This window comes from Sorex fumeus, unplaced genomic scaffold (assembly GCF_029834395.1).
Source record: "Sorex fumeus unplaced genomic scaffold, SorFum_2.1 ptg000098l, whole genome shotgun sequence".
Taxonomy (NCBI): Eukaryota; Metazoa; Chordata; class Mammalia; order Eulipotyphla; family Soricidae; genus Sorex; species Sorex fumeus.
The window spans coordinates 22,577,728-22,798,256 of NW_026606155.1; the positions used below are offsets into that span (position 1 = coordinate 22,577,728).

General features: G+C 43.7%; 2 protein-coding genes across 9 annotated transcripts; one reads left to right on the forward strand and one right to left on the reverse strand.

The window, feature by feature from the left end:
• Positions 1–28,151: 28,151 nt before the first annotated feature.
• NUMB (NUMB endocytic adaptor protein) lies at positions 28,152–169,958 on the forward strand. Of its 8 annotated transcripts, none has more exons than XM_056133686.1 (12): positions 28,152–28,217; positions 64,202–64,333; positions 92,756–92,840; positions 104,808–104,949; positions 123,730–123,804; positions 129,780–129,812; positions 150,643–150,717; positions 154,026–154,166; positions 155,599–155,803; positions 160,858–161,151; positions 163,330–163,479; positions 168,161–169,958. In XM_056133686.1, exons 4-12 carry the CDS (start codon positions 104,824–104,826, stop codon positions 168,874–168,876), a joined length of 1,815 nt encoding a protein of 604 aa, XP_055989661.1. In that variant the 5' UTR covers positions 28,152–28,217; positions 64,202–64,333; positions 92,756–92,840; positions 104,808–104,823; the 3' UTR covers positions 168,877–169,958. The 8 variants fall into 8 exon arrangements, with proteins under 8 accessions (XP_055989661.1, XP_055989667.1, XP_055989660.1 ...); XM_056133692.1 differs by lacking the exon at positions 92,756–92,840 and adding an exon at positions 166,487–166,633; XM_056133685.1 differs by lacking the exon at positions 92,756–92,840.
• A 2,194-nt stretch (positions 169,959–172,152) lies between these two features.
• PAPLN (papilin, proteoglycan like sulfated glycoprotein) lies at positions 172,153–195,207 on the reverse strand. The gene is made up of 26 exons (XM_056133344.1): positions 195,198–195,207; positions 193,361–193,433; positions 192,629–192,689; positions 192,347–192,449; positions 188,801–188,931; positions 188,044–188,167; positions 187,272–187,352; positions 186,997–187,169; positions 186,759–186,882; positions 186,332–186,458; positions 184,825–185,032; positions 184,258–184,440; positions 184,016–184,157; positions 182,006–182,086; positions 181,612–181,732; positions 180,559–180,679; positions 180,179–180,317; positions 178,875–179,175; positions 177,615–177,752; positions 177,379–177,500; positions 177,007–177,127; positions 176,456–176,593; positions 175,640–175,767; positions 175,440–175,548; positions 173,383–173,549; positions 172,153–172,414 (listed from the first exon to the last, which is right to left on the reverse strand). Exons 1-26 carry the CDS (start codon positions 195,205–195,207, stop codon positions 172,245–172,247), a joined length of 3,396 nt encoding a protein of 1,131 aa, XP_055989319.1. The 3' UTR covers positions 172,153–172,244.
• Positions 195,208–220,529: the final 25,322 nt, after the last annotated feature.

Genomic DNA, 220,529 nt, shown 5'->3' on the forward strand with positions numbered 1-220,529 from the left:
CGTTTAGGAAATGTTTTGTTTGCTCATTTGTTCCCTGCTCCTGGAGGGAATGTTTGTTGTTGTTGTATATGTTGTGTTTACACATTATTTTATCAAATACCAGTATTATCACATATGATCCAAGAACACACAAATAAACCAGCTGTTTAAGACTGGTCTTCAAACATTCTTTTTTTTTTTTTTTTTTTTTGGTCTTCAAACATTCTAACCAATGAGACTACTCTCCCTAGGAGCTCACTGATGGAAAGCCACATCCACACACCTGTGGCCATTGAACCCTTCAGCAAAGCTTCCTTCTCTAAGATGTCTGAAGCTCCCTGTCTTAGCACTACTATGTTCTCCAAGCTCTGAGCAGCTGTTGGAATCTCAGTGGGGATTGGAGGAACCAACTCAATTTGGCATATTGTAAATATGTGGCCAATCGAGGCTTGGATTGGCAGCGCTGATCAGCAGCGCTGATCAGAGCCGAGACCACCTCTGTGAGGTTGTGCACAGACTGGGCTAGCTTTCCAGGATGGAGACTCCCAGTTGTTGTGTGTGTTTTACCCTAAAGTTTAATCTTGTTCAAATCTGCTTCTTTCCTTTTAGTCCACAGGGCAATGAGAGTCAGGTCACTGACTCTGGGAAGGAAACAGAAGCAGTAGTCATCTTGCCTGAGTGGGACTGAACGCTGTGCCTCTGGAAAGGAGTGTTTCGGTTCTGTGGGAGGGATCAAAATCCTCAATAGTCTCAATGTACTTAGTGCTGAAAAGATCTAAGATCACGAGAAAGTTGCCTATTGTATCTGTCTAGCTCATATGATGGGATTCCAGGCTGGAGTGATAGTACAGAGGTTAAGGGTCTTACCTGTCATGTGGCCAACCTTGGTTCAAATCCGAAATATGCATATGTCCCCCAAACACTGTCAGGAATAGCCCCTGGCACAGAGCAAGGAGTACAGCCTAAGCACCACTGGATGTTATCAAAAATCAAAAAAAAAAAAAGAAAGAAAAAAATGAGTTGGGGTTTTGTTTGTTTGCTTGCTTTTTTGTTTGTTTTTGGGGCCACACCCAGCAGTGCTCAGTGCTTATTCCTGGCTCTGTGCTCAGGGTTTGGAGGATCATATGTGTGCTAGGGATCAAACCAAGGTCAGATCCTTACCTATGGTACTAACTTTCTGGCCCCCCTCCTGCCCATGAATTTTCTGTAATCACATCATACTCAAAATGTCGCCATTACAGGAGAGACCCAGAATTCAAGGTGACATGCATCCAACTTCTTTCTAAAATGCCTATTGCCCCATCCCAAACACTTAATGATGAAACTTAATTCAGTCTCTCTCCCCTCCTCTTCCTCTAGTCATACATTTTCTCCTGATAGCACTGCTATTACCAGAAACTTTATTATTATTATTATTATTATTATTTTATTTTATAAATTTATTTATCAAATCACCATGAGGGCAGTTACAAAGCTTTTAGGCTTAAGTCTCGGTCAAACAATGATGAAACACTTGTCCCTTCACCAGTGCACATTTTCCACCAGCAAAAACCCCAGGATACCCCTCATACCTCCTCCCCCTACCTGTGTGGCAGATATTTCCACATTACTCTCTCTACTTTGATTATAATCATTCAATATTTTGACACCAGACCCACCATTATTATTTGGGGTTTTACCTCAACACTCAGATCTGCCAAAAAGGCAACATTAGGCAATTTATTTTCTATTGCTGATTATGAATAGCATATTACGACCACACGATTTTGGAATTCTGAAATTTTAATAATTAAATCTAGAGGGATTTCTGCCAAAAGCTGCTGGGTTCCGAGATTTGTTTCTGAGTCTCTGGGATCATGGCTTAAGCACCTTGTGAGTAGCCAGAGGGCCCATTCATGGGTGGTGACTCGGGGTCTTGTTGGGGTGGGGGTGGGGAGGAGGAAAGGGCCAGCTCCACTCCCATCCCTTGAGGCCCCATGTGTCTCCTCACTGCGAGGTCCTTACCTGGATTTCCATTGGCCTCTGAGAGTATCATCAGAAATTTTAAAAGGTGGGGCCTGAGGGATAACTTTTAGCTAAAAGTGCCCACCTTGCAAGTGTGAGGTCATGAGCTGATTCTCAGTGCTGCCCTATGTGCCCAGGTGATCCAAGAGGTGGTTCTTCTGGGACCCCTCAATCTGCAAGAAAGGTGCTATGTCTGCTGTACTGTCAGGTATATATGAGCACTGTAATTAAAGCTCAGTGAGCACCATGGACAGGAGTGTGACTATAGCAAATTCAATGCAAGCACCAGGACTACACCGATGCTGCCCTGTCATCACAACAACAAACAACGACAAAGGAAAGGGAAAACTAGGTGGAGGTTATCTAAAAAGTAATTGCTTTCACTATAAATTCTTTGTGGCTATAGAACATAGTGGGATGCCTTTATGGGGTGCAGGAAAAGCTTTGGAGTCTGTCAATTAACTGAGTAACAAATCCTTCTCTTTTCCTATTTTACTCATGCTTTTATTAGTTCACACCTTCCATCCAAATGAAATCACTGTATCACTGTCATCATGTTGTTCATCTATTGCCTCAAGCAGGCCCCAGTAATGTCCCCTTCGTCCTAGCCCTGAGATTTTAAGAAGTGCCACATTTGAGGCTCTTTCAGGGTCAGGAGAATGAGACCCATCATTGTTACTGTTTTTTGGCATATTGAATACGCCACGGGGAGTTTGCCAGACACTGCCGTGTGGGCAGGATACTTTTGGTAGCCTGCCAGGTTTTCCAGAGTAAGAACTAAATAATAAGATGTCATGTGGTCGCAAATGTGGCCGCATGCTTCCCGGAGCAGGGTTTTATAGTCTCTGGGTCTTGGCCGTTAATGGGATTACAAGGCGCGGGGGGGCGGGGGCGTAATGCCTAAATACTGGAAGATGGGGGATCTGGGTGGAGGAGGCCCAGTCCCAATCCGAACAGGCTTGGAGATCTACACCCCGGGTCCTGCACACCTGTGTTCCTCTGCTGGTTCCTTCATGCATGAGGCGCTTCCGAACATGTGGAAAGTGGTCTTAAGCATGGCTGTGGCTGGAACAGGGGGTCTTCAGCTGCCAGGGCTCTGCTCGGGGTGGGGAGGGAAACTCAACTCACCCTCCTCCAAGGGGCCCTGGTGAGGACAACCAGGCACGGAGACAGGAGACTTTGCGCTGTTCTCTTCCGGGAGCAGGGTTTTATGAAATACTAATCTAAAAAGCTCCCCCAGCCAGAGAGAACACACAGAGGTTAAGGGTCTTGCTTTGCATTCCATCAGCCTTGGTTTGACTCCCCACCACCGCATGTGCTCCCCAAGCACCAGGACTCACTCCTGAGCACAGAGCCAGAAATAACCTTGAGGTTTGTCTCAAACCTCCCACAAGCAAAACAAAACAAAACAAAAAAACGCTACAATATGTATCAAAGTTATCTCACATATATAAAACTTGGGGAAACTAGAATATCACCAGTTGGAGGCTTTTGAGACTAAATAATTATGTCATGAGAACTCTCTTGGCCTCTCTCTTTGACCTTGTCATTTCATAATGAAAGGACTTGATTGTGCACTCTGCATTGCTGGCAGGAGCAAGGACCCAGATGGGAGCCTGCAGCCAGGCGGTCAGTGGGACCAAATAGAGTCTGTGAGCCTGCTGGTGCTTTGGAAGATATAGCGGCCACAGAAGAAAAGGTCCTTGTCCTTGAGGAGTTTCTGGGGAGTTTTAAAAGACACATAACAGGCCAGAAAGATAGTACAAGGGGTTAGGAATTTAGTTTGCTTACCGCAGTTTGATCTCCAGCACCTCAGAAAGTCCCCTGAGTACTTCCAGGAGTGTTCCTTGTGTGCAAGTCAGGAGTAAGCCCGAGACACTACTGGATGGGAACGAAACCCACAAATTAAAAGTTAATAACAAATAAACGAAACACACACAGGAGACTTTCAAAGACAATATGTTCAATCCCCTGCAATTGTGTCCTAGGAGTCCAGGGCAGGGTGGGCACTGGAGAAGGAAGGAAACTTCAGCACCTGCTTGCACGTGGGGAAGGGGGCGGGAAGAGGAAGAGCTGGTAGGTGAGGGAAGAGTAGGAGAAAGGTTGGAGGAAGAAATGCACCCAGCAGAACTGACAGCTTCATTTTCCTGCCAGGCATTCAAAATGGTCCCCCTCTTGGGGCTGGAGTGATAGCATAGCAGGTAGGGCATTTGCCTTGCATGCGGCCAACCCGGGTTCGATTCCCAGCATCCCATATGGTCCCCTGAGCACTGCCAGGAGTGATTCCTGAGTGCAAAGCCAGGACTAACCCCTGAGCATCGCCAGGTGTGACCCAAAAAGAAAAAACAAACAAATAACAAAAAAAAAAATAGTCCCCCTGTTAACTTGTTTGTGTCAAGGAAACTGGGCACCCTTCCGCCTTCCCTCATGCTTCTTCTCTTCTAGCTGTCTTAGCAAAAACATTACAATGTCAGCTTATCTCAGAAGTTCTGTGAGGGCTGGAGAGATAGCACAGCGGGTAGGGCATTTGCCTTGCACGTGGCCGACCTGAGTTCGATTCCCAGCATCCCATACGGTCCCCTGAGCACCGCCAGGAGTGACTCCTGAGTGCAGAGCCAGGAGTAACCCCTGTGCATCACCAGGTGTGACCCAAAAAGAAAAAAAAAAAACCCAAATAGAAGTTCTGTGAATCCTTCATAAAGGGCCATGCTGACAGGCATTCTCACAATGGGAAATTTTCACAATGTCTCAGCTCCTTCTTATTGCTGCTCTTTCCATCTTTCCCCCCCTCTTTTCCTTATGAGCTCCCCGGGCTGATTAGATAAGCAACTGCTTCATAAACTTCAGTGGAAGAAGCTGCTGAGGGCCAGAGAGACAGTACAGGAGGGGGAAGGCACTTGTTTTCCATGTGGCTACAAGCAGCCACAACCACAACCACTGGTTCAAATCTCCAGCACCACAGATGATTCCCTGACCATATGATCACCACATATGGGGCCACCAGAGGTCACTCCTGACCACAGAGCCAGGAATAGCCCTAAGCATTTCCAGGTATGGCCCCCCAAAACAAAAACAAACCAAAAAAGGATGCTGGACCTGGGGAGAGAGCACAGAGAGCTGTAGCACATGCACTGGGTTCAGTCCCTGGCACCGCAAGGTCCCCCAAGCACTGCCAGGAGTAGCCCCAAGCACACCTTATTAATAAACAAAATTTTGCATATACACTTTGTTATCTTTTTAAATAGAAGCCTCACCCAGCAGACTTGGCCTGGCACAGGCCCGTGGTGTTCTGGGGTCACCTCTATTGTACTCGGTGGTGCTGGGAGCCACCAGGACTATACCTAGCAGTGCTCAGGGGGGTCATGAAGTATGACGATTGAACCCAGGGCCTTGCACATGCTAGGCACATGCAGTATTGTTTGAACTGTTTCCCATATCCTCATTGTACGCTTGAAGTGGGTAAATTGTACAGTGTGCTGGTCATTTCTTACGAAAACTTTTCCAAAGCGTTGGGACCAGAGAGATGTTACAGAAATAGGGTGCCTGTCCTGCACACAGTCAACTGGGGTTCAATCCCCAGCATCCCTTACGGTCCCCCATGCACCACCAGGGGTAGTTCCTGAGTTCAAAGCCAGGAATTAATGAGCATCACTGGGTGTAGCCCCAAAACAAAACAAAACAAAACAAAACAAAACAACACACCCTACCCACTTTTACTAAGTCTAAGATAAGTTTTCCATGACTATGAAAGGCCCACCAAGGATGCTGAGGAGTGTGGCAGAGTGGAAAGAATACCAGTTTCGAAGTCAAATTCACCTGAGTCCACATATTCTCCTAATTAGCAATTGTGTGATTTTTAGGTGAATTACTTAAATTCTTTGAGGTTTCTTTTTGTTTTTTTAAAATGATTTATTTCAGTTATTTTACAATAATTCCTACTTTATAGCACTTTCTAAAATAAATTCATTAAACTGAATTACTGAATAGTTACTGTGTCCCACATATTGTTCTAGGCTCCGGGTGATCCAGAAAAGAAGTGAAAAGGTGCATTAAAACACTCTATAGGGGCTGGAGTAGTAGTACAGTGGGTATGGTATTTTCCTCACACACAACTGACCCGAATTCAATCCCTGGCATCCCATATGTTCCCCCAAGTACCGCTGGGTGTGACTCAAAAAGCCAAAAACAAACAAACAAACAAACAAACCACCTACTATACTCCACTTGATCACTTGATATCCTGTTACTCATTGATTTGCTCGAGCAGGCACCAGTAATGTCTCCATTTGTCCCTGTCGCGTGGTAGTGTAGCCCAGTGGCATCTGCTCGCTTCAGGAACATGAAGAGCCTCAAGTTGATCGGTCAGGGTCTTGAGGAAGAAGTCTGACTATCTTGTAGGTGGGCGGCCACGCGATCTTTTGACGTCCCGTGGAATCCAGTAGGTAATGGCTCTAGTCCAGCAGTCGTCTCCAAATCACATTATGTGTCCAACCCATCTGATTTTCGACACCTTGGCAAAAGAGACAGCGTCCCTGATTCTTTTTTTAAAATTAATTTTTTATTTTATTTTTTATTTTTATTTATTTATTTATTTATTTTTATTAATGAAACACCATGAGGTACAGTTGTAGACTTACAAATTTTTGTGCTTGGGTTTCAGTTTTACAATGATCAAGTACTCATCCCTCCACCAGTACCCATTTTCCACCACCACGGGTCCCAGTATCCCTCCCACCCCCCATTCCCCCATCCCACCCTGCCTGTGTGGCAGGGAATTCCCTTTTGTTCTCTCTCTCTCCTTTTGGGTCCTCTGGTTTGCAAGAGAGGCATTAAGTGGCAATCATGTTTGGTCTATGATTCTTGATCTTTGATGGAGGTCAGAATTCCAGATTCTTTCTCTCACTTGAGTGAAACGTGATACTCCAAGCATAGCTCTTTCCATTACTCTTTGGGAGACCCGAATAGCATTCTCATCCTGTTTTCGTAGGGCCCAGGTCTCTGAGGCGTATGTTAATGCAGGAAGAATGGTGTAATCGAAGAGATGTGCCCGGAACTGTAGGTTCTTTATCCTCTTAGCTATTTCTTCAGTGCTCTTAAAGGCATTCTAAGACACTCTCTTCCTCCTGTGCAACTCAGGTGCCAGGTCATTCGTCATGTTGACTTCTTGACCTAGGTACACATAACTGTTGCATTCGGGAGATGTTCGTTCTATTGAGAGTGAATGGAACGTCAGGAACGAGACCATTTCTCATAAACATTGTCTTCGTGAGATTCAGCTGTAGTCCGACCTTTCCACACTTATGGTCGAAGTCAGTCAACGTTTGTGCTGCTTGGCTAATGTTTAGTGTTTTTAGAATGATGTCATCAGCGAAGACAGATATTATACAGATGACTATATTCCATCTTAGTTAAAAAAAAACAAAGACTAGATTTTAGGTCAGATAGTTCAGCAGGTTGAGCACATGCTTTGCATGCCGGAGACCCAGTTTTGGTCCCTGAGCACTACCACAAGGGACCCTCTGAGCCCAATGCCAAAAATAGCCTTTAGCACTGCTTGATGTGCCCCCTCCTCCACACACACACACACACAAATTAAAACTGTATATGAAATCTTCCCAGTGTTAAATATTAGTGAATAGTTTACAAATCTATGGGATGTGGGGCTGGAGCAATAGCACAGTAGGTAAGGCGTTTGCCTTGCATGCGGCCAACCCAGATTCAATTCCCAGCATCTCATATGGTCCCCCGAGCACCGCCAGGTGTAATTCCTGAGTGCATGTGCCAGAAATAACCCCTGTGCAACGCCGGGTGTGAAAAAAAAAAGAAAGAAAATCTATGGGATGTAACTTATCAGTAGAACACATGCCTTACATGTATGAGAGCCTCTGGGTTCCATCCCCTGCACTGTCACACAAAAACGATTACAAATAGAAAAAATGCTATTGCCACATGCATCTGAGAGCCAAATTCTACCCCTGCTGACAATAAATGACCCTGATGTGGACCACTTGCCTTTCCCTACCTTCCCTTTCTTTTGTTGTTATAACAACAGGAGTTACCCACACCTGCGTGCAGAGCTTGCACACTTAACTCTGGTGACAGCACAAATAACCATAGCATTGGGATCTCTCTGGGTATTTGGGGCAGTGGATCAAACTGGTGGCTTCAAGCCAGTGAGCTTCTCTATGGGCCTCACTGATGGAAAGCTTTTGAATATTGCTCCTGGCACCTACAATCTGACCTATATCCTGCCCAGCACCAACCCAAGAGAAACTTCACATAACCCTGGAGGAAATCATTCTAGCAAGTAATTCATCCAAGCAAGAAATCATCCTAGCAGGCAGTGAGGTGGATGCTGTCCATCTCTATAAGATTCTGCGGTCCTCTTCACTGATCCCAGAGAAATCATTTGTTTTTCATGCCTGACTGGGCCACATTCTAGATAGGGAGGGGATGGAAAATGCTTGACCATATGGGCACTGAGCACCTCTATGGGAGGCGTTTAGGATTCAGACTCAGATGCTAGGATTTAGACCCTTTCATATTTAGGCCCTTTCATTGTCCTTTAGCTGCTCGTGTGTACTGTCCATTGTTTGGGGCCAAACATGGACGTGTGCAGCAGAACAGAGGCAACTCTTCCCTGAAACTCAATAATGATTTCTCTGTCAGACGTCAGAAAAGAAAAGGTATAAACATAATCTTGTAGCTCTTCAGTATCAAAAACATCTTCACATTGATTCAACAACAGAGCAGCGATTTAAAGTTCAGGAAAGAGAGCCAGAGAAATGGTACAGTGGGTAGGGCACGTTCTTGCGTGCATCTGATTTGGGTTTAACCCCCACCACCACATACATATGGTCCTCCAAGAGCACAGAGCCAGGAGTAAGACCTGAGCACTACTGAGTGTGGCCTCAAAACCTGAATATGAAATAAAGTTTAGGGGAGAGGGAGTGTAAGGAGAGAACTCAGGATACCTTTGCCCTCAGCGAACATAGTACCCCCTCCACACTATGCTTCAGACCATAGTGTCACGGAATTCTGAATTCCTGAATGTCTCTGAGGTTGAGATTCTCACAGGCAGAAACCTAGTGCAATATATCAGACTTCCAGAAGTCTCTGCAAAGACATTGTGATAGAAAGGAACATGGAGGGTTGGAGTGATAGCGTAGCAGGTAGGGTGTTTGCCTTGCATGCAGCCAACCCAGGTTTGATTCCCAGCATCTCATATGGTCCCCCGAGCACCGCCAGGAGTAATTTCTGAGTGCATATGAGCCAGGAATAAACCCTGTGCATTTCTGGATGTGATCTCCCCCCCACCTAAAAAAAAAAAAAAAGAGGAACATGGTAGAGTCAAATTCAAATTCCCTTTTTCTATTAATAACTTTGTGAAAATGACTTAATCATTCTGAGTTTCACTTTCATCATTTATAAAGCACACATATTAGGCCCAGGACATATATCCAAAGACTGGAGTGCCTGCTCTCCCAGAGGGGCCCCATGCTTGATCCATGGCACTGCATGGTCCCCTGAATATCACTGGGAGCAACTTTGGAACCCTAAGCTGAGAGTAGCTGCTGAACATCACTGAGTGTGGTCCCAAGACAATAATGATAATAAAAATTAAGGGCTGGGAAGATAGTGCAGGAGAGAAAATGCATGACTGGCATGCAGCTGCAGTATTTGACAACTCTGGTTCAAATCTCTGCACCATATATGGTCCCCTTAACACCACCAAGTGTGAACAAAAAAGAAAAGGCAATGATGGTAGTGGTGGTGGTGGTGGTGGGAGGAGGGATGCCAAGGAAAAAAATGTCACATCTTATGTAAATCAAATCAGAATATATTATTAATGATAAGATGAAGACATCACTAAATGTCAAAAACTTGACAGGCCATTCTACCATGCAACCAGGATTTTTAACAGGTGGTGAGAATTCAATAATGTTACGGAAAGCCATTCTTATTTGTTTTAAATAAGAATATTTATTTAAAAATGGTGTCTCACTAATAAAAAAATAAATAAATTTTAAAAAATTCAGATAACATATTAAACTATGCACAAAATGATCAGAATTACGTTGAGAATTAATTGAAAATTATTTTTTCAACTTTACAACAGTTTTATTTAAAATTGTTTAATAACATCAGTAATTTTATGTTAATTTTATTTTCTTATTAAATGCCTTTCTTATTTAAAAAAAAATTTCAGTTTCAAATCAGTGATTGACTGGAAAAAACCCAAGTGCCGGAGAATAGCCGACTGGTTGAAGAAACACTGGTACATCTACACAATATAATACTACGCAGCTGTTAGAAGAGATGAAATCATGAAATTTGCATATAAGTGGATGGACATGGAGAGTATCATGCTAAAGCGAAATCAGTCAGAAAGACAGACATAGAATGACTGCACTCATTTGTGGAATATAAAGTAGTGCAATATGAGACTAACACCTAAGGACAGTAGAGATAAGGGCCAGGAGGATCAATCACACCATGGTTTGGAAGCGGGTCCCACATGCTGGGGGAAAAGGCTGTTGGGACGGAGAGGAAACCACTAAGTAAATGATGATTGGAGGGGTCGCCCAGGATGGGAGGTATGTGTTGAAAGTAGACTAAGGACCAAACACGATGACCTCTTAGTATCTGTATTGAAAATCATAAAGCCCCAAATTAGAGAGAGAATAAGGATTGTACCTGCTGCAGAAGCAGGGAGTAGGGTGGGGTGGGGGTGACAGATGAGACACTGGGAACAATGGTGATGGAAAATGTGCACTCGTGGGGGGTTGGGTTTTTGAGCTTTGTTTGACTGAAACGCAATCATGCAAGTTTGTAACTGTATCTCATGGTGATCCAATAAAACTTAAAAATAATAATAATTAATTAAAAAATCAGTGATTGATTCTTTTAGCATAGCTTCTAAAATTACACCACTAGGTGTCAGTATAACGACATAAATTGGTTCCTAGTAGCAGCTTGTGGTTACCCATTTTCAGTAATAACCAGTCACAATCCCACAACCAATTGTTGAGTACCTGCTTTATGCCATCCACAGTGCTAAAGACATAGAAATCGTTACTTCCTAATCTTATAATAAGTAGGTGATGCAGTTGTCATTGTCTTGATCATGAAAAAACATAAGGTGGGGGCTGGAGCGATAGCACAGCAGGTAGGGCGTTTGCCTTGCACACGGCCGACCTACCTTGCACACGGCCGACCTAGGTTTGATTCCCAGCATTCATATGGTTCCCCCAAGTACTTCCACGAGTGATTCCTGAATGCATGAGCCAGGAGTAACCCCTGTGCATCGTTGGATGTGACCCAAAAAGAAAAAAAAAAAAAGAAAAAACATGGTGAGAAAACTTTTGTGACATGCTTACTAAATAGCAAGTGACAGAACTGAGATCTAAGCGTCATTCATTCGCGCATTTAAAAACACTGAACCTGGGCTGGCGAGATAGTACAGCAGGTAAGGTGCTTGTCTTGCACGTGTGGCCCACTCAGGTTCCATCTCCGGCATCCCGTATAGTCCCCTAGTACCGCCAGGAGTAATTCCTCAGTGCAGAGCCAGGAATGACCCCCAAGCATTGCTGGGTCTGACCTCAAAACACTAAAAACACTGAACATGGATGGGAGAGATGGCTAAAACTGCTGGAGAGAATGTTCACATTCTATTCATGGGAACCCCCTCAGGTTTCCTACACCCCCACCCCAGGCACTGCAAGCGCCACCCACAAATACCCAAAAGCAGAGAGTAATGTCAGCACTTCAAGGTGTGGCCCTCAGAAAAAAAATGAATGAGTGAGTGAATGAAATGAATGAGTATAAACACAGGACAGTAGCCTGGAAGATAGCTCAGTGTGCTAGGGCTAGGGCATGGGCCTAGCAGGTGCAGGGCTTTGATCTTCGACACCGTCTTATTTGTGTGTGTTTGAGGCCACAACTGTAAGTGCTGAGCATCTATTCCTGACATGATGCTAGGGTCACTTTCTGAGCTTCTGGGGTAACATGGGTTTCTGGGAGTCAAATATGGGCTTCCTTCATGCAGTGCATGCTCCGTCAGCCCTTTGAACTATCTCCCCAAACCTGACAGTACTTTGTTCTAAAATGGCCCAATTAAATTGTCTCTAGGAAGTCTCACAATCTTGAAGAAGGTTCCCAGTGAGTCAGTGACCAGAGGATTTTGTTTTGGGGTCACAACTGTGATGCTCAGGAGCCATTCCTGGTGATGCTAGAGGGATTGAACCAGGGTAAGCCAAAGCAGCCTCTTGTCTCTAGCCCAAGGAATAGAGAATTTTTTTTTTTGCTAGTTAAATTTCTTAAACTGAATCACTATGAATTGTAAAGTTATAAAGATATTTGTGTTTGAGATTCAGGTGTATATTGTTTCAACACTAATCCCTTCTCCAGTGTCCACTTTTCTCCACCAATGTCCCCAGTTTTCCTCCTACCTACAGTGTCTTTGTGGCAGGCACTTTCTCCTCCCCCTTTTTCCCAGTGTCCCTTTCCCTAACTTTTCCACCCCACTCCTGCCTCAGTGGCAAGCTTCCTACTGAAGATCAGTCTCTGCTCTTCATTTCTATTGTCACTGGGCATTTGCTATTCCCCTGTGAGATTTCTTTGGTTTTTTTTTCCCTTTTTGGGCCACACCTAGAGATGCTCAGGGGTTACTCCCAGTTCTGCATTCAGGAATTACTACTGGCAGTGCTTGGGATGCCGGGAATGAAACCCGGGTCGGCTGTGTGCAAGGCAAATGCTCTATCTGCTATACTATCTCTCCTGCCCCCTGTGAGATTTCTTTATAGCCCACATATGAGAAACATCACTGTGCCTCTCTACCTGACAGATTTCACTCAACATGATCCTCTGAGGATTCATCCATGTTGCAGCAAATTGAATGACTTTATCTTTTTTATTGCCAAGTAGTATTTCATTGTGTATATGTATCATTAGTTTCTTTATCCAATCATTTGTTCATGGACATTTTTTTCTTATGGCCGAGCAGTATTCTATTGTATAGATGTATTATAGTTTATCAAATCATCTCTTCATGGGCATTTGGGTTGTTTCCATATTTTGGCTATTATACAGAACTACAATGAACAGAAAAGTGCAAATATCTTTTCTGCATTATGCTTTTGGGCCCTTGCAGTATTCCTGGGAGTTGAATGTCAAATGGAAGTTCAATTCCTAGATTTTTGAGGAATGTCCATATTATCTTCCAAAGAGGCTGGACCAGCAGACATTCTCACCAGCAGCATTTCCCTCTCCCCCATCCTTGTCAACACTAGTTGTTGTAGTTGTTTTTGTTGCGTGCTAGCCTTTCTGGTGTAATTGTGATATCATTATCTCATTATATCACCTCATTGTTGAAGTTATATCTCATTTTATTTGCATTTCCCTGATGATTAGTGGTATAGAGTCTTTTGAGGAGGTTGTTCAACTCTTCTCTCTATTTTTGGATAGGGTTGGGTGTTTTTTTCTTGTAGAGTCCTACCTGAGCTTTATATATCTTGGACATTAAATATTTGTCCGATGAGAGGTGGGAAAACAATTTCTTTCAGTCTGTGGGTTGTCTTTGTATTCTGGTTATTCTTTCAAGATGCAGAAGCTTCTTAATTTCTTGTAGCCCCATTTGTTGTTTCTCTTTGCTTCTATTTGCTTGTCAGTGGAACTTCACCCTTAAAAATGCCTTTAGCTTCAATGTTATGAAGAATTCTACCTGTAGGATCAGAGAACTCTTATTCTTCTAGATTTGGCCCACAATTCCAGAGTCTAATGGCTACTCAGAAGTTTGTCCTATGTCACAAGAATACCAGCTATGTCTATCTTTGAATTATTCTTTCAACAAGCAGTTGGACACTAGGACCACAGCAATTTCCATGCTTATAAGCATACTGTCCTTTTATTTTAGAAGAAGGTAATTTAAGTATTTTCCTTAAGCCTGCTTATCGAGCTATTCATTATCAAATCAGAATCACGTGGGAGGAGCTTTTGCAAAAACAAAATACAAATTCCTGGATTATGAGAAAATATAGATTCCTTGTGAAGTGAAATTCCTGGAACTAAGAGAGGACTCTGGGGTTCTACCAGGAATGAAAAATGCCTAGTTTATTCACAAATACGTCAGCAATTTGTGGATTTGCTCTATGCTCTTCTGCACTCTGACTATATTCTTTCCTTCCCTGGGTAATGAGTTCTTTGCACTTATTATCTACCATTTAAAATAGTACTTACTCCTATTATTAGTCTTAGCTTTGACTCTACTGGAAATTTGTGAATGAGACTGAAATCCTAAGGTTGGGGGATTTTTATTAACTAGTTAATTCATTCATTCATTCATCATCCTGTTATTCGTCGATTGCCTTGAGCAGGCCCCAGTAACGTCTCTTTCATCCTAGCCCTGAGATTATATTCAAGGCTCTTTAGGAGAATGAGACCCATCATTGTTACTGGTATTTGGCATATTTGGTATGCCACGGGGAGTTTGCCAGACTCTGCCCTGTGGGCAGGCTACATTCGATAGCCTGCAAGTTTGTCCAAAGTAGGAATGAGATAATAAGATGTCATAAAAAGATGTCCTGATAAGACGTCGCGCGGCCGCAAATGCGGCCGCGCGGTTCCAGGAACTGGATTTTATAGTCTCTGAGTCTTGGCCGCTGATGGGATTACACGGCGCCAGGGGGCCAGGTGGTGGGTGTGACCCCCGCCTACTGGAATTTGGAAGATCTGGGTGGAGGATGCTCAACTCCAATCCGAGTAGGCTTGGAGATCTCGGCCCCGGAACCCGCGTGGCTTTGTCTCTCTGCCAGTACCTTCATGTGTGCAGAGAGTGGTCTCAGCATGGTGGTGGCTGGTCCTGGAGGTCTTCCACTGCTGGAGCCCTGGTCGGGGCGGGGAGGAAAGCTCAACCCGCTCCCTTCCAAGGGACCCCAGTGAGGAACAGCCAGGCGCAGGGGCAGGAGACTGCACTGGTCTCGTCCGGGAGCTGGATTTTATAGTTAATTAAATTAATTAATAGTTAATTAAATTAAGTAATTAATAGTAATTAATGTTAATTAATTAATATTAGCGAATCGCCGTGGGGTACAGTTACAGACTTACAAACTTCTGAGCTTGCATTTCAGTCATACAATGGTTGAGTATCCATCCTTCCACCAAGTGCCCATTTTCCACCACCAATGGTCCCAGCATCCCTCCCACAACCCCCACCCTGTCCCCACCACCCCACCCCGCCTCTGTGGTGGGATATTCCTTTTTTCTCTCTCTCTTTCCTTTTGGGTGTTGTGAGCAACCAGTTGCAACAATAGAGGTAGTAAGTGGCCATCATGTTTGGTCTATAGTCTACTTTCAGCATGTGTCTCCCATCTCGAGTGGATCCTCCTAGCACCCTTTACTTGGTGGTCCCTTCTCTATCTGAACTGCCTTTTCCCCCAGCATGTGAGGCCGGCTTCTAAGCTATAGAGTAATCCTCCTGGTACTTATCTCTACTATTCTTGGGTGTTAGAGAATGGAGGACTTGAGAAACTGGTTCACATTGCTCTTACCCATACTACATGTGATTCTCGTGTTAGCTTCCTCTGAAGTATGTCTAAAGTCCCATGACCATTCTTGTGATTTCTCTTGGTTTACCAGCAGCTCTGGCTTCATCCAGCAATCCATTATGAGTCACCTGGACAACTTAGTTCGCATTGTACAAATAGCAGCACATAATATCTATGCAAGTAACTATTATCACTGAATATGATTGCTGCTGGGACAGGTAAGTACTTATTGCTGCTTGGGTTGAAGTCCATTTAGGTTCAAAGAGACCAGGAAGGGGAATATGTTCTCACTTAATGACTCAATGAATTATATATCGCCTTGGGAATGATATTCTGATTTGCAGAACAGAGAATGGTGGAGAAACTGGGGCATGAGTATTTATGGTAAAACACATAGGGCTTGGATAGAGAAGAATACTACATTCCATGTATCTGTCAAGTAGAAAAAGGGTCTACTTTAACCTCCTTAAAAAAAAATGCTCAGTGATTGGAGCTGGAGAACCATGATTCTGAAGAACATTCTAGAATCTTCAAATGTCTCTTGATGAAGTAAAAATGTATGAGTGTGAGTTTCCAAGAGAAAAAGGCATGGGGGCATGCATGAGATTGGAGCAACCAGTGGCCAAGAACCATTCCCCTGGCCAGCCCACAGTGGCGATATATGGACAAAGGACCAGAGGAATGGAGAAACAGGAACTGGGCCCCAGGCTTGTCGGTAGACAGTTTATTTCTCTCCCCTCCCCGCATAGTTTAATCTCTCCATTACTGCACAATCATAGTTGTAGTTTTGGTCGTAGTCTCACTCATCATAGTTTCATCATCCTAGTCTCCTCATAGATCTCAAAGTCCTCTACCTCATTACATCTTCTTCCTTGTCTCATCATCAACTCATAGTCCTCTATTTCCAGTCATTGTCATCATCTAGTTCTCCTTCTAGTCCTTAAAGTCCCAAAGTCTCCAAAGTCTCAGTTCTCATCCTCCTTCTATTCCTCACAGACCCTCTAGTGCTCACAGACCTCAAGGTCCCAAAGTTATTATCTTTCGAGTTCCCTCTTACCCCTTAGAGCATAGTAATATAGAAATCACAAGGGTGGATATACACAAAGGTGGGGTTGAATATTGTCATAACAACAAACAGAGGTAAAGCCACTCCTACAGGGGAAGTTCTAGGAGTTTAACTCAAGGACAAAATCTCATTTGAGGGTTCAGCATTCCAGATTACTAAGAGATCCGCTCAGGGTTGAGATTCCATCTAGGTGCATTGCTTCCTCCTTTTCTCAGCTAGTAATCCATTTAAACAATCATAGTAAATTTACTTCTTACTAATATTTCTAGTCATTTTATATGAACACAGTAAGAGATACATTAAGCTTAAAAAGGTTGGCTCTTTCTGGGGATATCTCGCTATATATCCCAGACTATAGTCCTCAGGCCAGATTAGTCTTTCCTAACACCAACAATGTCCTTACTCAGTTACTACTTTTTGGGTCATGACAGAATTTGTCCATGACCATGCTCTTAACTTATTATATTTATGGTGCTTAGCTTGTCTTCTTTTGATGCCAGGGTAGCTTACAGCTTGCCCTTGGTCCATTCAGTCCCTTTGTCAGGACCCTGGAGTACTAGGAACTAAGGGCAACTGAGGCTTAAGTCAAATAATTATGGTGCCCAGGCGTAAATATTATTTTGGAGTCAATTAACTCCCATGTTACAAAGCATAGCATGAACAGTCTTGCTGTATCTTATACAAAAAGGACATTGGTAAACCATGCAAATGACATCAAGAAAAGAGAAAAGCAATATAGATTATCAGAACTTGATGGAATTGGTGTTCCTCAGGGGCACTCTTGTGGGAGTAGCTCAATAAACCTGCGAGAGGAGCAAGGACGATTCAATGTTATCCAACGTATGAGTAGTCTGCACAGGTTAAAGAAAGAAGAGTTTGGGACTGGGTAGAGTACAGTGGATAGGAAGCTTACCTTATATGCTGCAGTTCTGGGTTTGATCCCCAGCATCCCATATGAAATGAACCACCTAACCAGCCAGGAGAGACTCTTCGTGCAGAACCAGAAACAAGCCCTGAGCATTACCAGCTATGGCTCGAAAACAGAGAGAGAGAGGTTGTGGCCCAACCTTTGTGTATATCCACCCTTCGTGATTTCTATATTACTATGCTCTAAGGGTAAGAGGGGACTAGAAAGACAATAACTTTGGGACCTTGAGGTCTGTGAGCACTAGAGGGTCTGTGAGGAATAGAAGGAGGATGAGAACTGAGACTTTGGAGACTTTGGGACTTTGAGGACTAGAAGGAGAACTAGATGATGACAATGACTGGAAATAGAAGACTATGAGTTGATGATGAGACAAGGAAGAAGATGTAATGAGGTAGAGGACTTTGAGATCTATGAGGAGACTAGGATGATGAGAGAGAGAGAGAGAGAGAGAGAGAGAGAGAAACAGAGACAGAGAGGGACAGAAAGAGACAGACAGAGACAGAGAGACAGACAGAGAGAGAGAGAGAGAGAAACAGAGACAGAGAGGGACAGAAAGAGACAGACAGAGACAGAGAGACAGACAGACAGAGAGAGAGAGAGAGAGAGAGAGAGAGAAAGATCATTAACCCCTAACCTGTGATGAGATTTCTGCTTGAATTCCATACAGACCTCAGCAATGACTCTGACTCAAAGGGGATCATAAGAAGACAGGGACTGATTCACCCAGGATGAAGATACCATGACCTCTGATTCCAACCGTTGCTCAGACATGCTCTGGCTTCTAAATGATCAACACTGAACATACTTTTCCCTGGATTTTGTTTTCATGCAGAGGTTTCAAAGTATCTCACAAACTTCTTATTACCACGTGGGGAGATGTGACTGATTAGGCCACCTCTCCAATATGTATCTTTTGCTTGCCCGTCAATTGATGATTGAGCTGGAAATAGACTATTGGTCTCCTGAGTGAGAGGCCTTGCACTCAGCACCCACTCCTTCTGCACAGACCAGTCTTAAGCATTAGTGGTGTTGCCCCAGGGCATAGTTATTTGGCAGGACCTAAGGATCAGATCTGCCTGCTTCCTGACTGTCTTCACCTCCTACTGACTGCATTTCTGATTCTCTGGTGTCCTGGCAACTAGGCTGTGTCTGGTTTGTCCAGGATGGGAGACATATTGAAGACTCTCCAGGACTCTTGTCTTTTCATACCTCCTCCAAGGGGCACCTCCCTGGGCAGTCTCAAGTTCAGACTGCTGTAGTCCTCTGGCTTCCACTTCCTCTTTCTCAATGTCCATCCTCACTTCCTGTTAGCAGACAACACCAAGGTCAGAGACCAAAATCACACCAAGACATAGATCTTCTGAGGGAGGAACAGATGGAAAGGAAAAATCTTTTGTTTTCTCTCAGATAGCCCTCGTGTTTACAGGGAGGGGACTAAGGCCATGAACCTTGGCCTCCAAGGAGAAGATTAGCAAGATGAATCTTTGTTTTCATCACTCATCCTGAGGGAGTTGATTTTTTCTTTTTTAAATTGTTGGGAGTTGGGGGTGGGGGTGGGGTGTGGGCGATGAATCAGTAAAGAGTCTAAAGTCCCTTCATGGGACAATTCTTCTCAGAGCCTGAGGAGAAGACGCTAAGGAATACCATGAAGTCAGTATTTTAATTTTCAGATCAGAGCCATAGCATTGAGTCAGAGGAAAGTGAGCTCTACTTGATCCTGGTAGTCGCAACTTTGAACAGAAATTTTCCAAAGGGGACAGAGAGATAGTACAGTGTTGTAGAGCACTTGCCTTGCATACCACCAACTTGGGCTTTATAATCCCCAGCACTTTATCTGGTTCCCTGAACATCACCAGTAGTAATCCCTGAGCACCATTTGGTGTGGCCCCAAGCCAAAAACAAACAAAAAAGAATTTCCCAGAGGAATCGCCCCATCTATAGAGCCCAGTAGACAGGCAGAGGATTCCCAATTCATAGTGCATGGCAGGTCCCATATCCACTTCAGAGGGTTTTATTTAGACCACTGTGCTTTTACCTATTAATCACTGTAACTACTAGTAATCATTATATGATAATTAGCACATGCCTTTTTTTATTACTCCCTAAGCCCCACCCCAAAATAAATGATGGTGCTCTACAGATCACTCCTGATTCATTCAGTCACTACATAGTGACCTGCTGTGGATCATGCCCTGTGCTAGGCAATGGATATATGCATGATATGATTCTTGGCATCACAATGCTGACATAAAACAGGAAGGACAAGAAGAAGACAAGAAGCAGACAAGAAGCCAGCCTACAGATTGGATGTGTGGCTCCAAAAAAGGAAGTGCGGTGGATATAAGAGAAGAACCCACTGGGAACTGGGAGAGGGATAGCAGGAGGCTGCTGGAGCAGTAGCTGTTTCTTTGTGGACTTTTTGGTGGGAAAGTGTGTGTTGGGGGGCTATCCCCAACCCCCCACCCTTCAGAGGACCGTTGCGTGCCTGCTGAAATTGAACAGGGGGATTCTGCGTGCAAAGCATGAACTCCTGAGACTGGAGGATAGTACAGCAGGGAGGGCGTTTACCTTGCATGCAGCTGACCCGGGTTTGATCTTCAGGACCCCAATATGGTCCTGTGAGCACTGCCAGGAGTAATTCCTGAGTGCAGAGCCAGGAGTAACCCCTGAGTATCGCCAGGTGTGACCCAAAAAGTAAAAATAAAACCAAAAAACAAACAAATTAAAAAAAAATAAAGCATGAACTCCTGCCCTTTGAGTTATCGCTCAGCGTTGAAAATGCAATCTCTTTTTTGTTTGTTTTTTGGGGGGAAGTGGAGGATAACGTGGTGTTCAGGAGCTATTCCCAGCTCTCTGCTTGGTGGGTGTTGGATGGTGGTAGTTTCTGGCAGCGCTTGGGGACCACCCAGTGACAGGGATGGGACCTGGTTCTCCCATAAACAAAACTGTGCTGCCAAAAATTATCGCCACCCAACACCCACCAAGCTATTGCTCTGGAACTGAAAGTGACACCTATAGGATAAATAAGAGCTTACACTATTTGCGTAATTTTCTCAGAACGTCAAAGCTGCCGCTTCCTATTAACCCACCACAGTCACTCCTGGCTTATGCCAAATCCAGGGCCTCTGCCTGAGCACCATGCGCCAGTACTTTGGGTAAGGGTGAAAGTCTACACAGGGGGAAAATGTTTCACTAGAGAGACTATTTCATTGAGGAAGATGGTACCAGGGGCTGAAACACAGAGGTCAGGTTTTTCTATTCCACACCCAAACCCGAATCTCTACACCCTTGGAACAGTCTGGTCTGTGACGGGAAACACTTTTGTCTTTCTCCATTTGAGCAACATCCAGTTCTTATCAACTGGTGCACTGAGGAAGACACTGATGTTCTTTTGCAGGAAACTAACAGGAAAAGAGAGAGAGGAAAAAAAAATCCTACCACTAAATACACTTCCTGAGGGCGAAATGAAATGGCAGTTCTGGCTGCTGGTAGGAAAGGGCTGAATAAATAAATCCACCAGCCCTATTGTGGCGCCACATTTTCCGGGGGGCGAGTCCTCATCTCCTCACCCCTTCTTTCCCTTTCACAATGGCTCATCCTGCTGAAGAGCAGAGAGAGGCCTTCTTTGGCGACTGCCCAACCCAGAGGTATTGTGACCGGCTCTCCTCACTCTGACACGCAGAGGAAACAGAGTTGAAAGGAAAGAAGACAAGAGACACAGGAAGAGGAACTCTGTATTGCTACAAACCTCTCTTTTGACCTCTCCGACTTTTCCAGCAAACTTCTGCTTAGAGCCTTTGTTTGCACCAATGTGGTAATGTCTGGGAACTTATCTGAAAGGGGGTGGAAAATCAGCAGACCTGTTGGACTCACGCAGAGGTGTACATGGTCATTATCTTTCTCTTTCTTTGTCACATCTCAGCAGAAACTGCATGACTCTGGATAAAGAAACAATTCCAGCCTAAATGATCCTAGGCATTCCTTGGGAGAATAGTTTGTACTTCTGCATGGAACACAGACAAGAAGGAAAAAACACGCACAAATATTGTGGAGGGGAGGGCCCGGAAGCAGGAAGATGGCGAGAGACAATATGAATAGATAACCTCCCACCTCTAGAGAGGAGCTGAGGTAAACTGAGCTTGGACCTCTGTGGCAACAATATTTTTTCATTAAAGGTTACTGATACTTTAAAGTTGTTCCTGTCCCCACCCCCATCTTTCTTCCTACAATAATCATGGGTGAGCCTTGAGAAATGACTCAAAGCCAAAATAATGGGGTTTCCTTGATTATAGTTCCTCATTTTCACTGGCCACAAGCCAGTCCTCCAATAGCCTCCTTCCTAATAAGGAAGCCAGCTTGGACCCAGCCCTGTCGGGTCACTTAAGTTTCTGAGTGATCTCTCTTTCATTGCAAACTGGACTATCTTCTTCCAACTTTCAAATTGCAAAATTGTTATTTCTTCAGCCTCTTGGTTCTGATTGTTCCTGACCTAAGGGTGGAAACCTGCCCTTGGGTGCCCTTATCCCACCTTAAAAGCCTGAGTTGGGATCCTCTGTCCTCTCACCCTCAGTGGAAGACTGAGCTGACAGCACAGTGACTAATTTCCTTTGAAGATGACCAAGGTCATCCAGCCAAATCCCTGCTTGTGCCGGGCACATTCCCCTTTTCTGGAACTTTCACAGAGTTGGGCTTAGATAGGGGAGGTAGGGTTGGAAATCAGCCCGGTTTGTGACTTTTTTTTTTTTTTTGCAGTGATGGAAATTGAATCTAGGGCCTCATGCTTGCAAGGTAAGTGTTCTATTATTGCAATACACCTTTGCCCTCTGGTTCATGACTTTGTTGGTAAAATGTTATGAACCTCAAGTAGAGAATTGTGGTCTTGCAAGTACAGGGCACGTATGGATAGAGGAGCTAAAACATTTGAAAAGAAGAACTGTTGCACTGTCCTCCCATTGTTCATCAATTTGCTCGAGTGGCACCAGTAACATCTCATAACAAATTGTGAGACTTGTTGTTACTTTTTTTGGCATATCAAATATGTCATGGGGAGCTTGCCAGGCTTTGCCGGGCTGGGGAGATACTCTCGGTAGCTTGCTGGGCTCTCGGACTGGGGAGGAGGAATCGAACCTGGGTTGGCTGCATGCAAGGCAAATGCCTACCCACTGTGCTATGGTTCCAGAAAATAAGATCATCCTGAAAAAGTACTGGGGTCATAGCATAAATCTGCAGTAACCTGGAAAGGTATACAGATAATCACATACACATTACTAATAACTAATGTTGCTAAGCACTTACTATATGCCACATCCCAAGTTGTGTAGATTAACTAATTTATCCTTCATAAAAGGTTTTCTTCTAATAGAAGGGAGAGAAAACTAGTGATTATATACTTACTAATAACACTAGAGTAATCATAGTTATTATGTAACCAGTTATATAATAAATGTTGGGCTATGAATTGAATGTATTCTCTCTTCCTATATTTACATGAACCCTGCAAGTAGAATTATTATTATTATTATCTTTGGTTGCTTCTAAATAATCTCCCGTCTGGTATTTGTGGCTTGTATAACCCCCCCGCCCCTTCTTGAGAGTTGGCTAGACCTAATGCTTCTAACTGATAGAATGTGGCAAATATGATGGGCTACCATTTCTGTGATTACAAGTCTGACTTCCATGTTGCCAACCATCTTTCCCATAATGGCCTTCTTCTTGTTTGCTTGCTTGCTTGCTCTGAGAAGCCGGCTGCCTTGTTTTGAGATGGACTATGAGAAACTCATTAGATGAGACACTGTGGGAGGCCTCTGGCCAACAGTTCATGAGGATCGAAGGCCTCAGCTTAAGGCCTGTGAGCTGCTGAATTCTACTCCTTGGGAAACAGATACATTCTAAAAGGGCCCTGAAATGACTGCCGCTTCTTGGAGTCCCAGAGACAGAAATCCAGATAGGGTGCAGCAGTATTTCTGACCCTTATTTATTTGGGATGATTTGGGTATGGAGGATCTGAGTCACATCTGGGCAATATTTCTGATTCTGTGTTCAGGGGTTACTCTTGGTAGTTCTTAGGGGACCAAATGTGGTGCCAGAGGTTGAACTGTGGTCAGTTGTATGCATAACAAAATGCCTTAACCCTTTTTGTATCTCTTTGGCGCCCCAGAAGAAATAAATGTTAGTCATTTATGCTACAAATTATTATTATTTGTGTTTGTTATTTGGGTCACACCCAGTGGAGATCAGGGCTTACTCTTGCCTCTTCTCAGGGATAGCTCCTGATGGTTCTGGGGAGTGAACTTGGATTGGTCACATGCAAAGCAAGTGCCCTACCCGCTGCATTATATCTCTAGTCCTTAAGGTATTGTTTAGTAATTTATTAAGCAGCAAAAAAAAACCCCACAAATGAATACATATTCCATTTTATATATGAAGAGACTAACTGTTAGGAAGTTGAATCTATCTCCTCAAAATCACACAGCTAGAAGATGCTGAAGTAGGATTTAAACACATTTAGGTTCAAGAGTCTGAGTTCAAGTCTACATTCTTATGAGACTCCAAATGATTGGGGAACTGTTCTAAAAGGCATCCTGAAATCCTTGGAGTATAGCCATGTTTCCAGGAAATTCTTTTTGTGTGTGTAAAACAGGGATGAACAAAAATTTAAATGGTGGTAAGTACTTAGAGAGGCCTACACCCTGTTGCAGAAGAATGGCTGGTCCACCCATAGATCTGGTGATAGTAACTAGGGACTGCATTCAATAGCACAACTGCAGTGCTAAGAATTGCAACCCATCCATTTTATAAACACTTAAGTCATCTTACCTATAAAACACAAGGTCAGTGGAGGGCCAGGCACACTTCTCTTCTCTTCTCTTCCTTGGGTTGGAAGTTGCCCAGTTTGGGAAAGTAAAAGCTGTCTTCTCCTAGATAGGCTCTCTCTGTTCAGCCAGAGCCTCGTGCCAGTGGTCATTTTTATGAAATCAAATGAAGATACACTTGTTAGCTGGCCGCATGATTGTGTTTTTCCTTGTCAGCTTTGCACTGGTGCCAGAGCAGCAGGATTTGAGGTCAAGGAGGACTTCCAGGTTGCCGTAGAGCAAAGGTCCCATAGGCTCAAGCTCTGGCACTGTTTCCCTTGCGACCAGAGGCAGAGGCTACACTTGGTTGGTGTAATTGTGCAACCTGGTCTAAAGTCCACAGGATTGGGGTGGGGTGGGGGGAGGCGGGCAGGACTCTAAGCTGGCTCAGCACTCTGAAAGGGACCTCTTGGTTCTCTTCCTAACTTTTCTTACTGTCCTCTCTGCCTCCGCTCTCCCCCCCACCCCCCAATCTCCAACCCCTTCACTTCTGTTAGCATCTCCCCTCAGGGTATCCCTAACTTAGGGAACCACCTCTTATCAAATATCCTGGCTGCCTCCCAGCTCATTGCAGGCAATTCTGGCCCTTGTTTGTGAATTTCTTCTTCTTCCCCCAGTTACTTATTTCTAGACTGCATTTGAGACCGGTGTGTCAATTCCAGGAGGAAAATAAACAATAAACAATATAGCTTTTCTCCAGTGAGATTGCTACCCCACCAGCCCCAAGTAAAATTGAAATAAAACTCAGTACCTGTTCTTCTACTTTGAAAAGAGGGCAAGGTAGCAGAGAGCAAAACTGTTCATCAGCATACAGCAAAGCCCAAGGCAAACCATACTTACTCCTTAGACACTGGGGCCAGTACTCGGAGTCTTTTATTTTCCACACAATCAGGATTTAGAAAGGCTATTTCGCCTTTAATATACCTGCCATCCTGATCTTGTTCAAGTGATTCTGCGCAGATAGCATCTACACCACCTCCACAACTGGCCACACAGCACAAAGCCACAGACTCCCAGACTCCAGTGCCTTGCTTTATAGAAGGTAGACTTGAGAGTGGTGGAGAAGCACAGAACACAAGAAAGCAAAGAAAAGCTGGGCCAACTAATTACGTTATAAGGTTACCTTGTGCATGCAAATCACAATGCAGGATACTAGCAATAACCTTTGGGCTTCCATAACACAATAGCCCCCTGTTAGATCAAAGACTACTCCTGAAAACCTTCCTGCTTTAGGGTTTTCTCTCTTATTAAGGGGTTTGTGTTTATTTTTTGTCTCTTTTATTCACTGATTTTCACAAGAATTGGGAGTGGAAGAAGCGCACAGGCATGTATGAGTAAAAACATTCATGAGTCCTTTTCCCCGCAAGTGGAATTCTACTCTATGGAACAGAATTAATCACTCACTGACCTGTGGTAATTCTCCTGGTTTTGAGATAGTAATTTTGTGAATTCCTGAGCTAGATGACAAGTCCTCCTAGTGAGACTGGCCTAATTCTATGTTTTCTATGGCACCTAGTCACTATGCCTGTGCAAGAGCCATTATTACTCAAAGTCCAATAATAATGGCCATGCCCTCCTATGACGTTATTGTTTCCTATCTGCCAGGACATTAATTGCCTTCTAACTTGCTCTAAAATTGGTAGGTAGGGAGTCCTGTCAAGACTAAAAAGAAGAAAGCTGCTGGTAATGTACAAAAGGCAGTGAGAAGGACACACTCAGACCTCCTCATTGTGGCATCTTTTCATCTGCATGTTGCTTCATTTGTTATGCCACGTTAGCTTAGTCTTGCTTAAGTTTATCATGGCTTCCAGCTTATCATGGTCAATGTCCGATCTTTCTTTCAATACAATGAATCAGACTTCTCTGAAGTTATTTTTGCTTTTCCACTTTTCCTTTTACAGGCTTTTTATGAGTCATTGAATTGAAGGGGAGGTTATTTCTAAATTGGAAGGTGAGGATGAGAGAAGGGGGAGGAAAGTTCCGGAAAATAACTAGGAAAAGCACCTTATTGTTATGTATAGTTAATGAAGAAATAATTTTCACTTAGTTTGGTGTATAGATATGTAGTTTATTCAAATGATTAAAAAATACGTTAAAAACCATTTTTTTCCCCCGCTGGGTAACCAACATGCAGTTTTAGGTTTCCAAAAAGTTTTGTTTACTTTGCAAAGGACTAAAGGGTAAATAGAAGAGATAAGGGGCAAAGAGCAGAAAGAAGAAAAGGGACAAAACACAAAATGTCTTTTTTTTTTCTCTTTTTTTGGCTTTTCGGTCACATCTGATGATACACAGGGGTTACTCCTGGCTCTGCACTCAGGAATTACTCCTGGCAGTGCCCAGGGGACCATATGAGATGCCGGAAATGGTACTGAGGTCGGCCATGTGCAAGGCAGCAACTCTACCCACTGTACTATCGCTGTAGCCCACAAAGCACAAACTTTCTTAAGTTTAGAATCTTAGTCCCACAGAACCATTCTAAGCATAAATTAATGCTTGTGAGGGGAATAGCAAATTGTTCTATCCCAATCCATCCCTGCGTAAGTTTCATGGCTTATGTATAAGTGTTTTATCCTTGGAATTGTGAGGAAGTAACATTTAAATCTGATTTAGGAATAGAAAGAATAATTAGGGCAGCATTTTATTATTCAGGAGCAGGAAAAGTGGGTGGAATGAAAAAGAAAAGCAAATGATGGCTATATTTCTAGGAGTACAAGTTTTTATAGCAACACCAGATTTCTCAAAAATGCCTACTGTGATTTGTACCCAAATGAAGTTAAAAAAAAAACACAATTGTGTATTGCGCTAATGTGCAAAAAGAATTGCAATTCATTCAATGGTTCTAATTTAGCTTGTTAGGAAAAGAGATTTAGAAAAAAAGGACAAGCTTTTAAAATATCTGACACATCTAGTAGGATTATTTAAGAAATGCTGAACGTAAAAACCAAACAGGAGGAGCTGAATTCTCATCACAAGGGCAAACAGTGACTTGCTTAGTCGAAACTTGCTGATGGCCGCCAGACCACTTCGTAGGAGTCACTTGGATGGAGTTTAGAAGCTTGCAGAACTCTCACATTCCACTTTAGTTTAATAATGACGTTTATAATTACTACCAAAGTGGACCTATTTCTGCTATAGAAAGGTTGCTCTTTGCTCTTTAGCACGGAGACTTCTGGGAAGAACTTCAAGGAAATTTGACTCAATGCAATTTTAAAAAAAGATGGGTAATTTATTTTTACTCTTCTGTAAAAATAAACTCCAAACCAAGGGGCTGAAGATCTGTTTTAAACACAGTATGTTAGTGTTTTGTAAGTGCCATCCTATGAATATGCGAGCAGTGCTAAACTACATTTTCTAGGAAGGGAGTTGGAGAAAGGGAGGAGTTTAAAGAGTCAACTCTACAACAAAGAGTTAACCACCTTCCCCGGTAACCGCGGATCAGAGATTCAGCCGCTTCTCAGCTTTCTGCAGCGCAACCAAACTTCCAGAGCTTGAACCAAACCCGGCGGTCACATCTCCTGCCAGTTGACTTAACAGGCACTACCGGCAGCCTATCATAACTTCGAAATGCCTAACCACCATCCAATAGCAGCTAAAATTTTGTCTAGGACGCGCCAGGTCCGGGCGGGTGCTAATACCAGATCCAGGAAAAGGGGCGGCAATGAGGCTCTGACGGGCAGGTAGACGAAGCCAATCATAGTGGAGAGTTTCTGTCCCACGAGCCAATGGGAAGATTGGAAGTATGAAACGGGGCGGGCCTGTTGTCATGGGGGAGGTGGTGGCGCTTGGTGGCTACTGGCGGCCGCGGTAGAGGCAGTGGCGCTGGAGTTGCTCGGGGGCGGCGGCAGGTGAGTGCCAGGAAAGCGGGCCTGGGACTCGGGGAGCTTCGCGGGCTGGAAACTCCCGTTGGACGCTCCGGAGGTTGGAGACTTGGAGGAAAAGGGGGCCCAGACTTCGGGCCGGCTCTGACCGGGGCCAGGGCGGGGGCGGCGGAGAGGCGGCGGCGGCGGCGGCGGCGGCGGTGGCGAGTTCGCGCTGACTGGAGCTGGTGGGAGAATGGCCCGAGTCTGGCGGCGGAGTTGGCGCCGGACCCGAGCGCGTCTCCGCGGGGAGGTCGCCGGGTCCGGGCTGAGGCACCGAGCCGCGCGGGCGGCGTCTGAGGGGCAGGTCCCTGGGGGGCGGGGGGCAGACGAAAGCTGCTCGGCTCTCTCTCTCGGGAGAAGAGGGGGTGACCGGGGCCACTCGGGTCCGAGGGCGGAGTGACGGGGGCGTGAGGACCCAGGATGGCCGGGGTGCCGACGCCGCCGTGGGACGCCGGGGAGCCGCCCGCCGGGAGCGCGGGGAGTCGAAGGGGCCGGGAAACTGGGAGTGGCCTGGGTCGGAGGGAGAAGGGCGGCGGGAAGACCGAGGGCCGCCCGGGGTCCCGGGTGACAGGAAACGGCCGGCGTCCGAGCGAGCTCGAGCGTGTGAGGAAGGGCGGGACGCGGGTGTTTGGAGACCCTCGTGCGACTGCCCGGGCAGCTCGTCCCGGGGAGGAGGGTGTGCCCGCCGGGGAGCTGAGGGGCCCCCGGGTCGTGCGAGGGTCTGGCCGGCGGAGACCTTGAGCAGCTCCAGGGAAGAAGAACCCGCGCGCCCTACCCACCCCCCACAGGGCTTGCTCCGGCTTGGGACGGCCGGCGCCGGCTTGGGAGTTCCTGGGTCTGAGGAAGCAGCAGCAGCAGCAGCGACAACAGCAACAACAACAACAACAACAACAACAACAAACAATCCGCGAGGGAGAGCTCGGGTTTGAGACCGGGCTGAAGAAAGGGTCGGCCTGGAGAGTGAGGAAATGCTGTCTGCTGAGAGGACGCAGGCCAGACGACATGCCCCGTGAGGCGGACGGGGGAGAAATAGTTTCCTGGTGCATCAAGGAGGGCGCGAGGAAGTTGATCGAGAAAGAGGGAGGTGGGCTGGTGCAAGCAGGCCAGGATTTCTAGAGCTTGAGAACTGGAACAGTGGGGCCAGGAATCGGTTTCTTAGGACTTCCGCAGAGGACTGGACACTTCAGCTTCCTAACTGAACTACCATAGTGGAATGAACTTCGGCGTCCTGATACCGTCATGCCATCTCGGACCCGAGAGAGGGTCCCAAAAGCAGGATTAAGGGATTGGCGTTCAGGTGCCTGCCGTGAGACGTTTGTTTGGGGATGGGAAATAAGGTCAAGAACAGAATGCACCATTTGAAGGAGAAAGGGGAGGAGTAGCCGAAGGAGAGAGGTAAGTCGGGAAGTTGATCAGAAAGAGGAGTCACGGAAAGGTTAGGCGTACCTTTGCCAACCAAAGTAGAATCAAGTCTGAACTCTAGTGCCACCACTTCTTTCGACAATTTAAAGGCTCTTGTGCAAAAGTTTCATCTGTATTTGTATCATGTTCCTATTTCAGATTCCCCCCCTTCACACGAATTAAATTTGTGGGACTTTTAGAATATTGTATGGCATAGTAATCTCTGTACTGGGTTGTGAGAGGATATAGAGAAACCCGAGTTCTTCAGTGCTGTGGTTCTCAGACCTTGCATTCAAATCACCTGGACGGCTGAGTAAACTAACTAGATCACTGGCTTCACATTGAGTTTCTGATTTAGTAGGTCTGGAAGGGACCTGGGAAATTGGCTTTATTTCATGCGATGCTTTTGCTGGTTAATAAATCACACAGTTTTAAGAACCAGTTTCTTTAGTGAAACCAGAAATGTAGTAATGTTAAAAAATTTATGGGGGCTGGGAGATAACCCTGTGCACAAGTAAGCATGCTTTGTCTGTGGAAACCACTCTTTTTTAGCAACGCATGGTCCCTTGAGTTGTGCTGCTTCCAGAGGGTTAATCCCAACAACCCCCCCTCCCTCCACCAATGGGTGTGATCCTCAAACAAAGCAACAACAAAAAAAATCTGTCCTTTTTGCTGGAAAGTGAGGCAAGTGGCAAAAAAAGATTATAATATGAAGGATATCCTACTTAAGTCTTTATTTTAGACCATGGCGCTGATTTGAGTTTATAAAATCAATTTGAAGGGTTGGTCTTATCGTGGTAGAGACATGTCCCACATTTATGAGGCCCTGTGTTTTATCCTTGGCATCTTCTATTTCCCCACCTCTAAAAAAAAAGATAGTAAAATTGAAACTGTAGAATACTGAGCAAAAAGCCTCCAACTTAGTAGACTGACACTAGCATTGAAAATAAAATGAAAGCGAATAAATCTATTTGCTGATATTGCACTTGACAAGAAAAATTGTTTTTGGGAACTTCTCATTCATTTGTGTACTACATCAGAGGTTCTCAACTTTCTTTCTTACTTGAATCACCTGGAGAGCTTTCAGAATTTCTAATGTCTTTGTAATATTACTAATAACATGATTGAGGGTCAGAACACAACCATTACATCAGAATAATCTTCAAGGGTGGAACTCAGCCGTCAGTATTTGTAAGTCTGTTCAGATGAGTCCAGTGTGCAGTCAGCTTTGAGAACCACTGTACTGCATCACAGTGTTAACTATATTTCAAGTCAAAATTTGAGAGATTATTTTGATCACTCAATCACTTCATTGATTTTGATTTGCAGAAAAAGCAAAGCATTCAGTAGCAGTATTTGAGCCCTGTGCTCATGGTTTTTCTTTTCTTTTTGATTCTTTTTTTTGTTTATTTTTGGGTCACACCCAGCTGTGCTCAGGGCTTACTCCTGGCTCTGTGCTCTGGGATTACTTCTGGCAGGCTCAGGGAACCATAGGGAGTGGAACCCAGGTTGGCTGGGGTTGGCCTCGTGCAAAGCAAGTGCCTTACCTACTGTACTATCTCTCTAGCTATATTTCTTCTTTCTGTTGGAATTTTTTCTTAGGTGATGTTAGAATCTTTGTTTCTATTTTTTTTTCTGTGTCTGCTTTACATATACTGTTGTGCCTCTTTTTAGATGCTGAGAATCTTTGGCATGAGTTTATTTAAGAGAATTTGAGGCAGAGATGAAATTGAGTGGAGTTGCTTACTTGTGGTGTACTTTGTTTCATTATGCCCCCTTGTTTACTCTTTCATGTTTATCCCTGTATTATAAGGCATTGTTTGGTGAGTAACCTGAGTTTATACAGAGGTATTAATAGTAAACAGCTAAAACTGAAACACTGATTTGAGAACATTTCTTGTATAGAAAATAAGCAAAACCAAAGAAGACACATTTCAGTGGAGAAAGTGAAAAGGAATTTCCTTTTTAGAGTAAAAGTATTTGAAAGCTTGGCATGGCCCTGAACACAAAACATAATATAAAAGTATTTTTAAGGGAACTAGACATACTTGTATAGTTTAGAATTGTTGGCTTTTGAAAAGAGAAGAAAGAGTGGTAATACTGAGTACAACGCACCTGGGATAGAGGCTTAACTACAAAGTAGTAAGCAGGAGTTTTTGTTTTCAGTTTTCTCCCTTAAGAATGAACTGGATGTGGCATGTTATAAATTTAACTCATTTGAAGGATCTGAATGTTGATTATAATACTTATTTTAAGACTCTGTTGTACTGGATTGATAGTACGGGGTTTAAAGTACTTGCTTTGCCAGCAACTGACTCTGGTTTGATCCCAGGCATTGAGTATGGTTTCCCTCTCTTATCTCCCAGCACTTCTAGGAGTGATCCCTGAGCACCCACTGGGTATGGCTTCAAGCATTCCCCCTTATCGCCACCTCTTTCCCCTTCTCCCCAAAAGACCATGTCTATATTGTGCTGCTGTTTGTTTTTGTTTTGTTTTGTTTTTGGACCACACCCAAGTGATGCTCAGAGGTTACTCCTGGCTCAGTACTCAAGAGTTACTCCTGGAGGTGCTCAGGGGACCATATGGGATTTTGGGAATCGAACCCAGGGCAGCCTCTAGCAAGGCAAGAGCCTTATCTGCTATACTTTCTCTCCACTCCTGCTGTTGTTGATTTAATTTTTTTTCTTTTTTTGTTTTTTTTGAGCCACACCAGTAGTATTCAGGGCATATTCCTAACTCTGTGCTCAGGGATCAGTCAGGCTTACTCCCGACTGTGCTCAGGAATCACTCCTTGCCAGGGCTCAGGGGACCATATGGGGTTTCAGGGATTGAATCAGTGTAGGCCACATGGAAGGCAATATACTATCTCTCCAGCCCTTGATAGTTTTTTTTTTTTTATATTTTATTTTTGGGTTACACCTGTTAGTGCTCAGGGCTTACTCCTGGCTCTGCCCTTAAGGATCACTCCTGGCTGGGCTCTGGGAACCTTAGGGGGTGCCTGGGATCAGCCTAGGTTGTTCGCTTACAAGGCAAGAGCAACATTTGCTATACTATCACTGTCACTGTCACTGTGAGACTTGTTGTTACTGTGTTTGGCATATCTAATACATCACAGGGAGCTTGCCAGGCTTTGCCTTGCAGGCGAGATACTCTAGGTAGCTTGCTGGGCTCTCTGAGAGAGGTGGAGGAATTGAACTCGGGTTGGCCCTGTCGGTCTTGTGCAAGGCAAATACCCTAACCGCTGTGCTATTGCTCCAGCTCCATACTATCACTATCTGATATTTTTCTTTTTATTAAACACCAGATGGTTTATCTTTAGAAACAGTTGATTTAGGTCTGTATTTTTGGATATAAGAATAGAGAAAACAGTTAGAAAACTGATTTTCTTGCAGCTCCTTTAAAAATTTTTAATCCAAGAGATAGATGTAACTCTTTCATTAATGTTTTATTAAATTGTTAAGAAACTTCTGGTGTAGCTTACGTAAGGATTTTTTTTGTCTTTGACAAATAATTTTTAGTTCTATTTCAGATTTTTATTTTTCCTTATTTTAATTTTTGTTTGGAAGACTATAAGATATGACCATTACATGTTTAAATTGAAAAGTATAAGAAATTTTTTCACAAGATGGATGTACTATTTGTGGCAGTTTCCAAGGACGAATCTTTTTTAATTCCTTGCATTGATTAAATGGGAATATTAGAGACTGCAACCAGAATAGTTATTTTATAAGTGATTGTACGGTTGGTGGGCACATTTTTATAGATCATTCAGTTCTTTACCAACTTATTGAGAAATGCAAAATCTGAGTGTGGGAAAAATATAAAAGTTCGTTCTTTGTAATTGTGAACATTGCCCACTTTGATTATTACTCGCTTTTTAATAAATGGACTTTATTCAATTGACTTATTATTCATCCATAATTTAATCATACTTATCTATGAATAGCTCTGATTGCTCAACTACTTTTACAGTGAGATTTTTTAATTTGCACTGTAGTTGAATTAATGGTGGTTTTTAAGTTCTAAAGGAACTGTGCATTCCTAACAGTACAATTTAGTGAGACTTCATTTTATTATTAGTTTATTTAGGTAAATGATTAAAAAGTAGAAATTTAGTTCACTGTCACTGTCCTCCTGTTGTTCATTGATTTGCTCCAGCGGGCCCAGTAATGTCTCCATTGTGACTATTGTTACTGTGTTTGGCATATCAAATACGTCACGAGGAGCTTGGGCGAGATACTCTTTCGGTAGGTTGCTGGGCTCTCTGAGAGGGGCGGAGGAATCAAACTCTGGTTGGCCATGTTGGCCGCTTGCAAGGCAAACGCCCTACTCGCTGTGCTATCGCTCTAGCCCAGAAATTTAGTTAATATACTTTATTTTTGTATAGTTCTATCTTTTATACTTTCTCATGTCCTTTCTTTTCTTCTTGCCTGCCAACTACCATACGGTAAATTACAATGGAAAGATTGGTGCTAGAAAAATCTAGTTCTGTAAAAGTACAAAACTCTTATGCCTGGTTTTTAGTTTTCTGGGAGAATTCCCTTATTAGGAAAGGTCCCCTGGTAAATTTATAACCTTAAAAAAGTCTTTAATAGAATATTTGAAAATACATCTTACTTTGTACCTGCCAAACACATCTTTATATTTAATAGATTTTGATTATTATAGAGTACCTCATGAATTAGGTTGATTTCTGATAAGTTTCCTTAATAGGACTAGAGAAAAAAGAAATAACGAAGACTACAAGTTAAAAGTTTTTCGGACTGGAAAGATACTTTATTGGGCAAGGTGCTTGCCTTTCATGTGCCAATCTGGGTTTGATCTGCAGCACCCTATATGGTCTCTGACCACTGCCAGGAGTGATTCCTGAATTCAGAGCCAGGAACAAGCCCTGAGCATCCTGGATGTGACTCAAAACAAAGAAACAAACAAAAAAAACCCCCAAAATTGAGAGCTTTTTTGCTATCTTATTTTGTTATTTCAACTTTGTGATAAATCTTTAATTTGCTAAGAGAATTTATTTTATTTATACACAGTAACACTGTAGCATTGTCCTCCTGTTGTTCATCGATTTTGCTCGAGCAGGCTCAGTAACCTCTCTATCGTGAGACTTGTTGTTACTGTGTTTGGCATATCGAATACGTCATGGGTAGCTTGACAGGCTTTGCCGTGCTGGTGAGATACTCTTGGTAGCTTGCCGGGCTCTCCAAGAGAGGCAGAGGAATCGAACCTGGCTTGGCCCGGTGGGGGGGGGGGGTGGCTTGCAAGGCAAATGCCCTACCACTGTGCTATCGCTCCAGCCCTTATTTATACAACATAGAGGAAATTATATTATTAAAGGTAGAAGTGCCATTATATACAATTATATGGTATTACAGGTTTTGGATATTTGTTCAGATGTAGGACATAAGATACAAGATATAAAACATAAGGATTGATAAATAGATGTCAATAAATAGATATGATATTGTCATATATTTTTGGCAATAAAAAATGTGCACTTGGCAACAGAAGGATTGGAACTAAAGGAAAATGAGAATACTGGCATGTGTTTAAGAAGGAGTCAGAAGGATCTGCAGGAAGTGTGTCTAGAGGAGTGAACCATTCTTGGCAGTTTTCCTGGAGTGACATATGTAAAGGAGGATGATCCTATTCGCAACATTCTCTCAGGGACAGATTTTGCGTTTTTTTTGCCATTTTCACTGCTTGCTATTTTGCGCCACTCAGGAAAGCATTTTAAAAACGGAGAAGTGCTGATCCTAAAGATTAGGAGTTTGGGTAGGACTGTTTGAATTCAGAGATAAGTTAGATATGTCTTGTATGTAGATCCTTGTATCTCTTGTATGTAGATATCTCTTGAAGTAGATCCATAGCAATCATAGGTAGCTCAGACTTTGCCACCATTTCTTCTTTCCAAGTGACCTATATATACATATCTTCATTCATCTTAAGTGGATTAATATAGGAGCTATTCTACAATGTATTCTACATTGTATGTGGATGTTCCTTCTCTCTTCATCAGTATGGTTTAAATGTAGTTGATACCTTACATTTAAAAAAAATTTTTATTAAAGCACTGTGATTTACAAAGTTATTCATAGTTGAATTTTAGACAATGTTTCAGCACTGTTACCATCACCAGTGTCAACTTTTCTCCACCAGTGTTTTCTCTCCTACCCTCTTACCCTCACCCCAGCCTGCCGTTCCAACCCTACCCCTGCCTGCCATCTTGACATGTACTCCTCCCCTTCCCCCACTTTATTTAAACACTGTGATTTACAAAGTTGTTCATGATGGCTTGTTACAGTTATTCAATATCCCAACACCAATTCCGTCACCACTATTACCATTGTCTCGGTTTTCTCAGCCACCCCACAAGCCTGCCCAAGTAGTAGGCCCACAGTAATTTATTTTATATTGCTTGTTACCACTAAATGACTAGTGGGATGATCAAAAAATATTTCTGTAGAAGAAAATTTGTAAAATTTTCACCATGAGGACATTACGTTCTTGACTGAAGGTTTACTAAGCTCTTGTTGCAAGTGAAGCCTTCTGCCTTAATGTTTTTTGACTTCTATGTTATATCCTATCCAATCTGGTGTGCTACTACTGGGATGTCAGTGTTGTAGAGTCTGGAGAGGTAGCTCCTGAAAATCCAGAATATGTAACTGGGCAGTCCGGCCAGAGGCTTAGCAGTAGCTTTGGTGTGTGGGAGCGGCTGCTGTGGCTTTGAGCTTTGTTGGGGTTGGGTGCTGCCATGCCCACTTCCCAAGTTACCCCAGAGGTCTCAGCTGGGAATGGGTACCCAATTTTGCAGCTAGTTAATCTCTTTTGAGGTTTATTTATGAATCTCTGAAACAAGACTGGTAGATGAACTTACATGGCGTTTTTATGGCAGTGGTGGTGGTGGGTTGTGGACTTGGCTGCTGTTGATAGGTACCTAAGTTTGGTTGTTAACACCTTACATTTTCCTAACCAGGATCAAAAACTTAAATTCTCTCATGAGATAGTAAAATCTTAAATGGGGTTAACTTGCTTATATTAAGATATTTAATTACTTAGGAAAATAACTTCTTTTTTTCCCTTTTAGTTTAGAAAGGGCAGAAGTTCAAATTGTAGAACGCTGCTTAAATTTTGAATAAAGGCAAAGTCAGGAAACTAGAAGCATTGATAAAAACAAAATTTTTAACTTTAGTTGACTTTGGCTACTTTGGACCTTGGAAATATAAAAGTGATGCTTTTATCCTGTTTCCTATGTACAAATATACCTGTTACCTTTTAGTTATGTGACGCTGTTATGCATAGTAGATGAAGTATGAATACTTGTCTTTAAACAATTTCAGTGTAAGAAAATTACAGTTGGGGTTGCTGTGTACAAAACAATGCTTTCATGTCTTTCTCGCCCTGCACTATTTGGATTTAGTTTTGTCTTGTTTTTGTACCATACACACTGGTACTCAGGGCTTACTCCTGGCTCTGCGCTCAGAGATGACTTCTGGCTGGGCTAGGGAAACCATATGGGGTGCCAGGAATCAAACACAGGTTCGCCACATGTAAGGCCTAATTAAAATCTTATTTTTTTTAAAGCGTCAAAATTATTATGAAAGTCACACCTGGGGACCTTGGGAACACCTGGGTGATGCTTGGGAACCATGCAGTGTCTGCAGTTTGAACTCATGACCTTGCATATGTTAGATATGTGCTCTAACACTTGAACTATTTCCCTGACCCTGTTTTTCCTTTAAAAAATATTTATAACATGGTGATCTACAAAGTTATTCATAATAGAGTTGTTATGGCAATCAGTGTTCCAGCAACAATCCTATTACGAGTGTGATCTTCTCTCCGTCAATGTCCTCAGTTTATCGTCACCCACCAACCAGTCTTGTCCCATTAGCAGACACAAATTTATTTATTGCTTGTTACAATAAAAAGGTGAATGGGATTATTAAAACATATATCAATAAAAGTCAATTTGTGATAATTGTTATATCTTACAGTGGTGTTACTAAAATCATTGTCTTGAGGGTTTACTGAGCTGTTGTTAGTTGAGCCTTCTGCGTTGCTCGAGCGGGCCCAGTAACGTCTCCATTGGAGACTTTGTTGTTACTGTGTTTGGCGTATCGAATACGTCACGGGGAGCTTGCCAGGCTCTGCCGTGCAGGCGAGATACTCTCGGTAGCTTGCCAGGCTCTCCGAGAAGGGCGGAGGAATCGAACTCATGTCGGCCATGTTGGCTGCGTGCAAGGCAAACGTTAACTCATTGAGCTCTTAGTTCTCTGTGTAACTTCCCATCAAATTAGCTGTGATCCTACTGGGTTGTCAGAACTATAAAATTTGGAGGTAGAGAGGCTGTACACTTAAGGATCTATGGAACTGGAATAATTTGGTGGCTTGATGAGGTTTTTTTTTTTTTTTTGTGGAGTTAGGCTGTTTCTGTGCTGGAGGGCATTGTGTGTGTCTGGGAGCTGCTGAGCAATAGGGAGAAAGGGGAATCTGCTACACCTTTTCCGAGAAGGCCCCAGAGTTTTTAGCCTAGACCCATCTACCTAGGACAGTTCAGCAGCATCATGTTCTTTTCCTGTATTCCTTTTTTTGGTTTAGTTTTTGGGCCACACCCAGTGATGCTCAAGATTACCCAGACTGTGTACTCAGAAGGTGGTGATTACTTCTGGTGGTACTTGAGGGACCATATAGGATGCTGGAGAATAGACTTGGGTCTGTCACGTGGGGATTGTTTCTAGTATTTTGGCTATTCACATATCACTGTCACTGTCCTCCCGTTGTTCATCGATTTTCTCGAGCGGGCCCAGTAACGTCTCCATTATGAGACTTTGTTGTTACTGTGTTTGGCATATCGAGTACGTCACGGGTTTCTTGCCAGGCTCTGCCGTGTGGGCGAGATACTCTCCGTAGCTTGCCGGGCTCTCCGAGAGGGGCGGAGGAATCGAACTTGGGTCGGCCCTGTTGGCTGCGTGCAACGCAGACGCCCTACCCACTGTGCTGTCGCTCCTAGCTTCTATAAATATTTCACAGACAAGTTTTTATGTGGACATATTCCCTTTCTTTTGGATATATACCTAGTAATGGAATTGCTGGGTATTATTGTAATTTGGTTTTCTAGTGCAGTTATTACCTTGATTGTGGTTGCTCAGACTTTAGGGGACTATGAGTTGCTAGGGGATTAAACCTGGACCTCCTGTTATTTCTCCAGCCTCACCCCAAAATAACATTTTGAATATATTTTCCCCTTGTGCATATTTTTACTATATATATTATTTTGAAACCTATTTTTAAATATGAATTTTAGTATCATTCTAATCCATTAATAGATCAGGAGACCCAGGGATTGTGCACTGGTCAAACACCTGTCTTGCCAGTGTAGGAAGGAAGAGAGTAATCCCCGGCACTATTCCATATACACAGGTGTAATCCCAGCAGCTCATTCCCAGTGCCACAGTAAATTGTGCAGTCTGTGATGCATCACAACCAAGTGTGCAAGCATTGCCACCAGCCTGTGTGATCCCTGGTCTTTGCAGAAAAACAATAAAGAAAAGGAGAAAAAAAAAAAGAAAAACTTAAAAACAACAAAGAGAAGGAAAAAGAAAAAAAACCCTTAAAAATATATTAACATGTATGCAAACCATTTCCATAATGTTTACATTTATTGTGTATTCTTATTTAAAACAAAAACTTAGGTGATTCGTTTGACAGATATTTTCTTTTTTAAATTAAGATAGATATTTTTGTTCGTTTTTATTTTGGGGCCATACCTGGCAGTGCTCAAGGCTTTCTCTTGGCTCCAGGGATCATATGGGGTGCCAAGGATTGAACCTATGTCAGCTGTGTACAAGACAAATAAATGCGTTACCTGCTGTGCTCTCTAGTCAAAGATAGAAATTTGTAAGTGGAGGGCAAGGTATATGTTTCTTGGGGCACTTGAGATCAAAACAGTTGCTTTTTAGAAAGGCAAGGCCAATTTATATTCCCATAAGCAATGTATGAGATCGATACATAGAGATCTTGCCAGTAATATTGTCATTTAAAAATATTTGTTCTCTTGATAAGAAATAAATAGTAAATTGTTTCTGAAATTTGTACTTACTTGATTGCTAGTAGAACATTTAAAATAGAATTATTAATCTTTAAGTGTTTCCTTTAAGTAAAGTTATGTTCCTGTTCTTTTGTCCATGTTTCTTTTGTGTGGCCCTAATTTTCTTAAAAAACTTTTTTTGAGTTTTGAGGGGGGGTCACACCTGGCTATATTCAGGGCTTACTTTTAGTTCTTTGCTCAGGGATCACTCCTGGTACCTTCAGAGGTAGGGCTGGGGATTGAACCTAGGAATCGAAGCTGCTGTATTTAAGGAAAATGCCTTAACTCCTGTACTATCTCTCTGGCCCAACCCCTGAAAAAAATTTCCTCTCCTTCCCTTTTTGTTCTGCTGCCTAGTGTTTCTCTTCCAGCAGTGTATAAAATCTAGTTGCTTTTGGGGCCAGAGTGATAGTATACAGTGGGTAGGGCGCTTTCCTTGCATGTGGCCAATCCAGGTTCAATCCTTGGTAACAACAGATACTACAGAAATTCAAAGGATCATCAGGGATTACTCTGAAAATCTTTATCCCATGCAGTGAGAGAACCTAGAAGATATGGATAAATTCTTGGACTCCTATAATCTCCCAAGGCTGAACACTTGAACAAACCGATCACTATTGAGGAAATCAAAATGATAATCAGAAATCTCTCTTAAAACAAAAACCCCGGCCCAGATGGATGCACTAGTGAGTCCTTTTAAAAATTTAAAGAACTACTACCAGTTCTTTTTAGGCTCTTTCAAGAAAATGAAGAAATAGAAACACTCTCATTTCTATGAGGCAAACATTATGCTTATACTTACTGCAGACAGATACAACACAAAACACAAAAAAGGAGAATTACAGACTGATGAACATAGATGTCAAAGATCCTCAATAAAGTATGAGCAAACTGGATCCAACAACTATCATAAAGATCATATACCATGACCAAGTAGGATTCATCCTGGAATGCAAGGATAGTTTAACGTAAACCAGCCAATCAGTATAAAACACTGTATCAATATAAGGAAAAATTAAAATCATATGCCAGGAAAGCATTTTATAAGATCTAGGTCCCATTCATGATAAAAGCTCCAAAAATGTGAATTGAAGTAACCTTCCTCAACATATCATTTACCAGAAGCCCACTGCAAAAATTATACTCAGGAGAAAAACTAAAAGCCATCCCTCTAAGATCAGGCACAAGACAAGTTTGCCCACTCTCAACACTTCTATTTAGTACAGTATTGGAAGTACTTGCCATTACAGTTAAGTAAAAAATGATATTAATAGCACCCAGATAGGAAAGGAAGAAGTCAACATCTTACTGTCTGTGGATGACATGATACTATGTTTAGAATACTCTTAAGACTCTTACAAAAAAGCTTCTAGAAACAGTAGATTTGTATAGTAAAGTGACAGCCTATAAAATTAACACCCAAAATTTTATGATTTTCCTATATGTAAGGAATGAAATAGAAGAGAAAAAATTAAAAAAAGATTTCATTCACAGTTATGCCTCAGTAAGTCATATACGTAGAAATCAACTAAAGAGGTGAAAGACCTATACAAAGAAAAGTACAAAGCACTACTTTAATTAACGAAGACATGAGGAAATGGAAACACAAATCCCTGCTCATGGATTGGGAGGATTAACATCATCAAAATGGCAGTATTCTCCCAAAACATACAGATTCAATGCAGTTTCTGTAAGAATACCCATGACACTTTTTATTTTATTTTCTAGTTTTTAAAAAGTCGAATCATAGTGAGATACACAATTGCAGTATTGTTTATGATTGGGTTTCAGTCATACAATGTTCCAATGTTTCCATTCACCAGTGTACATATCCCACCACCAGTGTCCCTAGTTGCCCTCCACCCCTCCATGGCAGGCACTCTCTCCTTCCTTCCTTCCTTCCTTCCTTCCTTCCTTCCTTCCTTCCTTCCTTCCTTCCTTCCTTCCTTCCTTTCTCTTCCTCTCGCTGTCTCTGTCTCTCTGTCTTTCTCTACCCCTCCCTCTCTTTTCCTCTCTCCCCCTTCTCTCTTCCTTCCCATCCCCCTTTCTTTCCCCATGACACTTTTAAAAGAAAAGATCAAACATTCCTGAAATTTATTTGGAAAAATTAACCACCTCAAATAGCCAAAGCAATTCTTGGCAAAATTCAAATCAGAAGCAATTAAAGCAGTATGGTACTGAAATAAGGACAGACCTTTAGATCAATGAAATATAAATGAAATTCCACAGACAGACCCTTATGTATATAGTTAGTTAATCTTCTGTAAAGGAGCAAGGAAAGTCTCTTCAATTAATGGTGCTGAGAAAACTGCTTGGCCACATAAAACAAAACAAAACAAAACAACACCCAACTCAGACCTCTTTCTAACAACATGCACAAAAATCAAATCAAAATGGATTGAAGACCTGAATCCATAAAGTATGTAGAGGAAAGGAGGCAGAACTTTCCATGACACTAGCTACAGACTTTTTTTTTTTTTTTGGCTTTTTGGGTCATACCTGGCTCTGCACTCAGGAATCACTCCTGGTGGTGCTGGGGAGACCATATGGGATGCCGGGGATCAAACCCGGGTCTGCTGTGTGCAAGGCTTAACGCCCTACCCGCTGTACTATCGCTCCGGCCCCAAGCAACAGATATTTTTTAGGATGAAATGCTATTGACAAAAGCAAGTGGAAGCAATGATAAACAAATGGGACCATATTAAGAAGCTTCTGTATCTCAAAGGAACCGGTGACCAGAATACAAAGACAGCCACAGATTGGGAGAATTTATTTGCCCACTACTCATCTGATAAAGGATTAATTTCCCAGATACATAATGCACTGGTAGAACTGTACAAGAAAAAAACACCCAACACATCAAAAAATGGAGAGAAGAGCTAAATAGAAACTTTCTAAAGAAAAAATACAAACGGCCAAAAGAGACATGAAAAAGTGCATCACTAATCATCAGGGAAGTGCAGATCAAAACAATAATGAGATACCACCTCACACCAGAGAGATTCACACTCATTAAAATGAACAATAGCCATTATTGGTATGGGTGTGGGGAAAAAGTGACCCTCCTTTACTCCTGGTGGGAATGATTTGTTCAGCCTTTTTGGAAGACAGTATGGACATTCCATAAAACTAGGAATTGGGCTTCCGTATAACCCGGCCATTCTACTCCTGGGAATGTACCCTTAGGGCCAAAAGACACACTATAGAAAAGATACTTGCACTCCTGTGTTCCTTGTAGCACTGTTCGCAATAGCACAAACTCTGGTAAGAACCTGTGTGCTCAAGACAACTGACTGGATAGAAAAGTACATTGGTAGTACTACAGGTAGAGCACTTATCTTGCATGTAGCTAACCTGGGTTCAATCTTTGGCACCCCATATGGTCTGCCAAGCAATGCCAGGAGTAAGCCCTGAAGCACTGTTGGGTATGGCCCCAAAACAAAACCAACAAAAAATAGCTCTACAAAACACAGCATGAAGCCTCCTTATGAATCATTTACTTATGGAGTTCTAGCAAATATTAATACCTGAAGTTTAGTTAACCTGAGAAATGTATATCACCGACATAGGGCTTTCTGAAAAGTAAAATCTCATAGTTGAAGTGCTGTTTTACTTTTAAAAAACTCTACTCTCACAAATCATAAGTGAATCCATATATAAAATAATAGAATACACAGAATTTTAAATATCATTAAAATTTATTAAAGTAAATTACAAAGTTATTTATAATTGAGTTTCAGGTGTACAGTATTCCAACACCAGTCACTTTACTTCCCTCCATCAGTACCCACTTGTCTCTACCACCCCTAGTCTGCCTCTATGGCAGGCACTTTTTGCTTTTGTTTTTTTCAGGCATTCTGGTTTATAATACTGTTACTGATAAGTATCATGCATATCACTTTACCTTCTTTCATCACCCAGTCCTCATCCAGAGTGACCACTGCCCTTCATTATCATAGTGTTCCCTTCCCTGGCTGAAAGTCTCTCCTCCCCCAGTGGCAAGCTTCCTACTGAGGACCAGTTCTCTTGCTTTTCATTTTCATTACCTTTGAACATTGTTTCCCTAATATATTTCTATATCTCCTGCATATGTGTGAGATCATACTGTCTCTCTCCCTCTGACTCATTTCACTAAGCATGATACATACTTTCCAGATCCTTCTGTGTATCAGAAAATTGCATGATTTCATCTTTTCTTTTGCATGATTTCATCTTTTCTTACAGATGAGTAATATTCCATATGTACTATATATATATGTATGTTTTCTTTTGTGGTGGGCACATGCAGTGATGCTTAGGGGTTACTCCTGGCTCAGCACTCAGGAATTATTCTTGGCAGCGCTCGAGGAACCATATGGGATGTCAGGGATTAAACCTGGGTTGACTGCGTTCTCTCTTTCTCTTATGGGGCATAGCTGGTGATGCTTAGAGGTTATTTCTGGTTCTGCAGTTAGGAATCACTCCTGGCAGGGATCGGGGAGCCATATGTGGTGCTGGGAATTGAACGTGGGTTGATTGTGTTCAAGGGAAACACCATACCTTCTGTACTATTGCTGTGGCCTCAATGTTTTTGTTTTTATTTTGCCAGTGACATCTATTCATTTAATAGAGCTACTTTTTGAATTTGGTATATGAATAATTGATTCAGGAACATTAAAACTGCATGATCTGGCTTGGAAACTATTGTGTGTTTGAACTAGATGTGAAAATTGATAGCAGAGGTATCAGGCAATTACAATACTAGCAGCAGCTAATGCATTCTTATATACGAGTCTTGTTCTAAGTGCTTTACATGCACTAATTTAATCTTTATAATGAAGTCCTGATGGAGGTAGGTACTATTATTGTCCTTATTCTCTAGTTGAGGAATCTGAATCACAGAGACTAAGCGGTGTGAAACATTAAGTAGTGGACTGTATGTGGGACAGACCTAAGTAGTCTGACACTAAAGCCTATACTTTTAAAACCTCACTGCTAAATTGATGAAACACATTATGCATGTTTTAATTGTTACCAGAGTTTAAATAGAGATTTCCAAGTTGCAGTAAGCTCTTACCAGTTCCCTCCCTTCATTGTTACTTCTCTCTTGTGTCTCCGGAAGTGATTTATTGAAGTTTTTTCTTGCTTATTTTTTGTACCACATCCTGTGGTGCTCAGGGATTACTCTTGGCTCTGTGCTCTGGGATATATCTTGGTGGTGTTTGGGGGATTATATGCAGTTTTGGGGATCAAACTGGGTTGGCTGCAGGCAAGGCAAGTGTCTTCCTTAACCTTTGTACTATCTCTGGCCCTGGAAGAAAAATTCAGTCTGAATTTACTGCAGTTGAATCTGCAACTCATGTGACTTGTGATTGAGTCTTTTCCTAAAATAGTCATTTTTCTTTTTACCGTAATTAAGTCTTGGGTGTTTAGCAACAACTTTCAGACAGTCTGCAGCAATATTTTGTTTAACTCATCTTTGTGAAAATCACAAAATTAAATACTTAGCATTCTTAGTGAGATATGAGGTTGATGGAACTTGTGTCTGCAAAATGTACTTGGTACAGTGCTACTTACATACTTGATAGCCATAGTATATATGATGTGTTTATAACTGTAGTACTGTAGCACTGTCCTCCCATTGTTCATCGATTTGCTTGAGTGGGTCCAGTAATGTCTCCATTGTGAGACTTGTTGTTACTGTGTTTGGCATATCCAATATGTAACAGGTAGCTTGCCAGGCTTTGCCATATGGGCAGGATACTCTCGGTAGCTTTCTGGGCTCTCTGAGAGGGGCGTAGGAATTGAACTGGGGTTGACTGGGTCAGCCACGTACAAGGCAAACTCCCTACCCACTGTGCTTGCATTCGGAATCTCCTACTTAACACGGAATTCTACTTTGTCATTAGTTTGGATTTAAATAAGATTGATCTTTGCAGGGAGGGCTAGATTTCTTGACTAATTTTTTTTTTCCTTTTGGGGGCCACATCTGATGGTGTTCAGGGCTTACTCTTTGCTCTGTGCTCAGGGATCACTCCTGATGAGGATTAGGAGACCCTATGGGATGCCGGGGATTGAACCCAGGTTGGCTGCTTGAAGGCAAGCACCCTACCTGTTGTAATATTGCTTAGGCCCCTCAACATTTTGGCTTCCCCCCCACACACACACACACTTTAGAGAAGCCTGTGTTCTCTTTCTCCTCCCTCATTACTTTTTTTGTGTTAAAGTATTTTAATTTATTGAGTTACTGTTCTTCTTCCTCCTCTCCTTCCCATATCTGCTTTGCTCATGGCTTACTCTTGGCTCTGTGCTCAGTGATCTCCTAGCAGTGCTCAAGGGACCATATGGGGTGCTGGGGATGGAACCTGGCTTGGCTGTGTACAAAGCAAATGCCATACCTGCTGTATTATCTATCACTTGGCCCCAACAAAGTTGTTTATGATTGAGTTCCAGTCTTACAATATTCCAACACCTATCCAATTCATCAGTACACATTTCCCACCACCAGTGTTCCCAGTTTCCCATCCAACTGCCCTTTCCCAGTCCCACCCCTGCAGCTTACTTCTGTGGCACTGTTTTCCTCTATCTCAAGGCAGAAGTTTAGCTAGAGTTTTAAACTACTGTGTTTATCCTCCAGGCCAGTTTTGCTCTTCTTATAGTGCCTTTTATTTTTCCCCTTTTTGTATTTTTCTTGATCTGTGTGGCCTGTTTTTTTTTTTAATTTATTTTTTTATTATTATTTAAATTTTTTTTTTTTTATGTAGGAGTACTGCTATTATTCAGCCACTGATTAGGCTGATTGAATTGTGCATGAACTCCACCATTTTTTCCCCTTTTTTTTATAATTTTGTTTTTCGAATCACCGAGAGAGCAGTTACAAAGCTTTTGGGTTTAAATCTCGGTCATACAATGAAACACCTGTACCTTCACCACTGCTCATTCTCCACCCCCAAAAGCCCCAGTATACCCCAATTCCACACCTTCCCCCTACCTGTGGGGCAGATGATTTCCACATTACTCTCTCTCTACTTTGATTACTTTCAATATTTTGACACCAGATCCACCATAATTATTTGGGATTTTACCCAAACACTCAGATCTGCTGAAAAGGCAACAGTAGACAAATTGTTTCCTATTGCTGGTTATGAATAACATATGAGTCATGTGCCACGTGATTTTGAAATTCCGAAATTTTAACAATTAAATCTGGAGGGATTTCTTGCCAAGACCTGCTGGGTTCCGAGATTTGTTCCTGAGTCTCTGGGAACATGGCCATTGTTAGCAGCCTGATCAGGAGCCAGAGAGGCCGTTCGTTGGTGGTGACTTGGGGTCTTGTTGGAACGGGGAGGAAAGGGCCAGCTCCACCCACATCCTGTGAGGCCCTGCATGTCTCATCACTGTGGGTCCAAACCTGACTGTCCAATGGCCTGTGGAGGATGGCAGTCACCGAACTGCCTAGGGGAAGCAGGCGGGGGGGACAGCACCCTTTCCCCTCTGGGGTGGCCCAGCGACAGTAACCTACTGCATGGTCCAGACATATTTCTACCAAAACTCGCTAGGTTTTGAGATTTGTTTCTGAGTCTCTGGGATCATGGCCGTTAAGCAGCTTGATCAGGAGCCAGAGAGGCCGTTCGTGGGTGGTGACTTGAGGGCTCATTGGGACTGGGAGGAAAGGGCCGGCTCCACCCCCATCCCATGAGGCCCTGCGTGTCTCCTCACTGCTGGTCCAAACCTGACTGTCCAGTGGCCTCTGGAGGATGACGGCCAACGGGCGCCAGGGGGAACAGGCCAAGGCACGAAACCTATTCCCACCTGGGGTGGCCCAGTGCCGGTAACCTACTGCAGGGACTGGACCCATTTCTGCCAAAAGCTGTTGGGTTTTGAGATTTGTTTCTGAGACTCTGGGATCATGGCTGTTAAGCATTTCGATCAGGAACCAGAGAGGCCATGCCTCCAATTATATAGATGAGCCTGAGGTGGTTTGTGGGTGTGTCTCTCACATACCTAACTTTTGGCTGTTTACTTTCTTGGTAAACTTTGCCCCAAGTTTTTGGGCTCTGGCCAAAGGCACAGTAGCAATTTTGGGGTATCTGGAAGTCTGACGGCGCCATCAGGCTGCTGATGCACTCACCTTACAGATTAACCTGCTGGCGGCACCGTACCCTAGATGTTTGGCCCGTTTTGAATGTTTTCACTTTCTTAATCTTCCAAGATATGATAGAACCATCCTCTTACATAAGGACTTCCTTATCACTTTCTTCTCATTTTATCTTTTTTTTTTTTCAGTGCCAGGAATTGACCCCAGGTATGTGCTTTACTGCTGAGTCACTTTCCTGCCCCTTTATTTTTTGATAGCTCTTTGTATCAGCATTTAAAGGCATATTCTCTGCTTTGCATTATTATAGTTAATTATACATTATTATAGTTAATTTTCCTCCTAGATTATGCACATACTGAGAACAAAATTCTTGTGACTTTGACTTAGTCTTTTTTTTCTTTGCTTTTGAGCTGAACCTGGCAGTGCTCATGAGCTACTCTAGGTTTGGTGCTTTGGAGTCATTCCTGGTTGACTGTGTGCAAGACAAGTGCCTAAGCCCCTGTACTGTGTTTCTGGCCTTGAGTAATAGTTTTTAAGATAAGGTTACATAAGAGAGGCCAGATCATGCAGTGCCTATAGGGGGTTTAGATTTTTTTTTTTTTTTGAGAATGAAGGGCCTTCCCAAGTGCAGAGGGGGACTGGGTGCTACTCCTGGTGATATTTAACCAACTGGGTCAACTGGGCTGTGGCCAGAATATGCATTGGTGCTGGGTTCTACCAGGGCCACACCTGGCGTTGCTCAGGTTCCTTGGGCTACATCTCGCTATGCTGGAGAGGGGACATGTGGTGCCAGGGATCAAGCTCTGGGATTTAGATTTTGTTTATATTTATTTATATTTATTGGTTTTGGGGCTACACCAGCAATGCTCAGAGGTTACTCCTGGCTCTGCACTCAGGAATTAGTCCTAGCGATACTTAGGGGCCATATGCAATGCTGGAAATTGAACCCTGGTCTGCCATGTGTAAGGCAAGAATCCTTCCCACTGTTCTGTTGTTCCAGTTCCACTAGAATGCTGATCAGGAAGATGTCTTTAAAGGGTTGGAGCATAGTCACAAGATGTCTTGCATGCTGGAGCCCTGGATTTGGTCTTCAATGCCACATGATTCTCTGAGCTCCACTGGGTGTGGGACTCCTTGCTCCACCCAAATGCAATTAAAAAATTTTAAGCAGGGTATTACATATGATTAACACTCTTGTGGACTGTAAGCTGTTAATTGAATTATAGGAAAGCTTGAGGGAAAGCACTGTGAGCGATTTAGAAAGATGGTAAAGGTAGAGATAGAAGTGGGTAGATTTGAAATACTTTTTGGTAGAATTAAATTTTTTTTTGTGGGGGAGGCATACCAGCGATGCTGAAGGGTTATTCCTGACTCTGCACTCAGGAATTATTCCTGGCAGTGCTCAGGGAGCCATAAGAGATGCCGGTGATCAAAGCCAGTTTAACCATGTGCAAGGCAAATGGCTACTTGCTCTACTATCTCTCTGGTCCCCCCATTTTTGGGGGGCGGGGCAGGTTCAGGCCTGGCTGTGCTTGGGGCTACTCCTAGCCTGGTGCTCAGTACCACTCCTGGAAAAAATTTTTTTCTTCCAAGTTTTATTTAGGCATCATGCTACAATAATGTCAGTAATAGAGTTTTACACGTACTTTGTTCCAACACCACACCCAAGTGAGTTTTTAAGATTTACTGATAGGTTAGATGTTTTTGTTTTTACAGTGCCAATAATTTCTAAATTAGAAGTGAAGGAGAAAAAGAAGTCAAGGTTTATTTCTAAGTTCTTTTTTGGTATTTATTGAAATAGAGGGAGCACTATGGGAAAATAACTTTTTATTTATTATTTATTTTTTAAAGAGGACCAGTAAGCAGGGTAAGTAATCCTGCTTTGGATCGATAAATTTTCAAGAAAGAGAAAGGATGTCATGTTAGAATATGGGAGAGACTAGAGAAGAGAGGCAGAACTGTAACTTACTTGGTAGTGCTCAGGGGACCATATTCAGCCCTGGGGATTGAACTGTGGTTAACCTTTGTGGTTTGTCATGTGCAGAGTAAGAGCAATGAAAATATCAGGTGAGAATATGGAAGGTAGAGAGAGGGAAGTAATCTTGAGTCATTGGTGAAAGGTCACTGACATCGGTGGTGGGTTTAGAATTGGAACATTGAATGCCCGAAATGTGCAAGGTAAGAGCAGTGAAAGTGTCAGGTGAGAGGTTAGAAGGTGAAGTGCGGAGAGAGAAAGAATCTTGGCATTGGTAGGACATTGACACTGGTGATAGGTTTAGAGTTGAAACATTGAATTCTTGAAACTCTCTCTTTCTTTTTGGTGGTGGGAAGGTGCTATACCTGGCAGTGCTTAGGGCTTACTCCTGGCTCTGTGCTTAGAGATCACTCCTGGCAGGGCTTGGGGGGCAATATGGGGTGTTGGGAATCTATCCTGGGTCTGCTGTTTGCAAGGCAAGTGTCCTGTCTATTGTACTATTGCTCCAGTCCCATCCTGAAACTTTATCAACAGCTTTATAAATCATGATGAACAAATAAAAAAATTTTCAGGAGGAGTGGAGATATAGAAAAGAGGAGAGGTTAGATATTTAAGGTTGAAGAAACTATAAAACAGCAAGTACATGGAGCTTTTAGAGTAATATTGCTGTAGGTGAAGCTGTTAGCTTTGCTGCATTTATGACACTGTCACTGTCACTGTCACTGTCCTCCCGTTGTTTATCGATTTGCTCGAGCGGGCCCAGTAACGTCTCCATCATGAGACTTGTTGTTACTGTGTTTGGCATATCGAATGCGTCACGGGTAGCTTGCCAGGCTTTGCCATGTGGGCAAGATACTCTCGGTATGACAAAAACCTGTATACATAAATGTGTAATTTGAGCTCAGACACGTGTTGCTGGGGCACCCCTGCAGGACTCACCCCCTCCACTGCTTCAGGCCAGAGCTCTGCTCGCTTTTCTTCACTTTTAATTTTATTCATTATTTTTTTTGGGGGGGCTGGAGCAATAGCACAGCGGGTAGGGTGTTTGCCTTGCACGCGGCCGACCCGGCCGACCCGAGTTTGATTCCTCCGCCCCTCTTGGGGAGCCCAGCAAGCCATCCAGAGTATGGCAAAGCCTGGCAAGCTACCTGTGACATATTCGATATGCCAAACACAGTAACAAGTCTCACAATGTTACTAGGCCCGCTCCAGCAAATTGATGAACAACAGGAGAACAGTACTATAGTGCAGTGCTATTGATGTCACTGCTTGGTAACTGTTTGGAGACGGTTAACTGTAGTCTTGCTGGGAAATTCAAGGAGAGAGATATGGGAGAAGTTGAATTAGGAAATGTAAAATGGCTGTGGATGATCTGTGAAATCTAAATGGATAAAATAAAAAGTGAGGTCAGGGATGTGGCTCAGTGGTAAGGTACTTGCCTTGCATACAGCCAACCTGGGTTTGATCATTAGCTCCAGTTATTGTTTCCTAGGCTCTGCCTAGTAATCTCTTACGTATAGAGCCAGGAGTAAAACTTGAGCATTTTCAGGTGTGGCTCAGAAACACAAAACTTTTCTGGGGGAGCCTCTTTAGCAGTGCTTGGGTGATACTTGACTTCAAAATTGTGGATTTTATTTGTTTTTATTGGCAGGGGTGGGTAGGGAGGGTGCACATCCAGCAGTACTCAGGGATTATTCCTGCTCTGTGTAAGGAATTACTTCTTGAATGACTATTGGGTGCTGGGAATTGAATCCAGGTTGCCCATATGCAAGGCAACTGCCTTACCTTCTGCACTATAGTTCTAGTTCTGGCAGTTGTGATAGGGCCAATTCAGTGATAGGGTCTGATGATGTGGTACTACTTAGGCCCAGCTTTGCAAGGAATCACCAGATATATACTGGCAGTGCTGACGGGCCATATGGTACTGGGGATCAAACTTAGGGTCTTATGAATGCACTGGTATATGTGCCAGAATTTTGAGACATTTTCCTGATCTAGACAGGAAAATTTATTTTTTATTGTATTTTGTTTATACAGACCATACCTAGTGTTTCTGTGGGTGCACAGCCACTCTAGTGGTGCTCAAGAATTCACCAGGGTCACACCCAGGAGTGCAGGATATGGGGATGGATGGCAGGGGTGGGGTTGAATTTAAGGCCTTGCACTTACTAGATTTGTACTCTTACTGTTTGAGCTATATTTCTCATCCAACATGAGTTTTAAGTTTTTGGTGGTAGTATTCTAAATTTTTTGTTTTGTTTTGGGGCCTCCACCTGGCAATTCTCATGGCTTACTCTTGGTTCTGTGCTCAGAGATCACTCCTGGAAGGACTGGGTACCAGGATTGAACCTGGGTTCGCTGCATGCAAGGCAGGTGCCCTACAAGCTGTACTTATCTCACCAACCCTAAATTTCTTTTTAATTTTTATTATTTTAATTTTTTAGTTTTAGCATTGTGATTTACAATTCTGTTAATGATAGGTTTTTGTACATAACAGTGTGCTAACATCATACCCTTAACCAGCATGTCCCTCCCCCCCACATATAGCTTTTTAAAGTCTGTTTAAAAAATCCTTGTATATTTGGTAAATATAAATATTTGTCAAATCAGCTTCCTTTGTTAATTTCATTTTCTATATGCAGGACACAGGAAAATGCCTCTTATAAATATTTGGGTCTATTTGTGATTTTGCTATGAAATTTGTAACATAATATCTAAACTTATTTTTCTTAAAACTTCTGAATTCATCATTGGTTCGGTCTTCTTAGGAAACAGTCTGTCAGGTTCTTATGCAAAGCAGATAGTTGGATAATAGCATTTTGTTCAATATTCTTTTATTATAACATTGATAAAAGGGGAAATTAATTCACTGCTGTGACCACTGTCTGAAGAATGGAGTTTGTAGGTATTCCAGTACTGGTGGATTTTCTTTTTGTGGTTTGGTTTCTCTTTACATTCCAGAGTTGTGCAGGTTAGTTTTATTGGTGTCTCTAATAATTATTTGTGTGTGTGTGTGTGTGTGTGTGTGCATGCACCTGATTTGTAATAAATGGGCATCGTGAATCCTGTTATGCCTCCTGAGCTGCTGGGATAATTTGTGGCCACCTGAGACTCTGAACTGGAATAAATGAATTGGAAATTAATTAATACACAATATTGTTTAATATTAGAATTGGGGTTTTGTCTTTCAAAGTTTGATGATGGTTTTGTAATCAGAAATCTACTGATCCTGTTTAAGTACTTAACTCTTGTTTATATTAGCCTGTGGTAGGGGCCAGAAAAATAGTACTGCAGGAAGGGTGCTTGCCTTGCATGAGGCTGACCCCGTTTCAATCCCCAGGCTGCAGAAGTGATCCCTGAGCACTGCCAGGGTGGTTCCCAAACAAAAAAATACCAGACAGACCTAAAAACCAAAACAAACAAAAACCTTTGAACAATTAGCTTCTGATAAAATTGCATTTGTAATATTTGCTTGAAGCTACAATTTCCAAAAACTTTTTCATCAAATTAGGAAGTGAAAACTTGGGGCTGGAGCAATAGCACAGCGGGTAGGGCATTTTCATTGCACGCGGCCGACTCTGGTTCAATTCCCAGCATCCCATATGGTCCCCTGAGCACCGCCAGGAGTGATTCCTGAGTGCAAAGCCAGGAGTTAACCCCTGAGCATCGCCAGGTGTGACCCAAAAAGCAAAAAAAAAAAAAAAAAGTGAAAACTATATGATAATAATAATAATGATCTTACTGTAATGATCTAATGGTGTATTTGTAGGTATATACTATTCAGAGAGCTATGTGCTTGTGTAATAACTGTCCCAAACTGAAATATAATTCAGCTGGTAAATTGACATTCACACTGTTTGGTGGCACATGCAACAATGTGCACGGAGAGCAAATGCATTGTGCTAAGTGAATGAAGACAGACTCAAAAGACCATATACAGGGCCGGAGTGATCTGCCTTGCACATGGGCAACCCAGGTCGATCCCTGGCATTCCATTTGGTCCCCCAAGCCCACCAGGAATGATCCCTGAGCTCAAAGCCAGGAGTTAACCCTGAACACTGTGGGGTGTTGCCCAATACCATACACCCCCCCTTCCCATCTTCCCCCCCCCCCAAAATACCACATCCTATATGATTCTACTTTTAGAAATTTTAGTATAAGAAAAAGTATAGAGACAGGTATAAAAGTACAGTGGTTGCTAGGGAGCAGGAGGATAGTTTGGTACAGAATGCATGAGGAAACTTTTTTGGGAGGTAATCTGTATTGTCTGTTTTTTTTTTTCCCCCTCTGTACCTTAGTTGTAGTTAGTGATGGTTACATGGCTGTATGTATTTTTCACCCCTGTCCCTTTTTCTCAGTTGATAGTGTTGAATGTGGGTGATGCACATGTTGATAGTGTTGAATGTGGGTCATGCACATGTTGATTGTGGTGCTTGCCCATATAGTTTTGTTGCTTATGGTTGGTATCATGTATCATGTTGGTGTGTTTGTACACATGCCTGCTGAGGATTGCACTCATTTAATTGTAGTGCTAATACATATACTTGTTGAGATTCACAGTTCTGGTTGTGGTACTTGTACATCTTTTAATTGCTATGCTTACCAGGAGTCGGACCCTTTAGATATAGTGTGACTGGAAATTGCTTGTGGGACTGGGAATCGCAGGCACCACTGCTCAAGGCCAAAGTGATAGTACAGCATTTGGGTACTTGGCTTGCATATGTCTGACCTGCGTTTTATCTCCGGCATCTCATATGGTTCCCTGAGCATTTCCAAGAGCAATCCCTGAGCTCAGAGGCAGGAGTAAGACCTGAGCACTGCCAGGTGTGCCCCCCTCAACCAGATTCCCCCCACCCTACCCCCCAAAAAAAACACAACAGATACCACAGCTCTTAGATATAGACAGCAGAAATGTCAGATCATGGTCAGAGAGATAGTATAGTATGTAGGGTGCTAGTCTTGTATGTGACTGACCCACCCAGGTTTGATCCCAGTACCGCCTATGGTCTTCTCAGCTCTGCCAGGAATGATCCCTAAGTGCAGAGCCAGAGAGCCAGGAGTAAGTCCTGAGCACTGCCAGTTTGGCTTCCAAACTGAAACAAAACAAAAACATAGAAATGCCAGATTACGCTTCATGCATGTGGTGTATCCAGGATTGCACTCAAGATAGTCTCATACTTACAAGTCAGGCACTTTAACCTGTGAGTCATCTCCAAGCTCTTATGACTGCAGATGTTTTTCAGTCTCAATATATATTTATTATATTGTGTAGCACTGTAGCACTGTCCTCCCATTGTTCATCGATTTGCTTGAGCGGGCCCAGTAACGTCTTCATTGTGAGACTTGTTACTGTGTTCGGCATATTGAATATGTCATGGGGAGTAAATAAAGTATATCAGGTGAACTTTATTTAATCGGTGCCAGTATGTTGTACCATCACATCCTTGGCACCTAGGAAATGAATTGCCATATTTAAAGTATTCTTGGGGCAAGGTAGATTGTTCAAAAGGCTAGAATATATGCTTTACATGGAAAGTCCTGGGTTCTGTTTCTGCCACACATGGTCCCCTGTCTGAGTACCTTCAGAAACAACCCTCAGTCAGCTGGAACATTGCTGACTGTGGCCCCAAATCAAATATACACCTTTTATATGTATTCATACATGAATATACACAGGGATTTAGTAAGACTATCAATGAAATGTATTTTTTAAAACTACTTTTATTATTTTTTATTGAATCACAGTTTTTTTAAAACTACTTAAAAATTTTTTATTGAATCATGAATTATATTTTTAAAATTTCTGTTTGACATATTTTGAGAAAGTGGTAGGTAAGTATCATTAGCATTTGTAAAGATATTTGAAGCTCTTGAAAATACTAGAAAAGCTGAATATGTCTAGTTTAGCAAACATTCCTATCATATGTTTAAAAGAATGTTACGTTGTTAGAATGAGTAGAGTCCAAGAGATTTGAAGTGTTCTTGTTTCATAGATAAACAACTTGAAGCCTAAGCTATTTTAGTTTCTTTTTTTTTTTTTTTGGGATTTTTGGGTCACAGTTGGCGATGCTCAGGAGTTACTCCTGGCTCTGCACTCAGGAATTAGTCCTGGTGGTGCTCAGGGGACCATATGGGATGCTGGGAATCGAACCCGGGTGGGCCACGTACAAGGCAAACGCCCTACCCGCTGTACTATCGCTCCAGCCCCTCTTGTGTTTTTTGAGCCATACCTGGCCAAGACTTACTCCTGGTTCTGCACTCAGGGTATGTGAAGTTGGGTATTGAACATGGGTTGGCCACACAGAAAGGAAAGTGACCTATTCGGAGTTCTGTTGCTCTGGACCCAGCCTAGGCTAGAGTCACACAGCTAGTTTGTGACAGAAGCAGACCTCGAATTTAAGCACTTGGTTGTTTTACTAAAATTCACTTTTCTATTCTAAGTTCTTTTTTATAGAGACTTTTTATTTTCAGAACTTTACAATTGTGTACTCTTAAAACTGGAAACCACTCCCTTCCTAGTTTAGGAAAGCCCTGTGTCTGGTTGATAATGGGAAGGACTGAAACTGAGAGATCCTGTAGTACTTAAAGTTTGCTTCAACATGGTATATTTAGCTATAAAGATGCTTCTTTAAACCAGAAAATCTGGTTTAACTCAGGAAATGTTTCGTTTGGGAGTTGTCAAGGTTTGTAGTAAGAAAGGTTTTGTAACATTATTGTGTTAAAATCTTTTCAGATCATCATGATTAATGATTTGTTGGAAATGTAGAAGTTTAAGCGTGTTGCTAGGTTTTGGAGCGTTAGGCCTGGAGGAATAGTGCAGAGAACCTACTTGTCAAATGTCTGGTCTAAATTCAAATGCTCCCTAGTGTATAATCACCGGTGCGGATAGGGAAAGCTCCAGCAGCTCTCCCTCTCTCCGCCCAGGTTTGGTGGACTCAGGCTGCTCCCCCACTGGGTCGGCCCAGGCCATGGGCAGATGAAGGAAGAAACAAGGGCCAAACTGGTTGATAATCAGTTGCCCTTTATTCCCTTCTCCCCACGTGCCTGTTCCAGTTTCACTAAGCCCCCCATTCTAGTCTCACACCACCCTTCATTCCTGTCCTGCCTCCTGCTCTCCCGCTCATCTCTCTGTACTTCATCTCGAAGCTTTATCTGTTGTCTTTCTGCGTTCTTGCTCCTGAGTTCTTCTCCTACATCCTTCTCACTCTGTCCCCCTTTCTCGTACCTCTGTACTCTATCTTGATCTGAGTCTCTGGGATCATGGCCATTAAGCAGCTTGATCAGGAGCCAGAGAGGCCGTTCATGGGTGGTGACTTGGGGTCTCGTTGGGACGGCTCCACCCCCATCCCGTGAGGCCCCATGTGTCTCCTCACTGTGGGCCCAAACCTGACTGTCCAGTGGCCTCTGGAGGATGACGGCCAAAGGGTGCCAGGGGGAACAGGCCAAGGGACGAAACCTATTCCCACCTGGGGTGGCCCAGCGCCGGTAACCTACTGCAGGGACTGGACCCATTTCTGCCAAAAGCCGTTGGGTTTCGAGATTTGTTTCTGAGCCTCTGGGATCATGGCTGTTAAACATTTCGATCAGGAACCAGAGAGGCCATGCCTCCAATTATATAGCTGAGCCTGAGGTGGTTTGTGGGTGTGTCTCCCACATACCTAACTTTTGGCTGTTTGCTTTCTTTGCCCCAAGTTTTTGGGGTCTGGCCAAAGGCACAGCAGCAGTTTTGGGGTATCTGTAAGTCTGAAGGTGCCATCAGGCTGCTGATGCACTCACCTCACAGGTACAGATTGATCTGCTGGCGGCACCATACCCCCTTAATTCTACTTAATATTAGTTATTTTGTATGGACACAGTAAGAGATACATTGAGCTTGTAGGGTGACTCTCCTGGGGACATCTTGCCACAGACTCAGACTACAGTGCTCAGGTCAGATTAATTATTCTTAACACTAGTAGGGTCCGAATCTAGTTATTGTATTTTGTCCATGACCATGCCCTTAACTTATAGTTAAGCGTTATGGCACTTTGGCCAGGCCCATTTTGATGCCCTCGGTCACAGCTTTCCCTGGGTCCCATCTAGGACCCTGCTTTGGGAGTGCTAGGAAGTAAGAGTAACTGAGGCGTAGATCGAGAGAACAGATGCTCCGGAGGTAATATTATCTGGAGTCAATTAATTCCCAAGTTACGAAAGCATTAATTGTCTTCTTGTCCTCATACAAAAAAGGACATTGCTCTGAATTAACTATGCAGAGGACTTAAGGAGAAGAGAAAAACAGTATTTACAAGTCAACAGAGGACAAAGAAAGAAGTTGCAAGTAAACAAGAGGAATGGGAGCACTGTGATGGGAATAACCCAATAAACCCAAGATCCCTGTGGCAAGGTGGAAAGGATAAACCAGTGTTATTTTATACTGTGGTACTATCCTCATAGTGCTCCCCTCAAGGCCCTACCCACCAAGAAAATAATGTTAGAGTCTTTCAGATTGTCTTAAGGGCCAAGGGCCCACTTGATATTTGTAACTTCCATGAACCATACAATATAGGGAGTTGGGCCAGTGTAGACCAACAACGCCCCATCACTGGACCAGGCCTGACCACATAAGGAGCCTTATGTAGCCCAAGGGCTGAACATTACCCAAATCTGCCCTAAATAGTAGAGGATTTATTTTGTTCTGATGGGTGTGAGGAAACATTGGAAACTTTTGTTTTTGTTTTTGAGGTGCCAGGGATAGAAACTAGTGTCTCATACATGCTTAGCAAATACCACTGAACTACATCTCTGACCTGGAAACATTCTTAAATAGTTAAACAATCGGAAAATGAAGAATGGAATGTTATTTATAACATAATAGCAGCTTTAATGGTTCTTGACTAATTTTATGTCCCTTTATATTCACTTTCCTTTTTGGATAGTAGGTTTTTTGTTTTGTTTGTTATGGATAGTAGTTTTATACTCACCTCTGGACCCCAGTTCTAGAACCAGGCATAGAGTTCCTGCCACTTAGAGATAAAGGTGATAGTGCAGATAATATCCACATATGATACTGCATAGATTCAGTCACAGAGTGAATACATTTCTTTCTTGGTTTTAAAACATTGTTCTGCAGCCTTGAGGTCTTTCTCGGAATTGTATCCTATAGACAATAGACCCAGGTAGACTTGGCAAGCAGTTTTCTTTGTGAGGTAATCAGCCCTAGCTCTGATTTAGATCTGATAGATCTTCTGTCTTAATATGGAACACTTTTAGTCCCTGTACCCCATGGAGGCCAAACTCAGTTGCCTCTGCCTGTTTCTAGTTCAGGAGCTGTTGCTTCAGCACTGTGTACCATTTTGCATTTATGCTGGTTATCACTACATGGGAGACATCTATGTTTTTGAGCCAGTTAGGCACTATTTATATATTTGATACTTTTTTTTTCTTTTTGGATCACATCCGGCGATGCTCAGGGTTACTCCTGGCTCTGCACTCAGGAATCACTCCTGGCGGTGCTTGGCGGACCATATGGGATGCTGGGAATTGAACCCGGGTCGGCCGCATGCAAGGCAAATGCCCTACCTGCTGTGCTATCGCTCCAGTCCCCAGATACATTTATTTTTATAGAGTTATCTTGACTGGAACCTTTTTTACATTTTCAAAGCCACGTGTTTTCATTCTTAAAACTGGAATTATAACCCTTCTCTAAGTGTTTCTTTGTGCTGACAAAATGAGATTATAGTTACACTTCTACGTAAATCTTTAGACCAGCATATAGGATATAATATATATATATATTATATCCTATATGCTATCCTACTAGCTATTATATTTCATTTCTGTAATTTGTTGACAGTTGCTTTGTTTAAGAAGTTACATGTGTGTCTGGAGATATAGTACAGTGGATAGAGCGCTTGCCTTTCACGTGGCTGACGCAGGTTTGATCCCCAGCACCCCATATGGTCCCCATAGCCCAGCAGGAGTGATTCCTTAGTGCAGAGTCAGGAGGAAGCGTTAAGCATGGCTGATGTGGCCTGACCCTCCACTCTCCAAAAATAAACAGTTACATGTGAACCAGTATTTGACATTTCCACCAGTGGTCTAGCATATATGGTATGTTTAAAGGCTTTCGGGTAAGGCATTTAAATCTAGATGTAATCTATGTACTAACCTAGAATTGGATATTTTTTAGGATGAATTGCAGTTTCTAATATAATAAAGTATTGAAGTATTTAATTTTGTATTTATGATAGTGTTTTAAGTTTCAAATTAAAAAAAAATTTTTTTTGGGGGGGTCACATCCAGCAGTGTTAAGTACTTACACTTGGCTATGTACCCAGGTTTGGGGGACCATATGTGGTGTTGGGATGGAACCTGGGTCAATTGTGTGCAAGGCAGGTGTCCTACTAACTGTACTTCAACCTGATGGTAGTGTTTTAAAGATACTCAAGTGTTATATATTCTTTCATGGTCTACTGCGTATACACTCCATTATACACTCCACAGAAAATTCAGCGCAGTGTGTGTAGTTTCTTAGCAGTTATGGAATTTGTTCTGGAGTGTTACTTCAGAAAAGAGTAATGTAACTCCCCATGAGAAAGAAAAAGGTGCCTTAAAGTAGAGATTTTGCCTTAGACTTTAACTTAAATGTGGGTTGGTTGCATAACAGAATGTAGAGGTCTTAAAAAATTTTTTTTTTTTTTGGTATAGTGCTCAGGGGTTACGCCTTGCTCTGCACTCAGGAATCACTCCTGGCAGCTTGGGAGACAATATAGGCTATTGAACCCAGGTCAGCTGCATGAAAGGCAAGCATCTTTCCCATTGTACTATCTCTCTGGCTCCCAGGTCTTGAAATTTTTGTTTAAAATAAATACAATTTATTATCAGTGAATGTTTGATTTTATGCACATAATGGTTTCTATTCTTAGAGATTTCCATAAAAAGGTCCTTCATGAGTCCTAATACACTCTGAATATTAGCATGTTTCAGTGGGTCACTGGATGTATTTAAGCAAAAGAATAACAGCACCCTTAAATATTTTATCATGAGTAAAAAGACTGTCGATTTTGCTGGGTGTAGCCCTGATAAACCCAAGTACTGTTGAGCTGAACAACACTGGGCCACTAGGCCAATCTTTAGCTATAAGGCCAGCAACCACTGGACTGAACAGCACCAGGATTGACCCCAGGTACTTCTAAATTCTTGAGAGTAAAAAAGACTGCCAGCCTTTGGTTTAATGTATTTATTTAGGTTGACTATTATAGAGTTACTTTTATGTTTCCCCTAATAACTTACACATGAGGATTGTATGAGGAAGCATGAAAAGTCCTCCTTTTCCAAAGTTAGAAATTTGTTAGACTTTATCTTTACATAAATATCATGGTGCCATGTAAACAGGGCTTCTCTAGTAACTGCCTTGGGATTTGGCCTCTTAATTAATTCATTAATTTATATTTTTGGTTTTGGGGCTACATCCAGGAGAGCTGTGGAAGGATGTGGAAGGAAGGGGCTCCCTTTCTGTGATCTCTGGTACTACATATGGTCCTCTAAGCCATTGCCAGGGCACTGTATTTGGTATCGGGCCACTTCTGGCTCTGTGCTCAGGAGTGATTCCTGGCAGTGCTCAGGAAACCAGGTGCAGTGCAGTGTTGGGAATCAAACCAGGGTTGTGGCCACCACAGCTGCACACAAGACAAATGCTTTACCTCCTGCAATAACTCCTTGAACCTGAACTTAGCTACTTTTCTCAGTGGGGATAGTAAGAAGTTTTGTATTTTTGAGATTGCATCTTTTGTGGGATGGATATAGCTTTGGGATTTAGTTAGCAGAATTTAGTTAACCAAGAATGCTGTATATCCTATAAGGTATGAGACAACTCTACATGAGTTTTGGAACATTTCCTAGATCTCATGGATAAAAAACTGGTTTATACTTATATGTTACTAACCCTGTTTTGCATTTAAACCCAAAGTATTTTTTAACATAGTTTTAATAGTCATAGAATTTTCCAGGAATGCAGCTATTAAGTAAGCCAAGAGTAAGTTGTAGTATTGTTCAGCATTGTTGATTTGTAATGTTATAGTTTTGGTCAGAATTTAATCATTTTGTTCAGAATTTTTAGGAAATCTTAACTGAAAAAATAAAATAAAATAATAATATTATCATTTATTGTTTGTATTTTTATTGTTGATTTCTATTGACCTGTTTGTTCAGGATGGATAAACTTTTTCAGAATTTACCATTCTTTTCCTTTTAAGTTTACCAGATTTGTATATATTTTAAAGCTGTTTATCTTGCATTTATTTATTGTCTTCAAACACTGATATGAAGGTTCGGAGACCCCTCTTAGCAATTTTCTACCAACTAGGCCAGCAGTTTATTTTATTTCATTTTATTTTTTTGTTTTGGGGCCATACTTTGTGGTGCTCAGGGATTACCCCTGTCACTGCACTTAGCAATTACTCCTGGAAGTGCTAGTGGGGTTGGGGAACGAGGGATGGGTATGGGGAGGAACCATATGGGATCCTGGAGATTGAACCCCAGTTGGCCTCATGCAAGGCAAGCAAGTGCCTTACCAACGCTGTATTATCCCTCTGACCCTCTCAATGCCGAACACAAGAATTTCTAAAAAGAATTTTTTATTATTTACCTAGGACTACAGCTTTTTAAAAAATTACTTTAAAGAAGTTTCTTTGAGTTTTGGGCCACATCCAGCAGTGCTCAGGCCTTACTCCTGGCTCTCTGCTTAGGGATTCTTGGCAGGCTCGGGGACCATATGGGATGCTGGGGGTTGAATCCAGGTCAGCTGCATGCAAGGCAAGTTCCCTACCCTGCTGTATTATTTCTTCAGCCTTAAGGATTATATCTTTTTTTTTTTTGACATTTTAGGATATTTAAAAACAGTTGCTACTATTTATTACATTGTCTTATAAAGGAAGCCATTGTAATTTTAAAAAAGTAGCAACAATCTCTTTGTAAACATTGTTGATAGTTGTATGCCTGTTTTGTTTCAGGGATTAGATTTTAAGAAACATTATCTAATGCACATTCGAAGTTTTATTTTTAAAATCTATTTTAAAAGAATATTTAGGAGGGAATTGGGCCACACCAGACAGTGCTCACGGAATGTTTCTGGTTCTAAGCTCAGGAGTGTTTCCTGACAGTGCTCAGGGAACCATTGAATCCAGGTTTTGGTGCCAGGGATTTGAACCAGTAGTCAACATGGTTGCAAACAATGCAAGTGCTTATCTATTATACCATCTCTCCAGCTCGAACACTTGACCTTTTATTTATTTTTATTTTTTAAAATTTTTATTAGCGAAACACCATGAGGTACAGTTGTAGATTTACAAAATTTTGTGCTTGGGTTTCAGTTATACAATGATCCAGTACCCATCCCTCCACCAGTGCCTATTCTCCATCATTTACATTTTTAAAAAAAATTTTGTTAGTGAAACACCATGAGGTACGCTTGTAGATTTACAAATTTTTGTGCTTGGGTTTCAATTGTACAATGGTTAAACACCCATCCCTCTACAGTGCCCATTTTCCACCACCACGGGTCCCAGTATCCCTCCCACCCACCATCCCCCCATCACACTTGACCTTTTAAAAAAAGATGTATCTTTGGTGATGAGTGATGTAGCCATCTATCCCAAACACAGAGCTGGAAACATTAGATCTAAGCTGCTACCACTGAAACTTTTTAATGTGTCTGTCAAGTTGACAGGCAGGGATGGGATGGGGGTTGGGTGGAGAAGGAATATGGGAACTCTGGTGGAGGGAAGTTGACAGTGGTAGTGGGGTTGGTATTGAAATATTATATGCCTAGAACTCAACTACCAATAACTTTTTAAATCACAGTTCTTCAATAATTTTTTTTAAAGTATGAGTTGAGAAGTCTCAAAGTTCTTATCTTTGATAAGGCAGAATAATAACTGTATTTGGAACCCAGATTTTATACCCATCTCAAGTTTTTGATGCTGTTTGTTTCAGTGTTTGGTATTGACACTTATGTTGTAGCACCAGTTTCATATATTGTGAAACTGGGGATCCTGTTTGTTTGGGGGGAATAATAGGCTAATGTCATATGTTAAAGATGAGGCTCATGGATATAAAGCTGGCACTCTGGTTTTAAGCAACATTGTTGTGTGCTTCAACCTCAAATTTTAATGCTGTGCCCTAATCTCTATCATATGATAAGGATTAGATTACAGGGAATTTGTGACTTAACAAGTCTCAAGTCTCACACTAAGATCTTATAACTAGTTAAGAAATAAGTGGAACTTTTATCCATATTTCCTACTGAAGCATTATTCAGTGAAACCTATGCATTCACTTCTACGTAATCAAAACCCACTTTGTCAATTCCCATTCAGTTAGAGGTACTGAATTATGTTATTAAAAGAATGACTATATTTAGCATTTTCTGTCTTTAAAAATTTCAGATTTGGGGGTTAAGCCCCTTCTTCCAGGGAAGAGGACCAGTACAGCTTCTGTGGTAACCCAGGATCTTGATCCACATCCATAATTTTGGATATTGGTGGGCCAGCCATCTTCAGACACTTTCCTTAAGACAGGTAAGTAGGGGCTGGAGATAGAGCTCAGTGGACTGAGTGAATATTTGGAAGCCTGGGTTTGATCCTGGCATTAATGATCCCCTGAGCACTGAGGGGTAAGCCCTGAGCTTGAAGTAGCCCATCATCACCAGTTGTGGCCCAGAAACCAAAAAACAAAACAAACAGGTAAGTGAAAGTAAGGATAAAAAAGTAGAATTAATGCTAATGTCTTTTCTAGTTCCTGTTAGATGTAAACGATTGCTTTTAACCTTTTTTCATCGCAAAAGCATATTATATATTGTGCTCGAAGCAAAGTACTTTCTTGATTGTATATTGTATGTCAAAATGTTAGTAGCAGTGAAACTTAATTATTCTTTCTGTTTCCTTTCTGTGCAGTTTTCAAATTTTATTTTTTGGTTATATATTGTTGCATGAAAAAAAATCTTTAAAATTAATGATTTAAAACATTTCCTCCTTTGCTCATATAGTTGCATTTTGAACAAGGCTTGTTTGGTGGGGACAGCTTGTGATTTTTAGCATGTAAAAATCGCGTAGCATGAAGTGGAGTGGCTGGAAGTGTAGGCGTGGCTCAGTGCCTGGAAGCTGAGGTTACTTCTGGCTCTGCACTCAGTAAGTACTCCTGGTAGTGCTTAGGAGATCTGCTGGGTCTCTCCAGCCCCCAATGGGAACATGTTTCATAGTAACTGCTTAATACCCAAGCCAGAAGTCAGTATCGATTCTGACTTATTATGAAGCATTTCAGATGTACAAGAGGGGGCTAGAGAGATAGCACAGTGGATAGGGTGCTTGCCTGCCATGCAGCTAACCTGGGTTCAATCCCCAGCACCACATGAGGTTCCATGAGCACTTCCAGAAGTGATCCCTGAGTCAAACCAGGAGTAAACTCTGAATATAGGCAGATATAGCCCAAATCCACCGTCATTCTACCCCCCCCAACTGAATCAAATGTATAAGCATGTTGAGAGAGTAGAATGTTGAATATTTGTATACCACCACTGATAATTCAGTAATTTAAAATATTATACTATACTTGGTATACACATACTATATAATATATGTGTGCATACGCACACACATTCTCTTTTACTCTAAACCATTTGAAAATTGGACACATGGGACTTTGTCCCCAAATAAGTGTACATCTTCTAAAAAAAAAAAGATGCTGGGAGTCTAGAGAAATAGTACATCAGATAAGGTACTTGCCTTGCATGTGGCCTACTTGTAGCACTGTGCTCCTCTTGTTCATCGATTTGCTCAAGCGGGCCCAGTAACTTCTCCATTGTGAGACTTGTTGTTACTGTGTTTGGCATATCGAATACATCACGGGTAGCTTGCCAGGCTTTGCTGTGTGGGCGAGATACTCTCAGTAGCTTGCCGGGCTCTCCGAGAGGGGCGGAGGAATCGATCTCGGGTCGGCTGCGTGCAAGGCAAACGCCCTACCCGGCCTACTTACCTGGGTTTAATTTGCTGTATCCCATATGGTTCCACTAACCCAGCCAGGATTCTGGGTACTGAGCCAGACTATCACTGGGTGTGGCTCAAAATAAACAAAAAGGATAATAGCCTGTGAGATATCTCAAAATGGTGGAGCACATGCATTATATATGAACCCAGAGTTTGCTCCTCAGTACTGTCTTCGCCAAGCACTGCACTGGGAGTAGCCCCCAACATGCCTGGGTGTGGTGCCCCAGAAAAAAAGAAAAAGAGATAACATAATATTGTTGTAAATATTTGATAAAAACAGGTTATTTTCTATATATTCCAAACCCATTGTCATAATAATAATCTATAGTTTGGGGTGACAGTAGTTTTATTGGTATTTATGTTTTAAAGTATTTATCAAAAGTTTTTGAATGCTTAGGTTATTGTTCTAGGAGGCGTGGCCCTGTAGATGATATGCTTGTGAATATTTTTAGTTTGGGCTTTTACCTTAGGGGACAACTCTTACTTGTTCTCTTTCATACTTCCCTTAAATCAGTCACCTAGCAGCTCTTTGAGCAGATGACCTTTGAATAGTACTTATCAAGAGATAAGTATAATTTCATCCAATTTGGGACTAGCATGTAATTTTGTTTTTAGTTATAGGTCAGGAATTTACAGTTAAAGTTGTGGTAGTTTCTCTTATGTATAAGGATCCTATCCAGCTGTAGGTTATTGAAACCTGACTCTTGGACTTCAATAAAGAAAGCTTTGGTTTTCTTCCAAAACTCTGGAAGTAGGCAGTTGTTACTGTTGCTTAGTAGATCAGCAGTGTTGTACACAGTATCTTTGTGACTTCCTTAGGGCCAGATGTACAGGAGATACTTGTCTTGCATGTGGCTGATCCAGGTTCAATCCCTGACATCCCATATGGTTGGTCCCCCAAGCCCTCCCAGGTGTTAGTCCTGAGCACAGAGCCAGAACTAAGTCCTGAGCACTGCTGTGTGTACCTCCCACCCCCAAATAGATAGCTATTGCTGCTCTGGCCTTGTACATTTCTTAAAAGGGAAGACAATAGATCCCAGCCAAACTAAAGCTTTCTTATCAGTACTTTAATAAATTACTTCTTTGTGTTTTTTGTTTTTATTTTTGTACTACTCTGGCTGTGCTCAGAGCTTACTCTTAGCTTTGCACTCAGGGATCACTGCTAGTGGGCTCTGGGGACCATATGAGGTGCCAGGGATGGAACCCATGATTTGCCTGTTGCACCTCTCTCAGGCTCCCATTTAGTAAGTCACTTCTGATGTCACATTTACCGAAATTTGGTTATGTGGTTACGTTTACATATATGTCTCCTTAGCATCTATTGTGAGAAGCAGAGAGGAAGGATTCGTGATCTTTTTTTGAATAACTCATTAACAGCTTCCACCATAAATACATGATTACATTCATTTTACTTCAAAATTGTGTTTATTTTACTTTATTTTGATACCATCTTTTGAGGAAAGATATCTTAGTTGTGAAGGTAAGCCTTTATTAAGATGAAATTTGGTTTGAATTTTGGGATTTTGGACAAATGAATGAGTTTATAGCATCTATTTTCACATCTGTGAAGTTAGGTTAATAATATCTGACTTTTAGAGTATTTATGAAGTGTGAAAAATACTTAATGTATGTAATGCTGTATCTGCTATATTGGAGGTGCACAGTGAAGATACCGTTGTGCAGCGGGAATAAAGTAATTTTGTTCAAGATTGTTTTAATATAATATAGGTTACAAAAATAGTCCTGGATGACATGAAAACTGCAGATAGTATTGCTATAAACTTCCTTGTATGTATGTACTTCCTTTTGCCTTGTGCTAAGGGTTCTCTGTGGAGTGGAGTAGCTAATGATCCACACACATATATTAACTAGATTTTACATGTTGCTTTCCCCAAAGTGGCTTTACTCAGTTTATATTCACACCTGCTGTGTTTTAAGGCTCCCGTTTTCTTAAATTCTCACCAACATTTGGACTTATCTATATGCTTAATCTTGTTCGATGGATTTAAAGTAGTATTTTAATTTACATTTCTGTGATTGAGAATGAGGTTAGGCATCTCTTTAGTTACTTGACACCATTTCAATTTTACCTGCATGTTGACTAAAAAAATTATATAAAGAAAATTTTGTAGATATTTTTAGAAACTGTAGCACTGTAGCACTGTCCTCTCGTTGTTCATCGATTCGCTCGAGTGGGCCCAGTAACGTCTCCATCATGAGACTTGTTACTGTGTTTGGCATATTGAATGTAGTAGATAAAATAAGTCATCAGTAGTATTCTAATTCAGAGGCAATTGCTGTTAACTTTCACTATGTATTTTTGGTTTTTAAAATTAATAGACATGTCATGGTTTTATAACACTGTTACATTTTTCATTTCCCTCTGTTGAAATTTTTCTGTCACCATGTCATGCATTGTTTAACATTATGACTTTGTTATTTAATCTTTTATAGGACACTTATGCTATTTTTGTTTTTTGTTTTTTTTTTCTCATTGGGTGAATTGTTAATCAAACCTGTATTTTGAGGCAACTAAGGGGATTATGCTTTTGTTCCCTTTGGATTTATAATAAGTTGCAGACTGTCTTATTCTATTTTTTACTTGGGTCTAGGGCATCTATTGACTTTTGAAGTTTTTTTTTTTCTTTTTTAAATTTTTATTAGTGAAACATCATGAGGTACAGTTGTCGACTTACAAATTTTTGTGCTTGGATTTCGGTCATACCATGATCAAATACCCATCCCTCCACCAGTGCCCATTTTCCACCACCAAGGATAATATCCCTCCCCCCCATTCCCCCCATCCCCCCCTGCCACTGTGGCAGGGCATTTCCTTTTGTTTTCTCTCTCCTTTTGGGTGTTGTGATCAGCAAAAGAGGCATTGAGACTTTTGAAGTTTTAGTACTAGAGTTCAAAGATTCCCCAGTCTTATATCCTTCTCTCCCAGACCTTTTTTTTTTTTTTTTTTATCATTGGATCATACTCAACTGTGTTCAGGCTTATTCTTTGCTCTGCATGCAGTAATCACTCCTGACCAGTTCAGGGAACCATATAGAGTGCTTGGGTTGGGCATGTGCAAGGCAAGCGTTCTACCTGCTGTACTATCCCTCTGATCCTGAAATCCTTCTCCCTTTTGTTTTTTTCCACTTCGATAGGGCTGGTGTAGCATAAAAGATAATGCAAGAGTGGACTTAGACCTACATTTAAATGTTATTGCTGCAGAATTTCAGTTCTTAAAGAACTTTAAGTTGATGACTTCGTTTTATTTTTCAAAAGGTTAACAGTTGTTTTGTTTTGGTTTGTTTTGGGGCCACACTTGGTTGTGTTCTTGGGTTGCTCCTGTTAGGGATAATTCTTGACAAGGTCGGAGAACATATGGGGTCCCAGGGATTGAACCCAGGTTGGCCCAAGGCAGACACCCTACCTGCTGTACTATCACTCCGACCCTGAAATGCTAATACTATATTGTTTTAAAGGATTTTCACTGTAGAGAGGAACTAAGAGATGGACTAGAAGAAACAGAAGAACATTGGTGGACGGTCGTAGGTTCTTTGATGATGGTGAAAAGTGATCACTATATAAAACTATAAATGTTAACTATTGTAAATGTGTTTAACTATAATAATGATTTTTATAGCAGAATTTTCATTGTAAAATGACTTTGAAAATAATAAAAAGCAAAATAGGAAAAAGACTCCCAGCCTCCTCCCACTCAAAAATAAAATAACTGTTACTACTGTTTTGCTTTATCTACATTTCACTGAATAATTGTCACAGATTTTATGCAGGTCATTTTTTCAAAAAAAAGAAAAGAAAAAAAAGTGAGGGGCTACCATTAATTGAAGCTTTGTAAAAAAAATTGTGCCAGTACTACTTAAAAATAAGTGCTACCTACAGTTCTGTGGTGAGATACAGTGTATCTTTTTTGTGTCTGCGTGGCTCAAAACAGTTTTATTTAAAGAAATTTAGAAAAATGTGGGGAGAGAGAGGGAGAGAGATATGTTCAAAACAGAAACACAAGCTTCTGCAGAGGGAAAAAGTGGTATATTCTTTTAGATGTGTTTTTTAGGTGGTGTCCTTGAGCCAGCGAGCTTTGGCACCAGAGCCAGTAATTAAGGAATTGTGCAGTGGTAGCTTATTGGTAGCTTTATATTAGCTGTGGTGGGAGTAGTTAAACCAAGGAAATTGGAATTGCTGTAGGCAGGGCTTTACTCTCCCTGCCTCTCTTCTAAGATCCATATAAATGTGTAAAGTGCTTTGTTGATAAATATATCTATATAAGTATAGCTTTCTTAAATTTTTTCTTTTTGTTTTTCTTAGAAAAAGGGGGAACTTTCTGGTTTTCTTGTATAGAAGGTAGATTTTCAGGGCAATGGTGAGGGATTTGTTTCTGAAAAGGGGGCAGATAAGCTTGGAAACTTCTGGCATAGAAATAAATTACCAGGCGGGAGCAGTGGGTATAGTTTTTGCCTTGCACATAGCTGACCTAGGTTCAATCCCCAGCATCCAATATTGTCTCCTGATTACTGCCAGGAGTAATTCCTGAGTGCTGAGTTAGTAATAACTTCTGAACATTGCCAGGTGTGACCCAGAAAGCTAAAAGAAAAAAAAGGAAAAAGAAAGAAATTGCCTGATTGACTAAATAATTTTTGTATGATAATCCCTTATCATTGTTAATTTAATTTAGAAGTCTTTAGGTACACATAGCCAAATAGTATTCTAAAAGGTTGCTACTTTCTGTTCCCAAATGAATTCTATATTAACTTTATTGTAGATTCTATTTTCCCTGGTTATTACTTCTATCAGTTCTTATAAATTTAAAGATTCTCATATGCTTATACTTGGAAAAGGTTCTAAAACCCAATCAGGTATGTTCATTTTAAAATTGTTTTCATATTATTGATGTCAGAATGGATAGCATCCAAGTGCTGACAGTAGGTAAGCAAGTCTTTGCTTTTCTATTATTGATTAATTTAGAAAGTGAGTGAATACCCCTCATCCAAAATTCATTTGTATGGAAGTTTTGCCACAAACACAGAGATAGCAGTTTTTGTTTTGATTAAATTCAGCTCATTACCTTGGCACTGTAGATCTGTTTTATTAAATTTATTAACAAGTCTGTCAAATCAAATAAGTTATGTCATTTTTTGAATCAATCATGTTGGCTCATAAAGCATGATTTTTGTTTTCTAGGAGCTCTAATACTGAGCCAAAGCATTTATAAAACTCCCTTTAACTGGCCGGGAATTGTTTTTTAAAAATATGCAAGAAGAGCTCTACATGTAGCACCCTATCATGGCTGGAGCATCATCAGTTGCTGCATGTAGCAACTGAAAAGATATAACTAAGAGGGGAAATACCTTTTTCTTCAAAAACTCTTCTAATGCATAAAATATCCATTCTACTTTAGTATTATTTAATAATAATCAGCAATTTTTTTCTTTTATGAATCTCATGTATGCTAAAAGTAAGGCATCATTTTCTGGTAAAATTGATTCATCAGAATGAATAGAAAACTGGGATATTTTGGTTGGGGTTGGGGGTGGTTGAGGCAACGTATCTGTGGTACTCAGGAGATCATATATGGTATCTGGAATTGAACCAGGGACTACTGCATGCAAGCAAGCACCATAACTTCTATTGTCTTTCTGACATCCCAAACTAGATGTCCTATTTAATTTATTTCTATTTTGAGCACCTGGTGGTGCTCAAGGCTTAATCCCGATTCTGCTCAGGAATCATTCCTGGTGGGATCGGGGATCCATATGGGCTACCTGGAATTGAACTTGGATCAGCCAGCTACAAGGCAAGCACATTGTCTTCTGTACTGTCTTTCCAGTTCCCTTGGAGTGTTTTAAAATATTCATTTAATGAGTCTTCAACATAGTGGGCCATTTTATCAATTCTTCTTTGCTCAGAGATATTTTCTTGGTAATATTAGATGCTGCCTTGTATAGCATAGTGCATATCATTTCATGGGCTGGAGCAATAGCACAGTGAGTAGGGTGTTCGCCTTGCAAGCAGCTGACCCGGGTTCGATTCCTCCGCCCCTCTCAGAGAGTCTGGCAAGCAACCAAGAGTATCTTGCCTTCATAGCAAAGCCTGGCAAGCTCCTCGTGACGTGACGTATTCGATATGCCAAAAACAGTAACAAGTCTCACAATGGAGACATTACTGGTTCCCACTCAAGCAAATTGATGAACAATGGAAGGACAGTGCTACAGTGCTACAATGCTACATGTTATTTCACAGGCTGTAGCCAGAAGAAGTAGTTCTTTATCAATATATTCTTCACAAAAAGTATGTAGTTTTCTCAGTTCAGCAGTAGGTAACAAAATGTTGAAGCACACACCCATTGTCATCTTATTTGGATAACTATTGGAGAGATTTGCCAGTGTTGGGTCTCTCAAAATTTTTAAGTGTTTGCAAATAAGATGATTTCTTATATATTTTTAATTAATATTAATTTTTTGTTTTTGTTTTGGGGCCATACCTGGCTATGCCAGGGTTACTCCTGTCTCTTTGCTCATGGATTACTCCTGGTTCTTTGGGGAACAATATAGCATGATACGGAACAATGTAGGATGCCAGATATCAAACCTGGGTGGCTCCCTGCAAGGCAAACGTCCTACTTGCTGTACTATTTTTCCAGCCCTCAATATTAACTTTTTTTCAGATGTTCTTGTAATCGTGAAGGCTTTGTAGTTTCATTTGATAAAATGGGTTTTGGTAAATCACTCGTATCAATAATGTCTGTCAGCGACTGAATAAAGTTATATTTAAATATTTAACACTTCATTTGAATATTCAGTACATTTAAATATTCAGTACCACGATATTCAGTTCTCTACATTTTTTCTTGTTTCAGATGTATGTAAAAAAATGAAATTTCTTGGGACTGGAGCGATAGCACAGCGGATAGGGCTTTTGCCTTGCACGCGGCTAACCCGGGTTCGATTCCCACCATCCCATATGGTCCCCTGAGCACTACCAGGAATGATTCCTGAGTGCAGAGCCAGCAGTAACCCCTGTGTATCATCGCCACGTGTGACTCAAAAAGCAGAAAGATAAAGAAACTTCATAATGTCCAAAAAGAAAGAGAGGGGCAAGGAGAGAGAGAGAGAGCTGTGTCTGCCAAAAGGCTGGATGGGGGCGGTGGTGGGAGGGAGACTTGGGACACTGGTGGTGGGAATTGTACATTGGTGAAGGGAAGGTTATTGGAACACTGATGACTGAAACCCGTCATGGAAAACTTTAGTTATACCTCATAGTGATTCAATTAAAAAAAGTTTAAAAGGTAAAAAAAAATTGTCTGGGAAGATAGTACAAGCATTGGGGCACATGAAAAACCGGGATTCAATCCCTTTCAACACCTGGCCTCCTGAACATCAGTGAGTGTGTGTGTGTGTGTGTGTGTATCCCTGGAGGTCTCTAAGTGAGGATGGCTGGATGGCCTTAGTGATCTCTGGCAGGGCAATACCTGAGCATCACAGTACCCTTAGACTTTACCACTGTATTTAGCCAAGTATTGCTGGAAGTAGATCTTGCACCTGCTAAGCAGGACTTGCTTGGGAGGCTTCTCCCACCCCAACTTCATGTGTTTTTCATAATAGAAGTATAAAATTACCAAGAGAAATAACAATTTAAATAGTTGGAAAAGTACAGTTTCTTTCACTAGAACCAAAATATTTCGTAGCAGTTGTAGAATAACAATTATAACAACTGGTATTGTGTAAGATAGAAAAAACAAAAATATTAATGAATTTGTTTGCTGGCTGGAGCGATAGCACAACGGGTAGGGCATTTGCCTTGCACTTGGCCAACCTGGGTTCGATTTCTCTGTCCCTCCCAGCAAGCTACCAAGAGTATCCTGCTTGCATGGCAGAGCCTGGCAAACTTCCTGTGGCATATTTGCTATGCTAAAAACAGTAGCAAGTCTCACAATAGAGACGTTACTGGTGACTGCTTAAGCAAATCGATGAACTACGGGAGGAAAGTGCTATAGTAGAGCTATGTTTGCCACTACCAATGTCCCCAAGTATCCCTCCTGGCCCCAGTGTGGGAAATAAACATTGGTGAAGGGATGGGTGTTGGAACATTGTATGACTGAAACCCAATCATGAACAACTTTGTAACTGAAAAAAAAAAAATTAAAAGAACATAAAGGAGATTAGGAAATAAAAATACTAATGAAACTAATAAACTGGATTTTGTTCATATACCACATCATTAAATATATATTTCATATTAAATATTAAGATATCAAATTAATATGCAATTAAAATCAATTGATAGTTTACTTGGCCCTTACTTAATCATCCCTTTATTAACACATGCTTTTTTTTACCAACTAACGGGTGATTCAGTATATAATAAATATTAGTGCTTTTTATAATTTCATTAATATTGTAATGAAAATTTATATTTTTGTGGTTTGTGGGGCCACACCCAGCTGTGGTCAGGGATTACTCCTGACTCTATGCTCAGGGATTAGCCCTGTCAGACTCAAAGGACCATCTGGGGTTCAGGGATTGAACACTGGTTAGGTTGCCTGCAAGGCAAATGCCTTACTTGCTCTGGGCCCAGGACAATTATATTGACTGTACACTTTTCATGGTATTGTACTAGCTCAAGCCTGCTACAGTTTTATTAGTAGTAACCACAAGAAGGCATAGGAACATAGCAGATATGTTAAAAAAATGAAAATACTTGTGTGTATTTTGCTTATTGAACAACAGTGAAATAATTTTCTTTGGGGACTGGAGAGGTAGTACAGTGGGGGTTAGGGCTGCTTGCCTTGCATGCACCTGACCTGGCCCATGTGGTTTCCCAAACCCCACCAGAAATGATCTATGATGCACAGCCAGGAATAATCCCTGAGCACAGCCAGTGTGGCCCCCCCAGTTTTTTTTTTTTTTAAATTGAACTAGAGAGATAGTACGGTAGGTTGAGTGCTTGCCTTGCTCCGAGCTAACCCAGGTTTATTTCCTGGTATCTTACTTACATAGTCTCCTGAGCCCACCAGGAATGATTCCTGAGTGCCAAGCCAAGTGTAAGTCCTTAGCACTGCCAGGTGTGACTCAGCAGCCCAAAAATAAAATAATAATTTGCTTTTGTATATAATCTATAAAAATGAAAGGTTTTCAGTATAACTAAATTTGTACTATAGTTTAGGTAGCATGTTTACAATAGGCTCCGTACTTAGTTTAGATGTATACAGTTACTGAATCTCACCACCACCAAAGTGCTCAACTGCCTTTATATTACTTCTGGTTTGCCTTTTCTTTCCCTTTACTCCCTCTCTTCTCTGCCTGGCAATACCAGTCTTGTAATCCAAGGTCAGGGATTTGTCCTTGTCCAGTACTGTCTGAACTCTTGATTTGTTTCTTTGTATTCCACAGATGAGTGAGATCTTCTAGGATTTTCCCTATTCTCTTTGACATCAGTTAACAAGGAATCCAACTGATGTCATGAGGACATCCAGTTCCTTGTGGCAAGATTCCTTGACTAAATTTTTGAATTCTTAGTTATATTTGTATTTATCATACAGTTAAGAAACAGTTGAAATTAGATTTCATATGGAATGCCTGTTTTCAGTATCATATTATAAACAAGTCATTACACATACATATGCCTGCCGGTGCATGCTGGACTTTTCAACAATGTGTAATGTGCAGTCCTGCTTGTTAAGACCTGTCAGCAGACTTCCACTGATCAACACACTTGAACATTTTGTGTGTTTATTTGAAAATAAACACTATGATTTTAATTCCTATACAACAAATAGGAAACATAGATTTTCCTTAAAAAATGAAATAAAATTTGAGGGAGATGGGAAATGTCCATCAGATACTGCAGGAGGGAACAGAACTCTCTGGTGGTGGTGGTGGTGGATAAAAGTATCATTAACAGTACTTATGATATCTCAATTTAAAAATTTTAAAAGTTAAAATATGAGTAATCTATTTATTTTATTTTGGGGCCACTCCTGGAGGTGGTCAGAGTTACTCCTGGTTCCTCATTCAGGAATCACTCCCAGTGGTGCAGAACCAAAACAATTAATTTTGTATTGCTTATTATTATGAATAATGGGCTGGAGCGATAGCACAGCGGGTAGGGCATTTGCCTTGCAGCAGCCAACATGGCCGACCTGAGTTTGATTCCTCTTCCCCTCTCGGAGAGCCCGGCAAGCTACCGAGAGTATCTCACCCTCACGGCAAAGCCTGGCAAGTTACCTGTGACATATTCGATATGCCAAACACTAACAATTGTCACAATAGAGACATTACTTGGCCCACTCGAGCAAATCGATGAACAATGGGAGGACAGTGACAGTGACAGTGATTATGAATAATGCACTAAAAATGATCCAATAAAGTTCCTTATAGGAAAGTGTGTGAAGACTGTTGTATTTCATCTTTGAGCCATTAAGCTCTTGTATAAGAAATTATTACATGTTTGTTAAACCAGTTAAATGTTTTGTGCTGTTTTATGCTACTTTCGGTACAACAGTGGTTTAGATTATGAGAGGCCCAGGAATTCTAAAATGTAGAATACAGCAGATTCCCTCATGGGTGAGGCCTATATTGTTCTCTTCTGGGAGCTTTATTTCTGAGTGTCTGGATCATGGCTGTTGATGAGATTACATTGCACCAGAGGGCAGTTTGTGGGCGTGACTGCCATCAGATCCATCCATCCTTCCTTCCTTCCTTCCTTCCTTCCTTCCTTCCTTCCTTCCTTCCTCCCTCCCTCCCTCCCTCCCTCCCTCCCTCCCTCCCTCCTTCCTTCCTTCCTTCCTTCCTCACAAAGCCTTTCAGTTCAAGTCTCGGTCGGTCATACAATGATCAAACACCCATCCCTTCACCAGTGCACATTTTCCACCACCAAGAACCCCAGTATACCTCCCCTCCCACCCACCCCCCGCCTGTGTGGCAGATTTCCACTTTACTCTCTCTCTCTCTCTACATTGATCACATTCAATATTATGACAAAAGACTCAACATTGTTATTTGGAATTTTCCCCAACACTCAGACTTGCCACAAAGACATCATTAGAAAATTTGTTTTCTATTGCTGATTATGAAGAGCATATGATGTCATGTGGCCACAATAGTGGTCATGCAAATTTGGATTTCTGATATTTTAGTAATAAACCTAGAGGGATTACTGCCAGAAGCCCCTGGGCAATATTATTTTTTAAGTTTATTATCATTGAGGTAGAATTGTTTTACAGAAGTGCCAATGTTTATATATAGTTTGAATTAATGAATTTTGGGGCGGGGAGTGCTGCTAAAGATTGAACTCAGAGACTCACATAGGCACGGTATGCATTCTACTAATGAGCCATACCTTCAGTCTTTTTTTTTTTCCCCCATGCCTGGCAATGCTCAGGATCTACTCCTGGCTCTGCACTCAGGAATTACTCCTGGCGGTGCTCAGGGGACTATAAGGGAAGCCGGGTTTGAACCCAGGTCAGCCATGTGCAAGGCAAGCACCCTGCCTGCTGAACTATCTCCAAGGCTCTTTTCGACTTTTTTGGAAAAGAGATTTCCCAAAGTGGTGTTCCGGAGGTCTGGTTGTTTCCAACCAGTGAAATCAATGTGTTCAATGCTAGGGACCAGTGACATGGTACTGCTCAGGCCCAGCAGGGCTCAGGGTCCTTCACGACCAAACAACTAGCACTCAAAGGGAGGTAGAGAGCACTCTGGGAGCAGAGTCAGGTCCTCAAGCATGCAAGGCATGTACCCAAACACCTGAGATTCTATCCCACATTTATGGAGAATTATTAGAATTCTCCAACAAAACCTTCTGCTTGATTGTTCTTTATTACCACTCTTTAGATATTGGAACATATCAGAGTCTCAGCAAAGTGTGAATTGCTAGACACTAAGGGGCTTTAAACTCTTTCAACTTCACTATACAGAACAAATGTTGAATTCAAATTTGGTTTATTTCTTCAAGTCTTCTGGCAAAATTTCCTGATAGTTAAGACTTACTGATTTTCTTTTGAAGATCAGGCAGGCTATAGGAGTTATTTGAAGTCTTAATTTAATTTAATTTTATTTTATTGTGATACGAGCTTACCAGGCGGAGTAGCCACTGTATTCTAGTCAGAAATTTTTATTGCTAAGACAACCACTAGAGCAGAAAACTGACCTACTTAATGCTGACAAGTTAAAAAAAATTCTGTGGAATTGTACCAGCATTGGATCAACCTTTTGCTCCACTTGGGGTGGATGGGGTGGCAATAGAGAAGAGGATAAGGTTGAACTGCTTCAGGCGAATAATATATGAATAATTAATATAGCACATGGAATATTAAATGAATGGGCTGGAGCGATAGCACAGCAGGTAGGGTGTTTGCCTTGCATGTGACTGACCCAGTCGGCCCAGGTTCGATTCCTCCGCCCCTCTTGGAGAGCCTGGCAAGCTACCGAGAGTATCTCGCCCACACGGCAAAGCCTGGCAAGCTACCCATGATGTATTCGATATGCCAAAGACAGTAACAAGTCTCACAATGGAGACGTTAACTAGGCCTGCTCGAGCAAATCGATGAACAATGGGAGGGCAGTGCAGTGCTATATTAAATGAATATTTAATTACCTGAAATGATTTGATTCACAGCTAATTGATACCATTTGGAGGCCTCAAAAATGTAGTTCTCCTAAAATCACGTTACATTTGAAAAGAAGCATAGGTGGGCCAGAGATAGCTCAGTTGGGCTGGGATGCATGTTTTGCATTCAGGAACCTTGGGTTCAATCTCTGGTACCACATTAGCTCCTGAGCTCTGCCAGACGTGCCCCTCCCTAATCCCCAGAGAACAAAAGGTATAGGTAATTTTAGAAAATTCTTTTAGTATTATGGATCATTGCTTTTACCAGGATGTGGTCAATATATTATTACATTTTTTCAAAAAATTTAAGGTACTGTAATTTCCAAAGTTTCTTCATAATAGAATATAAGGTTTGTAATGTTCCAACATCAGTCCCGTCACCATGTCAGTTTCTCTTAACCAGTGTCCTCAGGTTCCCTCCCACCCCAAGCCTGCCTCCTTAATGGCAGTTTGGTTTATTGTCATTTGGGTCTCATACTTGTGGTATTGTTGGCTATATGGTTTAGATACCTATTACACCTGTACAGTCACTGATGTACCCAAGTCCCCTGACCTCTGCTCTTGTTATTTCCTGTCTACCCCTTCTTACATGTCCCTCGATTTCTTTCCTTCCTTGTTTTTCTTATAGTATCCAACCTTTGATACCTTGCATTTCCTTGTCCTGTTATTCTACATACCACAGACAAGTGTTTATTTTTCTGACTTTCTTCATTTAACATACCCAAGTTCCATTCAAGTTGCAGAAAGTTGAAATTTTAAATAACTTATTTGAGTTTGTTCTATATGTTCTCTACATTTAAGATAAATGCATACTAACAAAAGAATGTTTGAAGTATTTATTTGGAGGAAATGACTGTGGGCTCTTATTTTTATCAAACTCAGTTGTTTTTACTGTTAGCTAGCCCTGATTTTTACTACAAACTATGAATGGCTTCTGAATCTTAGAGCTGTTCTAAGATGCCACCAGCATAAATTTAAATGAATTGAACTTGAATTAAAAAAAAAAGCACTACAGTTTCCCCTCATATTGTCTACATTTGAAGTGTTTACTGTTCAGCGGTGACTTAGTGGCTACTAAATTGGTTTGCATGGAAAACATTTTATCATTGCAAAAAGTTCTATTGGATAGGATTGTTCTATTTCTTTTTTTTTCTTTTGATTTTGAGCCATACTGACTGTGCTTAGGGCTTGCTTCTGGCCCTGCATTTAAAGATCATTCCTGGTAGTGCTTGGGGGACCATATGTGGTAACAGGGGAAGCTGCGTGAAAGGCAAGCACCCTACTTCTTTGCTATCTCTACAACCCTGTTTTTTGTTTCTGGGGCACACCGGGCTGTGCCCAGGGGTTATTCCTGGTTCTGTGCTTTGGAATTACTCCTCACATGCATGGGAGAGCATATTGGATGCTTGGGATCTAACCTGGGTCAGTCACATGCAAGGCAAATGCCCTACCCTCAGTGTTGTCGCTTAGGCCCCCAAGATTTTATCCATGAATTTGAAGAGTAACAAAGTCACATTGTAAAAGAATGTACATAGGATTGGGAGGATTTTTGTGTGCCAGTTTGTAGTCTACTGCTACTGTTTTCTGGACCATACAAATATCATACAGCTTGTTCATTCTTCTTGTTCTCCTTTTGTTTTTTCTCATTTTATCATTTTAAAGTCTATAGTTATTAGTTTTATGTCCTTGTTTCTTCTCCCTAGAATTCTTGATTCCATTCTGTGTTACTGTTCTTTCATCTGAGATTATCTTCTTTCATCAATAATTTCTTTTTATTAACTTTTGCTCTGCACTTGGCAGTGCTGAGAGTTACTCTAGGCTCTGTGCTTAGGAGTGAACATCTGGTGCCAGGGATCTAATTTGATGTTGCTGCATGCAAGACAAGTGCCTTAATCCCTGTACTATATCTTTTTTGGCCTAAAAAATGTTTCACTCGTGAAGGGTATTTTTCTTGGGTATCCAATTCCTTTTCTTTCAGCATTTTTATTTTTAAAATATTGTTTATTGTGGGAACTGCATCTTATGGTACTGGAGACCTGGGACCTCTCCCAGCAGTTTTGGAATGGGGTGAGGATGATGGAGTGGAACCTATAGCCATATCTCCAGCACTTATTTTAGCATTTAAAATGTATCATTCCATTGTGTCCTGGCTTCATTTGTTTTTTAATGGTTTTTGGGTCACACCCGGCTTTGCACAGGGGTTACTCCTGGCTCATGCACTCAGGAATTACTCATGGTGGTGCTTGGGGGACCATATGGGATGCTGGAAATTGAACCCGGTTGGCTGCATGCAAGGCAAATGCCCTACCTGCTGTGCTATTGCTCCAGCACCCCCTTTCATTGTTTTTCTTGTTGTTTGTTGTTGTTTTGCTTTTTGAAAATTTTTGGGTTACTGTTGATAGTTGTTCTCATGGATTGCTCCTGGTAGTGCTTGGGAAATCATATGTAGTGCTGGGCATTGAAAGGGGATTGGGTGTTTAACCCAAATGCTTTAACCCACATGCTCTCTTTCTGCCCTGGACTTTATTGTTTTTGTTAGAGAAGCAGTATTTTTGATTTTCATCTGTGTTCAACAATGCATTTGCATCACTTTCTTTATATGTAAGATTCTTATATTCTGTATACCAGTTTGGATTTTAGCTTAAATGTCTTTATCATTTTGTAATATTTCAAAATTTCAGTTGTTTCTCTCTACACTATCTTTTTTGCTTTCTGGACTACAGCCCATGGTGCTCAGGACTTATTCTTGACTCTGTGCTTAGGGATCACTTCTGACAGTGCTTGGGGGACCTTATGTGGTGCAGGGATTGAATAGGGGCTGGCCATATGCAAGACAAGAGTCTTATCCCCTTGAACCATCTTTCTGGTTCCAACTTCTGCCCACTAGTCTAGTTCCTTCTGGGAGTTTAGATATCTATCTATATACTAAAACTTTCTCTGCCTATCCCTTATGAGTGTCATAAGAGTTTTCTGCATATTTCATCCCTTTTGTTTCTGTTCTTCATCTGTATTTTTTTTTTACCATTTCTCGAGTTCATTTAACAGTCCAATTTGCTGTTAAAAAGCACCTGTTTAGCTAATTACTTAGCATCTTTTTACTTCTATACAAAGCCTGGCAAGCTACCCTTAAGGTATTCGATATGCCAAACACAGTAACAAGTCTCACAGTGTTACTGGGCCTGCTTGAGCAAATCGATGAACGGAGGATAGTGACAGTGACTTTCTAAAAAAAAAAATAATTTTTCCCTTACACCTTACATAAAAACTGTGGTTCACAGTTGTTCATGATGATTTGTTACAGACATTCCACACACACACACAACACAAACCATCAATACAAATCACCACCGTTGTACCTTCCCACCACCATTATCTCTAATTTTCCCAACCACCTCAAAAGCCTGCCCCTTTACCAGGCTTTTTATTTATTTTATATTGCTTGTTATAATTTGCTAAAAGAATAATCAAAAAATGTATCCTCAGAAGAAAGTTACTGAAGATTTGCTATCTCACCATGGAGCTATCAAGCCCTTGTATAAGAGATTACTAAGATGTTACATGTTAAGCCTTCTGAGATTGTGTGCCTTCTACATTACATCCCTTCTGATATGGTATGCTACTCCTGGTTTATCAGTGTTGTAGAGTTTGAGGTGATACAGCTGGAGTTAAATTTTTAACTGGATTGCATCTTGGGGTATGTGCATGACCAGGGCATATGGAAGTACAGGGAGAAACGGGGAGGTAACCCATCCCCAACTCCGTAAAAGCTTAGAAATTTCAGTTACAGAAACTTCATACCTGAGTTTTTCAACAGATTGATTTCTGGATGAGGCTTTTCCTCAGCAGTGGAGTCTGGCTGGGAGCATGGCAGCGATTGTGGAGTGTGGAGGTTTCCAGCTGCCAAGGCTCTATTTGGGCAGGTGGTGGACTCACTCACCCCTTTCTGGAGTACCCTGGATGACTCAGCCTTGCTTAGGGTCTGGCTGAATCTCTGCATCTTGTTGATCTCTCTCAAGATATGAGTCTCTGGATCATGACTGGTGAAAGAGCTTCTATTTCTATACTTTCAATTATTTTTCATTTGTATGTATTCCAGTCCTCTTGTGAATTCTCATCTTGTTATCTTTTCCTGAGCATAGTAATCCAGTTATTTTAAAATATGTCTGATAATTAACAACATATGGAGCTTTTCGGTCTTTTTCTGTTGCCTGCTTTTCTCTTGATTTTTATTTATTTATTTATTTATTTATCTATCTATTTGCTTTTTGGCTTCTCAGGTCACAACAGCGATGTTCTGGGGTTACTCCTGGCTCTGCACTCAGGAATTAGGTGCTAGGCGGGACTATATGGGATGCCGGGATTGAACCCAGATCAGCCGTATGCAAGGAAAACACCCTCCCTGCTGGACTTTAACTCTTGCCCCTCTTGACTTTCTATCATTTGTTCCTGTCTCCTAGCATTCTTATAAATTTTTATGTGAACGTGAGGTATTGTGTGTCTGAATATATAGAGGCTTATGATGACGCTACTGCTCTTCAGAGAGGACTTAATTTTCTGGTGGTAATTGAAAGTTGGAGTATATGATCTTGACCCAGTGCAGGCTTGAGATGACTTAAGACTTTGTTTTAGGCTGGTTTATATCTAGTTTCCTCTTACTCCCTGAGTGTTGTCCTTCAGAAGTAGCAAATGGAAACCTGGGCTCTTTGCCAGGGCCTATTCTTGGCAAGTCCTGAATGGTAATTTTTCTTTTCCTAGCACTGTTAGACTTCCAAAAGCTCTGCTTATCATTTTTGCTTTAAAATAGGCACTTTTCTTGATTCTTGGCCTCTTGCCCTCACGCAGGTTAGGATTCACCTAAGAGAGAAAAGCAGTACAGGATGTCTGATCTTACTTTTCTGTGGTTGCCATTTCTTTGGAATCTTATCCTGCCAAATCCCACCTATCCCGATGAGCACCAAACTCTGATGTTTGTCTCTGGTGTCCAGTGAGATTGCCAAAAGCTTTACTCTGCAAGTAGTTAACTAATGATGAAAAAGCAGTGAAGAATGTGTTAAACTTAACTCTGAATTTTCATTTTCTTTGATATTTTGGCTTTTTACATTTTGATTGTCTTGGTTCATTTTTTCATTTTGAATTCAGTTTTGCAGTTTGCTCTTCTTTCCCTTCCCTTTGTTTTTTCAGTGACTTGGGTCCCCTTTATACCACTTGGTTGTGCTGGCGATTGCCCACCTTTCTTGTAGCCTCAGGATTCACAAACTAGTGCCACCAGAAATCCCATTCTGCCTTTGGGACAGTGCCAGGCCTAGAGCTTTAGGTCTCATGCTTGCTGAGCAGATGCTTTATGCTGAGCCATCCAGGGTCCCAGTTTTTTAGCTCTCTTTATTTTAAAATTCCCCCTCCCTTTCCTTTTTGTTGTTGTTGTGATGATGGGGAGCACACACACTTGACCATGTATCATTGTTCATCACACTTTAGTTACAGGGCTCACACAGACTGGGTTATGATACACCAGCAATTGTTCACCTCAGTCGTAGTGCCAGGGATTCTAAGTAGCAGTGCTACCAGGATTACATTTGGCTGGGGATTAAACTCACATCTTTAATCTTGGAAGCAGTCACTAGTCACTTTGCCACTGAGATATTCCCCCCACTTACATAGTTTTTCTTGCCATGAGAATTAATCTCATGCAATCTGAAGAATAAAGGTTTGTACCTTTTCAAATCTGTTACTACATTCCTTCACCTCCAAAATAATCCTCCACCACAGTCCATTGAGCTCTCGATCCTTTGTTCTCACACCCCCACCCCTCTAATAACCTCATTTCTGCAGGTAGAATCTAAGGATTTGTTTTGATTGTTGCTCTGTTTCTTTGTGTTCTATGTGTGAATGAAATAATTCATCTTTATCCTTCTAACATATTAAGATAATACCTCCAGCACTCTCCATGGTATGACAAAAAAATTTTTATTCCCTTAAAAGTTTTTTCTTCTGTTTTTATTTATTTTTGGCCCCCCCTCCTTTTTCTTGAATAGTTGAATGGATTCCTTGTGGATCAAAATAATATCTTTATAGTTCTTTGTCATTGGACTTTTGATTATTTTCATATCTTTTTTTATTTGTTTATTTTTGGCCATACCCAGCTGTGCTTTGGGCTTAGTCCTGTACTCCTGTTTCTGTGTGCAGGGATCACACCTGATGAACTTGGAGGACCATATGCGGTGCTTGGGATGGAACTCTGGTTGACTGCTTGCAAGGCGAACACCTCACCCATTGTACTATCTTTAAAGCCCTGTTTCCATGTCTTGGCTTTTGTAAAAAGTGCTGCAGTGAATATAGGAATGTGTGTGTATATATAAATATATATATTTAATTACATTTTTTTCTCTATGCCAGAGTGCTTAAATTTGAGTCTCATTTGCTTATTTTTGCTTTTGTTTCCTTTGCCATTGGAATTGAACTCCAAGGACATTGAGACCAATACCAATACATGTATTGCCTCTGTTTTCTTATGTGCATTTCATGGTTTTAGTTCTTATGTCTAAGTCTTTAATCCATTTGGAGTTAATCTTTGTTTATGATGTGAAATAGTGGTCTTGCTCATTCGTTTGCGTATTGGTGCCTGGTTTCCCAGGTATATCTTTGTTTTTTTTTAATCGTAAATTAGCTGATGGCCTATTCTTAGATTGTAGACATAAAGTTTGTACCAGCTAGCTAAGTGGGCAGTGTAGCAGCTTTTTTTTTGGGGGGGGGGGTCACACTTGGCGATGCACAGGGGTTATTCCTAGCTCATGCACTCAGGAATTACTCCTGGCAGTGCTCGGGGGTCCATATGGGATGCTGGGAATCGAACCTGGGTCGGCCTCCTGCAAGGCAAATGCCCTAGCCGTTGTGCTGTCACTCCAGCCTCAGTTGTATCAATTTTAACTGAAGTTAGGGCAAAGTTTTTGCCTGTTGGGTACACCCTTCTGTCTTGTGGCGCAGTGTAAGTAGCACAGTTTTAAAACTGTCTTATCAGTAGTGACCTGTATGAGATTGCAGGAATAAAGTTTATTATTTCTTTTTATCTAGTTCACCAAGCACAGCTAGGCTTGAATGAAAATATTGTTGCATTTATGTAGTTTATGTAGTTAGCTATAGAAAAGCTTATTTCTTATGAAAATCATATTTCCAGCATAAAGCTATATTGCAGTGTTTGGGATTGCATAAGTTTAGCAATCAGAAAAATTTTCATGCTAGTATTTTAAGTTTTAAAAATGAGGGGCTGGAGAGGTAATACAATGGGTAGGGCACTTGCCTTGCGTACAGTCGACCCAGGTTCAATCTCTAGTACCCCATATGATCCCCCGATCCCACCAGGAGTCATCCCTGGGTGCAGAGCCAGGAGTAAGCCCTGAGTATTACTAGATGTGGTCCTAAAACAACAACAAAATGAAATCAGAAAATAAAATTAAGAGAGGCATGAACCCTAAAATATAAACAGAAATGAGTCTCCTTCAAACTAATGACATAATTACCCTCATCCAAGTAATTTTCAAACTTCAGATACAAGAACCAGAAACAAATAATGAACCCTGGTTTGTAGTCTGGCTTTTTGTACTGGCATGAATTGGCAATTTTGAGATAATTTTCTGTCTATTCTAGGGTTGAACAAATGAATAAGTGTATTAAGGATAACAACAGCCAGATTATTCATTGTTGGAGAAGGACATTTTACAGAAGAGAAAGTTAGAATGAACCCTGTGATCGCGAGTTTGAATTGGGAGGTTATGAACTCATGTTTTTTAGTATCTGTTTATATTAAGGTACAGCAATATATATGTATGTTTACATTTACAACTATTTACATTCATGTATGTGCATGCATATACACACATGTATATGTATACTCAAATTAAGTGAGCTTAGAAGTAATGGCTTATCCCATAACCCAGCTCCCCCATATGTTGGCTTCTAAACCATTGTCTCTGAAAGGAAACTAGAACTTCTTGGCTAAATGGCTAAGATAAGGTACAGAGTGAGCCTCAAACATTATTGTTCACAAAATACGAAGGTAAAGAATGACGGGGACATGTCAATTGGTATGAAAAAGATTTTGGAGGAATTTTAACCATTCCACTGATGATACTTATAGATGTTATCTATTGAAAAATAAGAATTGATGGGTTACTAAGTATACCTAAGTGAACAAATGTTGGGGAAAAGAGAAAATTCTTTTTGTAAATGGAAAATATATTAGAACTGTTGGAGTTGAAAAATGATCTTTGTGGGAAAATTAGGGTAATGCTCTCAGACAATAATTATTTATAGGTAACAAAGCTATCAGGTGAAAATTTGGTGAAGAATATATTTAAATAGTAAAGTAAAAGTAAAGTAAAGGCCCTCCCGTTGATCTTCGATTTGCTCGAGCGGGCCCAGTAACGTCTCCATTGGAGACTTTGTTGTTACTGTGTCTGGCATATCGAATACGTCACGGGGAGCTTGCCAGGCTCTGCCGTGCGGGCGAGATACTCTCGGTAGCTTGCCGGGCTCTCCGAGAGGGGCGGAGGAATCGAACTCGGGTCGGCCATGTTGGCTGCGTGCAAGGCAGACGCCCTACCCGCTGTGCTATAGACACAAGGGCGTCTGCCTTGCACGCAGCCAACATGGCCGACCCGAGTTCGATTCCTCCGCCCCTCTCGGAGAGCCCGGCAAGCTACCGAGAGTATTGGATATGCCAGACACAGTAACAACAAAGTCTCCAATGGAGACGTTACTGGGCCCGCTCGAGCAATATTTAAATAACTTTAAAATAATTCCCTAGACCCAGAATGATAATACAGTGGGTAGAGCATTTGCTTGCATATAGCCAACCCAGGTTCATTCCCCAGTATTCCATATGGTTCCCCAAGTACTACCAGGAGTAATTCCTGAGTTGTAGGGGCAGGAGTACCCTGTGCATCATCGGGTGTTGCCCAGAAGTAAAAAAGTAATTCCCTGTAGAATGTTGATTTATTACAAAGAGAAAAACAACTTTACAGTGACAAATGTGACAAATAGTTAAGTGATCAAAGTTAGGCTGATATAAAACCTACTACATATTGATAGGATGCAATGAAGACTTTGCATTTTGACATTCCTGCAAAAAAATGTGTAGTCTGAATTTAGCATAAAAGACTGTCAGACAAATCTAAATTGAGACAGTCTATGAAATAGCTGGTTTATAGTCTTTGAAATAGCAGCTTTAAAAAAGATGTAAAAGATTTGAGTTTTTTTAGGATTAGGGTTAGGGAGCCTTATCAGTGGAAGGATTCTAAACAGTCATTACTACCAAAACCAATATGTAGCCACAAATTAGATTGTAGACTGGGGGGAAATCAATAGCTTTAGTGGACATTTTATTTTTTTTTAATTTTAATTGAATCACCATGAATTACAAAGTTACAAAACTATTTATGATTGAGTTTCAAGCATACTATATGCCATCTGTTAATCCTTTCATTAGTATTCACTAACCTACACCAACGTAGCCAGTTTCCCCCCGCCTCCTAGCCTTCCTCTAGAGGATATTTTAAAAGCAATTGATGGCTCTTGAATGTTAACTAATTAATAGAAATTTTAGCATTTGATATATATATTTTTTGGGGGGTCACACCCGGCGATGCTCAGGGGTTACTCCTGGCTCATGCACTCAGGAATTTCTCCTGGCGGTGCTCAGGGGACCACATGGGGTGCTGGGAATCGAACCTGTGTCAGTCATGTTGGCTGCGTGCAAGGCAAACGCCCTACCCGCTGTGCTATCACTCTAGCCCCAGCATTTGATATATTAATTTAATTAATTGTGCTGTGATCAGGCAAATGTTTGTTTTCCTAGGATAAAAATGCAGAAATACTGAGAACTAAAATAATAGTATCTCCAACTCACTTTCACATGGTTCAGAAGAAATATGTGAGGAAGAGAATAACAAAACAAATAGGGTTAAAAAAGAAACAATTGAAAATTTATTTTTATTTAGAGAAAGTAAAGTCTTTAATGAAGTGCCAAAAAAAAGGAGAAAAATTCCAAATTGTTAGGTTACTAAGTAGGAGGATATGATTTTTTCTGTTTGGGATTATGTCATGGCTTTAAAAGAATCTCATGTCTTTGGACTGGTGGTGGGAAACTGCACTGGCATTTTTGACCAAATGGGTCTGGTTCAGGGCAGGAACCCCAAAATGTGATGTTGTTCAGACCCTCTGTGATGCTGGGATACCCAGGCCATCCTTCTGGTGCTGGAGGCTTCCAGGACCACACCTGGTATGCCTGAGGGCCTCTAGACCCTCAGGGGAACATGTGGTGCCAGAATGGAACAAGGATTGGGTACACATGCGCTCTAGTCACTGTACTGTCTCCTGACCCAAATATCCCATTTCATCGCTCCCTCCCTCCTTCCCTCCTCCGTTCCTCCCTTCCTCCCTTCCTCCCTTCCTCCCTCTCCCATCATCCAATATGGTTCCCAGAGCACCTCCAGGAGTAGGCTCTGAGCATCACTTTTGCCCAAAGACCAAAAAAAAAAAAGTATTATACCTAAATAGTTTCCTGTATAGTATAACTTTTAGAAAGGTCACTTAACTTAATCACTTAACTTCCCGTTAGTCGTCAAGTTGCTCGAGCGGGCGCCAGTAACGTCTCCATTTGTCCCTGTCGCGTGCTAGTGTAGCCCAATGGCATCTGTTCGCTCCGGGAACACGAAGGACCTCAAACCGATTGTTCATGATCTTGACGAAGAAGTCTGACCATCTGGTAGGTGGGCGGCCACGCGGTCTTTTGACATCCCATGGAATCCAGTCAGTAACAGCTCTAGTCCAGCTCTAGTCCAGTCTACCTTTAGAAAGGTACTTTGTAAAAATTAGATGATCTGTATTCTAGTCACATACTTTCACAAATTTATTGCAAAGTTTAGACTGGGACCAGAGTTATAGTACAGTGGGGTTGGGTGTTTGCCTTGCACTTAGCCTACTTGAGTTCTATTCCTGGCATCTCATATGGTTCCCCATGGACCTCCTAAAGTAATTCCTGAGTGCAGAGCCAGGAGTAACCTCTGAGCACTACCAGGTGTGGCCCAAAAAAGAAATGGGGGGAAAAAAAAGCTTGCAGCAGATATTTTTGCTTTAGTAGAACTTGTTTTGACTAGTAAAATACCAAGTGGAGTTAGGAAGAATGAAAATAAGAGAACCATTATTTTGGATTATCATCTATTGTGAGCCAATTATTTTCTTAAATCATAAAAAATATTATAATCTAGGACATTTTTATAATAAAGTAAGTTGTTCAATATCACATACTATTGGGACAATTTTTTTTTTGGGGGGACTCTCAAATAGATTTAAAAATAGGCCAAAAGTTCATTTATGTTAACATAGTCAAGATTATGGTATCTCTGTTGAGCAAGGGAGTTAGGACTGGAAGAAGGCCGTTTTGGGATGGAACTAACTTCTCTTCTAACTCTGATTCTTGTTACATAAAGGTGTTTCTTTGTGAAAAATAATTGAATGATGCACTTAAAATTTGTGTGCTGTTTTTTATATACATTATACTTCAATAAGAATTTTCCCGAAAATTTTTGTTATCTTTGATAAATTCATTGTGAAAGACACTTAGTGTCTTTTCTTAAAGATCTATATTTTACCTTCTGGTTTTGGAAGTGGGAAACGATGAATAATTTTGCCTTCCATCTATTAGCTCGTTCCGTGTAACTCATTTCCCATTCCTTTGTGTCTTGCTGTTTTAATTCTGAGAGCTAAATTGGATGCCTAATTTCATTTTTTCAATTAAGAAGCTGGGTAAATGAATAGCCACAGTTATTTCAGATGTTTGGTTTTTTCTCTGTAGTTTTCATATTTCTTTTATTAAATTCTAAGCAAGTATATGAAGATTAAATAACAGTGGAAAATAAGGCTGTTATTGTCAACTCGTATTTTTTGGATTTATTTAGTACTTTTTCCATCTTTTCACCTTTTTAGTAATTGAGAACTCTATGATAACAGAAGGAAAACTTTTTTGTCTTTATATTTAGAAGTTAGGGTTGTTAGAATACTACTTTTCAAATATATCTTTAGTGCAATAATTCCTCATTTAGACTCAATTATCTTGTTATCTTAAAGCATGTAGTAATTTGTGTTGCCCCCAGATCATTTGCAGTATTTAATCTGAGAGGTTCTACCTCTTCATATTCTCATCTTTGACTTTTATAACCTAGAGGTTAGAGATTTCTTGTGCCCTTTCTAGTGTTATGTATTGTGGTTACATTATATGTAGTGGTGCTTTGTAAAATACCCAAATTGCTTTCTTAAAGTACTGACCAACTTCTTATATGGCACAATATGTATGTAGTCTCTTTGTGATCCTTTTCCTTTTTTCAGAAAAGTCCAAGGGGCCAGAGAAATAATACAGGGGTTCGGACACATATTTTCATGGAGCCAATCCCAGTTTGATTCCCCAGCAACATTTGCTTCCCCCAAGCATTGCATGGTATAGGCCTGGAGGACCCTGAAGTGGCCCAGATAATCCCCAGCCCTGCCGCCCAAGCAACTACATTCTGTGTTCTGGGGTCTTTGCATTGAACCACCAGCCTGGTTGTCCTAGAATTGTTGGGAGGGGCCCCCAGCCCTGCTGATCAAAACTTGGGAAGCCCACTGAAAAGCATAAAAATAGGGAGTCACTAATGGTACTTGGGAGGTGGTATAGTGTACCCAGGGGGTACTTGAAGCAATACTCTGGTGAATTTTTGATGGTTCAGTGCTCAGCCCAGTTCTGAAGTGTGGAGGGCCCGATGGTGCTGGGAGACCCTTGACTGCTGGGGATCAAACTTGGGGCTTTATACATGCCAGATATGTGCTATAGCCCTTTCCACCATATTCCTGGCCTCTGCTAAGTTCCAGTTCTAGAAATGTAACTCAGTAATATTTACTCTTTTGTAAGCCATAAATTATTTGGGGATAGGAAGAAATATACAAAATAAGACAACTTCAGGCCAATTTTTTTAACATTTTGCAAAACAATTGTTTTTAAAAATGAGTTAATTTTCTCTTTTAATTTGCATGAAGAGGAGGATGCTAATATAATTGTGCAACCTGATGGTTAATTTTAATTATAGTTTCCCTTGCATTCCTTTGACCTCTGTTCCACTTTCTCCTGTACTTTGATGACATGCCTATTTCTGTGTTACTGTTTTGCTTGTTTTGGTGCAGTGTGCTCACAAGAGTGGTGTTTAGAGGACCATGTAATGCCAGGATTTGAACCCAGGACTCTGGTTTCTTTATTTCTTTCTTGTGTTTTTTTTCCCCCCTTGGGGGATGAGGTGAGGTGGAGGTGGAAGTGCTCAGGGCTTGATGCAGGGCTTACTCCTGGCTCTTCACTCTCAAGGATCACTCTTGGGAGGCTCAGGAGACCATATGGGACTTTCAGCATTGAGCCTGACCTGTCTGCTGTGTACACAAGTGCCCTACCTGCAATTACTCTGACCCCTCTATTTATTTTTTTTTCTTTTTACGAAAATTTCTCCTGCCAGTGCCAGGAATCAATCCTTGACAGCCTTCCTGTCTCCAGCCCCTGAAATACTTCTACTCTTTGAAAGTTTATTTACAGAATGAGGATTGTTCTCAATAGTATCTTATCTGCCTGTCTCCTTATGTATACATAGTATTTTATATTTCAGAGATCAAGTAATTTACCCATAGCCATTTGAGTTTCTAGGGGAATCATTTGTTATAAATTTGAAGAGACAGGATTGGAGAGATAACTCAATAGGTTGCAGCATATGCTTTGCATGCAGGTGGCCTGGGGTCAATCCCCATTACCACATAGGATTCTCCAAGCACCACCAGTAGTGACCTCAGAGCAGTGAGCCAGGAATAGACACTGATCACCATTGGTTGTGGTCCTAAACAGAGTATTTGAGAATGTGGTTCTACACTAGTGATCAGATCTAATAGTTGCTGTAGTGACTGAGTGATCATCTTTACTGTGTTTTGCTCGAGCGGGCCCAGTAACGTCTCCATTGGAGACTTCGTTGTTACTGTGTTTGGCATATTGAATACATCACGGGGAGCTTGCCAGGCTCTGCCGTGCAGGCGAGATACTCTCGGTAGCTTGCCGGGCTCTCCGAGAGGGGTGGAGGAATTGAACTCGGGTCGGCCATGTTGGCTGCGTGCAAGGCAAACACCCTACCGCTGTGCTATCGATCATTTTTATGATACTAAAATAAAATCCTATTTTCTGTGGGAGGTTAAGAACCTCCTTCTCTTCTTTGTGTATGTGTGTTTTGTTTGGAATTAATTCTATATTACTGACAAATTTGTGAGATGTTTATTATTCTCATTTTACAGATGAGGAAACTGAGGCTTATTGAAGTTACGAAACTTGTCCAAAGTCACACAGCTTGTAAAGGGCACAACCAAGATTCTGAGCCAGGTCTGTCCAACTTCAAAACTCTTCATCATGGCCATGAAACATTGAAATAGATGTGTAGTATCAACCTATAATAAATTATATGGCTATTAATTGCTTAAATGTTGTCTCATTCTTACTTACAGTTTAATAGTGAATATTTTTGTCCATAGTAATTTTACATATCTTAAATATTGTGAAAGAGTTTAACATTGAAAGTTTGATACCTGGAGACAAACAACTACAGTGAATCCTAGGTTCTCTACTTGTGTGACATTGGGAAAATTTTGCTTTTCTATACCTCAGTTTTCTTATATGTAAAATGTTGGTATATCGTCCACCTGATAGGGTTGTTACAAAGATTAGATGATTTAACATGCACACATAAATTTGAATAAATTAGTCATAAAGAAAATTAAAATTTGGTTAAATTCAGATCTATTCTAAGTGGGCAGCTGCTTTCAAGTCTCACATTATACAGATACTATGTGTAAAAAGACCTCATAAAGTCATAAGGACATCCTGTGAATCTAAATATAATTTTTTGTATTAGAGATTTGTTTTGTCTGTTTTCCTCTTGTAAATGCAATTTGTATACAGAAGATGTCATGTTTTTAGTGGCTGTTAAAGAGAGGGTGTTTTGGCAATGTCTTGGGTAATCATGGAGAAGTCAAATCTTAAAGGGTTAGATAAAATGTTGGCAACAATTCTTCATTTTTAGAAGCAGTTGTCGGAAATAATATTGTGATGAATATACACATGGACCTTTGAAGCCATGGAATCACAGTACATTTAACTAATACTCTGGCATGTACTCATCATGTGTTCAGTACTTAATCTTCACACACACAAACTTAACCACACTTGGTTTTGGGCCACACTCAGCTGTGCTCAGGACTTACTCCTGCCTGACTCAGTGATTGGGGAACCATATGCAGTGCTGATGATTAAACTGGAATCGGCTGTGTGCAAGGAAAGTGCCTTAACCCCTGTACTATCTTTCTGGCTTCTGTTTTGAGGTTTTCAAACTTTTGTATTTTTGGATTTTGGGCCAAACCCATCCATGCCCAGGCCTTACCCTTGGCTATGCCTTCAAATACCACTCCTGGTGGGATTGGGAGATCATATAGAGTGTTGGGGATTGAACCTGGTTTGTCTGGGTGTAAGACAAGTGTCCTACCTGCTCACTGTTGCTCTGGCCCAGTTTTTAAGTATTTTATATAAAGTTATTCAAAGTATTCTTTTGTTATCTTTAAAATTTCTGTTATCTTATGTATTTTATTCCTAATATTTTTGTGTATTTTTCTCCTTTTGTGTATTTTTTCTCCTTCTAGCATCAGCTCTGTTAGAAGTTTTATTAATTGTTTTAAAATAGAGATCCCATCCAGTGGCACTCTCTGGAGGGGAGTGCAGGGGTCACTCCCGGTGATTGTCCAGTTGTGGCATTAATTTTCACTTGGTTATTCCTTTTTTGAAAAAAATCATGATTTTTTATTATAAATTAAAAAAAAACTTGACCATGTGTTGTATACAAAACAAAGTAATTTAGAAAAGCTGAAAATAAAACTGTAGATCAGGATTGAAATAACAAGAAATCAAGGATTGCTTTGAGATCACTTTTTCAGTGGCTTTTTCTTCCACAGATTTTAAATAACCAATATTACATATGCTTGAGGCTTAAGTAAGGTTCTGGGAGATTAATTTTGTGTTGATAAAAAAGAATTTTTTTCTACTGTCTTTTCCTACTCCTACATCTTCTCCCCAGTTTTTTTTTCGATTCTCCCTTCTTTTTCTCTTTTCCTCACACTTTTAACATCTGAAGCTGGAAGACATTTATAATAGAATGCATCTTAACTATTTTAATGGTGTTTTACAATTAAAGAACTATTATTATCAATTTTGACAGTACTATTAGTGGAACATTTTGCTGTTGTTGGTATCTTAGCTTTCACATTTTTACCTAACTACCATAACTCTTCATTCTACCATACTCATTGCTTGAAATGCCCGCATTTTGTCTTTTCTGTCCTATGCTATCACTGTCACTGTCTCCCGTTGTTCATTGATTTGCTCAAGTGGGCCCAGTAACATTGTGTGGCTTGTTACTGTGTTGGGCATATCGAATACGTCACGGGTAGCTTGCCAGGCTTTGCCATGCGGGTGAGACTCTCAGTAGCTTGCCAGGCTCTCCAAGAGGGGTGGAAGAATCGAACTCGGGTCAGCTGTGTCGGCCGTGTGCAAGGCAAACACTCTTCCTGCTGTGCTATGACTCCAGTCCTATGCTGTATTGTTTAAAATGTTAAGAAATGGTCTTTTATTTTCTTACTATATTACTTTTTCCAACACCTAGTCTGATATTCTGTTGGATACAGCGTTTTATTTAATAGATATGGGACATGTGTAATTATATTAAATCATAGCACAGGCTTTTATTAGCAACTAATTTTACTTTTTCGTTTTTGGGCCACACCTGTTTTGGCTATTACCAGGGCTTGCTTTGGGCTCTGTGTTTAGGGATCACTTCTGGCAGTGCTCACTGGCTACATGCAAGGCAAGCACTTTACTCCCTTTACTATCTCTCTGGCCCTTAGTACTGCCCCCCCCTTCTTTTTAGCTTTTTTATGAGAGGAGATTAATACTTCAATTAAGTTTGTTTTGAGGTGAACAGAATTCAAGCTTAAGGCTTTAAACAAATATATATTTAGCAAGCTAATTTGTTGGATGGATGCTTAGTCATTTGAATGCTCAAGAAAGAGCATAACTCAAAAAAGTAGTCACAAATATAAAGCACAGTCCCAGAGACAAAAAGGATAGTGTAAAGATTTACAAAGTATGGACTTAGGCTGTAGAACACATACCAGGAGGCTGAGTTGGATTCCCAACACTGCTGGGTGCTCCTGCGCTCTGCCTTGATTTGATGTACCATGGCAGAGCACAGCTAGGTTTAAACCCGCCGCCCTCTTTTTTTTCTTTAAAGAATGATAGGAAATGGTATTTAGAAGGAAGACCTCATTGATGAGAAATCATTTAGCATGACATGTAAGGTATGTTGGAAACTGAAGTACGTAAGAGATATGAGAGAAAAGCATCTCAGGTAGAAGAAACCACATAAAAAATGAGAAAAAGCTTACAGTTACTGAAAGATTTATGTTTAGTTGGGAGGTTCTTGTCAGAGTAAGAAGCAGGCAGTTCAAATGTGAATTAAGAACTCTTTTGACTGGGCTGGAGTAATAGTGCAGCAGGTATGACGCTTGCCTTGCAGATGGTCAACCGGGTTCAAACCCGGTATACTACCCCTGCCTGCCAGAAGTGATCGCTGAGTGTAGAGCCAGGAGTAAGCCCTAAGCACTAGCAGGGTGGCCCCAAAACAAACAAATAAGAAATTACCTCTTTGATCAAAAAACCAATGAGGATACGAATGCTGTTCCCAAATATATACAGTATTTCTGGAGACAGAAATAATTGTGATACCAAGGCAAAAAAACAAAAACAAAAACAAAACAAAAAACAGGGAGGGACCTTGATTTGCTATCATTTATGAATATTTATGATATGCTTGGCAGTTTTAATTACTACTTCTTAGGCATTGTGAATTATTATGTCAGTCTGAAGCTCTGAATGCTGATTTGAATATGCATTAGAAAGTCATGAACTAGTAAACTATTTCTTGATCCATTTTACATTTTTAAAGATTACACTGGCTACATTATGTACATAGTTGATCAGAAGGAGACAGTGGAAGAAAGTTGATAGCTTATACCAGTTTGGTAAGAGACAGTTTTTCTGGAAGATGTTTTTGATGGTGGATATGAAGACCAGTGAACAGAAGGAGTTAAAAAAATCAAAGAGATAAAGTTATTTGTCAGTTAAGGAAGCAGAGTTGTTTTTAACTTTATTTCTATAATTTTCCAGTGGCATTTCTGTGTCTCTTTCACTCTCCTTTAAATCTTTGGAACCAAATAATGTTTTTATTCTAGCCTGCCTCTCCAGATTCCGGCACCTTTTTCTCATCCCACACTTGACAGATGCTTAGAAGAGGAAAGTCAGTGTGAAAAGTAGGCTAGCATTCTCAGCAGTTCTGCCCTTTTTCATCAAGATGTTCCTTGCTAAATCAGTCCAAAATAATTTTGTTCTATAAGTAGTGGTTTAATTCTTCAGGAGTACTGTCCTATTGAAGTTAGTGTATGCATTTGCATACTGTCCCTTTAGAATTGATGGGTATATATATTTTGATTTATGTCTTAACATGCCTTAAAAGTGAAATATAGCTAAGTGATGAATTCATTTCGCCAATTGTTTTCTCAGTTGAAAGGCAAGTGATCAACTGAAAGGTATAATTTCTTGTTAGGGGACCAGAGATGTGGCTCAGCTGTTGGGTACTTGTCTTGCATATGTGAAGCCCTGGATTTGATTTCTTAGCACCATGAAAAGAAGACTTTTCCAACCCAGAGGTGACTTTTGCCTGTTCTTGTGTGGATAGGCATTTCTATGTCAGGGTAGACTTTCTGTGAGATATGATGAAGTGAAGAAATGTACAGCATCTTTAGCAGCTGTGCCCTAGTTAGGGAAGTGGGGGATCAGCATTAGCATTCATGTGCTTGGGTGAGGGATCCTGACCTGTTCTGAGCGCAGCTTCCTGGATTAGAGTTGGTGGGACCAGGAACCAGAAGGAAAGGTTATTATACAAAAGAAGGCTTTCTGCAGAGATCGCTATTTTAAAAAAATATATTGTTTATATAGAGATTTACTTTTGATACCACCTTTTACTGCAGTTTAAGTGAACAGAACTTTTCCTCATTTTATTGAGTTTTAGTTTTCATTATTCAAAAAGTCTATAAAGAAGCCATATACTAAAGCAGAAGAAAGGGCAGGGGCTGTTGCTCCATGGTAGAGTGAATTGCTTGCATGTTCGATGCCCTTAGTTTGATCCCCAGCAAAACATACCAACACACACACACACACACACACACACACACACACACGCACACACACGAATTTTCTGGCAAGATGAGTGGAAGTCAGAAAATAAAGATTATGGAATACTGTTTAAATCAGTAATTCTTAATTTTTGGTTGTTCTAAAGACTAGGGACATAGTATAGGGCACAAGGCATGTGCCTGACCTTCCGGTGTTGCCAGGAATAGCCCTGGTGGTCCTTGGCCCTGGCATTGAACAACCTATCTTCTTGTTGGCCAATAATCAGAGGGAGTGATCCCAAACCTGCTTGGGAAATAGCCGTCATCTCAAAGAAAAGAAAAGAAAAAAAACTGGTAGAAAACCCTCTGAGATTCTAAAAATTGTTTAGGATTCTGGCTCCAGAAAGTACAAAGAGATCCATACACGTTTAGATTTGTATATGACCTTTGGGCACTGCTGAGTCTGAAGAGATACAAGATGCCATGGTTAAAAGCATCTGGTTTAAATGGTAATCAGTATGTGATAGAGAGTTTTGACATTTAATAGTGAACGTGTTCTCTTCGCAAGTACCAATCTTTAGAACAGCTAACACTTAATTTGTTTTGTTTTTAAACCTCTGTTCTGACAGCTGATAAATCAACGTAATTTTTATTTTTATCTACAAAAATTGAAATAATCTGTTCTTAAAATTTTTTCTTTGAAAATGCAGTGGAAGGTACATTTCTGGAATACGGCAATAGAGTAGGGTACCCTAACATAGATATCATATTAATAAAATCAAATGTAAACAAATATTGAACTGAAATGTAAACAGTTTTCAAATTCTCTGATACATAGATTTATACAGGAGCTGAAGAAATATTTTCTTTGAGAATTAGAGATTTATTTTGGTTTTGTTTTGGGGGAGGGAGGATGAAACATACGAAACAGTGCTCAGGGCTAATTCCTGGATCTATGCTCTGGAATCACTCCTACTAGATCAGTGTGGACCATATTTAGTGCCAGAGATTGAATCCAGGTTGGTCACATGCAAGCAAAAGCCCCACCACCTGTGTTTGTCTTTCTGAACCAAGAATTTGGTTTTAAAACCAAAAACCAGCCCTTTCTTTCTATTTTCATGTAATCTGTATGTAAATTAACTTTTATCACAAAAACTGGCTCGAACGATAGGATAGCACAGCAGGTAGGGCGATTGCCTCGCACACTGCTAACCCAGGTTTGATTCCTCTGGCCCTCTTGGAGAGCCCAGCAAGCTACTGAGAGTATTCCACCCGCAAAACAGAGCCTGGCAAGCTCCCCGTGATGTATTAGATATGCCAAAAACCGTAACAAGTCTCACAATGAAGACGTTATTGGTAAGAGACAGTTTTTCTGGAAGATGTTTTTGATGGTGGATATGAAGACCAGTGAACAGATTTAAGACATGTCTTATAAACTTATAAATGTCTTATAAAAAGTTTATAAGACATATCTTAAATGGTGCCTGCTCGAGGAAATCAGTGAACGGGAGGAGAGTGCTACAGTGCTATCACAAAAACTATGCACTTTTGTTGGCTTTTAGGCCACAGCCAGTGGTGCTCTGGGCTTCTTGGTCTGTCATTTGTAGGTCATTCCTTAGGTTGCTCTTAGGTTGCACGTGCTAGGGATTGAACCTGGGCCTCCTGCGTGCAAAGCATGCGTCCCAGCTCATTTAGCTATATCTCTCCAGCCCCAAACTATGAACCTTTAAAATAGATTTTAGGGGCTGGAGCGATAACAGAGCGGGTAGGGCATCTGCCTTGTGCGAGGCCAACCCAGGTTCGATTCCCAGCATCCCATATGGTCCCCTGAGCACTGCCAGGGGTGATTCCTGAGTGCAGAGCCAGGAGTAACCCCTGTGCGTTGCCAGGTGTGACCCAAAAAGCAAAAAATAAATAAATAAATATAAATAAAAAATAAAATAGATTTAAAAAAATTTTTATTATTTTGCTTTTTGGGTCACACCCGGTGATGCACAGGGGTTACTCCCGGCTCTGCGTTCAGAAATTACTCCTGGCGGTGCTCAGGGGACCATATGGGATGCTGGGAATCAAACCTGGGTTGACTTTGTGCAAGGCAGATGCCCTACCTGCTCTGTTACCGCTCCAGCCCCTAAAATAGATTTTCTTAATCCCTTAAATTAAACACTGGACTGACAGTTATTGGGCTATTGGTGATTGTGTAAACTCAAAAAGACAGCAGCGGCTCTATCTCTCCCCGCTGCCTGCGTTTGCCGCCCGTGTTCGGTAGTCTCAGGCCATTTCCCCCACCCTGGGTAGGTCGATGGCGATGGGCAGGCGAAGGAAGTAACGAGGGCCAGTCTGGTTGGTGTCCATTGCAGTTTATTCCATTCCCATCTCCGTTCTCCTCTGATTCTCCCCCCTGCTTTTTCCTTCCCCATGCTACTTTCATTCTCCTCCTTGATCCCCCTTCATTCTCCTTCTGGCTCTGGAATCTGGATCCCCTTTCTCCTTCTCCTTCTGGAGTCTGGATCCAGAACTCTAACAGGACTCTAACAGTCCTGTTAAATCCCCCTCCTCCCATGAGGGGTTGGGGCTTACACATAAGTGTTGTCTCAATCAATAGGAGTAAAGTTCTTTCCCTAAGGGGATGCTTCTAGGACAGATACTCTCTCAGCAGGACACCCCACCCACAAGCGGAATCCCATGGGTGTGTTTCTCCTCTCCTTGTCCAACAAACATACAAGCATTCATAATATTAATCATTTTGTATGGACACAGTAAGAGATACATTAAGCTTATAGAATTGCTTTTCTGTAGTCATCTTGATCTCAGACCACAGTGCTCAGGCCAGATTAGTCTTTCCTATCCCTAGCAGGATCTTAGTCTCATCGTTACTTTTGGATCATGACAGAATTTGTCCATGACCAAGTTCTTAACTTATAGTTAAGAATCGTGGCGCTTTGGCCTGGCCCATTTTGATACCAGGGTAGCTCACATCTTCTTCTTCTTCTTCTTCTTTTTTTTTTTTAGGGTAGCTCACATCTTGCCCTGGGCCCATTCAGTCCCTCGTTGGGACCCTGCTTTTGGGATGCTAGGAACTAAGGGCAACTGAGGCTTAAGTCAAGAAAGCAGATGCCCGGAAGTGAATAATACTCAAAGCTAATTAAATCCTAAGTTACAGAAGCATAATATTAACTGTCTTCCTGTATCTATACAAGAAGGACATTTTAAAATAAATGTACACTATTTAAAGTAAACTATTCAAAAGATATAAGGAGAGGAGAAAGGCATTATTAGCTTACGATACAAGTTCAGTGTCCTAGAAGTATCTGACCTTACAAATTAACAGAGTATGATTAGGGGGGAAAGCTGATTAACTGGTTGGGAAGAGAGAATAGAGAAGTGGTTACAGATACACAAAAGAATGGGAGTGACTCAGGAGCACTGTGATGGGTGTAACCTGATAAACCTAAGCTCATTGTGGCAGGGGAGAAAGGAAAAATCAATTGTTACCCTGCAGGTGATGCTGTATTTTGTTGCTATTTATTTGACTAATTGCCTATGTGGAACACCAAGACTGTGACAAAGGTTATAAATTGTTTTCTCCTTGGGAAATTATGCCCATGAATGTAATCCAGAGTTCTTAGAATTTATTGGTTGATGCCTTACTTCCAAGTTTCTTAGGCATGCTGAAAGTTCAGAACTCCTTTCTTTTTCTTTTTTATTTTCATGTTTTGGGGAGAGAAGGTGGTTTGGGTAATGCTCAGGACCTACTCCCCATTCTGCTCAGAGTCCCTCCTGGCAGTGCTAGGGAACTGTGTGGTACTGGGGATCAACCTTTATCAGCCACATGCTATCTTTCTGACGTAAAAAGGAATTTTTTTCAAAACAAAACAGATTTTATTTGGAGATTTTGAAGGGAGAGATAAAGAGAGAGACAGGCAGGCAGACAGGCAGGTAGGTAGGTAGATAGATAGATAGATAGAGAGAGTGAGAGAGTGAAAGAAAGAGCCACACTCAAGGGAGAGTGCGGACTTCCCCAAAGACAGAGAAGCCTGACCTAAACTTTTAAAAGAATTTTTTGAAATAAGAGTTTTTTTTCCCTTCACTGTACATCTCGAATGCAAGTTCCACATCCTAAGAAAAATTAAAAATCAAAGAGACAGAGTTCAGAAATGAGAGACTTGGGTTGGAGAAATAGTACAGGGGATAGATGCTTGTCTTTTATACATATCTTTATTGGTTCTGTACCACCACATATAGTCCCCCCAAGCTTCAACAGGAGTGATCCTTGAGCATAGAGCCAGATGGTGGACTTTTCCCCCAAAGAAATACTTGATGCTGTAGTTCACTATTTTATTTTAATAAAATAACTTAATATGAAACTTTTAGCTTAGATTTTCATGAATGGACTTTTTTTTTTAGAGGGGATGCAGATGTACATCTATGTGGTTTTAATTCCATTTATAGTTTTTTCAGTAGAGTTGAGTTATGGAGTAATAGTATGATAAATACAGTGAAATTGACTGTTTTTTCAGTAAACTATGTTTGTTTAGAGAACAATCAAATAAAAGTAAGAGTTAAAAAATTACAGTTATTTGGGGGTGTGGTCAGGGCTCATTCCTGGTATTGCTCAGGGGGTCATATGCAGTGCTGGGACTGAATCTGGATTGGCTGCATGCAAGGCAAGTGCCTTAAACCCTATACCATCTTTCTGGCCCTAAAAGTTTAAAATCTAATTCAACTTTGTTTTAGATTCTCTCTGGCGTTCTACTCAGTTTCCGCTGTACAGTATCTTTTTGCCTCCCATAGTATGAACATGCATATAATTCTAGTGCTAGGTATTTTATTCAGAACATAGCTACTAAACATAAGCTAATGGCTTCATGCTATAGGTTCTCTATCCAACCCCTGTGCCTATATTTTGACTGTTTAAAAAAAGAGTGTATCAAGGAAAGTGATAGAATTCTTTTTTAGAAGTCTCTTTTAAAATAGACACTCATTTAAGGAAACAAAAATAAAATAGACACTCAAATAGGGTGGTCAGAAATCAGTGATCTACTGTAAAAGAGAGAAATGGCCAACCTGTTTATCCAGTCCTCCAGTTATATAATATTTTGTAAACTCTGGGCTGGAGCCATAGCACAGTGTGTAGGGCATTTGCGTTGTGCGCGGCTGACCCAGGTTCGATTCCTCCGTCCCTCTTGGAGAGCCTGGCAAGGTACTGAGAGTATCCCGCCCACACAGCAGAGCCTAGCAAGCTCCCCATGACGTATTCATTGATATGCCAAAAACAGTCTCACAATGGAGATGTTACTGGTGTCCAGTAAAGCAAATCAGTGAACAACAGGAGGACAGTGCTATAGTGCTTTGTAAACTCTAAAATATACATTTGAGAAATATCTTAAATGTATTTTTACATTGCCATTCATGTGTCTCAATTTTTACCTTTTAAGAAGATGTGTGAAAGATTGACTTGTCTCTATAAATTAGATAATTTGGTAATAGTTCTGCTGTGGCGCTATGCATCTTAAAATACAGAATGATTATCCTCAGAATGCAAACTTTAATTTTAAAGTCTTTCATTGGTGTCATGTGGAAATTAATGTTCAATCTTTTGCTATGTAACAGTTCTGACAGAGAGGATGTTCTCTTTATGTAACTCTGTCACATCATTTCCTCAAATTAAGATCACTTTTAGAATGGTTGAGGTGGTGGGGCCAGAGAGATAGTACAGCGAGTAAGGCACTTGCCTTGTACCTGGCTGGTCCAGATTTAATCTCCAACATCCTATGTAGTCCCCTGAGCACTACTAGAAGTGATTCCTGGGTGCAGAGCCAGGAGTAACCCCTGAGCATCACTGAGTGTGTTTCCCCCGGAATCCCCCTCCCTCCAAAAAAGAATGGTTGAGGTGCTTAAATCCCTCAGAGAATGGATAAGCATGCTGCTGGAAAGAAACTGGATGCATTCATTTCAGATTTTGAAATTTGCTCTATAAAGGAATACTTGGTTATTGTCCATTGAATCTTTAATGTTCTGTTGTTCTGGGTTAGGTCTCCTTCCTTCACTATAGTTTTGTGATTTCTGCTGTACCTCTGGAAATGTTAGATGTCTTTTTAGTAACAAGACTAGAATCTACTTTAATACCTACATTAATGTATAATTAATAATGAAGCCTCGACCATTGTTATTAAAAGCTGTCATTTTTCACTTTTGCTCATGATTATACATATGCAAGTGCATTTGATATACGTTTTGTAAGAGACTTCAGAATTGAATCCTCATTGAATTTTCATAAATATATTTTAAGAAAACTTAATTTTTTCTAAAGCATCTTTTATTAATAGGTGATTGTATTCCATGCTTTTTTTAGCCTCCGAATCACAAATGTTAGTGTTTCATATTAATTTTTTTGTATTAACTGTAAAGTTTTCAGAAATTATAATTTAGCTTATACATAAAAATTTCATTTTTAAGAGAAGGAATGGATTTAGAAAGGTCAAGCAATTTAGGATACTCATTGGAATATCACAATTGGAGTGCTTAAAAGTTTTTAGAATAGGCTTTCTCTTCAAGCTCATGTTCTCCCTTGATCATGGGCCTCCTTGTCTCTATTTTTCTTTGCTTGCTTATTACCACTCTGGAGCAGCCTATGTTCTCTGTTGAACACATTTTCTCTCATTCTGTCCTGCACATCTAAGCAGGTTTTGTTCAATAAAAACTACCTTGCTTTTCTCTCTCTCTTTCTCTGACACACATACACACACACACACACACACACACACACACACACACACACACAAAGAAAGAAATACTGTCTCTTCAGACCTAGTCGATTGCCTCGAGCAGGCCCCAGTAGTAGAGGTTATTGTTGTTTTACAGAAGGTGGTATTATAGATGCCTTTTAAAAATAAGGGTTTTTTTTTTTTGTTTTTGAGAACTTTTAATTATTTAGGAAGAATTGAGGGTTGTTTCGCCATAAACCAAAATCTTTTTGTTTGAATCATTTTAGTTTTCTAATAGTTTGCTGATAGAAAGTTTTAATATGTGATAAGGCAATTGACTTCTTTTGCATAATATTTTTACTCTGCAGGTTGTAAAAAATTAAAATGAATAAACTAAGGCAAAGTTTTAGAAGAAAGAAAGACGTTTATGTTCCAGAAGCCAGTCGTCCACATCAGTGGCAGACAGATGAAGAAGGGGTTCGTACTGGAAAATGTAGCTTCCCAGTTAAGGTAAGAGTTCATGTGTGGAGAGAATTGATATGAAATTGGTATGAAAATATCTTGTTAACTTGGGCAATTAAAAAAGAATCCTTTGGGTCTTAAGGGATAGTACAATGATTATAACACTTGCCTTGCATGCAGCTGCAAGTGCAATAAAAAGTTATATTTTGTATGATTTGCATAACAAGGTTTACTCATTTATTTGCCTTTGGTTTGATTTTTATGTGGAATTTTGTTTTTAAAATGGAGGAAGACAGGACTGGGGGTGGGGGTAGGGGGATGACTCAAAGACTAAAGCTCCCACTTTGCATGTGAGAGCCTTGAGTTCAGTCTCCAGCTGAACAGGTATGGCCCCATGGGCACTGCTGGATTTGACAAAAAAAGATAAAGGTGAGAAAGACTTGTATAATGAGGTAAGTAAAAAAATGAATTTGTTTTAGACAAGAGGAAGAATACTGCTCTTTAGCAAAGGTGGAAAATTAGGGTGTAAATGCATCTAAATTTGTGCTGTTGATGACTTGATTTTGATGGAGTTTTTTTGTGCAAACATTTTCTGAGGTCGGAACAATAGTACACAGGTAGGATACTTTTCCTGCACACTGGCCGACTCACATTCAATCCCCAGCAAACCCTGAGCACTACTGGATGTAGGCTGAGGGGAAAAAAATTCTTTTTTCAAGGAAATGGGAAATAATGACATCTGTAGGGGAAGAGAAGTGAAATTAATTTTTGAAGACAGTATAAAAGTCATAAGAGAATAGGAGAGAACAACTTAGAGGAATGCTGTATCTAGACTGTACTCAAACAAAACTACAATGAGTTTGATCTCTCTTGTGTTTGTTTAAAAATACCTTGTGCCTATTTAAGTATAATAATTTAGTATTAGACTAATAATGATTGATTAAAGTAGGTTTCAGCTGATCTTACAAATTTTGTCTACTAATATTTTAATGGGCTGGAGTGATGGCACAGCAGGGCATTGGCCTTGCATGCGGCCGACCCGGATTTGATTCCTCCGCCCCTCTCAGAGAGCCCCGCAAGCTACCAAGAGTATCTCCCCCGCATGGCAAAGCCTGGCAAGCTACCCGTGATGAATTCGATATGCCAAAAACAGTAACAACAAGTCTCACAATTCGTTGTGAGATGTTACTGGTGCACACTAGAGCAAATTGATGAACAACGGGAAGACGGTGCTACAGTGCTACAATATTTTAATAGATGCATCCTCTTAATGGAGGAAGAACTTTTTGGGGAAAGGGGCACACATTGCTGTGCTGAGAGACTACTCCTGACTTGATGCTTAGTGGTTACTTCTAGCAGGGCTCAGTGGACCGTATGATGCCACAGCTCAAACCCAGGCCTCTCGCATGCAGAATGTGTGCTTAGACTTAACATTCCACTATCTCTCCAGCCCTGGAGGAAGAACTTTAATGTTAAAAAGTAAAGTTTGACCTAAATGAAACATAGTACATGCTTCCCAAATTGGTGGATTCTGTTCCCTGGAAACACTAGATAATTCTGGGGTGTGATAGTAGACTTCTGTGCAGTTTCTGTTTGTTCACTTAAAGAACATAGGTTCTTAGGGGATGGTGAGTGGTTTCTTTATCTAAAAAGGGGGCAATAGGCCAGATAAATTGGGTCACCTCTGACCTAATGATTCTCAAAATGAGATTCCCCAAAGCCTTTTCATGGATCCTAAAGTACTTCTTTTCCCCACCTATATCCCTGTGTGAGACCATATTTTATTCAAATAACTCAATCAAAACAACAGATTGCAACAGATTGAATGTAGAATAAATATGACAATTTAGTTTTCTTCATTAGGCCAGATAGTAAAAAAGATTTGTAAAAAAGGGGGAAACAGTGATGCTCTTCTCCATAAATATTACTGCTTGAAAAAATATAGTTGTTGTTGTTTTTAATTAAAAATACGTATGGTGGGGCTGGAGCAATAGCACAGCAGGTAGGGCATTTGCCTTGCACGTGGCCAATCTAGGTTCGATTCCCAGCATCCCATATGGTCTCCTGAGCACCGCCAGGGGTAATTCCTCAGTGCAAAACCAGGAGTAACCCCTGTGCATCACCAGGTGTGACCCAAAAGGCAAAAAAAAAAAAAATACATATGGTTCAGGTAGAGAGCTCAAGTGTTAAGAACACTTGCTTAGCATGTGAGACACTCTATGTTTGATCCCTAGGATCACATATATCCCAGAACACTGTTGGATTTAGCTCTGGTGTACCCCAAGCACCAAACTATTTGGCCTTCACTGTGATTCACATCACAGGGAGTGGCCCCAAGCCCCCACCACACAACATTTTTATTTGTGGCCCCTATGCAAAAATTGAGGTTGGGGCTCAGAAATCATAAACATATGCCTTATATGTTCAAGGCCCTGATTTCAATTTCAGGCATCACATGACCCCCGAACACTGTTGTATGTATATAGTCCCAAGCACAGAGTGTGGCCCTGATAACTCCCAAGTACCACTAGGTCCAAGCATTGAACTATCTGGCTGCATTGATTATCACCCAGAGTGACCTCTGAGCCCTTTGAGCACTGCTTGGGAAACTACCCAGGAGTTATTTATGAAACCAGAGAGATAGCTCAGTGGGCTGATTCAATAGCACTGCGTCCCCCCAACCTCCAGACAGGAGCAATGTCCAAGTAGGAATAGAAATTGAATCCTGCTTATGTGTCCCAGAAACAAATAAACTTTAATGAATTAGATTTTTTTTAAGTAAAGTAAGTTTATTTGGAAATTAAAAGAAGGAAAAGAGAGAGATAAGTGCTCAAGAGAGAACACAGGCTTTCCCAGGGCGGAAGTGCTAAATACACATCCTAAGCAGGGTTGCACAGACTGTTTCCCCAGAATGTGCCCTAAAGCCTACATTCAGGGAGACATGTGGACAAATGCCTAAAATTTTATCCTTAATTTTTAATATACTAATTATCAAGAGCTTTAATAGACACAAAGATTCTTTGCAATCCTTGGTAAGTTCTGAGACAAAAACTTTTGAGAGCTACTGAACTTGCATACGGCAGACCTGGGTTTGATTTCTTCATCCCGCTCGGAGAGCCCAGCAAGCTACTGAGAGTATCCCGCCTGCACGGCAGAGCCTGGTAAACTCCCCTTGGCATATTCGATATGCCAAAAGCAGTAGCAACAAGTCTCACAATGGAGACGTTACTGGACCCGCTCAAGTAAATCAATGAACAACAGGAGGACAGTGCTACTGAATTAAACAATAAACTTCATTAAATACAGTCGGGGGCCTGTAGCAGTGGATAGGACGCTTGCTTTGCACATGACTGACCTGAGTTCAATCCCTGGCATCCCATATGGTCCCCCCGAGCACCACCAGGAGTAGTTCCTGAGTACAGAGCCAGGAGTAATCCCTGAGCAAAGCCGGATGTGATTTCAAAAAAGCAAAAAAAGAAAAAATCAAAAACCATTTATGAGGTTATCTGCAAAGAATCTACTGCTGTGTTGAAGCACAATTTCAGATTTTCGAGGCAAGTGCTTTAGCCACTGAGCCATTTCCTGCTCCATATTCTGTCTTTTGCTTGGTGAGTTCAGACCATGAGCATTTTAGGGTGATTATTGCCCTAAGGGGCTTAATTACTGCCTTTCATTGATATGGTTTTCCCTGGTGATTCTCTCACTTTCTTATTCTAGTATTATTCTGTATATTTCTGCTCTAGAGTTTTGTTTTGGTGACCACCATTTTAGAGTAAGTTATTTTTATCTGTTCTAAATGAATGTCCACTAGTGCTTCCAAATGTCATTAGGAAGCAGGATGTCTGTTATCTGTGGCCCCTTGCCCACTACCTATTAGTTATTTTCCCAGTCATTGTTTGGGTGTTTTTCTGTTGTTCTTACTGTTTTGTTTCTGGGCCACACCCGGTGTACTCAGGGCTTAATCCTGGCTCTGCACCCAGAAATCACTCCTAGCAGAGTTCAGGGACCTTATGTGGGTGCTTGCAAAGCAAATTCCTTACCTTCTGTACTTTTCTCTCCAGCTCCTTGCCCAGTCCCAATCATTGTTACCACGATTGCTCCCACTTCCTAAATTCCCATAATTGAAAACTTAATGGTGTTGGGCAAGAGAGATGTTATAGAAGGTAAGATGAGTGCCTTGCATGCAGCTGCTTTGGCTGTGAGCCAGGTTTTTTCCCTGGTTCCACTTATGGTTCCCCCGATCACTGCCAGGGGTCACTCCAAAGCAGAGAGCTAGGAATAGCTCCTGAGCACTGCTGGGTGTGACCCAGAACCATATACCACAGAGAGGGGTAGGGTGGAAGCTGGGGGAGAGGGGGAGGGTACATGTTAAGAACTTTGACGTTAATTTATTGTGAAGTGGGAAGCCATCAGACAGTTTGTAGGAAAGAAGTTTAATTATTTAGCACTTAGTTTAAAAGACTAGACTAAAAAGATTAGCATTAACATACTCATAATCATCTCTAAAAGAGTCAGGGTTATGGTAGGTCAATTAAGAGGGTTGCAAACACCAAGTGTAATGATAGTGGCCTACATTAAGGTGCTGGTAATAAAAGTAGCAAGGAGTCAGAATTTAGGTTTTGTTTATAGGTAGGACTGATAATATTTAAAACAGATTTGGCAACATAAGCATTTCAAAAACAGACCTCAAGGAGTGTGCCATGATTTTTAAACTGATAAACTTGGAAGAGTTGGTGACATACATTATTTTGAATAAGATTGTTGTAAGAATAGATTTTACAGTGGGTAGGGTGCTTTCCTTGCACACAGCTGACCCGAGTTTGATCCCTGGCCCCTGAGCCCTGCCAGGAGTAAGCCCTGAGCACTGCCGGGAGCGGCCCAAAAACAAACAGAAAAGTTTTTGTGCAGTTGGAATTTATATATTTAATATATATAAATGAATATAATATAAATATATTATGAATATAAATATATGTTTATATTCATATATATAAATATATGTGAATATAAATATATGTATGAATCACCCATGAGATAGTTATAGACTTACAAACTTTCGTGATTATGTTTCAGTCATACAGTGATCGAGTACCCACCACCAATGTTCCCAGTATCCCTCCTGCCATTCCCACTCTATCCTCCCCCCTGCCCCCCTCCCACCTCTGTAGTAGGGACATTCCCTTTTACTCTCTCTCTCTTTTCTGGTGTTAGGTTTGCAATACAGGTATTAAGTGGTCATCATGTTTGGCAAGTCTACTTTCACTTGCCCATCTCGAGCAAGCCCTCCAAGCATCATTTATTTAGTGTTCCCTTCTCTATCCCTCCAGCATGTAAGGCTGGCTTCTAAGCAGTGGAGGGATCCTCCTGACCCATATTTCTATTATCCTTGGGTGTTAGTCTCCCATTCTGTTACTTTATTTTTTTTTAAATTTATTTATTTATTTATTTATTGAATCACTGTGGGAAAGGTTACAAAGCTTTCAGGTTTAGGTCTCAGTCATGCAAATATCAAACACATTTCCCTTTACCAATACTTATTTTTTACCATGAAGAACCCCAATAAAACCCCACCCCCCCACCCCTCCCAGTCCCTGTGAGGCAGATGAATTCTAGTTAACACTCTATCTGCTTTGATTAGATTCATTGTTTCATTAAAAGATTCACCACTATTATTTAGAGTTTACCCCACCCCCCAAATCAGACATGCTGAAAAAGCATTGTGAAGTGATTTGCTTTCTACAGCTGGGTTCAAGAATTAAATGTTGGTTTTGGATTTCTGCTATTTTACTTATTGACCCTGGAAGTATTTCTACTGAAAGTCAGATAGTTAAGAAATTGGTTTCTGTGCTCTGGAGTCGTGGCCGTGCTGGAGAGCCGCTTGTGGGGGGGCAACTGGTGACCTCGGTAGGGCGTGAAGGGCGGACCGAAACGCCCCCCTTCCCATGAGGTTTTAGTCGCCCCCACACCCCCGGCTCATACCTGCTGTCCACAAGGCTCCCATGCGGCCGCCATCTTTCTTTCCAGAGAGGAAAGGGCGAATGGGGCAACGCCCTTTCCCCTCCTGACAGACTTGATGGCCTGGATTAACGCATAGTCCGTTCACTTTTCTGCTCCAAGCTGCCAGGTTCTGCATTAAGTCCTTGTGCTTCTGGGGCCGTGGCTGTGCTGGAGAGCCGCTCGCGGGGGGCAACTGATGACCTCGGTAGGGCGTGAAGGACGGACCGGAACGCCCCCCTTCCCATGAGGTTTTAGTCCCCTCCACATCCCCGGCTCATACCTGCTGTCCACAAGGCTCCCATGCGGCCGCCATCCTTCTTTCCAGAGAAGAGAGGGCGAATGGGGCAACACCCTTTCCCCTCCGGGCAGACATGATGGCCTGGATTAACGCATAGTCCGTTCACTTTTCTGCTCCAAGATGCTGGGTTCTGCATTAAGTCCTTGTGTTTCTGGGGCTGTGTCCGTGCTCCAAACTTAACTCTGATTTTCAGGGAGAAACGTTGGGTGGTTTACTTCCCATTCATCACTTTGTATATAGAGAGATGTCGTGCGGCCGCATAAGCGGCCGCGCAGTTTTGAGGAAAAGTCCTAGTTCCCGCATACTCGAGCTGTGCTTGTAGAGGCTTCTGGTCACCGGGGTTCCATCTGGGGGAGGCGGGATGCGGTACCTACCCCATCTGGGACTTCCCGATGATCTCGGCTCTTTTTGGAACCTGTTTTTTTCTTTTTCTCCGGGAGCTGTGGATCCCGCCCTCCATGTGGCCCTTCTCTTCGGCTGTATGCTGTAAAGATGGCCCATTCTGTTACTTTATATTCCACAAATGAGTGCAGTCATACTGTGTCTGTCCCTCTCTCTCCGACTCATTTCACTTAATATGATACTCTCCATGTCGATCCATTTACATGCAAATTTCATGATTTTATCTTTTCTAAAAGCTGCATAGTATTCCATTGTGTATATGTACCAAAATTTTTCAATGCAGTTGAAATTCATATGGGAAAATAGAACTTTTCGTGTAACCAAAAAACCCTGGGGAAAATGGATGGTTCACCCCCTGTCTTGTCCCCTCTTCTTCTCCACCCCCACCCCCCCACACACACTTTATGCCATAAAGCTAGTGTCATTAAAACTGTGTGGTACTGAAATAAGGGCAGGTTCTCAGACTAATGGGATAGAATTAGCAGTTCAGATATAGACTCTCAGGTATATGGATAGTAATATTTGACAGAGGATCTAGGTATATCCTGGATATAGATGATATAGGACATAGGTGTATATAATGGAACAAGGAAAGCCTTTTAAGCAAAGGATATTTGGAACATTGGTTAGGCATAATCATGTGCGCGCACACACACACACACACACATACACAGTCACACACAAATGAACTCTGATTCCTATCTCACACTGTATACAAGTTTTAATCAAAATAGATTAAAGAACTCCATTCATATTAAAAGTATCCTTAATATGGAGGGATGGCTATTCGAATACTCTATGACTGAAATCCAATCCTGAACAGCTTTGTAAGGGTCTGTCTCGCAGAGATTCAATAAAAAAGTTTTTTTTTTAAAGTATCCATAATTGGGCTGGAGCAATAGCACAGTGGTAGGGCGTTGGCCTTGCATGCAGCTGACTCAGCCGACCCAGGTTCAATTCCTCCGCCCCTCTCGGAGAGCCTGGCAAGCTACCGAAAGTATCTCACCCACATGGCAAAGCCCGGCAAGCTACCTGTGATGTATTCGATATGCCAAACACAGTAACATTAATTCTCACAATGGTGATGTTACTGGGCCCACTTGAGCAAATTGATGAACAATGGGAGGACAGTGACAGTGATCCATAATTGGGGCTGGAGCAATAGCACAGTGGGTAGGGTGTTTGCCTTGCATGCAGCCAACCCAGGTTCGATTCCCAGCATCCCATATGGTCCCCTGAGCACCTCCAGGAGTAATTCCTGAGTGCAGAGCCAGGAGTAACCCCTGTGCATCGTCGGGTGTGACCCAAAAAAAAGCAAAAAAAAAAAAAGTATCCATAATATATTTCCTGGAAAACAAGCAACATATTGACTGGAGGCATTTTTCCTTGCCCCCAACTAGGGGCATTTTTAATGACTCAGTGCAATTGGCCAAGCAAACCAAAGGAAAAAAATTTTAAAAAGGGGTTGGGAGGGGGGGATACAGCATCAAATTAGGAAGCCAGTGCATGGCAAAAGAAATGGAGACTAGAATAAAAAGACCACCTCTGATTATTAGAAAAGTAATTGCACACCATACAACTTACAAAAGGCTAATATCCACAATTTATAAAGCACTCACAAAACTTACTACCAAAAAAATATCCCTTTCAAAAAAATAAAAGAGAAGCTGAACAGACATTTCCTCAGGGAACCCCTGTAAATGATATGAACAAGATTTCTTCATCACCCTCAGGGAAATGGAGATCCAAAATGATCAAAATAGTGAGATTGGCAGACATCAAAGGGGTTAGAAACAACCATTGCTGGTGGGAATATGGGGAGTGAGGGGGAAATTATATACTGTTGGTGCGAATGCCATTGGTTTGCCTCTATGAAAGCAGTATGAACGTTTCTCAAAAAATTAAGAATTGAATTTCCAGGAGCCATAGAGAGTATAAGGTTAGTTAAGGCACATCCTTTGCTTGCCGCTGACCCCAGTTCAAACTTAGCACTACATATATCTCCTGAGTAGAGCCAGATAATTCCTGGCACTTCAGGGTTGGAGCATAAGTTTATCCATGGGCTCATACATTGAACTGCTGCACTTTGACCAAGGAAAGGCGTCCTAAGTACTGCTTGAGAGTACCCCTTAATCTTCAGTGCCTCCGCCCAAAGAATTGAGTTTTTATATGATTCAGTGAATTTACTTCCTATCACTGCCATTCACCCCAAGAGCCCAAAAATGATGTTTTGAAAAGATACTTGCACTCCTGTGTTCGTCATAGAACTATTTATAATAGCTAAAATCTGGAAACAGTCTTAATTTCCCAAAACAGGTAAGTGGATAAAGAAATTGTGGTATATATACAAATTAAATACTGTCTAGCTGTTAAAAAAAAAAGACGAAATTCTGCAGTTTGCTGCTATAAGGATAGAATTAGAGGGTATCTACTAGGTAAAGTCAGTCAGAGGGGAAAGAACATACTCAAAATGATCTCTCGTGTGAAGAGTATTAAGAAACATAGAAAGGGATTAAAAAGCAATGAGTAACAGCCCCTGAGAGTTGGCCTACCGAACTTTTGTTTGCTAAGTAGTAGTGGTGGAAGATGGGAGTGGGCCTGGAGACATTGGTGGAGGGATGCCGACTCTATGGTTGTGAGAATGGTGTTATTACATTGTATGCCTGAAATACTTAACATTGTTAGCCACAATGCTTAAATGAAAATTGAAAAGGTCAAAACAAAACAAAACACCCACTATGGTAATAACAACAGCACCAACCCCCCCACTCCCCCACCACCACCACAAACAGAAAAAAGGGACCTGAGGGATAATACAACTGGGAAGGTGCCTGCTCTGCCTGTAACTGACCTAGGTTCAATCCCTGGCGTTTGCATTTGGTCTTTCAAGCCCCTCAAGGAGAGATCTTTGACCATAAAGCCAGTAGTAAGTCCATAGTACAACAGGATAGAGTCTCACCCCATCTGCCCCCAAAAAACCCTTGCACTATATATTTGTGAAGGATGATGTTAAGCATTTTGTTTGATGCTATTACAAATGACATCTCTTAAAATTTTATATTCTGTTTTGTTGTTAATAGAGACATGTAGTTCTATGTTAAAAAAATATTTAGTGGCTTTGCTAAACTTATCTTTCGGAGAGGCCGCCCCAGGCAGTGCTTTAGGATACCTTGAGCCACTCCTGATATTACTGGGTCAGCCAGATCAGATGTCAGTGCTTAACCAGTTAAGCCAGATGGTTCAACTCCAGCAGCCATGCAACTTAGACCCAGAAGTTCTGGGGCTACCAGGAAAGACCATGCCCAGATGTGCTATGGGTGAAGAGAATCAAACTCAGGGATCAAGCATATAAAGCATGTGCTCCAACCATGTCGATTTTAGCCACATGTGGTGGTGCTAGCTCGGTCTTGGGAGTTTCTTCCAGCAGAGCTCAGGGTCATTTCATTATGGCGTATTAAACACTGGCTTTCCACATGCAAAGATTTCTTTCTTGAATGTCCTTGCAGTCTTTGTATAAAGGATCGATTGCCATTTTGTTTGGGGGGTTTTGGCCACATGGGTGATAGCCAGGGCTTAATCATGGGATTAATTAGGGATTGATCCTAGTGGGGCTCCTGGTGCTGCTGGGAATTGAACCCTGGTTGGTTGCATGTGGGACAAGCACCTTACCTGCTGTTCTATCTCTCTGGCCCCAGATTGCAGTTTTGGCAAGGTTCTGTCTACCCATTCCTAGGATGTTTCTGGTGTTTTAACTAAGAGATTATGGTGGACAGTGAAACCCATTTCTCTATTTGCTTTTTGGTTAGTTGTGAACATTCTGTTGAACATATTTCTCCATTTCCTTTGCTTTCTGTTAATAGTTTAGTATTTGATAATTAGATCGATAGACACCTGAAATCTTACTTGAAGGTAAAGTTTTGCATTTCTTGATTTTTTTTTTTCAGACTTTGTGATTAGATATAATGCATGTGCCTGGACCTTACAATTTGTTCAGATGTATTGTACTCCAATACTTTTCCCGGCTTCTGCCGCATCTACCAGTACTTCTGCTCTTCTCTCTTTGAGGTCTTCCTTGATCGCATCTCTGCACTGCTTTGCGAGCTCGGACGTTAGCTTGTGGTTGCCTGAGGCATGCACCAAACCACGCTGGCGAATTAGCTCAAGAGTTTTGGAAGATAGGCGATTTTTTGTGGCTATCTCTCTCTTGGCATTCCTCGCACATTAATGGAGGTGCTGAACCAGTCGATCGTATTCCTCGTCAATGTTGTCAACAATGGCATCTTCCCATGTTGCCGCAATAGTACCAAAGAGTTCCCAGTTGGTGGTTATTCTGGGAGTTCTCTTTTTGAACTTTGCAGCCCTTTCTCCCCGCTCTGTGAAGTAGAATTTTGCACGAAGGAGACGGTGGTCCGATCCCGTTTGAAATTTTGGGACAACAGCAACATCAGTCAGGCAAAACCGTCGATTGAATATGATGTGGTCTATTTCGTTGTGGAATCGTCCACCGGGAGACTCCCATGTCCATCGTTTAGATTCTGCCTTCTGGAACTGTGAGTTACCATGAATGGTCATGGTCGACGTGATGAACTCAGACAGTCTCTCACCCTGTTCGTTCCATTCTAGGCCATGGGTCCCGATGTGAAGTTCTTCAGCTGATATTCTCGGTCCTATCTTGGCATTAAAATCACCCACAATGATCTTGTAGAAGGTGTGGTCTTCTTTATAGAACTTCTCTAGCTCCATGTAGAACTTCTCGATTTCTCTTTCATCATAATGAGATGTTCGTGCGTAGACAATGAAGATAGAAACTGCAGGCAGTGAGCCACATCTATTCAAATGTAAACGTCCGATTCGGGTTGTTAGGCATTCGAATGAATCAATGCTCTTGGCCAAATTTGTGTTGACAAGGACACCGACGCCTCCAACACCTCTTTTATCGCATGTTCCGAGGAACAATTCTTCTCCAGTGTCGAAAACGGCATGGTGAGATTTGTGCCTTCTTGTCTCGGTCAGACCAATGATGTCGTACTTGATCATTCGCGCTTGTACCATCAGGTCCTCGATGGATGCATCTGATGCTAGCGTACGTGCATTGAAAGTACAGACGATCATTTTTGTCTTCCTTCGTTGTGGCAGCCTAGGTCGGCCTTGAGATTTTGTCGGCCTCTCCTTTCTCATCCTTCTCAGTGCTGCCATGTTGGTGAAGCCTTCAGGGTCAGGTGAATGAGACCAGTTGTAGTTACTGGTTTTGGCATATCGAATACACAATGGATAGCTTGCCAGGCTCTTCCGTGTGGGCGGAATACTCTCAGTAGCTTGCCAGTCTTTCTGAGAAGGATAGAGGCTTTTGGGGCGACCTCTAATCACCCTTGTAGGTGTTACCATATTTGAACCCTATCAAATATGGTACAACAATTCCGGAAGATGCGTATTTAGTGTTTTATGATGTGTCACACGGCCACAAAGCGGCCGCACGGGTCCGGAAAGTGTCCTGGAGTGTGGCGACGGCTGGGTAGTGGAAGTAGTGTCGAGAGTGGACATCTGCCAGTGGGGTATTTATCTGGGTAGGGTGGGTCTCCTGTGCACAATTCGATCCCTGGGTGGTTGATGGAAGCAGACAGGGCAGGGTAGGGTGGGGCTCCTGATTAGAATCCCTTTGTCACCTGTGGTGGTGGGAGTATTCGTAACGCCCGCCTGTCCTTCGCCAACTATAAGACCAAGATGACTGCCCTCCGACATCCTGATGGATCCATCACATCCTCCAGAACGGCAATGGAGAAGATTATCCATGACTTCTACTCAAATCTCTTCGATAGCCATGTCCACTTGCCGACATACCAAATTCCACAGGATGGATATGTCGTTCCCAACGTTCTCCCTTCCGAAATCCGACACGCCATTTCGTCGGTAAAGAAACAGCACCCGGCCCAGACAAGGTCAGACCTGAACACCTGAAGAACCTGCCGTCAGTACTCATCAATACACTGGCTCGGCTCTTCACTCGCTACCTGTCTGAATGCAAGGTTCCGTCCCAATGGAAAACCAGCAGGACCGTACTACTGTTCAAGAAGGGAGACATCCATGACATTGGCAACTATCGCCCGATCTGCCTATTGTCTGTCATCTACAAGTTGTTCACTCGAGTCATCATAAATAGGATTGGCAAAACACTAGATGAAGGACAACCATGCGAGCAAGCAGGGTTTCGCAAAGGATTCAGCACCATCGACCATATCCACACGATAACCAAGCTCATTGAGGTTTCTCGGGAGTTCAAGATGCCGCTCTGTTTAACGTTCATTGATTTAAAGAAGGCCTTTGATTCTGTTGAGACGGAAGCGGTCGTTGAAGCCCTAGCCAATCAGGGCATTCAAGCCCAATACATCAGGATCCTCCGTGAGCTGTATTGCAGATTCACTACCAGGATCTCACCATTCTACAAAGAAGTGATCGTTGATGTCAAGAGAGGGGTGCGGCAGGGTGATACCATTTCACCGAAACTCTTCAGTGCCACCCTCGAGAACATCATGTGACGACTGGAATGGGAAGGAATGGGAGTGAAGATAGATGATCGGCACCTACACCACCTCCGCTTTGCTGATGACATTGTTTTAATAACACCAAAAATCAGCCAAGCGGCACAAATGCTGTCCGACTTTGACCGTGAGTGTGGAAAGGTAGGACTACAGCTGAATCTTACGAAGACAATGTTTATGAGAAACAGCCTTGTTCCTGACGCCCCATTCGCTCTCAATGGAACAACCATCTCCAAATGCAACAGCTATGTGTACCTAGGTCGAGAGGTCAACATGACAAATGATCTGGCACCCGAGCTGCGCAGGAGGAAGAGAGCGGCTTGGAACACCTTCAAGAACATTGAAGAAATAGCTAAGAGGACGAAGAACCTCTGGCTCCAGGCACATCTCTTTGATTCCACTGTTCTTCCTGCATTAACATATGCCTCAGAGACCTGGGCCCTACGCAAACAAGATGAGAACGCTATTCAGGTCTCCCAAAGAAGAATAGAAAGAGCTATGCTTGGAATATCACGTTTCACTCAAATGAGAGAAAGAATCCGGAGTTCTGACATCCGTCAACGATCAAGAATCAGGTGACGCTGTCTCATTTGCCAAGGTGTCGAAAATCAGATGGGCTGGTCACGTAATGAGATTTAAAGACGACCGCTGGACTAGAGCTGTTACTGACTGGATTCCACGGGATGTCAAAAGACCGCGTGGCCGTCCACCTACCAGATGGTCAGACTTCTTCGTCAAGATCATGAACGATCGGTTTGAGGCCCTTCATGTTCCCGGAGCGAACAGATGCCATTGGGCTACACTAGCACGCAACAGGGACAAATGGAGACGTTACTGGCACCCGCTCGAGCAAATCGACGACTAACGGGAAGTTAAGTTAGATTAAGTGATTGTACTCCAAATTGACAGCTAATGAACAAACTATTTTAATTTTATTTTTCTACTCTTTTGACTAAAGTTCCCAAACTTTGATAATCATATTTTACAAATCTGCAACCTACATCGCCATAATATGGGCTATGTATATATGACAATATATCTTACAGCTTCTTAAAACTTTATAATTATGTCACTCTTTGTTAATGCTACAAACTGCTGACACTGCATTCTCTCACATTCAGAGCTCTGCATTTCTTCTCATGAATAACATTACCCAACCAAGGAGGGAATCTGCTTTTCAAATAATTTTTTTCAAGAAGAGGAAAATGACTCAATTCATTCAAGAATGAAATTCCACAGACTAGTTTTTCCAAAGTACATTTTTGTGAATAAAAGTCCCTTACTTAGAGGAAGTTTTGAGAAAGCGGATAAAAGAAGTCTCATTGTCAAATATTTTAGCCATTAAAGCATTATTCAGCTATAGTTCTTTAGTGAATTAGTGTCTCTTTAGTGAGTTAGTGTCTCAAAGAAGAAATCTCTTTAATAATGTTTATTTCAAAGAGCTTGCTTTTCTTTTGGTCTGATAAAATACATGGCAGATTTTTTTTATATTTATTTATTTTTTAATAGTGAGGCACCAAGAGGTACAGTTGTAGACTTACACATTTTTGTGCTTGGGTTTCGATTATACAATGATCAAACACCTATCCCTCCACCAGTGCGCATTTCCCACCACCACGGATCCCAGCATCCCCTCCCCCCCCAGTCCCTATCCCACCCTGCCTCTGTGGCAGGGCATTTCCCTCTCTCTCCTTTTGAGTGCCATGGTCGGCAAAAGAGGCATTGAGTGGCAATCATGCTTGGTCGACAGTCTACCCTCAGCATGCTCTCCCATCATGGGTGGATCCTCCCAACACCCTTTATTTGGTGTTCCCTTCTCTTTCTGAGCTCCCCCTTCCCCTGACATGTGTGGTTGTCCTCCGGGTCATTGAGTAAAATTCCTGGTACTAATCTCTGTACATGGCAGATTTTTATCTTTGCATTTCTAAAATAGAATATATATTTGAGACAGTCCTTTTTTTTTTTTTTTTTTTTTTTTGCTTTTTGGATCACACTCAGCGATGCACAGGGGTTACTCCTGGCTCTGCACTCAGGAATCACCCCTGGCGGTGCTCAGGGGACCATATGGGATGCTGGGAATCGAACCCGGGTTGGCCGCATCCAAGGCCAACGCCCTACCTGCTGTGGTATTGCTACAGCCCCTTGAGACAGTCTTTTTATGAGTAATTTGCTTTTTTCCCACCAAGTCTCCTCCACCTTTTTTGGCTGAAAAATGCTCTATGTAACTAGTTGAATTCATACTGTAATGAAATAAAATCTCTTAGAAACACTTTGAAACCTGTACTTATTCAGTACCAAAATATTACAGAGATCATCAGAATTTCTATGATTTTACTTTAATATAAAATGGAAACATTAAGTGATGTTTGAATAGTATTAGTATGAGCATTAGAAACAAAAAAATAGAAAATACATATGATATTAAAGTTAGACATATAATACTAAAGATATGAAAATTGGGAGCCAGATAGTGTAGGCAGTGAGTCTCTTACCTTGCAGGAAGCTTACATGAGTTTGTTCTCCAGCATCACACATGTTCTCCCAAGCACCACCAGGATTGATCTCTCAGCATGGAGCCAGGAATAGCCCCTGAGCAATTCCAGGGATGGCCCCAAAACCCAAAATTCAGTTTTATTTTATTTTTTGCCTTATGGGGAACCCCCGACAATGCACAGGGGTTACTCCTGGCTCTGCACTCAGGAATTACCCCTGGTGATGCTCAGGGGACGATAGAGGATGTTGGGAATTGAACCCGGATTGGCCACGTGCAAGCCTTACCCCCTGTGCTATTGCTCCAGCCCCAAAATTCAGTTTTAAAACTCTTTGATTTTTTTAAATTATGAAACTAGACTCAAACAAAGAAATTGTGAGGCTCTCTGTAATGACTCAGTGACAAAAGTACCTGCCTTAAAAGTGTGATCTTTAGTACCTCGCACATTTTCCAGTCATTGTCCCCCAACTCTGCTAACTGTTGCTACAGCACAGTTATGATTTTCAGAGCACTGCAACCAAGCATAGCAGCTAAAGTATGAAAACCCTGCAATCACCACACCTAAATATGTGACCATAAGTGCAGCTACCACAAGCAGGTATGTGAGAATCACAGTAACTCCTGAGTGTAGTACCTCCTGAATGTGCAGGAGCCCAATAACCAAAGAAGTGTGACACCCCTGACTCACACCCCTCCACCCCTCAAAAGCGCTGTTGGCCAGACCTGTGAATCCTGGTGAGCACCACAATCAAGCATGTGTTCACCCGCAGTCATCTTAGCAAGAATAGCAAAGGGAAGGGTGAGGGTAAGTTGTGTGGATACTGTATAGTTTATGCCGATAACATTTAAAAATTTTTAGATTTAAGAATGTTCCAGGAAAAAGTTTTAGAATTAACTAAAGTAGCAAGAGAAAACTTTAAATGGATTATGAGAGAACCTGTAGAGAAAGTTGTTTAAATCTAGAGTAGTGCTGGGGATGCAGCTTAGTGGTAGAGTACATGCTTTGCCTATATAAGGCCCTGGGGTCAATTCCTGACACAACCAGCCAGTTCCAAAATCCAAACTACCTCCACAAAAAGAATGCATATGGATAGAATTAATGGTCTTTGATGGTGGATTTGATTATTGACCAGGATCGGAAACCCATGCTTGGCTGATCTGTTGTTGCACAAAATTTCTGACTAATCAGTTGCATCATATAAATTCTAGTTTACTCTGTTGGTGACTTTGTAAATGACAGTCTCCATTACATAGACTCAGTGGAACACCAGAGAACTACCAGATATATACTATCCATGGTGGGTGATAGCTTTCTTAAAGATAATTGAAAGGTTCATTGATTTCTTTTACTTTTTGGACAAAGAAATTAATAATACATTATTGAACTTTTGTTTTTTATTTAATTTTATTTTTATAAAGTTGTTCATAATAATCTATTGCATTTAATATTCCAACACCTGTCCTACTGATTACACCTTTGCACCACCTTATTTTGAGTTTTCAGTTCCTGCTTTGCCTCCAAACCAGGAACTAAATAATTTATTTTAGTATTGCTTGCTATGAATAATCTGATAAAAATGATTTGAAAAAATTTCCTTAGAGGAAAATGTGTGAAGATTTTTGTATTTCACCCTAAAGCCATTAAGCCCTTTTATAAGAGATTACTAACATGTTGTTAAAGGTTGAGCCTTGTATGCTAGTACATATATATTTATTTTTCCGAGATTTTTTTTTTTTTTCTGAGACTGGTTGCCTTCTACTTTACACCCGGTCAAATGTGGTGTGCTACTCTTGGTATATCAGTGCTGTCGAGAATGAGATGTCCGCTCCAGGAATTCTAAAATTTTAATGGAGTGATATAGCTGGAGTTAAACTTTTAACTAGATGGAGACTTTGGGATCTGGATGCAACTCTGCAGCATGTTGCTCTCATGTTGTCGTGTTGCTCTTTTCCAGGAGATTTACTTGTGAGTCTCTAGGTCATGGCTGTTAATGGGCTTGTATGGTGCTAAAGGCAGTTTGTGGATGTGACTGCCAGGCTACCGGAAGCACAGGGAGATGGGGGGAGGTTGCCCATTCCCAGCTCTGTGCAAGCCTGGAGATTTTATTCGCTAATCCTGCACTGGGTTTTTCAGCAGATTTACTCATTGATGAGGCTCGTCTGAGCCTGTGAAGATAGGCCATGAGCTTGGCAGCAATTGAGTTCTGTAGTGGTTTTTTTTTTTTTCGGCTTCTGGGGCTCTGTTGGAGCAGGTAGGGGGACTTACCCGCCTCCCTCAGGGTTCCCCCGGATCAAACAGCCTGGTTGGAAGTTTGGAGGCATCTCTACAGCATGTTGCTCTCATGTTACTCTCCTCTGAGAGATTTATTTGTGGGTCTCTCTTATTGAACTTTTTATTAAAGGATGATTTTTTTTCCAGTTTCATTACCATATAATTAAGGTAAGCAGAGGGATTTAAAAGGCCTGTCATCACATAGAAGCTGAAAAAATATAGTTTTATAGAATTTGAATGTAATGCCTATTTAAATAGAATGTGGTGAAAACTAACAAGAACTTTGTTATTTCTGCGTGTGAATTCAATTTAAACATCTAAAGCTAGTTTGCTGTACCACCAGACACTTGACATTTCTGACAACCTGTAATGTTGAGTTAAAGTTTTCTAATTTAATAGAAAAAAAGAGATAAAAGTGATGACTGAGTCTGGATTCTATCTTAAAATTATTACTGTATTGACTGATTGTTGATACTTGCACACTTGGTGAGAGTGCACCAGAAATCACACACTTTGTTATGGCTGAGGATTTCATATGGCAGTGAGGCTGAGATCATACCTCTTACCATGGTGTGGGGATCAAATTTAATGGCCTCATACCGCAGGCTAGGAACTCTACCACTGAGCTATCCCATTACCCCAGAGAACATTATTCTAGGTCTCATTCATATGAAGACACTGAGGCTAAGTAAAACAACATCTTAACTCTTCTTCGGTAGGTGGGAATTTTTTTTAGTAAGAATTTGTATATTCTGTTTTCTATCATCTAATTTCTAGTCTGTAGTAGCTAATTAGTAAACATAATGATAGTTTTTTGTTTCTATTTCTGCAGTACCTAGGCCATGTAGAAGTTGATGAGTCAAGAGGAATGCACATCTGTGAAGATGCTGTAAAAAGATTGAAAGCTGTATGTATTTAATTGTTATCTGTTGATTTATATGCCAAAAATAATCTTTGAAAATTTTCTTGTTTACTTACAGTTACCAACTATCCAGTCAGTACAGTGTTTCCTTAAAGATAAAAGGCAAAACATAGAGACTCACTAATAACTTTGAGTCTCATCCATTGAAAAGGTATAAATTCAAATGACCAACATCTTCAATTTAGGCTAAACATTATTCAAATAATATTTTTTATCTAGAACCCATATTATATAAGTGGCATGAATTTATAAGTGAATTATAAGAACAACATAATAAAACTCTTACAGTTAATATTTTAACTGTGATCACTGGTGTGTAAGTACTAGTTTTAAACCTACCGCAAGGAAAAGCTATTCAGGAAAAAAACAAAGCAGAAGCAAAGAAACATGATGGCTGGTGAAGTTTTTTGTTTACAGTTTGGGGGGATCTTCTTGGTATTTTCTTTTTACAGTCTGCTAATATAAACATATTTTCTTTTTCCAAACTCATATTTGAAATGGAGAATCTTTTTTTTTCCAGAATAATGTTCACTTTTGCCTATTATGCCATAGAGACATCACAGACACATACCTGTGTATTTAATGAAAGGAGAGAATGGGTTCAAAGTTCATAGAGCTTCAGTTTAAAGTGTTTATTTCACATTTAGAGTAGATTTGAAAAACATTTCATAGACTCTGATAGACCTCTTCACAACCTTCCTTCTCTCCAGTGTGTGGCCTTTTCCCCTTTTGCTGTGAAAGCTTTAAGCATTACTTTTGCATGCCCTTGTCCCAGCAGCATTAAGTACTTGTTGCTTTGGGTTTGCTGATGTGGCAACTGCCACAAGTTTGGCTACTAATAAGTGCTTTTCCCCACTCATTTTGCTTGATAATTAAAATTATCCATCTTGGTAAATTCTGTATGATCTCTTATCTATAACTCCTCAAAATAAAAGGTAAAAATTAAGGAAACAACAGAGAGGAAGGTCTTATTTTGGAACAAATGCCTGGATCTGTTTTCTAAGGAAAAAGGAGGAGGGAAAGAACTGATTCTCTTACGCAAAGATATAAAAATAAGTGTAGGTCCAGGGATGGAGCTCAGCGGCGAAGTGTATGCCTTCTGAGCATGCAGCCTGGGTTCATTTCCCAGCCACACAAAACAAAATTGTGTGTGTGTGTGTGTGTGTGTGTGTGTGTGTGTGTGTGTGCGCGTGTGCGCGCGCACCTGTGAGCGCACATGCGGCTATCCTTTATCTTGGATTTTGGTCATTTTGAATTTTAAAAATTTTTTTGAAATTAAAATGTTTTAATTCTTTTAAGTTAAACAATTTCTAATTCTAAAACTAACCCATTCCTAGTCTGTCTTCTCTCCAATTAATGAATATTAATCTTAATGGGATATATATTAATACGTGTTTAAAACTAATTTAGAGATTTGCTATTCTGGCTGAATATATTTTCAGTTAAATTACAGTTTCATGAATAGCTTTGTAATGCTCTATCATGGTAATTTAATAAAATAAATAATATTTTTAAAAGTACCATCTCAAATAGTACAATTTTCCAAGAACTATCAGTTTGTTTAGTCTCTTCTTTAGCAAAATAATTCTATTTAGAGAAAATTTAATTAAGAATATTATTTTTAAAAATTTTTTTAACTAAGAATAGTTTAAAATATTGCAGTGATTTGCCTTACTGGACAAATGTTCTTATAACATTACAAGACTAATGACTAATAAAAGATAAATCAATGAACAGATCTGAAGCAAACTATAAAGTTATTAAAATATTAGAATTTACTAATAAGAAGGTTACTGAGGAATGACCCTTCAGAAAGTTATTAAGGGGCCGGAGAGATAATATAATGGGTAGAGAGAGCACTTACCGTATAACATGGCCAACCTGGCATGTCTTCCAGTACTCTGTGTGGTTCCCAGTCCCCACCAGGAGTGATCCCTGAACACAGAGCCAGGAGTAAGCCCTAAGAATTTCCAGATGTGGCCCCCAAAGAAACAAAAATTCTTCTAATTCAATGAGTATATCCTCATGTTCTCTCTCAGAAAGAAAGGTTAAATTTGCCAGAAGTTAGTAAGAAATGGTTTTTAGTTGTTGAACACATAATTAATGCTCGTCTCTGTCCAGTTTTTTTCCTAACCAACTTTTAACTGAAAATACCATATGTGTGTGTGTGTATAAAGCAAATGAACAACCAGCCTACATAGTGGCAAGAGATGTGAATCTAGTGGTTCCTAGAGTCACATGACATCCCCACCAAATATTCCTAGTGTTAAAACAAGATGGTTGGAGATATTGTTTGGCTATTAAACTTTAATTTTTTACAATGAAGATCTTGAACCATAAGCATGGTTATCTGAGTTATAGAGCTGTTTAATAAAATTTTATGAATTTTTTTTATCAGAAGTAACAAATCACTGTTGAAACAGTCATTCTGGAGCTGAGGAGATATTCAAGTGGTAGAGCGTATACCTAGCATACTCATAGACTTAAGTTCCATTTCTAGTGCATCATAGCTCTGCAAGCACTGCCACGGAGCACTGCCAGAAGTGACTCCCATAAAAATTTTTGTATTTAATCCTGTGTCTACAACAATGTCCGTAATATAGTAGCCACTCAGAATATATTTTGGAATGATTATACAAAAAGCAATTCAGCCTTTAATATGTGGTCAAATTGCTTTTCATTATAATCATCATAATCATTTCATAGGTTTAGTATTTTAAAGTAAAAAGTTTTAAAGATATGAGGCCACTTTATCTCCTAAAACATTTTTATTTTTTTATCTTCTTTTATGACTATTGAAAATTTATATATTGATTGCTTTTCTGGATGTACCTAAACATTTTAATATTGGGAGAAAATTTGACTATTTCAGAACTTTTCATTTAAGTTCTTTAAAATTTTTCTGACTCCCATATTCAGAATACTTGGAGCAAATGTTATATGTCATTTTACATAAGCAAACATGCTGATTAAAAATGACATTTAATTTTGGAATAACAGGTTAATTTTTTGTTACTATTCTCATTGAAACTTCGTCCTGTAAATACCCTTTCTAATGCTGTACAGAGAAGGTTGCAGAAAGTTGGAAGTCTTCAGGATATTATTTTTTTTTCTTTTTTTTAAATTTTTTTATTAGTGAAACACCATGAGGTACAGTTATAGACTTATAAATTTTTGTGCTTGGGTTTCAGTTATACAATGATCAAGTACCCATCCTTCCACCAGTGCCCATCCTCCACCACCACGGAGGATATTATTCTTACAGATCATTGTAGTCTATAAAGATTCATGATTTTTGTCTTTTCATGTTTTTACTGTACAGAAATTTCTAGTTGCCTTTTTCCTCACACACAAAGCACTCATCTAACAACTATCTATAGTGTGTTTTGCTGGATACTTATATTGTGCCAAAAGCTGTCTTGGGAGGTGGTTGTTGTTTGTTTTTAATTTCTATAGTCAAAGCTTCCTCTAAGAGTTTGAAATAAATGGAAGCAAATGTAAAAGTGAACAAGCCTTCAGGAGATTAAAGAAGAAATAGCATGTCAGTGGAACTGGCTTGAAAGTCAAAGTTTTCAAATCCAAAGAATTTTACAGGGTTTAAGAAATAACTCAAAGATCTGGAGTACATTCTTTGCTTGGTGGAGTCCCAGGTTTGGTCCACAGCACCATATGGTTCCCTGAACACCACTGGGATTGTACCCTCTCCCCCTAAAAAGAGTTCTTTAGCTCATGTATGCAAGTTAAGTAACAGACATCTAGGACCTATCACCTGAATGATCTTTTAACTAAAATGTAACGTTTAGTGCTTTTTACATTTATGGGCAATTAAGAAAGCAGAATGATTTCCAAGTATTATATTTTTCTCTTCAAAGTGATTTTCTTCAATATAGGAATTTTTTTTTTGATGTTGAACCACTCCCAGTGGTGCTGGGGTGCTACTCCAACATGGTGCTTTGGTCACTCGTGGTGGTGCTCAGGGGAGGGGAACCAAGCAATATCAAGGATCAAGGCTGAGTCTCCTGTGTGCCAAGCGTGAGCTCAGTTTGATGTTCAGTCTCAGTCTCAGGTTCCAGGATTAATTTAATTTCACTTCGAAATTATCTGCATACTTAATACAAGGTAGTATTTTAAACATATGCTTCTTAGAGCATAAATGTTCATTTTTTAAAAAAACTTTTTATTTTGCGTGTAAAATTACAGCTTTTTTCAGCTCAAGTTACCCACTTTGGGATTTCGACTATATAGAATTTTCAGTGTCTTTATGGCATAATAAATTGTAGAATAAAAAATATTTTTGTCGGTCTATTTCATAAAAAATGTACTGGATCTTTGATTATCTTGCTTGATGGTGATCCAATATGCCCTTCCTTTTAAAAAGTCTTTTCTTTCCAGTATCTTTGTAAATATCTCCCTCTCTGTCTTGGTTTTAGACTAGTTTCATTTATACTAGCAGTTTCTAATATGTTGAGTTTTTATTCACTATTTGATATATTTGTTTTAATGTATGTTCTTGTTTTAGCAGGTAAAAGAATCATTTAATCTTTTAAAAATATTAATATTATTCTCTAATCTATTAACTGTCTTTTATGCATTTTACATATCAACTTTTTTCATTAACATCTGAGGTCTTTTTTATAATAAAAGAAAGCAAACTCCATGTTTAACAAGAGCTTTTCTGGGATCTAAATTAAATATTAACAGATTGCCTTCCCTCACCTCCCCATCCCTAAAGAATGGTAAATCTTTTAACTTTGGCTGCATCCTTAAAAACTGATAGTTACTCACAATCTAACAAAACTAGGGTCACCAAACTTGGCAGCAGAAACAAGCTTAGTCTTACTGTAGTAAATATTCCAGTATAAATACATTTTTCAGTATAAGTAAATTTTTTCCCACTGAAGTTCAAAATATTTTGTGTCAGTTTTTGCTGCTGTTTGTGACTTTCAGATTTTGGAATAAAATAGTGTTTGAGAATATTGAATGAGTTTGCAATTTGAGAGAATCATATTTCTATATAGTTATATTTCTCTGAACATTTACATTCTGAAAAGTATAGTTCAGCCAAAACTAGGAAATAAAAATCTTGCTCGATTGAGTTAAAATCAATCTGTGTTGCTTTAGTTCTTCAGATTTTACATGTGCAATTTTCAAAGTTAGTATATGCTTTAAAAATGCTGGCAGGGGATGTGTGAAGTTGCTCAAGACTAGAGTGCATGCCTTGAGTTCAGGAGACCCGTAGTTTGATCTCTGGCACCACATGGTCTTCTGAGCACTTCCTAGTAAAATGCTGGTGCCCCCTAGCACCACAGAGCCCAAGAACACTGCATCGTTGGCGTAAGTACTACAGGTCCACAATTCAAGGGCCCAAGGAAGTAGTGCTGCTTGAAATCTGTGGTGCTGGATGATGCTCAGGCAACCAGTTGTGGGGATAACCCTTGTACTCTTTCTCTGGCCCTGGATGTATTATGTTTGATGTGTGTCATCATATCATCATTTGGATGTAGATTTTTTTAATTGATGACTTCCACATAATTGACCACTTACTTTAAATTGGAAATGCATATGGAAACAGTCTTTTACTACTCAATATTACAGAATTTTAAATACAAATTTCATCAAGCCATTCTGTCCTGATTTTTTTTCTCTGCTGCCAAATTTGGATAATTTGTTTTAAAAGTAGTAAGCAGAATATAAACTGACCAGTTGCCCTGCATGGATACTGGTCCTGATGTCTTCTCATCCTTTCTATGAATTCTTATGCCATACAGTGTGTTTCCTGCATTTTCATGCACCCTTCCTATTTCCCTGTCACTCCTGGTATGGATAACTCCTTAAAACTCTCACTCCCTCCCTTCTCCCACTTTCTCCTTTACCAACTTCTGTATGTGCTTATTGGTGTGAAACCTTGGGACATTTAGCCATACAATAATAGCGCTCGACTTGTCCCCCTGTTCCTCCAGGAAAGGAAGTTCTTCAAAGGCTTCTTTGGAAAAGTAAGTTTGATGCCACATTCATGCTTGCTTTATAAGGAGTTACACCCCTAGTGTAGCATCAACATATATATTTTTTTAAGGAGAACTTTTGGTTCTGTATAATATAGGAATTGCTTTCTGAATGGAAATAAGTGAATTGGAAAGTTTCTATGGCATTACTACCTTGTGTGTTTTCCTGAGTAAATATAATTCATTGGAACATCCAAGAAATAAATCAAGTAGGTTAAAAAGGAATGTCTCTTCAAGACCTGTTGTTAAATAAATTAATTTTGATCTTGCAAAACTGATACACTTATTTACATATTTTTAACAAATAGATATTGCATAACCAATGTTTACAGAGGCGTGGAAAGAAATATTAAAGGAAAATTAAGGGAACCCCAGTTTTTGCATTCAGTGCAGATACCTTTTCTTCAGTTTAAATTTAGGTGACGAAAGTACTAGCACATAAACTTATATTTGGGGATTTTTGGCCAACTCTGCTAATATAAGAAACCTATTTGTCTACCAGTTATCTGTGATATGCAATGTTCTTTGGATGTTTTTCACATAATAATTACTAATGTTCTTAGAATTAGTATTTTAGCCTGGCAAGCTACCGAGAATATCTCGCCTGCACGGCAAAGCCTGGCAAGCTACCTGTGATGTATTCAATATGCCAAACACAGTAACAAGTCTCACAATTTGTTGTGAGGTGTTACTGGTGCCCGCTTGAGCAAATCGATGAACAACAGGAGGACAGTGCTACAGTGCTATAAAAAAATCAACTTTAGGGACTGGAGCAATAGCACAACGGGTAGGGCATTTGCCTTGAATGCGGCCGACCCAGATTCAATTTTCAGTATCCCATATGGTCCCCTGAGCACCACCAGGTGTGACCCAAAAAGGAAATAAATAAATTTTAGTAAGCATTATGGGTCTCAGTTAAACTAATAGTTCATAGATGATGGGGCCTATATCTAGATAGAATTAATCCTATATATATTAGCATCAATATAAATAGGCACTATTTGTTAAGGAAACTTTTATAAAATCTTAATTTTTTTTCCCCAAATAGAATTTCTTAGAGCAGTTCCATACACTACCACAGTTACCGTTCTATGTTTAAGCAATACGCTTGAAACATGTCTACCATAGTTAGAACAGCCTTATCGGGGCAGTAGAGTGCTGACCTTGCGTGTGTGAGGTCATGGATTCAATCCCTGGCACTGTAAAGTAGTCTCACTGGTGAAGGTTAGGATGTAGAAAATACACTTTGAGGAACTGGAGTGATAGTATGGTGGGTTGGCGCTTGCTTTGCATGTGCCCAACCCAGGTTCAATCCCCAGCACCCCATGTGGTCCCCTGAACACCACCAGGAGTGCAGAGCCAAGAGTAATTTCTGAGTGCAGAGCCCTGAACATCACCAAGTGTGGCCCCCCAAACACTCACTATATATATGTGTGTGTGTGTATTAATTCACTTGTATTATTGTTGCAGATTCTATCTCCTTCCTCCCAATTACTAAGTTGTATTAGACTGTTATGTGAAGCACTCCCCATCCTCACCATCCCCTTCAGTTTTTTATTTTGGCACTGTGAATTACAGTACTGTTAATAGTAGTAAGTTTCTGGTGTATAGTTTTCTAATAGCGTACCCATCATTATCATGTTAGTGTCTCTCTACCACTAGAACCCTTTCCACACCAGCCCCACCCCTCAGCAAACTCAATTCAGTTCAGGGTCTGTTACCATTTGCCGTCTCTTATTCTCTTATTATATTTCTTTATGCTACACTTTTTTAAAAATGCCAGTATTACTGGGGAGAAAAAATGGTACCAATAATTATGCAGTGACAATTATGCAATGAAAGATATTAGCCTTCACTTAAAAATTAATTCCAAGTCAGCATAATTAACAGCTGTTTTAACAAGCACATGTTATAGCTACAGTGTAGCTGAACTCAGTAGTATTGTGCCTTGTATTTATTTGGGTTTTGAGCCACACCTGGTGGTGCTCAAGGGCTCTGTACTTGGCAGTCTTTCCTTGTGCTCAGGGAGCCATTTGATCCCAGGGATGAAACCTAGGGTCAGGCACACAGTGCATTTGCTCCAGCACAGTGAGCTACCTACCCAGCTCCAGTACTGTGCTGTTTACCTGTTTTTCACTTCATTTTGTTACATAGTGAATTTATATGACATGAAAAAGAAAATTATGAATCATCTCAATTCTTACCATTCTTACCATAGCTTTGGAATTGTTACTCTACTTGTTTTCCAGTGTGAAAGCAATAATATACAGGGATCACATGACTTACCTGAATTCACATAAGTGATAGAAACTAGACTTTGACCCCAACTTATTTCTAGAGTCACACCTAAAATCACAGCTATGTAATCACCCTTACAAATATCTGTATATGTGTATGTGTGTGTGTGCGTGTGTGTATATACACTATATATATATATACATATATATATATATGGGATGGAGCGATAGCACAGCGGTAAGGCGTTTGCCTTGCACGCAGCCAACGTGACCGACCCGAGTTCGATTCCTCCGCCTCTCTCGGAAAGCCCGGCAAGCTACCGAGAGTATCTCACCCACACGGCAGAGCCTGGCAAGCCACCCGTGATGTATTTGATATGCCAAACACAGTAACAACAAAATCTCCAATGGAGACGTTACTGGGCCCACTCGAGCAAATCGATGAACAACCTTTATATATATATATATATAAAGGTTTGGGGGGTCCACACCCAACAATGCCCAGGGGTTACTTCTGGCTCTGCACTCAGGAATTATTCCTGGTGGCACAAGATTTAATCTTAAAGGATGCTAGTGAAGAAGAAGAAGCTTCTTGGAAACTCAACTTTTCCTTTCTAACTTTCTTCTTAAAAAGTAATAATTTGGGGCTGGAGAGAGAGCACAGCGGGTAGGGCGTTTGCCTTGCATGCCTCCGACCCGGGTTTGATTCCCAGCATCCCATATGGTCCCCTGAGCACTGCCAGGAGTAACTCCTGAGTGCAGAGCCAGGAGTAACCCCTGTGCATTGCCGGGTGTGACCCAAAAAGAAAAAAAAAAGTAATAATTCGGGGGCAGAGAGTTCATTGAATGGAATGAGCACAGGCTTTGCATGCAGGAGGCCTGAGTTTTATTCCTGGAATTACATGGTCCCCCAAGCTCTTCTAGCTGATTCCAAGCACTACCAGGTATGAATCAAATAAAAAGAGAAAAATAAAAAATAGCAATTTAGGAGATGGGGAGATGACTCAAAAAGCTGAAGCATATGCCTAGCCTGCATAATGAAGCCCTGAGTTCTTTCCCAGAGGCCAGCATGATGTCCTGTGCCTCACCAGGTTGTGGCACTGGTGGGGCCTCCAGGGTGCTGGCCCCAAGTAGTATGGCATCTGGGCCACTTTGCCCAGCCAAGAGTGGCTCCAGGGGCCCTGAGAATCGCTGGGAAAGCTCCCCGCTCCTCACCTCAGGGTAGTAATTTAACTTTGTGTTTTATCTCAAGGCAACTTTTTTAATAAGTTAAAGTATCAAAGAATCTTTCTCAGTTGTTGAGACTGATAACAATTTGGAGGAATTTAAATCACACTAGTGAACTTCTTAAGAGATGCTCCAAAAATTCCATCCATGAACAATGTGACTATCAGATTTTTTTTGTTATGTTAGCAAAGGGAGAAATAGATTTATAGCAGGGTGACTTCATTTTACTATATACTATTTTAAATTACAATAAAAGGGAAAACAAAGGGAGGTTCTCACCAGCAATGAAATGAAAATTTTACTTTTAAATGAGAAAATTTTCTTAGATTTGAAGCTTTGAGCATCTCTCAAGTTACCATTATTCAGTTCACTTTCACATTAATCTGTTGGCTGATAAAAGATTTGGTTTGTTAAATTTGGTTTGTTAACTGCTGACTGAGTCAGTTGTGGTTTGATTAAAAGCTGAAATAAAGAATCTTATAGGACAGTCTACGTATATGATAGGGAGCTTCTATCCATCACAGGTCTTCATAAAGGCCAGCCACCCTGCTTGTCTGCCTTCCTGTCACAGCCAGCAGTACTCAGGGATCACTCCTGGTGGGCACAGGGGGACCATCTGGGGGAGCCGGGGATCAAACCTGGGTTGGCCATGTGAAAGGCAAGCACCCTCCCTGCCATACTGTTGCTTTGGCCCCAAAGTTGACACTTTTATTCTTCATGAACATCTTCTAAGATTTAATGGTCCATGATAAAGAAAATGAAAGATACCAAGAAGTGTTTGCAGTAAACTCTTTCGAATAAAAGAAAATAGAAGGACTAATTTTGGATTATTTGAAGTTCTGAATCTCAGTCAGGAGGATGGCTTCCTGTTTTCCTCAAGTTCCCTCCTAGATCTTACTACCCACTGACTTCCCTATTCCTGCAGTACCTACAGGTGCCTCTCAAAACTTCAACAGCAGGAAGCTGATTTACCTGAATCTATTACTGGACTATGCCATTAACCTGGTGAAAGCTTACACATATCTTAAAGTAGAAGGGGAAAGAGCTGAGAAATAACTTTTTCCAAACTAGCTATACTCAATTGCTTTTTGTCCTAGGAAAATCAAAGAGGTACTCCGCATTTTAGAAATTATTCTACATAGTTAACCAAATAAGTCTATTACAAAGTAATTGCATAACACTTAATATTTGAAGATTTTATAATGTTAAGATATTTGAGGACCCCCATGAGCAAAGTAAGTCTCTCTATTCCCGTTTCATGAGAAACTGAACACAAATATAAACGTTCTTAGGCCTCTTAAAGTTCCTTGTTTTTCTGTAGGGCTTTACAATTTATTATGTGCTTTGACCTACTTTCTGCTACTTGACAGCTTAGGGATTTAGATAGGATAGTTTATACTAGTTTCACAAATGCATAAACATGCTCAAAGAGGCCACCCAGCTAGTAGGAAACAGTAATGTCTTAATATGTCTTAATAGAAACTAAGGTTTCTAATATTAATAACCCCAAACTAAGGTTTTTAAGGAACCTGGTACAAATTTCTTCCACCTACCCCCATATAAATGTTCTGTCATGGAAAAGTGTTGTCATCTGCTTCTCTTGGGTATGCTAAAGTATACAGGATGAAGTATCTAGCACAGACGATACTAGAGTGCTGCCCACAAATGTGTTGTATGGCCTGCGCATAGCTGGTCAGTGTTTCAAACATTGCTTTCACATTAAAGCTGGGGTCTCTCTTAAGAATGAGAAGGTCTGGATACAGCAGTGTGGCAGCAATGGTGAACTGAGGCATATTCCATTTTGCCCTTGGTTGCCCATTTATCAGAAACCCTGCAACTCATTGTCCTCACACACGTCCTGCTTCATTTATTCTGCTGCCTATTTTTCATTCTGTAGGCATTTGAGTTTGTGAATTCCTCCTTCCTAGGCTATTATGTCATTTAAATTTTATTTTCCTTTGGGATAACAACTTCCTAACTGTATTTTTTTTAATAAATAGAGAACACCAAAAACATTACCACATCTGTCCTAACAGGTTCTGTTTTAATGTAATGCTAAATCATTCCCCCCACCCCCCAATTTTTACGCTTATAAATGACATAAATGGTTAAGTTTTTTGAGAAAGCCTGGTCAAAAAGTACTGTGTGGTTGTATTGTTTTCACCTAATTAATAAAGGTAAAAACTTTCATAGTATTTATACCTGCGTTCATAAATCATTATATTCACAACAACTATATTGTGGTAGATTTCTCAAATCAATCCTCTATGCTTATCTTCATTCTGGTTCTTTTCTTTAAGAGAAAATATCTGCCACTTTTCTTCCTTTTTCCTTTTAAATTCCCATATGCTGTCTTTTTTGTATTTTGCCTTCTCGTATTTTATTTTATTTTATTTTCACTTTTGGGGTCACACCCAGTGATGCTCAGGGGTTATTCCTGACTCTGCACTCAGGAATTACTCCTGGCAGTGCTCAGGAGGTCTTATGGGATGCTAGGGATTGAATCCATATCGGCCTCATACAAGGCAAACGCCCTCCCCACTGTACTATCACTCCAGTCCCATATTTTAATAAATGTATCTTCAGAATTTATTTTTCTTTTTGTCTAAAACATGCTAGGGATTGTGCTAGTTTAGAACCAGCTAGAAAGATTAACAAGATATTCACTATTGTTCCGGTGTTTGTTTTACCCCATTTACTTTTTTTTTTTTTTAATTTGCTGTGCTGGAATATAAATCAGGTCTCCAGCATGCAGACAGGCACCATATCATTGAGCCACATTCACAGCAGCTCTTTATTTTTTTTCTGTAAATTTTTATTAGTGAAACACCATGAGGTACAGTTGTAGACTTAAAAATTTTTGTGCTTGGGTTTCATACAGTGATCAAATACCCATCCCTCCACCAGTGCCCATTCTCTACCACCACCAGTCCCAGTATCCCTCCCACTCCCCATCCCTCCATCCCACCCTACCTCTGTGGCAGGGCATTCCCTTTTGTTATCTCTCTCCTTTTGAGTGCTGTGGTTTGCAAAAGAGACATTGAGTGGCAATCTTGTTCGGTCTATTGTCTACTCTCATCACACATTTCCCATCCTGAGAGGAACTTCCCAGCACCCTTTATTTGGTGCTCCCTTCTCTATCTGAGCTGCCTTTTCCCCTAGAGTGTGCGGCTGTCCTCAAAGCCGGGAGTAATCCTCCTGGTACTTATCTCGGCTATTCTTGGGCGTTAGTCTCCTATTTTGTTACTTTATGTTCCCCAGATGAATTCAATCTTTCTATGTCTGTTCCTTTCTTTCTGACTCATTTCGCTTAGCATGATACTTTCCATGTAGTACCACTTGTATGTAAATTTCATGACTTCATCTTTTCTAACAGCTGCATAGTACTCCATTGTGTAAATGTACCAAAGTTTCTTTAACCAGTCATCTGTTCGTGGGCATTCAGGTTTTTTCCAGATTCTAGCTATTGTAAAGAGTGCTGCAATGAACAAATAAGTGCAGATGTCACTTCGACTATACATTTTTGCCTCTCTGGGATATATTCCCAGGAGTATTGCTGGGTCAAATGGGAGCTCAATTTCTAATTTTTTGAGGATTGTCCATACTGTTTTACAAAAGGGCTGAACCAGTCAGCATTCCCACCGACCAGCAGTGAAGGAGGGTCCCTTTCTCGCCACATCCACGCCAACACTGGTTGCTTTTGGTCTTTTGGATGTGGGCCAGTCTTTGTGGTGTGAAATATCTCATTGTTGTTTTGATCTGCATCTCCCTGATGATTAATGATGTAGAGCATTTTCTCATGTGCCTTTTAGCCATTCAGATTTCTTCTTTGAGAAAGTTTCTGTTCATTTCGTCGCCCCATTTTTTGATGGGGTTGGTTGTTTTCTTTTTGTGGAGTGCAACCAGTATTTTGTATATCCTTGATATCAATCCCTTGTTGGATGTGTATTCGGAGAATATCCTTTCCCATTCTGTAGACTGTCTTTGTATTTTGGTCACTGTTTCTTTGGAGGTGCAGAAGCTTCTTAGTTTAAGATAGTCCCATTTGTCTATCTCTGTTTTTCACTTGCTCGGCCTGTGGCGTGGCATCTTTGAAGATACCATTAGCTTCAATGTCATGGAGGGTTTTGCCAACTTTGTCTTCAATGTTCCTTATGGATTCTGGTCTGATGTTGAGGTCTTTAGTCCATTTTGATCTTACTTTTGTACATGGTGTTAGGGATAGATCTGAGCCCACTTTTTTGCATGTAGCTGTCCAGTTTTGCCAGCACAATTTGTTAAAGAGGCTTTCCTTTCTCCACTTCACATTTCTTGCCCCCTTATCGAAGATTAGATGATCAAGCAGCTCTTTATTTTTAGATGATTTTTATTTGACACCTTAATTTTCGTTAAGCCTCCAGAATTTCTAACTCTGTACTCTTTTTTTTTACTGATTACCTTGTTTTGAAAAAAACCTTGTTATTGAAAAAAAATTGGAACGTAGTCCTATACTAATTTTTCCTTTCTCTTCTACTTTTCTACTTTATCTACAATAAACTTTTCTAGTTTGCAAAAGGACTGGAGCAATAGCACAGCAGGCAGGGTGTTTGCCTTGCAAGCGGCCAACATGGCCGACCCGAGTTCGATTCCTCCATCCCTCTCTGAGAGCCCGGCAAGCTACCGAGAGTATCTCACCCTTACGGCAAAGCCTGGCAAGCTACCCATGATGTTTTCGATATGCCAAAACAGTAACAAGTCTCACAATGTTACTGGGCCCGCTTGAGCAAATCAGTGAACAACGGGAGGACAGTGACAGTGACAGTTTGCAAAAAGAAATAGAAGAAAATTTTTACATATGCCAACCACATCTAGTTACCAGACTTGTAGCCATGATCATGCATTATATCCCCTCCTAACTGTTCATGCTCCAAGCCCTGTATCTTCTATAGATTTGTATTATACCCATTCTTTTTTTTTTTTAATTTTTATTAGTGAAACACCGTGAGATACAGTTGTAGAGTTACAGATTTTTGTGTTTGGGTTTCAGTTATACAATCATCAAGTACCCATCCCTCCACCAGTGCCCATTTCCCACCATCACAGATCCCAGTATCCCTCCCCGCAACGTGTCGTTCCCCCCGCACCGTCCCACCCTGCCTCTGTGGCAGGGCATTCCCTTTTGTTCTCTCTCCTTTTGGGTGCTGTGGTTTGCAAAAGATACTATGCCTATTCTTATTCCAGCAATGTCACCTCCTCTCCCCTCTATAATGAGCTTTTATTTTCTCTAATGGATCTTACGCTAGCACAAAAGTAACCCATATTTTTATTTTTTGAGGCTGCATCTTGATGCCTTCAGTTCCGGCTCTCCCTTTTCCTTTGAACTCATTTAATCAGGATTCTACAAAATGTCATCAAGATTCTTCTTGTCATATCTTATGTGTTACTATTCCAGTGGTCCTGTGTCCAACTCCTGTGCTATTCTGCCTCAGACATAATATTATTATGGAACTCAGAAGAAATATTTAGAAATAAAAATCTCAGTATCTACAGCAGAGAGGTGGTATCTGAATCCCTGACACTGGATGAGATCTTTAAGGGAGAGACAGTGGGAATGTGCAGGACATAGTGAATTTTCTTAGTGTCCCAGATTAAAACTTATTCTACATTTAATGAAGGAACATCATTCTCAAATCCTGCAAAAAAAATTTATTTTCATGGCTGGAGTGACAATCACTAAAAGTTACTATACCTTTAATGGAGGAATGCCGTTCTCAGATTCTGCCTTTGCACCTCTTGCCTTGCACATGACCAGCCCAATATAGTCTCTGAGTCCGCCAGGCATGATCCCTGAGTGCAGAGCTAGGAGTAAGCCCTGAGCACTGCCAGATGTGGCCCAAAAGAACAACAAAAAAAGATATATATGGCCTTAAAATTTATATATATATGTGTGTGTGTATTATGTATGTGTATATATATATATATTTTTTTTTTAAGAAAAGTTGAGTTTTCTGTAGAAGAGATTTCTTGTTCATGTATCACAAGGCACACAAAATCCTGGTAGCCTGTTAATATATCATTATTACTCTGTAATGACTGGGGTTATTTTTGTGAGGGACAGAATGACTGACCTTTAATTTTTACACTCTGGGTACCCTTGAAGACCTCTTTGGTTTGTAACAGAAAGAACTTTGCATAATAGAATGACACATCACTCTGAGAAAATGACTTTCTCTGCCACTCCTACCCAGATTGACTGTTACTTCTTAACATTTAGTAGTCGTGCCAAATTATGCTTTCATTAGTCTTTATAACATTTCTCTGCTTTGGCTTGCATTAGAACATCTGCTTAACTTGTTTGCTCTTACCCCATGCCTAGCAGGTTTGCCTTACTGCCAAATACAACTTCTGTTTTTGCTGATTAATTGCATGCTCTTATCCCGTTGGTGATCGTGGAAATTGTAGAATCTAGATGTGAGATCTAGATCTTTTAGTTTTAAAATGGTAGATACTGGGCCAAAGAGGGGTCAAGGCACTTGTCTTGCCTGCAGCAGATCCGTTTGACTCCCAGCACCACATATGGTCCCCAAAAGCACTACTGGGGTTCACTCCTAAGCACAACTGGGTGTAGCCCAAACCCACTCCCCAATAAAGTAAAATAATAGATGGATATAAACACATTTATGAGGAAAATGGAGGGGGGAAAACTAAAGGAGAAAAATATCATTGTAAGCAGGACTCATTTTAATATGATTAGTTATTTTTTCCAAAAGATTGAATTAATGGTCATTATCTGGGAATAATAATTATATCAGAGGTTGGCAAGCTATGTGGCATACTACCTGTTTTTGTAAATTTAAATTTTATTGGAACTGAGTCATGCCCATTTATGTATTTTTTTATGTTTCTGCTCTAGTAATAGAATTGAGTAATTATGATAGAAACCTATGGTCTGTAAAATAAATAATGTGTTAACTTATTTTCTTTCACAATATGTTTTCCAGTCCCTGATTTAAATGCATTCAAAACACTTGCCCAGATAGAAATCTGATGTACTTTCTGAGATTAAAAACCAGTACGTAAAAATGAAAACGCACCTATAAGAATCTTAACAGTATACTAAGAATATTATTTACATACGATTTTTTTTAAATGTGGTTTCTAACCAGAAATAGAATTCAGCTAGGAATGTGCTTGCCTTGCACGTAGCTGACCTGGGTTCAATCTGCGGCACCTTTATTGTCCCCTGAGCCCCACCCGGAGTGACCCCTGAGTGCAGAGCCAGGATTTAGCTCTGTTAACCACCAGGTGTGCCTCAAAAGCCAAAAAAAAAAAAAAGTTATATCTACTAAAAAAATAGTAATAATAATATGGAGATAGGTGATTAGCAATTCTTTATTGTTAATTAGTTATTTCAACTTTTTTTCTTTTTACTGTGAGCAGCTCTCATATGTAAGGAAAAGTAATCTTACAATCTGGATTTAGAATTTACTATTTCTGGAGCTGTACAGTGAGGAGAGCACTTGCTTCCCCTCATGTTGCTGATCTGGGTTCAATTCCCAGCACCCTGTATGGTCCCCTAAGCCCCACCAGGAGTGATCTTTTAATGCAGAGTCAGGAGTAAGCCCTGAGGACAGTAGGATGCACAACCCCCCAAAAGAAAGTAGTTACTGTTTTTGTTATTCTTGCAGCTATTTATGTTTTCTTATTAGTTCCATGTAGTTCTGTGTGTTTCTTTCTTTTACTTACATGTTTCCTGATTTTATAATTTGTAATAAGCTTAGTATTTGCTATCATTTTTCACTCTCAAGTATAATTTATTAAGGTAAAATTAGTTTACAAGAGTGTTGGGACCAGAGAGATAGTACAGCGGGTTATTTGCCTTACATGCAGCTGACAGTTTTAATCCCTGGTGCCCCGTACATTTCCCGAACCCGCCAGCCATGATTCCTGAGCTCAGAGCCAGAAATAAGTCCTGAGCATGCCAGTTGTGTCCCAAAAAGACAAAACAAAAAGAATGTAACGATATATATGTATATGAAATGTATTTATACATACATAAACATGTATGTATATGAATGTAAAGATTTTCATATACATGGGGTACAATGTTACCATACCACAGAACAATAGCCTTCCACTCCATATCCTATAAGACTCTTACTTGCCACCCTACTCCGTTAGAACTTCAGTTCTGTTCTCATTTTATTTTCTGTCCTCTTATTTTGGTTCTTGGATGCACCTGTATGGTCATCCATGTCTGTCTTTTTTTCATTCTGACTTATTTTGCTTACCTGCTCTCATTTTCTCCCTATTCCAGGCCTGCTTAATTTCTATATTGATTCATCTGTACTCAGAAATAAGCAAACAAAAAAATTTAAGGCAAATGCTAATTTTAATAGATATTTAGAATGGCATTCATCTTTCATTTTCCGGTTAACTTGATCCTTCTGCTTAAATTTCACCAATTTAAATTCTAAGTTATTGAAGTTCTTTTTAGGCCAGACCCATTTTCTTTCCGAAGAATAAGCAGAAAGCCAAAAAAAAAAGTTTCTCTTTGTTGTAAAACTGATTTTCATACATTGACTCTATTTGGTTTGATTCTCTCTCACTGCCACTGTCCTCCCGTTGTTCATTGATTTGCTCGAGCGGGCAAATCAATTGTGAGACTTGTTACTGTGTTTGTCATATCAAATACACCATGGGTAGCTTGCCAGGCTTTGCCATGTGGACGAGATACTCTCGGTAGCTTGCCGGGCTCTCTGAGAGGGGTGGAGGAATTGAACTTGGGTCGGCCATATTGGCTGTGTGCAAGGCAAACGCCCTACCCACTGTGCTATTGCTCCAGCCCTGATTTTATCTATAAAGTTGAAATTATTAAAATAGAAAATGTCAGGGCTAGAGAGAGTATAGCAGGTAGGGTGCTTGCCTTGCATGCAGCCAACCTGGGTTTGACCCCTGGTATCCCATATATATAGTCTCCAAGCCCACCAGAAGTGATCCCTGAGCACTGCAAGGTATGGCTAAAAGCAAAGTAAAATAGGGGCCAGAGCAGTGGGTAGGACATTTGCCTTGCACATGGCCAACCTGGGTTCAAGCCCCAATACCCCACATGGTCCCCCAGCACCACCAGGAGTGATTCCTGAGTGCAGAGCCAGGAGTAACCCCTGAGCATTGCCAGGTATAACTCAAAAAGGAAAAAAAAATAGTAAAATAGAAAGTGTTGGCAAAATGATGATGAACTATGTCATATCAATGCTACAAACTGGGCTTAGCACTGTAGCACTATCGTCCTGTTCATCGATTTGTTCAAGTGGGCACCAGTAATGTCTCCATTGTGAGTCTTGTTACTGTTTTTGGCATATCAGATACACCATGAGAAGCTTGCCAGGCTGCCATGCGGGCAGGATACTCTTGATAGCTTGCCGGGCTCTCCGAGAGGCATGGAGGAATTGAACCCGGGTCAGCCTCGTGCAAGGCAGACTTTCTACCCACTGTGCTATTGCTCCTCCCTAACTGGGCTTGGAAGTTACTTAAAGTTGCTACCACATTTTTATTAATTTCTGAAGTTTATTAGTCTTGTTTTAAAGGGGTTTTAGTACCACCAAGATAAGTGTAAATTTTACATTTCAGATTTTCTTTGAGTTTATATATAGGAGTGATAGCACAGCAGTAGGGCATTTGCCTTGCACGCAGCCAACATGGCCGACCCGAGTTCGATTCCTTCGCCCCTCTCGGAGAGCCCGGCAAGCTACCGAGAGTATTCGATATGCCAGACACAGTAACAACAAAGTCTCCAATGGAGACGTTACTGGGCCCGCTCGAGCAAATCGACGATCAACGGGAGGGCCTTTACCTTAATATATATATATATATATATATATATATATATATATGCAACTTTTAGTTAAAAAACTTTGAATGTATCTGGTAAGGTACTGACTTGAGTAGAAAATTGTAGGGAAAATAAAGGCTAAAACTCTCCTTATTTTCTAAAAAGTGCTCAGACTTCATTTAGTTTAACAGAATGACCTAAGATGTACAAAAAGCATTGCTACAGAGAATATTTAAGAAGGCAAGGGACATTCTGGGCTTACTTTTCAGCTTCATGCACCTTGAATGTTAATAGCCTAGTACTTGATCAGAGTAACTGTAATGTGTCAAATAGCTATGACATCTGAGAGCCAGCACCCAACAAGACGAAATCATGTTAACTAAAAATGCAACTGTCAAGGAAGTATCCTGGGGAGTAGGAGGCTAAATGAGGACATTGGTGGAGGGAAGTTGATGCTGGTGATGGGAAAGGTGTTGAAAATTGCCTACTTGAAACCCAGCTATTAATAACTTTATAAATCATGGTACCTCAAAACAAAATTTTTTAAAAATTTTTAAATCATATTGTTTTCTTCCTCTCTTTAGAGAGATCATAGGCCATAAATTATGACAAATGCAATGGCTCTCTGGTATACTAGCATAACATCATAAAAATTATTAAAACACACCTCGAATAAGCAGGTATATTTTCATAAAAGTATAATCCACCAAGGAAGTGTTTTATTTACCTGACTCAGTAAGACTGAGAAAGCAGTCTATTAAAACGGCCTTTTGGGTATGTAGATAGTGGTTTAAGTAGTAGCACACATACTGGACATGTGTGTGTCCCTGAACTTGATCCCTAGCACTACATGGCCCTGAGTATAATGCCCTTTTATTTTCCTGTCTTCAGCCTTTCTACCTTAAAGAGTTTTGTTTCACCTCAGATGTTGAACACTGGCTTACAGTAGAGAGCGAGCTGCCCAATGTTGTGGTTCGGTGGTAAAGTACATGCTTTACATGCAGGATTCCTGGATTGGATCCCTGGCACAATCAATAAAAAAGGGAGCCAGAGATAGAGAGTACAAGGGTTAAGGCACTTGTCTTACAAGCAGCTAATCCCTGTTCAACATTGGCATCACATGGTCCCACACACACATAGAGCCCAGAGTAGACCCAAGGCATCAGCCAGGTGTAGCCCCAAGTCCTCCCAAAAATAAAACTAAAAATTTGAATTTTTGGTATAGGATTTTCAGGACTCTCAGTCTTCTATGTCACTAGTTCATTTTCTCCTGTTACCTATAGCAGATTTTTAGCAAATTTATTCCTTCCAAAGATTTTTTAAACTGAACTGGAAATTGTACAGGAGTTAAGGCACTTTTGCATGCAGCTGACCCCAGTTCCAATTGGCACATATGGATTCTGAGCATAACCAGGGGTGACTTCTGAGTATTGAGCAGTGGCCCAAAATTTCAACTAAATAAGTGATTGATTGAATGAATAATATATTAAACTTTTGATCTATGCCAAATACTGGTCTAAGCTTTAAATAATAAACCATGTATATAGAAAAAAACCTTCCCCTCAAGATTTCACCCCAAAAAAAATAAATAAATAATGCTACATAAATGTTGATTAGATATAGGCAGTTACTGTAGATGATGGGGTGACTCTCATCCTAGTTTGCCAGAAACAGTCTCTGTGTCTGGATTCTGATAGCCATCTCTCATTTTCAAATGGGATCCCAGTTGGGACAGTAAATTCTATGCTCATCCTAGTTCAAAACCTCTTATATAATTTATTTAGTTAATTCTAACAATTCCTTGAGTTTGAGAGATTACTAGCATCTTAATATAGGTATGGAAATTGATGCATAGAAAAGTTAAGTAATTTTCCCTGGGTGATATGAGTAAGTAGCAGAACCAGAATGCAAGTTCAGACAGACCTGTTTCCAAAGTTGAGTCACTGTGCTATGCTACTCCTGTACTGCTATTCTGAATCGTCAGTATCTTACTCTGCTTGTTTCCCTACCTTTCCAAGCAAAGTAAATAATTTTATTTCTTTAACAGATGAATTTATGGTTCTCCAAAATGAAATCCCTCAGCTTACCACTCCTTATAAGCTTATTTTAATTTCTGCCTGGCTTCATGTCATCCCTCCATTTCAAAGGAGGGATGTCCCTCTTCCTGTCTGAAAATTCTGTTTCAACCCCATCCCATTCCACTTAATGGAAGACTTTGTTCTCTGAATTTCTCTCTTTCTTGAGCTTTCTATCTCTATCTCCATTGACTTCCTGTTCAACATTAAAAGCCTATTATTGTTTTGAGGTGTGTGTCACACTTTCAAGAAGCTTTACTCTTGGGAGTAGTTTTTAAAAGTTTATTAAATAAAAGGGCTGGATGCCAAAGTGATAGTACAGGGCAAAGGTACTTGCCAGGAATGATCCAGAGTATAGAACCAGGAGTAATTCCCGAACATTGTCATGCATGGCCCAAACACATACACACAACATACACACAAACACACACATACTCACGTACACACAGCTGTGGAGAAAACTCAAAAGGGCTTTGCATACTGTAGTCATGAATTCCATTTCCAACACCACTTGGTTCCCTTGGTTCCAATGCCAGGAACAACCCTTAAACATGATACCAAAAGTAGCCCACCCACCCACCCCACCATAAGTGCTGCCAGATGTGACTGAAAATCAAACAACATTCTTAAACAAAAATATAATAATAAATGGCTACCAGAAGTTTATTAGTTGTCTAAGTTTAACTTCCAGGAAAATACCTATATTTCATATTCTTATGAAAATTATAAACTCAGAGAGTTACATAACTGCTTAGCCTATGAATTGTGACACTGAAACTCATATATGTCTTACGCCAAAGTTCATTATGTTTCTAATATACGAAACCTGTTTATCATAGATTTATTGGTCCTCTATTTCCCATTGCCCTGTAGCTCCCATTTTTTTAGAAGTTATTTTTTTTGCTTTTGCTTTTGGAGCTAAACCTGGATGGACTCAGGGCTTTCTATACTCCTGACTCTGTGCACAGGGATTGCTACTCGCAATGCTCTGAGGATCCCGTGCCAGGGATCAAAATGGGTCAGCATGTGCAAGTACTTGCTGTACTACCTTTCTGGACCCTAGAAAATCTTTTTAAAAGAGAGTATGGCAGGAGAGTAGGAGTAGGGGCAGGGCTGAAGAGATAATGTAGCAGGTAAGGCACTTTCCTGAAGCACATGACTAACCTGGGTTCAATCCCCAGCATTCTATAGGCCTCTGAGCCTGCCAGGAGTGATTCCTTAGTGCCAAGCATATGTCTGTGTATGTGTGTGTGTATGTATGTGTGTGTATGTATGTGTGTGTATATATATGTGTGTGTATGTATATGTATATATATGTGTATATATATATATACATATATATATATTTGAGAATTAGGGATCAGAGTGATAGTAAAGTGGGTAGGGTGCTTGCCTTGCACATGGCTAACCTGAGTTCAATTCTCAGTAGAGCATATCATCCCCCAAGCCTGCCAGGAGTGATTTCTAAGTGCAGATCCAGGAATAATCCCTGAGCACTACCAGATGTAGTCTCCTCATAAAAGAGTATTAGTACTTAATAATGCATACTTCTTAATTTTTATTTACTTTTCAACCCATCCTAGTCTATTTCCACCTCTGTATTATTCAGGGTCCTGTAGAGAAACAGACTACTATGATTGATTTATGTGGTTGTAGGGCTAACCAGCAGACTGAAAACGCAGGCAGACTTTCTTCTGGGTGAAAACTCCGGGAGAAACAGATTTTCACTAGCATCCATCAAATGATTGGATTAGATCTACTGTCTTGTTATAGGTGATCTCCTTTATAGAAAGTTAATTGATTTTAAATGTTATTCTTACCCACAAAGAACTTCGGGCTGGAGCGATAGCACAGCGGTAAGGCGTTCACCTTACAAGCGGCCAACATGGCCGACTCAAGTTCAATTCCTCCGCCCCTCTCGGAGAGCCTGGCAAGCTACCGAGAGTATCTTGCCCGCAGGGCAGAGCCTAGCAAGCTCCCCATGACGTATTCGATATGCCAAACACAGTAACAACAAGTCTCATGATGGAGATGTTACTGGGCCTGCTCGAGCAAATTGATGAACAACGGGAGGACCGTGTCTACCGTGTCTACAAAGAACTTCACAGCAACATCTAGACTGGTGTTTGAACAAGCAACTGAGCCAGCCACAGGCTAGCCAATATGAAATTAATCATCACAGTCTCTTTACACTATCTACCTTCATTTTTATTGCTAAATCCAAATAGATGGGGCTGCAGTGATAGTATAGCATGTAGGGTGTCTGCCTGACACACGGCTGACCCAGGTTTGATCCCTGGCATCCCATTTGGTCCCCCAAGCACATCCAGGAGTAATTCCTGAATGCAGAACCTGAGCATCGCCTGTTGTGACCCAAGAAGCCTAGTTAATAATTAATGGATCAATCCAAATGGACACTTCACATCTTTGTTTACTTGACCACTTTACAGCATTTGATATCTTACTTGTTTTAGTTTTCTCTTGCTAGAGACCTTAGACATTGGGCATTTCTTTTTTTTTTATTTATTTAGAGAATACTGTATTAGTTTCTGTAATCAAACCCACGTAGATAAGACCTTACATATTTAATACAGTGCGTTTTTACCCCTGTACAAATGGAAAGAGAGAGAGATGTTCCCCGTTTCTAGACCAATATGGCTGTGAATTTCTGTACAATGGCAACCCGAGACGGTAGACTGGGATACTTTTTTCCAAAGTTGACGGCACAGCTCAAGTTTCCAAAAATTCAAATTATATATATATGTATATATTTATATTTATATAAAAAAGACCGATAGCAGGAAGTCACGCATCAATAGCAGAAACAGCGTTTCCAAGTTCTGCAGTCATCTGAACAAATTAAGAGACATCAGCACACTCCATTTTAAAAAAAAAGGGAAAAAAAAGAAAAAAAAACAAAACCCCAGAAAACAGCAAAGTCCCGTCACTGTGGTGGTACCTGGCACCATTTTTTTTTTTTTTTTTTTTTGTCTATCAGCATCTCGACCATCATCTGCAAAGGAAACATTCTAGAATAACGTCATTACAAAGAGCTCTGATACAGCACGGTGACGACACGGGGCGGGGGGGGTGGGGAGGGGACGCGCAGGCCCATGGGACACTTGATGGGGGTGGACGGCACGGCCTGCGGCCAGGGTTCCCAGGCATTACTGGAGATGTGATTCCACGCGCCCGGGGAACGTGCCCCACGCAACAGGGCGGCTCGCCGCGCCTGTCAGCTAAAAATCATTGGTGTTTTTCGACATTGGGCATTTCATGACCCTAATCCTTCCTCATTCTGACTCACTGGCTATTTTCCTTCTTATTTCTAGGACTTATACAACTTCTCTCACTTCTTTAATTATTGATATTTGCTCCTCTTCTTAGTCATACTAATACCTTCATGATTGATGTCTTAAATCTAAAATTCCATTGTAGAATTTTTTATCAATCCTGAGACCTATGTATCCCATTATTCACTTTGGTGCTGCATAAACATCTCAAACTTTGCCTGTCTAAAACTGAAATTTTATTCTTCCCTTTTCAAACTTGATTTTGTATCTCTTCCACCCTCATCTATTCCACCAGTAATAGAAATCAGGAGCCAGAGAGAAATGCAGAACTTCTCCCTTATGCTTACCTTTTAAGACTTCCTCATCTACATTCTTATCTCAACCAAGAGAACTCAACCTCCACATTGTCTCCCTTGTAACATTGTATTTTTCCTGCCTCTTTGCAGTCTCTTTCCAAACCCTCAGCAGTACTGTTGGTCTGTCTAATGGTTTTTAAATTCGTGTAGTGGTTCCTGGTTGTCCATCCAATTAAGAATTCATAGCAGATATACAAGTCCTTCTTGCTCGACCTCTCCCACTTTTGATCTTCCACCGCGCCTCGTTGCCCAACTGGATTTTTAGGCCATAACAAAATATAGAGTCATACTTGCTATATTGTTGGGTTTTATGTCCTCTACTTTCTTTCTGCTGCCATGCCCGCTACCTTCATTAGTTTGCCTCCCTGTCCACCTCGATGCCTCTAGGAAAATTATTTTGTACCCTGTTAGATCTTCTCTTTTGAATAACAAAGTTCACAAAATGTATTTGACCATGCCTTCTTTCTAACATTAGTAGACATTTCACTTCTACTATGGCACTTGCTGTGTATTATTTTTTACCTGTCACCTTTCAATGCATTATGAACTCCTAGGTCTCAACTATGTGCCAGTGGTGGAGATGATGGTGCAGAGTGGATTGTACACAATTTGTCTAAATAAGGCTGTGCATTTCATGTAGGGGAGTGCTGGGCTTTTGGACACCAGAGAGAACAGTAGACATTTCTTTATCCTCCTCTCTCCCTTTTAAAGACTGCTGCTATAATTTTTAGTACCAATTTCTTTTGATCTTTTTAATGATGACATATTCTGATACCTGTTCTCAGCCTTCACTATGCTTTTGTTTTGTTTTGCTTTGCTTGATCTTTGGATAATTCTTTTTTTGTAAAGGAAGCTGTTATTGTTACAAACTCCCCCTGACTCGTTTTCAGTCCATCACAAGATAAAATCAAACATTAGCTTATTCTCACATGATTCTGTTTTCCAAAAGAAACCTTCTGTAGGAATACATGTTGCAATTATTATTTTTCAACAATTTTTAATCCTCCTTGTCCCCAAAATGTCTCTCTGCATTTAATGTCAAATTAAGGATTAAACCAATTTTGTGTTAATTCTGGAAAAATAATGATTAACGTTTTTGTAATAGAAGAATGAAGGAATGAAATGACAGTTCAATGGGTAGAGTGCTTGCCTTTCGGGTGGCTGACCCAGGTTCAATCACGGTCATTTACATTATGGTCCCCTAATCCTTGTTGGGAGTGATTCCTGAGCACAGAGCCAGGAGTAATCCTTGAGCACCACCAAAATATTGCCCCAAAATCCAAAAGATAAAATTATGAAGACTTCTTGGGTCTTTAATGTGAAAATTCCAGATGGCCAGCTTCCTACTATCTGCTGCTCATTGGGTCAAAGGATAGTGGAATGGTTAGCATCTTAATTCAGACATGTTACTCTCTACCCTAAATACACTCATAGAAGCTACTTGTGGTGTAACTCCTTATGTACTAAATATTTATCTGACTCTTGGTTTTTCAGTTGATCTTCTAAGTGGGTGAAGAATCTAGTTATGAATTCTTTGCCCTGTATGGAATGTGATATCTTGGTTTTGAATCCATCTGCCCCTCTCCTCAATTTATTGTTTTGCATTGTGTTTCTCAATGGCTTTGGCTTGTTTTTTCCTGAATGTACCTGCAGTTTGGTTTGAGTATCTCGCTTTGGGTGTCCCTACTGAACTTGAACAACCATCTGTACTTGTGTTTAGGGAAGCAGAAATCAATATTTCCTATGGAAAATGACCTGTTTTTAATATTATGTGTGTGTATCTCTTTCCCCCACCCTCTTTTTTTAAAATTTCTCTTCAAAGACTGGAAAGAAAGCAGTAAAGGCAGTTCTTTGGGTATCTGCAGATGGACTCAGAGTTGTGGATGAAAAAACTAAGGTAAAATTTTTGTAAATTTAAATGTTACTGTTCTTATACTTTAAAAAAAATTCCTTATAAATCAGATATAATCCAATTAAGCTCTTACAGTCACTCTATCTCCACTTGTCCAAATTAAAGTATTCTAAAAGATTAATGCTCAGGAAACCAATTTAGTTACTCATTTACCTATAAAAAAAATAGAATTTTCTCAACATTTTGCTCTACATGACACTGCATGTTTAGCGTATTAAGCGTTTGCATTTAGTGCTAAGATCTGACTTCTATTTTTGTTCTTACATGTTTAAATGGTTTAGCCCCACATATTTGATATAAAAGATGATGGATCTTTTGCCAGTTAAAAATTAGAAACATAGATTATGAACAATATACAATATATGACATTTCTTCAGGTTCTGTAATATATTGTATTTTATTTTTTTAAAAAAATGGTATTTGGGGCCATACTCAGCAGTATGGGTCTTGGAGCTCTGGATTTGACAGTCATTCCTGCCAACACTTCAAATCCAAGTCTCCCGTATAAGATGAATGCACTCAGAACATTGAGCTTTCTCTCCAATCTCAAAATACTCTATTTTTAAGAGTTGAACTTATAAACCTGCAATTTAGGACAAAGTGCATGCCATAGTTTGCATGCAGTTCCATCCCTGATCCTACACAGACACACACACACACGTGCGCGCGCACACACACACAATTAGATCCAGAGAGCAAGTACAGGAGGTAAAAGCACTTACATTACAGTGCTGCAGTGCCCACAGCCTTGGTCTAAATTCTCAGCACTGCCTATAATGCCCTCAAGCTCCACAAGGGATTCCTTCTAAGCACAGCCTGTTATAGCCCCTATATACTTGGGTATGTATCCCCAAACACAATCCTCACCATATCAAAAAATTGGTACCTGCTGTTTAGTGGAAAATTCTATTTAAGTGAACTTTCTCTTTTTTCTTTTTCTTTTCTTTTTGGTTTTGGCACCACATCACACCTTGCAGTGCCCAGTGCTTAGTCCTGGTTATGCGCTCAGGGATCACCCCTGGTTGGGAGAAGGAGATGATGTGGTGCAGATTTGCTGTATCCAAGACAGATGCCCTATCACTCCGGCCCATATTCAAAATCTTAAGTACTGGTAATTAATTCACTTACGGATATTTATATAGATATCCACACAATATATAAAGTCATAGGGGCAGTGTGCATTTACGAAAAAAGTGACCGTACAGAGATAGTACAAAAGCCTCCGAGAGAGAGAGAGAGAGAGAGAGAGACAGACAGAAAGAGGGAGAGAGAGAAAGAGAGAGGGAGAGGAGAGAGGTATTTAATCATTCAAGTTTCCCAAGAGACCTAAACTATGAATCAGTTTTAATAAGGTAATTTTTCATAGTTAATTGTAAAGGAGAAAAAAGTCTGGCAGGTATTAAAGAGCAATTATGATGGATAACTTGCCTGATAAGAGTTTTTGGTTTAGGGATTTTTGGAGCTACATCGGCAGTGCTCAAGGTTCCATACTCAAAGGTTATTCTAGCAGGCTCACAGTAACCATATGCAGTGCTGGGGAACTATCTGGGGTCCCCTGTATGCAAGGCAAAATGCTTTAATTAACCCCTGTATTATCTCTCTTCCATATAAATAAAACTTTTTTTAAGTTTAAGGGAAGTAGTAATCTTAAATGTATATTTCTATTTGAAACAATCTTTTTAATTGCCTTCTTTTTCTTTTCTTTTTTTTTTTTTTCTTTTTGGGTCATACCCAGCGATGCACAGGGGTTGCTCCTGGCTCTTCACTCAGGAATTACCCCTGGCGGTGCTCAGGGAGCCATATGGGAATCGAACCCGGGTGAGCCACATGCAAGACAAACACCCTGCCTGCTGTGCTATTGCTCCGGCCCCCTAATTACCTATTTTTTTTTAATTGTATCATTTTTGTTAGTGTTTTGGATAAAATTCATTGTGAATGGAGGGTTTTGTTTTATAATATGGTTGGAAAGTGATGTTGCCCTCTGGTGGCTCCATCTAGCACTGACATTATTTCGTTTAGTTCTGTGTTAAACAATAGTCGTTGGTGCCTTGTCTCCCTTGGAACAGTCATGAGTGGAGAAAAAAATATTGCCAAAAATTGTCATGTAACCTATATTAAAAAAATACAGAGTTTTTGTTTTTAAATAAAAAAGGGAGAGTCACTTTACTAAAGAATAAATTAATAGTAATCACCTGTAATAATATCATGATGAGCCACCAAGAACTGCAAAATTCATTTTTGACACAAAATATTTTAAATATGTAAGTTTGTGGACCAATAGAAATTTCTATAAGGATTCTATATAAATATATTTTGCCTGATTTTGTATTGTGGCACTTAATAACCCTTCCATAACCTCTGGGAGTTCTAGGCCACTGAAGTATCTTAAAAAAGAGCCTCAGAACTTCTAAGTTTTCAAGAACACTTGGTATTTTGTGTGCCTTTCAGTAAATGTTGGATCAAGAAAGTCATACTTAAGATTAAAAAATGATCAGAGACCAGAGCAGTAGTACAGCAGGTAGGGCCTTGCAAATGGCTGATTTGGATTCAATCCCCAGCACCCCATGTAGTCCCCTGAGCTTTGTCTGGAGAGATTCCTGAGCGCAGAATCAGAAGTAAGACTTGGGCACTGCCGAGTGAGGCCCCAAAACAAAAAAATTAAATGATCATTAAGTTAATATATAGAATGTTCTGGGAAGGGTGTTACTAAATATCCAATGGAGACGTTACTGGGCCCGCTCGAGCAAATCGACGATCAACGGGAGGGCCTAAATATACATAATGGAGTAAATATATTGACAAGTTGAAAATGAACTCTACCACAATAACCTAGAATCAGGAAGAAAGTTTTATTTTTTTTTAATTTTTAATTTTTTTATTTTTTATTTTTTTATTTTTTTTGTAGGAGTACTGCTATTTATTCAGCCACTGATTAGCTGATTGAATTGGGCATCAACTCCACCTTAATTTTTTTAATTTTATTTTTTTTCTTTTTATATTTATTTATTGAATCACTGTGGGAAAAGTTACTAGGCTTTCAGGTTTAAGTCTCGGTCATACAATGATCAAACACCTTTCCCTTCAAGGAAGAAAGTTTTAGAACTTGCACTTGAGATGAGGGAGGCAACAGAGCAGAGTGCCCCTGGGGCTCTCTCCCCTAGTTCGCACGTGCCATAATCAAGCTGATAGACCAGAATCCGGCTTTGCCTTTGTGTTATGTTGTGAATATCATGTGTCTTTGAGAAGCTTGAATGACCTAATTCCTCTGTTCCTTTGTGCTTTCCCTTTTCCAGGACCTCATCGTTGACCAGACAATAGAAAAGGTTTCCTTCTGTGCTCCAGATAGGAACTTTGATAGAGCTTTCTCTTACATATGCCGGGATGGCACCACTCGACGCTGGATCTGCCATTGCTTCATGGCTGTCAAGGACACGGTAAGTCCCTACCGTGGATTTCACCAGGTCTAATTTGGTTAGCTATGCCTCTTCCTTGTCGACTCAGTTTCTGCTGCATATTGTTGCTTTGATTGTGGTTCCAGAGATGATGTACTTCCAGGCATGAGCTCCACCGCTGAGGTTCATTCCTGACCTTCCTATGCTTTTCTCAAGCTTATACTGTTACAGCATTTGGAAGTTCTTAAAGTAGCTTGCTTTGGTTCTTTCACTCTTTCAGTTCAAGTCATCCACACTCTTATTGTGGCCCTGCAGCTCCCAGAGGGGGCTGACTGGCAAATAAGATCCAGTGAAATAATTTGTTCAGAACCGTATGGAGGAACAGCTGCCTGCATTGTATGATTTTTATTTTGAAAGTGCCACAGAAGAGTCCCTGTTCTCAAATGTCTCTTCTTGTTAATGATTCTATATCACCTGATGTTTTTATTCTATAGTAGGAAAATGGATTAGAACAGCATTTCCTGGGCAAGAAAGATAGTATAGTTTTTAAGACATATGCCTAGCATGCACCTGATCATGGTTCACTTTTGATACCTGGCACCATCTGGTTCCCAGACATCTCAAGGTTCAGTCTTGGAGGTCCCCAAACACTGTTGAAGTGCCTTTGGTAATCCCCAGCACTGCAGGACCTATGAATATCATATCCTTGGGCCCTCACATTGAACTCCCAGTTGGCAGAGAATTGCCTAGAATGACCCCCCACACAATCCCCCCCTCCCGGCACTAAGTAAAAAATAATAAAATGATCAAAATATATAAAATCAATATTTCCCGAAGTAGGCACCACCACCACTCACTGCCAAGGATGCTGGGAAGATGTGGGGATGGAGGGGTAATAGTAATCTTTTTTTTTTTTTTAAGCCACATCCAGCAATGCTCAGGGGTTAGTCCTGGCTCTTTCTCAGGAATCACTCCTGGCGGTGCTCAGGGACCATCTGGGTTGCTGGGGATCAAACCTGGCTCTGCCGTATGCAAGGCAAACACTACCCATTGTACTATCTCTCCAGCCCCAGTGGTGCTAGTATCTTTCAGGTACAGTTTAGAGACAGTGAACAAATGTTTTTTGTTTTTGTTTTTGTTTTTTCCTGGAAAGAGTACACTTTAGCCCGTGCTTGTCACAGTGACAAAGCATAAGCATTATGTAAGGTAACTCATTTACATTAATTTGTCATCTGCACTGCACTGTAGCGCTGCACTGTCCTCCCATTGTTCATCGGTGTTTGGCATATCGAGTATATCACTGGGAGCTTGCCAGGCTTTGCTGTGCGGGCAGATCATCAGTATATTAAAATCTAATTTTAACCTAGAATTCCTAACATTGTACCTTGTGTAAAAATGAACTTGTGATCCATGTTAATTTGCAGTGATTATGCCATAACCCTAAAAAGGTGTTTTAAACTCCTGTTCTATACAGGGTGAAAGATTGAGCCATGCAGTGGGCTGTGCCTTTGCAGCCTGTCTAGAACGTAAGCAGAAGCGCGAGAAGGAATGTGGAGTGACTGCTACTTTTGATGCCAGTCGAACAACTTTTACCAGAGAAGGATCCTTCCGTGTCACAACAGCCACCGAGCAAGCAGAAAGAGAAGAGATTATGAAACAACTCCAGGATGCCAAGAAAGGTAAATCCTGTTCTACCACAACCTTGTGTTGATTTTATGTTGGTTTTCCTGACAGGTTAATATTCCAGAGTTATCAAGGGCAAGTTTTCCCACAGAGAGAATTATCAGCAACAAAGAGAACTATCAGCATCCTTCTTTTTTTTTTTCTTACTTTTTTCGACTTTATTATTCTTTTCATAACATCAGACTGAGTGCAGTTGATGAAACTATGAAAATGCACAAATTCATTGTTGAAAATGCACAAATTCAGTGTTTTAAAACAAAATTGAGAAGTTCTATATGCAATAACATCTTTAGTTCTGATGCATCTGGTATCTGTGAGAAGTAAATGCCTTCGTCTTGAAGGAAGAAGTACAGTCCCAGGGTTGGCCTGCAGAGGTTTGCTGACTGATGCTTAGTGCAGGTATAGACAGATATTTCAGTGAGATGCTGTGCTTACTAGACATCACAGGGGTTTTTGTGTGGTATTTGTTTTTGATGCTTTAATTTCAAAAATGTCTAGATTTTGAAATGCTATCACCTGGTTTGTGATTTTGCAGAATGTGAGTTTTTCCAGGTACATAAGGTAGCATAGCAAAAATGCCTGTATAAACACTCAAATTACTCAGGAGTCTGTTTTTTGGAACTGGATGGACATATTTTAGAACTAAGTTATAGCGTTTGAGGAAATTTTTTTGTATTCTTATATATGCTAGAGTTAAAATCAATAGGGAATATTTTAGAATTAAGCAGTTGAGTCAAAATAAAAATTAATATAACTGCTAAATTTCTACTATATCTTTTTAATTCCAAGACAGCCATTTTTTTCTCTAGAGATTTTATTTTATTTATTTTACTTTCAATTTCTTTTTTTAACCTTTACTGAATCACTGCTCGAGTCACTGAATCACTGTGAGATAGACCATTATAAAGCTGTTCATGATTGGATTTCAGTCATACAGTATTCCAACACCCATCCCTCCACCTGTGTGCATTTCCCATCACCAGTATCTCCAGATTCCCTCCCATAGCCCCCCCACCCCCTCCTACCTCTGGCAGGCACTTTTGCGCACGCTCTCTCTCTCTCTCTCTATCTCTCTCCCCCCCTCCTCTCCCTCTCCCTCTCTCCCTCTCTCCCTCTCTCCCTCTCTCCTCCCCCCACCTTTTGGGCATTGTGGTTCTCAATATTGATACTGAAAGGTTATCAAGAATATTCCTTACTTCCTTTTTTTTTTCTTTTTGGGTCACACCCAGCGATGCACAGGGGTTACTCCTGGCTCATGCACTCAGGAATTACTCCTGCCGGTGCTCGAGGGACCATATGGGATGCTGGGAATCGAACTCGGTTTGGCAGTGTGCAGGGCAAACTCCCTACCCGCTGTGCTATCGCTCCAGCACCCCCCTTACCTACTTTTAATCCTCAGATGTTGTCCAGTGTGATCATTCCCAGCTATTTTTGTCATAGTGGTCTCTTCTCCATCTACCCTCAGCCCCACACAGACTTATGATTAGTTTCAACCATTTCCTTCAAACCCCCATTTTCCCAGGCCATTGCTCTTCTAATATATATATATTATACCACAAATGGGCTGGAGCGATAGCGCAGCGGGTAGGGCGTTTGTCTTGCACACAGCCAACATGGCCGACCCGAGTTGGATTTCCTCCGCCCCTCTCGGAGAGCCCGGCAAGCTACCGAGACTGTCTTGCCTGCCTGGCAAAGCCTGGCAAGCTACCTACCATATTGATGTATTCAATACACCAAACACAGTAACAAGTCTCATTGTTACTGGGTCCACTTGAGCAAATCGATGAACAACGGGAGGACAGTGACAGTGATACCACAAAAAAATGCAGTCATTCTATATCTGCCCCTTTCCTTTTGACTTATTTCACTCAGCATGATACTCTTCATGTCCGTCCATTTATAGGCAAATTTCATGACTTCATTTTTCCTGACAGCTGCATTGTATTGTCTCTTTATCACTTCATCGGTTCTTGGGCACTTGGGTTGTTTCCAGATTCTGGACAGCCATTTTTAGATAACACATTAATCTACTGACTAATACAACTCTAATTTCTTTTTTTTTTCTTTTTCTTTTTCTTTTTTTTTTTTTTTTTTTTTTGGTGGGGGGGGCACACCTGGCTTGGCTCTGTGCTCAAGGATCCCTTCTGGTAGGGCTCAGGAGACCGTAAGGGTTGCTGAGGATTGAATCTTGTTCAACCACATGCAAGGCAAGCACCCTACTCACTATATTATCTGTCTGGCCCCCAAAATGGAATGTTTTTATTCTTTGATATTCTAATATAAATGTTCATAGATAAAAAGAATCTGATCCCTGACACTGCATATGGTCCTTTGAGCACTGTCAGGAGAGACCTCTGAACACTGCTGAGTGTGGCTCAAAAACCCTTAGAGTAAAAGGATGAGAGGAATCATCATCAATAATTTAATTTTGGGTAATCATTTTTGTGCTTAAGAATTAGAGGTGGAAGCTAGAGAGATAGTGGTGAGTAGAGAGATTGCCTTGTTTGTACACAGAAGACTCAGGCTCAATCTCTGGCACCTCATATGATCCCTGAGCCCATCAGGAATGATCCCTGAGCACAAAGCCAGGAGTAAGGTCTGAGCAAGCAAGGTATACCCCCAAAACCAAAAAATTCATTTTAATTTTAAAAATATTTATAGTATGTGTTTTATAGATATATGTGTGTATATAACATTTACACATACATAAAATATACTTCAGAGAGTTCCAAATTGAAAACGTGTGCGTGTGTGTGTTTGGACCACACCCAGTGGTGTTCACTTCATCAGTGCTTGGGGGACAATGTAGTGTCAGGGTCAAAACCAAGCTTCCCACATGCAAAGCATGTACTCAGCCTGTTGAGCTATCTCCCCGCCTGGAAGCATATTCTTTAAAGGCATCAAATAATTTTTTTTACTACGTACAGCAACTGCCAGAGTGGTCAAAGCCTAACAACTACAGAGGATGGTGAAGGTTGTGGGGGTTGAGATTTTAGCACATTCACAGTTGGGTTCAGCTGGTACTTACGTGCAAACAGTTTCATGTTTCTGTTTAATTCCATTTAAAACTTTACTTCTTGGGACAGGGGAGAAGTTATAGGCGTTAAGGTGCTTGCGCCCAGTACCACATGGCCTCCTGTGCACTGCCAGGAACTGCCCCAAAGCACAGAGCCAGAAATAACAGCCTAGCATAGAGCTGGGTATAGTCCCTCCCCCAATACTTTTGTTTAACTTTTGTATGCTTTTTCTGGACCAGGGGAGTGAGGTTTGGCGGATGGCAAGATACCCTGGCAGTACTCATCCAAACACATCATTTGGTTCCATGCCATGGCCCAGTGATGTGGCTCTGCTGAGTGTCCCACATCCAAGAGTGCTTGGGGGTGAGGCGGGGTGCACATAGCACCAGGTTTCAAACTCAAGACCTTGTGTGTGCAAGGCATACATCCCTGGCTCTTGCTTCTGTATGTTTTTATTCCAATGAGCCTCAAATGCATATTGTCCATGATTTAAAGTCTTTGATTTATTCTTTATCTAATGAAACTTACCCTTGTTTAAATCTTTTCTGATGCTGTCACTTTTTTTAAGATTTATTTATTGAATCACTGTACAATAGACCCCTACAAAGCTGCTTATGATTAGGTTTCAGTCATACAGTGTTCCAACACCCAACCCTCCACCAGTGTCTGTGTCCCAGCACCAGTGTCCCCAATTTCCCACCCCCCCAGCCTGCTTCTTTGGCAGGCAGTTTTCCTCTCTCTCTCTCCCTTCCCCTCTCCCCCTTTCCCTCTCCCCCTCCCCCTCTCCCCCCTCCCTCTCTCCCTCCTTTATGTATTGTAGTTTGCTATACAGATACTGAGAGGTTATCTGGAATATCCCTTTACTTACTTTTAACACTCAATAATGCTACCGCTTTAAATAAATCAACAAACATTGAAAACCATGAACCATCATTTTTTTTAATGTAGACCAAAGCCACAAATGTTGATAGTTTTAGAGTTGAAATTGATTAGATAACAAAGCTTCAATGTTAAAATTGTTAAATATTTTTTAAAAATCAGTTTTTATGTGAAAATTGTTATATCATCACGGGGTTGTTCAGTCTTTCTCTAAGAATTTATTTACTTAAGCTGCGTGTTGCTAGTTGAGCCTTCTGGGTTACTGTTTTTGTTTGTTGAGGTTAGTTGGCTTCTGTGTTGCTTTCCCATCTAATTTGGTGTGCTCCTACTGGAACTTCAGTATGGAAGAACTAGGAGGTGTCACAGCTATGCTGTCCAGAGACTTCAGGATCTTGGTCTCGACCAATGAGTTGACATGGCAGCAGCTGTGAGAGGTGGGCCTGGCTGCTGGGGCTTCCAGAAGTCGGGGGCCTGAGGGGAAGCTACCCACCCCCCACTCCGAGAAGATACCAGAATTGTCAGCCTGGCACTAGGTACCTGAAATTATGTGCAATTTGGTATCTCTGCAGACAATAGAAGTAAAGCAATGGCAATGGCGTTGAGCCCTTGGCATGGCTGCAGAGTTGGGGTATGGGTAGAGTGTGGTTGTGGCTGCTGGGGCTTCAGTAGGACAGGTGCTCAGCCCACCCTCCTCCCTAGGGTGCCCCAGTTTTCAGCCCTGAGGACTGAATTTTAGCTGTTCAGCTTGTGTCTCCTTGGAGATTTAGTCATGGTTCGGTAGAGGGCCTGTGGGTGAGTCAGCATGGCAGTGGCTGAAAATACCATTTTTTTTAAACACCTCACATTCAGAGTTTGTAAGAAAACTTTTAAAATCTAATCCAAAGACTTAAGTTTTGAATCACTGCATGAAAATCTTAGATCTATGATTTTTAGACATACCATGTGAATAAGTAATAGGTATACACAGAATTAGTTAATAAATGTTTTACTTGCCTGAAAAATAGGAAATCTGAGACCTACTACTAATGTATCTTTTAAGAGTCATTGGAAAGGAGATGCTAAATGGACCTAGAGGATTTTTGAGTTCCTCAGCTGTGTGAGCTCAGATTATTTGAAGACATTGCTAAGGTCGTCTTTCTCTTGACTTTCTTGAGCTGAAGCAGATAAGACAGTTGTTGGTTCATCTATGACCCCAGGCAACACAGCTCCATCCCCGTCTTCTCCCACCTCTCCCACTTTGGATGCCACTGCCTCTCTGGAGATGAACAACCCTCATGCCATTCCTCGTCGGCATGCACCCATTGAACAGCTTGCTCGCCAAGGCTCTTTCCGAGGATTTCCTGCTCTTAGCCAGAAGATGTCACCCTTTAAACGCCAACTCTCCCTGCGCATCAATGAGTTGCCTTCCACTATGCAGAGGAAAACTGATTTCCCTATTAAAAATGCAGGTAATGCAGCATTTGACTGATTTACTTAAGTGCACTAGCACTGAAGGGTTATTATCACTTTCAGTGGAGACACTAATCCCATCACACTAGCTTCCTCTCTCTAAAGCTGATTGACAATTGTACCTTGCATCCATTTCCCACTGGGAAAAAACTAAGGTACGTGGGGGCGGGGGGTGGAGGGGTAATGACTCATTAATTTCTTTTCAGTAAATAGAATAAGAGCCATGATAGTAACTCCTAGCCTGAGCTACAGGATTTTGGTTTGTTTTCATTGAAGTGTACTGCCTCTTTGCAGCCTGCTTCCTAACATCAAGAGTCTTAAGTTTCCATTCTTACTCTGCCATTTAGAACTCAGCTGGAAATTAATTTAAAAGGTTTTGGAAATATCGTCAATTAAATAGCATACTGTCAGATGCACCCCACAAAATGGATAAGTGCTCATTGTCCTTGTTGCCGGTTAGTTCCATGGGGAGGAAACTCTAAACCCACGTCCTGTATTTATCTAAGATCTGTTCATGAGAGACAGTGGGCTTGCTAACACATATTCATTACCTTTCAGAATTGCCACACAGGCCTTTGTGTGGCCTCTGTATAACTGAGCCAACCCTGGTAGTTCTATCCGTATCCTAAGATCTGGAGCTACAGTGTCAGATCTGCTCTGCTTTTATAGGCCCTACTTTTCTTCTCTCTGAGACATGAGGAGCCAGTACTCTAACTGGTCTGAGGAAACTCTTTTTCAATAGGGCACTCTCACTGATTGTGGCAGAAGAACACAGAATTCCTTTGATGGCTGAAATAGAGCTGAAGAACATATGAACTAGATGTATACTGAGGCTCTTTTTTCCAGCTCTCAACCTAAACTGAAACTCCTGATGCTCAGATATCTCTATTTTTCCGTCTCCTGTAGAACAGATGGGGAGCAAAAACTATTCATCTCTTTACAATTGAGCAAACAAAGATTTGGCATACACATGAGCTTCCTCAGTGACAGGGATTTATATCCCAGCATCAGTGTGAAACACAGGGCCTGAATTGCACACTTCATTTGGGGTTCTGGGTTTTTTTGCGGACTTTAGGGGGTCACACTCAGTGGTGCGCCAGGGACCATGTGGTACCAGGATCCTTGGGCCAGAACAATAGTATAACAGGTAAAGTACTTGCCTTGCATTTGGCCAACCCGGGTTTGACACCATAAATGGACCGCTAAACACTGTCAGGAATGATCCCTGTGTGCACACAAGATGTGGCCCAAAACAAATAAAATTTAAATAGACTTCTTGAGCTGTAGAGATAGCTCAATAGCTGAAGCACATGTTTTGGGAGGCCCAGGTTAGATCCCCTGATACCTCATGGTCCCCTAAGCACTGAGTCAGAAATAGTTCCTAAAATATTCTGGGTATGCCCCTGACAAAAAGACTGAGCCTTTTGAGCCATATCTCTGCCCCTCAGTTCACTCAGTTCACATACAGAAATATGTATATATTTCATATTTTGGTATCTTAGAGAATTTTTCTTTAATACTTTGTTTTTAATTTAATGCCATCAAATGGATTGAGCAGGCAATGTGCCTCTTTTTTGTTGTTTGTTTTTGGGAGCCCGGGGGGACACAACCAGCAGTGGTCAGGGCTTACTCCTGGCTCTGAGCTCAGGGATCATTCCTGGTGGGTTCTTGGGTGCTGGGGGTCAAACATGGATTGGCCTTTATGCAAGGCAAGTGCCCTATCCACTGTACTATCACGTTAACCATGTCTCTGACTTTAATTCATTTTTTGTTACTTAATGGCTCCAGAATTTAACTCAAACCATAGCCCTGGGACCTGGTCAGAAAACAGATTGCAGATTACCTTCCAGAAAGATTGGGGTAAATGAATTATCTTGGCACCAAAAAAGAATATCAAGTTCTCAACAGTATCACCTAAGAGAGGAAATAAAGTAATGTCAAGATATATATACAAGGGAGGCAGATAGTCCCCAGAACAAGAATTGTTTATGTCATGCCCTCCCATCTGAAAGCCAGTGAAATCATGATCTTTGTTTTGAAGCTGTTTTTGTAGTCCTACCCGAGAGTGAATTGAAACTTCGTCAGTTTTAGGGATGCAGTATAAATTGCATAGTGCCGTGCTCTTATACTTCATGTTTACTCAGTTTATCGTGAGCCATTTCCTGTTTTTCTTGCAGTGCCAGAAGTGGAAGGGGAAGCAGAGAGTATCAGCTCCCTATGCTCGCAGATCACCAATGCCTTCAGCACACCCTCCGAGGACCCCTTCTCATCAGCCCCAATGACCAAACCAGTGACAGCGGTGGCCCCCCAGTCTCCTGCTTTCCAAGGTTGGTGCCCTCTTAGATCAGTTAATTTCTCAGTATGAGAATGTCTCATAGGCGTTCATCTACCTATAGGACAGAGTCTTTGTGCATTTTTGTTTCCCGAGTCTATCATTTTACATGTACCCACTCATCTTCCCTCCTATTCTTTTAGTATCTTCTTCAGTCCCACTTTATTTACCACTTGTCTGTCAAGGATTAGAGTTTCCATCCAGGTCCCTACAAGCCAGTCATCAGAGTTAGTTTCAGCATTGTTTCCTCAGCACTGTGTTTCTTCACCTGGGGTGATTTGCCCTCTCTGGAAAAATGGGCCATTTAGTGTCTGGAGACATTTTTACAACATAAGGTGTATCCGGTAACTGCTGTTGATACATTGACATCTGGGTAGAGATAGGGATGTTATTAAATGTTCTTCAAAGCATATCCTCCCAGCAGAGAACTACCTGGCTTATAGTAGCACGGTGCTAAGGTTAAGAAGGTCTGGCAAAGAGTATTATAAAGAGAAAGGCACTTCTTTGGACTCTAGCTCATTTCATCTTCTGTAGCAACTATCTTAAAATTTTGCCTTAGTGAAAGGGAAGAAAAATAACTGCCTCTGTAATATTGAAGAATAGTTAAAAGTTTGGCTGGGCTATTGAAGAATACCTACAAGTTGGGCTGGAGCGATAGCACAGTGGTTAGGCTGTTTTCCTTGCACACGGCCGACCCGGCTCCGATTCCTTCGTCCCTCTCGGAGAGCCCAGCAAGCTACCGAAAGTATCCCGCCTGTATGGCAGAGCCTGGCAGCTCCCCGTGGTGTATTCGATATGCCAAAAACAGTTACAAGAAGTCTCACAATGGAGATGTTACCAGTGCCCGCTCGAGCAAATCAGTGAACAACGGGAGGACAGTGCTACAGCTAAAAGTTGCTGTTTTCAGAGTTATGAGGATAACAGGTAATACTAAGTCAGAGATCAGCAGATTGTCTATATAACTTTTAAATCACTGACTTATAGAATGTGAACTCCTGTAATCATTGTTTCTCCATTTGTGGGAGAGCTCAGGAAAAAGTCTTGTTATAGAAACAATACCTGGCTCTTTGAAGGAAGCAGAAGGAAGTTCTTTCTCCAGGAAGTCTCATTTTGAAAATTAAGAAGCTTTTAGAGTCATATGTACCAATGACCACATGTCATCTAACAAATATATGCAAATACTAATACTAAATAAACCAGATTTATTAAGCATTTGACAGAGCATCTGCCACATCACAGTAAGGAGGCATGCATTTTCTCATCTCGTTTAATCCCCACAAAAACCTTGTTATGGTTGGCATCATTGATAAGCTGAGTAACGGTCAAAAAAGGTAGGTAAATTACATAAAATTACATGACCACAATTTAAAGTCAGGTGTTTTTTTAACTAGTACTTATTATTTTCTATGCCTATTTACTAGGCAGTGAGTATGCAAAACTGACTAGAATACTATCCTTTCCCTCTCTTTAGGGGGCTCCTAGTTTATGGCAAGCTAATTGCCTTGTTCACAGCCAACATGGCTGACCCGAGTTCGATTCCTCCGCCCCTCTCGGAGAGCCCGACAAGCTACCGAGAGTATCTCGCCCGCACGGCAGAGCCTGGCAAGCCACCCGTGATGTATTCGATATGCCAAACACAGTAACAACGAAGTCTCCAATGGAGACGTTACTGGGCCCGCTCGAGCAAATCAATGAACAACGGGAGGACGGACGGTGACCAATCTTTCAGATAAGCCTTGGGTAAATAGTTCCAGCACCAAAAACGTGGCTGCCCAGCCCTAACGAGGGAATGACTATTGTGCAAGGAGGGAAGGGTGCTGGTCTGTTCTGTGTAACTAAGGTAGAGAGCTGGACTGTGAAATAGAACCTAGGAATGGATGGCTAGACCCCCAAAGAGCAAGGCTTATATTTTAATAAAGATAGATGAGGAAATAACAGGTAGATACTTTGAGGTCTTATGAGCATTACCAAGGAGTGGAAGGTAAAGGTAAAGGCAAGGTAAAGGCCCTCCCGTTGATCATCGATTTGCTCGAGCGGGCCCAGTAACGTCTCCATTGGAGACTTTGTTGTTACTGTGTTTGGCATATTCGAATACTCTCGGTAGCTTGCCGGGCTCTCCGAGAGGGGCGGAGGAATCGAACTCGGGTCGGCCATGTTGGCTGCGTGCAAGGCAAACGCCCTACCGCTATGCTATCGCTCCAGGAATGGAAACCATGAAAAAAAGAAGAGGTGAGCCCCAGAAAAAACTCCCAGTGCTAGAGCATGCTTTGCATATAGAACCCCTGAGATTGATACCTGGCACCACCTGGTTCCCTGAGCGAAGGGAAGGAGGGAAGGGAAAGGAAGAAGAAGGGGAAGGAGAGGAAAGATTGATTTGTAGCACATTGCAGATTTTTTTTTTAAGCAAATGAAAATTCACATCAAATTTGATTGCTCATCTATAATACTGAAATACAGGGATAATGTCAGCCTGATAGGACTTTAGTGAGAATTAAATGAGATGATGCATGCTAAAACACTATTAATAAGATGCTTGGTGCATGACAAGGAATCAGATTAACTCTAACGGAGTTGTTTATTGTTGGTGTAATTTGTCGTTGGCATAATTTGGTCTTTTGGAAATGAGGAAAATGCTTTATGTCATTATGCGAAAGGCTAAGTTATATCAAAACAGTTAGATTTTTGCTGCCAGTAAGGCAAAGCAGTTCTGTTCAACCTAATTTGAAGTTGTTTTCGCAACTCCATTTCCTCTCTACCCACATGCATATCTCCTCTCACAGCCATTCAACATTGTCAGCACGGCCATTTAGCCCCCATCTCTTTCTCCCTCTTTGCTCACAGGTTTGCGTATCTCCTGCAAGATGGCATGATTACCCAACCCCCAACCTCTCTGTCTTAGCTGTTTCACAGTATTGCACATCAGCCTGTTGACCCAGCATCCGGGGGTCCCCTGTTCATCCTGCATGAATTAACTCCATTGATGTTGTCTGCTCCCATTGTAGCTAATGGCACTGATTCAGCCTTCCATGTGCTTGCTGCTAAGCCAGTTCATACTGCTCTAGCTCCCGTAGCAATGCCTGTGCGTGACACCAACCCTTGGGCCCATCCCCCCGATCCTGCTAACAAGGAAATTTCAGCCACACATTCGGGTAAGGTGGCCACAGATGATGGTGAGGATTCTGGGATCAGAAAAGTGACTCTGGTTTGAAAAGTCAGCTATTCACCTGATTGGGGACTAGGAAGAAGCCTTTTTAAGAAAAGTTATGTGAAGCTGGAATGATAGTATAGCAAGTAAGGTGCTTGCCTTGCATTCAGCTGACCCATGTTCAACCCCCAGCATCCCCTATGGTCCCTTGAGCCTGCCAGAAGTGATCCCTGAGTGCAGAGCCAGAACTCAACCCTGAGCACTGCTGGGTGTGGGCACCCACCACACACACACACACACACACACACACACACACACACACACAAAAGTTATGTTATCAGTTTGGCAGCGCAACTGTTGCCTTGCAAATGTGAGACCCTGGGTTTGATCCCCCACCACAGCAAAATTTAAAAAAAAGAATTCATTTGATACATGGAGAGAGCTGGATAAGCTAGAGCACATGCTGTGTGTGCCAGAGGCCAGGGCTCAGTCCCAGTACTGCATGGTCCCCTGAGTGTCTCTAGGAGTCACCCCCAAGCATCAAGCCAAGAGTAGCCCCCAAGTTGTGCGTGGCTGGAAAACAAACAAAAAGTCTGTTCTGTCCTGGAAATAAGTACTATCATGAAAGGGTGAAAGGAGTGAGACTAAAGAAATTAAATACTCCTTAGCACTCTGGAATAGAGCCCACCCACAAACTTTCGTAGAGATTTCTGGGCCTCATCTGAGGGTTCGGTCACTGAATTTAGAGATTCGTGGCATGCCTGGAGGCAGAGGGAGTCTTTCTCCTACCATGGCAGGCCTACAAAAAGCACTCTATGTTTTGTTCTTCTCTACTTTCTAGTTTCTCTATGATGAACATGTTAACTAAAAATAAAAACAAGTGTTTTAGAAAGAGTAATAAAGACAGTGCACCAGGAAGGCATTATGTGTCTGGGGGTCAGCAGGACCAGAGATTGGCACCAAGTCATTGATTCTTTTCTTTTTTGGTGTTTTTTTGTTTTCGTCTTTATGTTGTTACAACAGTGGTGCTCAGAACTTTTTCATGCCTGCCCAGGAATGACCCCTGGCTGTGTTCAGGGAACCTTGTATGGGGCTGGGGCAAACCAGGATTAATTAGCAAGATGCAAGGCAAGTCCGTTAACCAGCTGTGCTGTCTCCCAGGCACCCCACTGGTTATTTTCATGCTGTCAGAGGATCCTCAAACCATTCCGAGTCTGCAGGCTGGTTTCTGTACCCTGAAGCAACCACTGCAAGCGGGGAGGGATCTTGGGTGACACCGCTTCCATCCTGTGCGTGGAGCTGTGTGTACGCCCCTCCTTAGCAAGGCCCAGAGCTCAGCGTGGTCTGACAGTTTTTTTGTTCTGTCAAGAAACTTCTACCATGGGTAATGGAGATTTCCCTCCCACCTTCCCAGGCACCAAATGTCCCTTGAGGGGACTTGTTCCACCTTGGGGTCATTCAGATAACCAAAGTTCTCAGTTGAGCGACGCAGCCTCTGATGAGTCTCTTCTTTTTCTTCCTCTTGTTCCAGGGACCGAGTGGGGCCAATCTTCCGGTGCTGCCTCCCCGGGTCTCTTCCAGGCCGGTCACAGACGCACGCCCTCTGAGGCTGACCGCTGGTTAGAAGAGGTGTCTAAGAGCATCCGGGCCCAGCAGCCGCAGACCTCAGCTGCCCCTCTGCAGCCCATTCTCCAGCCGCCTCCCCCCACTGCCATCCCTCAGCCAGCGCCACCTTTCCAAGGGAATGCATTCCTCACCGCTCAGTCCGTGCCAGTGGGGGTGATTCCACCCCTGCAGCCAGCCTTTGTCCCTGCCCAGCCCTATCCTGTGACCAACGGGATGCCCTATCCAGCCCCTAATGTGCCTGTGGTGGGCATCACTCCGTCCCAGATGGTAGCCAATGTGTTTGGCACTGCAGGCCACCCTCAGACCACGCACCCCCATCAGTCTCCCAGCCTGGCCAAGCAGCAGACATTCCCTCAGTACGAGCCAAGTGGTGCTGCTGCCAGTCCCTTCTTTAAGCCGCCTGCTCAGCACCTCAACGGGTCTGCAGCCTTCAATGGGGTAGATGCGAGCAGACTGGCCTCGGGAGACAAGCACTCAGAGGCATCTGCGGGGACCTGCCCGGTGGACCCTTTCGAGGCCCAGTGGGCTGCGTTAGAGAGCAAGGCCAAGCAACGTACCAACCCTTCCCCCACCAACCCTTTCTCCAGTGACTTACAGAAAACGTTTGAAATTGAACTTTAAGCAGTCCCTGTGGCTCATGTATTTTGTCTGCACTTAAGGCAAGGGCAGGGGTGGGGAGATAACAGAGCAGAGGGGCCGAGGTGTTCCTGGTCAGTACTCTATAAAACCCAAAGGTCTCAAAGGAGCGTGGCTAGGCAGAGTACAGTCAGGTGTTATTTGGGGTGGAAAGACTGAGAAATACATTCCTAGAGAAGAGGTGACTTGCGGTTAAACTAAGGAATTCAAGGGAACGGTGCCCCCTGTCCCTCCACCCCCCTCCCCTTCCTATGTTCCTTACAAATCTCTGGCAACAGAGAGGCAGATGTATCTCAACAGAAACCTGTACTCAAAGCACATTTACTGAAGCTGAGAAAAAAAAAAAAGAGGAAGCAAGATGATCTTTGTTTCTCAGACTGGCGCCTGCCTCCTCTCTGCCACCCTGTCTTAGCGCTCAGGAGAGGCGGCTGGGGCTGGGGTTATGCTGCCAGACACCAGAACTCTGGGAGGGCGTGGCTGCAGCCTCCTGCAGAGCTATATTTTAGGGGTAAAGTTGAGCTTCCATTTTGAGTAACAAAATAAATATTATAAATATATATCAAAAAAGCCAAATCTTTATTTTTATGCATTTAGAATATTTTAAATAGTTCTCAATATTAAAAAGTCGTCTGAGTTGTAAGTAATCTTGCCAAAGGTAAAAGGGTTAGCTGTAAGAAATTGTACATAAGATTGATTTATCATTGATGCCTATTGAAATGAAGGGGGAAGGTTGAAAGTGGCAGACAGGATCCCCAGCGTATTTGGTGTCATTCATTGTAAGTAGCGCATTGCAACAACAATCATGCTTATGACCACTAGGTTGTAGTTTTAAATAAGAATGAAAGAGCAGTATTGTTCTGGTTTAAAACCTGTGACGGAATTCTAATGTCATTATTTTAATGGAATCAAGCTAAATATGCTCTCTAGAGGCTCTGTATTCCTTTATATATGGCTGCAGTTTCCTTCTGTTAATCCTTTGTTTTAACCCTAAGATGACAATGACACACGAATCATATCACAGAGGGAGTTATTGTGTTGGTTTGTCATGTGGGTCTTGGTGGGGTTTGTTTGTGGGTTACTGTGTTGGTTTGTCATGTGGGTCTTGGTGGGGTTTGTTCTGTCCTTTGTTCCCATGAGTTCTGTGGGGATGGAAGTTATGTATTCTTAGGGTGTGTGTGTGTGTGTATGTGTGTGTGTGTGTGTGTGTCCACCCCCCTCCCAGGGAGCAACGTCCCGTGGCTAGTTGCAGCCACTTGACCTCTGGTAGCAACGTGCGAACCCATCTCATTTTCACTCTTGAACGTTGGCCTTACAATCAAATGTAAGTTATATATATATATATATATATATTTGTACTGATGAGAATTTATAATCTGCTTTAACAAAAATAAATGTTCGTGGTAGAAGCCTTTACCTATGAAGAGCTGTTTCTCCCCTTTATTAGCAAAATGAGTTTATGTGTAGTTCATTTTGGTTTCTCTCCATTCTGATACTGCTGCCTCTGTTCTCTAGTATGTATACTTCAGAATGCCACTGATCCTGAGTGCGTCTCTAATGTCATGTTCTTGCTGCTCCGAGTGGGCGTGGACTCCACCTAGGGGCCAGGCATGGAGTTGCACTCTCTGCCCAGCCCCAGCCCTACTAAGTCACTTGGGATTCACTTCCTGAGAAATCTTAGGCTGAAGTGATGATTCTCAGCCATGGATCCATCCCTAGTAGATAAGTATCTGTGTCTGACCCACATGCTAACCAAACGAAATCCAAATCTCTGTGGACACAGTTCAATTAAAAAAAAAACTCCCAGTTCAGAAAAGGGCCAAGAACCATTGATTTAAGCAAGTGTTACTCTGTTCTCTTAGGGGAACTGTACCGAGCAAGTGCTTGGGTGTTGCTTCTGGTGGTGCTCAGGGGCCATGTGGTGCCTGGGCGTCCTACATGCAAAGCATGTGTTCAGCATATTTTACTCTCTCCAGCCTCATCACTAACCTTATAGATCTGGTCACTGTGAAGAGTGAGCTGGCTTAGTGCCTGCTATCTCCCAGCTTGCTTTCTGAATTGGGTCACTGATAGGCTAGATTCTGATGTAATTATAGGACTGACTGGGGGATCCAAGTAAACAGACTTGGAACAAAGGCAGCCTCAGTAAATGCCAGGAGCTGCTCTCAGTCATTTTTTAAATGGAAAAAGAACTCAACCCCTGGACCATATTCCTTCATGGACCGAGACAGAGATCAAGAAGTACAACTCTGTTTCCCGCTTTTCCAGTCCTTGTGTCAGTAATAAGAGTACAATTGCAAAAATTGACTCCCTCTCCTGTCTGTGTCCAAGAATGACCTTTGCTATCAGCCCTGCCAGTCTCCAGAGGATCTGCAGAAGCAGAAAGTGACTTGGAAGCTTGTTACACGGCAGCCCATTGTTTCAGAGTGAAGAGTCGCGAGCTTTGGGGAGATGAAGGATGAGTTCCTCCAATTCCAGCACTGCTGAGGCCACTGCTCAGTGAAAACAGTGACCGCCCCCACCCCTGCCCCTATGCCCATCCTGCTAATGCTGTTTTTATTCACAGCCTGGTTTGGGCAGCAGACATTTTGCTTCAGAGTCTTACTGGAGGAGAAGCACCTCATCACACAGAGTGAGCCCACCAGCTGGCAGCATGAGACAAGTCACAGCCAGGTTGTGTGTTGACCTCATGAGGGCTCGGGGTTCCCGCTCTAGAAGAGGAGCATGCCTATTGCCTTCACGCTGGGATCCTAATGCAACTGCCATCCTTTCTCCCAAGGCATCGAGTCTCACTGAATTCCACTTAGCTGAGCCAGCCTGCCAGTAACTGCAACCACAAATGGGACTTGGACTCTGCACTGTCCAGAGAGGAAGAGAGACTAGTGCAGTGGGCCCTGCTGTGACCTCAGCTTAGCCCATCTAGTTTAGCAGAGTAAGTCGCTGGCACAGCAGCACTGGGCGTTCCCAGGATGAGGTAGGTGTGAACCCAGCACACACCTCCCCACCCTGCCCCAGATGAAGTCAGAACCCTGACAGCATGTTGTAGAATGCAGTGAGCTAATCCTGCAAGACAGAAATCACGGGGAGGAGAGGGGAGAGGTTGTGAAGGAAGGCACTTTTTGTCCAGATGTTCTTGGCACCTCAACAGCTGTCTCTGTGTGGTACTTTTGTCCAAGAGGAGATGCCACTGGGGGCAACATAGGGAAGCTGGCAGGGCTGCAGCAGCCACTCTGGGGTGGGGTGGGGGAAAAGGAAAGTACCGGTGCCAGCCAGCCAGTGCCAGGAGAGCCAAGAGTCCAGCTTCCCTTCTCTCCTAGGCCCTAGGCGTTGTTTGGAGCTGGAACTAGAGCAAGCCTTCAGCCTTGCTGCCAGACAGGCTGCGCTTGGGGCTGGACGCGGGAACAGCTGGCGCAGCAGAAGCTGGAGTAATACTCATTGCCGCAGAGCTGGGCCTGCAGGATCAGGCCGCAGTTGGCCAGCTCCGGCTGGTCAATGCAGTCCCTGCTGGAGTCCCAGGGCCGGGCAGCCGGTGCTGCAAAACAACAAACAGGAAACAAAAGTGAGAAAGAAAGTCCCACACACCCCGGAGTCTTAAAGGAGAAGGAAGTGACAAGGAGCGAGAGGGAAGGTCCATGCACTGCACTGCGGAGTCTTAACAGCTCTGTGGGTCCCAGGTGCCGGGGAAGAAGAGCACTTAACTCTGCACCCTCCCAACATGAGTGACCAGCTGCACCAGGGGCATGATTTCACCACTTCACTGACCTGGCCCCAGCAGGCAGTGGGTCTCCCACTTGTCCTGTGCATGGCCTTAGCCCTGTGCAGACACCCTAGGATTTCCCGACTGCAAAGCTGAGTGCCGCCTGCCTGCCTGGCCGCAGGGTGGGGACCGGGGAGAGGAGGCGAGCTGGTGAGAGCTATCTGCTTGCTGGTTTTTGGCAACCTCCAGGCAGTAGGTAGACCTGCAGGGGCCCCTGTCATCACAGCCCCTTTCGCTTTGCTTCTCCCTCCTCCCGCAGGGGAAACAGCTTGGGGCAAGAAGATAGGACCACAGCATGGGGAACCAGGCCTCCAATCTGGCAGTGGGCACCAAATGCTGGTGCTCAGATCCTCAGAGTTTACTGGCAGCTTCTGAGCCTTTGAGCTGCTGACAAGCATTCACTCTGCCACAGGAAGAATACGGACATTCTAACGGTCTCCGTTAGGACTGTAGAGAAATCGCAGCCAGTCTTTCTCAAGAGAAAAATCTGTGCAGACCATTAACAGTGTCCCCTGTTTAGCTGTTGCCGGTGGCCCACCCTCGGCCACTGTTCCTGTAGTTGTCAGACCATGGAGGATGCAGGAAGATGAGGAAAGGCAGAGCCCTGTGCTCCCCCCCCCCCCCCAACTCCCATCACACACGGGCAGTAACTGGCCAAGCAAGCCAGGATTTGGACTCGAGTCTGGAACCTTGACCATGCCCCATAGCACACAGCCATGCACAGGGTTGGCAATTACCTGGTGGGACCACCTTCACCTCAGTGCTGCGGCTGACGGCCTGGCTCCCCCGGTAAGCACTGCACGTGTAGGAGCCCTCGTCCCTGGCCCGCAGGTTATGGATGAGCAGCGTGCCATCCGGAGACTGGTACACACGATGTCCATCGGCCTGCACCGGAAGCCCATTGCTGGGGGGAGAGAAACGTGGTGAAGACCTTTGAGAACCAACCATTCCCTCTCCTCTAGGGCACACAGAAACACCAACAGAAACAGGAGTGAGAAAGAACATAAAGCAAAATAATTCCCAAGGGAGGTGAGCTCGCGCTACCTCAACAGTTACTGAGAACCTGCCCGGTATCCACAGGGGGACTCCAGCCTCCCTTCTCATTAACAGTTCTCATAAGCAGCCAGGAGGGGCCAGGCCCTGTGTGGGTGCATGACAGAAGCATCCTGGTCTCCAGGACTCTGGTCAGGGGGGCTCTCCTCCATGATGCTGCCTCTGGACCCGAGGCTGAGGAAGAAGAAGGGAGAAGATGGGCTACGGCAGGTGGAAAGCTGGAGGTGTCCGAGGCTCTGGCACAGAGCAGGGCTGTGTGGTGGGACCCAAGGAAAGCAGGTACTGACCTAATGGTCGTACTCTGAAAGGCCCACAGGATGGGGTGGGGGCAAGCCTGAGAGCTGAGACCAGGGAGCTGCCACGGGAGACACACAGGTGACATGGAACTGGTGAGGTCAGACATTGAGAAGAAGAAATCAGAATCTGGGGCCGCAGAGATAGCCCAAGGACTAAGGCAAGCCTTGCATGCTGCTGACACTTTTGACCACTGATACCACCTGTGGCCCCTGACCACCGCTAGGTGACATCCGCAACACCCCCAATGGCAAAAAATTCTACTTGGGCGATCAGAGTAAGGGGGTGCCCATCCCACCTGGAAAAATCCAGGGTGGAGGTAATGTTACGGTTTCCCCACACTTGAGTGGTGATGCCAGAAGGCATTAAAATTTGAGGTCTGGGTCCGAATCGTCTATCCAAACTGGTGAGTCTATCTGAATAGTTTTATCCAAACTGATGGGTTCCAGAAGCCGTATATCTGCCCACCGTGAAGTCAAAAGTGACAACAAACAGGACCAAGAACAGGCTCTGTGGTGGACTCCTAAGGCAGCAACGAAGGGGTGTTGGGGGTGAGAAAGCAGGCAGGAAAAGGAAAGCAGGAGCATGGTTCCTGAGACCACGGGGAGTGTTTCCGGGGAGTCAGCCGATGATTGTGCAGGGTTGGAACAGGGCGCTGTGGGGTGACGGAACAGGGCAGATCCCCCAGGCGGTGGGAGATGTGAGGAGGAGACAGCATGCAGCCAGCATGCAGCAGGCAAGGGGTAGAACTGCCATTCAGTTCAGTTCAGCAGGCAAGAGGCTGCCATTCTGTTTTGTTTGGGGGGACCCCCAGCCACGTCCACTGCTGGGAGGGTATGAGGGAGGCAGAATGGAAGGTGGAGACCTGACAAGCAGGTCAGGACCCAGACAGCGGAAGTTTCCAGAGGACCGGAGGCAGCCCCCCCTTTGCTCCACTCCAGCGCAGCCAGCTTCTCTCCCAGAAACCTCAGCAAGAACATCCTTCCTCAACCTTCGAGGCAACCCCCGTCACCTCCAGAGCCACTTCCTGCCTGGGAGTGAGAGTCTCGGGGGCTCGTTCCCCAGAGCCCTTGAGCCTAGCCTCGCCCTGAAACTGCAAGGCAGAAGAGACTCGACGAATGCCACTGAGTCAAAGTCCTCTGCAGTTCCCACCGTGGTGCGCGCAGTCTCGGGGAGCATTGTGATCTCTGGGTAAAGGCCTGGACGCAGTGAGCAGCCCGAGGGGCACAGGAGGACTGCCCCCCAATCACCAACACCACCACCACAACCAAAGCAGCCGGGCCGGAAGCTCACAGGGAGACTCAGGAAGCCTAGTGTGGCCTCATCAATGGAGCAGAGGGTCCTCGCCCCACTGTAAGAGACGAAGGGGCTACAGTCTGTCTTCCGGCATCCCAGGAGGCAGGAGCAGCCGAAGGGGCAAGAGGTAGACAGTCGGGGAGTGCCTCACCGCGACCACCTGACGTTGGCGCTGTCTCCTGCCACCACACACAGCAGCCTGGCCGTGTCACCCTCTGGCACCGTCATTGCGGGGGGCAGCCCTGTGATGGTCAGCTCCCCTGTGGCCAGGAGAGGTGCCAGTCAACCACCGTGTCCCCCATCCCCACCTTACACCTCCACATCCTCCCAACCCCAGGACGGGCGCCTCACCCAGCACTCGCAGCTGGACCCACCGCTGGTCTCGGTCACGCCCGTCGGAAGCCACGCAGGCGTAGAAGCCCCCGTCTTCCGGTGCCACATCCCTGACCAGCAGAGAGCCGTCGAGCTGCAGCTGGTATCTGGGGACCAAGCACATTGTGTTGGCTTCAACCTCAAGGGGGCTGCAAGGAAAGGGGCTTCCTCTCCCCACCTGTTAGGTGGGCTCAGGGGCCAGTGGGGTGCTCCCAGCCTCTGGTTGCAGCCACTGACATCTCCACATACTCAGAAATGCCTGGCAATATCGGCCGGAGTGATAGTCTAACAGGGAGGGCACTTGCCTTGCACACAGCCAACCCACGTTCGATCCCTGGCATTCCATATGATTCTCTGATCCCCACTAGGAGTGAGACCTGAGCACAGAGCCAGCAGTAACCCCTGAGCACCACCAAGTTTGGCCCCCAAACCAAAAAGAAAAACAAAAAGGAACACCTGGCAACAAACAGATTGAGTTCTCCGCTACCAACACCCGACCTGTGCTTTCACACTGCCATGGGGGGTTCATGCCTTTGTGAACTGAGTGACGTGGACCTTCTGTGTGCAGTGCTGGGGTGAACCCCTCACCGGGGACTCAGCGAAAGTTCCCGGTGAGAGCTCCCTCAGCAAAATAGCGACTACATGTCCTCCACAGGCTCCCCTGTGACTCCTCTACCCGCTGACCTCACCCCAGAGAGGCCCAGGGGGCAAGTGGCCACTGCACCTGTTCTCAGCACTTCCCCCCACTACCCCGGGCCTGCCCAGGATGGGGGCAGGAGAGAGGAGAGAACCAACCTGGGGGGGTATAGGGTCTGTCCGTCCCGTTGCCACTCGATGGTTGGGGGTGGGTCACCCTCGGCACGGCACGGCAAGAGGATCTGCTGGCCCGGGTGGGCGTCCACCACCCCAGGCTGGTTCCGGTCCAGACGCAGCCTACAGAACAAGCACCCCACGCATGAAGGGGCTCTGGCTAGCACCATGCCCCTGTTCCCCTCTGTGTCTGGATCACAACAGCCCCAGCCAGATCCAACTCCCTAATCTCCCCTTCGGGTGAATGTGCCCCCCTCAGCACTCCCCAGAAGGAGCCCCCCTGGGCTTTCTTCCTCCATGGCCCCTCGCTAGAGCATTCTTCCCTCTCCAGGCTCACTTCCTAGGCCCAGGGCTACTGTACCCCCCCACCCACCGGGAGCGCCCCATTCCTCTAGAGACCAGGGGTCAGGCTTTCCCACCCTCACCTCTGGGGCGAGCCAGCCTGGTCTGCATCCATTCTCCCTTCCCTCACCCCCAGGGACTTTGTCCCACTGGGAGCAGCTGGGGTGGGGGGTGGAGGAGGGGCACACTGTTACCTGGTTGTGGGCCCAGGGTGCGAGGAGATGACCCTCCGACCCCCAGAATTCTCCCCGCGGCTGGAGTCTCCAGTCTGAGGGTACCTGGGCTCAGCTTCAGTCAGCACCGCCCCATCACCCCCTGTCGGGAAACCACAGTGACTGGGCATGGGTAAGAAATGAGATGGCCCCACCCCCAGCCCAGCTGTGCTCAGGGCTCCCCCCAGGTGGGCCCCCAGGACCATCTATGGGGACCCATATGGGTCGGCTGTGTACAGGGCAAGCACCCTCCTCCCTGTGCCCCCCGCATGACGGGAGCACAGGGCCCAAGGAGCCCCCAGTCCGCCCTGCTGCCCATGGGAACCCAGTGACCACCTAGCAGCGGGGACCAACCCGTGACACGCAGCTGGAGACTCGAGTCCCTGCCGGGTCCAGCAGGGCCACAGCTATAGGTGCCTGTATCCTCCGTCAGCAACGGGCTGATGATCAGGGAACCGTCTGGCTGCCTCATGTGCCTGCAAGGGGAGGTTGGGGGGCTATGTCAGACCCGACCAGAACAGACCTTGGCCCCAGGGCACTCACTGCCCACTCCTGAGTGGGGAGGGGGCTCCGAGGGCCACCAAACACACCTTTCGGAGGAGAGGGGTCGCCCGTCTTTCCACCAAACTGCACGGGGGTCCGGCGGGGAGTCATCTGGGCAGTTGAGATGCACCCACTGGCCCGCGACTGCTTGCACTAGGGATGGCTCCGCGCCAGCCAGGCCAACCCTAGAGAGAAGGAGGAGCAGCCCCTCTGGCGGAGAGCCAGGACCCCTTTCCTCCCCCAGGAGCTTGGAGTTCCTCCTCTCGCCTCACAGGCACTTGAGGGCCAGAGGCTTGCAGCCCTGGACTCAGGGACCCGCCTCCACATGCCCCGATTGCTCCTCCCTCAGCCTGTGGGATGTCATGGAGCTGGCATGGAGAGACGGGAAGAGCCACACACTCAGGGGGCTCTGGTGGACACACACCAGGGGCTCCTGGTGGCGCACAGTGGGCGGCTTCTGCTTGTCTGGTCTTGCTGCGGTGGCGGAACCCAGGGCCTCAAGCGTGCCAGGCATGGACTCAGCCGCGCCCCACGTCAGCCTCTTTGCAATGTCAAGTTTTGCTCTATTTCATTATAAGTCTTCCCAAATCTGGGGCTGGGGATCAACCGCAAAGTAGAAGCCTGGATTAGGCCTAATTCTATGGTCTGGCACCCAAAAAAAAGAAAAAAAAAAAAACTTCCCAAATGTCACTCACTCATGTGACTCAGTTCTAAGAGTGACAACACAAATCTCTCAAACTATTTCACCATTTCATGGGTCACAAAATGGATTACCCGCTAGATAGGCTGCAGGGTTAGGGAGGCCAGAGGCCGGGCTGGAAAGCTCAGCAGAACACATATGGTGCACCCAGGAGCCTGGCTTGGTCCCCAGCCCTGCACCCGGATTGGCCCCTAAGCACAGAGCCAGAAGTAACCTCTGAGCAGCCAGCAGGAAGTAACCCCTGCCTACAAGGCCCAAACACACACACACACACACACACACACACACACACACACACACACTGGGCTGGAAACAGTACAGCTGGTCAGGTGTTTGTTCAATCCTAGCACCTGAGCACTGAGTCAGGAGCAGCCCCTGGGCATCACTGGGTGCTGCCTTCAACCCCTCACCCCCTAAAACCATAAATCCAAAAAGGCAGAATCTGACCCAGAATCACGCTCCCCTTGCTCCTGGCTGCCTGAGTCAAGGCAGGACCACGTCTCGGGTTGAGCCCCTCAATCGGTTCTTCCTGGCAGGGCTGTCTGAGGCTGGTCCAGGGTTCAGCGCCCACAGCATCAGCCCCCTGCCCAGACATGGTGGGCCTTACCTGTGGGACGAGCCGTGGGGAGGGGGCGCTGGCTGCCCGGAGCCTCGGTACCCCAGCTCCTGGTCCCAGGCCCCTCCCCCCCAGGCCGGAGTACGAGGCGGCTCTCCGGAAGACGAAGGCTGCTGGGAGCCCTGGCAGCTCCTCATGCACTCCTCTTCTGTGGCAAAGTTGTTGGCGTTGCCATGGCAGCCGCCATACCAGAAGCGGTTGCATCGGCCCACAGAGGCCACGAAGTACCAGCGGGCAGCCCAGTGCGTGCAGGAGCCGAGGGCGCTGGGCAGCAGGCACCGCACCGGGTATGCTGAGGGCGGGGGACATAGTCACTCCAGGCCATGCCTCAGGGCCGAGACCACGTCTCTGCCAGGGACCCCCTTGCTCCCAGGACCCCCTCCAGCCCAGTGTGCCCACCCTCAGGCCCGCACAACCCTGCCCAGCCAACACCCACCTCCCACAGTTCCCACACTCCAGCCGGGCCTGGCTCTCCCTGCCCCCATGATGGCCCTGCAGTGACCTCCATCCAGGCCCACCCAGGAACGCTTGGGGAACACCCTGCCCATTGGGCACCCCACACCAGAAGCCTCTGACGAGCCCTCCAGAGCAGGCTGTACTTCTGGCCCCAGGACCTACCCATCCCCACCCCCACCCCCACCTCCCAGCTGCTGAAAGGTTCAAGGACCAACCTGGAAACAAGAATACTCGGGCCCAACCATATTTCCCTACATTAGCGTCAGTGCCTCACTGTTGTGTTGTTTTTGTTCTATTTTGTTTTCAGTAATACCACTACAACTTTTGCTTTTCTCCCTCTCCAAATAAAATCTTCACATAATAGTCGTGCTAATAGTCGTGCCCTGCTTGCTTGCTTAGTTGCAAAACACACACACACACACACACACACACACACACACACGTTGGCAAATTCTATGCTGATGCAGTAAAACACTGTCCTCCCATTGTTCATCGATTTGCTTGATGCGGGCCCAGTAACGTCTCCATTGTGAGACTTCTTGTTACTGTGTTTGGCATACTGAATACTCTCGGTAGCTTGCCACGCTCTCTAGAGGGGTGGAAGAATCAAACCTGGCTTGGCCGGGCTGGCTTCGCGCAAGGCAAATGCCCTACCGCTGTGCTATCACTCTAGCCCAATGCAGTGATGCAGTGAAATACGGACATATAGATCCATCACCCTATTTGGGAAACTAGAGTCTTCCCTCCAACCCCCCAAGCCCCCCATGGGGTCCTGGGTGTCGGGTGGGTAGCCTGTGGGCACAGATCCCACAGTGGAAAGGAAGGGGGCGCCCTCTCACCGTAGCTGGGCTGGCCCACACAGCCTTCCCCCTGGGGGCCAGCTGCAGGGACTGAGTTGTCATAGCAGCAGCCGAACTGGGAGCTTCGGCACTCCTGGGGCTCGCTCTGCTGGGCCTGGGGCCGCTGGGCCTGGGGCACCTGGAAGTTGGTTGCGGGGAGGTCTGGCTTCTGGTGGAGGTTCCGGCTGCCAGTAGGGTGGGGACAACAGGACAGCAGGGAATCCACAGGCAGCGGAGGAGCTGGGTGCCAGGAGAGTGTTGGCTGTAACCCTCACACAGCCCAGCAGGCTGCAGGATCCCCTCTCTCCAAGCCAGATCTGCTAAGAGTCGGCGTGACAGTGGAGTGGAGCACTCAGGGGGAAGGGGTGAAGGGCATGTACCTCAGGAGACAGTGCTCGGGGCCCCGGCCTGCTCCCTGGGAGGATGCCTTGGTCTGAGCGCGTGCAACCGGCCTGGCGGGGCCCCTCAGCCGCAGATTCTCCATCAGGGCAGCACCCAAACCTGCACAGACATCACCCCGTGGCCTCACCGCCGGCCCCAGTCCTCCCTCTGGGCCCCCCCCAAAGCTGCCAGTACCCGGCTCTGAGGCTCCCCACTCTGGCCAACCAGATGAGGAGGCGAGGGGGGCTGAGAACCCCCCCATACAGGGCACCCCTCTCTGCACCCCAGTCTCTGCCCATCTCCAACAGCCACAGGAGCAATTGCACCCCTAGAAATAGACAAATGCCCCACTCACAACCCAGCCCAAAGCTGAAAACAAATGGGCATCCTCCGGGCTTGCCCCAGGGCCTGGCTCCCAGGGAGGCCCAACAGAATAGTGATGGTGGGAGATGGGGCAGAATGGGGCGTTGTTGTAAGAATCCCACCCTCTTTCCTCACCTCGTTCAACCAGGGATCAGAAGGTGAGTGAGTGGGGAGTGACCTGAGCTCCTTCTGGTGCCCCCACCTGAGCTCTTCCACCCACAGGGGGCCCCACGGGGGCTGTCACTGTCCCCAGTTCTCAGAAAGAGAAGCCAGGATCAGAGAAGGGCTTGGCCCAGGTCACCCCGCATACAGCTGTTCAGTGGCTGGACCTCACAGCGGGCAGCTGACCCCCATGCTGGGTTCTAGCAGCCCCAATTGATAGCAGAGGTCCTGCAGGGGCAGCCAGGGACAGCTCTGGAAGTCGGGGATTGGAGGGGGGTGCACAGGGAGCAGCGGGGAGCTGAGGACAGCCCAGCTGGCAAGCCTGGCAGGGCTGGGAGAGGAGGCGAGAGTCCCCCACCCTGCTGGCCCCTGATCTGCAGAGCTCCCCTCCAGCTGAGCCCTGGACAGGCAGAGAGGGACAGTGCTGGGGACTGCTCCTGCCCTGCCCACCAGCCACTCCCTCTACAGAGGCGCTGCCCCGCCCACGGCGCCCTCACGTACCCAGCCCTTGACCTACAGACTCCCACCTGCTCTGCTCACAGGAGGTCTCAAGGCAGCCTTGCCACCGTGGGCCCAGAGAGGCTGTGTGGCTGTCTGGGCAGCACCCATGGGGGCTGTGCCTGCAGTCCTGGGCCCCCAAACCAGGCCCTGGGGGGTGACGGTGGGGGGATGGCTGCAGAGAGGGTGGCGGGCGGGGACCCTGGTTTCCTTCAGGGGCGCTCTGGGTGGAGGTTCGTTCTCGTGGTGCCCACCATGGGTCTCTGGGATCTAAGACGAAGAAGCGGAGAGTCCTGTAGTGTCCACCAGGCGCCTTCCCCTCCCTCTGTGACCCCAAACCAACGATAACCCCAGACTCGCCTCCAACTCACTTGGAGATGCAAGATAAGAAGGCGCTGGGCTGGTCTTGGGGGGGCTGCTCACCTGAGACAGAGGCCGCCCGAGGACTTAGAGACACCCGGGGTTCTCTGGGGCTGGAGTGTGCAGCTGGCACGCTGGGGACCCCTGCAGGGGCAAGGGGGGAGGGGGCACAGAGGGAAGGAGGGAAGAGTGGCAGGAGCAGCCCTGACCACTCCACCCCTGCCCGGGGTGCAGAGGGGGAGATGGGACAGAGAAGTGAAAGCAAGTGTTCTGCACCCCCCACACACACCCCATGCCCCACCTGCCCAGCAAGAGGGGGTCGGGCGCGGAGAAAGTGCCAAGGAGGCACCTGCTGCCGCTCACAGGAAGGCAAGGCAGAAAAGGAGTGTGTGTCTGTAATGGAGTGGGAAGACCAAAAACAAACAAAAAAATCAGTTGGAAAAGGGACAACGAGCTGGAACAGACAAGACAGACATGCGGCCGAACAAGCACACGGAAAGAGGCTCAAGAGTACCACCAGTCACGAAGGGACACGAGTCGAAGTCACAGTGAGACTCCACATTAAGCCACCAAGATGCCTCTAATAAGGATTAACACGGAAGGCTGAGAGATAGTCCAGGGGTTAAGGCACTTGCAGATACCTGGTTCGAATCCCTAGGACCCCGTATGCCCCCCACCCACCCCTGCACCGCCAGGGCTCACTCCTGAGCACAAAGCCTGGAGTAGCCCTTGAGCACTGCCTGGTGTGCACTTAAACACACACACACACACACACACACACACACTAACAAAATACCAAGGGTTGGTGAGGACAAACTGCTTCCCTCATACCTAGCTGATAGGCAGCCCTGTGGAACCTGCTAGATCTGGGCAAAGCTCAACCAGGGCACAGCACTTCCACCCCTCAGAGGCCCAAGAGAAATGAAAGCAGCACCACACAGAAATGTGAACACAGAGCCGCACAACCCGGGCAAAGGTGGAAACACCCCAAACATCCAGCCACAGCCAAACAAAGCAACAGGCCCCGGTCTCTATGCGTGAGGGTGTTTAACTTGTTACGGTTTTCGGTTTCCGGAAACGCAAAGAGGCGCCTTTCCAAGGCAGATTCTGAGCAGGCAGATCCACAGGCAAAGCCAAATGAAAGCAGAAGAGCTGCGGGCTCAGGGAGTGGGACTCAGTGAGCACCCGGGACCAGTATGGAACGGGGAAAGCTTTTGAAACTCACGGGGACTGGCGGTTGCACCACATGGGAAAAACACCAATAACCTATGGTGCTTCTTCAAATGGTGCTTGCACAATTATGTGAATTTTACCCCAATAAAAAAATTTATATTAAAAACAATGGAATTGGGGGACCAAAGAGATAGTCCAGCAGACAGGGCACTTGTCTTGCACACAACCAACCCGAGTTCAATCCCCGGCATCACATAGGGTCCCCTGAGCACCACCAGGAGTAATTCCTGAGTGCAGAGCCAAGAGGAAACCCTGCGCATTGGCAGGTGTGACCCAAAAACAAAACAAGAAAAAAAAATGGAATTGATTGACAAGGGAGAGTGTCGATCATGGAAAAGCCAGTAGAAGAAAACACTGATAGTAGAATTTAGATAGCGGCTTCTTAACTGCTCATCACATGGTTCTTCAATTATTCTGTTTAAAATCCTGACTTGTGGGCCTGCGAGATGACTCAACGGGCTGAGTGAGCACAGGCTTTGCATGTGGAAGGGGCAGGTTTGATCCCAGTACCACATGGTCCCCAAGCACAGCCAGGAGTGACCCCAAGGACAGCCACGGGTGGCCAGACGCCAAAGTGAAAACAAGAGTGAGCAAGTAAGGACAGCTCTGATGCCTGTGTGACGTGTGACGGGGAGAGAAAGGCTGCCACCCAGGAGAAGCAGAACAGGCTGGTTCCTGAGGGTGGATACCTGGGGTCGGACTGCATGTGTGGCAAAGGCTTTAGCACGCAGAGATTCAAGGGAACATTCTGGGTGGCTGACCACGCACGGGGGCAAGCGTGAATAGCCTTGCAGGGGTGTGCAACAGGGAGGGGGCTAGCCAGGCTCTGCCTCTCCTTACCCGGGGGCAGGTGGCAGGGCTGCGTGTTACAGGGTTCCGTGTCCGCGGGCTTGGACAGCTGCAGGTTCCGGCAGCGGCCAGGGGGGCCAAGGGCACAGATGACCTGGCGCCTCCGGGCACCCGAGTTGCAGCTCTTTGAGCACTGGGGACCCCGGAGAGAGTAAGGGGGGAAGAGATCCTGAGCCCTGCTGTGGCAGAGGGTGGGCATGCCTGGGCATCGGGTGTGGGGAGGGAGCACTCACCAGACCCCAGGCACCCACGAGCCATGCCTGGTCACCGTGGTGGGGGCAGTCGTCAAGCACACAGGCCTCGGTGAGGGGCGGCCGCTCGTCCACGGAGCAGGCTGGGGCATGGAGCAGGGAGCCCTGCTCAGCCCTGCAGGTGACACGTCTCACCCGCACCCCAGGGCCGCAGCTCACGGAGCACTGCAAGAACAGGGGGTTGAGGAGCCCCTCACTGCTGGACCACTCCCTGGCCAGACACTGGGCCTTGCTCCCCGGAGCACACGGCCTGGCCGCATGTGTGGTCACCAGGCGGAGTGGAGCTGACCAGACCCCTCGCCGGCACTGTGAACACTCAGGGGGCTAGAAGCAGGGGTGAGGGACCCGACAGCGCCCACTGTGGCCTCTGCCTGAGTGACATGCGTGCCAGCATTTCCTCCAGCCCATCTTCCAGCCCTGCCCAGGCTGAAGAGAGGATGTCCAGGGTCAGCCACCACGAGGGCCAGCTTGGCCAGGCCTGACCTCGTGCCCCCCCCCCACCATCCCGGCTCAGCCCCTACCCCACCTCACCCCACCCCAAGACCTCACCTCTCCCCAGGGCTCTGCATGCCAGAACGCGCAGCGCTGCAGCTGGCAAGCCTGCGTGGCGGGGGGCTTCTCCGGCAGGCCTGCACACTCGGCCTCGCTGGTCGCCTCCTGGCCACCAGCCCCGTCAGATGAGACGCAGAAGACAGAGCGTGACTGGGAGCCGCCCCCACAGGAGGCCGAGCAGGGTGTCCAGGGGCCTGTCTCCCAGCTGGAGGGGACCAGGAACCCCATCAGGCTGGCCCAGGACTGGGGGGAGGAGGCCGAACATGCGGGGCATGGCTCTCACGCACAGGGAGAGTGACCCTGGGACACATACACAAGTACACACACCTCCATGCCTCCCGCCCCGCACGCACCCACAAACGCCCACGGCTGCACACGTGGGCACACACCCCTGCAATGCCCACTCGTATGCGCACCCACACACTCCCCGCACACACGCACATGCCCACACCCACATATCCCTGTACCCGCCCGCACACACCCATCCTCTCCGCGGTCAGGCCTGGGATGAAGCCATCCTCAAAGACCAGCCCCAAGGAGGCCGCGCCCCATGCACGGCGCCCTGAGTCTGACCCCGGCAGTGTATGAGCAGCGCTGAACCTGAACATCATAACCTCACATGGCCTGTGTATTGGACTATCGGAGCCCAAAGTCCCAGGAGTAGCCCCCAGGCCCCCACCTCAGCACTCCTGGGGAGGCCCAACCTCCCATCCCCCCCCCAAAAAAGGTCAAGCCCCATTCCTCTCTCCCCTCTGCAATGGCTCTGAATGCTCCCTACCCCCCCCCCCAACCCGCTGCCCCACTCAACTTTTCTGTCCTCACCTGGACCCCCTTTCCTCCCTCTCCCCAAGGCCCCTGTCACTCCAGTGGAATCCATTCCCAGTGGATCTGACTTCAGTGGTGGGGGGCTCCCCCAGAGGGGCTGTGCCTCTTCACGTGAGATGTGGCCCTGCCTGGTGCTGGTAAGTGCAGGGCCCAGGAGTAAGGGCCTTTCCCCTACCATCCGGGAAGGCCAACTAGCCCAACCCCAACCCCACCTCCAAGCAAGGTACCAGATTCTAGAGAAAGGAATTTGCATGGCCACGCCCATGCTGGCCCGCCACGCCCACACGGTCCTTGCCACGCCCACTCCAGTTCTGTCACGCCCACTCTAGCTCAGCCACGCCCACACTGCCCTGCCACGCCCACTCTAGTCTTGCCACGCCCACACCATCCCTGCCACGCCCACTCTAGCTCTGCCACATCCACTCTAGCCACACCAAGGTCTGGACCTTCTGGGCGCTACATCGGCACATTATGGTGGACAGTTAGCCCTGGGCTCACGCTCAGGTGCCTCCTCTGCTTCTTCCTCACTCAGGGTGGAGAGCCATGGGAAGCCCTGGGCCATAGGTCCTCTTTTCTTTACACCCAGGGCAGCCTAGGGCTCCCCCCCAATCCCCACCCCACCCACCCGGTCCATTCCCCACACCCCTCAGTGCCAAGGACAGGACTGGCATAGGCTCACCGTCGGGTCTGAGGGCAGGGCTGAAGGCTGCAGGGGCGGCGGCCAGCTGGCCGGGTCTGCAGCTGGCACATGTGGTCTGGGTAGGCCTCGTTGTCCGAGGTGCAGAACACAGCACGGGACTGGTAGCCTGTGGAGCAGCCACAGCTGGCGCTGGTCAGCCCACAGACCCCACATGCATGCCCTCTCGGCCAGGCAGAGCCCAAGGCTGGCCCCTTTGGCCCCCTTACAGAAGAGGAAGCTGAAGCTTAGCATTTTATGTTTGAGTGACCCAGCCAGGAGACTGGGCACCAGCTTCAGGCCCTCAGCAATGCCACGGCCTCCGGGAAGTCCTCTCTGGTGGTCTTGTTTGGAGAGGGGGCTTCACCTTAGTCCTCTCCCACCGCTAGGTTTCCCCAGGGTGGGGGTGCCCCTCCAGAACAGGCCTCACCTCCTCCACACTGGGCACTGCAGGGCTCCCAGGAACCGTGGCTCCAGCTGAAGCGGGGTTGGGGAGCTCCCAGGGGCAGGTGGTACTCGTAGTGCACACCGGGGTTGGGCTCCTGGCTGATGAGCTGCACAGGAGGGGCTTCCTGAGATGAGAACCAGCGAGGCCCCCTGGCCCACCTCCCGCCACGCACGGTAGCCTCAGAGGCACCAACCAGATCCTCCTCTCCTGCCACGCTCACCTCGATGACCAGCGGCTCCGAGGTGGGGCCTCGCGCGTATAGCCGCTCGGGCGCCAGGTCCCCCTCGGCTCCCCGCTCATAGTGCAGGATGGTGCTGGCCACGGGCAGGGCCTGGGCGGCCTTGATGCTCCAGTGCCCATTGAGGTAGTATTTGCCGTGGACTCCCCTCACCGCTGTGCAGGGGTGAGCGGGGACACCCTGTCAGGTCAGCTTGCAGGACGGGACCCACCTAACCCACAGGCTCCGAAGCCTCCTGAGCCCCATCTCCGCCTCACCCAGGAAGTTCCTGCTGGCAGCCGCCTCCTCGATGCGGATGCTGGTGGCCCCCACGGGAATGACCAGCATCTGGTTGTATCCTGAGGGACAGAAAACAGTGGGGAAGCCAGGGAAGGAGCCGGTTTGTAATGCCAGTGCCAGCGTGCAGCTGGGGCAAGGCCAGACGGACGCGGCCAGGGCCTGGCTGCAGGGAAGAAGGTCTTTTTTTTTTTTTCTTTTTGGGTCACACCTAGCGATGCTCAGGGGTTACTCCTGGCTCTGCACTCAGGAATTACCCCTGGTGGTGCTCGGAGGACCATATGGGATTCTGGGAATCATACCCGGGTTGGCCGCGTGCAAGGCGAATGCCCTGCCTGCTGTGCTATCGTTCCAGGCCCTGGGAAAAAACTCTTAAAGGAGGAAAGAGCCCCCTAAAGGGCACAGAGTTGGGCAGGCTTGGGCACCAGCTAAGACTGGAGGGGAGGGGACAGATGGGGACCGCAAGGGAGATGAAAAGGGGGCACCCAGTGATGTCACTAGGGGCCACGACCGGCGGGATCCTAACTAGCCAGGGCCACTAGGCTCCTGGGGAGGGTTTGTCTACACCTGCAGTTGCCTGACCTCTGACCTTTCAGTCAGACCCTTGCCTCTCACCTCAGCACCCCCTCTCCCCGCATCCTGTGAGTTTCCTGGGGTCATCTAGCTGTGACCCATAGCCAGAGTAGAAACCAAGTGAAACAAGGGCAGGCGGCCTGAGGCCTCCTCTGTCTTTGTACCCCAGGCAGGCCCCACCTCTGCTGAGGTCCTTGGCATCAAAGACACCTGTGACGGGGTAGCAGGTTGTCCCGTGGCCCCCGCACTGCAGACACTTGTCCTCCTGCACGGACGAGTCCAGATTGAGGTCACAGCCAACAGCCTGCAGGACAAGAGAGCAGAGGGGCTTCACACGGCCACCCGCCAGGCAGGGGCGAGTCTCCCAGGCCTCTCTGAAGTAATGACCAGTCCCCTTCTCCCAGAGACACCTCCCCCGCCAGATGAGGGAGGCCGTGTCTCTCCCCAGCCTTTGCACGGAGCACCCCAGAGTGTGGGCGACCCGTGGGTTAAGCCCCTGGCTCCAAGGGTGATTTGGGGAGACCCCAGGCCAAGTCAGAGGTCAGACCAGATTGCCAGCAGTGCTGGGAATGGAGCGGGGACAGCAGCCACAGGGGACAGAGACCACGTGGGTCTAGGTGCCATCAGGTTCCCAGGCGTCCTTCGCAGGGCGTGGTGGAAGAAGCGCTTGGCTGATGATCCACAAGCGTCTCCCAACCCCTGTGACTTGCTCCCACCGCACACAGGGACACTTCCCAGCTTGCCTGACTCAGCATGGCTGAGCTCCCCGTGGCCCCTCCTCCAGACTCAGAGCCTCCCCCCTATGTTTGCTGGGCTTCTGAACTGGCCACCTGAGGGCTGCTCTTGGGGGGAAGGGGAGGGGAACGTGAGTTTTCTTTCAATGCCATGGTGGCTTCTGGGTCACCGACTGGCCCTGGTGTGGGCAAGGGACGCTCACCCGGCAGTGCCCCTCCACACACACGTCCTGCCGGCCTGGCTCACATGGTGTCCCATCCAACACGGCCTCCCTGTGCGTGTGGTAGAAGCTCTCCCCCTGCGGGATGCAGTTCAGCTCACACTTGTTTGGGGCTGGGGGAGGGGAGAATCGGGAGCCCCCGTGAGGGCCAGGGACCAGGGCACACTAATGGTTAAAAAAATCCCTGCCTGCTCCCCGCCACCACCCCCTGGGTCCCAGGAGGTCCCACCCAGTCCCAGCAAGAAAGGGAATGTTCACAGAACTGCCTCATCTCCAGGGAAGAAAGGAAGGAACTCCCCAGAATAAGGTGTCAGGTTCGTGCTCTGCTTGTGGGAGCCCCAGGCTTGTTCCCCGACACCAAATGGTCCCCCCAAGCACTGCCAGGTATGCCCCCTAAGGAAAGAGATACAGGCTTAAAGAGGTCTCTGAGCTGTTTGCTCGGTTTATAAGGGTTATCAACCAGCTTCTCTCTGAGCCAAGCACCGATGGAGCATGCCCGGTGTTAATGATGTGGTAAAGAACCACTGCAGCGGCTGGGGAGATTGCCCAAGAGACTGGCGCAGGCTTGGCATGCCGGAGGCTCAGATCTGATCCCCAGCACCACATGGTCCTCAAGCACTGCCAGAGGTGGCCCCAAATCAAAAGGGGTCTGGCTCCGTGACAGAGCACATGTCTTTCAGGGGTAAGGCCCTGGGACCAGTACTGCCAAAATAAATCCATGAAATAATATATCTACAAGCAGAAAGACTAAACAAAGAGGTGAGGAGATGCGAATCACAGAACGCAAAACAGTCCTGTGAAATAATCTCAAACATGCAAGCCTGCAGAGAGGAAATGCTGTGACCAGAACAAGAATAAAAAGATAGCAGTGATCCTATGAAAGGGGACACTAGTCACTTATCTTTTATCTCTTGCGTTGACTTTTTATTTTTACTTATGTTGGTATAGTAAATGCAGTTTAAGCACAGGACTGTGCCCCCTGGTGACTGAGAAGTGTTCCTCCCTGCTCCCTCTCACCGGGGGTTCTAATGCTGCTATAATATGAGGGACAGTGTCATTCAGTGGCACTGTGGCACTCAGGCTCTGGAAGGAATGAATCCTAAAGGGTTGCCCCACCTCTCCACTCACAGGACATACGGCTGGAGCAATACAATGGGTATATTGGGTAAGGCACTTGCCTTGCACGTGGCTGACCTGGGTTCAATCCCTGGCATCCCTAGAGTACTGCCAGGAGTGATTCCTGAGTGCAGAGCCAGGAGTAAGACCTGAACATCACCAGGTGGGGCCCAACAACAACAACAACAACAGCGAAAGTTGTTGTACATATAGAGTGGAACACTACGCAGTCGTGGGAAAAGATGAAATCATGCAAAGTGAAATAAGTCAGAGGGGAAAGAAAAATACCAGATGATCTCAGATAATCATCCAGATATCAGATGCCTCAAATTATCAAGGGCATACAGAGAGATAAAATAAGGGAGTATCCTTGGCCTTGGATCACAAAGCTGAGATCATGGAGCCCTGGGGAGAGGGATGCAGGGGACTGAAGAGGAGGACTAGGAGGACTAGAGGGGTCTCGGGCACTTTGGTAGTGGGGGCTGTAACTTTGTACATCAACATCATAAATGTTAACGCTACTATAACTACATTACTAGTATAATAAAAAGCATAAATCATTAAAGAAATAAAATTAGGGGCTGGAGCAATAGCACAGCGGGTGGGGCTTTTGTCTTGCACGCGGCTGACCCGGGTTCAATTCCCAGCATCCCATATCATCCCCGGAGCACCACCAGGGGTAATTCCGGAGTGCAGAGCCAGGAGTAGCCCCTGTGCATCACCGGACGTGACCCCAAAAAGAAAATAAAAAATTAATATCTCTAACCAACCATGGAAGGAGAGGGACCCTCACTGATTTAGAAACTAAAGTCATCACATTTCCATCATCCTTCACAGTGAATGGAGAAAGTGTCACTAAAAAGGATTATCCCGAGCAGCTTCTGACGCATCTAGATGATTTAATTGCACACAAGCTAGTGTGGGCCTGTTTGCTATCTTAATTCTCTCATTAAACAGGGCCGGGCTGTGGCTCCAGAGGCAGAGGCCGTGGTTGCTCCCTTATATTGCAGGACCCGAGCAGCACTGCTGGTCCTGCCCCCACTGACCACCTGCTCCCAAACAGTACCTAGGGGTCACTCCCAGTGACTCTTTTTTTTTTACTGCCACTTCTGTTTATTTATTTATCTATTTATTTATTTATTTGCTTATCTTTTTCTACTTTATTAGATGACAGGAGGTTTTAGATTATAAAAATCAAACTATAATACAAGTGAAGAGCGGTTTTACAAGCACTCTTTCTTAGAACTAAACTGTCCCCCCAAAAAGCACATAAGCGTAATGAAGCTTTTAAGTAGTCACACATTTGCGTTTATAATCTCTCTCTCTCTCATGAATGACTAATTTTAATTTTTTTGTTTGTTTTCTTTACTGCTTTTTTTTTTTATTAGTGAGACACCATGAGGTACGGTTGTAGACTTACAAATTTTGTGCTTGGTTTTCAATTATACAATGATCAGATACCCATCCCTCCACCAGTGCCCATTTCCCACCACCAGGGATCCCAGTATCCCTCCCATCCCCCACCCCCCCATCCCACCCTGCCTCTGTGGCAGGGCATTCCCCTCTGTTCTCCCTCTCCTTTTGACTCCCAGTGACTCTTGATCAACAAGACTGACCTGCTCAATGCTCAGGCCCAACAGGGCTTGGGGACCACCAGGGTGACACCAGAGCCATAGTTGGTGGTGTTGGGAGGGCATATGGTGCCAGGGCATTATAGAACTCGGATGTTATGCATGCAAAGTCTGATGCCCCTGAGCCCTGTTCCCGTCCTCGTGGCACTCTTATAATCACTTCACTCATATGAATTTAATTTCATGTTATTTATAAATAAGAAGGTGGATTAGGGGACTGGAGAGATAGTACAGCGGGAAATGAATTTGCCCTGCACATGACCAACCCGGGTTCAATCCCCAACATCCCACATGGTCCCCCAAGCTCTGCCAGGAGTGATCTCTGAGCACAGAGCTAGAAGTAAGCCCTGAGCCAGCTGGATGTGGCCCCCAAGCAAACAAACAAACAAAGGCTTAGAACAGCCTCCTTGGATACACCTTCCCTCAGACCCCAACAGCAAAGCAATGGGGTCCTGCTCCCATCTGGGAAGCTGCCCCTTGCAAGCAGCACCCCTGCCCCGCCCCTCGCCTTCCCCTGTGCCCCATGAGAAGAGTGTCAATAGCAGACCAAACCCACAGAACCAGAGCACACATGGCACCAGGACGGCCCAGACGCAGCTTTGACAATGCCCAGCAGAAGGGCATTCGGCAGGAGCGGACGTGACCCTCCTAGGTCCAGCCAACTTCTACCAAGCACCCACAGCACAGTGCTAAGGATGAAGAGCAAGACCAGTGTACTAAAGAGACCCCAAACGATGGGGGTAGGGACAGAGCAGCACCCATGAGGAAGTAACCCCCTTACCCCCGTAATAGGGCAGCCACGTGTAGCGTCTTCCCCGGAACTCCTGGGCATCAAGTTCCGAGCACTGCACTGCCCGGAAGTCACGGGCACCCTCGGGACAGCTCTGCAGGGGAGAGGATGGGGAGTTACAAGCCTACCCCCTGCAGGGTGAGGACAAGGCTGGGGTGGGGTTCGTGACTCCCCATGCAGCCCTGGCTGTGGACACCCACACTAGTGGCATGGGGGCTGTCAGCAGGGCAGGGTATCCGGGCAGTTGTGGGAATCCCTCGCCAGGGACCTTACCTCTGTGCGGCATGTGCGGTGGATGCGGACAGGACCCACGCAGCTGGAGGCCCCATCTCGCCTGTGGGATAGAGCAGGGGGACCCCACACCTGTCAACATCACTGCCCTCTCCTGAGGGGCGTGCCTGGTGGGCAGCGCTGAGCCAGGGGGCAGCCAGATGGGAGGTGCACACACCCACAGAGAAACCCCTTCCGCAGGGCTCACTTGGGAGAAGCCGCTTAGAAGTTTAACACTTGTGGCATTTGTCTAACTCGGGGTCACTCTACCTCTGGATGTGATTGTAGAGGAGACCACGTGGGGGTGGACAAGGCCATGGAGAGGGTCTGGCCACTCCAGGAGAGGGAGCATTTCCAGTCGGGGTCTCTGCAGTGACTCTAAACCCACCACAGGACCCTGGTGGAACCCCCCCCCCCACACCTCCCCGGGGCCAGCAGGTGCCTGGTAAGTCTTTGGAAAGGGAACCTCAGCACTGGACGAAGGGTGGAGGCCACGGAGCCTCGGGGTGCAGAAGTGTCACTAATGAGTACCCCCAGCTCATCCTGCACCTGCCAACTTCTGCTCCCCCTGACAGGTGGCCCGAGTGTGGGGACACGGGATAACCTGATTGCAAATCTTCCATCCATGCTGCTCCCGGAAAGAACCAACTTACCCTGACCTCTGACCCCTGGCCTGGACCCACCGGCCCTACCTCTGGGAGTAGCAGGGGCGCTCGCGGAAGCTGACACCCACACCACATGTCCGGCTGCAGGCGCTCCAGGCACCCCAGACGCCCCAAGTGTCCCTCGGCTGCCTCCTCTTCGGGACCTGGAAGAAATGACAGGCGTCAGGACTGAGCATCCCTACCATCCTCCCCCCACACCCCGACACACACACACACACACACACACACACACACACCAGATGCACTCAGAGGTTCTCGGCCTCTCAGGTCAAGGAGCCTGGGACTGTTGGCACCAAAATGGGTCCTTTCAGAGCTTGTCAGCTGGTTTCTTGGGGAGCTGGGCTGGGAGGGAGGGGTGCAGAGTCAGGCCTGCTCACCCTGTCCCCCACTGTCTGTGCGTGCACGCAGAGAGACTGTCCCCGCAGAGCAAGCCCACACCTGGCTTGGGGGCTCTGGGATGGACAGAGGGAGATGTAGGGGCAGGGGACAGGCTAGGATATCCTCAGAGACAGCCCCTGACTCTCCCAGACCCTAGAGTAGAAAAGCCACACCTGGTCGATTAAATTTAGGAGCTTCCTCTGATTCTCAGTGGGGTGGTGAGAACAGCGAGATGATTCCTATCAGTCTGTGCCAGAGGCCCCCAGGAGTGCACCCCACTATGCTGACCCTCCCCTCTGCCCTTGTGAGAGAGCCCTGGACTCTGAGCAGGCATCTGGTTGACCTGCAAACCCTACTTTCTCCCTCCCTCTCTCCCTTCCTCCCTCCCTTCCTCCCTCCCTCCCTCCTCCCACTCTCTCTTTCTCTCCCTCATTTCCCAGGGCCAGGGCTGTGGCGTAAGTGAGGCCTTGCAGGGACCCTCCAACACAACATGACCCCTCAGCACTGGGTGTGGCTCCCACACAGTAAACAATCCAGTTCCCCACAGCTGCCTGGAATTGAGCCCCTCCCTGGCTCCTAGATGAGGTAAGTCAAAGGGCAGGCAGCAGCCTCAGGATCCCCAGGAGAGAGAGCTCTCCTCTTCCTCCTTTCTGCTGCTGGGAGGCGGGAATAAAGGCAGGAGCTGCAGCAGCCTGGACTCTTGAGGTCATTTGAACAAAGGTCAGACAGCAGAGCAGAGCTAGAAGGATCCTGGAGCCTGGGGGAGATATGGGTATGCCCATCCCGGGACTTCTGACGTTTGGGTGTTTACAGGAGAGGGGCCCAGTCTGAAAGCCTATGATTTGGGATTCTCTAATAGGAATATAATCCTAATGCATAATGCGTCCCACCCAGGAGACCCGTCACCCTGCAGCTGGAGTCGGACGTTCATAAACTGGGCTACAGCAATAGCTCCACAGGCTGGGATCCAGGTTTTGTCATTCTTGTTGTTTCAGGGGTCACCCCCAGTCATGCTGGAGGCTCAACCCTAATAAGGGTTGCTCCTGACATGCAAAGCCAGGATCAAACCCAGGTACCCCACATGCAAAGCTGCACGCAGCCCACTGAGTTATCTTTCGGGCCCATGTTTGATCCCTGGCACTGCGGGGTCCCCTGAGCACTGTCAGGAGTGACCCTCACAGCATAGAGCCAAAAGTAACCTCTGATCATCACCAGGTATGGCAAATAATGAAAGTTCACATGTACTACATATGAATTTTTTGTTTCATCCACAGACCCCAGTGCGCAGGCAAGAGTGAGGCAGAGGAGTCTCACCCAAGAGGGAATACCCAGAAAACCCAGGTATGAGGGACTTTGTGACTGAGAACTCTGGGTTCAATGGGACCAGGAACAGAGATCCTCTGCCTATATTCCCCCAACCCCCAGCACCCCTGGTCTCTGGCAACTCTAGTCATGCCCATAAACCACCTCTAGCTGGCGCCAGATAATCTCATCATCAGCCACTCCAGATAGCATGACATGATGCTCACCATAAACCATGCCGCCGGAACCCGAGTCAGACTGTTTCACTCGGGGCGCCCCAGAGGGGAGTGGGTGAGACCCAGCTCCGGCAGCCGAAAACCTCCAGAACTCAACTGCCACCATGCTCATAGCAGCTCTCCACATGCTTGGGCTGAGCCTCACCCAAAAGTCAACCTATTCCTGGACATTTCATAAGACACACTCTACCCATACTCCAAGAGTACCACACCACATATAATGGGGTTCAAAGAAGGAGGCAAACAATCTTAGCAGGAAATATATATATATATATTTTACATATATACATATAAAAGCACACAAGTCCAAACCTTTAACAACATGTTATTGGTCTCTTATAGAAGGGCTTACTGGCCCCAGGGTAAAATACAACCTTCACACTCTTTCCTCTAAGGATACTTTTTTGTAGCATTTTCAGCGGTTTATCATAACAAACAATACAAAATATATTATTGTGGTCCTGCTTTGGGGCAGGGATTGGGGTTGAGGATGGAAACATCTGAAATATGGTGGTGGGAAGATGTGATTAGTGTTTGAATATTAAATGTAATCAAATATTGTGACCTACTTTGTAAAATTGGGACTGGAGCAATAGCACAGCAGGTAGAGCATTTGCCTTGCACACGGCCAACCCAGCAGACCCGAGTTTAATTCCTCCACCCCCCTCGGAGAGCCCAGCAAGCTACCGAGAGTATCTTGCCCGCGCAGCAGAGCCTGGCAAGCTACCCATGACGTATTCAATATGCCAAACACAGTAACAACAAGTCTCACAATGGAGACGTTACTGGGCCCACTTGAGCAAATCGATGAACAATGGGAGGACAGTACTACAGGACAGTGCTACAGTGCTATTTTATAAAATTAAAAAAAGATTTTAGGGGCTGGACCGATAGCACAGCGGGTAGGGCATTTGCCTTGCATGCAGCCAACATGACCGGCACAGGTTCGATTCCCAGCACCCCATATGGTCCCCCGAGCACCGCCAGGAGCAATTCCTAAGTGCATGAGCCAGGAGTAACCCCTGAGCATCGCCGGGTGTGACCCAAAAACCAAAAAAAAAAAAAAAAGATTTTAAAGAAAAAATATTTTTAAAAAAAGAGTGAGGCAGAGGGAAGGAGGAACAGGAGAGTGTGACGTAACAGTAGGTCTGTGCTTATCTGGGCTGTGGGGAAGGAGATAGGAGGAGGCTCCCGAAAGACCTGACTCCACAGGTCTGCCGGAACACCTGTGTGCTGGAAGGACTTTAGTCTTTACTTGAGGGGAGCTGCCGAAGTGGTGCTTGAGGAACCCAGGGGCCATTCCTGATGATTCTCAGCTAACTGGCCGAAGGTTGGGTGTGAGGCCCAAGAATGTGATGCTGCTCAGGGCCCACAGTACCAGGGACCCTGGGCCACCCCAGAAGTGCTTGGAGCTCTTCTGAGCTAGACTCAGCGGTGCTTGGTGCTGGGAAAAGAATCAGGGTTGGCACATGCGAGGCATATGCCTTAATAACCACTAGGCAATCTCTGTGGCCCCTGAATGGACTTACCATCACCTCATGAGACAGGATCAAATCATTCCTATCTGAGGGCCCAGGACACAGTTTATGGGCTGAACCTTCACCCCTCATTCCCATCCACCATGCTTATGGGGGTCACGTGGCCACACTTCTGAAATCCCACCCTGCAGAATACCAGTCTTCTCCCAAGGAAACTGAAATTAAAACGGATTTGGATCAAGTTCCTATTTTTTGTTTGTTAGCTTGTTTTATTTTTTGGGGGGGGCGGGGAGCCACACTCAAAGTTTCTCAAGGGTCACTTCTGGCTTTGTGCTCAGGAATTACTCCTGGTGGGGCTTGGGGAACTATATATGGTGCCAGGGATTAAACCCAGGTCAACTGCATGCAAGGCAAGTACCCTACTCGCTGTACTTTGGCTCCAGCTTACAAGTTCCTATTTGAAGAGAAAAGATACTGAATGTCAAGGTAGAAGATGACTTTTGGGGTATGACCAGCACCCTGCTCCCAAATACAGAGCGAGAGAGAGAGAGAGAGAGAGAGAGAGAGAGAGAGAGAGAGAGAGAGAGAATACAGTGACCCCATCAGCGCCCCCAACCCACAGTTTCCCACCGTGTTCTGGAGTTGGGCAAGGTAGAGTGACCCCTGCCAACTGACCATCTTGCAGGAGGAGTCTGGACTAAAACCAGACCACGGAGGACCACCGGGGTGTCAAGTCTGACAACCCTCTCCTCACTTCATCTACCAGCCCCCTGACACAGAGCCTGTGTTCCCAGGGCCCAGCAGCCAGACCCCGCAGCCTTGCTCACTGCAGTCTCTCAGAGGACCACGGGGCACCTAGATCAGGGTTCCCGGCCTGATTCCACATGTGGCCCCTTCCAACCTTGCCCCCATCCCATGGTCCCGGTCCCACTGGCTGGTCTCCTAGTCTCCTTCCTTATGACCCCCCATTCACCCAGGTGATTGTCACTGTAAGATCCAGGGTGAGAAGTGCTGCTCTGGCCCAGGGGGGTCAGTCCCAGACAAAGGAGGCCTCTCAGGTATTCCTGGGGACAAAGGTCCTCCAAGGTCCTGACCTCACTCATGTTCCTCCAGTGTCTGGGCCTTTGACTTGTAGAAGGGGCGGGAGGGGGCAACGGCTCTGAGTCTCATGCTGGGTTCTTTCTTTCTTTCTTTCTTTCTTTCTTTCTTTCTTTCTTTCTTTCTTTCTTTTTAACTTTTCTCTTTGTTTTGGTGAAGCAAGGTATTAACATTTATTTAGAAAGCTATGAAGGGACAGAGAGGGAGAAGTACTGTTATCAAAAGAGAACACAGGATTCTCTAGAGTGGGAATAGGCAAGCAAAGAAACTTCGAAACAAGCCAGCAAGACCTTGTATCAGGGTTTGAAGAGCTGCAAGTGGGTGCAGTGTTGGGACTGGAATCAGGACTTTCAGTTACTTCCTGGGCGCTGCTAATGTGCCGGACAGAGAGGTTCCAAGTGAAGATGTGTCCACATCCACCACACCAACAAATAGTTCTTGGATGCCTCAAGGTGCCAGGCACTCTTTAGGGATGGCGGATCCTATACGTGCCATACAAATTGTGGGGGGGTGGGGGGTCGGATGTGCATAGAGCCATGGCAATAAGGTTGGGCTTAAGTTAGGAAGCGCCTGGGAGATGCCCCACGCTCTGCAGCACAGGGTGGGCTCTTCACGGCCTGGCACGCCTCGGGCGGCCGGGGATGCAAAAGCCCGGAGGCAGGCAGCAGGCGCCCCCAGGTGGTCGGACGGCCGGGAAGACCAGTTCCGAGCGCGAAGGAGTCGGCAGCATTCGAGGGACCCGGGCTCATGCTGGGTTCTTGTCACTGCTGTCCCAGCCCTGATGCCCTTGTCTCTGCTGCTTCTCCCCTGCTTTCCAGCAGGTGCTGCAGCCCTGCCCTCCCCAGGGCAGTAGCTGGGGTTTGCTCAGGAGTCTCCTGCCAAAGATGAAGTCATGAAATTTGCTTATAAATGGATGGTCATGGAGAGCCATCATGCTAAGTGAAATGAGTCAGAAAGAGAGGGACAGACTTAGAATGACTGCACTCATTTGTGGGGATATAAAATGACATAATACGAGACTAATATCCAAGGACAGTAGAAGCAAGGGCCAGGAAGATTGTGCCACAGTTTGGAAGTCTGCCTCACGAGCTGGGGGAGAAGGCAGCTGGGGTCACTAAGTCGATGATGGTTGGAGGGATTGTTCGGGATTGGAGATGTGTGCTGAAAGTAGATAAAGGACCAAACATGATAGCCTTTCAGTATTGCAAACTATACTGCCCAAAAGTAGAGAGAGAGTATGGGAGAAATTGTCTGCCATAGAGGCAGGGGGAGGGTTGGAAAGGGGAGGGGGATACTGGGGATTTTGGTGGTGGAGATTGTGCACTGGTGGAGGGATGGGTGTTCGATCACTGTATGACAGAAACTCAAATATGAAAGCTTTGTAACTGCATCTCATGGTGATCAATTAAAAAAAACAAGAGCTCTTGCCTGCTTGTAGAGAGGGGTGTTCTCTCCAGGGTCAGCTGGGCGACCGCTGCCTCCCAGGGGCAGCACAGGACCCAGCCCAACTCTACACAGAATACCATCCCTGAGGGGGCTACTGAGGGCAAGAAATGCCTTAAGGATACTCAGGACCCACAGGGAAGCCCTCTGGGCTGCATAGAATTGGCTCTGCCCATCCATTGGCTTCCGGAGTTGCTCTCAGACTTGTGCTCAGGCACAGCCAGAAGCCACCTGGGTTCTTTCCATTTCAGTGGACTAAAATCAAATCTCTAGGGGCTAGAGTGACAGTCCAGCGGGGAGGGCATTTGCCTGTTCCTGGCCAACCCGGGTTTAATCCCCAGCACTCCATATGGTCCCCTGAGCACTGCCAGAAGTAATTTCTGAGTGTAGAGTCAGGAGTAACCTCTGAGCACCCTGGGCGTGGCCCGAAAAGTAAAACAAAACAAACAAAAAGTCAAATCTTTACATAGCACCGACACCAGCCAGACATGGCACGACTGGACCCTTGGTCCCTTTGCAGGCCATTCAGCCCGGGCAGGTGTCTGCTGGTACAACGCCCTTGTCCTGTGCATTGGCTGGTGTCATGATTGCACCCCACTTCTTCCACTGTGGAACACCCCAGGAGGAGCATTTTCCAGAATTAGCAGCTACCTCTCAATTTCTTGCACTTTCAAAGGGTCTGGGGGTGGGGGAAGTTGCTATTCCAGCAAACAGTGGGGCAGCTTCTGAAGATACTTTGGCCAGATGACATCAAAGCATGACTTATTTTTTGGGGGGCAGGGGGCCACACTGGGTAATGCTCAGGGGTTTACTCCTGGCTCTGTGCCCTGAGATCACACTTGGCACTGACCATATGGGATGCTTAGGGATGGAACCCAGGTGGGCTGCTTGCAATATAAGTGCCCGACCTGTTGTACTATTGCTCTGATCCAGCGTCACTTCTTTTTAAAGGTGTTAGGGGTCCCGGGGTGTTGGGTTCAGCTCTTTCCAACTCATCTTCTTCAACACTGGCCCTAGCCTGGGTTATTGCCTGTACAGACGTCAGGTCCGTGGCAGGGCAGCCCAGCGTGCTAAGTTCGGTTTCACCTCTGCACCCAGATCTTGCCCCTGCCGCCCCAGCAAGGTGCCCAGGGTCCGGCCAGGGCCACACTCACCACAGAGCCTGGTGCTGGGGCCAGTAATAGGGGTAGGAGCAGGAGTAGCTGCATCTCGGCCTGCAGGAGAGAACAGGGTGAGGTCAGTCAGTTTGGGGGGCCTGTCTCTCAACCCCCCCACCTCCCACGCCATGCTAGGGGTGATCCCGAGCAGAGGAACTGGGGGGAGGGGCAACTCAGAGGGACACAATTGAGCAGTTGGCACTCAGGGGGGAGGAAAGGCTTCTAAACAGATCCGAAGTAACTTCTTTCAAGGTTACAGAGGGGATAAGAAAGGGGGCAATTAAAAATACTTCTACGGGTGGAGGCGGGTGGGGTGGTGTGGGCCATGGAGCAATAGTGCAGTGGTCAGGCATTTGCCTTGCATGCAGCTGACCCAGGTCCGATCCTCGGCACCCCATCTGGTCTCCAGGATTCAACCCTGAGCACCGCTGACTATGGCCACACCCCCCCAAATAGAAAACTTCTATGGGAAGCCTGGAGCCATAGTACAGCGGGAAGGGCCTTTGCTTGCACCCGGGTTTGATTCCTGGCATCCCATAAGCTCCCCTGGAGCCCTGCTAGAAGTGATCTCTCAGCGCAGAGTCAGATGCTCAGAACAAAACAAGAGCAAAATAAATAACTTCTATGTGGTTGAAAGAGAGGCTGTGGTTGAATCACACACAGACTCACTTTTATTGGGAAGAGAGTGTTCTTTAATAAGTCTGGCAATGCTATACACCTGAATCTAGAGGTTATAAACCAATGTTGTATTAATAAACAATAAAACTATTGAATTTTTAAAAAATCATCTGGCGATGCATAGGGGCTACTTCTGGCACTGCACTCCTGGCAGTGTTCAGGGGACCATATGGGATGCTGGGGATCCAACTCAAGTCTGCCGCATGAAAAGCAAGTGCCCTCCTCATTAAAAATGGGGTCAGCCCCCCCTTTATTTTTAAAGTTTCGGAAGACACTTCTTCTCCTGTTTGTTTTGGAGACGCATCCTGCTTACTTAGGGCTTACTCCAGCCTCCATGCTCAGGAAGTGGTATTAACTGCATGCAGGACAAGTGTCTTACCCCTGTACTATTTCTGTGTGACCCCAACGCACACTTTTAAAACTCAATTTAGGGGGGTGAGGTATAACTCAAAGGACTGGGGAGCAGGGTCACACACAGTTGGATGGGGTCCCTCCCCCAAAACAAACAAGAATAATGAAATTCAGCTTAAATGTCCCAAATGTCAGCTGTAGGCCAGCATTTCTGTGCCTTGGGGGAGTTCAGCAAGCGCACAACACACAGACCCTGGGCCGTGTGTGTGTGTGTGTGTGTGTGTGTGTGTGTGTGCACAACACACAGACCCTGGGCCCTGTGTGTGTGTGTGTACATGCATATGCACACACCATGTGGTTGTTAGGGGAGGGGTTGTACTGTAATTGTGTTGCAGTCTGCAGTGCACCGGGACTGCAGGGGCAGTGTGTGCACTGGAGTGCAGTGTTGTGCAGCACCTGTGTGTGGTAAGTAAGCGTGCTCATGTGGTGCTGTATATGTGTTTGTGCACAGCATGTGTGTGCAGTACTCGTGCATGTAGACGCATGTCACTGGGTGAGAGAATGACAGTGGTGTGCCCCTTTTGACGCAGACTATGAAACAGGCAGTGACCTGTATGCGTCAGTGTTAAAAATGTGTTAATTCTACCAATGCTCTCATTTTTTAAAAAAAAAGACTTTTGTTTCCAACGACAACACGGAGCATGCACGAGCACAGTTCAGCAGGATTTAACCTGGAGCATTTAACGACACATGGGCCCCATCAATTCGGCTCAGTGACTCACTGAGTCATTATTTTTACAGTTACATCAGGGATTTCTGGGGCTGTGGGGTGTGGAGGGGGGCCGAGGGGGACTGCGCCAGCCTCTGCAGCAAGGGGAAGGGGACCGAGCATTGCTGGGGCTCAGGACCCGCTAAGGACAAGTTATTTTCATTGCCTTTAGGGTGGGCCGAGCACTCCTAGGGAGAGAATGGAGGAAGGTAAGGAAGAATGAACTTCATTTAGAGTTTCTGCTAGTACCTGGAGGAGAGATAGCACCGGGGTTAAAGGTACTTGCCTTGCATGCACCCGTTCAATCCACCGCAACACATATGGTGCCCCAAGTTCCACGAGGACTGATCCCTGAACACAGTCAGAAGGAAGCTCTGAGCATGGCTGGGTGTGACCAGGAAACAAAAAGAAATAAACACAACCCCCCAAAATGAGCTGGAGAGATGGGCGCTTGGCGCCTGGGGGCCCGCAGCAGGGAGTCTGTTCCATGCCCAGCATGCCAGAAGGCCCTCTGGGCTCACTCCTGAGCACAGAGCTAGGAGTAGTTCCTGGAGATAAAATGCCCTCCAACCCCCACCTTTCCTTTATTTTTTTTTTAAAGAAGTTTTATTGGATCGCCTGAGATACAGTTACAAACTTGCATGATTACCCATCCCTCCCCTAGTGCACATTTTCCACCACCATCGTTCCACCCGCCATCCCCACCCCACCCTACTCCCTGCCTCCGAGGCAGGTACAATCCTTCTTACTCTCTCTCTGATTTTGGGCCAACCTCACCTTTCAAAGGAAAAAAGAATTTCTATTAGTACCATCCTCACTACCTGCACAACATATCTCACCTGCCATCCCCAAGTCCTCGGAGCCAGAGAAGTCACTTAACTCACCCTGGTTGTAAAACCCCAATTAAAGGGCCCAGCCCTCCCCAACAACATTCTGACACCCCCATTCTCCCTCCCCGCACCCCGGCAGGCCCGGAGCACATCCGGGACGCTGGCTCTGGCCGCCTCGGTGACGTCCCCGCAGGGTCCCCAGCGGACACCCCTTGTCCGGCCACACCAGGTTTTTTCTCCACCGGTCGGCCCCGCGGCCAGAGCCCGGCTGCCCCCCGTGGGTCGCACCCGTGCGCCCCCCCACCCCCAAGACGCCCCTGAGGAGCGGATCTGCGGAGTGGGGGTCTCGCGGGGCGCGCTCGCTGGGGAGGTGGGCGGGCGCGAGCGGCTGGCGCTTCCCTCATCGCGACCCGAGCGAACGGGAGGCAGGGACGGGGGTGAGCTGGGGTAGGGGCTCCTGCCGGGTCCCCCACTTCGTCCCACCTGGTCTTCCCGGGAGCCTGGCGAGGCAGAATCCTACGGGGTCCAGCGTGCCGCGTCCCCTTCCTACCTCTCTCCGCAGGCTCCCTCGGCCCGGCTGCCCGGCCCCACCCCAGTCAAGGGGGTGGGGGTAGGGGTGGGACTTTCTCTCCCCGCGCGCGTCTCCCCCACCAGCCCTGGATCCATGCCCATGTGGCCTGTCCTCCTTTCTGCAGAATCAGGGTTTTTCTCCCCCCCACCGAGCCCAAGCCCACCCCACTCCCCTCTCCAGTACCCAGGCTTGCCGTCTGTGCCATCACTTCTTCCTACCCACCAGGCACACAACCTGGCCCAAGAGTCCTGCTGACTTCAGGTCTGCAGCCCTGCACAGGGGAGCTTCTCCACATACCTGGAAGCCCTCTGGAAATCTCAACAACCTTGCAAACTCCTACTCATCCCTCAGAGCCCTGGAAACTTTTCCAACACAACAGGAGGCAAAACTGCTGTCCTCTCGTTCTTTGTTGTTTTGTTTTTTTGAGTCACACCCAGCGATGCACAGGGCTTACTCCTGACTCTACACTCAGGAATTACTCCTGGCAGTGCTCAGGGGACCATATGAGATGCTGGGAATCAAACTTGGGGTGGCCGCGTGCAAGGCAAACGCCCTACCCGCTGTGCTATTGCTCTAAGCCCCAGAGTTGCTGTCTTTAGCAAACTTTAGCTGCCCTCAGTCCCTGTCTGCTGACGTTCACTGTGAACCCCAGTATTCTGCCCCAGCATCTTTCACTGCCAGTGTCCAGGGGATTAAGCAGCCACAGGTCTTGAGACAGTGTGGTGAGTTTGACACGCTTTCTTCGTGGTTCTTTCTACCTCACAATTGCGGTGCTCCTTGACTGCCATCCTTTTTGGGGGAAACTGAAATTATCTCCAGGGAAAAATCACACTGCCCTGGGGCAAGCAGAGTGGCCCAGGATGGTGACTCCCCTTCTGTCTTCAGACCCCTGCTCACCCTGGTCATTCGTCCATTTCTCCACTGGCTTCAGGGGAGATCTCCCACCACTGTCCCGCTGAAGTCCCTCAACTCTTGCAGCTCATTTCTCCAGTCACTGATGTTCAGGGGGAAATGCTCATTATCATTGTTGGGACTGGCACAATAGCACAGTGAGTAGGGTGCTTGCCTTGCATGCAGCCAACACTGTTCAATCCCTGGCATCCTGTATGAGCACCACCAAGTGTGATTCCTGAGCACAGAGCCAGAGGGAACCCGTAAGCATCACTGGGTCTGGTCCCAAAAAACAGACAAACAAAATGATTATTTATTTTGGTTTTGGGGCCACACCCAGTAGTGCCCCTGGGCTACTCTCTGCTCTCTTCCAGAGTCACTTCCAGCAATGCTCAGGGGACCATGAGGTGAGGCACTGAACATGGGCTGTCTGGATGTAAGCATGCACTCAGCCCGCTGATCTGTTTCTTGGTCCAGAATGCTTCCTGTTGCTGTTGTTTCTTTGTGTAGCACACCTGGCTGTGCTCGAGATTTACTGCAGACCCTGCACTCAGGGATCATTCCTGGAGTGCATACGGGGTGCTGGGGATCAAACCTGGATTGGTTGTCTGCCAGGCAAATGCCTTTCCCACTGTTTCCCTGCTGCTCCACTCCACCCTCACAAGATGCTTAGATTTTTTTTAAAGAGTCTTAAATAGGCCATTTCCTACCACCAAGGGAGGGAGTAAACAGCAGCTGTGTCGCGGGGGGCCTAGGGAGTTGTGAGAATGCTTGAAAGATAAGGTTTGGCAGAAAGTGGGGCGTGAAATGATCCATGCACAGATGGAAAATAGTCTCAGCCATTCTAAAACCCTGCTACTGGGCTGAGAAACGGTACAGAGGTTAAGGCACTTGCCCTGCATGCAGCACAATGGCTGATGGGGGCTTGAAGCCCAGAACAGCCCCTCCTGGAGTCAGCACTTCCAGACTGGGTCTGTATTTCCTCTAAGTTCCCCCCCCTGACACACAGATACACCATGGGGCTTCTGTTCTTACTAGCTCCGTAAATCTCTCTCTCTCTCTCTCTCTCTCTCTCTCTCTCTCTCTCTCTCTCTCTCTCTCTTTCTCTCTCTCTTGTTTCGGGGCCACACTTGGCAGTGTTCAAACCTTATTGCAGGCTCTGTGCTCAGGAATCACTCCTGGTAGGTTAAGGGAGTCATATGGGATGCTGGGGACCAAATCCGGGTCAAATCCTACCCATTGTAGGACATTTGCCTTGTATTGTATTGCTCTGACTTCAAGTCCTTCGTTTTAAGCCTGCCACCAAAGATAGACATGGTGGGTCAGGGCCCAGAATCTAAATGAGCCACCCAAAACATGGGGGATTAGAAAGAAGATTCAGGCAAAGTGTAAGGCAACTAACTCCCTGGCGACTTCCCTCTGCACTGGCCCTGGGCCTCTCAGAAACTGGGGAGAGCCGGGGCCCAGTCCTGGGAGCAGACAGCCCCAGTGAGCAGTGCTCTCTCTGCCTTCCCCATGCACACACAAGGGCAAGTCAGACCCTGTCCCTCTGCCTCTTCACTGGAGCAGGAAGGGAATTCTAGAAAGTTCCTCCTGCGCCCTCAATGGGAGAGGTGCAAAGAGGTCAGGCAGGTCAGATTAGAGGGAGAATTGCCCCAAAGAAAGGAATCCCAAGCACATGAAGGTGGAACGACAGAGGATGGGCCCCGATAACCTGCATCAACCAGCCTCCTGCCCCCTCTTACCACCTTCCTGTTTGAAACATACTGAAAAGTCCCCAGTCATACCCCTAGTTAGAGAGAAGAGAATCTGCCTTTCTCCGGAGTCCCGCTTGTGAGATCCCTCCCATACCCTGGGAGCCTTCCTGCCCTTTCCCTCTTTTTTGTCTTTTTAAATAAAATCCCATGGGCCAGAGGTATAGTGCAGGGACCAAACATGGTCTGATCCTTGACACTGCATATGGTCAACTGAGGACCATCAGGATCACTCCTAGGCACAGAATCAGGAATAGCCTCTGAGCACCCCTAAGTGTGGGCCCCAAAACAAAACAGATAAGTAGTCTTCTGAATCCAGCCATTCATTGGTGTCTCCTGCTTCCGGTTTTGGCAGCTTGAAGATCCTTAAATGACTGAGGGCGCTGTAGAAGTTAATTCCATTACCCACGATTCCTGCACACATATCCTGAATTTCCTACATCTAGGTCTTCTCAATCTGAGACATAAAAGGCCAGTGCTGGGGTGTGGTTCAGGCGGTAGGGCATGCTCCTTGCCTGTTCGAGGCCCTGGATTTGAACCCCAGCATCCATGGTCTCTCCAAGCACAGTTGGAGATTGATCTCCCAGGCACCTCTGTGACCCAGCTCTGATGGGAATAGTGTCCATAACAATAAAACAGAAGAAAGAAAGAAAGAACGCTATACTGGAGAGATAGTACAGTGAATAGGGAACTTGCCTTGCAAGCAGTTGATCCAGATTTGATCCTCAGGGAACCACATATGATCCCCTCTGAGCCCTGTTAAGAGTGATCCCTGAGGCAGGAGTCAGCCCTGAGCACTGGCTGCTGTGCCCATTCACCCCCGCCCCCCCAAAAAAAATGAAAAAGAGAGAGAGAAAGAAAAAAGAAAGAGAAAAAGAAAAGAAAGAAGGAAAAAGAAAACCAAATAAACAAAGAAAAATGAAGGAAGGAAAGAAGGGAGGGAGGGAGGGAGGGAGGGAGGGAGGGAGGGAGGGAGGGAGGGAGGGGGAGAGAGAAAGAAAGAAAGAAAGAAATAAAGAAAGAAAGAAAGAAAGAAAGAAAGAAAGAAAGAAAGAAGAGAAGGGAAAAGAAAAGAAAAGACAGAGACAGAAAGTCCAGCTATGTTGTGAGGCTGGGTTGGGATGACAAACTGGAGCAGAGGGACAAATCCTAAGTGGTCCAGGGTTCCTACAGGAGACCTTCCAGGAGCCCAGTGACTTTCTCCCTGGAAGTCATGTCTTCGTGGGGGTGGAGAGTTTCCATTGTTCCTTGTGTGCAGACCAGAGGTTTGTCTGCCCTGCAGGAGCACCGGGAGGGCCTGTGTGGGGCACAGGTTGAATCACTGCAAATTACAAAGTTATTCATGATTGGTTTTCAGGTATACAAGATTCCAATACCCATCCCTGCACCAGCGTCCACTTCGGTTCTTCAGTTTCCCACCCGCCCGTAGCCTACCTTTATGGCAGGCGCTTTTTTCATTTTTCCTTTTGGGCACTTTGGTTTATACTACTGTTACTGATAGGGTATCCTGCATATCACTTTACCTCCTTTTGGCACTAAATTGCCGTCCAGAGTGACCACTGCCCTCTGCCATTGTCTAATAGTCCTTTCCCCGACTTATCCTTTCCTCCTGCAGTGGAAAGCTTCTAAGCAAATAGTTATTCCCCTACTGTATTTCGTTATATCCCACATATGAGTGAGATCATCCTGTGTCTGTTCCTCTCTCTCATTTCACGCCACATGCTACTCTCAGATCCATCTGTGTCTCAACAAATTGCATGATTTCATCTTTTCTTATGGCTGAGTAGTATTCCATTGTGTAGATGTACCACAGCTTCTTTATTCACTCATCTGTTTTTGGATACTTGGGTTGTTTCCTCTATGTACCTTATAGATTCAGGTGCATAGGTTTTTATCAAGGTCATTAATCCATTTTGATTTGACTTTTGTATATGGTGTTAGAAAGACATCTGATTTCTTTTTTTTTTTTTTTTGCATGTGGCTGAATAGTTTTCATAACACCACTTGCTGAAGAGGCTTTTCTTGCACATCATTTTTTCCCCCCTTCATCTAAGATTAACTGGCCGTATACCTGAGAGTCTGTCTCTGGCTTTTTTATTCTATTCCATTGATCTTAAGGCCTGTCTTTATTTCAGTTCCATGCTCTTTTAATTACCACTGCTTTGTAGTAAAGTTTGAATTTGAGGAAAATGATGCCTCCTATATCCCTTTTCCCAAGAATTATTTTGACTATTTGTGGAGATTTATTGTTTCATATGAATTTCAGGAGTGTTTTTTATCTATTTCTTTGAAAAGTGCCATGGGTATCCTTAAAGGAACTATATTGAATCTGTATAATTCTTTGGGGAATATTGCCATTTTGACAATGTTAATCTTCCCAGTCCATGAGCAGGGGATGTGTTTCCATTCCCTTATTCCCTTGTGTCCTCTTATTTCTTTAAGTAGTGTTTTGTAGTTTTCCTTATATAGGTGAAACTCTTTTGTTAGGCTGATACCTGATTTTTCTGAGACACTGTTGTAAATAAAATCTTTTTTTAATTTCAAATCTTTTTTTTTTTTTTCAAATTTCTCTCTTCTAGGGACCAGAGTAGTAGTACAGTGAATAAGGAGTTTTCCTTAAATTCGGTCAACCAGGGTTCAACATCTGGCACTCCATATGATCCCCTGAGCCTGACAGGAATGATCCCTGAGCACAGAGTCAGGAGTAAGCCCTGAGCACTATTGAGTGCGGCCCCAAAACCAAACAGGTTTTTTTCTCTCTCTTCTGTTATTTGCATATAGAAAAGCTAAGGACTTCTGCATGTTAATTTTGTAGAATGCTACTCTATTCTACAAATCTACTGTTTCTAGGAGCTTTTTTGTAGAGTCTTTGGGGGTATCTAGTATCATGTCATCTCCAAATAGTGAAAGCTTGACTTTGTTTCCTACCTTGATACCCATAATATCTTTCTCTTGCCTTATTACTAAGACAAGTACTTCCAATACTATACTGAATAGAAGTGGTGAGAGTGGGCAACTTGTCTTATGCCTGATTAGTGGGAAGGCTTTTGGTCTTCCCTATTGACTATAATGTTTGCTGTGGACTTGTGATAAATGGTTTTGACTATGTCGAAGAAAGTTTCTGTAATTCTCATGTTATTAGGAGTCTTTATCATGAATGGGTGTCTGTAACTTTGTGTGTGTGTGTGTGTGTGTGTGTGTGTGTGTGTGTGTGCTGTCTCTGTCTGCTTTTGGTATCTGGGTAATGTTCGTTCATAGAAACTGTCTGGGATTGTTTTTATTTCTTCAATTCCATGCACAAGGCTGAAAAGGACTGGCAGGAAGTCTAACAGTTTGAAAGAGCTCGCTAGTGAATCTATTTGGACCTGGACTTGTGTTGTGGGGTGACTTTGATCACTGTTTTAATTTCCTTGACAGTGATACATGTTTGCTCAGGTATTCTGTATCTTCTTGGTTCAGCCTTGGGAGGTTATAGGAGTCCAAGAATTTATCCATTTCTTCTAGGTTCTCACATTTCATGGTGTAAAGATTTTCAAATCAATCCCCGAAGATCCTTTGAATATCTGTGGCATATGCAGTGACATACTCCCTTTCATTTCTTATTTGGTTAGTTAGGCTTCTCTCTCCTCCTCTTTTTTAAATTGAATAATTAATTTTTAAATGTAGACAAAACTCACAACTGTTGATACAATTCTAGAGTTAAAATTGATTTTAACATAGCAAAGCTCCTATACTAAAATAAATACATTTAAAAACTCAGTTTTGTTATGTGAAAATTATTGTATCTCATCATGGGGTCCTAAAGTCCTTATCTAAGGATTTACTAAGCTGTTTGTTGTGAGTTGAGCCTGCTGTGTTTCTGTTTTTTTTTTGTTGAGGTTAGCTGGTTTCTGTTACTTTTCATCTAATCTGGTGTGTTCCTACTCCAATTTTAGAATTGAGGAGTGATGTCAAAAAGCCACATATTCGGCTGTGCAATCCAGAGACTGCAGGAGCTATGGTCTGGGCCGATGAGTTGACAAGGTTGCAGCTATGGGAAGCATGTGTGGCTGTCAGGGCTTCTGGAAGTACAGGTGAGGTGTGGAAGGTTGCCCACTCCCACTCTATGAAGACACCAGAGTTTCAGCCTGGGCACCAGGGTACCTGAACTTATTCGCAGTTTGGTGTCTCTGCAGAGATTATCAGTGAAGTAGTGGAGTTGAGCTGTTGGCGTAGCTGCAGCAGTATGGGTGTAGCTGCCAGGGCTTCGGCAGAGTGAGTACTTGGTCCTCCTCCTCATGAGCACCTAGGAGTTCTCTTCCAGGGGGAACAGCGTGTCTATGAATTTTAGCTGCTTGGCTCATCTCGAAGATTCAGTCATAAATCGGTAGAGCAGGGCCTGTGGGTGAGTCAACATGGTAGCAACTGTGGGAGATGGGCCTCTCTCTCTTCCTCTTTGAGTCTTGCTAGTGGTTTATCAATTTTGTTAATTTTTTCCTCTTATTTTTTGGTTTTTTTGGCCAACCCTTCAGTGGCCAGGGGTTACTCCTGGCTCTGAACTCCAGAATCACTCCTGGAAATATTTGGGGAGCCATATGGGATACTGGGGATCAAACTCAGTATTTGATTGCAAGGCAAAGGCCCCACCCTCTGTACTATTGCTGCAGCCCCTGTTTTATTGTTTCAAAGAACCAGTTTTGGGTTTCATTAATCTTTTGGATTTTATAAATTCCAAATCATTAATTTCTGCTCTAAGTTTAACTATTTCCTCTTCCTGCCTGCTTTGGGTTCACTTTGAGGTCATTTTCCAGTTTCTTAAGCTGTGCAGATAGGTTATTTATGTGCACTCTTTCTTTTTTCCTGAAGAAAGGTCTGACCTTTCCTATCAAGACCCAGTTTTCTATGTCCCTTAAGTTCTGGAAGCTTGTGTCTTCATTCTCATTTGTTTCCAGGAATCTTTTTATTTATTTTTTTGACTCACTGGTTGCTTGGTAGTGAGCTGTTTAATTTCTAGGTATTTGAGTTATTCATTATGTTTGTGATTAACTTCTATTTTCAGTGCATACTGGTCTGAGAAGATAGTTGATGTGATTTCTATCCTCTTTATTTTGTGTATGCATGTTTTGTGGTCCAGAATCTTGGAAAATGTTCCTTGTGCATTGGAGATTAATGTGTGCGGTATGAAAAGCCCTATACATTTTCTACTAAGTCTCTCTCTTACACTTCTTCCTTCAAATCTAGTATTTCCTTGTGAAGTTTTAGGTCACTGATCTTCAAGAGGTGACACAGCAGTTTGAAGTCTCCAATTATTATTATCATTTTTTTTTGCTATTAATGTCTTTCTTGAGTTTTATTAACAATTGTTTTAAATATTTTGCTAGTAATGTGAGTTCTTCCTGATATCTCTCTTTTTTTTTGCTTTTTTTTGGGGGGGTGGTCACACCGGCATTGCACAGGGGTTACTCCTGGCTCATGCACTCAGGAATTAGTCCTGGCAGTGCTCGGGGGACCATATGGGATGCTGGGAATTAAACCCAGGTCAGCAAGGCAAGGCAAATGCCCTCCAGATGTGCTATCGCTCTAGCCTCTCTTCCTGATATCTCTTGATCATTAAGAAATGACCATCTCAGGGCCAGAGCAATAGTACAGCGGGTAGGGTGTTTGCCTTGCATGCCGTGACCCAGGTTCAATCCCCAGCAACACATATGGTCCCCTGAGCACCATCAGGAGTGATTTATGAGTGCAGAGCCAGGAGAAATCCTTCAGCATCACCTCTACCCCCTAAAAAGAAATGCTCCTCTCATGTCTCATAACTTTTAAATTTTTTAATTGAGCCACCTATGAAATAGGTCATTACAAAGCTGTTCATGATTGGATTTCATACAATTTCCAACATTTATACCTCCACCAGTGTACATTTTTCATCACCAATGTTCCCAGTTTCCCTTCCACCATCCCCTAAATCCCACCCCCACCCCACCTGCCTCTGTGGCAAGCACTTTCTTCTTTCTCTATCTCTCTCCTTTTGTGCATTTTATGGTTTGCAATACCATAAGAGGCTATTGTGTTTGTTCAGGGCAATCAGTATTTTTATTGGAAAGGCACAGCTGAAGTGGCTTTTTAAATTGGGTGGTAGCTTTGGGATGTGGACATGATTGCCAGGGTTTCTAGAAGTACAGAGAGGTGGAGAGTGGTAACCCATCCTGGAGAAAGTCTGGGGATTTCAGTCACAAATCCCACATGCCCAAATTTTTAGCAGATTAGTATCTTGGTGAGGTTTGTCCCGAGACAATGGAGTCCAAAGAGGGGCAGGGCAGCGATTATGGGTTGTGGGAGCAAGAGGCTGCCAGTTTGGGCAGGCACTGTGCTAACTTGCTCCCCCACCAATGTGTCCCGGGTTGTTGTTCAGCCACACACAGATCATAGAAGTGCAGATGGCATTTCTGTTGAATATTTTTGGGCCCCCAGAGAATATTCCCAAAAATGGTATTGCTGAGTTGTATGAAAGCTCAATTTCTAGATTTGTCTTGTCTTAAAGAATCCCCTACAGTCCTTCTTGCAAAGTTGGTTTTGAATCTATGAAATTCTTGAGTTGTTTATTTGCGAAGCTCTGTATTGTTCCTTCAGATCTTAATTAAAATTTGGCTGGGCAAAGTATTCTTAGTGAGGCATTCATTTCATTGAGTTGTTTATTTTGTTTTGGGGGACCACAACTGGCAATGCTCAGGCGTTACTTCTGGTTCTGCACTAAGAAATCACTCCTGTCTGATGAGGTCTTTAGTCCATTTTGATCTTACTTTTGTACTTGGTGTTAGGGACAGATCTGAGCCCACTTTTTTGCATGTAGCTGTCCAGTTTTGCCAGCGCAATTTGTTAAAGAGGCTTTCCTTGCTCCACTTCACTTTTCTTGCCCCCTTATCAAAGATTAGATGATCATATGCTTGGGGGGAGATGTTCCATTGGTCTGCAGCTCTGCCTTTGTTCCAGTACCATGCTGTTTTAATTATTACTGCTTTGTAGTAGAGTTTGAAGTTTAGGGAGGTTGATTCCTCCCATTTTCTTTTTCCCAAGAATTGCTTTAGCTATTCATGGGGGCTTATTGTTCCATATAAATTTCAGGAGTGTTTGCTCCATTTCTTTGAAGAATGTCATGGGTATTGTAATAGGGATCGCATTGAATTTGTACAGTGCTTTGGGAAATATTGCCATTTTGACAATATTAATTCTCCCGATCCATGAACAGGGGATATTTTTCCATTTCCAATATCAGACCGGAATCCATAAGGTACATTGAAGACAAAGTTGGCAAAACCCTCCATGACATTGAAGCTAATGGTATCTTCAAAGATGTCATGCCACTGGCCGAGCAAGTGAAAACAGAGATAGACAAATGGGACTATCTTAAACTAAGAAGCTTCTGCACCTCCAAAGAAACAATGACCAAAATACAAAGACAGTCTACAGAATGGGAAAGGGTATTCTCCAAATACACATCCAACAAGGGGTTGATATCAAGGATATACAAAGTACTGGTTGAACTCCACAAGAAGAAAACATCCACCCCCATCAAAAAATGGGGCCACAAAATGAACAGAAACTTCCTCAAAGAAGAAATCCAAATGGCTAAAAGGCACATGAGAAAATGCTCTATATCATTAATCATCAGGGAGATGCAGATCAAAACAACAATGAGATATCATTTTACACCACAGAGACTGGCCCACATCCAAAAGAACAAAAGCAACTGGTGTTGGTGCAGATGTGGCGAGAAAGGGACCCTTCTTCACTGCTGGTCAGTGGGAATGTCGACTGGTTCAGCCCTTTTGGAAAACAGTATGGACGATTCTCAAAAAATTAGAAATTGAGCTTCCATTTGACTCAGCAATACCACTCCTGGAAATATACACCAGAGAGGCAAAAATGTATAGTCAAAGTGACATCTGCACTTGTTTGTTCATTACAGCACTCTTTACAATAGCCAGAATCTGGAAAAAACCTGAGTACCCAAGAACAGATGACTGGTTAAAGAAACTTTGGTGCATCTACACAATGAAGTACTATGTAGATGTTAGAAAGGATAAAAGTCATGAAATTTACATACAAGTGGTACTTCATGGACAGTATCATGCTAAGCGAAATGAGTCAGAAAGAGAGGGACAGACATAGAAAGATTGCATTCATCTGGGGAACATAAAGTAACAAAATAGGAGACTAACACCCAAGAATAGTCGAGATAAATACCAGGAGGTTTACTCCATGGCTTGGAGCCAGCTGCACACTCTAGGGGTAAAGGCAGCTCACATAGAGAAAGGAGCACCAAATAAAGGGTGTTGGGAAGATCCGCCCAGGATGGGAGATGTATGCTGAAAGTAGACTATAGACCAAACATGATTTCCACTCAATGCCTCTTTTGCAAACCACAGCACCCAAAAGGAGAAAGAGAACAAAAGGGAGTGCCCTACCACAGAGGTAGGGTGGGATGTATGGGGGGGCCGGAGGGATACTGGGATTAGTGGTGGTGGAGAATGGGCACTGGTGGAGGGATGGGTACTCGATCATTGTATAACTGAAACCCAAGCACAAAAATTTGTAAGTCTACAACTGTACCTTATGGTGTTTCACTAATAAATATTTAAAAAAAAATCACTCCTGATGGACTTGGGGAAATACAGAGGATGCTGGAGATCAAACCCACGTCAGGGGCTAGAGCGATAGCACAGCGGGTAGGGCATTTGCCTTGCACATGGCTGACCCAGGTTCAATTCCCAGCATCCTATATGATCCACCAAGCACTGTCAGGAGTGATTTCTGAGTGCAGAGCCAGGAGTAATCACTGAACATCGCCGGTTGTGACCCAGAAAGGAAAAAAAAAAAACAGGTCAGCTGTATGCAAGGAAAGTGCCTTCCCTGCTGTACTATTGCTCTACCCTCTTCCCCCATGACTTTTCCGTTTGTTTGTTTTTGTTGTATTTTACACTATCCCACCATTGTCTTCGGGCCCATAAGGGAATATTTGGTAAATCTGCTGTAAACCTTAGGCATGCTCCTTTGTACATGATTTCCTTCTTTGATCTTGCTATTTTTGGTATTCTCTCTACAGTTTTCCTCATCCTGATTGTTTTATCTTGGGGCCTTTTTATTCGGATCTCTTTTAGCTGGTGCCCTGCAGACCTCTTTAATTTGGGTGCTTGCACTCTCCAGCCCTGTCAACTTCTCAGAAATGATGTCTTTGTTACTTCTTCATTGAGGTTGTCTTCCTGGCCTCCCAGGACCCCAATGATTCTTATGTTGCTCCCCTTGAATTCATCTCAAAGTTCTCTTGTCTGCCATTCATTTACTTGCAGGCTTCCTCCCCATCTTCTGCTGATGTTTGGAGGTTGTCTGGATCTCATCTTGGAGCTCACCGATTTTGTCCTCAGCTGCTGTTACTCTTCTAAGATCTTCCGGTGAGTTTTTCCTCTACCAAATTCTTACGTTCTGTCATTTCTGCTTGTAGTTTTTACATTTGTTTTCATCTTACGTGCTATCGCTGTGCTATCGCTCCAGCCCACAAAGGTAAAGGCCCTCCCGTTGATCATCAATTTGCTCAAGCGGGCCCAGTAACGTCTCCATTGGAGACTTTGTTGTTACTGTGTCTGGCATATCGAATACTCTCGGTAGCTTGCCGGGCTCTCCGAGAGGGGCGGAGGAATCGAACTCAGGTCGGCCATGTTGGCTGCGTGCAAGGCAAACGTCCAACCGGCTGTGCTATCTCGCCGGCACTGGAGTGATAGCACAGCGGTAGGGCGTTCGCCTTACAAGCGGCCAACATGGCCGACCAGAGTTCGATTCCTCCGCCCCTCTCGGAGAGCCCGGCAAGCTACTGAGAGTATTAGATATGCCAGACACAGTAACAACAAAGTCTCCAGTGGAGACGTTACTGGGCCCGCTCGAGCAAATCGACGATCAACGGGAGGGCCTTTACCTTTACCTTTACCTACATCTTACGTATCTCCTAAAGAGCCTTGAATATAATCTCAGGGCTAGGATGAAATTTCGAGACGTTACTGGGGCCTGCTCGAGGTAATCGACGATTAACAGGATGATTTATGATTGTGATTATGTATTATTGACTATCGGTACCATTGTGGCTTTGAGCTCATTGAACATTCTCAACATTTCCGTTCTAAGTTCCTTTATCTGAGAGGTTGTATAGCTGATATTATTTGAGTCTTAAGAGTCACACTTTTTGCTCAGTGCATGTGGTGGGGTTCTGTGCTGCTGATTGTTCCTGTTACTGGTCCTTATACTTCCTGCCCAACTACAGCTGAGCTCACTGTGTGTTGTGGAGGGAGAGTACTGAGTGGTTGCATTCGTGGCTGTATGCTTCTGGGAGGCCCAAAACTGTTCTTCTTTGGCTCTGGTAGTTTGCCTCAGCCCAGTGCCTCTTCCTTGAGTGTGCTCACTTGAAGATTTATCAGAATTGAAACTCTGGCCATCATTCCTATTGCAGGGTAGAAGTTTCTTAATTTGGTTTAGTCCTATTATCTCTTTGCTTTTATTTGCTTATTTTTGCTTCTATTTGCTTGCCAGTGGTATTGAATCATTGAAGAAATTGCTGAATTCATTATCATCTGGATTCAATGTCATGGCATGTTCTACCTAAATTATCCTCAATATAATCTATAGATTCAGGTCCCTATCAAGGTATTTAATCCAATAGTATTTATTTATATTTTTGCAGGTGACTAACCAGTTTTCCCAGCACCAGTTGTTGAAGAGCTTTCCTTATTTTGTCTTTGTTTGGGTGCCACACTGATCACTGCTCAGGGACTATCTCACCAGTCCTTGTAACCTTAATTTATCTTAATTTTTATATTAAGGAAGGGGTTGGGAGACAGCTCACGAGGCACATGCTTTGCTTGCAAGAGCCCTGGGTTCAATACTTGGTACACATGAGCACCACCGAGAGTGATTCCAAACACTGAGCCAGAAGTAGCTCCTGAGCACCACCAGGTGTCACCCCCCCCCCCAAAAAAAAGAGAGATAAGGCCAAAGAAATAACATAAATAGCTGAGTGCATATTCACAAGCTGGAGACTTGGGTTTGATGCATATATTAGGTTCCTTTTCCCCACATCCATGCCAAGCCACACAGAAAAGAGCAGTAGTCCCTGAGCATTGTCAGGTGTGGCTGCCACACTCTTTCTCCAAATAATAATATATATTTTTCTTTTATTAAACACCAAGAGGTACAGTTGTAGACTTACAAACTTTCATGCTTGGGTTTCAGTTATACAATGATCGAGTACCCATCCCTCCACCAGTGCTCATTCTCCATCACCAATGATCCCAGTAGCCCTCCCACCCCCTCACCCCATCCCCCCACCCCATCCCCGCCTCTGTGGTAGGGCATTCCCTTTTGTTCTCTCTTTCCTTTAGGGTGTTGTAGTTTGCAATAGAGGTATTGAGTAGCCATTGTGTTCGAACTATAGTTAAATGATAATTTTTTTTACTCAATTTTTTTTTAATGTAGGAGTACTGCTATTTATTCAGCCACTGATTAGCTGATTGAATTGGGAATGAATCCCACCTTACTTTTTTCCCATTTTTTATAATTTTATTTATTGAATCACCATGAGAGCAGTTTCAAAACTTTTGGGTTTAAGTCTCGAACATACAAAGAAACACCCGTGCCTTCACCAGTGCCCATTCTCCACCACCAAAAATCCCAGTATACCGCCATCCCACACCCTCCCCCTACCCGTGGGGCAGATGATTTCCACATTACTCTCTCTCTACTGTGATTACATTCAATATTTTGACACTAGACCCACCATTATCATTTGGGATTTCACTCCAACACTCAGATCTGCCGAAAAGGCAACAGTAGACAATTTGTTTTCTATTGCTGGTTATGAATAACATATGATGTCACACAGCTGCAGTAGTGGCCGCGTGATTTTGAAATTCCGAAATTTTAACAATTAAATCTGAAGGGATTTCTGCCAAAACCTGCTGGGTTCTTAGATTTGTTCCTGAGTCTCTTAGATCATGGCCATTAAGCAACTTGATCAGGAGCCAAAAAGGCCATTAGTGGGCGGTGACTCGGGGTCTCGTTGGGACGGGGAGGAAAGGGCCAGCTCCACCCCCATCCCATGAGGCCTCGCGTGTCTCATCACCGAGGGCCCAAACCTGACTATCTAATGGCTTCTAGAGGATAGTGGCCACTGAGTCGCCTAGGGAGAGCAGGCGGAGGGACAGCACCCCTTCCCACCCTGGAATGGTCTGGCAACAGTAACCTACTGCGGGGTCCGGATGCATTTCTGCCAAAAGCCACTGGGTTCCGAGATTTGTTTCTAAGTCTCTGGGATTATGCTTGTTAATTAGCTTGATCAGGAGCCAGAGAGGCCATTGTTGGTGGTGACTCAAGGTCTCGTTGGGGTGGGGGGGAAAGGAGCGGCTCCACCCCCATCCCTTGAGGCCCTGTGTGTCTCCTCACTGCAGGCCCAAATCTGACTGTCCAATGGCCTCTGGTGGATGTCGGCCACCGAGCTGCCAAGGGGGAGCAGGTGGAGGGACAGCACCCTTTCACCCCTGGGGTGGTCTGGCGACAGTAACCTACTGCGCAGTCTGGACGCATTTCTGCCAAAAGCCACTGGGTTTCAAGATTTGTTTCTGAGTCTCTGGGATCATGGTCGTTAAACAGCTTGATGATCATTTTTTTAAAAGAGAGCCTAAGGGTGGTTTAATGGAAAAGCACCTACCTTGTAGTGTGCAACTCTGAGTTTGATTCCTGCCACCACCCCATGTCGCTGTGATTCCCAGCACTGAGCACTGCTGAAGGGGATCCCTCGTGATCTGCAACCAAGTGTGTACCAGCACCCAAGACACATGCGGAGCCCCCCATGAGCACTGAAGCCCAAGTGAGCAACCTCTTCCCCACAACACACAAGTGTGCAACCCCCAGACACAGACACTGCAGTATTTGCCAGGAAGGTTGTGTTCAATAGGGACAGATATTCATTTTTCAAGATGCAGAATCCTGGAGATGGATAGTGGGGAGGGTGGTGTGTCCTTAATTCCACAGAACTACCGCTGTTTACCGCAAAACTGTTACTGCCGGGGCCGGAGTGATAGTACAGCGGGTAGGGCACTTGCCTTGCACGTGGCCGACCTGGGTTCGATTCCCGGCATCCCATATGGTCCTCCCAGCACCGCCAGGAGTAATTCCTGAGTGTAGAGCTAGGAGTAACCTCTAAGCATCGCTGGGTGTGACCCAAAAAGAAAAAACAAAACAACAACAACAACAAAACTGCCAAATAATTGTTGCACAATTTTAAAGGAAAACAGCACAATTAAAAAATAAAATAAAAACTTCACATGATGCCACCACCTTTTTTTTTTTGCAAAAAAAAGCGGATGAAATTTGACAATTGTGCAATGAAAGGTAGTGCAAACTTCAACGAGATTAAGATGGCAAATACTTTTGTTTTGGGGACACATTTGACACTGCTCAGTGCTTACTCCTAGCGCTGGGCTCAGGGATCACTCCTGAAAGTGCTCAGCGGTGCTTAGAATTTAAAGTGGGGTTCATCACATGCACCTGTACCTTTCACCTGTAACCCCCTGTACCTTTCTGGCCCTGTGGTGGTAATTTTTTAATGTGCATTTTATGACGATAAAATAACAAATTACATCACAAAATTAAAATAAAAACATATTTCTAGACAGGGGATTAAGCCACACCTGAGGGACTCAGGGATCACTTCTGGCTGTGCTTGGGGAGACAACATGTGGTGCTGGGGATCAAACTTGGGTCGACCATATGCAAGGAAAGCAGCTTACCCCCTGTTCTCTCTGGTCCTTAAAACTTATTTTTGTTTTGGGGTCATACCTCGCGGTGCTCAGGGGTTATTCCTGGCTCTGCACACAGGAATCGCTCCTGGCAGTGTTTGGGGGACCATATGAGATGCTGGGGATCAAACCCAAATAGGCCATGTGCAAGGCAAACACCTTACCTGCTGTACTACGGCTCCAGCATATTTGTATAGTTTTTGTAACTGCAGAGATGCTCCTACCTGCAGCCATACTTTGGGCCGTGTTCTCGGGGTTCCTCATGGTCCTCAACTGAGTGAGCAACTTCAGCTGAATAGTCAGGTTGGGTGAGGAAACGTGAGCAATGTCCTCAGCTGTTTTTTTTTTCTTTTCCCTTGGTTTTGGGGTCATATTCAGTGGTACTCAGGTTTTACTCTAAGCTCTATGCTCAGGGATCACTCCTGATAGCCTTGTAGGACCATATGCGATACTAGGGATCGAACCCAGGTTGGCTACTGGAAAGGCAAG

Bases quoted from the DNA above. Each gene is read 5' to 3' on its own strand.
- NUMB (XM_056133692.1), top strand. From the start codon at position 104,824: ATGAATAAACTAAGGCAAAGTTTTAGAAGAAAGAAAGACGTTTATGTT. The intron at 161,152-163,329 runs GTAATGCAGCAT...TTTTTCTTGCAG, and splicing joins TTTCCCTATTAAAAATGCAG to TGCCAGAAGTGGAAGGGGAA. The intron at 163,480-166,486 runs GTTGGTGCCCTC...CTCCCATTGTAG, and splicing joins CCAGTCTCCTGCTTTCCAAG to CTAATGGCACTGATTCAGCC.
- PAPLN (XM_056133344.1), bottom strand. The intron at 179,176-180,178 runs GTGAGAGGGCGC...CCCCGCCCTCAG, and splicing joins TGTGGGCCAGCCCAGCTACG to CATACCCGGTGCGGTGCCTG. The intron at 175,549-175,639 runs GTGAGGCGCCCG...TCCTGGCCACAG, and splicing joins GGTCCAGCTGCGAGTGCTGG to GGGAGCTGACCATCACAGGG.